A 281,654-nucleotide genomic window follows, 5' to 3' on the forward strand; every position below is an offset into this window, starting at 1 on the left:
AGAACCAGACATCACTCTGGTATATGTGCTGCCGGGGATTGAACTCAGGACCTCATGCCTGAGAGTCCAATGCCTTATCCACTGAGCCACCTCCCAGACCACTTTTTTAATTACTTATTTATTTATTTATTTATGAGAAAGAGAAGAGGAGAGAAAGAACCAGACATCACTCTGGTACACGTGCTGCTGGGGACTGAACTCAGCCTCATGCATGAGAGTCCATGCTTTATCCACTGCGCCACCTCCCGGACCACCACAGGATTTTTCTAAGTCAGCTGGACAAATGTTCATGATCTGAAGCAAGAGTGGACTCTCAGGCAATGTGTGCTAAGCCAGGGAGACAGCTCAGGGGCAGAGCACAGGCCTTCCCTGCATGAAGGCTTGGCACTTGTTCAAATGGAAATGATGACAAAAACAAGTAGAACATCTGAAATGGCAAAGGAGTACTCTCATCTCCTTTCTTCCTTTTTTTTTTGTTTTTTTTTTTTAAGATTTTATTTATTTATTAATGAGGAAGATAGGAGGAGAGAGAAAGAACCAGACATCACTCTGGCATATGTGCTGCCGGGGATTGAAGTCAAGATCTCATGCTTGAGTGTCCAAAGCTTTATCACTGCGCCACCTCCCAGACCACTCTCATCTCCATTCATAAAGCAAAAAACGGTGCAGAGAGAATTGCCCTGCTTTGAAAAAAAAAATGCCAAGTGTATTGTTAAATGGGAAACTGGGGAATGTTATGCATGAACAAACTATTGTATTTACTGTTGAATGTAAAACATTAATTCCCCAATAAAGAAATAAATTTTTTAAAAAATGCCAAGTGTTTTAGAGTGGTTATCTCAGGCTGAAGATGCAATATACTTCTTTCATTTTGTTTTGAACTTTTTAATAATTACTTATTTTAAGATTTTAGTTATTTATTTTAATGAGAGAGTGAGAAATACAAAGTAAGATAAACAGGGAGTCGGGCTGTAGCGCAGCGGGTTAAGCGCAGGTGGCGCAAAGCACAAGGACCGGCATAAGGATCCCGGTTCGAACCCCGGCTCCCCACCTGCAGGGGAGTTGCTTCACAGGCGGTGAAGCAGGTCTGCAGGTGTCTGTCTTTCTCTCCTCCTCTCTGTCTTCCCCTCCTCTCTCCATTTCTCTCTGTCCTATCCAACGACAACAACAATAATAACTACAACAATAAAACAACAAGGGCAACAAAAGGGAATAAATTAAATAAATATAAAAAAAAAAAAATTTAAAAAAAAAAAAAAAAAGTAAGATAAACAGAGACAGACCAGAGCCCTGCTCAGCTCTGGCTTATAGTGGTGCTGGGGATTGAACCTAGGACCTCAGAACCCCAGGCCTGAGAGTCTGTTTGCATAACCATTATGCTGTCTCTCCTGCCCTTTATTTATTCTTGAGAGAGAGAGAGAGAGACCCAGAGCATCACTCTGGTACATGTGCTTAGAAGATTGAACTAAGGACCGCAACTTCAAAGTCCATGACTTCATCCACTATAAGACCTCTTGTATGGCAAGTTTCTTTATTTTATTTCTTTTTAATTAATTAATTAATTGCCTCCAGGGTTATTGCTGGGGTTCAGTGCTTGCAACTGGAGGCCATTTTTTCCATTTTTTGTTGCCCTTGTTGTTATTGTTGGCATTGCTGTTGTTGGGTAGGACAGAGAGGAATGGAGAGAAGAGGGTAAGACAGAGGGGGAGAAAAAGCTAAACACTTGCAGACCTGCTTCACCACCTGTGAAGCGACCCCCCTGCAGGTGGGGAGCCGGGGGCTTGAACCAGGATCCTTAGGACAGTCCTTGCGTTTCACACCATGTGTGCTTAACCTGCTGTGCTACTGCCTGACCCCCCCCTTTTATTTCTTTTTTTTAATATTTATTTTATTTATTTATTCCCTTTTGTTGCCCTTGTTGTTTTATTGTTGTAGTTATTATTGTTGTTGTCGTTGTTGGATAGGACAGAGAGAAATGGAGAGAGGAGGGGAAGACAGAGAGGAGGAGAAAAAGATAGACACCTGCAGACCTGCTTCACCGCCTGTGAAGCGACTCCCCTGCAGATGGGGAGCCGGGGTTCGAACCGGGATCCTTATGCCGGTCCTTGTGCTTTGCGCCACCTGCGCTTAACCCGCTGTGCTACAGCCCGACTCCCCCTTTTATTTCTTTTTAAAATTTAATTTTATATTTATTTATTTTCCCTTTTGTTGCTCTTGTTTTTCATTGTTGTTGTAGTTATTATTGTTGTTGTTATTGATGTCATCGTTGTTGGATAGGACAGAAATGGAGAGAGGAGGGAGAGAAAGAGAGACACCTGCAGATCTGCTTCATCGCCTATGAAGTGACTCCCCTGCAGGTGGGGAGCCAGGGGCTCGAACCGGGATCCTTAATGCCTGTCTTTGAGCTTTGTGCCACATGCGCTTAACCTGCTGTGCTACTGTCCAACTCCTAAAATTTAATTTTTGAGTGTGTGTGTGTGTGTGTGTGAGAGAGAGAGAGAGAGAGAGAGAGAGAGAGAGAGAGGGCTAACATCTTTGACTTATGGTGGGGCTGAGGAATGAACTTGAGACCTCAGACCTCAGTCATGAAAGCCTTTTCCAGAACTACAACACTACTTCCTCAGCCCAGGTTTCTTTCTTTCTTTTTTAATATTTTATTTATTTATTAGTGAGAAAGGAGGAGAGAGGGAAAGAACCAGATATCACTCTGGTACATGTGCTGTCAGGAATTGAACTCAGAATCTCTATCATATATATGATATAGACAGGAATTGAGAAGGGAGGGGAAAATAGAGAGGGAGAGAGAGAGACACTTGCAGCATGGATCCACCACTTGTGAAGCTTTCTCCCTGCAGGACCAGGGGCTTGAACCCAGCTCCTTGCACACTGTAATGTGTGCACTTAACCTAGTGTGCCACCACCTTCCTCCCCTCCAGATTTAATTTTTTTAAAAGATTTATTGGGGGTGGTGGGGGAGGGGGGAGCAAGAGTGTCATTCGGCCACCTGTGATGCTGGGACTCAAACTCTGCACCTCATGCTTGGAGCTTTATCAGATGTACCACCTCCCAGGCCACCGTTTGTTAGTCTTAAAAGGAAAGACCGTCGTCGCACTGCTTTAAAAAAAAATCATATTTATTTATGAGAGAGAATGGAGGAGGGAGACCTAGAGCATCACACTGACGTGATGCTCCAGTTCAACTCAAAAGGACCCTTGTGCTTCAGCAGCAAACGCGCCCCACAGCGCCACCTGCTGGGCCGCCAGCACCTTGAAGAGCTTGCTGGGCGGACTTGAACTGTGAAGGGGTCAGCCAGAACTCTCTTCTTTTTCAACTCTCCTCCACCCCATACTATGTTTCTATTTGCTCTTTTCCCTAAGTGTCTTTCCTCCATACCATCTGAGCCTCATCCTGTGTTTTGAGTGACAAAACAGACCTTTATCAAGGCTATTTGGAGTCTTTATTTTCCCTTCATAGAATACAGTCGGGAATTGGGCGGTAGCGCAGCGGGTTAAGCACACGTGGCACAAAGCGCAAGGACCGGCTAAAGGATCCTGGTTTGAGCCCTGGCTCCCCACCTGCCGGGGAGTCGCTTCACAAGCGGTGAAGCAGGTCTGCAGGTGTCTATCTTTCTCTCCTCCCTGTCTTCCCGTCTTCTCTTGATTGCTCTCTGTCCTATCCAACAACGACGACATCAATAACTACAACAATAAAACAACAAGGACAACAAAAGGGAATAAATAAAAGGTATAATAAAAAAAAAAAAAAAGAATACAAACAGTCTGGTCCAGGGCAAGGTAGCACAGTAGTTATGCAACAGATATGCATGCCAAGCTATTATCTCCAAATCCAAGGTTTAGGACTTCAACATAGAAAGGTTTTGTTTACTTCTGGTGGAGGAGACACAAGTAGAAGCTATTCACTCACAGTTCATTCTTTGAGGATTTTTGTTTGTTTGTTTGTTTTCACTTGTTTCTGTTTTTATTGTAACCAGGGTTATCCCTGGGGCTCAGTGCCAGCACTATGAATTCACTGCTCCTGGTGGCCATGTTTTCCTTCTCCATATATATATATATATATATAATGAAAGAAAGGAAGGAAGGGAAAGAAAGGATAGGAAAAGGTAGGATGGAGGGAGGGAGACTGGGAAGGAGGGAGGGAAAGGAAGGAAGATGGGTATAAAAGTAGTCTGCAATTTAACTCATAAAGAGGGCTGGTAAAATAGCTCACTTGCATAGTGCACTGTTTTGCCATGTGTGTGACCCAGGGTTATTGCTGGGGTTTGGTGAATCCTTCACTAAGAATCCATTGCTCCTTCCTGGTGGCCATTTTTTTTCCCATTTTTATTGGGCAGGACATAAAGAAATTGAGAGAGGAGGGGAAGATAGAGAGGAAAAGAGAAAAACACCTGCAGACTTGCTTCACCGCAGGCAAGGAGCAGGAGTTTGAACTCAGGTTCCTGAGCATGGCAATTATGTGCGCTTAACTGGGTGTGCCACTGCCAGGCCCATGACTGAGTATTTTTTTTTAAGATTTATTTATTAACATAAGAGACACAAAGAGAATGTGCCAAAGCACCAAAGTAATACCTGGGGCCAAGCTTGATACTTTATTTATTGAGTTAGTTTTATTGTATTTCTAGATAGTAACAGGGAGGCAGACCTCTCATGGATCCCTCTCTGCACCATCACTGGTCACTTCAATCAGAAACATCATCACAAGCCCGCTTGCAAGCCTTCTCAGGACTTTGCCCTCACCATAAAGCAGCAATGGTAGGGACTTCCCCAGTCCACGGAGGGAGGCTGAGGTATCCTGCCCTGGCACTTGAGGAAGACTGGTCCTGAGATGAGTGCAGCCTGCAAGGCTCTCAGCTGTGACTATGAACTGTGAGCTCACACCAACAGGGACTCAAGGTTACACAGGCTCCTGTACTGAATATAAATTTACACATGCCCTGGGTCAGGTGGATGGGGAAAATAGTTTTATCCATAGATCTTATTCAAGATTAGAAGTTATCACTCTCTAGCCCTTTTCTCAACTCTGACACCATCTTCTCACACAGTATTTTTGTCCAACTTCATGTTAGCTATCAAACTCAAGCAAAAACTACAATAATCGTGGGCCCCTAGGAACATGCCTAAAATGGACTTCTAGCTTTCTTCCACCCTAAGATCCCTATTCTTATCTGCTCTGTTCCTACTTTTTGTTTCCTGTTTAGCCACCAAGTTGCAGATGCTACTATGATTCCATCCTGACTTTCTTGGGCAGACAACTTCACCAATGTGTCCTGGACCCTCACCCCTCCAGAGCCCTATTCCACTAGGGAAAGACAGAAACAGGCTGGGGTATGGATCCACCTGCTAATGTCCATGTCCTTCAGAGAAGTAATTACAGAAGCCAGCACTCCTACGTTTTGCACCCCCAAAAAGAATTTTGGTCCATAGTCCCAGTGGGAGAGAAATAACAGGAGATGACCACAGGGCTCTAAACTCCAACTCCATCAGGACCTGGGAGAGAGAAGAGGAAAAAGGGAGGGATGTTTGGATGTAGTAATAGGTGTTATGTGAAAAGGAAGAGAAGATGGACCATAGGGGGAAAAAAAAAGGCAAAAATAGACAGATATATAGACAGACAAATATAGAAAGATAGTTGTAGAAATAATAGTTAACTCATATCTGCAACCTTAAGAGGACTGTTGTAACTTCCAATAGAGGAACTGGAGATTCAGAACTCTGGGAGTGGGAACAGTGAGGAATTGTACCCCTGTTATCTTGTAATTTTGTAAATCAGTGTTAAATTACTAACATCATCAACAACAAACAGGCAGAGAGGGCAAGGGAGATAGCATGATGGTTATGCAAACAGACTCTCATGCCTGAGGCTCTGAGGCCCTAGGCTCAATCCAATATACCACCATAAACCAGATGAGAGCAGTGCTCTGGTGAAATAAGCAAACAAAAACAAACAAACAAAAAACAGAGAGACCAGCACAGAAGCTGCCCTTATTGTGGTGGAGGCCAGACCCAACCTGGGTCACACACATGACAAAACAGCACACTATGCAAGTGAGCTATTTCACCAGCCCTTTTTAAGAGTTAATAGAATTATGTGCTTGTCAAACTGCAGACTACTTTTATGCCTATCTTCCTTCTTTCCCTTCCCTCCTTCTCTCTCTCCCTCCCTCCATCCTACCTCTTTCCTTTTCTTTTGTTTTCTTTTATTACTTTTATATTTATTTTCCCTTTTGTTGCCCTTGTTTTTCATTGTTGTTGTGGTTATTGTTGTTGATGTCGTCGTTGTTAGATGGAACAGAGAGAAATGGAGAGAGGAGGGGAAGACAGAGAGGGGGAGAGAAAGTTAGACACCTGCAGACCTGCTTCACTGCCTGTGAAGCGACGCCCCTGTAGGGGAGTTGGGGGCTCAAACCGGGATCCTTACGCCGGTCCTTGAGCTTTGCGCCACGTGTGCGTAACCCACTGCACCACCGCCTGACTCCCACCTCTTTCCTTTTCTTTCTTTCCCTTCCTTTCATTATCTTTATTTATTTATTGGATGGAAGTAGACAGAAACCGAGAGGGAAGGGGGAGGAAGGGGGAGAAAGAGAGACACTGACAGCTCTGCTTTACCACTTACAAAGCTTTCACCCTTCAGGTGGCTTGAATTTGGGTCCTTTTTCATTGCAACATGTGCACTCAACCAGGTGCATCTCCACCCAGCCCTTCCCTCCCTTCTTTTCTTCCTTTTCCTCTGCCAGAGCACTGCTTGGCTCTAGTTTATGGAGTTACTAGGACTGAACCTGGGACTTCACAGCCTCAGGCACCAAAGTCTTTTGTAGAATCACTGTGTTCTCCCCGGTCCTTAAATTCTATTTTAAAAGATTATCTATTTGGGGGGGGGGGTCAGGCAATGGCACACCTGGCTGAGTGCAAGTTACAATGTGAAGGACCCAGATCCAAGCCCCCGGTATCCACCTGCAGGGAGAAAGTTTTGTGAGTGGTGAAGCAGTGCTGCAGGTATGTCTCTATCACCCCCTTCCCTCTCAATTAATTTCTGGCTGTCTCTACCCAATAAGTAAACAAAAATAATTTTTAAAAACCTTACTTCCTTTGGGGAACCAGGTGGTGGCACACCCAGTCAAGTGCACTTATCACCATGCACAAGGACTCAGATTCAAGCCCCCTCACCCCACCTGTAGGGGGTCCGCTTCATGAGCAGTGAAGCAGGTCTGCATGTGTCTCTCTCCATCTTTATCTCCTCTCTCCCTCTTAATTTCTCTCTGTCCTATCAAATTTTTAAAAATGGTAAAAATGACAGCTGAGGGCTGTGGATCAAGTATTGGCCTCTCAAGCCTGGGGTCCTGAGTTTGGTCCCTGCTGTCACATGTGCCAGAGTGATGCTCTGACCCGCTCCTTCTTTCACAAATAAATAAATCTTAGAAAGAGAGACAGAGGGAAAAGACACCACAGAACTGAAGCTTCCTTTAGTGTGGGGGAAGCTGGGTCTGAACATGGGTAGTGCTTGCAGCAAAGTAGACAGACTACTCAGGGGAGTTGTCAGCTGTCCTGCCTGCCCGATCATTTGATATTTGCCACTGTCCTGTCCTGAGAGCTAGAGGTGTCAAATGAAAGGTATTTCACCTGGAAAACCTCAGCTTGCTTCCTTTTTCTTTCTCTTTCTCTCTCTCTCTCTCCCCTTCCTTCCTTCATCCCTTCCTTTGGATTTACTTGATTTTTTTTTGCCTCCAGGGTTATTGCTGGGGTTCAGTGACTGCATCATGAATCCACCGCTCCTGGAGGCCATTTTTTTCTCCCTTTGCTGCCCTTGTTGTTGTAGCCCTGTTGCGGTTCTTATTGTTTTTGATGTCGTTCATTGTTGGATAGGACAGAGAGAAATGGAGAGAGGAGGGTAAGACAGAAAGGGGGAAAGAAAGATAGACACCTGCAGACCTGCCTCACCGCCTGTGAAGCGACTCCCCTGCAGGTGGGGATCCGGGGGCTTGAACCAGGGTTCTTATGGCGGTCCCCGCACCCTGCGCCATGTGCGCCCAACCCGCTGCGCTACCGCCCGACCCCCTATTTACTTAATTTTTTACTACCTTTATTTACTGGATAGAGACAGCCAGAAATTGAGGAGGGGGAAGATAGCGAGACAGAGAGACACCTGCAGCCCTGCTTCACCACTTGCAAAGTTTTCCCCCTGCAGGTTGGGACCGGGGGGTTGAGTGAGAGAACCATAGCCATCACTCTGGCATCTCTGCTGCTAGGAACTGAATTCAGGACTTTGTGCTTGAGGGTTCAACACTTTATCCACTGTGCCCCCTTCCAGGCCTCTAGTTCCTTTTCTTTCTTTCTTTTTTTACCAGAGCACTGTTCAGCTCTTGCTGATGCTGGTGCAGGGGATTGAACTTAGAACTTTGGAGTCTCAGCCATGAGAGTCTCTTTGCATAACCATTATGCTATCTACCCCTGCCCAAGATTATATGTTTTTATTTTTTATATTTATTTATTTTCCCTTTTGTTGCCATTTTTTATTGTTGTTGTTATTGATATCATCGTTGTTAGATAGGACAGAGAGAAAATGGAAAGAGGAAGGGAAGACAGATAAGGGGAGAGAAAGACAGACACCTGCAGACCTGCTTTACTGCCTGTGAAGCGACTCCCCTGCAGGTGGGGAACCAGGGGCTCGAACTGGGATCCTTACACTGGTCCTTGTGCTTCGCACCCCATGTGCTTAACCTGCTGTGCTACTGCCCGACTGCCTAAGATCCTTTTTTAAAAATCATTTATTTGTTATTGGATAGAGATAGAAATTGAGAGGGGAGGGGGAAACAGAGAGGGAGAGAGACACCTACATCATTGGTTCATCACTTGTGAAGCTTTCTCCTACAGGTGGGGACGAGGGGCTTGAACCTGGGTCCTTGAGCACTGTAATGTGTGTACTTAATTATGTGTACCACTACCTGGTTACCTTCTTTCTTTATATATATTAATATTTTAATTTATTATGGATTAATGGTTTACAGTTGACAGTAAAATACGACTATGTACATGCATAACATCTCAGTTTTCCACAATTCGACCCCTGCTATATATATACATATATATAAAGTTATTTATTGGATGGACAGAAATTGAGAAGGGAGGGGAAATAGGAAAAAAGACAGAGACACCTGCAGCCCTACTTCACCACTCGTGAAGCTTCCCCCTGCAGGTGGACTCTTTTTTGCATTATTCTGATTTTTAAAAAAATATTTTCCCTTTTGTTGCCCTTGTTTTTCATTGATGTTGTAGTTATTATTGCTGTTGGTACTGATGCCGTCGTTGTTAGATAGGACAGAGAGAAATGGAGAGAGGAGGGGAAGACGGGGAAAGACACCAGCAGACCTGCTTTATGGCCTGTGAAGCAACTCCCCTGCAGATGGGGAGCCGGGGGCTTGAACCAGAATCCTTACCCAGGTTCTTGCGCTTCGGGCCACCTGTGATTAACCCGCTGCGCTACCGCCAGACTCCCTTTTACATTATTCTTTTTTAAAAATTTTTTTGTATTTATTTATTTTCCCTTTTGTTGCCCTTGTTGTTTTTCATTGTTATTGTAGTTATTATTGTTATTGATGTTGCCCTGTTGGATAGGTCAGAGAGAAATCGAGAGAGATGGGGAAGACAGAGAGGGGGAGAGAAAGACAGACATCTGCAGACCTGCTTCACCACTTGTGAAGCTACTCCCCTGCAGGTGGGGAACCAGGGGCTCGAACCGGAATCCTTATGCTGGTCCTTGCGCTTTGTGCCACGTGTGCTTAACCCTCTGCGCTACCTTCCGACTCCCACATTATTCTGATATAGGACAGAGAAATTGAGAGGGAAGGGGGAGATAAGTGGGAAACACCAGCAGGGAGGGGAGATAGTATAATAGTTATGCAAATAGACTCTCATGCCTGAGGCTCTGAGATCCCAGGTTCAATCCCAGCACCACCATAGGCCAGAGCTGAGCAGTATTCTGGTAGTAAAAACAAACATTAAAAAAAAAAAAAACACTTGCAGGCCTGCTTCACTACTAGTGAATCTTCCCCTTGCAGATGGGAACCAAGGGCTTGAACCTAGGTCCTTGTGCATTGTGATGTGTGCACTTAACTAGATGCACCACCGCCTGGCCCCTGGCAATGTATTTATTTATTTTGTGGAAGGTGAGAGACAGGGATACGGAGAGACATCTGCAGCACTGTTCCATGGCTCATGAATCTTATTCCTTGTAGGCAGGGACCTGGGCCTTGAACCCAGGTCCTCACATATGGTAATAATTGTGTTCTGCCCCCTCTCAGGTGGTTTCCAAACTCCAGAAATATCACTGTTCTCAGACCTACAGAAGAGTTGTGTGTGGTGACTCAGGTGCTTAGTGAAGAAGCTTAGCTTGGCCCAGGTGCAGCAGCTCAGAGCCCTTCCTTGTGACCCCACCTCGTCTCCATGACAAAAGCTGTGTCAGCCACCTGCAAGTGGTGAAGCACGGCTGCAGGTGTCTCTGTCTCTTTCCATCTCTCTATTTTGCCTCTAGTTGCTGTGGCTTGGTGCCGACACTACGAATCCACCACTTCCGGTGACCACTTTTCCCTTTTTATTTATTTGTTTGTTTATATTAGGTAGGACAGAGAAACTGAGAGAGGTAGAGACAAGAGGGAGAGAAAGACAACCGTAGATCCTCTTCATCTGGGCCCATGTGTGTATCCTTTTTGTGTAGTACTATATGCACTTAACCAGGTGTGCCACCGTCCAACCCGTCTCTTTCCATCTCTATCTCCCCCTCTCAATTTGTCTCTATCCAATGAAAACAAACAAAGCAAGCAAACAAACAAAAACCAGAATCTGTGTCAGCTGGTCAGTTAGCCTTTGTAATATGCACCATTCGCCAGCAGGTGGTGCTGTGAAACCACCTTTGTTTACGGGCTGCTGAAAGGTCTAGTGGGGCACCCAATCATTGTAATACCTTCAAGGTTTGTGGATATGGGACTAGTTAGTTGATGAAAAAGGTTGTAAATGTTTAAAAGACCCATCCATGACATCATCTCCCCAGACAATAACTTAGGTCCACCTGCTTATCAGACAACAGGCTCTGGCAAAAACCAGTCAAATCATGGGCCCCTTGGAATATACCTAAAACAGACCTACTAGTTTTTCCAAAACAGAGACACCAAATCTTCATCTGCAATATTCCAGCCTTTAGGTTCATGGCTGGTCAACAATTCATTCTGCTTTATATCTTTTTTTTTTTTTTTAAAAAGATTTTATTTATTAATGAGAAAGATAGGAAAGGGCCAGGCATCACTCTGGTACATGTGCTGCCAGGGATTGAACTCAGGCCCTCATGCTTGAGAGTCTAGTTCCTTAACCACTGCGCCACCTCCCGGACCACATTCTGCTTTATATCTTTTATATATATATTTATTTTATTATTTATTCCCTTTTGTTATCCTTGTTTTATTGTAGTAGTTATGTCATAGTTGTTGGATAGGAAAGAGAGAAATGGAAAGAGGAGGGGAAGACAGGGAGAAAGATAGACACCTGTAGACCTGCTTCACCACCTGTGACTCCCCTGCAGGTGGGGAGCCAGGAACTCGAACCGGGATCATTGTACCAATCCTTAGGCTTTGCGCCCCCTGCGCTTAACCCGCTGTGCTACCACCCGACTCCCTCTGCTTTATATCTTAATTATTTTAACTCTTTTTTCAGCCATCAAGTTCCAGATGCTACCTACCATGAAGCCAGCCTGACTTCCTTGGGCAGACGACCTGGGCAGATGATCTGGAGCCCTGCCTCCCCAGAGCCCCGCCCCACTAGGGAGAGAGACAGGCTGGGAGTTATGGATCCACCGGCCAACGCCCATGTTCAGTGGGAAGCAATTACAGAAGCCAGACCTTCCACCTTCTGCACCCCATGATGACCCTGGGTCCATATTCCCAGAGGGTTAAAGAATAGGAAACTTAAAACAACAAGGGCAACAAAAGGGAATAAATAAATTTAAAAAGGTATAATTTAAAAAAAAAAAAAAGAATAGGAAAGCTGTGGTCCGGGAGGTGGCGCAGTGGATAAAGCATTGGACTCTCAAGCATGAGGTCCTGAGTTCAATCCCCCACAGCACATGTGCCAGAGTGATGTCTGGTTCTTTCTCTCTTTCCTCCTACCTTTCTCATTAATAAATAAAATCTTTAAAAAAAATAGGAAAGCTATCAAGGGAGGGGATGGGATATGGAGTTCTGGTGGTGGGAATTGTGTGGAGTTGCACCCCTCTTATCCTATGGTTTCTGTCAGTGTCTCCTTTTTATAAATAAAAAAATTTAAAAAACATGAATTTTTAATAAAAGAAATAGCGAGGCTGGGAAAACAGCACAATAGTTCTGCAAAAGACTTTCCTTCCTGAGGTTCCAAGGCCCCAGATTCAGTCCCTGGGACCAGCATCTGGCCAGAGCTGAGCAGTGCTCTATTGTCTATCTCATAAAATAAAATGAAATGAAAAAAAGTGAACTGATGCTTGTTCATTCTCTCCTGGCATATTAAATATTTTAAAACATTTATTCAAGGGGAGCACTCAGTCAAGCATACACGTTACTATACAAAAGGCCCAGGTTGAATATCCCAGCCCCCAACCACAGGAGGGAAGCTTCACAAGGGGTGAAGCAGTGCTACAGGTGTCTTTCTTCCTGCCTCCCCCTTTCATCTGTTTCTGTTTCTATTCAGTAAGTGAATAAAAAAATAAAAGGTCCATTCAAACTTAGCCCCCATCATAGTGGGGAAACTTTGGTGTTGTGGTGTCTTTCCCTTAACTCTCTCTTTTTTTTTTTTTTTTACCAGAGCACTAAACTCTGGTTTACCGTGGTGAGGGAGATTGAACCTGGGTGCTTGGAACCTCAGCATGAGAGTCTCTTTGCATAACCATTATGCTATCAACTCCTGCAAATCTCTTCTTAAATTTTTATTATTTTTTAAAGATCTTTTCCAAATATTTATTCCCTTTTGTTGCCCTTGTTTTTTGTTATTGTTGTAGTTATTGATGTTTTTTTATTTATTTATTGGATAGGGACAGAGAGAAATTGAGAGGAGGGGGAGATAGTGAGGGAGAGAGACAGAGAGATACCTGCAGTCCTGCTTTGCCACTTGTGAAGCTTTCCCCCTGCAGGTGGGGACCAGGGGCTTGAACCTGTGTTCTTGTGTACTGTAATGTGTGCGCTTAACCAGGTGCACCATCACCTGGTTCTTCTTCTTTTTTTTTTTTCTTCTTCTTATTTATCGATGAGAAAGATAGGAGAGAAAGAACCAGACATCACTCTGGTACATGTGCTGCCAGGGCTTGGACTCAGGACTTCACGCTTGAGAGTCAAGCACTTTATCCACTGCACCACCTCCTGGACCATTGATGTTGTTGTTGGATAGGACAGAGAAATGGAGAGAAGAGGGGAAGACAGAGAGAGGGAGAGAAAGATAGACACCTGCAGACCTGCTTCACCGCTTGTGAAGTGACTTCTCTACAGATGGGGGGCTGGCTGGGGGCTTGAACCGAGATCCTTATGCCAGTCCTTGTACTTTGCACCACCTGTGCTTAACCCAATGTGCTCAACCCGCTACCACCTGACTCCCTAATTTTTATTTTTTAATAATTTGATAGAACAGAGAGAAATTGAGAGGGAAGAGAAAAATACACCTGCAGCACTTCTTCACCACTCAAGAAACCCCCTCCCACACACACCCCACAAGTGGGAACCTGAGGCTGCCAGGTCCCAGGTTCAATCCTCCATAATACCACCATAAGCCAGAGATGAGCAGTGTTTTGGCAAAAAAAGAAATGAAAAAGCTTTGGGGTGGGGGTGCTGCATATAAAATCCAGAATCTCAGGGACTTTTATGTCCCTGAAAACTGACACTATTCCTGGTCAATGAGGTCACAGAAGCATCACAAACAAGGCTTGGCCTGTCGTGCACCTTAACCAAAATGAATCACGTGACAAAAAAGAATTCAAGCTGTAACTGTAAGAATTAAGACTCTGGGAGCTGGGAGCTGGCTCACATTGACAGAGCACACACGTCATCATGTGCAAGGACCAGAGTTCAAGCCGCTTGGTCACAACCTGGAGTACCTGCAGGGGGAAGCCTCATGAGTGGTGGAGCAGTGCTGTGTCTAAGAAAAAGAGAGAAAAGGGAAGCAATGGAACTGTGAAGATACAGAGCATCAACAATGACCCTCTGGTTGAGGGAGAGAGGGAAGAACAAGTCCATCTTTTCTGTTATTATTATTATTATTATTTTAACCAGAGTACTGCTCAGCTCTGGCTTATGGTGGTGCAGGGGATTGAACCTGGGATTGAGCCTCAGGTATAAGGGTCTGTTTGCATAACCATTATGCTATCTACCCCTGCCCGAAACAAGTAAGTCTTAAAAAAAAAAAAAAAAATAGGGCAGGGGAGATGGCAGATGGCATGATGGTTGTGCAAAAAGACTGAGGTTCCAGGCCCAATCCCTAGTTCCACAAGCCAGAGCTGAGCAGGCGCTGGTAAAAATAAGTAATAAATCAACCCTACAAACAATTAAGCAGCAACTCTTTCTGCTCCTTGACTCAGACATGGATGTAAGCAGTCATGTCTAGTAAAGGCTTGAGCGCACTTTCTTCAACTTGTAGCTTTAAATGTGGATACTCAGCAGCCTGGGATGGGGTGCAGTGGATAAAGTGTGGGACTCTAAAGCACAAGGTTCCAAGTTTGATCCCTGACAGCCCGTGTGCCAGAGTGGTGCTGTTTCTCTCTCATTAATAAGTCTTCTTTAAAAATCGTGTCAATGCTACTCATTTGGCTCCATCATCTATCTCTAGAAAGGCGTGGTGCATGTGTGTGGTGAGTCTAGACAGTGCCTGGATCACAGCTGTCTCAGCCCACAGACCCTGCTGGACCCTGTGGCAAAGTTCGTGGAGTACCTGGCAGCACTAAAGTAACAGTGTCATAAAGGGTGACACCATAAACTCTGAGAGGCAGGCCTTTGAAAAGCATGATGACACAGTTTTACATAAATCATCTTTTATTGCTATAGCATACAAAAGGTATAAATATGATTTCGGTAAAAACCAATCAAGTACCTGCACACTCAAGCAGAAAGTCCTGGAAGCCAGAGTCCGCTTCCTCCAGCCTGGGCAAGGTTGCCTGGACACCCCTGGAGCTGGAGGTGAGCTAATGGTTCTCTCTCCAGAGAGCATCAGGGGGTGGCACCAGGCCTGTAGAGCCTTGCGGCAGCTCTAGAAAAAGACACTTATGGGCAGGAGGCCTGAAGGGGAAGCTGCCTCAGCAAAGCAAGCCATCTTGCCATGGGGGCGCAGGGCACAGGGCCTTCTCCCAGATGGCTTTATTTCTTCCAGCTGTCTGTGGTGGAGTAATGGCAGGACACTGGGAGGAAAGGAGGGAGGTCCATAGAAGGAAAGATGGCCAAATTTTCTTGCTTCATTGTGGTGGCCAGTCAGGCACATGGGCCTGGGAGGGAAGCCACGAGGAGCTCAGAACTCACCTGCTCCCCCACATTTCAGCAGACACCCTGAGCTGTGAAGTGGCAGCAGGTCACACACCAACTGCTGGTTAGAACGAGGAGGACTGGGCAAATGTCCTTTAGTCTGTGAGGAAAAGGAGTACGACCCGTGGTCCCTGTAGTACCACCATGCCAGCTTTGGGGAGTTGGGAGCATTACAGTCCACCAGTCCTGCCCAATGAGGCCTGCAGAGTGTGAGTCAGCTGGCGGGTCCTCCAAGGAGCATCCTGCCGCCTCTCCTGGTTGTGACGATGCCAGGCGTTGGTACATACAGCTCTCTGATCACTGCACTTCTGCAGATGTGCATGCGTCTGTGCATGTGTACATGCATCCCTCTACACTAGTAAGCACGCAGTGCCACTGGGGGAGGCACTCCTGGCTGAGAATAAAGGCAACGGTCAAACTGCTCTCAGTCGTAACTGGACTGAGTCACCTCTAGAGTTCATGTTTCCAGCCTAAGCTGAAATTAAGACAATTAGATAAAATCCACATGATTGACTACAAATTTGGTTATAGCCACTTGGAGATTGGTGCCAGCCAGCCTCCTCTGCGGGGAGAGAGAGAAGGGGGGACTGTGACAGCAGGGAGAACAAGGGGCCTCAAACAGAGCACACAGCTCCAAGTGACTCCCTGAGAGCACAAGTTCTTCCCCAAGGCTGGGCAGAGGCTAGCACTACAGACAGGACAGATGATATGGGTGTGGGAGCTGCGGCGGCTGACTCTGGGTGCTCCCAGCTATTGGGAGATGTTGCCCCCAAAGCCATTACCACCAAAGCATGGGAACAGGCCCTGGGCAAGGCTCTGTTTCCCGCACTGTCCGCCGCTCCTGCTCCCCTGAGCTCATGTCCACTGGCCCCTCCTAAAAGGTGCTCATGCCCATAGGTTGCTGAGAATCACCTGAAGGGAAGCTGGTGAATCCAGGCTCATTGGCAACACTGCCTGCTGCCAGTCCCTGGAGACCCTCTCTGGCCACACTCACTCATCTGGACTGATGGTTGGCGGGTCACACAGCAGGGAGAAAGTGGAGCTATTGTGAGTGATGTCATCTCATCATTTCCAGAGTTTGTAGGCCTGGAGGCTAAAGGCCACTTAAGGGAATGGTTCCTCTCTGAAAGGGCTCCAAGAAAAGACCCCTGTATTTAATCACAGGAACCTGATTCCAGCTGCAAGTTTCCAGCACAGGAAGCACAGGAAATCTGAATCTTGAGACAATAGCTACTGAGCAGTAACTACAAGAATCACTGGTGTGCTTGGACAAGAGACTGTGCTTCCTGCACTGTGCCCTGCAGGAAGCTGTGACTCCTGACCAGAACTGCAGAGCCTGGAACAGCCTGTCTCTATGTGTGTGTACACACACCTCCACACCGGTGTGTGTGCGCACACATGTGCAGACACTGTCCAGGTTTTATTCCAAGACCAGCAGACTGTGGCTCAGCTTGTCCAGAAGAGAGCAGGGAGGTGTCTGGCCTCTCACTCACATGCTAGCTTGCTGTCAAAGCTGGAGAGGCCGATGGCAAAAGCCTGCAGTGCGCACAGTGGGTAGTTGTAGTCCAGTGTGAACACGTCATCAGCCACGCGTCCAAACTGCATGACTATGTAGTCAGCTGGCAACAGAGAAACCAGAACATTAGAAGGGTATGTGCCTAGGCTCATAGAGGACACTTGAGTGCTGTGGTATCTCCTCTCCCTGTCTTTCTCACTTTTTAATACTTATTTATTTATTCCCTTTTGTTGCCCTTTCCCTGGCTCTTTTTCTTTTCTTCTTCTTCTTCTTCTTCTTTTTTTTTTTTTAACTAGAGCACTGCTCAGCTCTGGCTTATGGTGGTATGAGGGATTGAATCTGGGACCTTGGAGCCTCAGGCATGAGAGCCTCTTTTTTTATCTACCCCCCCCCCCCACACACACACCCCATCTGTTTCTATGTGAAAAGGCTGGTCCAAAGATGGGGGAATAAAAAAAAGAGAAAAAAATCTATTCAAGACAGAGAAAGAAACATTTATTCCCCAATAAAGAAATTAAAAAAAAAAGAGAGAAACAACAAAATTCTAATAGGTCAGCTAATAACCAGATCTTTTAAAACTAGGGAACTTCTAGATGGGTGGAAAGACTGTCTGCTAACCACAAGCAGTTTCTTCTTCTTCTTCTTTTTTTTTTTTTTTTTTTTAAATATTTTCATTTACTTTATTTTAATGAGAAAGGGTAGATACAGAGGGAAAGATACTGAGAGAAAGAGACCAGAATACTACTCAGTTCTGGTTTATGGTGGTGCTGGGGATTGAACCTGAGATCTCTGAGCCTCAGGCTTTTAATGCATTTGCATAACCATTATACTATCTCCCCAGACCCACAAGCAGTTTCTATCCCTAATAATCTCAACAACAGAGAGTGGGAGATTCCTCTTAGCTACCATGAATAGGTGAGAGGAGAGATCAGTAGAGAGAAGTTTCTGGAAACAGAGCAAACATAACATAGTAGGCCAGCTGTTAAGGAGCCTTTTCTGGGTGAAGGTCACTGCATCAGCTTCCTCAACTGTCTCTTCTCTGAAACACCACAGGAAAACTCGGAGAACTTTTACTGCAAAACTGCCTTTTCAAAGCACTAATTTCTTTCTCAAAAACATTTCCTGGGAGTTGGGCGGTGGCGCAGCGGGTTAAGCGCACGTGCGCAAATCGCCAGGACCTGCGTAAGGATCCCAGTTCGAGCCCCTGGCTCCCCACCTGCAGGGGAGTCGCTTCACAAGCGGTGAAGCAGGTCTGCAGGTGTCTGTCTTTCTCTCCTCCTCTCTGTCTTCCCCTCTTCTCTCCATTTCTCTCTGTCCTATCCAACAACAACGACATTAATAACCACAACAATGTTAAACAACAAGGGCAACAAAAAGGAAAATAAATAAATTAATTAAAAAAAAACTTATTTCCTGGAGCTGGAGAGGTAGCCCACTGGTGGGTACCTGCACTGCCAAGCACAACATCCAAGTCTGAGCCCTGGTAGCCCTCTGGCAATGGAAGAATCTTTGGAGATGTGAGCCCCGTGCCCCAAACCCACTCTCTGCCTGAATAAAAAAAAAATGAAAGTGACCTGGAGTAGTCAACAGCTCATGTACAAAGCTCTGGTCCTTCCAGGCCTCCCCCCTGAGAGTAAGTCCTCTCAGAGACAGGACCTTCCAGCCTATCAACACCCCTCACCCCAGGCTTACGGTCATTGGTGTGGACTATCTGGAAGTTCTTCACAGAGGCCTGTGTGACCCGCCCATGGAAGTTGAGGACATAGGACTGTGTGTCATCATTCCAGACCGGGGCCTTGTTGTGCATTTCGATCAAGTTCTCCATGGTCTTGTTCTGCCACTTGGAAAGCAAGCTCTCATGCTCCTGTTAGGGGGAAGCCATTACTTTGTACCGAGACCGGAAATCATTTATTCTTAGTGCTATCAAATAGCACGTGGAGAAGACCTTCCCCATTGCAGAAAGGGTGAAGCAGGCACAAAGGCATGAATTAAGCCAGGCACTGTCCTGTGAATTTTTCTAGTGCATCTGGCTTTTCTCTTTGCAAATCCAGCACTCCAGTGGATGCCATGTGATTGGCCTTATCTTGAGGCTGAGTGACACCGGTCCTAAGGATGGGAGGGCTTATGGCCCAGCTTGGGCTCGTGAAGCTCATCTCTTTAGCACACCCCTACCCCTCAGGGTCCTCTACTGGCTACTCGGGGCTCACTCACATTTCTTGGCTGAAACGGGATCCGCTCGCTGTTCATGTTCATCCCTGGAATAATCACAGACATCTTCCTAGGACCTTTAAATCCAAGCACATTGGTTTCCTGGGCAATAGGAAAATAAAGGCAGAACTTGGAAACAGAAAAGGAGACCATATTCTCAACACAAGGCGTTCCTGGGGACGCTGTAGGGAGTACAAGAAAGTGATCTTGTTTTCTCGAGGCAGCAAAACAGAGAGAGATAGACAGATAGATAGATAGATAGATAGATATAGCCAAAAGCAGGAAAGCAGCTGTTCTCTCAGACCTACTTTGAGTATGTGAACTTAAAACAGATGCTACTGCCCTAAATTAGAGACAAACTAGAAGCAAAAAGCTAATTTTGTCACTATCAATAAATACGTATTTCCTAGCGACAGTATGGCACTATATGATATAAAGTGAGAATTACCATTTTAATTAAGTAGGGCCTCTGTACCAAGAGGTAAAAAACAAGAAACAAAAACAAAACAAATAAACAACAACAACAAAAACCCTTTAAGTGTCAAGGGCATCAGACAGTGGTGCACCCCATAAAGCATGGACATTACCATGTGCAAGGACCCAGGTTCAAACCCCCAAGCCCCACCTGCAGGGGGAAGCTTCATGAGCAGTGAAGCAGGTCTGCAGGTGTCTCTCTACCTCTATATCTGCCCCTTTCCTCTAAACTTGTCTCTTTACAGATAGATAAAGTGCCAAGGTCAGGACAGAGTTCACCTGGCAGTGCTCACCTTACTATGTGTGAGGCCTCAGGTTTGAGCCCTGACACCACACGGGAGCACCGTGGAACTGAGGGAAATCTCCACTGATGGTGGAGCAGTGCTGTGGTAACTCTCCCTTTCTCTCTCTGAAAAAAAAAAAAAAAAAGGAAAAAGGAAAAGAAAAAAAAGAAATGGTTGACCTGGAGGTTATGAAATCACACATGTACAAGGCCCTGGTATGAAAAAATTTAAAAAATAGTAATAAAGAGAAAGAAAAACAAAATCCTCAACTGCTTATCAAGTCAGGAAGATTATATATGGATAAAATAAGCACATGGAATAGATGACAGACATGTGTGCACATGCTGACACACAGGCATGGATTAAAAGTTGAATGCCAGCAACAGAAGTGGTGTGAAAGCAAGCTGGGAGGGAGAGTCACAGGTCAGGGCTGGAGACATCACAAGGGACAGCAGGTCAGGGTGGCCCAGGGTGCACTTACATAGCAGATGGCAGCCAGTTCCTGCCGGGTGTAAGCCTTCTCCACCAGCCCCTGTGCCTTGGTGGGGCTGACGCCGTGGTCATACACAGTGAATTTGGTCCCCATGAGGTTGGATCTGGAACCAGGAGAAAGTCACCATGGTGATCTACACTCCCTCTTACTAAACAGTCAAAGAGCAGTCCCAGGAGCCTATGTGCCTACGGTACAAATGTCTATATATTCTCAGCATCTTTTCAAAAATCTCCTCCTGGGCTAAGGAGAGAGTATAATGGTTTTGCAAAAAGACTTTCATCCCAGAGGCACCAAAGGTTTCTGATTCAATCACCAACACCACCATAAGCCAGAGATAAGTAATGGTTTGGTAAAACAAACAAATAAACAAGCCCCCGAAACCTGTTAAAATAAAGGAGGAACATAGCACTCCCCCCCCCCCCCCCGCAAGCTTCACTACAAGGGACTGGATTTTCTTTTTTCCACAAGAATACAGAGACAGAAAAACACTACACACCAACAAGGGCAACAAAAGGGAATAAATAAAATAAAATAAATATTTAAAAAAAAAACAAAAACACTACACACCAAACTTCCTTCAGGGTGGTGGTGGCTGGGCTCAAAGCTGGGCTGCACACATAGCAATGCAGCACACTATCCAGGTGAGCTATTCTGCAGGCCTGGGACACAGCTCTATTCAACTGTGGTGTGAGGCCAAGGAGGTGGCTCAGTGGGCAACACACATGCCTCACCTTGCCTTGGGCTCTGGGCTGGACCCTGGTAGGAGAGCACCAAGGACAGCACCAGGAGCCCCGGACAGTGAAGTGTGCCACCTTGAAGCCTCCCTCCCTTCTAAATATCTTATGTTATGAACTATGGAAGAGGCCAACACACCATTCTAGCACTAGGTGGTAGCTGGGGATCAACTCTGGGAGCCTCATGCAAGCAAGTCCTGTGCTATATCACTGAGCTAGCTCCCCATCCTCCTTGATCTGCTTTATTTATTGCTTAGAAGATTTATTTACTTCTTTATTAAGAGAATGAGAGGGAGAACAGAGCATGGCTGAATTCTGATATATGGTGATGCTGGGGATTGAACATGGGGCCTCTGGGGCCTTGTGTGTATAGTCTGCTGTGCTACCACTGTGCTGAGCTCCAGGTCTGGATTTCCTCTTGTTGGGATTACAACAGTAACGCATGCTCAGAGTCACAAGGATGAGATGTTCTGAAACTAGAGACACTGAGAGAAGGCTGCTCTCACCTGAGTTTGCCAATATAACTTTCTCCTTCCCGAGATAAATCTGTTGGATCCGTGGAGATAAGGTAGTTGGATGTTTTACTCTTTTTCCGCTTTCTACCAGCAAGGAGAAATATCTGGGGGAAAGGAAAACACATGTCAGCCACAAATAAGGTGCAGTGGCAAGACAGCTGGACTTGAGGCCTGAAGCCCAGGTTCCTGTTCCCAACACAGCTGTGTGACAGTGTCTCCAGCCTCACTCTCCTCTCCAGGACGGTATCTGCCTGCAGTGCACCTGCCCGAGGCTGAATCCTGGCCCCATAGCGCTGGGAGAGGCTTGTAGCTCTCCTTCTATATGAAGAAGCTGGCCTGGGGCAATGAAGCCCTCATCAATAATAAGCAAAGCCCAGAGAAGTGCTGTGGAGAGTTTAGTGAGTGCCTGCCACGTGCCAAACCACCCTGGGTCCTCTGCAGCTGTTCACTGGCTTCCTTCACTGAGATATAAGACCAATGCTCATACCTTCCGGTTCTCATCCTTTTCCAAGTGCATGTAGTATGTGGGGAAGAGACCTCGGTCCATTCCTCTTTTGTCCCTGGTTATCCGGCACTTTACTGTGACACCACGTGAGGCAGGACTGTAGACGAAGCCCTCCAAGTTCTCCATTTCCCCCAGTGGGTTGTCGGAGTGGTGAGCAGAGGTGTTGGATGCTCCTGTGTCCTGGGAGAAGAGCCAGGTGTGAGCAGGGGGAGGATGGGCCAGAAAACTCGAGACTTTCTTCAAGAGACATGCAATGAGCGAGAAAAGGTGGTTCACCTGCTGAAGTGCACATATCACCATGTGCAAGGACCCGGGTTCAAGCCCCAGCCAGGGGAGTGGAGCATTATGAAGGGTGGAGCAGTACAGCAGGTATTTCTCTCTTCCTCTTGTTATCTATCTCACCCCCTCAAAAAAAGGAAGGAAGGAAGGAAGGAAAGAAGGAAGGAAGGAAGGAAGGAAGGAAGGAAGGAAGGAAGGAAGAAAGAAAGAAAAAAAGAAAGAAAGAAAAGAAAAGAAAAGAAAAGAAAAGAAAGACAGCCAGGAGTAGTGGAGTGTGGTGGTGCAGGGACCTAGCCGCAAAAAAACCCTGGTGGTAAAGTTAAGAGCAATAGCAACAACCCTGACTCGTTTACCCCCTAACAAAATCAAAAGGAAACTGCTATGTTAAGTAAGAATGTGAGTACTGGCAGCAAAGAGAGGACTAAGGACAAATTGGGCAAAAGCTTCACAGTAGCTGGCTGGAGGCAAAAGGTACCAGGGAGGGTGTGAACTTTCAAAGTTTGAGCTCAAGTCTCCTGTAGCACATGCCCAGTGTGGTACTGGCTGCTGACATCACTGCCCTCCTGACCTAGAGGAGTACAAGGAGAGACTAGAGCTTTTATCTTGCCCACTGCCTCATGGCTCCAACATTACCAGTGGCCAGATTTTTGATAGAGGAGATAGAGACAGACAGAGAGGAGAGATACCTGCAGAATTATTCCTCCACCTCTCATGAGGTTTCCCCCTTGCAGGGGGAAGCTTGAATCCAGGTCCTCACACATGTGCACTCTACTGGGTACAGTGCTTTTTTTTTTTTTTTTTTACTGATATCTTGACTACAACCTGATGAATGACTGTACCAGTTACCCAAGTTTCTTTTGAGTTCCAGCAACAGAGTCACTGTAATATACTAATCCACTATTGCTTTAAGTCACCATGGATTAGAGAATTTGCTATGGAGAGACTATACAAAAGTATAGTTTTTGTTTGTTTGTTTTGTTTTAATTGCTACCAGGGTTATTGAGAGGGCTTACTGCCAGCACTATGAATCCACACCTCCCAGGATCAGTTTTCCTTTTGTTTTTCTTTCTATTTTTATTAGATAGGAGAGATAGAAACTGAGAGGGGAGGGGGAGATACAGAGGGAGAGAGAGACAACTGCAGACCTGCTTCACTGCTTGTGAATGTCCCCCCCACACACATGCGAGGAGTGAGGTATTGAACCCGATCCTTAAGCATGTAACATGCACTTAACTGGGTAAGCCACTACTTGACCAAAAGTATAGTTTTTGGTTTTGTAACTATGATCCACTGCAGACTAGCTTCTGCTAGGGAGTGAGTTGAGGTGCTAGATCATTGTTTCATTGTTTGTTTCCTTCCTCCCTCCCTCCCTTTCTTCCCTCCTTCCTCTCCCTCTCTCTCTTCCTCTCCCCCCCCCCCTTTCTTTCGCCAGAGCACTGCTCAGCTCTGGACTACTGGTGATGTGGGGAAATGAACCTGAGACCTGGGAGCCTCAGGCATGAGAGTCAGTTTGCATAACCAGTATGGTATCTCCCCCACTCCTAGTTCATTGTTTTCTACAGAATTATAAGCAGAATGACAATTATCTTTCCATTAATTGAACTGACACTCAAGTTACTGAAAAAACCTGAGTCTGTTTTTGAGATCCATCTGCTTAGCTTTAGCTTATAGTGGTGCAAGAGATTAAACCTAGGACTTTGGAGCCTCAGGCATGAGACAAATGTTTTTTTAAAAAGAAAATATGTATTTATTGGGGGGGGGGGTTAAGAGAAAGAGAAAGAATTAGAGTGTCACTCTGGGCCGTGCATCACTAGGGATCAAACTTGGGGCCTCATGCTTGAGAGTCCACTGCTGTATCCATTGGACCATCATCCAAGGCCACTAAATAGTTTTCACAAAGTCTAAGAAAAAAAAAAACCAGGAGGTAGCCCAATGACTAAGGTGCTAGACTCTCAAGCATGAGGTCCCAATTTTGATCCCTGGCATCGCATGTGCTAGATGATGCTCTGGTTCTTGTCCCCCTCTCCATCAGTGGATACGTATTACAAAGATAAAAGAACACACATTTTAGGTTTTTCTAGCCTGAAGTCCACTGCGACTCCTCTACACTGTAGATCTGGGGGAAAAACAGACACACACATTACAGGAACAGATGGGCACACCCACATTCCAATAAGACTGCATGGCCACGCCTAGAGGGGCACTGCAGAGGAAGTGCTGGACTCTGCGGCATGCAGTCCCAAGCTCAGTGCCCAGCACTGCACACTAGAATGGTGGTCAGGCTGTCTCTTCATGAGTAAAGAGATCTGAAGTAAAGAGGGCCAGCATGGACAGTAGCACACCCACTTGAGTGCACATGTTATCATGTGCAAGAACCCAGGTTTGAGCCCCCCTCTTCATCTGCAAGGGGGAAGCTTCATGAGTGGTGAAGCAGGTCTGCAGGTCTCTCACCCTCTCTATCTCTCCACTCCTCTCAATTTCTCTGTCCTATCAAAATAGAAATGAAAAAAAAAAACCTTTATGGTCACCAAGATTTGAATTTCTTATTATTCCCCCATGTAAAACAGCACTCTCTTTTTTTTCCTTTAAACTCCAGTACCATTTTATTGAGGAACTGTTGATTACAAAGGTACAGTTCCACATTTCCCTAACATATGTGTCAGCACATTTCACCCTTATCCTTGCTCAGCCATGTGAAAACCATTCTCAGGTCTCAAGCCCCACGAGAACAAGCGATGGGCCTGGATCCAATCCATAGGCTAAAGGCACAGATCTTTAGATTATTGACTTCAGAGCTTTCTTCTTTCCTAAACTAAGTATTTACTGTAATAAAATTCCCCAATACACTGAAACAAGAAAATACTTTGAGGGAACCTACATACAGTAATGGTATTTAGATGCTGGAGATACGTTTTATGAAACAATTAAATCAATCCTAATTCATTTATTTATTTTACTGTCACCAGGGTTATCACTAGGGCTAGGTGTCTACATGAAGATTTCACTATACCAGGCAGCCTTTATTCCCTTTGACATTCTTCAAGAGACAAAAATAGGGAAGAAGAGTGAGAAGGAGAGACACCTGCAGCACTGCTCCATCATTTGTGAAGCTTCCCCTCTAGGGGGGTAACATGTGCTCTGCTAGATGTGCTACTACCTGGCCCCAAAACTGGTCCTAACTTAACTACTACTTAACTGAAATTCTAACTAAAATAGAGAGGTTTTAGAAATACATACTGTGGTTGACTTCTGGCTGGATGTAGAATTAGGTCTCTCGGCCTCTGAATATGAAGAATGAGATCTTACTTTTCTTCCTTCTTCTTCCTCTCCATCTGTCCCCTCTTCATCAAAGTTCAAACTACCTGAGATACCTGCCAGAAGAGAAAGAACAGTTAGTAAACACTGATGGTAATTTTAAAAATAAATCTCTGGAGGCTGGGTGGTAGTGCACCTGGTTAAGCACATACAGTACCATGTACAAGGACCAGGTTTGAGCCCTGACCCCTCACCTGCAAAGGGAATGCTTCATAAGCAGCGAAGCAGGTCTGCAGTTGTCTCTCTCTTGCCCTATCTTCTCCTCCCTTCTCAATTTCTCTTTGTCCTATCTAATAAAATGGAAAGAAAAAAAAAAACACAAAAAGGAAAAATGGCCATAGGGAGCAGTAGATTTGCACTGCCAGCACCAAGCCCCAACAAAACCCTAGTGGTGAAAAAAAAAAAAAATCTCTGAACCAAAGATAATTATGACTTACTTTCTTTTTTTAACCAGAGCATTATTCAGCTCTGGTTTGTGATGGTGCTAGGGAATGAACCTGGGATCTTGGAGTCTCAGGCATAAGAGTCTTTCCATTGAATCACTATGCTATCCCCTCCCTACCCCCAGTTTTCTTATTTAAAATATCTCAAGCTATTCTACTTTAAAACATTTTTACCAAAATTTTACAATTTGTTCTTCATAGTCTCACTCAGACCTTGTTGCAACCCTAATTTGCCTATTTTAACATGTTAGGTCTATGGTAAAGACATTTATAAACCATCAATCTGATGAAGGATTAATAGCCAGAAAAACAGCCCTACCCAGTGGTGCTACAGTTAGAGCACTGGATTCCTAGGCATGAGGTCCTGAGTTTGATGCCCAGCCCGAGTGATGTTCTGTTTCTTTCTCCCCACCCTCGCTCTCATAAATAAATAAACCCAATCTGAAATGGGTAAAGGATGTGAACAGACATTTCTCCAAGGAAGACAGATTCACAGCCAAGGAACACATGAAAGATTCTCCCTGGGAATCGGGCAGTAGTGCAGCGGGTTAAGCACATGTGGCACAAAGCGCAAGGACAGGCATGAGGATCCCAGTTTGAGACCTCAGGTCCCCAACCGGCAGGGAAGTTGCTTCACAATCGGTGAAGCAGGGCTGCAGGTGTCTTATCTTTCTCTCCCCCTCTCTGTCTTCCCCTTCTCTCTTCATTTCTCTCTGTCCTATCCAACAACGAGGACAACAATAACTACAACAATAAAACAACAAGAGCAACAAAAGGGAATAAACAAATAAATGTTTTTAAAAAATTCTCCACATCACTGGGCACTGGGAAATGCAAGTTGAAAACCACAAGGACGGGAGTCTGACCATAGCACAGCAGGTTAAGCCTCTCTGTCTTCCCCTTCTCTCTCCATTTCTCTCTGTCCTATCTAACAACGATGACATCAATAATAATTAAAAAAGGGCAACAAAAGGGAAAATAAATTAAAAAAAAAAAGAAAACCACAAGGACATAACGGGGTGGCTATTAACAAAAAGAGAAAGCAACAGTTGTTGATAAAAATGTGGGGACACTGTCACTCTTGTACATTTCTGGTGGCAATGAAAAATGATGCTGTCCCTGTGGAGAGCAGCTCAACAGTTCTTCAAAAGCTTTAACATGGGCTTAGGTCTGAGTCTCAGTACCACATGGGAGGTGCTATGGAATCAGAAGAAGCTCTGTCAGAAACAAAGTATAAGAAACAAATGGCCTAGGGAGATCACTCAGTGGTAGTATAGGGGATATGTGAGGCCCTGGCCTTATCCCCAGGAAAAATATTTTAAAAAATAAAGCAAAACAACAGGGTCACTGGGATAGTATGTTTGCTTTGCTATGCACTAACACAGGTTTGAGCCCTGCCACCACACGAAGTATTATGAGATGAAAATAAGCTCTGTTGTCTCTCCCTTTGTTTCTCTTTCTCTCTTCCTAAATAAAATAATAATAATAATAATAATAATAATACAACCCAGGAGGTGACACAGTGGGTAGAGGTTGGATTCTCAAACATGAGCCTCCAAGTTCAAACCCCAGAACTGCAAGTGCCAGAGTGATGCTCTGGTTCTCTGTCATCAATAAATCAATTTATATATATGACTTTATCTATCTATCTATCTATCTATCTATCTATCTATCTATCTATCTTAGATGACTGACTATCTTTTAAAGCCATTTGTGGTCCATACCATGCTTTTGAAGAATGTCCTGCAGATCTGGCCTGGCAGCAGGGCTGGAAGTGGTCTCCCCACCCACACTGTCTTCAGTGTCCTCCTCTGACCCAGAAGGCCCCACTGAGAGAATGTGAAGCTTGGTCTCCATGTCCTGAGCTTCTGGCTTCAGGAAAGCGGCCGGACCATCAATGCCTAGAGGCCAACAGAGAGACAGGATAACTCCATTCCTTTGGATGGTTTTGCCTCTTATGATGAGAATGAAGATATAAGTCATTTCTCTTCTCCCTCCTCACCAACTACAAGGATGTGTTAATAGAGTAATTCAGGACTGTTGTCCTTTCCCTTTGTTAAATTTTATTAAATCAAACTCTGTGTGTGTGTGTGTGTGTGTGTGTGTGTGTGTGTAAAACCAGAGCACTGCTCCACCTTTCACAGTGTATTTTGCGGTGTACCTGATCTTTTCTGCTTCCTTTTGACTCAGTGCTGGAGACTGAAGCCAGGGCCTCCTGCAGGCAAGGTGACACATGCTCTGCCAAAGCTACCTCCCTAGCCCAAAAAGCACCACATACTTGATGTGGCACTGTAGGAACTTAAAAAACTTAAGGAGAATAAGAGCATGAAAACTAAGTACACTTCCATAGTTGAAATGCTGCCTATGCCCATGGAGTCCAAGAAGCCTGGGTGAGCAAGTGGCCCTCATTGTCCCCCTTTCCCCCTCATAACTCTGACGGTCCTGAGGACAGGTGCTCTCTACAGCACCATGGTTCACTATGCCATGGTTTCACCACCCAGACGGCAAGCCCCTTAGCCAGACAATTCTGTACTACCTCCTCCTGCATCTAAAACAAGAGCTTCAGGAGGGACATGCCCTTTGGGGTGTCTCTCACTGCTAAACCACTCACTGGCTGGGCCACTCAGAAGGTGATAATAAAGCCTTCTGAGTGTGCCTTCTGATAACATCATAGTCCCTTGGCCTAGACCCTGCCTACAGGAGAGACCCTGCCTGCCTTACCGTGTAAGGTGACATTGCTGTGCAGGGCATGGGGCTCCACCAGAGGTGCCTGCTCCTCACTGCCTCTCGGCCTGGACTTCCGTAGCCGGGCTTCTGGGTTTGGCTGGACCATGAGCGGCTCCAGGCGCTTTTTCCTCTGCTTCTTCTCCAGCAGTGCTCGCTAGGAAAACGTGACAGCACAAGGATAGGCATGATAAGACCTGACTGCTTCAAACAACTTTTCAGTGAGCACAAAATTCAGTTTTTCTCACTTGGTCCACTTGGATAATGACCAAGATTCAAGCCCAGCCTCCACCACATTGAAGAAAGCTTTGATGCTGTAGCTGCGTGCTTGTGTGTATGTGTCCATTTCTATCTTAAAAAGCACACTGAACAATAATCATAAGATCACACCATGGGGGGAGGGGTGTTCAGGAACTGGAACACAAATGGTAGAGGAAGACGTAGGCAGGGAGTGAGAATGTTTCTCATAAAATAAATTTTACACATGTACCAAGAATGTATTTATTATTTGCTATACACCATGAATCCCTGAAGTAAAGACTATACCTTCTCCAGAGTCTGGTGGCATGCCCTAATATCATCCCTTGTGCACAAAATAATGAGCAATGATGCAAAAATAAAGATTAGATGGGGGGCTTCTTCCATTAAAGAACTTGATTCAATATAAAAAGCTTGGCTGGGGCGAGGCGATGGCCCACTCAGTCAAGCGTACTTTTTTTTTTTTTTTTTTTTTTAACTCCAGGGTTATCACTGGGGCTTGGTGCCTGCACTATGAATCCACTGCTCCTGGAGGCTATTTTTTCCCTTTTGTTGCCCTTGTTGTTTATCATTGTTGTTGTTATTCTTATTGTTGTTATTGGTGTCATTGTTGTTGGATAGGACAGAGAGAGGAGGGGAAGACAGAGAGATGAAGAGAAAGATACCTGGAGACCTGCTTTACCGCTTATGAAGCGACCCCCCTGCAGGTGGAGAGCTGGGGGCTCAAACTGGGATCCTTGCGCAGGTCCTTGTGCTTCGTGCCATGTGTGCTTAACCCCGTTGCGCTACCGCCTGGCCTCCAAGCATACATGTTTTAATGAAGACTTGGTTGAGCCTCAGATTAATGGTAGCTTGACTTCACTGACTCTCCCTTTTCCAAGCACTCCCTGAGATGGGGGTCTGGCTATACTATAAATTCTTAGAATGGACAGGCTGACGACAAGCAACAGCCAACAAGCTGAGAATCATGGCAAAGGGAGGGGGGTGTCTACCAGTCTGGCTGCAAACAGCTAACATTCCTGACATAAAAAGTAATATCGTTGAAGACCCCACCAATGTGTCCTGGAGCTCAGCTTCCCCAGAGACACACCTTACTAGGGAAAGAGAGAGGCAGACTGGGAGTATGGACCGACCAGTCAACGCTCATGTTCAGCGGGGAAGCAATTACAGAAGCCAGACCTTCTACCTTCTGCAACCCTCAACGACCCTGGGTCCATGCTCCCAGAGGGCTAGAGAATGGGAAGGCTATCATGGGAGGGGGTGGGCTATGGGGATTGGGTGGTGGAAATTATGTGGAGTTGTACCCCTCCTACCTTATGTTTTTGTTCATTAATCCTTTCTTAAATAAAAAATTTAAAAAAAAAGGTAATATCGTGGGAGTTGGGCTGTAGCGCAGCGGGCTAAGCGCAGGTGGTGCAAAGCAAAAGGATCAGCATAAGGATCCTGGTTCGAGCTCCCCTCCTCCCCCCGGCTCCCCACCTACAGGGGAGTCGCTTCACAGGTGGTGAAGCAGGTCTGCAGGTGTCTTTCTTTCTCTCCCCCTCTCTGTCTTCCCCATCTCTCTCCGTTTCTCTGTCCTATCCAACAATGACGACATCAATAACAACAACATTAACTACAACAATAAAGCAAGGGCAACAAAAAGAAACAAATATTTTAAAAAGTAGTATCATAGGATATAAGACTAAATTGGAATTTTTAAAAATTCTTTTAAATTAATTAATGAGTTACTTAATTAATTAGCCTCTAGGGATATTGCTGGGGTTCAGTACCTGTACTACAAATCCACTGCTCCTGAGGCCTTTTTTTTTTCCCCCTAATTTTTTTGGATAGGACAGAGAGAAATGGAGAGAGGAGGGGTAGATAGGGGGAGAGAAAGAGATACCTGCTGACCTGCTTCATCACTTGTGAAGCGACCCCTATGCAGGTAGGGAGCCAGGGGCTTGAATTGGAATCCTTGCGCGGGTCCTTGCACTGTATACTATGTGTAGTTAACCCAGTGTGCTTAACCCACTGCCTGGTCCCCTCTAATTTCTTATAAGCTCAGCTCTGCTTACAGTGGTGCAAAGGATGAGTCTGTGACCTTAGAGCTCAGACATGGAAGTCTTTTTGCAGAATCTCTATGCTGTTTTCTCCCACCCGACCAGACTTCAGATAGCCTCTCTGATGAACAAACTGACTGAGGGGCCAGCCGTGCTTCACTCACTGTCCACCTGATGGTATGTTCTCCACCTATATGCATGCATGTCCAATAAGATCATGGGAGAAGCCGATGGTCTTTAGGCAGGATTTTAGATACAGCTGACAAATTCACACACCAGAAAAATGAGTGCTCTAGTGGAAGTAGAAAAATAAAAGCAGGACCAGGTGGTTGAGCACACATGTCAGAATGCACAAGGACCCAGGTTCAAGCCCGGGTTCCCACCTGCTGGGGGAGAGCTTCACAGGTGGTGAAGCAGGGCTGCAGATGTTTCTCTGTCTCTTTCCCTCTCTATATCCCCCTTCATCTCCATTTCTGGCTGTCTCTATCCAATAAATAAAGATAATAAAAAAAATTAAAAGGAAAAAGAAAAGCAATAGCAGCAGGAGAGGTGGTTCAGTGGTAGAATGCAGAATGTACATCTAAGAGGCTGCTAGTCCAGTCTAAGGCACCACATACGCCAGCATGAGGCTCTGGTTCTTTCCCTCTCATCAGATAAGTGCATCTTTAAACAAAAGACGCATTTATTTATTAAGGAGAAAGAGCTTCACACTAGGGATCAAATTCAAAACCCCATGTCTAAGAGCCCAATACTTAATGTACTGCACCACCTCATAGGCTGCTAAAAAATCTGCTAAAAAGGGAGTTGGGTGGTAGCACAGTGGGTTAAGCGCACATGGCGCAAAGTGCAAGGACCACCCTAAGTATCCTGGTTCGAGCCTCTGGCTTCCCACCTGCAGGGGAGTCACTTCACAGGAGGTGAAGCAGGTCTGCAGGTGTCTATCTTTCTCTCTCCCTCTCTGTCTTCCCCTCCTCTCTCCATTTCTCTGTCCTATCCAACAACAATGACATCATCAACAACACAATAATAACAATAAAACAACAAGGGCAACAAAAGGGAAAATAAATAAATTAAATAAATAAATGTATAAAAATCTGCTAAAATAAATAAATAAAATTGGGGGCCAGGTGGTAGCGTAGCAGGTTAAGCACACATGGCGCAAAGCACAAGGAACAGCATAAGGATCCTGGTTCGAACCCCCAGCTCCCCACCTACAGGGCGGTTGCTTCACAGGCAGTGGAGCAGGTCTGTAGGTGTCTTTCTCTTCCCTTTTCTGTCTTCCCCTCCTTTCTCCATTTCTCTCTGTCCTATACAACTGTAATACCAACAATAACAAGGGCAACAAAATGGGGAAAATGGCCTCTAGGAGCAGTGAATTCATAGTACAGGCACTGAGCCCCAGTGATAACCCTGGAGGCAAAAATAAATAAATAAATAAAATCAAAATAGACTCAATGAGAAAGGCTTTTTGAATAAATCAATCTTTTAAAAAAGGATTTATTGATTTATTTACATAATGAGAAAGATTTGATCCGGGAGGTGGTGCAGTGGATAAAGACTGGACACGCAAACAGGAGGTGCTGAGTTCAATCCCCAGCAGCACACATACCAGAATGATATCTGGTTCTTTCTCCTCCTTTCTCATAAATTAGTTAATTAGTTAATTTTGAAAAGAAAGAGACCCAGACAAGCACTCTGGCATGTACAATGCTAGGGGGTCAAACTCAAAAACTCACAGAGTCAAGACCTGTCTTCTAGCACTAAGCCACCTCTTCAGCTGCAGAACAGCTCTGTAGATATTGAAAGATTTATTTATTTAGAAATGCATGGGGTGGGGAGGAGAACCAAAGCGCCCTCTGGCACATGAGCTCATTCACAAAAGTGGTATCTGGACAACTGGAAGTGAGCAGTAACCATTGCTGCATGTCTCCCTGCCTCGCCAATTCTTTTTTTTATCAGAGCACTGCTTATGGTGGTGGTGTGGGGAATGAAACTGGGACCTCGGAGCCTCAGGCATCAGAGTCTCTTTGCATAGCTATTATGCTGTCTACTCCCACCCTCAATTTCTCTGTTTCTATCCAAAATAAATAAATAATAAATAAAATACCATTTTCACAAAATGGAATGTTATACATGGGGGAGATAGCATAGTGGTTATGTAAAAAGACACTCATGCCTGAGATTCCAAAGGTCCAAAATTCAATCTCCAATACTCACAAAAGCCAGAGCTGAGGAAGAGTGCTCTGGGAAGTGGGGGGAGACCCACAAATGTTATTTGACAATAAGGAATTAAGTACTGTACAAAAATCTATATAGACAAAAATTTCCTTAAGTAAAGTATACACAAATCTATTATTTTAGGGGGTAGATAGCATAATTGTTATAATACAAAGAGACTTTCATGCCTGAGGCTCTGAAGTCCCAGGTTCAATCCCCCTGCACTACTACCATCAGCCAGAGCTGAGCAGTGCTCTGGTTAAAAAAAAAAAAGTAAGGAAAAGAAAAATATAGTCTTTTAAAGTATTAAACTCTGAAATTATAGTACTAGGAAAACAGACTTTGGGATTTGGGAGCTTTTCTCTGCCCTCTGCCCTTATCCCGCTTTCTAGTCCTATCCTCAACTCTGACACTGATTTCTCAGAAAATATTCCTAGCTCACTTGTAAGTTAGCTATCAGGCTCAAACAAAAATTAGTCAAGTCATGGGCCCCTTGGAATATACCTAAAATAGACTTCCTAGCTTCTTCCAACATGAAGACCCCAAATTTCATCTGCTATACTCTTACCTTTAGGTTCCTGATTATTCTACAATTTGCTCTGCTTTATATCTTAATGCTTTTCAGCCACCAAGCTGCAATTACTACCATGACACCAACCTGACTTCCTGAGCAGATGACCTCACCAATGTGTCCTGGATCCCTACCTCCCCTGAGCCCTGCCTGACTAGGGAAAGATAGAAATAGGCTAGGGGTATGGATCAACCTGTCAACATACCATGTCCAGTGGAGAAGCAATTACAGAAGCCAGACCTCTCACCTTGTGCTCCCCATAAAGATCTTTGGTTCATATTCCCGGAAGGATAAAGAATAGGGAAACTTCCTATGGAGGGGAGGGGATATGGAACTTTGGTGGTGGGAATTGCATGTAATTATACTACTCTTACAGTGTGTACACACACACACACACACACACACACACACACACACACGAAGTGGTATTTATATTCAATGGAAAACTACTGCCCTTAAAAGAAAAAGAGGGGGTCAGGTGGTAGTGCAGCGGGTTAAGCGCACATGGCATGAAGCACAAGGATGGGCGTAAGGATCCTGGTTCGAGCCCCCAGCTCCTCACCTGCAGGGGGGTCACTGCACAGGCGGTGAAGCAGGTCTGTCTTCCCCTCTTTTCTCTATTTCTCTCTATCCTATCCAACAACAACAATAATAATAATAATAACCACAACAATGATAAAACAACAAGGGCAGCAAAAGGGAAAAAAAAATAGCCTCCAGGAGCAGTGGATTTGTGGTGCAGGCCCAGCAATAACCCTGGAGGCAAAAAAAAAAAAGGACAAAATCTTGTCTGTTGCAGTAAAATGGGCAGAACATGAGGTTAAAAAAAAAAGTATTGTTATGTGGAAAACTGAGAAATGTTATGCACAAACTATTGTATTTACTGTCAAATGTAAAACATTAATCGCCCAATAAAAGGGAAAAAAAGTGAAAAAAAGAAAACAGGATAGATCATAAAAGAAACTCATCTAATTAATAATGCTATAACTTGGAGGTCGGGAGGTGTCGCAGAGGGTTAAGCGCACATGGCACGAAGCACAAGGACCGGTACAAGGATCTCAGTTTGAGCCGCTGGCTCCCCACCTGCAGGGGGAGTCCCTTCACAAGCGGTGAAGCAGGTCTGCAGGTGTCTATCTTTCTCTCCCCCTCTGTCTTCCCCTCCTCTCTCAATTTCTCTCTGTCCTAACAATGACAACATCAATAACAATAATAATAACTACAACAATAAAACAAGAGCAACAAAAAGGAATAAGTAAATTGAGCTAAGTGAAAGGAAATGGTTCAACCTAAAAGAAGTAGATGAAGCCCCCACGAGCTTCCAGTGCATCCAGGCAAAGATGGTGCTGCACTGGGTACTGCATGCTCTGGCAGGTGGTGAATTAATCATACCTGTGTACATTAATGATAGCTACCATAATGATCATTTTACAAATGCCACTTGCTCTAATTTTAAACATACCGGGCTACTTTCTGATTTTAATAACAATAATAAAAAAAGCAAGCTTATGTAAGAATGCAAATGACAGGGACCAGGCAGTGGTACACCCAGTAAGAGTGCATATTTTACCATGTGTAAGGACCAAGGTTCAAGCCCCCAGACCCCACCTGCAGGGGGGGAAGCTTTACAATGGATGAATCAGGGCTGCAAGTCTTCCTCAGTCTCTGCTACCTCCTTCCCTCTCTATTTCTTCACCAGAAGCTCTTGAGACTTCTCTAGTGGGGATGTGATGACCCACTGACTCCAGTATAAATCCCACTAGAAGGCAGGGGTAGTTAATAATAATGGTTTTACAAAAAGACTCTCATGCTTGAGGCTACAAGGTCCCAGGTTCAATCCTCAGTATCATCATAAGCTAGAACTGAGCAGTATTCTGGTAAAAAAAAAAAAAAAAAAAAAAATCACACTAGAAAATTTTTTTCTTTCTTTCTTTTTAAAATAATTTATTCATTTATTCATGAGAGAGATAGGAGGAGAGAAAGAACCAGCCATCACTCTGGTACATGTGCTGCTGGGAATTGAACTCATGACCTCATGGTTGAGAATCCAATTCCTTATCCACTGCGCCACCTCCCGGACCACTTATCTTTTTTTTTTTTTTTTTTTTTAATTTTATTTATTTATTTTCTCTTTTGTTGTCCTTGTTGTTTTTTGCTGTTGTAGTTATTATTGTTATTGATGTTGTTGTTGTTAGATAGGACAGAGAGAAATGGAGGAGGGGAAGGCAGAAAGAGGGAGAGAAAGATAGACACCTGCAGACCTGCTTCACCGCTTGTGAAGCGACTCCCCTGCAGGTGGGGAGCCGGGGGCTCGAACCGGGATCCTTATGCCGACCTTGTGCTTTGCGCCACCTGCACTTAACCCGCTGCGCTACCGCCCGACTCCCCCGGACCACTTATCTTAAAAAAATTTTTTTTTATTGTTGTAGTCATTGTTGGATAGGACAGAGAGAATGGAGAGAGGAGAGAAAGATAAACACCTGCAGAACTGCTTCACTTGCCTGTGAAGTGACTCCCCTGCAGGTGGGGAGCCGGGGGTTTGAACCGGGATCCTTAAGCCAATCCTTAAGCTAGTCCTTGAGCTTTGCGTGCTTAACCCACTGCGCTACCGCCTGACTCCCCTTTTTCTTTATTTTTTAAAGTTTTTAAAAAATATTTATTTATTCCCTTTCGTTGCCCTTGTTTTATTGTTGTAGTTATTATTATTGTCATTATTGTTGGACAGGAAAGAGAGAAATGGAGAGAGGAGAAAGACACCTGCAGACCTGCTTCATTTTCTTTAATTTTTATTAAAGCACTACTCATCTCTGTGTAACTGGGTATCTGTTGGTGTGAACCAGTCCTCACCCCACAACATTCACAGACTGTGATTCCAGCCACAAGTCACAGGAACACAGTCACTACGAGATCTTACACACCTCACCTACCATGCACCAGGGCAGATGGGAGAAGGGAGTCTCCCCTGTCTCCTCACCTCCACAGGCAATCACTACGGACAAAGGCTCTGTCGCTGAGGGAGAGCACTGTGTTCCTCTGGTGACAGGCATGCCCTGGAGTGTGAAGCTCCTGCCACAACACAGCCAGCCCCTGGACTCAGCTGAGCAGCAGCCCAGTCTGCCTCAGTGGTCCTCCTGTTCGGCTTGTTCTAGCTCCCACACTCAATGATCTAATATCACCTAATATTCTTAATCTTTTAAAAACTATTTTATGTATTTTAAAAATATTTTATTTACTTATTTTAACTTTAGAAATAGAGAGATAGAGAGAGAGACAATAGAGCCCTGCTTAGCTCTGGCTTACAGTGGTGCTGGGGAACCTAGGACCCTGGAGCCTCAAACATCAAAGTCTTTTTGCATAGCCATCACGCTGTCTCCTAGCCCCTACCTAACATTCTGTTGCTTAACCAGTCTGATTCATTTACAGATGAGTTCATGGGGCCTGCAGAACTAGAGGAGCTCACCCAAAGCCACACTGATTGCTAACACTGGAGTGAACACTGACTCCCAGCCCAACGCCCCATTCGTGAAGTAGGGGTGCCTTTCCTGCCTACCCTGGGCCATCTGAATACCCTGTTTGACTCTGTGCAAAGCCTCTCACCCACTTCCAAGCAACTTCTTCCTCTAAGTGACACGGGCTGGTACCCAGGCCCCTTATTAATTCCACAGCCACATAAAGGAGAAGACAAAGGAAGGTGGAAGCTAGGTGGTCCCACACACGTAGAGGAATGGGCTCTAGAACGGTTTTGAATCAGAAAGCATTCACAGGGCTGGGAGTGGCACACCTGGTAGAACATACACATTATCATACTCGAGGACCTAGGTTCAAGTCCCCAGTCCCCACCTGTGTGTGTGGGGGGTGTTTCACAAATATTGAAGCAGGGCTATAGTTGTCTCTCTCTTTCCATCTCTCCCATTCTCTCCCTCTGTAAATCCTATAAAAAGCAAAATATGGAAGCAATATAGTTTAAGAGCAGGTCCCAAGCTGACTAATCATGACTGCTATGTACAATACACCATTACTTTATTTCTTCTTTCGTGCAAACATGAGTGAAGGACTATGTGCTCTATTCCAGGAGTGGGACAGAGTGGTCATTCATTACGGTCTCACTTGTTTCTGTTACCATGGGGCTTAGTGTAGTGAAAGAAGCAGTCAAATCACTGAGAAAGAAAAAAAAAAAAAGAAAAGAAATGTGTAACTGAAAACCGGGACCAGCACTATGAAGAAAGGTATTCACAGGGGCTTTTGAGCTGTAAAGCACATGCTCAGATTTGCACTTTAGGATTTTAAAAGAAACAACCTGGCAGTTAGATGAATTTACAGTGGGTTTTACAAACATCTATAAGCAGGGAACCCTGTCTATTTTTTAAAATTTTATTTATTTTATATTCCCTTTTGTTGTTTTTACTGTTGTTGTAATTATTATTGTTGTTGTTGTCAGGACAGAGAGAAATGAAGAGAGGAAGGGAAGACAGAGAGGGGGAGAGAAAGATAGACACCTGCAGACCTGCTTCACCACCTGTGAAGCGACTCCCCTGCAGGTGGGGAGCTGGGGGCTCGAACCAGGATCCTTACGCCAGACCTTGTGCTTTTCACCACGTGCGCTTAACCTGCTGCACTACTGCCCAACTCCCCAGGGAACCCTTTCTTAGCTTCCTTGGAATGTTCTGGAACAATTTCCAGAATATATTTGGAAATGCTGTTACAGAGTTGGTGAAAGTTAAGTGCACATAGTTGGGTTTGTTTTATCTCTACTGGGGTCCGGGTGGACCAGATATCCACTGAGGCCTCCAGTGGGGGCATACGTGTAAGGGCAAAGGGCAGAGCCTGCCTTTAACAACACAGGTCATGAGCATTTACAGCCCATCCAAAGGCACTGGGAATGAGACTGCTGATTCACAGGGCTCTTAGTGTTGTGAAGGAAAAGAGCAGCAGTCATGGGAGCCAATTCTGTGCCCAGCTGCATGCATGCACTTGCCTGGCCCCTAAGGACTCAGGTGACACGATGGCAAAGAAGGACTTGAGTGGGTGGTGGGAATGGTGCAGATACTTATCACAGGGAGATGACAGACTGTACTGGTGTGTCAACAACTTTCCTGTAAACCATCATTTCCCCAATTAAAAAACAAAGAACAGCTTGCTTGCTAACAGAAACATTCTTCTAATTCTTTTTTTTTTTCCTCCAGGGTTATTGTTGGGCTTGGTGCCTGCACCATGAATCCACCGCTCCTGTAGGCCATTTTTCCCCCTTTTGTTGCCCTTGTTGTTATAGCCTCGTTGTGGTTATTATTATTATTGCCACTGTTGATGCTGTGCGTTGTTGGATAGGACAGAGAGAAATGGAGAGAGAAGGGGAAGACAGAGGGGGAGAGAAAGACAGACACCTGCAGACCTGCTTTACCGCTTGGGAAGCGACTCCCCTGCAGGTGGGGAGCCGGGGGCTCGAACTGGGATCCTTACGCCGGTCCCTGCGCTTTGCGCCACATGTGCTTAACCCACTGAGCCACCGCCCGACCCCCACATTCTTCTAATTCTTACAACAGGTGCCAGGGAACTTCCATGATGACAAATTCCAGGCCAGATAATCACTGGTGGCCTCAAAGCACTTTGGTCTGGCCGGAGCCTCAGCTAAGCAAACAGTAACTCAGACTGAGCCTCCCCCCACTCCCACCCCCTACAGCCACTCTGCTGCCACTAAGCCCACACAACAGGCATCATCATCGGCAGCAGAGCTCTCGCCTGACTTCAGAGGCCACTCACCTGATTGTCCAGCTTCAGCTGCCTGAGCCTCATGGTCTCATCTTCAAAGGTGCTGTCAACAAAATGCAAAAGCATGTTAGCTAGAGAAGAAACCCTGTGAAGACCGTGGCAGTCTCACCTTTCCCAAGTATCTACTCTGAGCCAGTGGGTCCTGTATTCGGGGCCACTGCTCACACTGATAAACGGGGATGTGTCTCGCTCACACAGCCTCCTCAGAGGACTCGACACAAACACCAGCACAGTAAGGACAAGATAGAAACCACAGACCTCTGGCCCAGAGGGATGTCCTTTTAAATCAAGGGCTGAGCTCCTTCTGTCCTGGACACAGTGCTGAGTATTTTCATGCACTAGTCCTCAAAGCAAGTCTATCAACAAGCACTTATTTTCTTCTTTCCATCCTTCCGTCCTTCCTTCATTCCTCTCTCTCTCTTTTTTGCTGCCTCCAGCTTGTTTCAGGCTGACTATTCAGGGAGAGACACAGAGAGAGGAGAGACAGACACCACAAACTGAAGTCTCCCTAAGTGCTGCTGAACTCCCATGCTGGCGGTAGGACTGAGCCACAACCATGGAAGAGTGGGTGTCCCCCCAGGCAAGCTATCTTTCTGGCTACAGTATTATTATTTTTCACACTATGTAAGTTTTTAAAATGTATTTATTTATTAGACAGACTGCCATAAATCGAGAGGGAAGGTGGTGAGGGAAGATAGACACCTGCAACTCTGCTTCACCACTCAAAAAGCTTTCCCCCTGCACGTAGGGATCGGGGGCTTGAGCCCGGATCCTTGAGCATCATAGCACGTGCACTCAGCCAGGTGTGCCACCACCTGGCCCCATATTTTTCATTCTTTGATGATGAATAAAAAAATTTGGGAAGCTGTGCATAAAGTTAAATCACAAGAGTACAGGTCCTGAAAAAGGATGACAGAGGACTTGATGGGGGTTGTATTGTATTGTTATATGGAAAACTGAGAAATGTTATGCATGTGCAAACTATTGGATTCACTGTCAAATATAAAACATTAATCCCCCGGGAGCTGGGCAGTAGCACAGCAGGTTAAACGCAGGTGGCGCAAAGTGTAAGGACCGGTGTAAGGATCCCGGTTCGAGCCTCCAGTTCTCCACCTGCAGAGGAGTCACTTCACAAGCGGTGAAGCAGATCTGCAGTAGTCTTTCTCTCCCCCTCTGTCTTCCGCTCCTCTCTCCATTTCTCTCTGTCCTATCCAACAACGACGACATCAACAACAATAATAAAACAATAATAAAAAAATTAATTAAAAAAACATTAATCCCTCAAATAAAGAAAAATGTTAAAAAATAAATAAATAAAGTTAAATCACAAAAACAGAACCTCATTCTGGCCTCTAAATTCCACCTAAATATCAAACATACTTTAACATTTTTTGAAGCAAGTAGTAGGAGAATTAGACTGTGCCTAGTAGCATCATACACCAGCCCACAGACTACCTTAAAATCGAGGTCAGTGTAACAGATCCCTCTCTCTACCATCACTGGTCATCCACATCAGGAACAACATCATAAACCCTCTGTGGGCCTCTATAGGACCTTGCCCTGACAGTAGCTTCCAAAGGGAGGCTGGGTCAAACTACTCTGCCACTCGAGAATGATAGGTCCTGAAATGAGTGCAGCCTAGAATGTTGCCAGCTATGACCACAGAATATGAGCTCAGACTGATAGGGATGCAGACATCACACAGGCTCTTGTGCTGAATATGAATAGACATGAGCCCTAGGTCAATGGAGTTTACAGTTAACAATATTTATTTTATAGTATAAAAGTTTACAGTTAACTGTTCCTGTATTTGGGAATTAATCTCTGCCCTGATTTAGCTTTCTAGTCCTAGCCAACTCTGACAACATCTTCGCAAAAAATACTCCTGGCCCACCTGTAAGTTAGCTATCAGGCTCCAAAAATTAGTCAAGTCAAGGAATATACCTAAAATAGACTTCCTAGCTTCTTCCAACATGAAGACCCCAAATTTCATCTGCTATACTCTTACCTTTAGGTTCCTGATTATTAAACAAATTATTCTGCTTTATATCTTTTATTATTATTATTATTATTACTATTACCCCCAAGGTTATCACTGAGGCTTGATGCCTGCACTATGAATCCACTGCTCTTAGAGGCCATTTTTTCCCTTTTGATGCCTTTGTTGTTTATTGTTGTTGTTATCATTATTGTCATTATTACTGCCATTGTTGTTGGATAGGACAGAAAGAAATTGAGACAGGAGGCAAAGACAGAGAGGGAGAGAAAGATAAAGTCAGTCACCTGCAGACCCACTTCACCGCTTGTGAAGTGATCCTCCTGCAGTTGGGGAGCTGGGGGATTGAACCGGGATCCTTACACTGGTCCTTGCACTCGGGGCCATGTGCTCTTAACCTGAGCCATGCACTTTTTTGAAAATTTAATTTCTTTATTGGGGAATTAATGTTTTACATTCAACAGTAAATACAATAGTTTGTACACGCATAACATTTCACAGTTTTCCATATAACAATACAACCCCCACTAGGTCCTCTGTCATCCTTCTTGGATCTGTATTCTCCCCACCCACCCACCCCAGAGTCTTTTACTTTGGCACAATACGCCAATTCCAGTTCAGGTTCTACTTGTGTTTTCTTTTCTGATCTTGTTTTTCAACTTCTGCCTGAGAGTGAGACCATCCCATATTCATTCTTCTGTTTCTGACTTATTTCACTTAACATGATTTCTTCAAGATCCATCCAAGATCTGCTGAAAACGGTGAAATCACCATTTTTTATAGCTGAGTAGTATTCCATTGTGTATATATACCACAACTTGCTCAGCCACTCATCTGTTGTTGGACATGTGGGTTGCTTCTAGGTTTTGGCTATTACAAATTGTGCTGCCAAGAACATATGTGTACAAAGATCTTTTTGGATGGGTGTGTTGGGTTCCTTAGGATATATCCCCAGGAGAGGAATTGAGGATCATAAGGTAGGTCCATTTCTAGCCTTCTGAGAGTTCTCCAGACTGTTCTCCACAGAAGTTGGACCAATTGACATTCCCACCAGCAGTGTAGGAGGGTTCCTTTGACCCCACACCCTCTCCAGCATTTGCTGCTGTTACCTTTTCTGATGTATGACATTCTCACAGGAGTGAAGTGGTATCTCACTGTTGTCTTGATTTGCATTTCTCTGACAATCAGAGACTTGGAGCATTTTTTCATGTGTTTCTTGGCCTTTTGGATCTCTTCTGTGGTGAATATTCTATCCATGTCCTTCCCCCATTTTGGGATGGGGTTATTTGTTGTCTTGTTGTTGAGAATTGCAGGTTCTTTATATATGCTGGTTATTAGCCTCTTGTCTGATGTATGGCATGTAAAGATTTTCTCCCATTCTGTGAGGGGTCTCTTGGTTTGGGGTAGTAGTTTCTTTAGCTGTGCAGAAGCTTTTTAATTTTAAGTAGTCCCATAAGTTTATGCTTGTCTTAGTCTTCTTTGTAATTGGATTCGTTTCATTGAAGATGTCTTTAAAACTTATGTGGAAAAGAGTTTTGCCAATATTTTCCTCTAAGTATCTGATAGTTTGTGGTCTAACATCCAAGACCTTGATCCACTTGGAATTGCACCTTTTTTAAAAAAAATATCTTTTAATATTTATTTATTTCCTTTTTGTTGCCCCCCCTTTTTTTATTGCTGTTGTAGTTATTATTGTTGTTGATGTCGTCATTGTTGGATAGGACAGAGAAAGGAGGGGAAAACAGAGGGGGGAGAGAAAGATAGACACCTGCAGACCTGCTTCCCTGCCTGTGAAGCGACTCCCCTGCAGGTGGGGAGCTGGGGGCTCGAACCTGGATTCTCATGTGGATCCTCACGCTTTGCGCCACGTGCACTTAACCTGCTGTGCTACCGCTGGACTCCCCCCCCCCCCCTTTAAAGTTTTATTTATTTATTTTGCCTCCAGGGTTATCGCTGGGGCTCAGTGCCTGCACTATGAATCCACTGCTCCTGGAGGACATTTTTTCTTGCCCTTGTTGCCATTATTGTTATCGTTGTTGCAGCTGTTGTTGTTGTTGGACAGGATAGAGAGAAATTGAGAGGGGAAGGGAAGACAGAGAGGGGGAAAGAAAGATAGACACCTGCAAACCTGCTTCACCACTTGTGAAGCGACCACCTGCAGGTGGGGAGCCAGGGGCTTGAACCAAGATCCTTGAACTGGTCCTTGCACTTCTTACCATGTGTACTTAACCCGATGTGCTATCCACCTGGCCCCCTTATTAGTATTTCTTACCAGAGCACTGCTCAACTCTGGCTTATGGTGGTACGGGCGATTGAACCTGGGACTTTGGAGCCTCAGGCATAAAAGTCTGTTTGCATAACCATTATGCTATCTATCCCCAACCTCTGCTTTATATCTTAATGCTTTCCAGCCACCAAGTTGCAGATGCCATCATGATGCCAACCTGACTTCCCTGGGCAGATGACCTCACCAATGTGTCCTGGATCCCCACCTCCCCAGAGCCCTGCCCCACTAGGGAGAGATAGAAATAGGCTGGGAGTAATGGATCAACTTGCCAATGCCTATCCATGCCCAGCAGAGAAGCAATTACAAAAGCCAGACCTCCACCTTCTGCTCCCCATAAAGAATTTTGGTCCATATTCCCACAGAGATAAAGAATAGGGAAACTTCCAATGGAGGGGAGGGGATATGCAACTCTGGTGTTGGGAACTATATGGAATTATACCCCTCTTATCCCACAATCTTGTCAATCATTATTAAACCACTAATAAAAAAAACTGCATAGAAACATTAAAAATAAAATCTAGGTCAGGTATGGACTGGGAGCTGGCGCAATGGATAAAAGTGTTGGTCAAGCCAGGTGTTCCAAACATGTGCCAGAGTAAACGCATTTTCTCTCTCTCTCTCTCTCTCTCTCATTAATAAATTAATCTTTTGAAAATGATCTAGGCCATTAAGAGATCTTCCAGTTCAACATGGATGAAAGCTGAGGATCCATGTGAATGTCAACCACAGAGACTAAGTACAGATGAACTTAACGCCAGTAGGAGATAAACTTACTTGATGAAAGGACAAAACAGCACAAATGAAATCTTATTACTGCCTTAAACTGAGAAACCAAGCCCATCAAATTAGTTAAGCTTTTACTTTTGACAATTCCTAGTTCAAAGGTTTTTTTTTTTTGTGACGATTTTGGAAAGAGCAGAATGTGAAACAAGGCCAGAAATGGTTCTCAGCTCTACGTATTCTGGGTTTTTATTAGGGAAGTGTGTGTGTGTGGGGGGGATATAAATACAAGGCTCTACATAAGACAGATTTTGTGACTTCAAATGCAAGTGTGGTTTTTCCTGGCTCTAGCACAAATACCAGGGTTTGATGCTTTAGTCTAGAGGGTCCTGTAAATGTTGATAATCCACAATGCACTGGGGTTTACACACTATCTCCAACACCCTGACTATTTGCCCTCGATCAGACTCAAAAACCCAGCAGATACAGACAGGCATGGAGGTGTATGCTCGCTCACTCACTGGCTCCCCCAAGGACCTTTACAGGACATCACCAGACAGTCAAAATCAACCGATTCTCTTACTCCAATTCAAAACAGAGGAAAAAAACAAGTTTGTGTGTAGATACAGGGCTGGAGGAATATCTCACTGTGTAGGGCTCACAGGGCCTTGCCATGTGAGCAGCCCCCATGCCTTGATCTGTCCTGGTGCCACATGTAAAAGCTGCAGTACTGGGGGTAGCTCTAGGATGTGATCTCTTTCCCATTTGTCTCTCTGTACCCAACTCTCTGAATGAGAAAGGAGTCTAGAAGCAGTAAAATTACTGATGCTCATTAAAATAAAAGTCAGTTATGTGACCCAGGAGTTGGTGTAGTGATTACAAAGTTGGACCTTCAACTATGAGGTCCTCACAGTTCAATTCCCAGCAGCCCATGTGCTAGAGTGATGCTCTGATTCCTTCTCATTAATAAATAATTTGTTTTTTATCTTTATTTTTTAAATTTCTTTATTGGGGGATTAATGTTTTATAGTCAACAGTAAATACAATAGTTTGTACATGCATAACATTTCTCAGTTTTCCACATAACAGTACAACCCCCACTAGGTCCTCTGTCATCCTTTACTCTTGTCCAACCCACCCCAGAGTCTTTTACTTTGGTGCAATACACCAACTCCAGTTCAGGTTCTACTTGTGTTTTCTCTGCTGATCTTGTTTTTCAATTTCTGCCTGAGAGTGAGGTCTTCCCATATTCATCCTTCTGTTTCTGACTTATTTTACTTAACATGATTTCTTCAAGCTCCATCCAAAATGGGCTGAAAATGGTGAAGTCACCATTTTTAAAAAAATTTCTTTACTGGGGAATTAATGTTTTACATTCAACAGTAAATACAATAGTTTGTACATGCATAACATTTCACACAGTTTTCCATATAACAATACAACCCCCACTAGGTCCTCTGTCATCCTTCTTGGGTCTGTATTCTCCCCCACCCACCCACCACAGAGTCTTTTACTTTGGTGCAATACGCCAACCCAGTTCAGGTTCTACTTGTGTTTTCTCTTCTGATCTTGTTTTTCAACTTCTGCCTGAGAGTAAGATCATCCCATATTCATGCTTCTGTTTCTGGGTTATTTCACTTAACATGAATTTTTCAAGGTCCATCCAAGATCTGCTGAAAACGGTGAAATCACCATTTTTTTATAGCTGAGTATATATATATATATATATATCTCACAATTTGCTCAGCCACTCATCTGTTGTTGGACATTATCTTTATTTATTGAATAGAGACAGCCAGAAATTGAAAGAAGGGATGATAGAGAGGGAGACAGATTCCTGCCATACTGCTTCACCACTCACAAAGCTTTACCCCTGCAGATCTCAAATCCAGATCCTTGCACATTGTAACATGTGCATTCAACCAGGTGTGCCACCATCTGGCCCCCAGCCTTTACATCTTCTTCACATAATTTAAAATCTTAGCATTATTAATACACTTCTAGAATACTGTTAGCATTTTGCTATATTAGTATACATTTGCCAAAGTTCTAAAAGCTGCTAAGTGGTAGTGTGGTGACTACAGCACTGGACTTCCAATTACAAGATGCTAATAAGTTCAGTCACAGACATCACATGTCTCAGAGTAATGCTCTAATATTCTCTCCTCTATCACAAATAAATAGATACATCTTGAAAGAAAGAAAGAGAGACAGAGAAAGGGTCTAGGGTGGGTAGATAACATAATGGTGATGCAAACAGACTCATGTCTGAGGCTCCAAGGTCCCAGGTTCAATCCTCAGCACCACCATCAGCCAGAGCTGAGCAGTGCTCTTATTTAGAAAAAAAAAAAAAAAATCAAGGGGGCTGGGCAGTGGTACACAAGGTTAAGCACATCTAGTACGAAGTGCAAGGACCAGAGAGAGGATCCCAGTTTGAGCCTCCAGATCCCCAACTGCAGCAGAGTCACTTCACAAGCGGTGAAGCAGGTCAGCAGGTGTCTATCTTTCACCCCCCCCCATCTTCCTCTCCTTTCTCAATCTCTCTATTCTATTCAACAACAAAAATGGGGAAAAATGGTCTCCAGGAGCAGTGGATTCGTAGTGCAGGCACCAAGCCCCAGCGATAACCCTGGAGGCAAAAAAAAAAAAAATTCTACCTAAAAAACTGAAAAAAATACTCCTGGGGTCAGGAATATGCAAACTTTACCATACAGGACCTTTATTTGAGCCCCCAGAACCACAGGAAACCTCCACACAAGGGAGAAGCTTCAGGAGCAGTGAACTCTCCCCACAAAACACTCTGGCATTTATATTATGAACAGCTGTGGTGACTTTCCCCACAAAACACTCTGGCATTTATATTATGAACAGAAGTCACCCTACTCCTCCCCAATCCCCGCACCACTACCACCATGCTAAAACCTCCTGAATAATGCTAAGCTCTCGCCCACAAGTGAAGTCCTCAAGCATTTCTCCGAAGGGCTCTAGTAATGAGGAAAGCAGGTGTGTCTCCTGCCCTGTCTTGACACCAGTGAATGCCTTTAATCAAGCCTGGGCAAGCTGAAGCAATAATTAAATGCAGAGGGATAATCATAGCACTTACTCTGAACAGAAGAGGCACCAGAAGGATGCTCTGTAATTGCAATGTTTAGAGACCACCTGCATATCAAAATATAAACTTTCTCGTTTTAAATTGTAACTGAGCAGGAATAATGAAAATATCTTTTGTGCTTACACTAAACTGAACCAGGATGTCAAAATGAAACTAGAATATCATCTTCTAAATTCTAAACCTGCATTTTTCCCTAATCCTCTCTTTCCTTCATTTCAAATAAGGTGATTTTTTAATTTTACTTGTTTTGCCACAACAGTTATCACCGAGATTTGGTGCCTATACAAAAGATCCACTGCTTCTGGTGGCCATTTTTCCCTCCCTCCCTCCCTCCCTCCCTCCCTCCCTTCCTTCCTTCCTTCCTCTTGATAGGAGATAAAAAATGAGGGGGTGAGGGGGCTGGGCATACTGTGCACCAGATTAAGTGCACATGGCATGAAGCGCAAGGACCCACGTAAGGATCCCGGTTCGAGTCCCAGCTCCCCACCTGCAGGGGAGTCACTTCACAGGTGGTGAAGCAGGTCTGCAGGTGTCTATCTTTCTCTCCCCTTCTCTGTCTTCCCCTCCTCTCTCCATTTCTCTCTGTCTTATCCAACAATAACAGTAGCAACAATGACAACAACAGACCACCAGGAGTAGTGGGTTCGTAGTGCAGGCACCAAGCCCCAATGATAACCCTGGAGGATAAAAATAATTGAGAGGGGGAGGAGGAGACAAAGAAACACATGTGGGGAGTAGGGACTTGAACTGGGTGCCTGTGCATTGTAACGTGCACTCAGCTGGGAGCACTACTGCCTGGCCCTTCAAACTAAGATGCAGATTGGCATGCACAACAAAGACTGGTCAGCAAATAAATACAAAACAAAGAAGTCCTACAAAGAGGGGCTGGGTGGTGGTGCACTTGGCTGAACACACATGTTACAGTGTGCAAGGACCCAGGTTCAAGCTCCCAGTCCCTACCTGCAGGGAGAAAACTTCGCAAGTGGTAAAGCAGTGATGCAGGTGTCTGTCTCTCTTCCTCTCTATCACCTCCTTCCCTCTCAATTTCTGGCTGTCTCTATCCAATAAATAAATAAAGATTTAAAAAAAGAGAATTCATACAAAGAGAAGAACTGCCATTTTCCTTCCATTACTTCTGATGGAAAAGTGGCTGTATTAGCACAGACAGGGAGACCCTGAACAAAAATCTTGGATAAACACAGGTGTGGCAGCCAAGTATGGCTGGTGACAGAGCCCAAAGATGCCATCTCTCGGACTCCTCTCCTGTTTCTGACCAGCCAGACTTTATTTAACATTTTTTTTAAATATCTATTTATTTGACAGAACAGAAAGAAATTGAGAGGGGAATGGAACTGGAGAGAGAGAGAGAGAAGAGAGAGAGAGAGAGAGGGAGAGAGAGAGAGACAGACCTGTAGTCCTGCTTCATCACTCGTGAAGCTTCCCCTCTGTAAGTGCATGGCAATATGTGCACTCAACCAGGTGCACCATCATCTAACTCCCTCCTCTGGCCAGACTTTAAAAGGAAGAAACCTCCCCCGGCTCCCCACCTGCAGGGGAGTGGCTTCAAAAGCGGTGAACAGGTCTGCAGGTGTCTATCTCTCCTCCTCTCTGTCTTCTCCTCCTCTCTCCATTTCTCTCTGCCCTAAGCAACAATGACATCAACAACAACAATAACTACAACAATAAAACAAGGGCAACAAAAGGAAATAAATATTTTCAGAAATCTTTAAAAAAGATAGCACAGCGGGTTAAGTGCACGTGACGCAAAGCTCAAGGACCAGCATAAGGATCCCAGTTCGAGCCCCCAGCTCCCCACCTGCAGGGGAGTCACTTCACAAGCAGTGAAGCAGGGCTGCAGGTGTGTTTTTCTCTCCCCCTCTCTGTCTTCCCCTCCTCTCTCCATTTCTCTCTATCTTATCCAATGAGGACATCAGTAACAACAATGATAAGAACTACAACAGTAAAACAACAAGGGCAACAAAAGGGAATAAATATTTTTTTAAAAATTTTAATCTTTTTTTTACAAAAAGGAAGAAACCTGGGAGTCAGGCGGTGGCGCAGCAGGTTAAGCACAGGTGGTGCAAAGCGCAAGGACCTGTGTAAGAATCCTGGTTTGAAGGGGGAGTCGGGCTGTAGCGCAGCGGGTTAAGTGCAGGTGGCGCAAAGCACAAGGACCGGCATAAGGATCCCGGTTCGAACCCCGGCTCCCCACCTGCAGGGGAGTCGCTTCACAGGCGGTGAAGCAGGTCTGCAGGTGTCTGTCTTTCTCTCCTCCTCTCTGTCTTCCCCTCCTCTCTCCATTTCTCTCTGTCCTATCCAACAACGACAACAACAATAATAACTACAACAATAAAACAACAAGGGCAACAAAAGGGAATAAATAAATAAAATAAATATTAAAAAAAAAAGAATCCTGGTTCGAGCCCCCGACTCCCCACCTGCACGGGGTCACTTCACAAGCGGTGAGGCAGGTCTGTAGGTGTTTATCTTTCTCTCCCCCCTTTTATTTATTTATTTATTCCCTTTTGTTGCCCTTGTTGCTTTATTGTTGTAGTTAATATTGTTGTTGTTGGATATGACAGATAGAAATGGAGAGATGAGGAAAAGACAGAGAGGGGAAGAGAAATATAGACACCTGCAGACCTGCTTTACCGCCTGTGAAGCAACTCCCCTGCAGGTGGGGAGCTGGGGGCTCGAACTGGGATCCTTACACTAGTCCTTGCGCTTTGCGCCACCTGTGCTTAACTTGCTGCGCTACTGCCCAACTCTCCCCCCCCTTCTGTCTTCCCCTCCTCTCTCCATTTCTCTGTCCTACCCAACAATGACGACAACAATATCTACAACAATAAAACAACAAGGGCAGGGAGTCAGGCGGTAGCTCAGCGTTGGTTAAGCACAGGTACACAAACCAGCGTAAGGAAACTGGGTTAAGCCCCCGCTCCTCACCTGAAGGGGAGTCTCTTCACAGGCAGTGAAGCAGGTCTGCAGGTGTCTATATTTCTCTCCCCCTCTCTGTTTTCCTCTCCTCTCTCCATTTCTCTGTCCTATCCAACAACGATATCAACAGCAACAATAATAACTACAACAATAAAACAATAAGGGCAACAAAAGGGTATAAATAAATATTAAAAAATAAAGGAAGAAACCTACAAAGTCACCACTGCAGAGTGCACCAACACAGTTTGTGCCCTCTCTACCCATTTCTATTTATGGGCACTCAAATATTTTTTTACTCTCTTAATTTACCAAGTATTTTGGTAAAAATCTGATCAAAGGATGCCTTTACTCACCCACTCCTTACACACAGATTTTTCTCTTCTCTTTCTAAATATATTTTATTTTTCATTTTATTGAGAGACACAGAAAGAAAGATACATACACAGAGGGAGAGACAGAGAGACACAAAAGATCACTGCTCAGCTCTGGCGTATGGGTTCTGGGGATTGAACTTGGGACTTTGGAACATCAGGGATCAAAGTAATTTTTTTAAAAAAAATATTTATTCCCTTTTGTTGCCCTTGTTTTATTGTTGTAGTTATTATTGTTATTGATGTCACTGTTGTTGGATAGGACAGAGAGAAATGGAGAGAGGAGAGGAAGACAGGGGGAGAGAAAGATAGACACCTGCAGACCTGCTTCACTACCTGTGAAGCAACTCCCTGGCAGGTGGGGAGCTGCGGGCTTGAACCAGGATCTTTAGGTGATCCTTGCGCTTTGTGCCACTTGCGCTTAACCCACTGCACTACGGCCCAACTCCTTAAAGTACTTTAAAAAAAATTTTTTTTATATTTACTTATTTTCCCTTTTGTTACCCTTGTTGTGTTTTTAATTGTTGTTGTGGTTATTTTTGTTGTGGTTATTATTGTCGTCGTCATTGTTAGATAGGACAGAGAGAAATGGAGTGAGGAAGGGAAGACAGAGAGAGGGAGAGAAAGATAGACACCTACAGCCCTGCTTCACCACCTGTGAAGCGACTCCCCTGCAGGTGGGGAGCTGGAGCTCAAACCAGGATCCTTGGGTGGGTCCTTCGCACCCATGCACTTAACCCGCTGTACTACTACCCGACTCCCGAAAGTACTTACTACTTTTTTTTTTTTTTTTTTTTTTGCCTCCACAGTTATTGCTGGGACACAGTGCCTGCACTGGCAAACGCTAGAAGAAGAAGTGCCTGCACTGCAAATCCACTGTTCCTGGAGATCATTTTCTCCATTTTGTTGCCCTTGTTATTGTTATTGATGTTGTTGTTGTTGGACAGGACAGAGAGAAATTGAGAGGGGGAAACAGAGAGGGGGAGAGAAAGATACCTGTAGACCTGCTTCACCGCTTGTGAAGCAACCTCCCTGTAGGTGGGGAGTCAGGGGCTCGAACCGGGATCCTTACACCTGTCCTTGCACTGATGAAAATACTTTTGCTATCTTACCTACCTTACATATATTTTCAAAAAGATATAAATATGTATGTACGTAATGCAGCATGGGGGAAGAGAACCAGAGCATCACTCTGGCACACGTAGTGCTAGGGATTGAACTCAGGACCTCACACTTGAGGGTTTATTGTTTCATTCATTGTGCTACCTTCTGGGTTGTTATATACATATTTAAAAGCCTGAACTTTACTCCAGATGAGCTCTCATGTGATGCCAGATTCTGAACCCAGGCCCTTTCCTGCAGCAGGCTATGTGCTCTACCAGGTGAGCTGTCTCCCAGCCCAAAGCATGTGTTCTTTTTAAATGGGTGAATGCTATGGCTTATGAATTATATCTCAAGCTTCTGTAAGAATTCATGAGTCTATATTGATTCTACATAAGTAGTTATATAACTGAATAATGAATATAACCATTTTAAAACCATCAAGTTAATAACTGGCTCTTGTAAGAAACACAGATGCCACCTCAGGCATCCCCCCACAGACTGTCAGTCACAGAGGAAAAGGGGAGGACGGTGCAGAAGTCTGGTGGCATCAACAAAACAGCCAAATGCTGAGCCACAACCGGTACAGGTGACACTATGGTCCGAGGTCATCTCTGGGCGGAGCACAGAGTGCAGGGGCTATTCCTATCAGCAAGGGCTAAGCTAAGTGCATTCCCAAGGCAAGGAAACACACGGAGGGGGAGTCTGCAAGACACCTATCAGAAATCTTTTAAAATGTCCACAACAGGACTCCCACCACAAAAAAAAAAAAAAAAAAAAAAAAAAAGTGGGGAGCTGGAGAACTATTCTAGGTGAAAGCGGAGAATTCAGAAGTCTCCCACAATCAAACAATATGCATAACTGCACATAACACTCCTAGAGTTCTGCATCAAAACACACTGTGAAGGCTAATTTGGGATAAATGACCTGAACTTCATAGTAGTTGAGAGTTTTATTTTTTTTAGGGCTGGGGCAACAGAATGCAGGGACAATATTAGAGTTTACATTAGAATACTAATACATGCGTAAGGACCGCCGTAAGGATCCCGGTTCAAGCCCCAGCTCCCCACCTGTAGGGAAGTCGCTTCACAGGCGGTGAAGCAGGTCTACAGGTGTCTATCTTTCTCTGCTCCTCAGTCTTCCCCTCCTCTCTCCTTTTCTCTCTGTCCTATCCAACAACAACGACATCAATAACAGCGATAATAATAACTACAACAATGATAAAACAACTAGGGCTACAAAAGGGAAAAAATGGCCTCCAGAAGCACTGGATTCGTGGTGCAGGTACCGAGCCCCAGCAATAACCCTGGAGGCAAAAAAAAAAAAGAATATTAATACATTAGGGTTCAGTTTAGTTCCTGGCACCACCAGTAACCAGGACTGAAGGCTGCTCTGATTAAAAAAAAAAAAAAGAGGTGGGGGCAGGTGTTGATGCATCTGCTTAAGCACACATATTCCAGTGCATAAGGACCTGGGTTCAAGCCCCTGGTCCTCACCTGCAGAGGGAACGCTTCATGAGAGGTGAAGCAGTGTTGCAGGTGTCTCTCTGCCTCTCTTATTTCCCTCTCCCCTCTCAATTTCTCTGTCTCTATCCAATAATAAATAAAAATTTTAAAGCATCAGCTTTGTTTTTAATTATTTATCTTATTAACTTCATATGAGAGAGTGAAGAGTCTCACATGAAAGAAGGAGAAGGCAGAGCACCACTCCAGTACATGAGATGCCAGGGGTGGAACCAGGAGCATCAGGCAGCTACCTGCACTCTACCTGCTGAGTGCTTTCCTGGCCACACAGACAAGAGTATTATTATTTTTTTTTAATTTATTTTGCCCTTGTTGTCATTATTACTGTTGTCATTGCTATTGTTGTTGTTGGATAGGACAGAGAGAAATCAAGAGAGGAGGGGAAGACAGACGGGGGAGAAAAAGACAGACATGCAGTCCTGCTTTATCACCCATGAAGTAACCCCGCTGCAGGTGGGGAGCCAGGGGCTCTAACTGAAATCTTCAAGCTTTGTGCCATGTGTGTTTAACCCACTGTGCTACCACCTGACCCCGACAAGAGAACTATTAACATAGTGACCAAATGTGAACACAGTCATCAGTAGCATGCTCTTCTGAGAGGAAATGGAGTAGAAGGACCAGGGGACCAAAAACGGGTTAATTTGAATGGGACCTGAATAGTATGGCTAATAAATTACCAAAGAATGTGGGGTATGGAGGCAGTTCTTTCTTAAAGCAAATCCATATATTAAAGATAAAGGGAGTAACAGGAACTGAAAGACCAGCAGTAGGCAAACACCACAGTATTAATGATTACAGGCAGAACCAGACAGTGGTGCACCCAGTTAAGCACACATATTACCATGTGCAAGAACTAGGGTGTGAGCCCCCCCCACCACCTGCAGGAGGTCCGCTCCATGAGCGGTGAAGCAGGTGTCTATCTTTCCCTCTATCTCCCCGTCCTCTTATAATTTCTGTCTATCTAATAGAAATTAGAAAAAAGGAAATAAAATGGCTTCCAGGAGTAGTGGATTTGTAGTGCTAGCACCAAGCCCCAACAATAATCCTGGTGGCAAAAAAAAAAAAAAAAAAAGTGCAGTGAATTAAGCGCACATGGTGCAAAGCACAAGGACCAGCATAAGTATGCCAGTTCGAGCCCCAGGCTCCCCACCTGCAGGGGGGGGGGTGCTTCGCAAGCAGTGAAGCAGGTCTGCAGGTGTCTATCTTTCTCTCCCCCTCTCTGTTCCCCTCCTCTCTCGATTTCTCTCTGTCCTGTCCAACAATAACAATAATAACAACAACAAGGGCAACAAAAATGGGAAAAATAGCATCCAGAAGCAGTGGATTCACAGTACAGGCACCAAGCCCCAATGATAACCCTTGAGGCTATAAATACATACATAAGTAAATAAATAAATACCACAGGGAAGGATCATCAATGGAGGCTGAAAAGAGTGGGTGAGAGTATAGTAAGAAACAGGACATCTGGAGCAGTGGGTAGATAGCATAATGGCTATACAAAGAGACTGTCTTGTCTGAAGCTCCGAAGTCCCAGGTTCAATCCCCTGCACCACCATCATTAGCCAGAGCTGAGCAGTGCTCTTGAAAGGAAGAAAGAAAGGAAAGAAAGGAAGAAAGAAAAGAAGAGAAAGAGAGAAACAGGACATCTGCAGTCTCAAGCATCTATCTACCCACAACAGAACTGCTGGCTACAAAGGCATAAATGGCACCTTAATAATAGTGACACCTAGGGAGCCGGGCGGTAGCGCAGTGATTTAAGCGCAAGTGGCGCAAAGCGCGAGGACTGGCTTGAGGATCCTGGTTCGAGCCCCTGGCTCCCCACCTGCAGGGGAGTCGCTTCACAGGTGGTGAAGCAGGTCTGCAGGTGTCTATCTTTCTCTCCCTCTTTCTGCCTTCCCCTCCTCTCTCCATTTCTCTCTGTCCTATCCAACAACGACAACAACAATATCTACAACAACAATAAAAAAAAAAAGAAAGGGAAAATAAATATTAAAATAATAATAATAATAGTGACACCTAGGAGACAGCACTTGAACTCAGCAATTAAGATTACCATCACCAGTCACCTGATCTGCCAACACCAGAGGCACTGAGGTCACAGCAACCCTGCCCATCTCTCCAAATGGACACCAAACATCCCAGCTGAGGAACATTCCACAGTTACTGACTGACATTCTCCAAATATGAAGAAAGAAGTTTTTCTTTCTTTTAAGACTTTTATTTGTTTATGAATGAGAAAGGAGGAGAGAAAGATAGAAAGAACCAGACATCACTCTGGTACATGTGCTGCTGGGGACTGAACTCAGGACCTCAAGCTTGAGAGTCCAGTGCTTTATCAACTGCACCACCCTCCCAGACCACAAGAAGGAAGTTTTTTTTCTCTTTCTTTCTTTCTTGCCTCCAGGGTTATTGCTGAGGCTAGGTGCCAACACCATGAATCCACTATTCCTGGAGGCCACGCCCCCCCATTTTGTTGCACTTGTCATTTCAACTGTTGTTGTTATTGTTGGATAGGACAGAGAGAAATTGAGAGAAGAGGGGAAGACAGAAAGGATGAGAGATAGATACCTGCAGACCTAATTCACCGCTTGTGAAGCAACCCCTCTGCAGGTGGGGAGCCAGGAGCTTGAACTGGAATCCTTGCACCAGTCTTTGCACTTCACACCATGTGCACTTAACCCACTGTGCCACCACCCAACACCCAAGAAGGAAGTTTCTAAGAGAGCAGGTTTGAGGCACCAAAAAGACACAAAAACCAAACAAACTACTGAAGTCTGGACTTGAATACTAGATGGGAAAAATGGGTACTATGGGTAAACTGACAAAGTTCAAAGAAAATGTGTGTGTTGGTTATTGGTAATCAATCAATATTAATGTCCTGGCTTGGACAAATGCACATGGTTATATAAGATATTAATGCTAGGGGTGGTTTGGTGAAGGGTAAGTAGGCGCTCTCTTACATGTGTGCAGCTTTAAACCTGAGATACAAACTATTAACAAGCAATGGCTATAGATGGAGGCAATTTATCAATTTTGCTCTTCTGGCAACTTCTTCAGCACATTTCAGCAACCCGGCTTTGACCTAGCACGTTATGATTGGGCCCTCCTCAATCTCTATCGAACAGGCCATGGCCGGTGTGCCGCTATGTTCCACCGCTGGGGAGCCAGAGACGACCCGAACTGCCCCTGCGGCTACAGACAGACTATGACCCACATAGTCAACGACTGCCACCTCTCCAGATTCAAAGGAGGTCTCGAAACTTTACATCAGGCTCAACCTGACGCTGTTGACTGGCTACGGAAGAAGGGCAAACGGAAGAAGAAGGAGAAGGAGAAGAAGGAGAAGGAGAAGAAGGAGAAGGAGAAGGAGAAGAAGAAGAAGAAACAGGTGGGAGTTGGGCAGTGGGTTAAGCGCAGGTGGTGCAAAGCACAAGGATCGGCGAAAGGATCCTGGTTCAAGTCCCCAGCTCCCCACCTGCAGGGAAGTCGATTCACAGGCAGTGAAGCAGGTCTGCAGGTGTCTGTCTTTCTCTCTCCCTCTCTGTCTTCTCCTCCTCTCTCCATTTCTCTCTGTCCTATCCAGCAATGACAACATCAATAACTACAATGATAAAAACAAGGGCAACAAAAGGGAATAAATAAATATTTTAAAAAAAAAAAAAGAAGAAGAAACAAGGGGGCCATAACGCACTGGGTTAAACGCACATAGTGCAAACCACAGGGACTGGTGCAAGGATCCCGGTTCCAGCCCCCGGCTCCCCACCTGCAGGGGAGTCACTTCACGGGCAGTGAAGCAGGTCTTCAGGTGTCTATCTTTCTCTCCCTCTCTGTCTTCCTCTTCTCTCTCGATTTCTGTCTGTCCTATCCAACAATGGCAGCAGCAGCAACAACAGTAATAACAGGAACAACAACAATGGAAAAAAAGGCACCAGGAGCAGTGGATTCGGGGTGCAGGCACTGAGCCCCAGCAATAACCCTGAAAACAAAACAAAAAAAATATGTATAATTTTGTGCCCTTTAATCTCACACCTTAACACCCCCCCACACACACACCACATGGTCACAGAGATGGAATGGAACCATGCAAAACACACGCACACAGAAACCAGAGCTCACTCTGCACTGCTCCTGCAGGCTGGTTTAAAGACTCATCAGTGGCGAGTGAGATTGGATACCTATTAAATACCCTGAGGATGAACAAAAGAAGTATCTCTTGTTGTCAACACACAAAAGCTGCTCCACCCTAGCGGGTGCTGAGTACTATCTCCCACACCTGAAGGAGCCTGCGCACCCAGCTAGGCTCCCGACAAGGGCTGGAGGCTCCTGGGGGGAGGGAATACCAGCTCTCCAAAAAAGCAGCCAGTCAAGACTTGCAGAGGTGGCCAAGACTTGCAGAGGCGAGGGCAGCATCTGCACCACCTTCCTGATGGCAGTTTCCTTCCTTGACTAAAGTTCTGTTCCACAACATCACAGGGAGTCTTCAGTCTTACAAGTTAGAGCGAAGATGGGCTGGGGAGCTAGCACAATGGTTCTGCAAAAGCCTTCTGTGTCTGAGGATCTAGGTCCCAGGTTCAACTCCCAGAACCACCATTGGCTAGCACTTGAGCAGTGCTCTGGTCTCCCCCTACACTCTTCTCACTTTCTATATTGTATCTTTTATTTAACAGAAAATATTACAGTGAAAAGACAAAGGATGGGCTGGGACAGCTCACTGGGGAGTGTGTCTGCTTTGCTTTGTGTGAGCCCAGTATGTGCCTCGGCCCAGGGTACGGGACGAAACTTTGGTGCTGAGGTCTTTCTCCCTCTCTCAGTCTATCAGCCCAGGGGAGGAACCTGGTAATAATCACAATCAATGTCAATATGGACAAATAATGAGGACAAATAATGAGAAGTCAATTTTGTAATTTTTGACAAATTCTTAATTGTCAGTCTTTAGTGATCTAGTGTCAATCTTTAGTGACCTGCATGAAATTACAATAAAATTCCTGAGAATCTGATTTATCTCAACCTGTCAGGAGTATATGTGTTAGATGTGTGAAAAATCATGCCTAGGGGAGGTATGACAGACAGCTGAGGAAGAGGAGGTCTAGAGGGCCTGCTCTGCTTCATGCCTGACTCAGGTTTCAGCCTGGCCCCACTCCATTCCACGTGAAGCTCCAGAGCTGTGATGTCTCTCCCCTTTCCTCATCTGTCTCTCCTCCCTCTGCCTCCCTGTTTATATAGGAGAAGTGAGTCCAGAGAGCTGAAACCCTAGCAATTTTTTTTTTTTTTTTTTTTTTTTTACCAGAGCACTGCTCAGCTCTGGCTTATAATGGTGTGGGGGCTTGAACCTGGGACTTCGGAGCCTCAGTCTCTTTGCATAACCATTATGCTATCTACCCCCCACCCAACAACAATTTTTTAAAATGTGACTCCAGAAGATAGCTACCAATACAAGGCATTATTTCCTGGTGGATGCAGTCAGGTGGTTGGGAGTGGGGGGCAGCAGTGAGCACAGGCTACAGGGGGAGGCCCAGGTCCTGTCCTTGGCAATGATGCTCTGCCCCTGCCTCACAGGACATAAATAATCTAGTCAGTTATCCAGGCCTTTTTTTTTTTTTTAAAGAATGCTTAATATATTGGGAATAACATTTTTATACTGTAAACTATGAAAAAGCCACAAGCTACAAGACCCAGGATTATCAAGAAAATGACTTTGCTCTGACATGCTCCTTTTTAAAAAAAATATTTATTTCCTTTTTGTTGCCCTTTTTTTTTATTGTTGTTGTTATTGTTGTTGATGTCATCGTTGGATAGGAAAGAGAGAAATGGAGAGAGGAGGGGAAGACAGAGAGGGGGAGAGAAAGAAAGACACCTGCAGACCTGCTTCACCGCCTGTGAAGTGACTTCCTGCAGGTGGGGAGCCGGGGGCTCCAACTGGGATCCTTATTCTAGTCCTTGTGCTTTGCGCCATGTGCACTTAACCCACTGCGCTACCGCCTGACTCCCAACATGCTCCTTCTTTAATTCCCACGGAAGGCAGTTTCTGAGGTGCATGTGGTCATCTGAGGGGCTCCCAGCCTGAAGGCAGGTGTAAGCTGTGAGCAGCAGGAGGCTCCAGCCCCACACTTCGTGCCCACTGCTCTGAGTCTGAGCACAGAAACAGGCACTTTCTCTCTGTCCTGATGGCAGAGGTATGTCTTCTGTGATGCCAAGCAGCCAGCCTCTCTCTCCTGAATGTTCTCGCTCCCTACTGACAGGAATCCTGGCCTGTGCACTCATGAGATTAAACAGAGATGTGAGAATAACAGGCTAGTTTCATTAGTTACTCACAGACGACAAACATAAGTGTGACTGGGTGTGAAGTGGCAGACTGCTGGAAAGACACAGATGAATCATAGCCCAGAAATGGCAGTAGAAAGGAGGCAGGAAGATACCTAGCCCCTGCCTCCAGGGGCACCCCCGGAGCTGCCCAGCGAGGGCACTGTGAGACACACATAGACACACACCCGCTCAATGTTTCTGGAGGTTTCCTTATCTTTTCTCAATTATTCCAATTATTCCAATTAACAACATTCAGAATTTCACACATTCCTATAAGAAACCATATGACAAGGAATTGGGCGGTAGTACAGCAGGTTAAGCACAGGCGGCGCAAAGCATAAGGACCTGAGTAAGGATCCCGGTTCAAGCCCCTGGCTCCCCACCTGCAGGGGAATTGCTTCACAAGAGGTGAAGCAGGTCTGCAGGTGTCTTCCCCTCCTCTCTCCATTTCTCTCTGTCTTATCCAACAACGATGACATCAATAACAACAACAATAACTACAAAAATAAAACAAGGGCAACAAAAGGGAATATTTTAAAAATCTTTAAGAAGAAAAAAGAAAAGAAACCATATGACAAAATGGCAGAGAGAGAGAGGATGTTTCAAGACTGCAGTTTATTTCTAAGAACCCTAAGGTTTTGATGAAAATCCAGTCAGTCATCAGCTGAAGTAGAGCATCAAGCTCGTGATGGCAGGGAGCCTTTCTCTGGAGTTGATATAGAAACACAAACGCAAACAGCTCCTCTCCACAGAGGAGAGTGGGTAGTCACTCCTGCTTCCTGCTGCCCAAACTGTCACATCTTTAAACAACACTCTCTTCCTTATAACCTGGTATGTGAAGATCTGAAAAGTCACTAAAGTCACCAGTAAAATAATCAGAGCCAGCCCAGTGGAGTCCAGAAGGGGAGAAAACTGCTCTCTTCTCTGCTGGAAGCTGACTCACCAGTTCGGTTAGACTGACCACTATCCTTAGACCCCCCTCAGCTAGAGGACACTACACTCTCAGGCAGCAATTCAACTTTTCCACACTGTCCTCCCTAATAAAAGAGTAGTAAAAATGACCTTGTACATACTTCAGAGAAACAGAAGTCAGTCCACTTTACGGAGAGAGAACTAGAGAGAACTCTGTGCAGACTCAAAACCCACACCACTCATCTTCTGACTCTTATAGCATCTCATCTTGACTGACTACCCGGGACATTCCACATGAGAACAACAACACTGATCTCACACGACTATAGAAGATTGAAACAAGTGGGGGCCAGGGATGTATGTATGAGAACATGGGTTCAATCTCTGGCACCTCCCCCAAAAGCCCACACCAGAACAAAAGATGGAAATAATAAATACATGATGTGAGGCATAATGGTTATGCAAAAGACAAAGGCTCCAAAGCCCCAGGCTTAGTCTTCAGCACCACCTTAAGCCAGAGCTGTGTAATGCTCTGGTAAAAAAAAATATATATATATAAAGCTTAAACAGTGACAGATAAATAAAGCACTTGTTCTGTATTATTATTATATTTTAATTTTTTGCTTTATTTTTTCCTTTTATTTGAAAGGACAGAAACAGAGAGGAGGGAGAAATAAAGAGGGAGAGAAACAGAAAGACACCTGCAGCACTACTTCACCACTTGTGAAGTTTTCCCCCTTGCAGGTGGGGACCAGGGGCCTGAACCCAGGTCCTTGTGCCTGGTAACATGTGTGTGTCACTCACTGCCTGGCCTCCTCTATTATTTTCTAAATCCCTATTTGTCTACATGTTATTTAAGAGTTAAAGTTAAAGATAACATGCCCAAAACCATGAAGCTGTAGATGTCTCTCCCTCCCTTTCTCTTTCCCTCCCTCTCTCCATCCCCCTTTGTCTCCCTTCACTCTGTTGTTTTTTTTTTATTTAGTTATTTATTCTCTTTTGTTTCCCTTATTGATTTATTGTTGTTGTTATTGATGTTGTCATTGTTGGACAGGACAGAGAGAGATGGAGAGAGGAGGGAAAGACAGGGGGGAGAGAAAGCTAAACACCTGCAGACCTGCTTCACCACCATCCCCTGCAGGTGGGGAGCCGGGGGCTTGAACCGGGATCCTCGCGCCGGTCCTCGCACTTTGTGCCACACGTGCTTAACCCACTTCACTACCACCCGACTACCACCCGACTCCCCTACTCTCAGTTTCTGTCTCTATCCTATAAATAAATAGTTTGGGAAAAGAAAAAAGGTTCAGGATGTGAGGGCAATCTGCCTGCGACATTGATCGCCAGGTTGATTCAGTTGATCTCCCCTTCCTCCCTCACTGCTCCATGTACGTCCCTCCTGGTCTTCAGTCTAGGGGACACAAGTAGCTGAGCTCCCCTGATAGAACCTCCAAACAAGCTCTCAAGAAAAAGGTACAGAGCAGTTTTATCAAGAAACAATTCCAAAGCCACCTCAAAAACATTTAACCAAGTCAAAGAAGCCTATCAAATACAGCACACTCTGGACCCACTCTTATAAAATGTTCAGAAGAAACAAGTCTACATGGGCCATAAAGTGTGCCAATGGGGCCAGATGGTGGCTCACTGGACAGAGTACACACATTACCATGCTGAAGGACCCAGGATCAAGCCCTCACCCCCTCCTGCAGGGGAGGGCTTCATGAGCAGTGAAGCAGGGCTGCTTCCTCTCTCTCTCAATTTTTAAAATTATATTTATTTATTTATTTATTTACTTATGGGATAGACAGTCCAAAATTTGAGAGGGAAGGGGGAGACAGAAGACAGACACCTGCAGCACTTTTTCACAACTTGTGAAGCTTTACCCCTGCAGGTGAGGGCCGGGGGGGAGGGGGTTGAATGGAGATTGGGAAGGACCATCAAAGGGTGTCTTCCGTGGGGAACTCATGCTGGAAATGCCCTAATTTTAAGTGTTTGCTTAACAGTTACACAACTCTGCAAATACACTAAGAACTACTGAAGGACACTTTTTAAACAGGTGAATTCCCTGATTTAGAAACCATACCTTAGGGCAGTCGGGTGGTAGCGCAGCAGGTTAAGCGCAGGTAGTGCAGGTGGCGCAAAGCGCAAGGACCGACATAAGGATCCCGGTTGGAGCCTCTGACTCCCCACCTGCATAGAAGTTGCTTCACAAGTGGTGAAGCAGGTCTGCAGGTGTCTATCTTTCTATTCCCCTCTGTCTTCCCCTCCTCTCTCCATTTCTCTCTGTCCTGTCCAACAACGACGACCTTAATAGCAACAATAATAACTACACAATAAAACAAGAGCAACAAAAGGGAATAAATATTTTTTTAAAAAAAGAAAGAAACCACACCTCAACATAACAAAAGTAAGGTTTGTGGGAGCTGGGTGGTAGCACTGCGGGTTAAGCACACATGGCGCAAAGCACAAGGACCTGAGTAAGGATCTGGGTTTGAGCTCTCAGCTCCCCACCTGCAGGGGGTCGATTCGCAAGTGGTGAAGGGGGTCTGGAGGTGTCTATCTTTCTCTTCTCCTCTCTCGATTTCCCCCTGTAGGTCTGCAGGTGTCTTATCTCTTTCCCTCTCTCGATTTCCCCCTGTCCTATCCAACAACAACAGCTGTGACAACAATAACAACTACAACAACAAAGGCAACAAAATGAGAAAAAATGGCCTCCAGGAGCAGTGGCTTTGTAGTGCTGGCAACGAGCCCCAGCGATAACCATGGCAGCAAAAAAAAAAAATTAAGGTTTGGCTTATTTTGTATTAGCATCACACAGGTTAGCTCTATCACTCAGGATCACTACATATTGTAAACATATACTTTGTTTCTTTAAATAATTTATTTAATAATTTTTAAGAATTTTATTCATTTATTTTACTGGATAGAGATAGAGAAAAACTGAGAGGGGAGGGGGAGACTGAGAAGGAGAGAGACGGACACCTGCAGCTCGACTTCACTACTCATGAAGCGTTCTCCCTGCAGGTAGGGACCAGGGGCTTTGAATTCGAGTCCTTGCACACAGTAGTGTGTGCACTTAACCAGGTGTGCCACTGCCTGGCACTTATTTAATAATTTTTTTTTAAAACTACAATTTGTTATTTAAAATGTTAGAAGATTATAAGATTACAATGTATAGTTCCACACCACACCCACCACCATAGTTCTGTGTCCCCACCCTCCCAAAGATAACTACCATAGTTCTCACAAGTTTTTGAAGAGTTCAACTGCTTCTATTTTGTTTAATTTTTTTGGGGGGGTGGGGGCAAGTTCATGTAAATCAGATCTCTAGAGTCCACATATGAGTCAAACTATCTGGTAATTGTCTTTCATCTCTTTAACTTATTTCCTTCAATTCCATCCATTTTGTTTGTATAGACAGTCCTTAAACAAATAAAAATAAGGGTGGGTAGACAGAATAATGGTTACGCAAAAAAACTCTCATGCCTGAGGCTCCAAAGTCCCAGATTCAATATCCCACGCCACCATAAATAAGAGCTGAGCAGTGCTCTGGTAAAATTAAGTTAAAATAAAATGTAATGACCTTATCATCCAGCAATGCCAGTCTTACACATTTATCTAGTGAAAACACAAACACTAATTCAAAGGGACATATGCACCCCTACGTTCATAGCTGCATTATTCACAACAGCCAAAGAGTAGAAGCAGCCTAAATGCCCATCATTAGATGACTGGCTGAAGAAGTTATGGGAGTAGTCCAGAGGTGGCGCAGTGGATAAAGCGTTGGTCTCTCAAGCATGAGGTCCTGCTTTCAATCCCCAGCAGCACATATACCAGAGTGATGTCTGGTTCTTTCTCTCTCTGCTCCTATCCCTCTCATTAATAAATAAAATTAAATCAGTTGTGGGATATATATTCCATGGACTATTACTCTGTAATCAAAAAAATTATGACATTGTGTCTTTTGGGGCAAAATGGATGACACTGGAGGTGAGTATAAATATATACATTGGAGGTGAGAAAGCAGCCCCACCTGAGCCGCCTTAAACTGATTTAAGCAGAGACTACAGCTCTTTCACAAGTCATTTTATAGCCTGTATTCACTAATAAGAAGTGTGTTCTCCAGGTGACCTCAGAGTTGGCCAGAAGCAAAATAATTCTGCGGTAAGAACCAAGGGTCACTGGGCCTCCTGACAGGTGAAGGGCACTGGCCCAGAACCTGCAGCCTGGTTCCTGTCAGTGAAGACAGAGCAAGGCGATCTGTCAACAAGGCTCCAAAACCCCAGGTTCAATCCCAGCTCCACTATAAGTCAGAGCTGAGCAGTGCTCTGTGCTCTGGTTAAAACAAAACAAACAAACAAAAAACACCGCAAGTAAATAGAACAGTCTTTTTTTTTTTTTTTTTTTTTTGCCTCTAGGCTAAGGCTCGGTGCCTGCCCTACAAATCCACTGCTCCTGAAGCCATTTTTTCCCATTTTGTTGCCCATTGTTGTTGTCATTATTGTGATTATTGCCATTGATGTTGTTGGTGTTGGATAGGACAGAGAGAAACGGAGAGAAGAGGGGAGACAGAGAGGGAGAAAGAAAGACAGACACCTGCAGACCTGCTTCACCTCCTGTGAAGTGACCCCCCTGCAGGTGGAGAGCTGGGGGCTCGAACCGGGATCCTTATGCTGGTCCTTGCAGCTTTGCACCATGTGTGCTTAATCTGCTGTGCTACTGCCTGACCCTCCCATAGTCTTTTTTTTTTTTTAATATTTATTTATTTATTCCCTTTTGCCTTTGTTGTTTGTTTATTGTTGTAGTTATTATTGTTGTCATTGTTGTTGGATAGGACAGACAGAAATGGAGAGAGGAAGGGAAGACAGAGAGGGGGAGAGAAAGACAGACACCTTCAGACCTGCTTCACTGCCTGTGAAGCGACTCCCCTGCAGGTGGGGAGCCGGAGGCTCGAACCGGGATCCTTATGTCGTCAGTCCTTACGCTTTGCGCCATGTGCGCTTAACCCACTGAGCTACCGCCTGACTCCCCATAGTCTTTCTTTCAGAAAAGACTTATCTATTAATTCTGTCAGAGAGAGAGGGAGGCACTCTGGCACATCCTGGGAATTGAAAACAGGGACCCATAGCTGAAAGTCCTGCGCTCTACCTACTGTGCCACCTCCCTGGCCACTTCATCTTTGTAATGTTGAAAACATCTCCAGACATTCTAGGTTTCTCTCTGCCTTAAGTAAATCTTCAGCATGTTTTAATTTTAGCTCTATTAAAAGTGCTAATACATCATCATCTTCCCCTTGTGAGTACAGTTCCACGGAGTATTTGGTGGGAGGCAGAAACTACATCAAGCACTTACGCATAGCCTAGTTTAAAAGCTAGGCATTAAAAGCTGTGGCTTTCAGTGGTGCTGAAACTGAACCTGAGACCTCAGAGCCCCAGACATCAAAGTCTTTTTTGCATAACTACTATGCTACTTCCCCATGCCCAAATGACTAATTTTTTATTTGTGGGTTACAAGATTTTAAGATAGTTCCAATTATACCCACCACCAGAGTTCTATGCCCTCACTCTCTCACCTCCCAAAAATAACTATCATAGTTCTCACAAGTCTTAGAAACAAGTTTGTTTGTTGTTTTTTTTCAAGTTCATGTATATCAGATCCACATGAGTGAAATCATCCAGTTGTCTTTCATCTCTACTTATTTTGCCATTATTTTTTATAGCAAAGTAGTATTCTTTGGGGAAAAAAATATATATCTATATCCCATAACTTTGTTAGCCAGTCATCTGCTTCCACTCTTTGGCTACTGTGAATAATGCAGCTGTGAACAAAGGGGTGTATATGTATGTCCCTTTGAATTAGTGTTTGCATGTCTATTAGATAAATGCCTAAAACTAATTGGTATTACTGGGTAAGAAGGTAATTCCTTTTTTTTTTTTTTTTTTTTTTTTTTTTTTACCAGAGCACTATTCAGCTCTGGCTTATGGTGGTGTGGGGGGGGACTGAACCTGGGACTTCGAGCTTCAAGCATGACAGTCTGCATAACCATTATGTTAACGACACCACCCCCACCCCCCACCCAGTAATTCCATTTTTACCAAATGACTAAATCTTAAAAAACTAAGAAGGAAAACTACACCACTAACCTCTTATATTTAAGTGGTCAACAGAGCACAAAACTGAATTCCTATGGTATTTCACTAAGTCTGCCAAGAACCTCTGCAGTCAAAATGCCAGCTCATCTAGTATTTGTAGGTAGTAAATTTCCCAAGTCAGTGGGGGGATTTTGAAGAAGCCCTGGAGGAAATTGATTACTGTACTGGAAAAGAGTCATCAGATTTTATGGTGTCCATTGGGGGCAATAGCTATTAATAAAGTGATTTTCTCTAAGCCAACTGACAAATTGATTCACATTACTCAATCCTAAATGTCAATACCAGAATGAATACTTTATTTTTCTCCTGTACTGAGACACCAAAAGCATATCTGGCTAGAACAAAAACTGCTTCTGGGAAAAGATCAAATCAGGACAGCCAAAAATGGCACCACTGAAGTCCATCTTTCCTCATCTGAGGAGAAAGTTAGGATTGTGTCTTCTCACTGACTGGCCCCACAATCTGGAATGGATTAACTGCAGCCAGGGATAGGAAAGCTGTTTCCTAAAAGGCCCATTCCTAGTGACACAGCCAGAGAAGGGAAGCATGCCTGGGGAAAGAGGCACCCAAAAGAAAAGCTGATGACTGTCTGGATCATTCACTTGGCCCCAGAGAAAGCAGCCAGGAAAATTGCTTTAGACCTCTTTCACTGTGCACATCTCAAAAGCAAAAGAGCACCCTTTTAAGTGAACCTAACCAGTTATTTTATCTTAACTGATTTTTACTGAGTAAATGGTTCACAAGACAACTCTCTCAGGAATACAGTTCTCCATCTCCCCAAGATATGTACTGGCCAAGCTCACCACAGTTTCAATGCTGTATGTGTCCACTCTGTCTCAATCTAAAACAAACAAACAAACAAAAACTGCAAAGGAGCACATGCCTATTGCTTTCTAGCCCTACAACTTAAAATCACCAGAGTCCTAATAATACTTATTTTTATGAGACATACAGAGAGAGCTCAGCTCTGGTTTATGGTAGCAGAGAGGATTGAAACTGGAGCCTCTGGCGTGCAGGTCCTATGTGCTAATACATTGGGCTCTTTCTTCTGTCCAAAAGAAGAAATTTCAAGAATGGGAAAGGAATAGCAAGAAATTATTCAACACAAAGAATATCTATCTTCAGGGGAAGATAGCATAATGGTTCTGCAAATAGACTCTCAGGCCTGAGACTCTGAGGTCTCAGGTTCAGTCCTCCATGCCACCATAAGCCAGAGCTGAGCAGTGCTCTGGTAAAAAGAAATATTTATATCTTTAGTAAGTTCTCTAAGAAATACAGGACTTGGGAGTCGGGCGGTAGCGCAGCGGGTTAAGCGCATGTGGCTTACCGGCGTAAGGATCCTGGTTCAAGCCCCCTGGCTCCCCACCTGCAGAGGAGTCGCCTCACAGGCAGTGAAGTAGATCTGCAGGTGTTTATCTTTCTCTCTCTCTATCTATCTTCCCCTCCCCTCTCCATTTCTCTCTGTCCTATCCAGCAATGACGACATCAACAATAACTACAACAATAAAAAAACAACAAGGGCAACAAAAGGGAATAAATAAATAAATATTTTTAAAAATTAAAAAAAAAAAAAAGAAATACAGGACCACGTAAAGTAGCACAGAAGTTCATGCAACAGTCTCTCATGCCTGACACATCAGGGGCTCCGGGTTCAATCCCTGGCACCACCATAAATCAGGGCAGAGCAGTATTCTGGTGAAAAAGAACAATTAGGAGAAAAAATAAAATAAACTATGAAAAGAAAAAAGAAATCTGTCAATGTATAAATGAGGTGACATGGAGACAATGAGAAGACACAGTTTTCATGGAGTTCAGTTTGTACCTTTTGAAATTTGAGTCCTGTACAATTTGGGCTGGGTGTCCTAGGAGGTAGCACAGTGGACAGAGCACTGGACTCTCAAGCCTGGCCCCATTGCACTGAGGGAAGTGGTATCTATCTATCTATCTATCTATCTATCATCTATCTCAAAGTCATCCCAAAGCGGTGAAGTCCCAGTAACAATAAGCAAAACAGAAGGCTGGCAGAGAACAGGCCTTGCATGCCATCAGGGCAACAGTGTAAGAGTGGGGCTCTGGCTTCTCTCCTTGCCTTTCTCACGTGAAACTCTATCTCACATGAAATAAATGAGACAGACATTGAGTTATTAAAACACTCAATTTGGGAATCAGGCGGTAGCATAATGGGTTAAATGCAGGTGGCACAAAGCACAAGGATCTGTGTAAGGATCCTGGTTTGAGCACCCAGCTCCCCACCTGCAGGGGAGTCGCTTCACAAGCAGTGAAGCAGGTCTGCAGGTGTCTGTCTTTCTTCCCCCCCTTTGTCTTCCCCTCCTCTCTTGATTTTTCTGTCCTATCCAACAATTATGACGTCAATAACAATAATAACTACAACAATAAAACAAGGGCAACAAAAGGGAATATTTTACAAAAAAATAAATAAATAAATAATAAAACACTCAATTTGGGGTGGCCAGGCGGTAGCATAGCAAGTTAAGTGCACATGGTGCAAAGCGCAAGGACTGGCATAAGGATCCCGGTTCAAGTCCTCGGCTCCCCACCTGCAGGGGGCAGGATTGCTTCACAAGCGGTGAAGCAGGTCTGCAGGTGGGTGTTTGTCTTTCTTGATCCCTCTCTGTCTCCCCATCTCTTTCAATTTTTCTCTGTCCTATCCAACAACAACAACAGCAATGACAACAATAACAACAACAATAAACAACAAGGGCAACAAAGGGGAAAAAATTGACTCCAGGAGCAGTGGATTCGTAGTGTAGGCACTGAGCCCCAGCAATAACCCTGGAGGCAAAAGAAAAAAAAAACACTTTTTTTTTTTTTTTAACAAGAGCACTGCTCAGCTCTGGCTTATGGTGGTGCAAGGGAATGGTGATGCAAGGAACTGAACCTAGGACTTTGGAGTCTCAGGCATGAGAGTCTGTTTGCATAACCATTATGCTATCTACCCCCTCCCTGAGCTTTTAAAACAAACATAGAATCTCTGGCCTTCACAAAGGTCCCAAAAGTGTTCTTTCAAACTCAAGTTCCAGGTTTGACCATTGCAGATACAGGAAAAACACTTTCAGTTCACCTGTTTGTTAATAATTTTTCTAAATTGCTGAAAGCAAATCTTTCTCATGGTAAAACAAGCACATCATTCATAGAAGAACCAAAGGATCAATTACAGGAAACTTAAAATCCACATTAAAAGTCACTAACACACAACAACTCAATCTGAGGCTAAAGGAGCAAGGCCTTCCCACTGCTGTCAGGGACAAGGAGTTAAACTGTGACAGCAGCAGCACCAACACTCCCCAGGGCAGGAGGCACCGGTGATTCACACAGTCCCTCTGATGACAATCTGGAAATTAAAGAGCTGGGTTATGTGGGGGGGGGGGAAGGAAGAGAGGAAAACTTTAATACTTTTCTTTTGTACTCTGGGTCCTATAATTAAAAACTGGCCTCCTGCTCATTCAAAGCCAATTCCTTCGTCTTTTCCCCCCAAATAATAACAGTCAGGATTCATATTAAACATTTGGTGCCCATGAAACTTAATATGCTAAGGCCATTTGGCTAAGAGTTTGTAAATGTCTACAATGAAGCTAGTACTGTTTGAATTCAACTAAGTTCCTATATTTTATCTTTAATTCCCCTTAACACACTATTTTATTATTGTTGTTATTATTATTCATGAGAAAGATAGGAGAGACAGAAAGAACCAGCCATCACTACTCTGGTACATGTGCTGCTGGGGACTGAATTCAGGACCTCATGCTTGAGAGTCCAATGCTTTATCCACTGCACCACCCCTCGGACCACAACACTTCCACTATTTGTATCTTTAAATGGAGACTACTGGCTTAAAAGGAAAAAAAAAGAGCAGCAAACAAATTTCAGTTCAGAGCACAGGTCTCAACAAACTAAAACTTGATGAAAGAGGTGAGTTCTTCACCCCACTCTCTCTTTTGTGAGCATGTCTTTTTTAAAATGTGTTTTAATTTAATTTCACAGGTCAGAGAGGGGAGGGAGAGAGAGAGAGGTTGAGAGACCCCAGCAGAACTGTTTCACCACTGGTGAAGCTTTCTCCCTGCAGATGGGGTCCAGGGGCTTGAACCCTGGGAGCACGATGATGTGTGTGCCACCAGCTGTCAGTGACCATGGTCCTTTATTGATCCCAAGTGTCTGGGAAGGTAGCCTAGTGTGCAGAGCCCCTGCTTTGCAAAACCAAGCCTCAGGCTCCACCCTAAGTAGGGCTTAGGGCCAGAGTGTGGTGCTCCACACACACACTCTCCCCTTCCACTTTCTCTCTCACCAAACAAGTAAATCTAATTAATAAAAATAAGCCGTGGGGAAAACACGGCAGGCAGGCAGAGCGCAGGACTTGCATGCCTGGGGTTCCCGGTTCTGTCGCCTGGTCAGCAAGAACCAACGTGGTGTTCTGGCTTGTCGCCTTCTGTCTCAGAGGTAATAAATAAAACAAGTCTTTTAAAATAAAGACAAAGTGAGGCTGCGCAGTGGCACACTCCGCTGAGCACACACATCGCCATGCAAAGGACACGGGTTCGAGCCCCCAGTCCTCACCTGCAGGGAGAAGCTTCATCGGCGCGAAGCCAGGGCTGCAGGTGTATCTCTCCCCCGCCCCATGTCTGTCTATCAAAATAAATAAATAAATATGGTATAGAAGGAAATGAGGTCAAGTTACTTAGGTACTAAACTAAGTGTCAGCGCCCTCTCCCGGCTGACCACGGACGACCCTGCGGCCGCGGAGCCGACCTGCCAGCCCCCGGCCGAGGGGCACAGCCCCGCCCCCGTCCCCCAGCCACGCAGCGCTCACCCGGGCGCGGTCCGGCGGAGAGAACCGGGTCCCCGCTCACCCCCCGCGGCCTCCGCCACGCCCGAGGCCCCGACCAGCCCGGGAGGCCGGCGACCAGCAAGGCCGGAGTGGGGGCGCTCGGGAAGACCGCGGCGTCTGGCGAGGCCTGGCCCCAGCCCCGTAGCCCCGCCCGGCTCCCGCCGCCCTCTGACCTGTCCCCGCAGGACACCAGGCGGCAGCGCGTAGCCTCCATCCCGGCACAGGCAGCAAATCCAGACCCCCCAGCACCGCGGCGGGCGGCCTGGCCAGCGGCCCGCCCCCTGGCAACAGCACCCCGCACTGTCGCCGCCTCCGATTGGCCCTCTGGAGCACTGCCTTACTCCCATTGGCTGCGTGGCCACCAAGAGAAGCAGAGGGTCTCCAAGGGGCGGAGCAGAGGCCGCTGCTTCACCATTAGCTGTACCACGGCCGGGGAGGAGCACTGCGACTCTCCTATTGGCTATATCTCTATGCAGAGGATCATCGCTTCTCTCTTATTAGCTACTGCACTGCCAATGGGAGATGCGGAAGGTTATCTAAAGGGCGGAGGAATCTCAAGCAATCCCACCGCCCCGTTGCTTTCATCCGGCCCCGCGGGAAGAGCGGACTTCAGAGGCGCAGCCGCCAAGACTTCGTCTTGGCCGGAAGGATCCGCTTTGTTGTGAAACTCTTAATATGTAATAAAATAAATCTTAAAAAATAATAATCTATTTGGTCCACTCACCAGCACCACCATATGCCAAGGCTGAATGGTGCTCTGATACTCAATCCCCATTCTTTCCTTTTCATGAAAATTTATAAGACGACTTTCTAGGCTGGGGGATTGCTCAGCGCTAGAGCAAAGGGCTTGCACGCCTGAGAGCCCTGGTTCTGTCTCTGGCACTGTCATGTCAGGGCAGATCTGCGCTCTGGTCTTTAATCTTTAATTTTATTTTAATGAGATAGTGCAATAGATACAGTGTTTATAATAAAGTCCCAAATTTAATCCCCAGCATCATATAAGCCAGAGTGAAGCTCTGGTTCTAACATTAACAAATAATAAATAATAAAATCTTAAAAAAAAAAAAAAAAAGAAAGAAAGAAAAAGGAACTGTGCTGGCATCCCCACAAAACTGGATTCCAAGGGCCTTCCTCCTAGTGGGGCTGATGCCAGTCTCAATGACACACACTTTTCCTAGTTATAAGGTCTGGCAGTCTACCTGCACAGAAGTTATTTTAAGTCATTCCCAGACTGTCATAATGTTCTTTTCCATGTATCTCACTACTAACTGTGGGTCATCTTCAAACATTGGTCCCCTATGATGTGATCTCTTTCTAAACCTGTACTCTCACCCCTTAGGTCTTGCCAACCTTTTTTCTCACCACCAATTCACTGTACTAGAAACCCCTACATACAGAGCACTTTGAGGGGGAGGGCCTCAAGAAGTGCCCACCAGAGTCCGTGCCTTCCTCTGTAAAACAAGCCCTCTGCCACAGAATTTTGTTCCCATCCTCTCTACAAAACATCCTGACAAAGGTTATTATTGCACAGGGGCTTTAATTCATAGGATCCCAAAGTCAAAGTTGTTCCCACTTTACTCTGGAATCTCTAGAAGGTACAAAACTTGGCACAAGTTTCCAGGAAAGTAGATTATTGCACTTAACAGCCTGGGAGGTGGTGCGGTATATAAGTATTGGGCTTTCAACTATGAGGTCATGAGTTCCATCTTGCGCATTCAAATTCTAGGGTGATCCTCTGGTTCTCCCCAACTGATTAATTATATGTGTTTTTAAATAAAGTTTTTTTAAAAAATGTATTTATTCCCTTTTGTTGCCCTTGTTTTATTGTTGTAGTTATTGGATAGAACAAAGAGAAGTGGAGAGAGGAGGGGAAGACAGAGAGGGAGAGAAAGACACCTGCAGACTTGCTTCACCGCTTGTGAAGCGACTCCCCTGCAGGTGGGGAACCGGGTACTCGAACCAGGATCCTTACACTGGTCCTTGTGCTTAGTGCCACCTGCACTTAACCCGCTGCGCTACTGCCCGACTTCCCAATAAAGTTTTTTAAGAACATTGCATTTATAAGGTCAGTTTCCAGTCAATACACTCACTGGGCCTATTCTCTGTACTTCCAATTCCCAGTGTAAAGTCAGTAGAGCTAACCTTGTTGGCCTTGTCCTGACTGGGCTGGGCACAACAGGCTCTCAAATGCTGACTGAACTATCCGTATGGGTGAGAGGACAATGGAATAGGGGAGAGAGCATAATGGTTATGCAAAGACACTCATGCCTGAGACTACAGAGTCCCAGGTTCAGTTCCCAGTACCACCATAAGCCAAAACTGAGCAGTACTCTGGAAAAGAAAAAAATAAGACACCGGTCTCACTCTGTTGACTAGGCAATCCTACTCGAGGTATAGTAAGCACTACTCTACGAAAACCCTCAACATTTATTTGCATACATTCTAAATAGTTATTGCAAGATAGCATTTCTCCTTGCTATTTACCAATAATATTTAGTGCTTCGGTTGGAAGCAAAAACCATTTCAAAGCCCAGCAGACCTAGGTGACTGTTCTTTGCCCCAAGGCAGCTGAGTTCAGCTCAGCAGGGCTGGCGCCTTCACTCAATCTTGTCCTTTCAGCAGATGAGCCCAGGCTACAGAGGTGGCAGCTCAACCTCAGAAAGTCAGCGTTTGTTTTATTTCTGTCCATCCATCAGCTCGTGGAGTGACCTGACACGTAGCCAGAGCTAGACATCAGGCGATGAATGAGTATGAATTCACGGGAGGCAGTCAGAGGATTAACCCGAGGACAGAATCACTGCATCAATGACAGTCAGAAGCTGGAACTTCTAAAACCTTCCTACAACCATTTATTTCCATACTCGGTGAAGAGTTACTAAAAGTGACCAAAAAAACAATATATATATATATATATATATATATATAAAATAGTTTTATGAGCAAGAATGGTTTGCGATACTAAAAACTCTTCCAGCCAGACACAAGATATTATAAGAGGCCCATCTAGGCCGTGAACTTCCTCCCAGGGCCAAGGCCCAAGCTGAGTCCTTGTTCTTGCAGTTGACACTGGTGCTATTGCCATTTCCCTGGACCGGTGGAATGGAAGTGAGTCTGGGAGAGCCCCCAATCAACTGGGATCCCTTAGCCTGCGGCCAGTGGTGTGGGGGAGAGGGTCAGCTGTGCACCAGGAACTGGCTCTCGCTCAGCTTCCCGTGCTCCTGGAGGTAGGCGAGCAGGTGGCGTCGCCTGCGCCAGGTGACCTTCACCCCGTATTTATCTTCGGGGGTGTCTGTAACTAGCACAGGCCCAGGCTCGGGGCTCCTGGGGATGGCGATGCAATGGGAGCTATGTGGGCGGCGGGTCCTCCTCGGATCTGGGGGTGGCGGGGCAGGGTTCCCAGGAGAGGTCCCAGGGGTGTGGAGGCTGGGCAGGGGGAACACATGCGGCAGGCTGGGTGTGTGTTGAGACAGCGGCCCGCAGCTCTGTGGGCTGATCATGGGAACCAGGACCCTTCCAGAAGCATCCTTTTCTGCTGGAATGGAAAGCTCCCGGCTGCAGGGAATCCCAGATGCAGCTGCCGCAGGAGAGGTAGGCGGGCTCTGGAAGGTAAGACGCTGGAACCTAGAGGCCGAGGACTTGCGCCCTGAGGGCCTTGCCTGGTCTCTGCACTGCCGCTGTTTCCTGCAGATGGGGAGCCTGTTCTCTACCACCTCATCAAACTGCGGGGACACCTGAGGTGCCAACAAGAAAGAGAAATAAGTGAGGTAGGTCAAAGACATTTCACCTGGTAGTTACCTCTCTGTCTTCTGCCATATATACAGAGCAATTCTGAACCCTGATACCACCTGGGAAGTGCTAGGGCAGGGCACTGGGAGAAGCTCTGGCATTGTGCTGTCTCTCTATCTGAAGATCTCTCTGGAGTATGAAGTCCTAGAATACTTGGCTGCACCTGGGTACAAAGCAGGTGCTTCCTAGGTGAGCTGTTTTGCCAGTCCTTCCCATACTATTTATTTATTTATTTGAGAACCAGAGCATCACTCTGGCACCTGCAATGCTGGGGACTGAATTTGGGACCTCATGCTCTAAAGTTCAATACTCTAGTCACTGTGCCACCTCCCTGTAACTCTCATAGCTTTTAAACTGTCAGCATAATGGTCTACAGAAGACTTTCCTGTCAGAGGCTCTGAGGTCCCAGGTTCAAGTTCCAGCACCAGATGGTGATGCTAGGGGTTGAACCCGGGACCTTGGAGCCTCAGGCATGAGTCTTTTGCAGAACCTCTGTACTGTCTCCCCAGAGACACTCTTACACTGAATTATTTTAGAGGAATGCGGGGGTGGGGGGGAAGATTCCATTACAAACCATTGTCTCAGTTTGAAGTCCGAAAAGAAAATAGATCAGAGACAGGTGGTGGCACGCCTGGTAGAGCATACTTGTTCCCATGGTCAAGGACCCAGGCTCAAGCCCCCAGTCCCCACTTGCAGGGGGGAAACCTTCACCAGTGGTGCAGCAGGTATGCAGGTGTCTCTGTCTCTCTCTCCCTTTCTCCCCCTTCCTTCACAATTTTTCTGCTATCAAATAAATAAGATATTAAAAAAGAAGAACGTGGTCCAGTGGCTAGGGAACTAGACTCTCAAGCATGAGGTCCCGAGTTCAATCCCCGGCAGCACATGTATCAGACTTATGTCTGACTCTTTCTTTCTCTCCTATCTTTTTCATTAATAAATAGATAAAATCTTTTAAAAATAAAAACAAATAAATAAAGAAGAAGAACAAGGGAGTCGGGCGGTAGTGCAGCAGGTTAAGTGCACATGGTGCAAAGCGCAAGGACCGGCGTAAGGATCCTGGTTCAAGCCCCTGGCTCTCCACCTGCAGGGGAGTCACTTCACAAGCAGTGAAGCAGGTCTGCAGGTGTCTATCTTTCTCTCCCCATCTCTGTCTTCCCCTCCTCACTCGATTTCTATCTGTCCTATCTAACATTGATGACAATAATAATAACTACAACAATAAAACAACAAGGGCAACAAAAAGGAATAAATAAATATGCTGGAAAGAGACATAAATGTACTTTTCCTCCTTATTCCTGCCCTTTTGGACTGTCTTAAATATATATATTAACATGAGAGAGGAGAGAGAGGGAGAGATTGATTGAACCAGGGCATCATTTCAGCAACATGCGAAGCTGGGTTTCAAACTTAGGATTTCATGCTTGAGAGTCCAGTGCTCTAGCCACTGCACCACCTGCCTAACAGAGCAGAAGGCAAAGCAAGTACGCATGCTCACCCAGGAGGTAGCTGTGCTGTGGTCCACGGGCTTGCTGGACACCTTCCTAGTGTGGGTGACAGGCAGTGGTGGTTCTGCGTAGTGGTGCTTGGCGCCCTCAAGTGGCGGTTGCTGGAACTGCAGCTGGGCTTTCAGGGAATTCCTGCCGCGTTTTTTGGGGGGAGGCATCAACAGGTGACTGATGGAGGGTTAGTATCCACATGATGCAGGGTGTAGCGGGGATGGGAGGGAGGCACCAGTTCCAATCCATGCCTGCAGAGAAGAAGCAAGAGCTGGGGGAGGGCCAGCAAGATAGCTCACCTGGGAGGGTGCTGACTTCAGCCCCCTCCACTGCACTGGTGGAAGCTTCAGTGCTGTGATTCATTCTCATTCTCTCTCTCTCTCTCTCTCTCTCCCTCTCTCTCTATCTGAAAAGAAGGGATCCCAGAGCAGTGAAGCCCTGGCAATGATAAAAAATAAATTAATTAAATAAAACTTAATTTATTTTTTAACCAGAACACTGTTCAGCTTTGGCTTGTGGTAGTGTGGGGGATTGAACCCGAAACCTCAGAGCCCCAGTCTTTTTGCAGAACCATTATGCTGCCGCTCCCACCCCCTGGGGAGAAGTCAACTGTGCTGGTTTCCAGCTCTTGCTCACAAATCTGCCAGACAGCCCAGCATAAGCCGCCACCCCTCCTCCAGGTAGTAAAGCACAGAGCCCCCCACACCAGCAAGTAAAAGCCCAGAGTTCACACTCACAGATATTCACTCAGTGAACATTCCCCAAGTGCTCATGTGTTAAGTAGCATGTTGGGTGCTGGGAGCTTTATCACTAAGTAATGACTGGGTGAGCTCCATTCCAGTAACTGAGGCACCAGGGACCAACCAGGAACCTTAGGCCTGCAAATCCTGTACTCTACCAGCTGAGCTATCCCCCCTCCCATGGCTTAACAACATATAATAAAGTTTGAATTCACTGGATGCAAAGCCTTTGTAGGGACACAAAGGCTGAGTGTCTCTATCTGCAGAGTCAACACTATGACAACAGGAAGATGCCTCTGCCCACTCCCTCCAGAGGTCTTCCCAGAGACTGAGCCCTGACCTGGGGTGGGGAGGGGGGCACTGTGGGCTGGGGAGCAGCACACACATAGGCTGACTTGAAGGAGGACAGAGCAGGGGGTCCCCCACACCATGCAGCTGGGCTCAGGGATGGCAAGGAGAGGTGAGAGGCAAGAAGGGAGGTGGGGGCTCATTTAGGCTGGACAAGCCAGGAGAGCTTCTGGACATGAATTTGAGCCTGAGCAGTCACTGGCACAAGTCACCTGGGAGTTTAGAGCCTCTTTCAGTGACTGTGAACAGACAGATAGTAAGTGTTTTGGGACATGGCTTGCTGGCAGAGCCTGGACTTGTACGCATGAGGCTCCGGGGCCCATCCCTACTGCATATACTGGTGTGGTATTCTGGCGTGTGCACGTGTGTGTGTGTGTGTGTGTGTGTGTGTGTGTGTGTGTGTGTGTGATATAAATGAAATCAGTCTTTTAAAAAAACTGATTTAAAACACATATGCAATATACATTAATATGCTATCTACATCTAAGAAAAACCCTTAATGTCAAACAGGACTCTGGCATACCTACCCCCACAAGAGCCCTGCTCAGCTCTGGATGATGGTGGTGCTAAGGACTGAACCTGGAACCTTGGAGCTTCAGGTTTTTTTTTTTTTTTTTTTTAGGCATATGTCTTTTTGTAGTGCCACTGTGCTGTCTCCCCAGCCCAAGATTATATATGTTTTAAGTGAGTCATTGTACTTCTGTTTAGATTGTGTTGTCACAATAAATTAATCTCCCTAGCCCACAGACCACCAGTTTTTGCTCTCAAAGAAGAGGCTGTCTTTTTCCCAGAAATGAGAAATCTGCATCCATACCTCTCTGTCCCTCTGGGCTGTGAAAGGTGAAAGATCAACAGTGTCTGCAGTCAGTTCAGGCCCCAGCACTCTCCTGCACCCCTCTTAGGCTCACAGCTCAACCACCAGCAAGAAGTAGTGAACAACAAATACTCCAGTACTTAACAGATTCAGCTTACTCAGGTGCCCCGCCCCCACCCCACTGGACTACAACTCCATGTCCTAAATGCACCCCAAGTTCAACAGTTAAATCTGAACTCATGATCCTGTGCACACACACACACACACACACACACCCCAAATATCATTCTCTTGGAGCCCTTGCTCAGGGGAGGGGATCAGCAATCACCCACCCAGTTAGGTGGCAGGAAGCCCACCATGCTCCTTCCCCTCTTCCTCCCAGAACTGGCCACCGGCCACCGGTTTCCCTTAAACAGGTCATCCAGGGGGTCGGGCGGTGGTGCAACGGGTTAAGCGCACATGGCGCGAAGTGCAAGGACTGGTGTAAGAATCCCGGTTCGAGTCCCTGGCTCCCCACCCGCAGGGGGGTCACTTCACAAGCGGTGAAGCAGGTCTGCAGGTTTTTCGCTTTCTCTCCCCCTCTTCTCACCACCATTTCTCTCTGTCCTATCCAACAACGACATCTAGGACAACAATAATAATAACCACAACAACTATAAAACAAGGGCAGTGGGAGTCGGGCGGTAGAGCAGCGGGTTAAGCGCACGTGGCGCAAAGCGCAAGGACCAGTGTAAGGATCCCGGTTCAGGCCCCTGACTCCCCACCTGCAAGGGGGGTTGCTTCACAGGTAAAGTAGGTCCGCAGGTGTCTACCTTTCTCTCCCCCTCTGTCTTCCCTTCCTCTCTCCATTTCTCTCTGTTCTATCCAACAACAACATCAATAGCAACAACAATAATAACAACAATAAAACAACAAGGGCAACAAAAGGGAATAAATAAATAAATATTTAAAAAAAAGAGGGCAGCAAAAGGGGAAAAGGGGGGAAAATAGCCTCCAAGGAGCAGTGGGTTCGAGGCATCAAGTCCCAGCAATAACCCTGGGGGCAATAAATAAATAAATACATAAAAACAGGTCGGGGTCGGGCAGTAGAGCAATGGGTTAACCGCACGTGGCGCAAAGCGCAAGGACCAGCGGAAAGATCCCAGTTCAAGCCCCCAGCTCCCCACCTGCAGGGGAGTCCCTTCACAGGAGGTGAAGCAGGTCTACAGGTGTCTGTCTTACTCTCCCCCTCTTTGTCTTCCCCTCCTCTCTCCATTTCTTTCCGTCCTAGCCAACAACAATGACATCAATTACAACGATAATAATAACCACAACAATGGTAAAACAACCAGGTTAACAAAAGGGGAAAAATGGCCTCCAGGAGCAGTGAATTCGTGGTGCAGGCACCAAGCCCTGGCAATAACCCTGGAGGCAAAAGAAAAAAAAGAAAGAAAAAAAACCCAGGTAATCCACCAGTGAGAAAATAGCTCACCTGCTAAAGTATGGGACTAGCATATCTAAGGTTCCAGGTTCCATCCCCAGGTCCACCTGTGCCAGAGCGATGTTCTGACTGGACCCCTCCCTTTGTGTGAAGCTCCCTCTCTTCATGTGTAATCAATAACCTTTATATTTAGAAAAGACAGCACTGCTGATTATGCAGCAGACTGTCGTGTCAGAGGCTCTAAGGTCCCAGATTCAATTGCCAGCACCACCGTCAGCCAGAGCTGAGCAGCTTTGGAGATGTGTGTGTGTGTGTGTATATATATATATATCTCATACATATATACATATATATGATAGTGACAGACAATGAGGCAGAAAGTGAAAGCACAGAAAGAGAAAGGCAAAGAGAGTAAAAGGGACCACAGCACTGAAACAAAACATGTTTTGTTTGTTTGTTTTATCTAAAAAGAATTTTATAACCAGGGCTGGAAAAACAGCTTACTTGGTCAGTGCACTTGCTTTGCCATGTGCTCGACCCAGGTTCCAGCCCGGTCCCCACCACATTGAAAGAAGCTTTGATACTGTGGTGTCTTTATCTACCTTTTAAAAAAATGTAAAAAAAAAAAAAAGTAGATAGCATAATGGTTATGCAAAAAGGTTCTCATGCCTGAGGTTCCAAAGTCCCAGATTCAGTACCCTCTTACCAACATGAGCTCTGGTTAAAAATAAATAAAATAATAAATAATATACTAATAGCAGTGAAAGCAAGGGGAAAAAAAAAAGCATGTCATCCATGCAATAAAGCCTCTCTCCCTGTCCCGCCATCCAAATTCTGACAGTTCTGCCTGACAATTTAGCAAGTCTCACCCACAGCCTGGGGAGGATTCTGTCTACACCAGTCACCACCCTCCAGGCCTCAGGGTTAGGATGGAGACAGGTCTCAGGGCTGAGGCCAGGCGACCTCCAGATGCCAGGGACCACGGGATGTGCAAGCAAGGCTTAACTTGTAGACAGAGCAGCAAGGGCTTACTTCTTAGTGAAAGGAAAATGCAGCGGCGGCCATGTTCCCTTCCTCCAGCACACACAGGGCTTCCTCCTGCTGTCAGCCAAGTGGCCTTGTAGGTGTCCCAAGAATCTGCTCCTTCTGCCCAAGAGTCTGCTGATAACTCAGACAAGGCGTACTCTCGAAAAGTCACCTGTGAAGCTGGTTGCTGAGAGTGACTATGGAAGGCTGATAACTGTACAAAAGGGCAGCGCCACTGTGCCGGGGCCCAGCCCCCTGTCCGGCTGGGTCTGCCGCAGAATGAACACGGCTTCCTGCATTAGAGCCTCGGGTGTCCGTCTCTCTGCCCGGGAACCCCACGCAGGGACGGTCCAGCTGGGGCCAGAGGCCGCGGGTTCGAGCCCCGGCACCGCTACATCAAACAGATGTATGAAAATGCATCTAGGGCGGGGGGCTGGGAGGCATAGCATGTTTATGCAAAGAGGCTTTCCTGCCTGAGGCTCCAAAGTCCCAGGTTCAATCCCCCGCGCCACCATCAGCCAGAGCTGAGCAGTGCTCTGGAGAAAAAGAAAAGGAATGCATCAATAGATGTCTAACATGCATTCAAAGGGATTGGAGTCGTATAGAGACGGGGACCCCTAGACCGCCCACCTCGCCCGCCGGGGTCACGCCACCCTCGAGCTGCCTCACCCGCCGAGCCGCCGCCGAGCCGCCGCCGAGCCGCCGCCGAGCCGCCGCCGAGCCGCCGCCGAGCCGCCGCCGAGCCGCCGCCGAGCCGCCACGTTCTGGCCGCGAACGCGGAGACACGGACGGCGCCGATTGGCTGCGAGACCTCACGTGACGCAACGCTCCGCCGGCGCCAATTTCAAACAGCGGGACAAACTGAAAGCCGCGCCGCCGCCCCCGCCCCGCCCTCCGCGACCCCGGCCCCGCCCGCCTGCCCGCCGCCCGGAGTCCGCGGCGCTGCACCAGGTGAGCCGGCGCAGGGGAGCGGCCCGGGCGGGGGTCCCGGGCTCCGCACCCCGGGACCTTGACCTCTGCGCCCCACCCCGCCGGGAGTCCCCGGGCCGCTTGGACAGATTCCACCCCAGCCTGACGCCGGGCTCCCGGGTGCTCTCACCACCAGGCTACCCGGTCTCCGCTCCGCCCTGGCCCGGGGCTTCCTTGGCCCCAGGACCCTGCGAGGTCTCCCCGCCCGGCGTGGGGGTGGGGGCAGAAAAAAGAAGGAAAAGCTCGGCCTTGGACCTGGAAGGTATTTTGGAAGGTGGGTGGGGGATGGGGAGGCTCCTATGAAGGGGGAGAGAGACCCAAGAGACAGGAGGTGGAAGTGAAACTGAGATTTGGAAACAGGGGAAACCCGCACCCAAGAGGGGAGGGAGGGGCAGGGTGCCCAGTGCCTGCGGACTCCAAGCAGATGACAAGTGGTGACAGGAGTGTGACGGCACATCTGGGGAGAGAGCAGGCTCCCTAAGACAGAAAGCACCGCGTAGAGGAGATAGCTGCCACAATCCCAGAGCACATGACATTCCTGAGTATTACAGAGCCAGCATAGCAGTGACATCACCCTAGAGTCTGGCTTCAAAAAGAGAAATTCCCTCTGGGGAGCTTAGAAAGCCCCCACAGGCCGCCAGATTTTGCTAGGTAGAAAGAATTAGGCATACATTTATTTTACCAGTCTGGGGACAAAAGCCCAAGCAGTGAGTGTCATTCTTTACATGGCGCACAGCCTTACCAAGAGCCTCCGACACAAGATGTTGGTGGCCTTGTGGGCTGGGGGTTGTCTTCTGTTGGGGTGAGAGTAGTGCCAACTCCTTGCTCTGCTACAGGCTCTTGATCACATCCTTTATAAAGGCTATCAATAAACTGGATTATGAGATGAGCATTTGATTTCTTTTTCTCAGCACTCCTGGTCTCTCGTATTCCAGCATTTCTGTCTCGACAGTCACTGCAGGTCATCTGTGTTATTAGAAGCTAAATAGAATTTTTTTTCAATTTTTATTGATTAGGACAGAGAAATTGAGGGGTGGGGTAGATAGAGACATCTGCAGACCTGCTTTACTGCTCAGGAAGCTTTCTCCCTGTGGGGAACAGGGGCTTGAACTCAGGCCCTTGTGCATGGTAACGTGTGCACTTAGCCTAGTATGCCACTGCCCAGCCTCCCCAGACACCTTGCTCCATTTGTTTCTTTTTTTTTTCTCCAAGGTTATTGCTGGGAATCGGAATCCACTACTCCTGGAGGCTATTTTTTCCTTTTTGTTGCCCTTGTTGTTTATTGTTGTTGTCATTGCTGTCGTTGGACAGGACAGAGAGAAGTCAAGAGAGGATGGGAAGACAGAGGTGGGGAGAGAAAGAGACACCTGCAGACCTGCATCACCGCCTGGGCAGTGATCCCTCCCCTGCAGGTGGGGAGCCAGGAGCTTGAACTGGGATCCTTATGCCAGTCCTTGAGCTTCGCGCCATGTGCGCTTAGCCCACTGCGCTACCGCCTGACCCCCTCCTTTTCCTTTTTTTGTTGTTTTGTTTTGTTTTTGCCTCCAGGATTTATTGCTGGGGTTCAATGCTGGCATTGTGAATTCACTGCTCCTGGAGGTCACTTTTTCCATTTCTTTTTTTTTTTTTAATTGAATAGGACAGAGAAAAATTGAGAGAGGAGGGGAAGATAAGAGAGGGGGAGAGAAAGGTTGGGAGCCAGGGCTCGAACCAGGATCCTTGCACTTTGTATTTTAACCTGGTGCACTACTGCCTGCCTTCCCCCACACACACATACCATTTGTTTCTATAGCCCTTCTTAAGCCTCCACAAGACCTTTGTCTCTGTTGACCTTCATCCAAACCAATCCAAGTTTCCCCCTTAGGTTTCAGCTTTTTGTTGTTGTCATTTTCATTATGGTTTCACCGCTCTGGGCCAACTTTTTCAGATGGAGAGACAGAAAAACACCACAGCATCAAAGCCTCCTTCAGTATGGTGGGGGCTGGGCTTGAACCCCAGGTCTCACACGTGGCAAAGCAGTGCACTATCTAGGTGAGCTAACTTACCAACCCCCCCAAGCCCTCCCCAGGCTTCTCTTCTGTAGTGCTTGGGTTTATTTCAGGTGTCAGTCATCAGAGCATAACCTCTTGCCCTTGGCAGTGTGGGGAAGAAAGCCTCCCTTCCCGTAGTCCTTACCTGCCTACCCATTCATGGCCACTGTTCCCCTTGTCTTAGGGTCCCTGCTTGTGCTTCTCAATGGAGAGTGAGCACACAGATCCAGAATGAAAACTAGCCCCCGGCGGCCACTGATTCTCAAGAGACGGAGGCTGCCCCTTCCGGTCCAGAATGCCCCGCCGGAGACATCTGAGGAGGCGCCTAAGGGGTCCCCCGCCCAGCCAGAGGCTGGCCAAGCTCAGCCCGCCCAGGAGGGGGCAGAAGCTGGTCCCCATGAGTTCCCAGCTGGCATCAAGATCGTCAACCACCCCACCATGCCCCACACCCAGGTGGTGGCCGTCCCTAGCAACGCCGACATCCAGAGCATCATTTCGGCCTTGACTGCCAAGGGGAAGGAAAGCGGCAGCAGTGGACCCAACAAGTTCATCCTCATCAGTTGTAGAGAAGCCCCCACACACCCGCCGGGACCCCAGCCTTCAGCTCCAGCCAGCAGTGATCCCAAGGGGGCAGAAATCGTCACTGAGACACTGGGCCCAAAACCTGCACCTGGTGATGTCCATCTTCCCAGAGTGCCCAGCATCCTTCCTGGGCAGAGCAGGGACGGCTGTGGTATGTGGTCAGCTTCCTTCCCCTATAGCCAGGGCCCAGAATGTCAGACATGTCAGTAGTTACAGTTGACAGGCATCTTGTGGCTTGGGAGGGGCAGAGTGGATAAAGCACTGGACTCTCAGTCATGAGGCCTTGAGTTTAGTCCCTGGCATCTCATGTGCTGGAATGAGGCTCTGCTTCTCTTGTCATTTCTCTCTCATTAATAAAGAATTCTTAAAAAAAAAAAAAAGAGAAAGAAAAGAGAAGAAAAAGGTGGCCAGCAGGTGGTAGCGCAGAGGATTAAGCGCACATGGTGCAAGGACTGGCTTAAGGATCCTGATTTGAGCCCCAGGCTCCCCACCTGCAGGGGGTTGCTTCATGGGCAGGGGAGCAGGTCTGCAGGTGTCTTATCTTTCTCTCCTCTCTCTGTCTTCCCTTCCCCTTGATTTCTCTCTGTCCTGTCCAACAACAGCAATGGCAGCAGTAACAGCAACAACAACAAGGGCAACAAAATGGGGAAAATGACCTCCAGGAGCAGTGGATTTGTAGTGCAGGCACTGAGCCCCAGCAATAACCCTGGAGGCAAAAAAAGAAAAAGAAAGAAAGGGAGGGAGAAAGAGAGAAAGAAAAGAAAACTAGACTACACATCTAACCCAAACCAGAGCAAAGACTTGTCTGTCTTTAGTCTGCAACTGACCCAGATCCTTTCCACATTGCTGAAAGGGTTACAATTGAAATGTAGAGTTTCTGTCACCTTCTTTATATTGGAAAAGACTGTTTGTTGTTTCTAGTTATCCTTCCCATTGACTGTGTTAGGAAGCAGACCTTTTCTCCATCTTAAGGAGGAAGCATGCATGAATGTGGGAACTGGGGACTCAAACCCAGTTCTTCATGCTTGGTAATGTGTGCACTCAACCAGGTGCACCACCACCCAGCCTCTAAGAGGCAGCTTTTCAGCACAGTCTCATTGGTCCCAGTGGGCATAGGACTGGGTAGCAGCTGGGTGATATGCTGGGTTGCTTCCCCTCCAGCTGGCAGCGAGGCCAGGAGCTGCGCTCTGGACAACAGCCTGACTAACATCCAGTGGCTCCGCAAGATGAGTTCTGACAGGCTGGGCACCTGCAGCATCAAGGTGGAGGTAGAGACGGAGACAGAAGAGAAGGAGAACCGGCCTGTGGAGCAGAGCCAGGTCAAGGTGAGCTCTCCTGCTGCTGCCAGGGAGGGCGGGCCAGGCAGGCAAGTGCTTCATTTTTTTCCTTTTTCCTTTCCAGATTTGTTATGAGATGAGAGAGAGACAGAGACAGACAGACATCCAGCACATCACTCTTGTACTGGTACATGTGATTCTGGGGATCTACCTCGGAACCCCACACTCTTAGGAGGGAGGTTCATTGCTCTACCACTGCACCTCCTCCCAGGCCACAGGAAGGCACCTTTGAATTGAGGGGCCATATGGTGGCACACTTGGTTGAGCACACACATCACCATGCTCAAGGAACTGGGTTCAAGCCCCCAGACCCCACCTGCAGTGGAGGAAGCTTCACACGCAGTCAGGCAGGTCTGTGGTTGTCTCTGTCTCTCCCTCTTTATCTCCCCGCCTTAATTTTTCTCCTATCAAATATTGCTATAAGAGAAATAAAATAGGGTGTTGGGAAGTGGTGCACCATATTGAGTGCACATGGTACAAAGCATAGGGACCCGCTCAAAGATCCCAGTTTGAGCCCCCAGCTCCCCACCTGTAGAGGGGTTGCTTCATGAGAGGTAAAGCAGATCTGCAGGTGTCTCTCCCCCTCTCTTTATTCCCCTCCACTCTGCTTCTCTCTGTCCTAGCCAATAAAATGAAAAGAAAAAAAAAAAAAAAGAAAGAGAAAAGAAAAAATAAATAGTGGTCCATGAGGTGGCAGCACACTGTATAAAGCATTGAACTCTCAAGCATGAGGTCCTGAGTTCAGTCCCTGGTAGCACATCTACCAAAGTAATGTCTGGTTCTTTCTCCTATTAATCTTTCTCACTAATAAATAAATAAAATCTTTAAATAAAAGAAAAATTAGAAGGTGAAGTGAGGGGCCTGTCCTCAGACTCCAAGTACTGGTGTTTGCAGTTAGTGTGAGTCTGCATAGTTGTTGAACTACTCTTCTGCGGTTTTTTTAGGTTTTTTTGTTTGTTTGTTTTAAAGGGCAGTCAGGCGGTGGAGCAGCGGGTTAAGTGCGCATGGGCAAAGTGCAAGGACTAGCATAAAGATTTCGGTTCAAGCTCTCGTCTCCCCACCTACAAGGGGGTTACTTCACAAGCAGTGAAGCAGGTCTTCAAGTGTCTATCTTTCTCTCCCCCTCTCTGTCTTCCTGTCCTCTCTCAATTTCTCTTTGTCCTACCCAACAACAATGACAGCAGTAGCAACAATAATAATAATAACAACGATAAACAACAAGGGCAACAAAAGGGAAACAATGACCTGGAGCAGTGGATTCATAGTGCAGGCACTGAGCCCCAGCAATAACCCTGGAGGCAAATAATAATAATAGGGAGTTGGGCATTAGCGCAGCAGCTTAAGTGCACGTGGCGCGAAGCAGAAGGACCGGTGTAAGGATCCTGGTTCGAGCCCCCAGCTCCCCACCTGCAGGGGAGTCACTTCACAGGCAGTGAAGCAGGTCTGCAGGTGTCTCTCTTTCTCTCCCCCTCTCTGTCTTCCCCTCCTCTCTCCATTTCTCTCTGTCCTATCCAACAAAGACGACATCGGTAACAACAATAATAACTACAACAATAAAAAACAAAAAGGGCAACAAAAGGGGAAATAAATAAATATAAAAAAATAGATTTTTGAGAGAGAGATGGAGAGAGGACCAGAGGATCACTGGCACATGCATGAGAATCCAAGTCCTCTCCCTCTGCCGTCACCTCTTGGGCCCTTGAACTCATCTTCTTCTGGGGTCTTTTTTATTTATTTGTTTGTTTATTTATTTATTTTTCCATCAGTGAGTATTCCTTCAGGGCAGATTCCTCTGACTGAATACATTGGCACTGAGTTCTACTAGGGGCTTGTCGGTGTTTAGGAAATGAGTCTAGTTTGGAAAACCACTTGAACTTTAAAGAGGCATCCCAGCAGGAAATGTAGCATCACTAACAAAATGGTTTTCCCCGCTGTCAGGATAGCTCACTGGAAGAGAACACTGCTTTACCATGTGCACAACTCGGGTTTGAGCCCAACCTACACTATATCGGAGGAAGCTTTTGCACTGTGGTGTCTTTCCCCCATTCCTTTATCTGTATGCCTGTCTGTCTGTCATCTCTCTGCATATCTGAAAAAGTCAGCCCAGAGCATAAAAGCTTCAAAGGTGACAAATTATATATATTTTCTTCAACCTGTTATTAATATTATCTGTAAATAAAGTGAATTGTATGTGAATTTTTTTAAAAAGATTTTATTTATTTATTTATTTTTAGATTTTATTTATTTATGAGAAACATAGTAGGAGAGAAAAAGAGCTAGACATCATTCTGGTACATGTGCTGCCGGGAATTGAACTGAGGACCTCATGCTTGAGAGTCCGATGCTTTATCCACTACACCACCTCCAGGACCACAGAAGATTTTATTTATTAATGAGAAAGATGGGAGGAGAAAGAACCAGATATCACTCTGGCACATGTGCTGCTAGGGATCGAACCCAGGATCTCATGCTTGAGAGTCCAAAGTCTTATCACTGTGCCACCTCCCGGACCACGTATGTGAATTTTTAATACCTCTCCAGCAATCAGAATCAACTTGACCCAGTTGTGTGGCCTGTGGTGGTTTTTCACAGATGTCAAAACCCTAGATTCTGATATATTTAATCATTCAGCAGCCCTGACAGGGTGTGTATTTAGTAAAAATTAACTGGACTGTACACTTAAAACTGGTAGACTTTATCCAGTTATAGCTCAGTATTGTAAAATGTGAATGAGGGGTCAGTGGTGGCACACCTGGTTAAGTGTACACACTACAGTGCACAGGACCTGGATTCAAGTACCTTGTCCCCACCTGCAGGGGGACAGCTTCACAAGAGGTGAAGTAGAGCTGCAGGTGTCTCTTGTCTCTCTCTCCCTTTCTGTCTCCCCTTCCACTCTCAATTTCTCTATCCAATAATAAGTAAATAAAATAATATTTTAAAATATTTATTCCCTTTTGTTGCCTTTGTTGTAATTGTTGTTGTTATTGATGTTGTTGTTAGGACAGAGAGAAATGGAGAGAGGAGGGGAAGACAGAGAGGAGGAGAGAAAGATAGACACCTGCAGATCTGCTTCACCGCCTGTCAAGTGACTCTCCTGCAGGTGGGGAGCCGGGGGCTCGAACAGGAATCCTTACGCGGGTCCTTACGCTTTGCGCCATGTGCGCTTAACCCGCTGTGCTATTGCCTGACTTCCTATAAAGTAATTTTTTAAAGTAATAAAATAAAATGTTAATGAGGAGCCAGGAGATAGCTCACCTAGTAAAGAGTATACTTTGCCATGCCAGAGGACCAGGTTCGAACCCCAGACACCACATGAGAGCACTAGGCACAGCACCAAGGGTAAGCTCCAGGAACAGTGAAGTGACTCATGATCTCCCTCTTCTCCGTTCTCTCTCTCTCAATCTGTCTCTTTCAATCTAAAATTAGTGGAAGAAGTGGAATCATGTAGTTGAGGCCTCAACTGCTGAAAATAAATAAATAACAAAAATAAATAAAATATGCATGAATAGATTTTTGCCTAAGACTAAGGTGCCTTTTGGAGACATTTGTCTGTCCCATATACTCTTGGGAATGTTTGTTTCATACACACATCAGTATGAGGAATGGAAATGGACCTAAGACTTAAGTATAAAATCAGTGCTTTAGTGGTCCGGGAGGTGGTGCAGTGGATAAAGCATCGGACTGTCAAGCATGAGGTCCTGAGTTCAATCCCCGGCAGCACATGTACCAGAGTGATGTCTGGTTATTTCTCTCTCTCCTATCTTTCTCATTTATAAATAAATAAAATCTTTAAAAAAAAAATCAGTGCTTTAAGATCTCTTCATAGCCTGGAAGTGGCTAGAGTGTTGAACTTTCAAGCCTGAGGTTCCTGGGCTTACTCTTGGACATCGCATGTGCCAGAGGGATGCTCTGACTCTCTCTCTCCACTCTTATTTCTCTTAGGTAAATAATTAATCATATATTCAAGATTTTCTTGAGACATTTCAGCTAGCAAAGCCCAGACTTCTGCTTTCTGTTGGGCAGTTACTTCAACAGCATGAGCTATGTCAGAAAAGCATCAGCTGGGGTGGTGGTGGCAGCAGTGGCATACCTGGTTGAACGCACATAGTACCATATGCATAAGGACCCAGGTTTGAGCCCCACTCGCCACCTGAAGGGGGGAAGCTTTGAAGCAGGTCTTTCTTTCTTCCTTCCTTTCTTTCTTTCTTTCTTTCTTTCTTGTCTTGAGGTTTATTGCTGGGGTTTGGTGCCTACACTACGAATCCCTGTTCCTGGAGGCCATTTTTTACCATTTTTGTTGTTATTGTTAATGTTGTTGGATAGGACAGAGAGAAATCAAGAAAGGATGGGAATATGGGGCGGGGGGAGAAAGATAGATATCTGCAGACCTGCTTCACCGCCCGTGAAGCGATCCCCCCCTGCAGATGGGGAGCCAGGAACTGGAACCAGAATCCTTACACTGGTCCTTATGCTTTGCACCATGTGTGCTTAATTTTTTAAAGTGGGAAAATGGCCAGTGGGTGCAGTGGATTTGTGGTACTGGCACCAAGGCAATAACCCTGGAGGCGAAAAAAAAAAAAGTAGTTGAGATGGATAAGTAGCTTAGTACTGGAGCACATGCTTGCCTTGTAAGTTTAAATCTGTGGGTTTGATATCCAGCACCATGTAAGAGCAAACAAAACAAAACAGCAGTATCAGCAACACTGCACGAAGACTGGGTCTCCTTGGAGCTCCTCCTGGCCCCACCTTTGATGCTGAGGGAGAGTTAGCTCAGATGAGCTGTTTTCTAGCATGGTTTGTGGACTGGAAAGTAGCTGAGGGGCCCCAAGGGAGAGGGCCTGTGAACCCCATGCTGTTCACTCCCTTTTCTCTTTCACCCCAGGTGGAATCAGCCCCAGGGCCCCTGGGGTCCTGGCAGCACTCAGCTTCTGAACGACCCCCCTACTCCTACATGGCCATGATCCAGTTTGCCATCAATAGCACTGAGAGGAAGCGCATGACCCTGAAGGACATCTACACTTGGATTGAGGACCACTTCCCCTACTTCAAGCACATCGCCAAGCCTGGCTGGAAGGTACTGGCCCTGGTGTCCAAGGCCATGCTGGTCATGTCCGTGCACCAGGGAGGGGGGCTGCTTCATTGTGGGGTGCAGAGAGACTGGACTTGGAACAGAGGGGCCTCAGGGAAAGCCATCCATCAGAGCCCTGCTCATGTCTCCATTGTCATGACCTGTGCTTCTATAGCCTTGTGATACCAGAACTGAACTCAGGACCTCATGCTTCCACTGCACCTCCTCCAGGCTGTGGTGGTGTAGTTTTAGAACTAGAACATAGGGGTGTCCATTTGTTCATGTATTGTATGTGGCTGCTGTCATAATTCTTTTTTTTTTTTTAATATTTATTTATTTCCTTTTTGTTGCCCTTGTTTTTATTGTTGCTGTGGTTATTGTTGTTGTTGTTACTGATGTCATTGTTGTTGGATAGGACAGAAAGAAATGGAGAGGGGAGGGGAAGACAGAGAAGAGGAGAGAAAGACACCTGCAGACCTGCTTCACCGCCTGTGAAGTGACTCCTTTGCAAGTGGGGAGCCAGGAGCTCAAACTGGGATTCTCACACTGCTCCTTGCACTTCGCGCCACGTGCACTTAACCTGCTGCGCTACCACCCGACTCCCGTCATAATGCTTTCTAAGGGGGACCTAGTGCAGTCTCCTTAGGGTCCTGGCCTACTAGAAGCTCTCCCCACCCCACCCTGCAAGCAGGAATCCCCAGCCATGCAGCCATCTGTTCTGTCACTGTGAAGAAAGACCATTGTCCTGAGGCTGGAGAGGAAGGAAACCCCAAGAGCTGTCCAGGAGTAGAAATGAAGAGTGAGACAGAAACCAAAATCAATAGCAAGATAGGAGAGTCAAAAAATGCAGCAACTATATAAAGGTTATGCAGTGGTCCGGGAGGTGGCGCAGTGAATGAGGCCTTGGACTAAACATGAGGTTCCAAGTTCAATCCCCAGCAGCACATGTACCAGAGTGATTTTTGGTTCTTTCTCTCTCTCCTGTCATTTCTCATGAATAAATAAATAAACTCTTTTAAAAAAATAATAAAATGGGCTGGGGAGACAGCATAATGATTATACAAAAGACTTTCATGCCTGAGGCTTTGAGGTCCAAGGTTCAATCCCCAGCACCACCATAAGCCAGAGCTAAGTAGTGCTCTGGTCTTTCTATATCTCCCCCTCTCATAAAAATAAAGGTCATTTAAAAAATAAATAAATAAATAAAATAAGGGAGTCGGGTGGTAGCCCAGCGGGTTAAGCGTATGTGGCACAAAGCACAAGGAACAGCTAAGGATCCCGGTTCAAGCCCCTGCTCCCCACCAGCAGGGAAGTCGCTTCACAGGCAGTGAAGCAGGTCTGCAGGTGTCTATATTTCTCTCCCCTCTCTGTCTTCCCCTCCTCTCTCCATTTCTGTCTTATCCAACAACGACATCAATAACAACAACAATAATAACTATAACAACAATAAAAAACAACCAAGGGCAACAAAAGGGAAAATAAATAAATATTAAAAAATAAAAATATATAAAATAAATAAATAAAATAATGGTTATGCAAAAACTCTCATGCCTGAGGCTCTGAGATCCATCAAAGATGGGAGTGGGTCATGGTTCATCTTGTCAAACGCGCACACGTTTTTAATGTTCAAGCCCCCAGCCCCCACTTGCAGGAAGGAAGCTTCATGAGCAGTGAAGCAATGTTACAGGTGTCTCTGTCTGTTTCTTTCTCCCTCTATCTCCCCTTCCCTCTCAATTTCTGTTTCTATCCAATAAATAAAATACTAAATCAACAGTGAGGTTTCTGAAGCCAGAGTCTCAGCTTACCATCCATGTTTCTCTTTCAGAACTCCATTCGCCACAACCTTTCTCTCCACGACATGTTTGTCCGGGAAACTTCGGCCAATGGCAAGGTCTCTTTCTGGACCATTCACCCCAGTGCCAACCGCTACCTGACGCTAGACCAGGTGTTTAAGGTGACTGTCTGGGTTTGGTATGGGCAGAGCCTGGGTCAAAGTGTCAGTGTCCTTCCCAAAGTCCTTGGGATGCTGAGGTCTAATCAGGGCTGAAGTGGAAGCCAACCAGCCTAGTATCAACTTAGAGAAAACTCAAAACTCACTGATTTAGGTTCAGCTGACAAATAACAAATGGCATGTTTCTGTCATCTGCCAGGCCACAGAGAGGACTGCTCTGATGCCAGCAGTGGGTGTCACAGGGCAGGGCTTTCCTCATATCCCTGTGATGCAGAAATGCCTGTGATGCTTGCTCCCAGGCCCCTCTCCCTGAAGCTCCCAATTCAGTGGGGGGGGGAGGGAGGGACATGAAAACATGTTTAAGTTTAGTGTATTTATTTATTTTTGCCAACAGAGTTATCACTGGAGCTCAGTGCCCACACAAGTACGCTGCTCCTGGAAGACTTATTTTTTCTTTGGTCTTTCTCATTTAGAGGCTGAGACAGAAATAGGGAGGGAGAGACACATAAATAGAAAGAAAGAGACCCCTGCAGTTGGTGACCAAAGGCTTGAACTTACATCCACTTGCATGGTAATATATGCAATGTGAAAATGTTTTGGGCCAGGTAGTGGTGCACCTGGTTAAATGCACATATAACAGTACACAAGGACCTGGGTTCAAGCCCCTGTCCCCACTTGCAGGGAGAAAGCTTTACAAGTAGCTAAACTGGTCTACATGTGTCTCCTTCTCTTTCCCCCCTCCCTATCTTCCTCTTCCTTCTCAATTTCTCAATTTATTTTATCAAATAAATAAAATTTTTAAAAATACTTTTTTCCTTTATTGGATAGAGATAGCCAGAAATTGAGAGGGAAGGAGAGAGACAGAGAGATACCTGCAACACTGCTTCACCACTTGCAAAGCTTTCCCCCTTGCAGGTGGGGTCCAGGGGTTCAAACCCAGATCCTTGTGCATTGTAACATGTGCTCAACCAGGTGCACCATCACCTGGCCCTTGAAAATATGTTGTTGTTTTTTTAATACATTTATAATAAGCATTGCAAGAGGGGCTGGGAAGTGGCATACCTGGTTAAGCACAGACAGTACCATACACAGGGACCCCTGTTCAGCCCCTGGTCCTCACTTGCAGGGAGAAAGCTTCAGGAGTAGTGAAGCAGTACAGCACGTGTCTCTTTTTCTCTCTCCCTCTTTTTTTTTTTTTTTTTTACTTATTTTGTTTGATTTGGTTTTTTTTTTCCTCCATAGTTATTGGTGGGGCTTAGTACTGCACTCTCCCAGCAGCCTTTTTTTTTTTTTTTTTTTTAGGACAGAAATTTCTACCCAATAAAATTAAAAAGATGTATTTAAAAATTTTATAGGAAGAAAAAAGCATTGCAAGTGGTTCTTTTTTTTTTAATATCCCCTTTGTTGCCCTTGTTGTTTTATTGTTGTAGTTATTCTTGTTGTTGTTGTTGGATAGGACAGAGATAAATGGAGAGAGGAGGGGAAGACAGAGAAGGGGAGAGAAAGATAGACACCTGCAGACCTGCTTCACTGCCTGTGAAGCGACTCCCCTGCAGGTGGGGAGCCGGGGGCTTGAACCAGGATCCTTACGCCGGTCCTTGCACTTTGCATCAGGTACGCTTAACTCACTGCACTATGGCCCAACTCCGTGCAAGTGGTTCTTACACTTGGGAAACCAGTTTGGTAAAAATACAATAGATAAGTTAATTTTAAAAAAGCCCTTTATACTGAAGACCTCAGTTCAGAACTAAGTGCTGGAAGTTTGGGGGTTTAGAGCACTCCTGAGGCTGCAGAAGGAGCCCTGCTCCCAGGATGGGTGGGTGCAGGTGGGCTCAGCGCCATCAGGAATAGAGGGTTCCAGAGTACTCGGCCAGGCCACATGGGTGGTAATGTCCTCTTGTTTCTCTCCCCTGATGCCCGCCCGCCACCAGCCACTGGACACAGGCTCTCCACACTCGCCCGAGCGCTTGCACGCAGTAAGACCCCTTCCCTGGCTCGGGGCTTGGCCTGGCTTTCCTTCCCGCACAGCATGGCTCTAGCAGATGGACACTGGGTGTCCAACAGGGGGCTCTCTGTGTGCCCCTGCCTGGCCTCAAATCCCCAAGGTGGGAGACCTCACCTAGTGGTACTCTTCCCCACACCAGTTGCTTCTTTAGCTCCATGTGCTATGCTGGAGTAGCTGGTAGGGTTCTCCCACCTGCTCCCTAACCCCATCTCTCTCTCTCCCTGTCTGCCTCAAGCAGCAGCAGAAACGGGCCAATCCTGACCCCCGCAGGAATGTGACCATCAAAACTGAACTCCCATTGGGCGCACGTTAGTATGGAAAGGGGGTTGCATGGCCACAATTCCCGGGGCTGGGGGTACAGCTTTGAGGACCCGGGGACCCTTGTCCCAGTCTAAAGAGGTCTGGACCCCGGGCAGCCGGTGGGGCCTCATCCCCCAGCCTCTATTCCTGACCATGTAGTTTCTCCCCAGGGCGGAAGATGAAGCCTCTGCTCCCGCGGGTCAGCTCCTACCTGGTGCCCATCCAGTTCCCGGTGACCCAGCCTCTGGTGCTGCAGCCCCCGGTAAAGGTGCCTCTGCCCTTAGCCGCTTCGCTCATGAGCTCAGAGCTCGCCCGCCATAGCAAGCGAGTGCGAATTGCCCCCAAGGTGAGTGGCTTCTCTCCTTCCCCAAGGAGAGATGCCAGGCGTGGCTGGAACTGCACCTGCAGCTGTCAGGGCCCTTCTCCGGGCGCTTCCTGAGAAACTTGTGAGCTTATTGGGTAGATCAGGCCTCAGTACATAGGGAGCTGTGATGGCATTAGGAGACCATAAAAGGAAGTCCAACCACAGTGTGGCTGACATCAAAGGGCCCATGAGTACTTGTGAATTTATAAGAGTTCAGATAAATCTGCTTATGATAGATGGACTAGGGTGATAAAACAAGTCAGTTCTTTTTATTATTATTTATTTATTTAATTTTAATGAGACAGAGACAGATACAGAGAGAAAGACCAGAACACTGCACAGCTCCAGCTGATGGTGGTGCTGGGAATTTAACCTGGGACCTCAGAGCCTCAGCTCTGGCTTATGGTGTGTGTTGGGGGCGGGGGGGTTGAACCTGGGTTTTTTGGAGCCTCAGGCATGACAGTCTCCTTGCATAACTATTAAGTTATCTCCCTGGCCTAGGCATGAGAGTCTTGCAAAACCATTATGCTGTGTCCCCAGCATTATTATTTTTTAATATGGATTTATTAAGGAGAGAGAGAACACAAGCATCATTCTGGCACATGGCCACCAAATCACATTAAATTGAAAAGCTTCTGCACAGCCAAAGAAACTATCACAAAAACAAATGGGAGAAGGTCTTCACATCCCATTCATCAGACAAGAGACTAATAGCCAAAATATACAAAGAGCTCAGCAAACTTAGCAACAAAAAAGCAAATGACCCCATCCAAAAATGGGCAGAAGATATGATCAGAACATTCACTACAGAAGAGACCCAAAAGCCTAACAAACACATGAGAAATCGTTCCAGGTCGCTGGTTGTCAGAAAAATGCAAATAAAGACAACATTGAGATACCACCTCATCCCTGTGAGAATGGCATCTATCAAAAACGACAGCAGCAACAAATGCTGGAGAGGCTGTGGGGCATTCCCCATGCAGGCACTGAGTCCCAGAGATAACCTTAGTGGCAATAAAAAAATATATATTTTATTTTATTATTATTTTAAATATTTATTTATTTATTGGATAGAGACAGAGAAATAGAGAGGGGGCAGGGAAGACAAGAGGAAAAGAGACAGACACTTGCATCCCTGCTTGTAAAGCTTCCCTCCTATAGGTGGAGACTAGGGGCTTGAACCCTTAGGCATTATAGCATGTCTGCTCAGTCAGGTGTGCTACCAGCTGCCCCCACAAAAAAATGACTTTATAAAAGATCAAAATGAGAACCTGTACCAGCACGCCCTTTATTTTAGTCTCGAACCCAGGTTGGCTGGAGGCCCGTGAAGCCTTCTCTTACCTCACCCCTGCATCCCTTGCAGGTGCTGCTGGCCGATGATGGGGTCGCTCCCCTGCCCCCCATGGAGCCTGGGAAGGAGGAGAAGCTGCTGCTGGAAGAAGGCCTGTGCCCCCTGCTTCCACTTCAGTCCATCAAGGAGGAGGCTAGGCAGCCTGGGGAGGATGTGCAGGAGCCCTCCCTACTTGGGAGGCCCATCAAGGTGGAGAGTCCACCCCTGGAAGAGTGGCCCTCGCCCTGCCCATCTGCTACAGAGGGGCTGTCCCGCTCCTGGGACGAGTCACACTCCCCTACCCCCAGGGCCAAAAAGGCATCTGGGGGGCCCAGGTCCCCCTCCCGGCGCATCTCGGACATGCTGGTCATCCGGCGCCGCGAGCGGAGGCAGCAGAGTCGTTCCCGCAGGAAACAGCACCTACAACCCGGGCTGCTGTTCTCTGAGGGGGCCCCCGGAGTGCCCTGCCGAGCCCCAGAGCCCACCCTGCTGGCTGAGCCCCCCCAGCTTGGCTATACCCCAGATGAGGCAGGCACCTTCCAGACTCCTGTCAAGGACACGCTACCCACCTCCTCTACCCCCAGCAAACCCACCCTCCCCCTGAGCCCCAAGTCCTGGGGGCTCACACCCCCTGCCAAAGTGGGGGGACTAGAGTTCAGCCCTGTGCGAACACCCCTGCCTGACTCTCTAGGGCTGGCCGATCTCAGCACCACCCCCCTGCAAAGCATCCCCCTCTTTGACTCACCCCGAGAACTCCTCAATCCCGAGCCCTTTGACCCCGCCCCCGACCCCTTCAGTAGCTGTCCCCCCAATGACACAGGCGCCCCCAAGCCTGGCTCCCCCGAGCCCCACGTGGCCAACCTGTCAGCCAACCGTTCCCTGACAGAAGGCCTGGTCCTGGACACCATGAATGACAGCCTCAGCAAGATCCTGCTGGATATCAGCTTCCCTGGCCTAGAGGAAGACCCACTGGGCCCTGACACCATCAACTGGGCTCACTTCCTGCCTGAGCTGCGCTAGCAGCCCGGCCTGCTGCTGGTGACTAGGCCCTCAGAGGGGATAGCAGGCTCCTTGGGGCCCCCGGGAACTCCGCCGTCTGGCCTCACTGTGTCATGCCATAACTGCCACGGGGCCCTCTGCTCAGGCCTGGGAACCCGCCTCTGCCACTGCCTGCTCCCCAGACCAACTTCTCTCTCCCTTACGGGTGGGAAGAGCAGAAGCAAAGGTGAACTGAGATGGATGGCTGCCTGTGTCTGAGCCCAGAGGCCTCTTCCAGCCCCGCTGCTGGCAGGATGGCCCCTGTAAATAGTGTCATTCTCCAAACAACCCTTTAATTATAAACGTGAGCTTATTTGCATAGACTGGCGTCTGGGAGACAAGCAGGACCACTAGATGCTGCTTCTGTCTTTGTGGGTGGCTACCCAGTGTGGCTATTAGTTGTGCCAGAGACTGGCAAGTGTGAGGACTTGGCCAGAGGCTCGGGGAAACTGGGGGGGGGGGGCCTCACCCACCAGCTGAGCATGCAGAATGCCCCAGACCCACCCAGCCATGCTTACATGCCATCTCTAGAACACTACTGTACCACCTGGCAATAAAACTTGGGGGACTGCTGGTCTCTGTGTCTGGTCCCATGGGCAGGAGGAGGGGTGGGACTAAAGGGTGAAACTGGGTGCCGCCTATCCTGGAGCTGTCCAGGAAAAGTGCTTGATTTGCTAGGGATGTGACCCCAGTCAGCCCCCCACCATCACCACCACTCATTGCCTGCAGGGAGCAGCTGTTCATGCTGCTCTCTGGGTTCTCACACCTCCTGGTTAACAGGGCTCTAAGAGCCCCACTCTTAGGATAGACCTGTTTGAAGGCACCTCAGAGCCACCTGCTAAGCCCCAGGCCAGACTGCCCACTGTCCTCTCCCAGGGCTGGGGCCTCCTCCCAGCAGGAGAAACGCCTCCTCCCACCTCACTACCATGGAAGCGTCACCATAGCAACCCTGGCAGCAAACAATGCAGGCTGCAAGATCTGCCGCTAAGCCTGCAGCCTGGCCTTTGGACTGAGCATGAACAGCACTAGGCAGAGGTCACCCCCAAGGTGGAACCCGAGCACATGGGCCCTAGATGGAAGGCCTGCCCTGCAGGTAGGGAATGGGGCTGTCCCCACCTGGCTGGGCTAGTGGCTGTGGACAGCTCAGCTAAGAGGCCTCAGGCACCCATGGGGAGTGGAAATGCAAAGAGAACTGGGTGGGTGGGCAGTTTGGAAGAGCAGAGCTTTACGAGGATGGTCACTGGTTCAAGTCCCAGCTCTGCCTCTCACATAACATTTACACACCCGGTCACACTGACACGCTCCTCACTTTTCTCAACCATTGTCAGTAACACATTCACATATATTTACTTATATTCATGTTTGCTCAGTCACTTTAGTGGTTGTCATTGGGGCTGGAACTACAAATCCACTGCTCCCTGCAGTCATTTTTCCTTTTTTTTTTCCTCCACCTCGTGCATCACCGCCTTTTTCTATCTTACTTGATTGGACAGAGAAATTGAAGGGGGGAGGGGAGACAGACATCTTCAGCCCTGCTTCACCACTCATGAAACTTACTCCCTGCAGGTGGGGAGAGGCTTGAACCTGGGTTCTTGTGCTTGGTACTGTATGTGCTCAACTGCGTGCACCACACTCACTTTTTTTTTAATATTTATTTTATTTATTCCCTTTTGTCGCCCTTGTTGTCTTATTGTTGTAGTTATTATTGTTGTCATTGTTGGATAGGACAGAGAAATGGAGAGAGGAGGAGAGATAGACACCTGCAGACCTGCTTCACCGCCTGTGAAGCGACTCCCCTGCAGGTGGGGAGCCGGGGTTCGAACCGGGATCCTTATGCCAGTCCTTGTGCTTTGCGCTACCTGCGCTTAACCCACTGCGCTACAGCCCGACTCCCACCACACTCACTTTTTAAAAACATTTTTTTTAAAAATCAGTGTGATTCTATATGGGAGTTTCCCATGAGAGAGAAGGTAGAGCAGACTCGGTACATACAATGCTGAGGACTGAACCAGGCACTTCAGGCATGAGAACCCAACACTACCAGCTGAGTGATTTCTCCAGTTGAAACACTGATGCACTTTCACACATTCACATTTGACTCAAGTCACTGACACTCATTCTCACACACATACTCAGGCCCATCCCGTTTGGCATCTCTGAGCTGGGACAATAGCCAACCACCCTGGGACCATCAAATGCCATGTGAACAGGTCTTTCACACAGTATCAATGCACCCTGTTTATCTCAGGGGGGCTGGGGCACAGTAAAGTTAAGGGACCAGCATTCTTTTTTTTTTATACTTATTTTCCCTTTTTGTTGCCCTTGTTTTTCATTGTTGTTGTAGTTATTATTGTTATTGATGTCATTGTTAGGACAGAGAGAAATGGAGAGGAGAGGGGGAGGGAAAGACACCTGCAGACCTGCTTTACCACCTATGAAGCGACTCCCCTGCAGGTGGGGAGCCAGGGGCTCAAACCAGGATTCTTAGGCTGGTCCTCGCACTTTGCGCAGGGACCAGCATTCTAAAAGCGTCTATTCTTGCTATAGCAAGACTCAAGAGCAGGGCAGCACCAGCAGAGCAAGGAATGATTACCCAGAGGAGAGTGTCTAGAAAGGTGATGGTCCCTTCTCTAAGGTCTCTGGCTGAGGGTTCCTGGCCACTCCAGGCTTCAGACAGGAGTGTGGGGACTGCCGGGAAAGGATAAAAAGGAGAGCAGAGATGTGGGCAGACACAGGTGTCTACACCTTAGGGTAGCTCAGGGTTTCTACTGGGCCAGCCTGTCTGGGGACCAGAAAGCCACAGCCTGTTCCCCAGGCTCTTCTCTCTCCTAGATGGCCCGGGAGGCTTCCTGTGGGCCCCCAACGACGTGGGCGCAGCGTGAGTTCCTACCTCCTGGCAAGTCCTGGGAGCTGCCTGGCTTCTCCCAACAAGCCTTCCGCCAGTTGGCCCTGCGGCGGCCCCCCTACACTGACCTCAAGGCCCAGGTGCATCAGCGAGCCGTCCGCCCCTGGAAGGATGCTGCCCGCCACACCTGGGGCTTCCACACCTGGCTGGACGTGGGGCGCCTGCCCCCCACCTACCCCGCCAGGCCCAACCAGCCCTACGACAGCGCAGTCTGGCGCTGGCTGACCAACTCTAGCAGCCCCGGACAGCCCCCCGCTGACCCCCCGGTGCCCCCACCCTCCCAGATGGGCATAAACAGCTTCCTGACCTTCATCTGCAGCACCCCCCTCTTCCAAGATGAGGCCAGGAAGAGGCAGGTGGTCACCAGGACACTGCAGGAGCTGCAAGAAGGCCAGCGGCTCAAGCTGCGGAGTGAGGCCAGAGCTCCCCCGCTAGACGCCAGTGGCCACATCCTGCCTCGCAAGGGCTTCAGGAAGTAAGAGGGGCTCAGTCCCCAGAAGCTCCCCAAGCCCCTGCCCTGGGGGGGGGCTACCTCTCACCCCAACATCATTCCCACATCTCTAGGCAACCCCTCTGCTCACCTGAAAACCTGGCTTTTAAAAAATATTTATTTTAATGAGAGAAATACAAGGGAAAGGATATACATATGGAAAGGGAGAGAGTGTTGGGGGAGAGAGTCCAGGGCACTGCTTAGCTCTAGCTGGTGGTAATGATGGGGACCAAGTTTGAGACCTTGGAGCCTCAGGCAGGAGTCTTTTGCATCAGCATTATGCTTTCTCCTCCACTAAATATTTTACTTATTTTAATGAGAAAGAGAGATATTCAGAGAAAAGACTGAGAGACTAGAGCACTGGTCAGCTCTAGCTGGTGGTAATGCTGGGGGTTAGACCTGGGACCTTTGTTATGTCAGACATGAAAGTCTTTTTACATGACTGTTACACTATCTTCCCTAGCACTATTTTATTCTTTTTTTTTTTAAAGATTTTATTTATTTATGAGAAAGATAGGAGGAGAGAGAAAGAACCAGACATCACTCTGGCATATGTGCTTGCGGGGATTGAACTCATGACCTCATGCTTGAGAATCCAAAGCTTTACCACTGCGCCTCCTCCCAGACCACTATTTTATTCTTTTTAGTAAGAGAGATACAGAAAGAAAGACACAGAGATTAGGGCCATGCTCAGCTCTAGCTGATGGAGGTGCTGGAGATTGAACCTCAGGCAGGAAAGTGATTCATGTAACCATTACACTGTCTTCCCAACCTGCAAACCTGACCCTTCTGGATAAAGCTGGAGGGAAGGGTGGAGGCGAGGGCCAAGAGACAGCTCACTGGGTAGGGCACATATCTTGCTGTGTGTGTCATGTGGGTTTGAGCCCTGACTCCATGTGAGAGTGCTGTAACACTGGGTAAGCTCTGCTGTTGTGGTCTCCCCACCCCCCAACCCCCCTACTTTCCTCTGTCTCTGCATGAGTGAAAGAGCAGCCAGGGAACAGTGGGATCACATGTGTGCCTTGCTTTACAAAATAAAATTTTAATTGGGGGCTGGGGGGTGGGACTCAGTGGCTCACCTGCTAGGCTCTGGGAACATAGAGACATGCAGCTGATCCTCTGCCTCCAGGGAACCTAAGGAAGGTAGCAGATATGCAGCCTAGGAGATGACACAGTGGATGAAGTGTGGTTCTCAAGTACAAGGTCTTGAGTTTGAGCCCCAGAGTGAAGCTCTGGTTCATCCCTCTGCCCTCATTAATACATAAAAGAATGATCTTCACAGTAGAGTCAGGGACTGATCATATCAATATAACTAGGGGCTATCTGTTAACCAGCTTGATACTTAAAGCTATTAACAACTGATAGACCAGCAAAATAGCTCACCTGGACAGTGCACTACTTTGTCGTGCTCATGACCCAAGTTCAAGGCCAGTCCTCTCCATACTAGAGGAAACTTCAGCACTGTGGTCTCTTTTAGTACTTCTCTCTACTTTTATTTGTCTTTATGTAAAAATAAAGATTAATTAATTAAAAAATGAGACCTAAAAATAGCTCACTGGAGGGGCCGGGAGGCGGTGCACCCAGTTGAGCACATGTTACAGTGCACAAAGACCCAGGTTCAAGCCCCTGGTCCCCACCTGCGGGGGGAAGCTTCATGAGTATTGAAGCAGGGCTGCAGGTCTCTCTTCTCTTCCTATTTTTTTTAAATATTTTATTTTATTTATTTATTCCCTTTTGTTGCCCTTGTTGTTTTATTGTTGTAGTTATTATTGTTGTTGTCGTCGTTGTTGGATAGGACAGAGAGAAACGGAGAGAGGAGGGGAAGACAGAGAGGGGGAGAGAAAGATAGACACCTGCAGACCTGCTTCACCGCCTGTGAAGCGACTCCCCTGCAGGTGGGGAGCTGGGATTCGAACCGGGATCCTTATGCCGGTCCTTGTGCTTTGCGCCACCTGTGCTTAACCCGCTGCGCTACAGCCCGACTCCCCTTCTCTTCCTATTTCTATCTCCCCCTTCCCTTTCAATGTCTCTGTGTCTACCTAAGTAAATAAATATTTAAAAAATACTTTTTAAACAGTTGTAAAGAGGGCAAGGGTAATAGCATAATGTTTATGCAAGAGATTTTTATGCCTAAGGCTCCAGTCTCCCAACTTCAGCCCCCCACACCACCATAAACCAGAGCTGAACACTGCTTTGGTAGGGAAAAAAAAAAGGTTGGCCCCGGCTCCCCACCTGCAGGGGGGTCACTTCATAAGTGGTGAAGCAGGTCTGTAGGTGTCTGTCTTTCCCTCCCCCTCTCTGTCTTCCACTCCCCTCTTCGTTTCTTTGTCCTATTCAACAACAACAACAACAAATAGAAGAAATGACCTCTAGGAGCAGTGCTGATACTGAGCCCCAGCGATAACCCTGGAGGCAAAAAAAAAAAAAGTTATAAAGAAAAAAGAGCTCAGGGGCAGCCAGGCAATGACACATCTAGTTAAACACACACACCACAGTGCACAAGGACTGAGGTTCAAGCCCCCAGTCCCGACCTATAGGGGGAAAGCTTCACAAGTGATAAAGCAGGGCTACAGATGTCTCTCTGTCTCTTCCCCTCTCTACCTCCCCCACCCTTCTCAATTTCTCTCTGTCTATCCAATAATAAATAAATAAATAAATAAATAAATAAATAAATAAATAAATAGGGGCCAGGTGGTGGCACTCACATTAAAATGCACAAGGACCCAGGTTCAAGCCTTTGGTCCCCATCTACAAGGGAAAAGCTTCATGAGTGGTGAAGCAGGGCTACAGGTGTCTCTCTCTCTCTCTCTCCCTCCCTCTTTATCTCCCCTCCCCTCTCAATTTCTCTCACTCTCTACCCAGTAATAAATAAAAACATTTTAATTAATTTATTTTATTTATTTTTTGCCTCCAGGGTTATTTGCTGGGTCTCAGTGCCTGCACTATGAATCCACTGCTCCTGGAGGCCATTTTCCCCATTTTTGTTGCTCTTGTTGTTGTTGTTGTTGGATAGGACAGAGAGAAATTGAGAGAGGAAGGGAAGACAGAGAGGGGGAGAGAAAGACACCTGCAGACCTGCTTCAACACTTGTGAAGCGACACCCTGTAGGTAGGGAGTCGGGAACTCAAACCGGCATCCTTATACTGGTCCTTGCACTTAGCAGGGAGTTAAAATCTGGGAATTAGCTCAGATTTTAGAGCATGGCACTTGTACACCATGGTCCCACAGGCCATGGGTTCAATCCCTACCTCCACCTTGGTTTAAAACTGATCAGTGTTCTGGTCTTTCTCTTGTAACATACATACATACATACATACATACATACATACATACACACACACACACATACATACATACATACAATATTGGACTGGGGAAAGCCAGTGAAATAACTCGCTTGGATAGTGTGCTGTTTGCTGTATGTGTGACCCAGGTTTGAGCACAGCCCTCACTGCATTGAAGGAAGCTTCAGGGCTGTAGTCTCTGTCTGTCTGTCTGTGGTGTAGTGTGGTGTGGTGTGGCATGTGTGTGTGTCTGTCTGTGTCTGTGTCTACCTCTCTATATCTAAAAAAATATAAATATTTAAAGATAAATAAACAGATGGGTGGTGCGCCTGGTTGAGTGCACACGTTACCATGCACATGGACCTGGGTTTGAGCTCCTGCTCCCCACCTACGGGGGGAAGCTTCATAGGTGGTGAAGCAGGGCTGTAGGCATCTCTATCTACCTATCTTTCTATCTCATCTATCTATCTATCTATCTATCTATCTATCTATCTATCTATCTATCATCTCCACCTTCTCTGTAGATTTCTCTCTATCTCTGTCTCCCCCTTCCCTGTAGGTTTCTTTGTCTCTATCCAATAAAAAAGACAAAGAAGGAAAGGAAAGTTACTAAGCCAGACATACACACACACACACACACACACACACACACACACACACACACACACACACACCTGCCCATGTCTGCATATCCCCTGACTGCTGTCTCCACCCCTACCCATCAGGTACCAGCATGTGTCCGCTGGAGGAAGGTTCGAGCCCCATGGCCTGCAGCTCATGCCCAACCCGCTGCCCACTGAGCTGGCACGGAGCTGGCCCTGCCCCAACCCCCTGCCCCACTACCAGGAGAAAGGGCAGAAGCTAGCCCCACTGCCTGGTGTGCCACTCAGCCCGCAGCTGCTGCTCAACTACCAGGCACTGATCGAGAGCCAGCTGGCCCTGCCCTGCTACTACCTCTCCACCATGCAGCAAAGCCATCACTTGCTGAGCTTCAGGAAGCGGCTTGCTTGTCATGTGTAGCTGGGCACCAGGCCCAGTCTCTGGGTATCATCTGCTGCCCCTCGTCAGGCCTCCTGAGTGGCTGCAGGCCCCCAGCTTCTTCTGACCACAGCCTCTCCTCCACCACCCCAGGCTCTGGTCACTTCTGTATCCCGGGACCTTCAGGAGATGAAGCTGAAATGCTCTTTTGTGACCTGTCTTCCTTGGAGGACACTCTGGCTGCAGGTGGGAGGGCTGGGTATCCAGGGGGGTGCAGTTCCTAGGGGCAAAGTGAGGAGCAGAGGGGGTGCAGTTCCTAGGGGCAAAGTGAGGAGAGAGGATGGAAGGGTGTGTGTGTGTTGGCTACTGTAAGAAATGCAGTTGTAAGGTCCTAGAGATGGCTTAGCTGGTGGAGTGAATACTGCCAGACAGGAGGACTCAGGTTCAGTCCCCCAGTCCCTACCTACAGTGGGGTGGCTTCATGAGCAGTGAATCAGTGCTGCAAGTGTCTCACCATCTCTTTGTCTCTCTCTTCCTCTCTGTCTCTCTATAAAAAATATGCTTGCAGGGGCCAGGCAGTGGCGCGTCCAGTTGAGCACACACATTACCATAAGCAAGGGCCAGGGTTTGAGCCCTTGTTCTCCACCTGCAGTGAAGCGGATCTTCAGATAGTTCTCCTTCATCTTCCCCTCCCCTCTCAACTTCTCTCTGTTCTATCAAACAATATAGAAAGAAAGAGAGAAGGAGGGAGGGAGGGAAGGAGGAAGGAAGGAAGGAAGGAAGGAAGGAAGGAAGGAAGGAAGGAAGGAAGGAAAAAAGTGACACCGTAGATTCATTATGCCAGCACTAACCAGCAACAACCCTTAGCAGCAAATATATATGGACCAAGCAGTGGCACACCCTGGTTAGCGCACACATTACAGTGCACAAGGACCCTGGTTCAAGCCCCTGCTCCCCACCTGCAAGGAGAAAGCTTCATGAGTGGTGAAGCAGGGCTGCAGGTATTGCTCTGTCTCTCTCTCCCTTTCTCTCTCTCCCTCTCTCTTCTCAATTTTTCTCTACCTCTATCCAATAATAAATTTAAAATATATTTCTAGGAGAGGTGAAGTCATGCAGACTGAGCCCCAGCAGTGACCCTGGTGGCAAAAAAGAAAGAAGGAAGGAAGGAAAGAGGAGGAGAAGGTGGAGAAGAAGGGAAATGATGAGAGAAATGTGGCTGAAGGAACTGGGAGATAGGTCACCCATTAAAGCATGCATTTTGCCAGGTGGGAGGACCTAGTTTCAAGTCCCCCAGCACCACATGAGAGCACCATGTATGGCACCGAGGAAAGTTCCATGAATGGTGGAGCAGTGCTGTGGTGTGTCTTCTCTCTGTCTCTGTCTCTCTGTCTCTGTCTAAAAAGGAAAAGAACAAGTATGGTTAATAAGAAATTCCCTCATTCTCTTTTTCTCTGCCTCTATCTAAAAATAATAATAAATAAGTAACCCCTCCAGAACCTGGCAGACAGCTCACCAGGTAGGAGTGGGCCTTGCCACACATGTGACTCCATGTGGGCACTGTGGTATCTCTGCTCTCGGAGTGAAGAAGCAGACTGGATTTAGGTGAGACTGAGATGTGGGAGGCAAGGAGAGAGCAAGTGAGACAGGGACAGAGGGGGCCACCACTCCAATTCCATAGCCCATGCAGGAGAGCGTCAAGAAACTGCTCAGGCAGAAATAACCCCAATTCTGCCCCTCTGGACAAAGTGCAGAAGCAGCCCTGCTGGCCTCCAGGCCCCTACACAGGATCTGAGGGTGCAGAGGTCAGGTCGGGACCTAGAAGATGAGGAAGTCAAGTCTGATGGGGGCTGACCAGACCTCATAGAGGGACAGGAGTGGATAAAGGGGTGATCCACAGTGCAGGTCAGAGCAGTACCCCTGGCTTGGGCAGCTGTTGGCCCCCAATGCTCCAGTGTTGGAATACAGGAGGAGACGAGACCTGAAGGGGAAGGAGGACATCAGCTAGAAGTGTACTGACCCAGTTGGGTGGAGACTGGGGTGGGGGCTCTGCAAGAAGCCTGTGTGGGGCACAGAGAGGGAGCTCTGGGTTTAATTCCTGGCATCTCATTTTTAAAATAAAAAAGGGTGACTTGGGAGGGGTTCTGAGCAGTGGCACACTGGGTTAAGCGCACATAGTATGAAGTGCAAGGACCCATGCAAGGATCCCAGTTTGAACCCCCACCTTTAGGGTGGTTGCTTTACAAGTGGTGAAGCAGGTCTGCAGGAGTCTATCTATCTTCCCCACCCCTCTAAATTTCTCTAAGTACTATCCAATAAAAATAAAAATAATTTAAAAATAAAAAAGGTGACGTGGAAGCACATGCATCAATAAAATAAGTACAGGACTTGCAGGTGTGGGGTCTTGACTTCCACCCCAATGTCACAATGCTCCATTATCTTTTGGGGGGAAAAATCAATAAATCCTGTGGCCCAGGAGGGTGTGCAGTGGATAAAGCCTTGGACTCTGAAGCAGGAGGTCTTGAGTTCAAACCCTGGCATCACATGTGCCAGAGTGATTCTCTACTTCTCTTTCTCCTTCCCTCCCTCTCTCATTAGTAAATAAAACAAATATATAATTTTAAGTTCATAAGTCTTTTTTTTTTTTTTTTTAAGATTCCAGGGTTCTAACTGTTCCATCACTAAGCAGTTCTTTGACCATTGGAGACCTCATTGCTCTGCCTGTCAGTGTCCCTCACACCTTCTGGGACACAAGGGTATGAACATGCAGACTGAATGAGGTCACATGACTGAGCAGCACCAAGGCCTAACACACTGCGAGCCCTTCATTCCTGAAGCTGTTATCATGCTCCTATGGTGAAAGGAATACAGAAGTGGGGTATGGCCCAGGGAACCCACATTTTTTTTGCCTCCAGAGCTATTGCTGGGGCTCAGTGCCTGCACCATGAATCTACTGCTGCTGGAGGCCATTTCCCCCCCTTTTGTTGCCCTTGTTATTGTAACCTTGTTGTGGTTATTACAGTTATTGTTTATGTCAGTCATTGTTGGATAGGACAGAAAGAAATGGAGAGAGGAGGGGAAGACAGGGCAGAGAAAGACAGATACCCGCAGACCTGATTCACCACCTGCAGGTGGGGAGCCGGAGACTCGAACTGGGATCCTTAAGCTAGTCCTTGCGCTTTGTGCCACGTGCGCTTTACCTGCTGCGCTACCGTCCGACCTCCGGGAGCCCACATTTTACCACAACTCAGGGCCTGAGTTTGAGCCCTGGGGGATTATGTGAAAGCATGGTAGAGCATAGGGGAACTCTCCCATCCTTGAAATGACGGTCTGAAAAGACACCCCACCTGTCAGTCTCTCCCTTTCACGGATAGAGCTTAGAGAGAAACACTTTCCTAACTTAGTTCTTCTTTGTCAGACTCCCAGGCTTCACAGAGGCCTGAAACCTCTCACATTTAACTCATGCCCCTGCTGCAAACCAAATGGTTGCCTGCTTGAAAGTTCACTTAAAGCTCACTATTAAGTTTACCATCTTTTGATCATATACAAAGTATACTCCAAGACACTGCCTTGCCAGTAACTTAACAGCGAGACCCCCACACCTTATTTCCTCATTCTTTGATGACGATTTACATCAAACTCTGCCCTTCACTGCTTTATCTCACTCTGCTGGTTTAACCAGCATGTTTTTCTTAATATTTTTAGATAATTAACAACTCTTGCTTCATGGAAACTAACTGCTTTGACCTTTTGGTATCTCATCAATTCCCGTCATTCCTTAGCCCTCCCCACCATAGGGGTACTGACCTTTAAGAAACCTATGATTACTGACATACGTAAAAAATGTTTTTTGTTCTATCTTGCTATGTAAGCTTTCTCCCTTCTAAATAAAATAGGAAGTTCATATCTGAATTTCTCCTGGCTGGTTCCTTCTGTTTTGCGTAAGCTCTTGAATTGGCAACGGGGACACCAGTGGCTTACCTCTGTTGTGAGGCCACTTATGTGAGCACCAGCAGAACCCCAACTGCCCCATGGCAAAATCATGCATGATAGCTGCTAGGATGTCTCCCACTCCTTAAGAGAGAGAGAGAGACCGACTGTTGTGGGATTCTCAGGCAGGGAAGGACACAACGAGGCTTTATGCAGGAAGTGGTGTTTAATTCATGCCAGAATTATTGGTTCAGCAGGTTCACACCCAGAAAAACTCACTCCCAAGCACAGCAGGGCTTGTTCTTTTATACAATTATCAACTTTCCCAGAGTAACTCATAGCAACAAGTTTAACAAGTTTTTTTTTTTTCTGTTCTATATAAAGAGAATACAACTTGTTTGGGTTATCAGCAGATTCCTGGGCAGAAGAAGCAGATTCCAAGACCACCGACCAAGGCCACTTAGATGACAGCAACAGAAAGCCCTGTGTATGCAGGGAAGAGGGAGAAGATATACCCGTTGCTTTTTTCTTTGACTAAGAACTTAACCTTTATCTTCTCTGCTTCATGACCACAACACCTAAATTTCCTTCAATGCAGTGCAGATTGGGCTCAAACCTGGGTCACACACATAGCAAAATAGTGCACTACCCAAGTAAGCTATTTCTTTGTCTTATGTCTCTCTCCCCCCCCTTTCCATCCCTTTCATAAATTAAAAGGGGAGGAGGCAGGGAAGTTTCACAAACAGTGGAGCAGGGCTATAGGTGTGTGTGTCCCTCTCTATCTCCCCCTTCCTTTCAACTTTTATCTGTCTCTATCAAAAATAAATAAATATTAGGGGATAAAAATTAAGTAAGTGGGTGCCAGGCAGTAGCACAACAGGTCAAGTGCACATGGTACGAAGCACAAGAACTGGCTTTATCCCGGTTTGAGGTCACTTCACAAGTGGTGAAGCAGGTCTGCAGGTGTCTATCTTTCTCTTCCCCTGTCTTCCCTTCCTCTCTCCATTTCTGTCTGTCCTGTCGAACAACAATGACAGCAATAACAATAGTATTAACAACAATAATAACAGTAATAATAAACAGCAAGGGCAACAAAAAGGGAAAAATAGCTTCCAGGTGCAGTGGATTCGTAGTGCAGGCCCTGAGCCCCAGCAATAACCCTGGAGGCAAAAAAAAAAAAAAGTAAGTAAAATGGACTTGTAGAATCACTCAGGTGTAAAGCCCCAGCATACCAAAAGTGAAATTAAATCAGAGGAATATTATTGAGCTGCCAGAAGGGATTAAATGCGAATTACTGGGGGCCAGGTGGTGGCACACCTGGTTAAGTACAGACATCACAGTGCACAAGGACCCAGGGGGGAAAGCTTCACGGGTGGTGTTTCTCTGTCTCTCTTCCTCTCTAGCTGCACTCCACCATTGTTGGTGTGGAAGGCTCATCACCACAAGCACGTCACTTTGCTGGGTTTCAGGGATGCCACACAGAATCAGGAAGGAAGAAAATCATCCTGGAGCCAGGTGTCGCTGTCGGCCCGCAACAACGACACGGACACCAGAGTCTTCTTCCTCAATTTCCTTTATTTCCTTCTTATGGCCACCTTAAGTACCTTTCACTGTTACATAGTCAGCCAATGGGCATTAAGCAAGCATACAGCATTCATAGATCATGCAGCCTTCTACCAATCATAAAACAGTTCACGTGTACAGCACGCAGTCTGTGAAGTTGGATCATCCAACTTCCGCAAAGTTGTTTACCACTTTACTGGTTTAGCCACCACGTGGCCGGCACCATCTTAGGGGCGTGATGTGCAGTGTCATTATGGCTCCCGACAGCTCCCCCGTTTATATATAATAAAATGAGCAGGGGACCATGCCTGTCTTAGGTTGTCCCAGACTGTTTGTACCTTTACCCGTCTTCAGCGGCCAGGCAGCTTGGCACGCCACCTGTCTTAGGTTGGTATAGGAACCCCAGGGAACTTACCCGTCTTTGGCTACTGGTCCAGCATGCTTAGCCAGATTTGAGGGGTCTCTCCACCTTGGATAGCCAACATGTCCTGGACCATAATTTGTCGTTCGACTCGAGCCTGTGCTCTGAGACGACACAGACAGTAAAGGCCCAGGATGATGGCACCCACAAGCGCTGTCCCGAGGACATTCTTTTAGGTGGAGACTGCCGAGAGCACATAAGCGGCAAACTCTTTTGCCGTGGCAATCTGCACTTTGGTGGTATTAATGGAGAAAATTTGGCGTCTCATGGTCTTGGTCAGCGTGTCAAACTCAGCGGACCAGGTGCCATTGAGCATCAGGGATAATCGCCTGGAGTGATTAGCTGCCAGACTGTTTTTGATCCATGCCGTACTGGTGACACACACTCCAGGCATGCTCCGCACGCAATGAGCAGCCAGTATACCTTCTATTTGCTCAACTGACTCTTGGAGAAGGTCTACCCTTGGGTTCACAATTATGATACCTGCTCTGAGGTGTTGAACAACAGTTAGATTGGTTTGTAAGGCCTCGGCCATGGATGCGGTGAGATTATTTAGAGCTTCTGCAGTAGGTATGCTGGTAGCTAGGGAAATGCCTGCCGCCGCAGCGGCGGTGGCAGATACGGCAATGGCAGCAACAATTGCCGCTGTGATGCCAAAATCTTGCCTGGGGCGGAGCAAAATCTCTAACTTTCCTTCCTCTATCTTAGTGGGTACAGGGAGATAAGTGGGTACCCTGGCCACTACAGCTGTGCCCATACCGTTCCAACATTGTGTCAGGTTACATCTCCCTGACTTAGAAGGCAGCCGAGTGGTATTAACCGAAGCATGAACAATGAACATGAACGGGGGCTGTACACATGCAGGTGTAGGGGGGAAGTTCAATGTAGCATTGCATTCAGAAGGAGAAACATTAGTTTCAAACGTCTCTCTGGGAGTATAAGAATAGGTGCAGTTTTTCCACGTAGCCCCCCCCCGCACAAAGGAGAAAGGGGAAATGTCCGAGCAACCCCCACCTGAGGTGCAGAACAGCCACACTTGCCAAGGGTTGACTGGGGCACCCTGCGTGGGGTTGCCAAAGGAGTAGTTATATCCTCCAAAAGAGCTGTTGCTAAAGGTCGGGAACCTGCAAGGTGGAGTTGCACACCCGACGAGGGCAGACCCGCGGGACAGTGGCAGAAGTCATTGTGACTGCCCAGGGGCGCCCTGAGCTATTGGAGAAATGTCCCAGGATCTGATTCAAAAGTGTCACGCAGGGTCCGACAGAGTCTGCCGAGACCCCGGGGGCTTGAAAGCAGACAGTCCCTTGGAGTAGAAAGTCCGTGGTATTGAAGTATCCTGTGGCCGGGTCGAAAGGCACTGTAGGAAGTCCCGTGGAGGCATTTGTGGACAGGAAGGCTGGCAGGATTTTGGACTCATTGGTCACTGGCAGGGGGAATGGCCACGTGCGGGCCAGACTCCACAGGGTTCGCGTTTGTGCCCTGGCTGTCATCACCATTATCATGATCAGCAGGGCATGCAGGGGAGTCATCTTTATGCGTCACAGCACGGGTCAGCCTTTCCGGGATCCACACAGGCGTCTACTGATTCTGTGGAAAAACACAGACAGAGCCTCGCACCCATCTGAGAACTGGGTCTGGGCCGGCCCAGTGGCCGGTTAAAGGATCTTTCCACATGACCATTTCTTTAGGGCCAGAGTCGGCGGTGGAGTGCCGATCTGCTGCTGAGTTCCCGTGCTCATCCAGGGATAGAAAATTAAGAGTAAAGAGAGCAATATGCAGCTTCTCTTTGGGGGAGCGAAATGTCTCCCCTATACCCCCCTTTTGTTTATATAAGCAATTTTTTAAGGTGAGATGAGCATGTTCAATGACTCCTTGTCCTCGATCTTTCTGAAAACTTCTCCAAAGGTGCTCCCATTGCGGGACGGTAAGAAGTCCCTCTTCCAGGAACCATGGAGCGACCTCTTCTACCGTGGACATGAAAGTCCTAATGGTCCCCGTCTTAACGGGGGGTCCCATTACTCTTCAGTAATTTCTTAATAGTTCCCTCCATGCGCTGGCTTGACTGAAAGCCTCCCATGGTGACTCCCTGCTTCAAAGCAGCTTAACCTGTGATCACAATCCTGCACTTCTCTCAGCTCCCTAGTCTGTTTGACTAGCTTTCGGTTTACTCATGGACCGTTTTGAGATTTCCGGGTTTCAGCACTACTTGTTGCTGTTGGCCCACAACAACGACACGGACACCAGAGTCTTCTTCCTCAATTTCCTTTATTTCCTTCTTATGGCCACCTTAAGTACCTTTCACTGTTACATAGTCAGCCAATGGGCATTAAGCAAGCATACAGCATTCATAGATCATGCAGCCTTCTACCAATCATAAAACAGTTCACGTGTACAGCACGCAGTCTGTGAAGTTGGATCATCCAACTTCCGTAAAGTTGTTTACCACTTTACTGGTTTAGCCACCACGCGGCCGGCACCATCTTAGGGGCTTGATGTGCAGTGTCATTATGGCTCTCGATACCAGGTGTTGGCACACTTGGCTGAGTGCACATGTTACCATGTGAGTTCGAACCCCTGGTCCCCACCTGGGGGGGGGGGACTTCATGAGGGGTGGAGTAGAGCTACAGGTGTAGCTTTTTTTCAGATTAAAAAAATATTATTTATTTAATAGAGATAGCCCAAAATCAAGAGGGAGAGAGATAGAGAGAGACACTTGCAGCCCTGCTTCACCACTTGTGAAGCTTTCCCTCTGCAGGTGGGGACCAGGGGCTTGAACCTATGTCCTGTGCACTGTAATGTTTGCACTTAACCAGGTGCGCCACCACCTGGCCCCTCCTTTTTTTAAATAAGAGACATCTGTGCTTTTAAAATATTATTTACTTATTTTAAAAAACATTTATTTATTTATTCCCTTTTGTTGCCTTTGTTATTTTTTATTGTTGTAGTTATTATTGTTGTTATTATTGATGTCGTTGTTGTTGGATAGGACAGAGAAATGGAGCTAGGAGGGGAAGACAGAGAAGGGGAGAGAAAAATAGACATCTACAGACCTGCTTCACCACTTGTGAAGAGACTCCCCTGCAGGTGGGGAGGCAGGGGCTCGAACTGGGATCCTTATGCCAGTCCTTGAACTTTGTGCCACCTGCACTTAACCCGCTGCACTACCTCCCGACTCCCTATTTATTTATTTATTTATTATTGGATAGAGACAGAAATTGAGGGGGGATAGATAGATAGATAGATAGATAGATAGATAGATAGATAGACACACACAGAGAGAGACCTGCAGTTCTACTTCAGCACTCATGAAGCATCCTCATGCAGATGGGACCAAGGGCTTGAACCTGAGTTCTTGAGCACTGTAGTGTGTGCACTTAACTAGTTGCACCACTACCTGGCCCCTTAAAATTTATTTATTTATTTATTTATTTATTTATTTATTTATTGGATAGAGAGAAAGAAACTACAAGGGAGGGAGATAGAGAAAGAGCCAGAGAGACACCTGCAGCCCTGCTTCACCACTCATGAAGCTTTCCCCCTGCAGGTGGAAACCAGGGACTTGAACCTCAGTCCTTACGCACTGTAGTGTGTGTGTGTTTAATCAGGTGCTCCACCATCTGGCCTCAGTGTCTCTCCTGCTCTCTGTGTCTCCCACTCTGTCACTCATCTTCTACAGGAAGGAAGGAAGGAAGGAAGGAAGGAAGGAAGGAAGGAAGGAAGGAAAGGGGCCAAGCAATGGAGCAGCTGGTTAAGCACACAAGGACCCATGTCCAGGCCCCTGGTCCCCACCTGCAGGGGAAGCTTCATGAGTGATGTAGCAGGGCTGTAGCTGTCTCTCTGTCTTTTTCCCTCTCTATCTCCCCTCCCCTCTCAATTTTTCTCTGTCTCTATCCAATAATAAATAAATAAAATAAAATAGAGAAACTTAGGTCTGGAGATGGCACACCTGGCTAAGTGCACACATTACAGTGTGCAAGGACCTGGGTTCAAACCTGGGTCCCCACCTGTAGGGGGGAAAGCTTCATGAGTGGTGAATCAGGGCTGCAAATGTCTGTCTCTCTCCCTCTACCTCCCCCCTCAATTTCTCTGTCTCTATCTAATAATAAATAAATAAATAAATAAGTGATATTAAAAAAGAGAAACTTTTGAAAGAGAGAAATGAAGGAAGGAAGGAGAAAAGAAAGGAGGGAAGGGAGGAGGAAGAGGAGACTGGCAAAATAGTTCACTTGGATAATGCACTGCTTTGCCATGTGCAAGGCTCAGGTTCAAGCCTGGCCCCGCTGAAGGAAGCATTCCTTTCTCTCTCTCTCTCTCTCTCTCTCTCTCAGAAAGAGACAGGAAAGTTCTGGAAAACAGTTTTGTTCCTTCCTTGTACAGATCAGGCCGGGCCAGAGGAAAAAGCCTAAAATAGAACTGCTGCCGTGAACTCTCTAGGGGCTCAAGAGGGCTGCTGTCCAGCTCTGAATAACCCAGTCTATGGAGATATTCAGGAAATTTCCATATGTGGCAAGGTCTCTGGCTGAGTGACCTCACTGGGTTACGTGAGCTTTCCTCCCACCTTCTGCCTGCAGAGGTAAGACCTGGCCCTATTCTGCCTTGAAGAATGAATGTTAAGTGTGTGTGTGGGGAAAAAAAAAAAAGTGTGTGTGTGGGGGATTAATGATACTTAAAGGCATGAAAACTTCTCACAAGAAAGGTGGGAGTCAGCTCTCTCACTGTTTCCTGAGGCTCAAACAAGAGGGCAGATTCATTTTAGTTGTTGTTTGTTTGCTTGCTTTTTAATATTGTAATTTTTGGATAAAGACAGAGAAATTGAGAGGGAATGGAATATAGAGAGAAAGACACATGCAGCACTGCTCCACAGCTGGTAAAACTCCCACTCCCATAGGTGGGGACCAGGGGCTTGAACCTGAGTATTTGTGAATTGTACCAGGCATGCAACTACCCAGCCCCAGGTCAGAGATTCTGTATCAGGCTAGTGGAGGCCAACTGTGATTCTATTTACACCTACGTTGTCAAAGAGAAATACTATACTGAACTTCATAGTGACTATACTAACAATTTTTTAAAAATTTATTTTCTCTTTTGTTGCCCTTGTTTTTTGTTGTTGTAGTTATTATTGTTGTTGTTATTGATGTTGTCATTGTTAGGACAGAGAGAAATGGAGAGAGGAGGGGAAGACAGAGAGGGGGAGAGAAAGATAGACACCTGCAGACCTGCTTCACTGCAGGTCTCCCAGTGAAGCAACTCCCCTGCAGGTGGGGAGCCAGGGGCTCAAACCAGGATCCTTATGCCAGTCCTTGCGCTTCATGCCACATGCACTTAACCCACTGCGCTACCACTTGACTCCCAACAACTTATTATTTTTTTTTTCCCTCCAGGGTTATTGCTGGGCTCGGTGCCTGCACCATGAATCCACCGCTCCTGGAGGCCATTTTCCCCCCTTTTTGTTGCCCTAGTTGTTGCAGCCTCGTTGTGGTTATTATTGCCATTGTTGACGTTGCTTTGTTGTTGGATAGGACAGACAGAAATGGAGAGAGGAGGGGAAGACAGAGAGAGAGGGGAGAGAAAGATAGACACCTGCATACCTGCTTCACCGCCTGTGAAGCGACTCCCCTGCAGGTGGGGAGCCGGGGGCTCGAACCGGGATCCTTACGCCGGTCCTGCGCTTTGCGCCACATGCGCTTAACCCACTGCGCCACTGCCCAACCCCCAACAACTTATTTTTTAAAAAGCTCAAATTGGGAGTCGGGTGGTAGTGCAGTGGGTTAAGCGCATATGGTGAGAAGCACAAGGACCGGCATAAGGATTCTGGCCTGAGCCCCCGGCTCCCCACCTGCACGGGGGTTGCTTCACAGGCGGTGAAACAGGTCTGCAGGTGTCTATTTTTCTCTCCCTCCTCTGTCTTCCCCTCTTCTCTCCATTTCTCGCTGTCCTATCTAATGACAACATCAATAACAACAATAATAACTATAACAACAATAAAAAACAAGAACAACAAAAGGGAAAATAAATAAATATAAAAAATTTAAGCTCAAATTAATCTTATAAGAGATTTTATTTGATTGAACAGGTCTCAATATTCTCAGCACAAAATGTAAACTAATGTAGAGGCTGGAGAGATAGCATAGTGGCTATGCAAAAGAATTTTGTGCCAGGGCCAGGCAATAACACACTGTGTTAAGCGCACATAGTACAAAGCACAAGGACTGAGCAAGGATCCAAGTTTGAGCCCCCGGCTCCCCACTTGCAGGGGGGTTGCTTCATTAGTGATGAAGCAAGTCTGCTGATATCTATCTTTCTCTCCCCCCTCTCTACCCCCCTCTAAAATTTCTCTCTGCCCTACTCAGTAAAAAGGGAAAGAAATATCCATCACTCAGTCCCAGTGTTAACCCTGGAAGCAAAAAAAAAAAAAAAAAGTTTTTGTGCCTAAAGCTCAGAGGTCCCAGGTTCAATCCCCAGCACCACCATAAGTCAGAATTGAGCAGCGCTCTGGTAAAAAATAACAGTGGATCCTTTGTGGGCCCCCATAGGACCTTGCCGTCAACTTGGATCAACAATGGTGGAGAATGTTCCATCCTCTGATGGGAGGATGGACAACATACTCTATGCTACATCTGAGGAAGATGGGTCCTGATATTGGGGCAGCTTGGAACATTCCTACTCATGACCATAGAATGTGAGCTCGGATCTACAGGGATGCAGAGGTCAGATAGGCTCCTAAGCTAAATATGGGCCCCAGATCACATCAAATAGATGGGGTTTACAGTCAACAATATTTATACACCTTTCCCATATTTGGAAGCTACTCTCTTCCCTTATCCAACTTTCTGGTCCTTTTTCCAGCCATGACATCATCTCCCCCAGACAATAACTTGGATCCACCTGCATATCAGATTTCAGGTTCAGGGGGAAAAAAAAAAAGAAAAAAACTATTATAGCCACCGGCCCTTTGGAATATAACTAAAATATGCCTACTAGTTACCTACAAAACAGAGGACCTCCCCCCCCCAACTCTTCATCTGCACTACTCCAGCCTTTAGGCTCATGATTAGTCAACAACTTGTTTGGCTTTATATGTTAACTCTCTTTTCAGCCACCAGGTTCCAGATGCTAACATGATGTTAACCAGACTTCCCTGGACAGACAACACCACCAGTGTGTCCTAGAGCTCTGATTCCCCAGAACCCCGCCTCACTAGGGAAAGAGAGAGGCAGGCTGGGAATATGTTAATGCCCATGTTCATTGAGGAAGCAATTACAGAAGCCAGACCTTCTACCTTCTGCATCCCACAATGACCTTGGGTCCATACTCCCAGAAGGTTAAAGAATAGGAAAGCTGGGAGTCCGGCGGTAGTACAGTGGGTTAAGCGCAAGTGGTGCAAAGTGCAAGGACCAGCATAAGGATCCTGGTTTGAGCCCCCTGCTCCTCACCTGCAGGGGTGTTGCTTCACAGGCGGTGAAGCAGGTCTGCAGGTGTCTATCTTTCTCTACCACTCTCTATCCTCCCCTCCTCTCTCCATTTCTCTCTATCCTATCCAACAACGACAACAACAATAATAACTACAACAATAAAACAACAAGGGCAACAAAACAGTTTTCCATAGTGTAGTGGTTATCACGTTCGCCTCACACAACAAGGGCAACAAAAGGGAATAAATAAATAAATATTTTAAAAATAAAAAAATAGGAAAGCTATCGGGAGAGATGGGGTACAGAGTTCTGGTGGTGGGAACTGTGTGGAGTTGTACCCCTCTTATTCTATGGTTTTGTCAATGTTTCCTTTTTATAAATTAATTAAAATAAAAAGAAACAGGCAACAAAAAATTGTGATTCCAGAAAGAGAGGAAGGAAAAAAAAATAACAATGGTGGGAGTCGGGTGGTAGTGCAGTGGGTTAAGTGCATATGGTGCTAAGCTCAAGGACCAGCAAATGGATCCCAGTCCAAGCCCCCAGCCACCCCCCTGCAGGGGGGGTTGCTTCACAGGTAGTAAAGCAGGTCTGCAGGTATCTGTCTTTCTCTCTGCTTCTCTGTCTTCCCCTCCTCTCTCTTGATTTCTCTCTGTCCTATCCAACAATGACAGCAGCAGCAACAACAATAATAATAACAACTACAATAAACAACAAGTGCAACAAAGGAAAAACGGCTTCCAGGAGCAGTGGGTTCATAGTGCAGGCACTGAGCCCCAGCAATAACCCTGGAGGGAAAAAAAAATGACTCTCCTGCTTGAGGCTCTGAGTCCCAGGTTCACTTCCCAGCACCACCATCAGCCAGAGCAGGAAAGGGTGTTTGCTGCCTCCAGCCAAGGCATGAGTGAGAGGGAAGCCTGGCAACTGGGACAGCTTTCCTCCCCTTTACTTAGTCCCAGCTCCCCACTGTGTCATCTGTTCTCAGAGAGCCACCCCTCTCTCCTCACACCCCATTTTATTCTTCTTCAGCACTTACCACTATTTGGCATACTTAACTGATTTATGGATGAGAGAGAAACAAAGCATCAAGTGGGCACTTGCAATGCCAGGAATAGAACTCAGGACTGCATGCTCAAAAGCCTACCGCTTTAGCCACTGAGCCACCATTTTAGCTGTGACAGCTTGAACTAGTGTTACTGCTGGGGCTCAATGCCTACATGACAACTACATTAAAAAATTATCAGTGATTTAATAGTGATTCACAAAATTACAAGACAAAAGGGTATAATTTCACATCATTCTGTGTTCCCATCTTGCTCCACTGCTATAGTTTTCCTCAGGTCACAGATAAGTGCTGACTTTATGTATCTATCTGTCTATATCTGTATCTTTCTGTCTATTTTGTTTGCCCTTTTCTTCTTACTTCTTTTCCTTTTCTTTAATTTTTTTATTATCTTTATTTATTTATTGACTAGAGACAGTCAGAAATCTAGAGATAAGGGGGAGACAGAGAGGGAGAGAGACAGACACCTTCAACACTGCTTCATTACTTGCAAGCTTTCCTTCTGCAGGTGGGGACTAGGGCCTTGAACCCAGGTCCTTGTGCAGGGTGCACTGAACAAGGTGTGCCACCACCCAGCCCTTTACTTCTTTTCTGAGTCACACCTACACCCATTACTGCTTTTAAAAATTATCTTTCTTTATTTATTGAATAGAGACAGTCAGAAATTGAGAGGAAGAGGGAGACAGACAGACACCTGCAATACTGCTTCACAACTCACAAAGCTTTCCTCTTGCAGGTGGGGACCAGGGGGTTTCACTCTGGTCCTTGCACACTGTAACATGTATGCTCAACCAGGTGTGCCACCACCTGGCCCCTACCCATTACTACTTCCAGATGTTCTTCCTTTTCCCTCTTCTCTCTCAGATAAGAGAAACAGTGCCTGGCTTCCTCTGGTGTTCTCCAGATTTGCTTCCTTTTCAGCGATGGTATAAGAACAAAGATTCCTGGTGACAAACGTTTCATGTCCCAGTAGAATTGGGTTCCAGAGCCTTCTGGTCATCTTATCTTCCTTCAAGATTTCCCCCTCTGGGGGTATGGATCAAAAGAAAGGCATTCTGGGCTTTTGCAGTTACCTCTCTACTAAACATAGGCATTGGCAGGTTGATCCATACCCCCCAGCCTATTTCCATCTTCTCCTAGTAGAGTAGGGTTCTGGGGAGGTAAGGTTCCACAACCACATTTTTCCTTTATGTTTTTTGTCTGTTTGATTGGTTTTTTTTAGTTTCTTTATTGGGGAATTAATGTTTTACATTCAACAGAAAACACAATAGTTTGTACATGCATAACATTCCCCAGTTTCCCATATAACAATACAACCCCCACTAGGTCCTCTGTCATCCTTCTTGGACCTGTATTCTCCCCACCCATCCTCCCCAGAGCCTTTTACTTTGGTGCGATACGTGTTTGATTGTTTTTTAAATAGAAGTGAGACATAGAGATAAAGAGGGAAGGAGAGAGAAAAAAGAGAAAGGAGAGATGCCTGCAGCACAGCTTCACTGCTTATGAAGTTTGCCCCTGCAGGTGGGTGCTAGAGACTTGAACTGTGGTCCTTATGCAGGTGACATGTTCACTTGCACGGGTCTTCCACCACCTGGTTCCTGAAGCATTTATCTTTTCTCTCTTCCTTCCTTCCTCTCTCTCTCTCTCTTTTTTTCTCTCTCTCTCTCCTTATTTATTTAGGATAGAGACAGAGAAATTGGGAGGATAGGGGTGATAGAGTGGGGAGAGAAAGAATATCTATTGCACTGCTTCACCACTAGTGAAATTTCCCCCCCGGGTGAAGTTTCCCCCCTGCAGGTGGGGACCAGAGGCTTGAACTGGGGTCCTTTTGCATGGCAATGTGTTCACTCAACCAGTTCTGCCACCACCAGCCCCAACCTAAAACATTACCCTAAAGTCCCTCAAGCAGGTTCATAGACAGGAGAGGGAGCAGCTGCTGGCAGGGAGACTCTGAGCAGCCCTTCCCATCTGGGGAGCCTGGGGCCCAGAGTCTCTCAGCTGGACTGGTCTGCAGTGGCTGTGCTGATAGGTTCAGGCCCCAGACTGAGCTTTGCAGTGTTGTCCCAGAGCATGAGAGGAGGGATGACATCAGGTGCTGCCCATCATGGTCCAGAACCCACTCACTGATCCGCACCCCAATCTCTGGGCTGCAAAGGAGCCCAGGCAGAGGAAGGGGGGCAGGAGGCTGTGAGAGAGACTTGTGCACAGTACAAGCACACAAACACACACAACACACACATACACACAATCATGTACACACGTTCTGACATAGTCACACTACACACATGTTTACAGAGACACGTGTGCATACTACAAGCACACATATATTCATGCACACACGGATAGATTAAGTGCATACACGCATGCATACACATTTGTGTGCACCCACTCCCCTGAGGACCCTAAAACTGGCTGCCCTGAGGCTGCCAACTGCATGCCCTCACCCCCCTCCCGCTCCCGCCGGGTTTTTTCCAGCGGAGCCTCCCTCCCCCCACGCCAGCCCTGGACACCCCGCCTGCGCAATTCCAGGCGGGCAGGAGCCGCGTGGTCCCCGGCAGGGCTGGGGGTCGCAGGCCGGGCCATGAGCTCAGGCAGAGGGGCTGCGGGGAGGGCTGGCCGGGGCCGGCATCACCGCCCCGAGCACAGCCCGCTGTTCCTGCACCAGGACTCGGCTGACCTGCTACCCCTGGATGCCCTGCGGCGCCTCGGCTCCTCAAAGGACTTGGTGAGGCGCCCTGCCCTGGCTCCCCCATGCTAAGCGCGTCCAGTCCCCTGGCCCCTCACGGGCTCCCCATCGAGAGTGCCCCATTCTCATTATTCGCCTGCCCCCATCCCAAATAGTCTGAGGTTTGTCTTGGGGTGCTGGGGAGCTATGTTGCTTAGAGCAGGGGCCCAGAGGGACATGGGGCCGTAGGTACAGTTGGGAGGATACTAGGGAGGCTGGCCTCCTCCTCCACCTAGCCCCCAGGATTGCCTGAGAGCTAATCTGCACTCTCACTGGCCTCCCCCCCCCCCCCCAGAATTGAAGTCTCAGGGGTGAGGGATCTCAGCCCCAATCATGACACTTTTAATTTATTTATTTTATTTTAATGAGAGATAGAGATATAGAGATAGATATATATAGAGAAACTGACTAGAGCCCTGCTCAGCTCTGGTTTATGGTGGTGCTGGGGATTAAACCTGGGACTTTGGATCCTCAGGCTGAAGAGGTTTGCTGTCTCCCGAGCCTCAGAGCACCTGGGTGCTTTAGAGCTTGCCCAATCACTTGGTCTCCCTGAATGCCCCACTGTGCTTCCCTGGGTGGGTGGCCCCTTCCTCCCACCCCCTACAACAGTGTGGACCTTGGGTGGTGAGGGGTGAAGGTGTGGAGAGGAGCAGGGGGTGCCTGTTTGCACTCATGTCTCTCTGGAGGTAGTGACAGAGCTCAGAACCACAATGCTAACTTGGACTATCACATGTTAAATGAGGATACCACTGTTTTAAAGATTTATTGTGCTTATTATTATTATTATTTAATGAGAGAGATTGTTAGAAAGACAGAGAGATACCGGAGCACTGCTCAGCTGTGGCTGATGGTGCTGGGACCTCAGAACCACAGACATGAAAGTTTTTTGCAGAGCCACTGTGCTGTCTGTCTCCCCAGGTCTTATGTGTTTATTTAATATGAGAGAGAGATACCAGAGTGCTGATACTGGCGTTATCAGGGACTGAACGTTGGGTCTCCAAGCCTCAAGCAGGGAAATCCATTGTGTTCTCTCCCCAGCCTAAGATTATTTTTAAAATTTATTTATTCTCATGTGGAATAAGAGAGAGACTACAGCACTGCTCAACTCTGGCATGTTGTGGTGTTGGGGATTGAACCTGGGACCTCTGAGGCACAGTCCTGCATGTCCTGGGTGCTTTCACTGGCACTGTCTTCCCAACCCCCAGGATAAAATGAAATGAATTGGCCTCCTAGGCTTGTCGAGACAAATGTGTTTGAGCTGATATCAGTGAAGGACTGAGCACAACACCTCAACACCTGCACAGAACCTGGGTAATAGGAGGTGCTAGGTTGATACTGATTCTTGTCCTTCCTTCCTTGGGGAGTCTCTCTCTCTCTCTCTCTCTCTCTCTTTTTTTTGTGGGGGGAGGGAGAATAGTTTAGAGACCATGGTTTCACGGCTGGCCTCCTGGCCTCTGGCTGGGAGGTGCTGAGAGGGACCCCAGCATCTGAGAAGTCAGAGCCACTTGTGCAGGCCTCCACCGGGCAGCTCCCCCCACCCCCCAGGTTGTAGGGTTATAGGCAGAGTAGCCCACCCTGCTGTGCCCAGACCTGCACTAACTGCTGCTCCCTGCCCCTCCCCCACCCAAACCAGTGGGATTGGAGCCCAGGGGAAGAAGCTGGGGTCGGTTCAGACACCCTAACCCTTGTTTCTGTATGCAGAGGAGAAATGGAGTGGAACAGCAAAGCAGGTGTTTTGTCTGAGTAGATTTGCTTCCTTGATTTGTTCTGGTTTTGCCCCTGGGGTGATCTCTTGGGTTCTGTGCCTGCAGGACTCCACCACTCTTGGTGTCTATTTTTTTTTAAATCACTTTTTAAATCAGCTTTAGATTTTATTATTATTTTTTTCTTTTTTTAATTTTATCTAATAGGACAAAGAGAAATTGAGGAGAGAGGGAGATAGAAAGGGAGACAGACAGACACCTGCAGTTCTGCTTCACTGCTTGTGAAGATTCCCTTCCACAGGTGGGATTCAGGAGCTTGAATCCAGGTCCTTGCACATGGTAATGTGTGCTATACACCCTATTTATTTTACCAGATCACTGCTCAGCTCTAGCTTATGGTGGTGTGGGGGGAATTGAACCTGGAACTTCTGGTGACTAAGGCATGAAAGTCTTTTCAGAACCACTATGCTACCCCTCATTTTTATTTCTGATAGAGGGTGAAAGAGAGAGATGGAAGACAGACACAGAGAAAAGGAGAGACTGTTCCTCCACTTGTGAAGTCTCCCCCCTGCAGATGGGAACTCAGAGCTATAACTCAGGTTCATGGCAAAATGCGTATTCCACTGAGTCCACCACCACCTGGCCCCAGGAACAGGCTTTTCTGCTCCCAGTGGCTGGGACCCCATAGCCTCTGTCCTCAGGACCATCCTGCCTCCATGTGGTCCTGGGGAAGATCTGAGAGCCATCTGGCGACCTGGGTCATCCTCCACCCCCCCTCCCCCAGGGCCTAACAGACTGATGTATAGTAGGTGTGTAGCTTTGGACATGGAGGTTCAGGGCCCCGCAGCCAGCACAGTGCTGGGGGTCTAGAGCCCACCTTCCCCTTCCTTCCTCCCTCTCCCCATGAGAAAGGTGTAGGGTCTCTGGGAACAGGGTCTCCTGCCAGCCAGGGCTCCTGCTTCTCCCCTGGGCCAGGTGCCCTACTAGTGCCCTGGCCTCAAGGGCCTCTTTAAACCACAGGCAGAAAAACAACCCCAGGCTTCTGGGGGGGGGGGAGGGTTGTGCCCTGTGGGGGTGCAGCCATCCCTCAGGGAACCTTTACTGGCTGAGCCAAGCCAAGGGGGAAAGATGAATGAGACAGACCTGACCTCCAGGGACCTCCAGGCTGAGGGGACTTGAAATCCACAAATAACATGTGTGAGAAAGAAGCAGGGCAGGCTGCTCCCCCAGCCCAGTGTGTGGCAGGAAGGACATAGCAGAGAGGGTTTCCTAGAGGAAGTGTCCATCCCAAGATGCACAGGGAGTCCCAGACTCTCTCCCAAATAAAGAACAGTACTGAGACTTCTTGAACAAAATATTTAGCTGTGGGGTTCACTTGGGCCTTGAGGAGAGTGAGACAGGAGTTTTGGCAGTGGGTGAGCAGGGGTGAGGCATGGAGGAGGGGAGAAATGGGCAGGCAGGGCAGTGGGGGCAGGGTTGTGTGGAGTGGGGTGCGGTGTGTGTGTGTGGCTCCAGATCCAGGCAGTGGCCAGGGCAGCTGGGCTCAGAGTACCTTCAAAAGTTTGGGCTCTAGGGCTGATAAAATAGCTCACCTGGATAGTGTACTGCTTTGTCATGTGCAAAACCCCTGGCCCCACCTCACTGAAGGAAGCTTCAGTGCTGTGGTGGCTCACACACTCCCCTCTCTCTTCTCTGTCTCTATATAAAAAAAAAGAAAAAGAGGGAGTCGGGCAGTAGTGCAGTAAGTTAAGCGCATGTGGCGCAAAGCGCAAGGACCGGTGTGAGGATCCCAGTTCGAGCCCCCCGGCTCCCCACCTGCAGGGGAGTCGCTTCACAGGCAGTAAAGCAGGTCTGCAGGTGTCTATCTTTCTCTCCCCCTCTCTGTCTTCCTCTCCTCTCTCCATTTCTCTCTCCGTCCTATCCAATAATGACAACATCAACAACAATAATAATTACAACAACAAGAAAAACAAGGACAACAAAAAGGAAACAAATAAATATTAAAAAAAAAAAAAAGAAAATGAGGCTCCATGCTGGGGAAGATAGCACAGTAGTTGTGTAACAAACTACGAAGCCTGAGTCCTGGGTTCTGGGATTAAAATAAGGGGGTGGGCAGTGGCACACATGATTAAGTGCATATGCTACCCAGGTTTGAGCCCCACTCCAATCCCTCCACCCCAGTTCCCACTTGCAGGAGGGGAAACTTCATAAACAATGAAGCAAAACTGTAGGTGGAGTAGTGAGGACAGAACAGGGAGAGGAGGGGGCTGCAGGCTGGGCGAGCTGTGTCTGCTGGTGGTGGCTAGGATGCCTCCTGGGGGGTGAGGGGTGTGGGATGGGGAGGGAGGCAGGAGCTGAGTCCAACTGGCCGTGGGTGTGGCGGCCACATGGCGGGATACAGGTTCTGGGATGTGTGGCTGTTATGGCTTGCAAATCATGAAGCATATGAAACTTCAGGGAAAACACATTTTTTCAAATGTACCAAAAATCTACCTTTAGCAGTGGCTCTGGGCGAGAGAGAGAGAGAGAGAGAGAAAGGGAAGCAGTGTAAGACTAGTAAGAAGTTAGCCATCTGTCCACAGAAGAAACGGATAAAGAAGGCATGGTCATGGATGAATCATGCATGCATGTCACCCAGGCACAGGTATGTGAAACAGCTCACTTAGTGCTTTGCTTTGCCATGTACACGACCCAGGTTCAAACCTGGCCCCCACTGCATTGAATGGAGCTTGGTGCTATGAGCTCTTTCACTCTCTCTGCCTCTGAATAAATAAATATAATTATCATAATCATAAAACAAATTACCCAGATACGCTGGGGAAATAGCTAAGTGGTTATATACACAAAGACTTTGATGCTTAGGAGTTAGGAGACAGCATAGTGGTTCTGCAAAATTTACTTCTAAGCCTGAGTCTCTGAGCTCCCAGATTCAAACCCTAGCACCACCTTAAACCAGAGAGCTGAGCAGTGCTCTGGTAAAAATAATAAGTAATAGGTAAATAAATAAAATAAATAGTGGAGGGGTGGTGCAATGGATGAGGAGTGGAGCTCTCAAGCACAAAGTCCTGAGTTCTGTCCCCAGCATCTTTTCCTCTTCTCACAAATAAATAAAAATCGAAGATAAATAATACATAAACCAATACAAATTAAAAGGTGGAGCTTTGAGACATATCTCTCTTGAACATTTTGCTCCCTACCCTGAGCCATGGCTGAGAAAGTGGTTCAGGAGGGCAGAGTGCAGTCCTTGGAGTGTTCCAGAAGCATCCAGGTGACACTAACCCAGGGTGGCCAGTGCTCTTCCTTCCATGTCTTCACTGCTAGGTGGGAACAGGATGCTCTGATTCTGGGGGCTCCCTGCTGGGGCCATGGACAGCCCTGTGTCGGGGTGGGGGGACAGGCCTGTACCCCCCTACATACACCTGCACAGCTTCCTGTCTCCCTGCTTGCCTGGTGGAGCAGCAGCCACGCACTGTGGTTCAGCGGCGCCTGGTGGAGGAGGGCTGGAACCGCCATCAGAGCGAGTCTCCAAGGGATGGCAGGGGCCCCAGCAGGCCTGAGATGCCAGCGCTCCTGATCAACTGCAAGGTTAGTAGCATTCTGCATCAGTCACATCCTTCCTGGGGGTGGAGGTGTGTGTGTGTGTGTGTGTGTGTCAGCATGTCCTGTCTCCCTCGTGTCCAGCTCCAAACCTTCCCTTTCTGAAGTCCCATCAACCGCCACCACCACGCCTCTTTCTTCATAGCCTGGGAGGTGGTGCAGTGGATAAGGCATTGGACTCTAGAGTCGAGAGTTCCATCTCTGGTATCATATGGGCTACAGTGAGGCTCTAGCTTGTGTGTTGGTGTTCTCTCTCTCTCCAAGTCACTTTTTTTAAAAAAAAGATTTTATTTATTAATGAGAAAGATAGGAGGAGAGAGAGAGAGAACCAGACATCACTCTGGTACATGTGCTGCCGGGGATTGAACTCAACCTCGTTTTTGAGAGTCCGATGCTTTATCCACTGAGCCACCTCCCAGACCACCCCAAGTCACTTCTTAAAGAAAGCCTTTTTTTACTCTTAACACTTTTTTAACTCTTAACACTTAACACTTAAGCCACTTTGCTCCTAGTTGCTGACCTCATAACTGTTTTTTTTTTTTTTTGCATCGAGTTATCGCTGGGGCTCAGTGCTTGCACTACAGATCCACTTAAGCCACTTTGCTCCTAGTTGCTGACCTCATAACTGTTTTTTTTTTTTTTTTGCATCGAGTTATCGCTGGGGCTCAGTGCTTGCACTACAGATCCACTGCTCCTGGAAGCTATTTTTTCCCCTTTGTTGCCCTTATTGTTCATCGTCGTCATTATTATTATTGTTGGTGTCGTTGTTGGATAAGGCAGAGAGAAATGGAGAGAGGAGGAGAAGAGAGGGGGAGAGAAAGATAGACACCTGCAGCCCTGCTTCACCACTTGTGAAATGACTCCCCTGTGGATCCTTATGCCGGTCCTTGTGCTTTGTGCACTTAACCCATTGTGCTACCACCCGAACCCCTCATAACTATTTTTTTCTTTAAAAAAAATTTTTTTTTAAACCAGAGCACTTTGGTTCAGCTCTGGCTTATGGTGGTGCAGGGGATTAAACCTGGGACTCTGGAGCCTCAGGCATGAGAGTCTGTTTTGCATAACCATTATGCTATCTACCCTCCATCCTTTTTTCTTTTTGCCTCCAGGGTTATTACTGGGGCTGGGTGCCTGCACCATGAATCCACTGCTCCTGGAGGCTAGTTTTTCCTTTTTTTTTTTTGTCGTTGTTGTGGTTATTATTATTGTTGTTGTTGTTGTTGGATAGGACAGAGAGAAATGGAGAGAGGAGGGGGAGAGAAAGATAGACACCTGCAGACCTGCTTCACCGCCTGTGAAGCGACTCCCCTGCAGGTGGGGAGCCGGGGGCTCGAACTGGGATCCTTACTCCAGTCTTTGCGCTTTGTGCTAAGTGCTATTTTTTAAAAAGAGTTATTTGGGCCAGTGACAGTGTGCTGCTTTGCCATGTGTATGACTCAGCTTTGAGCCCAACCCCCACCACACTGAAGGATGTTTCCGTGCTGTGGTCTCTTTCTCTCTTTGCCTGTATTATTTATTTATTCATGAGAAAGATAGGAGGAGAGAAAGAACCAGACATCACTCTGGTACATGTGCTGCCAGGGATTGAACTCAGGACATCATGGTTGAGAACCCAAAGCTTTATCCACTGTGCTACCTCCTGGACCACTGCCCCTATCTTTTAAAAAAAAATTTATAATTTATTTATTTATTTTCCCTTTTGTTGCACTTGCTATTTTTTATTGTTGTTGTAGTTATTATTGCTGTTGTTGATGTCATCGTTGTTGGATAGGACAGAGAAAAATGGAGAGAGGAGGGAAAGACAGAAACGGGGAGATAAAGATAGACACCTGCAGACCTGCTTCACCTCTTGTGAAGCGACTCACCTGCAGGTGGGGAGCCAAGGGCACGAATGCCACATGCGCTTAACCCACTGTGCTACCGCCTGACTCCACACTGCCCCTGTCTTTAAAAACATATTTACAAAATCAGAGAACCAGAGCATCAATACCCGGGGATCAAACTCAGGACCCCATGCTTGAAAGTCCAGGGCTCTAGTCACAGTGCCACCTCCTGTGCACCTAAGTTACATTTGGCCTCCCCGGGGGGCTCCCATAGAACAGCGTCCCTGGGGGGCTTTTCAGCCCCCCATGTATGCCCAGCAGAGACCCAGGAAGTGCTGGGGAAGAGACAGCCAGACAGCCTTTGACAGCCACATGCAGCCCAGAGTCTGTCCGCACTCCAACAGAGAGCTCGTCAGCTCATGCAGTGAAACTCTTGCTCACCTTGTCCCAGCCCCAGTCTACATCTCTCTAGGTCTGGGCCCTTCACCCCCAGAAGGCCTTCTAGACAAACAACCCCACACCCCTACCTGCTGGTCAGCTGTCCCCCAGGGACTGGCTCTCCCTAGGCCTGACAGGGAGCCCCAGTGCAGATCATCAGAGGGCTGGGGACTCAGCCCCCTCCTTCCTGGGACTCATGTGCCCCAACTCCCCTCTCAGTGCCGGGACCAGGTGCTCAGAGTGGCCGTGGATACTGGAACCCAGCACAACCAGATCTCAGCTGCATGCCTGAGCCGCCTGGGGTAAGGTGGAGCCCAGGGCACAGTGCTGGGGCTGCTTTGGGGGGGGTTGACAAAGACTCACTAATATCCTGGGGTGGTGATGGCTGAGTCACTGCCAGGACACCTAAACCACTCAACTGGGGGCTGGCGGTGACAAACCCAGAAGAGCACAGGTGTTACCATGCATGAGGATGGGGGCTCAGGCCTTTCAATCCCCACCTTTGGGGGGGGGGGGTTCATGAGTGATGGAGCCACGTTGTAGATATCTCTCCTGTCTTTGCTATCAAAAAAAGAAGAAAAAAAATGCTAGGTGGTTAAGTGCATATAGTATCATGTGCAAAGACCTGGGTTTGAGTCCCTGCTCCCCACTTGTATGGGGGGGAGCTTCATGAGTGGTAAAGCAAGTTTGCAGGTATCTCTCTTTCCCTCTCTATCTTCCCCTCTGCTCTCACTTTCTCTTTTTCCTATCAAGTAAAATAAAGACAGAGACACAGAGAGAGACTGAGACAGAGAGACAGAGAGAGAAAGAAAAAAATGGCCACCAGAAGCAGTGGATTCACAGTGCTGGCATAAAGCCCCAGAGATAACCCTGGAGGCAAATAATAATAATAATAAAATATAAAAAGATTGCTGTGAGTCCAGGGGTGATATGGTGATAAACAAACTCACTGGACTAGAGGCTGTAAGAGGCAACTTCTGATACAGGGACTGTATCTCATATAAACAATGTTGATGGCAGAGAACAGGACTGGCAGCTGTAGGGGTGGGGAGGCAGGGACTGGGCTGGTGGCTGTAACCCGGGCTTCCCATCCACAGGTTAGAACAGAGGGGCCTACAAACCTCAGCTGGGGGCCTGGCATCTGGGGCCCACACCCGGGTGGAGGAAGTAGAGCTGCAGCTGGGCCAAGAAACAGTGGTGTGCTCGGCCCATGTGGTGGGTGAGTGCTGGTGGCAGCCCCACTCCCCTCCTTGCCTACCTCTTCTTCTTCAGCCATCTCACCGAGGGCCCATCCCTGTGTCCAGATCTGCTGGGGGCAGGTGGGCAGAGGAGGGCATGGTACCCCTGGGGTCCCCTCTAGGCTCAGTTGTTTTGGCCTGACACCTACAGATGCTGAGAGTCCTGAGTTTTGCCTGGGGCTGCAGACGCTGCTGGCTCTCAAGGTAAGGGGGCTGTGACTTGCACCCCACATGGGACCTCAGGGAAAAGGATGGAGGGGCAGGGAGGAGTGACATTTGCTGCTATCAAGGTCCCTTATTTGTTCATAGGTGAGTAGACAGATGGGTCCTGGTGGCAGGTACAGGGAAAGAGGGCCTGGAGGTGCTGCTCAGTAGGTTCCACAGCTTGGGTGAGGCCCTCAGTCTGATCCTTGTCAGCATGTACAATGGCATCTCTGTCACAAGAGAAAATAAGGGAATATAATGACTGATCTATCCAATTGTTTAAACAAATGCCTGGGAGGTTATACAGTAGATAAGGCACTGGACTTTGGTTGAGGTCCCAAGTTTGATGCCCAGCATCACACGTGCCAGAGTGATACTCTGGTTTCCTGTATACTCTTTCATTAAAACAGAATAAAGCAGGGGGTCGGGCGGTAGCGCAGTGGGTTAAGTGCACGTGGCACAAAGTGCAAGGACCGGCGTTAAGGATCCCAGTTCGAGCTCCCAGCTCCCCACCTGCAGGGGAGTCGCTTCACAGGCGTTGAAGCAGGTCTGCAGGTGTCTATCTTTCTCTCCCCCTCTGTCTTCCCTTCCTTTCTCCATTTCTCTCTGTCCTATCCAACATTAACGATATCAATAACAACGATAATAATAACCACCACAATGGTAAAACAACCAGGGTAACAAAAGGGAAAAAATGGCCTCCAGGAGCAGTGGATTTGTGGTGCAGGCACCAAGCTCCAGCAATAACCCCGTAGGCAAAAAAAAAAAAAGGATAAAGGAAACTTGATGCTAAGACTTGGAAGAGCATATGCCTTGTCATGCAGAACCAGGCTTTAGGCCCAACAGCACAGGGGATCTCCATGGATGGTGGAGCGGTGCTGTCATGTCTCTATTCTCTAATTGTATATTTTATTTTGGATAGAGACAGAAAATGGAGAGGGGAGGAGATAAGAAAAAAGAGAGATGGGGGTTGGGCGGTGGTGCAGTGGGTTAAGCGCATGTGGCGCTAAGCGCAAGGACCGGCATAAGAAAAAAGAGAGATGGGGGCTGGGCGGTAGCACAGATGGTTTGGCGCAAAGTGCAAGGACTGGCATAGGATCCCAGTTTGAGCTCCCGGCTCCCCACTTGCGGGGGGGGGGGTGTCACTTCATGAGTGGTGAAGCAGGTCTGCAGGTGTCTATCTTTCTCTCCCCCTCTCCTCTCTCAATTTCTCTCTGTCCTATCAAACAACAACAATCATAAACAAGGGCAACAAAAGGGGGAAAAATGCCTCCAGGAGCAGTGAATTCATAGTGCAGGTACCAAGCTCCAGCAATAACCCAGGAGATAAAAGAAAAAAAAAAAAAAGATCCTGTAGCCCTGCTTCACCACTTGTGAAGCTTTCCCCATGGGCTTTAATCTGGGTCCTTGGAGACTGTAATGTGTATGCTTAACCTGCCCCCCCTCCGCTAATAAAGAATGGAAACCATTGGCCTGGGCTTATCGGTGGGACTGCACATGCATGAAGCCCTAAATTTGTTCCCTGATGTCCCATATAAAGGCAAATAGGGTGCTGGGCAGTAGCACACCTGGTTAAGTGCACATAGTACTGAGCGCTAAGGACCAGGTTTAAGGCCCTGGCACCCCACCTGCAGGGGGACACTTCCCAAATGGTGATGCAGGTCTGCGAGTCTCTCTCCCTATTTCCGCCTCCTCCTTCAATTTCTCTCTGTCCTAATAAAATGGAAGAAATCACCACCAGGAGCAATGGATTCATAGTGCTGGCACTAAGCCCGTGATAACCCTAGAGACAAAAGGGCATAAACCAAGGGGCCAAGCAAGGGGGCCAGGAGGATGGTGGGGGCGGGTAGGTGGGGGTAGGCATGGAGTCTCCCCCTACATCTCCCTCCACACCTGTAGTGCTGCATTGACCTGGAACGTGGAGTGCTGCGCCCCAGGGCCCCATTTCCAGAGCTGCCCTTCCTGCCTCTGCAGCGGGAGCCAGGCCCCTGACTGCTGTCCATCAGCCTCTGGAGAAGGACCTCACTCAGAAGAGCCATGTACAGTTGGTCAGGCTTCTGGAGACTGTGTCTGTTCCCCTTGTCACTCCAACCTCCTGTCTTGTGTCCTCTAGTTACATTCCTCTCAGCTTCTCAGCCATTGTTGGGCCCCTAGGAAGAGGCCCTGACACCAGGGCTCCAGCTTCCCTCTGCCCAGCCAGAGGAAGAAATGGTGTGTATAGAGCAGGCCCTTGGCCTGGTGGGAGATGGTCTGTGTCCAAGAGTGGGGCTTCTGCTGTTGCCCTTCACCCCCAACTACCCCAGGCCCCTCCACTAACCACTCACCTCCACGGCTCCCTACCCCTCCTAGGTGGCCAGCCCTCCTTGTCCACTGGCACCTTTCCTACTCTGCACCTGTGTGCTGCCAGCTGAGTGGAATGGCACAAAACAAGGAAGGTGACTGGGGGGAAGGAGTGTGTGGCCAGGGCTCCCTCACAGGTGACCTTTTCTGAGAATGCAGGTGTCTGACCCATAGTTATTGGGTGACCCTGTTTACGCCCATATAGCTTGCTCTCCAGACACAACCTGCACCTGCTTCCCCCTAGCTACCCCTTCCTCCACTTGTGTGAAAGTGCACCCTCTGGTGGACACCCAACCAGTATTTGCTTCTTTTTGGAACCAACCACCTGCTTCCTGCCAGTCCCCAACTCCCGGCCCCTGAGCTCTAGAATGGTTATCTTTCTGTCCTCTCCCAGCTTCTGAGGAGCCTTTCCTGACTGCACTGTGAAGAGGTGTCCACACTTCACGTTTAAGACCTGAGGGCCGTTCAGCTTATGGATTGGGGGAGAGGAAGACATTTGTGTGACTAACCTGAGTGGGAGCCAAGGGCCTTGGGGCTAGAGACACTTCTGGGATGGAGCAGATCACACTAGCTAGGAGCCGCCAAGATTCCTGGCCCTGCAGAAGGGCTCTGTAGCACAAGCCCGCGGTTGGTCCCTCACCCTGGGGTCCTGCCTGTGCAGGCCCCCACTGCCTCTTATAGCCCGTGCTCAGTTGCTCACTGCAAGAATAAACCTGTTTCTGAGAGGTCCTGCTCTGGCCTTGTTCCCTGCCTGTCCCGGCTCAACAGGGACTTTGCCATTGCTTTTACTCAAAGGGGTGGGGTGTGAAGCCTTGCCCAGCTGCCCCCTGAAGGTAGTATCTTCCAACTCCTCTGGATTCACGGCAGGATTTAGGTGTAGACAGACAGTTTGTAGTCTTATGTCTTTAGACTTTTAAAAAATCATCTTTATTTATTGGATAGAGACAGCCAGAAATTAAGAGGGAAGGGGATGATAGGAAGAGAGACAGAGAGACACCTGCAACACTGCTTCATCACTTGCAAAGCTTTCCCCCATGCTGGTGGGGACTGGGGACTTGAACCCAGGTCCTTGCACATTGTAACATATGTGCTCAATCAGGTGCACCACCACCCAGCCTGTTTTTTAAACATGTCCTGCCACCAGAAATTTACTGGGTGTCATGCCTATACACAGTTCCAACACTCTGGGCAGACTGTTTTTAGTTTTCTTTTTCTTTTCTTTTTCTTAATGCAGAAGGTGAAAGGCAGAGAGGGAGAGAGAAAGAGAAACACCACAGTGCTGCCCTACTGCTCGTGAAGCTCCTACTTTATGTGGTACTCTCTCTTTTTTTTTTTCTTCCCTCCAGGGTTATTGCTAGGCTCGGTGCCTGCACCATGAATCCACCGCTCCTGGAGGCCATTTCCCCCCCCTTTTGTTGCCCTTGTTGTTGTAGCCTCATTGTGGTTATTATTATTACTGTTGTTGATGTTCATTCTTGGATAGGACAGAGAGAAATGGAGAGAGGAGGGGAAGACAGAGAGGGGGAGAGAAAGACAGACACCTGCAGACCTGCTTCACCGCCTGTAAAGTGACTCCCCTGCAGGTGGGGAGCCAGGGGCTCGAACCGGGATCCTTACGCCGGTCCTTGCGCTTTGTGCCAAGTGCGCTTAACCCACTGTGCCACCGCCCGACCCCCTATGTGGTACTCTTGTGGTGGCTGGGGCCTTGAACCCAGGTCCTCAAGCATGGTAAAGTGTACAGTCTAGCAGTGAGCCACCTCCCAGCCCCATCTACTGTTTCAAAAATGACAAGGTGTTGAGAAGGAGTGGACATGGCGATATCCATGAGCTGTATAAAACCTAAAAAGTGGGGATGGGGAGACAGCATAGTGGTTTGCAAAAAGACCTTTGCTCCTGTGCCTCCAAGATCCTAGTTCAGTTCCCAGTACCACCTGAATCAACCAGAGCCGAGTAGTGCTCTGGTGAAAAAAAAAAAAAAAAAACAACGAACGAAAGAAATGAAAACAGAAACCAGCATAGTGTGGGGCAAGTCTCTTGGTTAGTGGGGGAGTCACCTCAAGGCTGCTGCTGAAATGGCGAGTGGGGCTAGCCTCATAGGCCTGGAGGAGCCAGCTGCCAGCTAAGGGCACTCTGGCTGCCATGGTAGCCACTCCTGATCAGGGTGAGGCTGAGGTTCAGCAAGTAGTGCTCCTTCCTTGAGCCCCAGGTGTAGTCTCTCAAGGGTGCTGGGCCATACACAGAGTCTGGGGAAGAGAAAGAGCTGGATACTCAGCCCATGAAGTGATGGGCCTTGCCAGGAAGTAAGTAGAGGGTCTGCTCAGCTATCTTCACAGAAAGCTCCTCAGGTCTGCATTCTGGGCTGGTTGCCATCTTGCCCTGCTGCTCCATGAAGCTCCGTCTGTTGAGACGGTGGGGGTACTCAGGCCCTGCTTCAGTCTGGAGCCTCACCCAGTGAGGTGGGCTCTAGGATGTTGCCACTGGCTGGCTGGTAGAGGGTTTGGTGAAGCAGAGCACGGACAGCTGGGAGGTCATCAGGGTCTGAGGATGAGAGAAGGGCAGATAAGAGTGGGAGGGGGCCCCTGCCCCAGCCTCCAAGCCCTGAGCCAGGCTCTGGCTTACCCACACCCAGCGCCTGCAGCAGCTGCTGATACTCAGGCTCAGCCTCCAGCATTTGGAGCAGGTTGGTGGAGTCCATGCGCTCTAGCCGCACCTCCCAGTACACATAGATCTTCTGGTTGAAAGTGACATACACCAGGCAGGGGCTGTTGTGGCCCTCCTTGCAGGCATATAGGCCTGGGGGTGGGGGGGACAGAGGCGTCAGTCAGGAAAGCAGGCCCCCATAGACGTCAGAAGGAAGCAAAAGATCTGGTCCATTCCACAATAACAAAGAATAATAAAGAGGCAGGGAAGATAGCATAATGGTTCTGAAAAGAGACTCATGCCTGAGGCTCCAAAGTCCCAGGTTCAGTTCCCTGCACCACTATAAGCCAGAGCTGAGCAGTGCTATGGTAGATAAATTAATTAAAAAACAAAGATTAGTAAAGATGTCAGCTGGGCACTGGAGGACCTGGCTGAGTGCTTGTGTTACCATGTAGAAGGACCCAGGTTCGAGCTCCTGGTCTCATTTTCTGGGGGAAGTTGCAAAATCCTAGGTTCAAATTCAGCACCATCATAAGCCAGAGTAGTGCTCTGGTAAAAAAAAATGAAAACAAAACACACTAAGAAATCTGGGGCTGGGGTCATGCGGTGGCACACCTGGTTGAGCACATATACTGCAGTGCGTGAGGACCCAGGTCCAAGCTGCCAGTCCCCACCTGCAGGGGTGAAGCTTCACGAATGGTGAAGCAGGGCTGTAGGTGTCTGTTTCTCTCCTTTTCTATCTCACCTACTCCTCTCAATTTCACTTTGTCCAATGAATTAAAAATAAATAAATAAATAAATAAATAAATAAATCTGGGGCCAGGTTGAGTGCACACATTATAGTGCTCAAGGACCCAGGCTCAAGCTCCCACTCCCATGGGCAAGGAGGGAGTTTCACGAGTGGTGTCTGTCTCTCTCTCCCTATCTCCTCTCCTGTCTCCATTTCTCTCTCTTTCTATTCAATAAGTAGTCATTAAACAAATCTTACATTAAAAAATGCCATAAAGACCACAACTGTGGAACTGCCCATGATCCTCTAAGGAAACAGCTAGAGAAAGTCTGCTAATAACAGAGTTGAAGCTGGGACCCTGCTTCAGGGGAAGGGGGTGGGCAGAAAGGTCGGTGCCCCCACCTGCACAGAAGGCGCGGATATTCTCATCCACCTGGAAGCGGACCACAGTGCGATTGTGATCGATGATGTATGTCTGTCCATCCCAGGCACAGGCGACCACTTCCTCATGTCCATTGCCCTGAAAAAGGCCAGAGACAGGAAGCAGAGGTGACTAGGAGCTGGGTTGGAACACAATTCATGGGCTGGGGAGAGCTCACAACAGTTCATGTACCAGACCCAGAGGTCCCAGATTCAATCCTGGAGCTGCATCATGCCAGAGTTGAGTAGTGTGCCACCCTACCTGACACTCACAACAACCCTGCAAGTTTGCAGCCTTGTTCTCAACGGTCTGCTGAGCAAACTACAGCTTCCAGAACTAGGCACCTGGCCAGGACCACTCGGCTGGAAGCAGAACCAGGTCTCACGGCTCCTCTAGATCTGCCAAGTGTGCAGGACACAGCCCCCAGCGTGACCCCAGCTGCCAATGTTAGGGCCCACATTGGTGAGGGCTGGCTCAGGGACACAGAAGAGACAGTGTGACACACAGCTTGGAGCTGGGGTCAACTACTCACCTGTAGAACCTACAAGTCAGGACCCTGGAAGGGGTACAGTGGATAGAGCACTGGACTCTAACATATAAGGTCCTGAGTTTTATCCCTGGCATCACACTTGCCAGAGTGATACTCTGGTTCTCTTTTTCTCCTCCTCTCTCATTAGTAAAGATACTGAATATATATTTAATAATAAGTAAATAAATAACCTGGAGCTACCTGCTTTTTAAAACAATTTTTTAATTATCTTTATTTATTGGATAGAGACAGAAATCAAGAGGGAATGGATGGATAGAGAGGGTGAGAGACAGAGAGACACCTGCAGCACTGCTTCACCACTTATGAAGCTTCCCCCCTGCAGGTTGGGACTTGGGGCTCGAACCCAGGTCCTTGTGTACTATAACATGTGTGCTCAACCAGGTGAACCAACCCGGCCCTGAAGCCACCTGCTTCTACTGACAGGTACTGACGCCAAAAGTCTTTCCAGCTGGAGAGCAGAGAACAGTGCTCAGTAAGGGAAACAGACTTCAGCTGGTGCTACGTGTGTCTAAAAAGAGACTTCATGGGGCCAGGCGGTGGTGCACCTGGTTGAGCGCACATGTTACAATGTACAAGGACCCAGGTTTGAGACCCCGGTCCCCACCTGCAAGGGGAAAGCTTTGCAAGTGATAAAGCAGGGCTATAGGTGTCTCTCTGTCTCACTCCCTCTCTATCACTTCCTTCTCATTCAACTTCTGGCTGTCTATCCAATAAAAAGATGCTCTGAGGTCCCAGGATCAATCCCCAACACGATCATAGCCAGAGATGAGCAGTGCTCTGGGAAAAATAAAAGTAAAAATGAAAATGAAATAAAATAAAATAGAGACTTTAGGCAAAGGGAGAGCAGCCTGGTAGGTGGTGCAGTGCAGAGAGCTTTGGACTCTCAAGCTTGAAGTTCTGGGTTCAATCCCTGGCAGTCCATGTAACAGAGTGAGGCTCTGCTTCTTTTTCCGTTTCTCATTAAAGGAGAAGAGGAGGAAAAAGAAGAGGTAGAGAGCAGTGAGAAGGCTATACTCACTCTTCTCATAAGAATGCAGGTCTCCCTCCCCACCCCATCCCTGTTGCCATCCCCACATACTGTGACGTCCAGCTTCTCCAGCGCAAACAGCTGGTGATCCACCTGCACTGACCACAGGAGCCGGTCAGCATCCTCCATCAGCTTCAGTGTCCCTGCAGGAGAGGGGCTGTGGGTGAGGGCGGGACCCCGAAGATGGCAGGGGCACCCGGCCTGCAGCTAAGTGGCCAACTTACCATCCAGGGTGCAGAGGGCGAAGAGACTGGGGCCACTGCTCTCAGAGGCCTGGCCTGTGGGGATAGCAGGGCAGGAGGGCTGTAAGTGGTGGAGATGGGATGCCAGAGGGGGAAAGGCAGGTGGGGGCACCTCTCCCCTCCCAGAGCCACATGTGCCCACCTCGTTTGATGTTGCCAACTAGGTGGGTGGAGACGTTCTTGTTGTGGATGCGGCCTGAGGTCTGGTGCAGGACCACATCGCGCACAGTGGGGGTCTCCCTGCAGGCGAGGGGAGGTGGGTCAGTGAGCGCCAGGTCCTGAGCCACTACCTGAGCTGTGTGGAGACCTGTCGTTGCCCATCTGGCCCGCATGGCAGGTAGAAGAGAAAGGGACAGAAGGGCTGGGGGGACAGCATGATGGTCATGCGAAAAGCCTAGGTGGTCACTGGGTAGTGTGCATGCATTAACTCCATGTGGGGACTCAGGCTCAAGTCCCAGGTCACCATGTGGAGGCACCCAAAGGGCAGGAGCTTCAGAAGTGGTGGACTGGTGCTGGGATTTCTCTCTCCTTTTTAAATTTATTATTTTTATTTATTGGATAGAGACAGCCAGATAGCAAAAGATAAGGGAATGATAGGGAGGGAGGGAGAGAGAGAGAGAGAGAGAGAGACAGACAGACAGACAGACACACCTGTGGCCCTGCTTCACCAGTCATGAAGCTTTTCCCCTACAGATGGGAACTGGGGGCTCAAACCCAGGTCCTTGTGCATTGTAACATGTGCACTCAACCGGGTGTGCCACCACCCGGCCCCAGTGCTGAATTTCTGTGTTTCTCTAGCTCACCATCTAAAAATAAACCTTGGCACCCCTTCCAGGTGCCACAGGTCCAAGCCCAGGTCTCCCTGTGTCCCACAAGGGGTGAATGTGGTTGTGTCACATGGCTGTCACTGCACACACATGGCTGCCTGTACCTCTGGCTCGTGTCTCTTACCTGCTGCCCTCTGCAGTGCCCTTAGGGATGGGGGGGTGCCCAGCATCCTGGGTCCAGGTGCAGCGCAGGATGGCATAGGCGCAGCCTGGCTGGGAGACCATAAGCTCAGGTGTGCCCAGGGGCCCGGGGGCCACCGAGAGACTGTCCACCTGTGTTGGGGAGCAGGGCTTAGGCTGAGAGGGTGTGAAAAGGGGAGGCAGCAGAGGACAGAAGGGAGAGGGAGGCTGGGGCATCAAGGAATGCCTTCTAGGGCTTGGGTAATGCCCCCCTTCCAGAGACCACCAGGCAACATGCCTGTAACACACTTGCCTAATGGCCTCCAGGACACTGGGTCCCTTTGAGCGCTCACCTGACCTTCCAGCGTCCATTTCTTGAGGGATAGCAGCTGCCCTGTGGGGGGCTCTGTGCCCTCGCCCAGGTCAGCCCAGCGGAAGGCGCGCACCACGCGGTCAGTGTAGCCTACCAGGAGCTCGCAACGCCCATCCCCATCTGAGAGAAGAAGGCTGACAGCTGGGGGGCCATATCTAGCCCTGGCATGGAGCATGCAAGGCCCCCGGCTCCCCACTGTGCACGCACACCACACATGAGCAGCCGGGGACCAAGCTCAGGATCTCAAGCTTGGAGCGAGGCCACTGTGCCCTGCCTGGCTAGAGCAGGAGCTCCAAACCTGACACTTGGTACAGAATGCACAAATGGGCAGCCTGGGAAGCAGAAGCAGAGGACAGAGCACTGGAATCTCCTGCACGGGGTCCTGAGTTTGATTCCAACACTGAACATGCCAGAGTGGTGCTCTGATTCTCTCTCATTAATAAACAAGCATATAAATAAATGTAAACGGGCTGGGTGGTGGTGCACCTGGTTGAGTCTACATGCTACAGTACACAAGGATGTGGGTTCAATCCTTTGGCCCCCCACCTGCAGAAGGGAAGCTTTATAAGTAGTGAAGCAGTGCTGCAGATGTCTATCACCTCGTCCACTCTCGATTTTTATCTCTATTGAAATAAATAAATCTAAACACCTGGGGTCAGGGAGAGAGCTTAATGATTATGCAAGGAGACTCTCATGCCCAAGACTCTGAGATCCCAGATTCATTTCCCACACCATTATATGCCAGAGCTGAGCAGTGCTCTGGTCTTTCTCTGTGTATCTCTCTCATTAAAAGAAAATAAATTGAAATTTTTTTTAAATACTTAAAAGAAATCTAAATGCACACAACCACACAGCCAGTGCCCTACCCCCTACTCCCTGCAGCCACCATCCAGGCTACCCACCGATGTCGCTGATGAGCATGGCCTTGGTGTTGGCAGGGATATGCTGCCTGAAGATGGGCCGCTGCTCCTCCACTGGCGGTTCAAGGTGGCCAGATGCATCTGGGGCCTTGGCAGGCGTCAGGTCACACAGGTGAAACCAGCCTTCTGCGCTCACTGCCACCACCAGGTTCTGGGGGAGGGGTGTGGAGAGTGGGCTGGGGGGAGGAGTCTGACTGTTGGCACCCACGTCGGGGCAAAGCAAGGCTCTCGCACATGCAAGGCAGGGCTGGGCTGCTGCACCTCTGCTGGAGGTGGGAGACAGGGGTCTTTAACTCTCAACTGCCCTCTCCTGCCCACAGATGGGATGAGGTGAGATTCTAGAGCTCTGCAGCCCGGGATGCACTAAGTGGCTGGAATTCAGGACTTATAAGCATGAGGTTGTGGTCTGGGAAGTGACACAGTGGATAAGGCATTGGACTCTCAAGCCTGAGATCCTGAGTCCAATCCCCGGCAGCACATACCAGAGTGATGTCTGGTTCTTTCTCTCGCCTATCATTTCTCATGAATAAATAAAATCTTTAAATATAAGCATGAAGCTCTGGGTTTGATCCCCAGACTGTCTGTCTCTCTCATTAATAAAGAAAGAAATCTTGGGTGGGGGAGACAGCATAACGGTCATGCAGAAAAGACTTTCACACCTGAGGCTCTAAGGTCCCAGGTTCAATCCTCAGCACTACCATAAGCCAGATCTGAGAAGTCCTCTGGTAAATAAATAAATACAGATTAAGAAATAAATAAATCGGAGCTGGGTGGTGGCACACCTGGTTGAGCGCATGTGTTACAGTGTGCAAGGACCCGGGTTCAAGCCCCTGGTCCCCAATTGCAGGGGAAAAGCTTCACAAGTGGTGAAGCAGTGCTGCAGGTGTCTCTCTGCCTCTTTCTATCTCCCCTTCCTCTCAATTTCTGGCTGTCTCTATCAAATAAATAAAGATTTAAAAAAATAATGAAAAACAGAAATAAATTAATAAAGTTTTTTGGGGGCAGGGCAGTGGCTCATCTAGGTTCATACCCCTGGTCCCCTTCTGCAGGAAGGAAACTTCACAAATACTGGTACAGGGATGCAGGTGTCTCTCTGTCTCTCTCCCTCTCCCTTCTTGATTTCTGCCTCTGTCCAAAATGAATAAATAAAACCTATTTAAAAAGAAAAGAAATTGTCTAAGTAAAAAGGCCTTTGAGCTGTGCCATAGTCCCCAGGTCCTCAAGCATTCTTACCTTCCCTTTGTTGCATATATCTCCAACCCCAACGCAAGTCAGCTGAAAAAGAGGGGGGGGGGGGGGGGTCAGGGAGATACAGTAAGGGACACCAGTACTCCCTGATTTCTGTGACACAGAAGGAGTGGGCTTTCATTTAACTGTCATTCCCTACAGAGCCCCACGCTGGGATCTGCAGCAATGGAGCAGCTGTGCTGAATACTGTGTGGTATCAGCATCTGAACCAGCTGAGGCAAGCTAGGCTTAAAACTGAATAAATGAGGGGCTGGAGAAATATCTCTCTTGGACAGTGCACTGCCTTGCCATGTGAGCCACCCAAACTCCAGCCTGGTCCCCATGGCATTGAGGGAAACTTTGATGTGTGACCTCTTTTACCTGCTCTCTCTCTCAGCCTTACTGACTCTATCAAAACAAAACACACACAGAAAGAAAACCAAATCAAGCCAAACCAAAAACACCCTTCCTTAAGCAGTAAGGAAGAAAAAAATACATGAATAACATCAAACAAACAAACAAAACAGAACCTACACCTAATTCAGCCAGACCATAAGATATTGGGCTGTTGGAAAAGTCATGATGGGGGTCCAGGTAGTAGCACAGTGGGTTAAGTGCACACGGCGTGAAGTGCAAGGACCTGTATAAGGATCCTGGTTCGAGCTCCCGGCTCCCCACCTGCAGGGGGGGCTTGCTTCACGAGTGGTGAAGCAGGCCTGCAGGTGTCTATCGTCCTCTTCTATTTTTCTCTGTCCTATCCAACAACAATGACAACAACAATAATAACGATAGAAAAGTCATAGTACATTTTTGCATAGAAAAAACAAAGGGGCTGGGCTACTGGTAGCACAGCAGGTTAAGTGCACATGGCACAAAGTGCAAGGACTGGCGTAAGGATCCCAGTTCCAGCCCCCCGTTTCCCACCTGCAGGGGGGTCGCTTCACAGGTGGTGAAGCAGGTCTGCAGGTGTCTTTCTCTCACCTTCTGTCTTCCCCCTCGATTTCTCTCTGTCCTATCCAACAACAACATCAATAACAATAATAATAACCACCACAACAATGATAAACAACAAGGGCAACAAAAGGAAAAAAATAGCCTCCAGGAGCAGTGGATTCAAAGTGCGGGCACTGAGCCCAGCAATAACTCTGGAGGCAAAAAGAAAAAAACAAAACAGAAAACGGGGGAGGGAGGGGTGTTGGCGGTAGAAAGCACAATGGTTATGCACATAGACTCTCATGCCTGAGGCTCCAAACTCCCATCATAAGCCAGAGCTGAGCCGCGTTCTGGTGAAAGAAAGAAAGGAAAACAAACAAACAAACAACAGAGAAATACAATCCGACATTTCTGGGGTCAGATCGCTGACCCTCTTTCCACTGTACCTTGTGAATCAGATCACCCACTTGGTCTCCATCAAGCACTGAGGGAGTCACTGCACACGTGAAAAGGGAAACAGCCACACTGGGTGTGAGTGTGAGTGTAACAGACAAAAGAGCATCATGGGGCCTCCTTCCTGAACCATGAACTGGCAGGTGAGCTGGGACACTTCAGTCAGTCTTGACAGGCCCCTACCCTCAGGGCCCAGGAAGGTGCCTACTGACCATCCCCTGGCAGGAGCAGGTGACCCATGGCCGGCTGTCATCATTCTTGTACACGAAGAGCTTTCCACTAGTGTCGCCCACCACGAGCTCATTTAACTTAAAGGAGAGAGGAGAGAGTGTTAGTATGGGCTGAGCAAACACAAGCCTCAACCCTCTTCAGTTTTGTTAACAATCTTTTTTTTTTTTTTTTTTTTGGTGGGGGGGGAAGTGGTACACCAATTATGGTATGGTAATAAGCACACATATTACCATACACTAGAACCCAGGTTCAAATCCCCCAGTCTCCATCTGCAGGGGGTTGCTTCACAAGTGGTGAAGCAGGACTATAGATGTCTCTTTGTCTCTCTCCCCCTCTATCTTCCCCTCCCTTCTCAATTTCTCTCTGTCCTATCCAATAAAATAGAAAAAAGAAAAAGGAAAAATGGCTGCCAGGAGCAGTGGATTTGTAGTGCTGGTATCAAGCCCCAGTAATAACCCTGGTGACAATTTAAAAAAAAAGCCTTGGGGGTCAGGCAGAGGTACACCCAGTTAAGTGCACATAGTAATATGCACAAGGACCTGCACAAGAAATCTGCAGTGGGGAAGGTTCACGAGCAGTGAAGAAGGTCTGCAGGTGTCTCTCTCCTCCTCTCTTAATTTCTCTCTGTTCTATCCAACAAAAAAGAGGGAGGGGAAGGAAAAACAATGCCAGCAGGAGCAGTAGACTTGCAGTGCAGGCACTGAGCCCCAATGATAACCCTGAAGGCAAAAAATCACTTGGGTGCCAGGCAGTGGTGTACCTGGTGGGAGTGCACGTTACCAAGCACAAGGACCCTAATTCAAGCCCCCAGTTCCCACCTGCAGGGGGAAACTTTAGGAGTGGTGAAGCAGTGTTGCAGGTGTTTCTTTTTTTCTCTCCTCATTTCTGTCTCCCCCTTACTTTCAATCTCTCTGTTTCTATCCAATAAATTAATAAATACTTCAAAAAACCTTCTGAAAGCAGGAAATCAGAATAGTTCACTTGGATAGTACCTGCTCTGCCATGTATGTGCAACTCAGGTTTGAGCCTCATCTCCACCAAACTGAAAGAAGTTTTGGTTCTGTGGTCTTTTTCACTCTGCCTGTCTGTCTCTCTGAGTAAAATCTTTTGAAATCTTTGTTTTCCAGAGCAGCTTAGTTTCCATACAGTGTGTGTGTGTGTGTGTGTGTGTGTGTGTGTTGGGTGTTAGAGGGCTAGGGCATAAAGTCTACAATCTACCCCCTGAAGTCTGATGCTGAAGCAACTCACTGTCCTGCCTGGATGTTAGCTCTCCTGCTCATTTTTCCATCACCAATGGACATGTGCTGAGAATAATTGTATGTATTTAACTTTTGGATGATCACTTCAGACCTTGTGCTTAAATACAAGCCAATGAAAAGAAAATGTCTGCTCTGGGGTCTGCCCCCACCAGTGGCCTTCCTCATAGTGTGTATGGGGGCCAGTGGGGGCAGCACTCTTGCTTCAGCCTATGGCCCGCTCTGCTGGCCAGGCTCCCTTCTGCAGGCTGTCAGTCTCGGTTCCCATTTCTTAGTGGCTCCCCCAAGCTGGCTCTCTTTCCAAGCGACCATTGATGTCCTTGCTCATGATAACATGTATACTTAACCAGATGTGCCACTGCCCTCCCCAAACAGCTTTATGACTTTTGGGTGAGGATATCCAACACTCACTCTAATTCTTATTGATTGCCACCAGAGTAATCAATGGGGTTTGGTGCCTACACAATGAGTCCACTGTTTTTAGTGGGTGTTTCTTTCTTTTTAAAAAATATTTATTTTTTTGTTGCTTTTTAATTGTTGTAGTTATTATTATTAATGTCATTGTTGTTAGGACAGAGAGAAATGGAGAGAGATGGGGAAGCCAGAGAGGGGAATAGAAAGATAGACACCTGCAGACCTGCTTCACCGCTTGTGAAGCGACTCCCCTGCAGGTGGGGAGCCAGGGGGTTGAACTGGGATCCTTACGCTGGTCCTTGCGCTTTGTGTCACATGTAGCTGTGCTACCGCCCGGCTCCCTCTTTCTTTTTTCTTTTGTTATCAGACCTCTACTCAGCTCGGGCTTAAGGTGGTGCTTGGGACTGAACTTGGGACTTCAGAGCCTCAGGCATGAGGATCTCTTGCATAACCATTATGCTATCTCCCCTGCCCACACATTTTCCTTTTTCTATATTTTCTTTCTTTCTTTTTGCCTCCAGGGTTATTGCTGTAGCTTGGTGTCTGCACTATGAATCCACTGCTCCTGGAGGCCAATTTTTTCCATTTTGCTGCCCTTTCACTGTTACCGATGTTGTTGTTGGGTAAGACAGAGAGAAATGGAGAGAGGAAGGGAAGACAGAGAGGAGGAGAGAAAGATAAGACACCTGTAGACCTGCTTCACTACGTGTGAATTGACCCTCCTGCTGGTGGGGAGCCAGGGCCTAGAAACGGGATCCTTATGCTAGTCCTTACGCTTTGCACCATGTGTGCTTAACCTGCTGTGTTACTGCCCAGCCCCCCTATTTCTTTTCCTATATTTTTTTGACAGACAGAAATGAGGTTGGGGGAGAGAGAGAGACACCTGCAGCTCTGCTCCACTGCTTGTGAAGCTTCCCCACTGCAGGTAGAATCCAGGGGTTCAAACCTAGTCCTTGCACATGGTGATGTGTGCACTCAACCAGGTAATGTCTATGCTCACTACCCACCCCTTCTCCAACCCTTAAAAGAGTAAAATAAGAGTGTAGTCTGGGAGGTGGTGGAGTGCTAAAGCTTTGGACTCTCAAGCATAAGGTCCTGGGTTCGATCCCCGGCAGCACATGTACCAGAGTGATGTCTGGTTCTTTCTCCTCCTATCTTTCTCATTAATAAATAAGTCACTTTGTCAATTTACTATTTATAAATGCCTCCCTTGCTTTCCTCATAAGAATGTACTGCTAGAGACATGGAATACCTTGAATGCCTAGAATAGACAACACAAATGCAGGTAGATTTCTCCCACACAGAGGGAGAAAGGACAGCTAAGGAAAGTCTCATAAAATCCCCTCCTGACAGCTCAGGGGAGGGAGGGCAGAGCACAGGGCGGGGGTGGGGTGGGTAGAGGACAGAAGGGGTAACAAGCTGTCCTGGGCTCAAAATAGGAAAACCACTGCAGGGAGACAGTACCATGGTGATGCAAAACACAGGCTTCCCTGAGACCCTAGATTCTGAAGCCCCAGGTTCAGTCCCTGGCACAGCTTTAATTACACACAAGAGAACAGCATGATGGTTCTGCAAAAAGACTCCTGCCTGAGACTCCGAGGTTCCAGGTTTAATCCCCTGCACTACCATCAGCCAGAGTTGAGCAGTGAGCAGTGGTCTTTCTCTCAAAGTAAAAAAAAAAGGTGGGGGGGTTTGATTGTGCACCTGGTTGTTAGGATGCCCAAGGATTCAGGTCTAAATTCTCTGTTGCACCCCCAGAGGGAAAGCTTTGCAAGTGGTGAAGCAGTGTTGCAGGTGTCTCTCTGCTTCTCTCCCTATCACTCAATTCTCTCTCGATTTCTGGCTGTTTCTATCCAATAAATAAAGATAAAAACATTCAACAATAACAAAATTTAAGTGGTAGTCCGGGAGGTGGCACAGTGGATAAAGCACTGGAGTCTCAAGCATGAGGTAATGAGTTCAATCCCTGGCAGCACGTGCACCAGAGTGATGTCTGGTTCTTTCTCTCCTCCTTTTTTCATTAATAAATAAAATTAATAAATAAAAAAATAAATAAAATTTAAAAAGTGACATTAAATAAAGAATACACACACATAGGAAATGGAGATGATGAATGAAAAGATAAGTCTGGAGAAAAGGTACGCTTCGTACCAGCTCCTTGAGGACTGCACTCCAGAATCATTTAAATGCTTTATCTTTTTTTTGAAGAACCACTGTGCTCTCTAGCCCTACTGTCTCTTTAAAAAAAAAAAACTGTGCAACGTTCGACTTTAGCTACTGGTGGTGGCAGGGATCGAACCTGCGACCTTTGGTACTCTAGTCCAGGGCAGACCTGGACGCTGCGCCGCCCCCTTTAGAGCTCCCCTAGCGCGAAGCCCAAGGAACTGCAGTCTCTGCAGAAGCCGCGCTCCACGCGATCAGCAGAGTTGTCCTGCGCATGCGTCCCACTCACGCTGAGGGCCAGACTACGCATGTTTCTCGCTCCCGCCGTAGGCCGCCCACCCAGACTGCTCGCTTCTCATCCACACAGCCCACTCGAGTGTGCATGCGCCACGCTAGCCTCGCCCTGCACAGAGCGGGGCCGGTCTGGCGCACTGCGCATGCACTAACCTTATCGTTATCCACATCCCCGAGGCAGATGGCGTGCGGGAAGAGGCTGCCGCTGAAATCCAGGGCCACGCGCTGCACGTAGCTCACTGACCTCATTGCGTCCGCAGGGGCCGAGGCAGCCGAAATCCCGCACAAAGCTCTCCCAGTTCCTCCGGGCGACCGCCAAAGCGGAAGGCCGCCCGAAGAGGGACCGGACGTCGCCGCCGGGCCGCCAATCCCCAGCCTCTTTGCCTAGCGGAAGGGGCGGGCCTTCCGCCGTGAGTGACAGACCGCTGAGCCACTGCTGCTGGGGTGGCCGGCTCGCGCCCTGCGGAGCTCGGCTGTTGACACAGCAACGAGGCCGCGCGTGGCGGGACCTGCTCCGCTAAGCCGGCGGGGTGTGGGGCCCCCAGTGGGGGCGGAGACACCTGCCCCTGCAGTTGCGGTGCTCCTCGCGTGGTGCTTTTGTGAAACAATTGCTTCCATCATCCATATTTGTGTAACTATATACTGGCCTTTCTCATGTATCCATTTAAAATTATTTTTATTAGATAATATTGACTTACAAAATTGTAAGAAATTAATTTAAAAATATTTATTTTGGAAAGAGACAAATTAAGAGGGGAGGGAGAGATAGGTAGAGAAGAGAGAAAGACACTTGCACACCTGCTTCACAGCTTGCCAGGCTTCCCCCTGCAGGTGGGGAGCGGGCTCGACCCCAGGCCTTGAGCCTGGTAAAGTGTGTGCTCAACCAAGGGCGCCATCACCTGGCCTGACAGGTGGTGCAGCGGGTAAGATGTTAAGACTCTCAAGCATGAGGACTTGAGTTTGATCCCAAGCATCACATGTGCCAGAGTGATACTCTGGTTCTCTTTATGATAAATAAATCAGAACAAAGTCTTCAGGCTAGATTTCTGAGATTTGGGATCTGCTGTCCTGTGGACCTGCTCCCCCCACCCCCAGTGGACCTGTTCTGTGGTGAAAATTGAGTAAGTGCGTCACCTTTTGGAGAAACTTGTGCTGTTGAATTATTTTTTATTAATAACAATAATAAATCATAGAAGCAGGGAGAAAGAGAGTGAAAGAGACCAAAGAAACCACAGCACCGGACCACCTTCATTTTGGTGGGAACTGGGCCTGAACCTGCGTCATGCTTTATGGCAAAGCAACGCACTATCCAAGTGAACTATTTTACCAGCCCTCCTGTTGAATTCAATCTATACTTTCTTTGTGGTACCTCATCACTAAGAGGTTCAAAAATTACTGTCTGAGGGCTGGGCTACCAGCAGTGGGTTAAGCGCACATGAAGCTCAAGGACAGGCTTAAGAATCCTGGTTCCAGCCCTGGCTCCCCACCTGCAAGGGGGTGGGTCACTTCACAGTGGGTGAAACAGGTCTGCAGGTGTCTTTCTCTCCCCGTTTTCCCCATCTCTCGATCTCTCTCTGTCCTATCCAACAATAACAGTAATAACAAGGGCAACAAAATAAACAAAAATGGGGGGGGGGAGGCCTCTAGGAGCAGTGGATTCGTAGTGTAGGCACCAAGCCCCAGCAATAACCCTGGAGGCATAATATATATGTATATATAACTGTTCATGAAGCTCCTTTGTTTTTTAAAAAAGACATTTATTTCATATGAGAGGAAGAAAAAGTCAGAGAACTTCTTCAACATGTGGGGACCCCTGGACCTCAAAGCTGGAGCCTCAGTCAGGTACAGGAGTCCTGTGCTTTTTCTTCCAGCTGAGCAGTTTCCCCCAGCAGTTTATTTGTACAAGTCCAAAGACACCCAGTACATTTCTAGGTTCAGGTCTGTATGCCCTGGCTGGTTTTCACACTGGCTTTTACATAGTCAGTGTTGTGTATGTACCAACATAGTGACTGTATAAAAAAACTTCTCATGCCTGACACTCTGAGGTCCCAGATTCAATCCCTAGCACTGCCAACAGTCAAAGCTGAGGAGTGCTCTGGTCTGCCAGTCTCATTAAAAAAAAAAAAAAAAAAATTAAGCGCACGTGGCGCAAAGCGCAGGGACCGGTGTAAGGATCCCGGTTTGAGCCCCCGGCTCCCCACCTGCAGGGGAGTCGCTTCACGGGTGGTGAAGCAGGTCTGCAGGTGTCTATCTTTCTCTCCCCTCTCTCTCTGTCTTCCCCTCCTCTCTCCATTTCTCTCTGTCCTATCCAACAACAAAGCAACGTCAACAATGGCAATAATAACTGCAACGAAGCTACAACAACTAGGGCAACAAAAAGGGGGAAAAATGGCCTCCAGGAGCGGTGGATTCATGGTGCAGGCACTGAGCCCAGCAATAACCCTGGAGGAAAAAAAAAAAAAAAATATATATATATATTAAAGATCTTTGATAAAGAAAGGGGAGAAACCAGGCAGTGACAAGGACTTTCAGGTTCAAGCCTGCAGAGGGGAAGCTTCACTGGCAGGGATCTAGTGCTACAGGTGTTTCTTCCCCTTCTTTCTTGATTTCTGTCTCTAATACATAAATAAAAATAGAAGACATTGGAAAAAAAAATAGAGACAATGTTGTGAAAATAAGCCTGTTGCCCTTGGAGATGGTGGATGGGGCTGGTCTGTAGTTTGAGTTTGAGCAGAGTGAGAGGGTGACCTGAGGGCAGGAGCATCTTGCCTGGGCAGGGAAGCAGGGCAGCACATTCTCTCCTGGAGGTCCCAGAGGTTCTACCCGCTCAGGATGAGGTGACAAACAGGAAAGCAGGTCAGGATAACAAGCAAGAGGGATCCTGGACAAGCACTGAAAATACAAACACTAGAAGAGCCACTAGAACTTCTGCAGGCATTCCATGTGCTTGGGCAGGTCTGCCAAAAGCTGTGGGATTAAACCTGTACTTGGAGTGAGGGGACCATCTTCTTCACTCTGCTCTGCTATGTCTCTATTCTCACTCTAGCTTAGAACCTAAACTTCATATTAATTTTCTTACGTGAGACACACCAGAGGACTACTGTCATTTTTTTTTAAATGTTTATTTTGGGGTCCCGACAAGTTGCATACCTGGTTAATCGCATGTTACCATGTGCAAGGACCTGGATTTGAGCCCCTACTCCCCTCCTGTGAGGGAGATGGTGCTTCACAAGCAATGAAGCAGGTCATAGATGTCTCCCCTCAATTTCTCTGCCCTATCAGATAAAAATAGAAAGAAAAGGCCACTAGGAGCAGTGGCTTTATAGTGCCAGCACCAAGTCCCAGGGTTTACCTAGGTGGCAATAAAAATAAATATCGTGAGAGGAAAAGAGACCAGAGGGTGGGGGTAGATAGCATAATGGTTATACAAAGACACTCTCATATCTGAGGCTCCAAAGTCCCAGGTTCAACCCCCCACACCACCATAAACCAGAGCTGAGCAGTAAAAAACAAAACAAAACAACAACAACAACAACAAAAAACCAGAGCACGGTTTATCTCTAGCATTTAGTGGTGCAGGGGATTGAACTTGGGAGCTCTGTATATGGTTCAATTTCACTGTAATATCCCCCAGTCTGCTTCATTTAAACATTTTTTTTCTTTAAATAAGTTTTCTTTAATGCATGAGATACAGACACAGAGAAAGGGGAAGCCAGAGCATGACTTAATACATACTGAGCTGAGAATTGAAATGAAAACTTCAGGCATCTAAGTTCAATGGCCTATTAATTGAACTCAGTAGATTAAAAAAAAAAAAGTGGTCCCAGGAATTAAACCCAGGATACCATGTTAGCAAGAGACATACGGTATTTATTTTTATTACAGCACTGCTCAGCTCTAGTTAATGGTGGTGTAAGGGACTGAACCTGGGATTCTGGAGCCTCTTTACATAACCACTATGCTATCTATCCCTACACCAATACATGCTATACCAACCCACTTCTCACAGAAGCAAAGAGAAATTGAGAGAGAAGGGGAGATAGTGAGGGAGACAGACACTTGCAGCCCTGCTTCACTGCTTGTGAAGTTTCCCTTTGCCAGTGAGGACTGGGGCGTTTCGCTTGGTAATGTGCATGCTCTAACAGGTGGCCCATCACCAAACCTTTTTTTTCTTTTTTAAAATTTTATTAGTGATTTAATATTGATTTATAAAATTACATGTCAGCAGGGGTATAATACCACACTGTTAGACCACCAGAATTCTGAACCCCCCAGTCCAACCTTTTTAATTTTTACTTTTACCAGAGCACTACTCAGCTTTGACTTATGGTGGTACAGGGGACTGAACTTGGGACTTTGAAGCTTCAAGCATGAAAGTCTTTTTGTATAACCATTATGCTATCTCTCTAGCACTGTCTTTTAAAAAATAAGTTTTATTTATAGATAAAAGCAGAGAAAAAGTGAGAGGGGTAGACTGTTGGTATGCTTCTAAATTCTGCTTCTAAGACCCGTTCTGTTTCATTGGTTTAATCCCCCCTGCTTAACACTGTATTCTATTTACATAACCACTGTTAACTAAGCACTGCCCTGCCTCAGGGCACTGGTTTAATCCTCAGTTTTGCACTGCTTTTTCCTTCTCCCCACCCCCTATCCTACGTACATCCTCTTTGGACCTTACTCTTCCAACTCAGGATATATGAGGACAGGATTGTGATTAGAGATAGCTTAGATTGCGCTGTGTTCCACATGAATAAAGACTGAACTGCGTACCACTCAGCCATGAGTCCCTGGTCGTCTCTCTCTCCCGCCCAGGAAGCTAGCCCAACCCGGCAAATGGCACCTGAACAGGGACTGGCAGTAGACAGCTCTGCTTCACTACATATGAAGTCCCCCTACCACCACCACAGGTAGGATCAGGGGGCTTGAACCTGGGTCCTTGTACATGGTAATGTGTGCATTCTATGGGGTGTGCCACTGTCCCATCCCCCCACCTCACTATTTAAGGCTAAGAAGTACATCCACAGTTCCCTCTACCTGTGTTTGTCTCCCCTTGTGTGAGCTCCTTGAACCGCAGGGAGTCCATGCTAGTGGGAGCAGAGTTCCCTGAGGAGCAGCTCTGTCCATGGCTCTTTCTGTAGGAAGGTTGTTGGGTCTTCCCAGAACTACCTAGAAGCTGTGTTCAAGCTAAGCTCTGAGTGTGGACTGCAGTGTGTGAGGCCGTCTTCCTGGTGAGATGGCAAGGATACAGTGGTATAGTTGGTATATTCTTTACAAACAGCCAAACAACAGCTTCAGTAGAACTTGCTACAGTTGTAACTTAGAGGGGTGCTCCCTATGAAGAAGCATATCTCGATAAGTCTTTGTTCATTTCTGTTTCTAAGAGTAAATAAGACAGAGTGGTCCTATTCAAGTTGTCTGTCTAGGATGGCCCAGTAAGAAAAAGGACCTTGGGAGTCGGGCGGTAGCGCATAGGGTTAAGCGAAGCGCAGTGTGGTGCAAAGCACAAGGACCAGCATAAGGATCCCGGTTTGAGTCTCCGGCTCCCCACCTGAAGGGGAGTCCTTTCACAGGTGAAGTAGGGCTGCAGGTGTCTATCTTTCTCTCCCCCTCCTCTCTCCATTTCTCTGTCCTATCCAACATCAGTAACTACAACAATAAAACAATGGCAACAAAAGGGAAAAAAAAAACCAACCCAAAACAGGACCTTTCTGGTTTGGCAGAATAGCTCACTTGGGTGGTGCACCTGCTTTGCTAAGTGTACAACCCAGGTTTGAGCTCAGCCCCCACCACATTGGAGAAAGCATTGGTGCTGTGGTATATCTTTTCTTCACTGTCTCTTTTCCATCTGAAAGTCAGCCAAGAGTAGTGACACACTGGTAACAACAAAATGCAACAAGTCTCTTCTCCCCAGAACCACTTATTCTCCAGAGGGCAAAGCCTGGGCTTCCTAATGGACTCAGTTGAAGACACTTCCTCATGTTCCTCCCCTCTGACACACACAGCTCCTAAAAGGCTCTGAGAAGTCATGAAGTGCAGAAACCTGCTCTTCACAGCTGACCTAGAAATGAGCTGCCCTGCTGAATGAACAGATTTCCTAGTTCCATGACCTTCCTCACAAGCTTGGCTCTAAGAGAAAGGACTATTGACTTGAAAAATTGATTCTAAGAATTTGACCATTAACTGAAGGTCAAACATGAGGATATGTGTTTAGAACCAGGATATTAAAGAATTAAAAAATCAAGGGATGGGACAGTAGTGCAGCGGGTTAAGCATACATGGTGTAAAGAGCAAGGACTAGTTCAAGCCCCTGGCTCCCCACTTGCAGGAGGAGTTGCTTCATAGGCAGTGAAGCAGGTCTGCAGGTGTCTATCTTCCTCCCCTCTCAATCTATCTCTGTTCTATCCAACAATGACAACAATAACAAAGGCAACAAAATGGGGGAAATGGCCCCTAGGAGCTATGGATTCCTAGTGTAGGCACCAGGATGCATTGGATCGACCTTCTCGTGGTGCATCCCATGAGTACCCATTCATTGGGGAAACTGACGATCCTTCCTAGCCGACTGAATCCACATGGATCCCAGTCACTTTCAAAGCCAGCAACAAGCAGCTCCTGACAGCTTTCAACCTGACGCTGTTGACTGGCTATGGAAGAAGGGCAAACGCTAGAAGAAGAAAGTGTAGGCACCCAGCCCCAGTAATAACCCTGGAGGCAAAACAAAAACAAAAACAAACAAAAGACCCAGGAAAGTGAGTTCTTTTACCACAAAAACAAACAAAAGACCCAGGAAAGTGAGTTCTTTTACCTAGAATGTCTTCTTTGACCTAATTGAGCATTGTCCTAGCTTCACTTCAGCCTCAGGGCTACACACCCTCTGAGGTGCTGAGCCTTAGGACAAAGGAACATTGGCCATTCAATCAGAAAAGGAATAAACATTGGTCCTTCAATCAGAAAAGGAATAAAGGACCAAAGGCTCAGTTTCTTTGAATTCTGCATTCCATAGTTTTCTGGAAAGTCTTTTGCTTTTTCACTTGTGTTTCTCCAGCTGAGACAATACACTCCCCAGACAGCCCTAAGTTGTGCTGATAGCTGAGGTAGGCTGGGTCAGGCCTCACAGGGTTTTGTGGGTTGAGTTGTAACCTTGAGCCTTGATGGGATGAGAAGTTACTGGAAGGGTTGAAGGAGTTGGCAGGGCAGATCTGGATGCTATACAGGTAAGGTACAGGCTTAAAGGAGGCATTTTTGCAGGATAGAGCAGGCTAGTGGTGCATGTTGGAAGCGAACAACAAAATGCATTCTCCAGAGGGCAATGCCTGGGCTTTGAATGGTAATACCTAGAACAAAGTTTTGAACCAACACTATAACAAGATAGAACTACTTATTTACAAATCCACTGCACCTAGTGGCCTTTTTCTGGTATTTTATAGGACAGAGAGAAATCCAGATGGGAGAGGGAGGAAAAAAAAACACCTGAACCTGCTTCACTGCTCCAGAAGCATTATCTCCTGCACAGGTGAGGAGTTGGGGGTTCCTGAACCTGGGCCCTTACATATGGTACCATGTACACTCAATTGAGTGTACCACTATTTAAATCTTTCCTAAGGGGGCAGGGAGATAGGATAATGGATCTGCAAAACACTCAAGCCTGGCTCTGAGGCCCCAAGTTCAGCCCCCAGAACCACCATAAACCAGACCAGAGCTCTGGTTTAAACAACAACAACAAAAAACTTCCAAGGCCCCCTTAGAAATCTGCAGTTAAAGCTGACAGAACTGGTTGCATCTTACCCTTATGGAAGACGTCAGAGACTTTCAGAGTGGGTGAGAGAAGTGCAAGTAACTGGGGCACAAACTTGAGGCCTGACCAAGTAGTAAAGGGGAAGATTTATCTTTCAAAGTTCTAACTGGGGAAGTTGGGGTAGCGCTGTGGGTTAAGTGCAGGTGGTGTAAAGTGCAAGGACTGATGTAAGGATCCGGTGAGAGCCCCTGGCTCCCCACCTGCAGGGGAGTCGCTTCACAGGTTGTGAAGCAGGTTTGCAGGTATCTATCTTTCTCTCCCACCCCCCCGTCTCCCCCTCCTTTCTCCATTTCTGTTCTATCCAACGATGATGACATCAGTAACAATAACTATGACAATAAAAAACAAAGGCAACAAAAGGGAAATATAAAAAAAAATTTTTTTTTAAAGTTCTAACTGGGAGTTGGGCAGTAGCGCAGCAGGATAGGTGCACGTGGAATGAAGTGCCAAGGACTGGCGTAAGGGTCCAGGTTCCAGCCCCTGGCTCCCCACCTGCAAGGGAGTCACTTCACAGGTGGTGAAGCAAGTCTGCAGGTGTCTTTCTCTCCCTCTCTCTCCATTTCTCTGTCCTATCTAACAATGACATCAATAACAACAATAACTACAATAAAAAACAAGGGCAACAAAAGAGAAAATAAATAAAAAAATTTTAAAAAGTTCTAACCACTTCAATAATAAAAAAAAGAAAATCCTTCCAAGACAGCCTTCATTGTTACACACAGCAGAGCTTGTCTGTTCCAGGGCTCTGCAGAAATAGTTACAAGTTCCTGGAGGCCTCTAGAAGCCTCCAGTTGGAAGAACACTGGAAGCACCCTCTCTCTGCCCATTTTCCTATTTGTACACAGAAGGCTCCATTTGCCCAAGGTCACAAGAACTCTCATAGCAGTCTGGAGTCCGCATATCAGGCTAATACCCTTTTCCACTTAACTTCTGAATCTTCGCCTCTTTTATTTCCTTTTTGTTGTCCTTGTTGTTTCCATTGTTGTAGTTGTCATTGTTGTTGGATAGGACAGAGAGAAATGGAGAGGAGGGGAAGACAGAGAGGGGGAGAGAAAGACAGACACCTGCAGACCTGCTTCACCATCTGTGAAGCGACTCCCCTACAAGTGGGAGCCAGGGGCTCAAACCAGGATCCTTACTCTGGTCCTTGTGCTTTGCGCCACGTGCGCTTAACCCGCTGCGCCACCGCCCGATTCCCTTAGTCTCTTCTAAGTGGGAAATGCTTCCACCTTCTTTGAAGTTCCTGGTTTAGTGCTAGGCTTATAAAAAAAAAAAAACACTATTGTTGGTTGTGAGGGCACATCTCAATCTTGAACTATGAAAAGACCCAGATAACCCCCAGTTAAGTCAGCTCACACAGGAGGAAGATTGAGCTTCTCTAATACCAGGTGAGCTAGGGCTGGGGAGATAGCTCAGTGGCTATGCCAAACTTTCATGCCTGAGGCTCTAAGGTCCCACGCTCAGTCCCCAGCACCACCATCAGCCAAAATTGGGCAGGGCTTTGGCAAAATAGTACTAATAAAAAATAAACCAAGAAAGCTTGTAGGTGCTACCACTGGACCAGTTGTGCAGAGGACAAATGTAACGTTGCAAGATTTTGCATGTTTATTTTCCTTTTCCTGAGACAGTCTGTTACTGACATGTTAGCTGCCAGGTTACTGGTGAGAGTGAGGAAGCCCTGAGCCCAGGTTTTGCCCTCTGCCCACAGCCCCCCTCCAGCCCCAGCAGAAAGGGTTGTGACACCTGAGATTTGATTGTTTCCACTTTATTGCTCAAGCATGGAACTTGAGGTGAGCCTGGACCTTCAGCAACGTGCAGAAGAGGCTGAGGGGGTGAGGGTGGAGACGGGAGTATGGGACAGCTGAGAAAGGGAACCAAGAGTGGGGACACAGGTGGGGGGGCAGGGGGTGGCCACTGTGACACCAGAGATGCCACTGGTCACATCCTCTGGGGTGAGGCAGGAACAGAAACAAGAGGGCACAGTAGTGGCCTTTCCCATGTTGCATACAGAGGCCATGTGTTTGGAAGTGGGCTGGGGCGATGGGAGCAAGGGATGAGAAAGATGGCTGCCCAGGAGTTTCCCTCTCCACCTGGTTTCATGTCAGAACCTGTGTCCCTAATATCTGCCCCCTTGGACCATCATTTGGAAAATGGATAAAGCAAACAGAGCAATCAAAATAAATTAACATTCTGATGGGTGTGTGGATGGACATCCGTTCAACATGTGAGGGGGAAGGGGAGGGGCTGACACCACCTACAATGACCCCCCCTTTGTTCCCCCAGCCTACTTTCTTTTCCCTTTACATCAAAGCCACTGTCCAACCAGATAGAAAAATAAAGGTCTAATTCACTCAAAAATCTTCAGTTTTTACAAAACTAACAAGGTGGAGGAGGGTAGGGCAGGGTGGGCAGGCAGCCATGGGATCAGGGCTGGGGGCTAGGCTTCTGTCTCCACCTGGGACCGGCTCCCGGCCACTCCGTCCTTCTGCTCATCCTTCATCTCTGTGTCACTGGGCTGGTCTCCTGCAGCCACCGCTGCCTTGGTCTGAGGGAAGAGGGAGAGTGTGAGGGAGTGAGTGCCCTTCTACACAGGCCCAGCCCCTTTATGAGGAAGGTGACATTTACTGTGTCCCCATTTCTGAGTGCCTGTCCCCAGCTCATCTGATGACACAGTTACAGGCACTTAAAACACCAATGCCCTGTATGACCTTAAGTCACACACAGCTGATTCCTAGCAGTGACTAGACACAGTCCCCCTCCCACTCTGTCCCAGTGACATACTATATGGCCTCCCTTTTCCTTTTTATCCCCCTCCAGGGTTATTGCTGGGCTCGGTGCCTGCACCATGAATCCACCGCTCCTGGAGGCCATTTTTTCCCCTTTTGTTGCCCTTGTTGTAGCCTCATTGTGGTTATTATTATTGCCATTGTTGATGTTGTTCATTGTTGGATAGGACAGAGAGAAATGGAGAGAGGAGGGGAAGACAGAGAGGGGGAGAAAGATAAGACACCTGCAGACCTGCTTCACCGCCTGTGAAGCGACTCCCCTGCAGGTGGGGACCTGGGGGCTCGAACTGGGATCCTTACACCGGTCCCTGCGCTTTGCACCATATGTGCTTAACCCACTGCGCCACCGCCCGACCCCCCAATGGGCTCCCTTTTCCTAAGAGGAAGAAAACATGAATGTGTCTCCTTGTGTATGGACTAGCAGTGTTGGCTGCTTTAAAATGGCAAGAAACATTTGTTTACCCATTCTTTTGTGTAGTCTGGATATAGATACGTGTTTTTTTCTTTTTCTTTTTACCATTGCTTGGACTTCACCACTCTGGGCTGGCTTTTTCAGATAAAAAAGAGCAAGGTGGAGAGACAGGGAAAGGCATCACAGCATTGGAGATTTCTTCAGTGTGGTAGGGGCTGGCCTTGAATCTGAACTCGACTTTGTGGGTACAGTTTTGCTGGGGCCCAGGAGGAAACCTAAGGTCCTGGGTTCAATTCTGCTATTGCATGTGTCAGAATGATGCTCTGGCTCCTAGAACTGGCCTCACAGTCATGTCCAACCCACCCCTTACCTTGGTATCTTCCTCAGCCAGCCTTTCAAACATGTTGGCATATAGCTTCTTCTCCCGGGCAAGCTGCTTACGGATGCGCTGCTGGCACAGGACCAGCTGTGCCCGGGCGGCCTTGTTGCTGGGGTAGAGCTGCAGGACCTTCTGGAAATCTGCCCGCGCCAAGTCAAAGTCATTCATTGCCAGGTGGGCCTCGCCGCGGCGGAACAGCCCTTTCTCATTGTTGCTGTCCAGTTCCAGGGCCTGTGTGCAGGGGGGAAGAGGGGGGGAACCACAGTGAAACCAAGGGTCCTGCAGTCCATTGTCTGGCTAGGGCTGGGATCCTCAGGGTGCCCCCTGCAGGCCCAGGGAGGGTGGGGACAGCAGGCTCCATCTCAGAGGGAGATAGGATGGTGTCAGTCTCTTCAGAATGAGGTGAGGTGAGGAGCAGAAGTGAGACAGCTTAGAACTGATTTTTCCTCAACTCCCAACTAACTGGAGGGTATGTTAGCCCTGCTGGGGAGCTGCCTCTGAAGGAATCTCACCTTGTTGCAGTTCTCGATGGCAGCAGAGTAGGCCTGGAGCTTCAGGTGACACATGGCCAGGTTGAGGTAGGAGGCCAGCCGCAGGGACTGTGCCCTTTGTGAATCCTCACCGGAGAAGCTTGATTCGTATTCTAGCCAGGACACAATCTTCTTGTACTGCAGTGAGGCCTGCTTATACCTGCCTTCCTGGAAGGGGAGCGGGTCCAGCAGTCAGTACCAGGCCACTAGGCATGACCAGCTGACAGGGCCACATCAGGCATGCCCACACCCACCCACTCCCTGGAGAGCAGAGCAGCCCTTCCAGGGTATTCTGACCCACCTTGAAGTAGGCAGTGCCCCGCTCTTTCACCATGCTGCTCTGCTCCAGCTTCTCTTCTGAACTCATCTCCCAAGACTCCTTGGCCTGTCACACACCAGGGAGGAACCAAACTGTCAGCTGCCCCAGAGGGCTTCCCTTGGGCTGGGGAAAGAGCTTGCCTGGGTAATATGCTGCTTCACCACACATATGACCCAGGTTCTAGCCCACCTCCCACTGCATGGAAGGAAGCTTTGGGGGTATGGTCTCTCTCTTTCTGCACCTCAAAAGAAATAAATATACCAGATATCAAAGATGGGAGCTGGCTTTAGGACAGGGAAGACCTCATACTAACTCACCTTCTCGAAGCTCTTGAGGTATACCTCATACTTGAGCTCAGCACCTGCTGGAATCTGGAACTTTTCTTTACCAGCACTGCCGAAAGCATAGCTGAGGATGGGGGTGAACAAAAACACTCCAGATTGCCTCAGGAGCATTTGCTCCACATGGAACCCCTAATCTCTGCTCTTTCTTGGGGAGGAGGGAGTCCCCCTTCAATTCAGGTTCACCTCTTCCTCAGTCACATTTCCTGGTAAGCACCTCCCTAGCACTGGAAACGGGCACCAATTATCCCCTGCTTATGGGGACGAGGGGCTTGAACCCAGGTCCTTGTGCATGGCAATTTGTGTGCTCAACCAGGTGTGCACCGCTGGGCCCTGAGCCTGGCTTCAAATGCTTCCTGTCCAGCAAACTCTCCCCTGGATTTTTCACCTTAAACTTCCTTCTAACCACCCAGAGCATACAGTGGCTTGGTGATGAATGTAAATGGCACCTCACTGGAAAGGAGTGACTGGCTATCACGGAGTTCCTGGGAAGCTCCAGCACTGAGCTGTCTCCTCACCTGGGCTTGAGGTACACGATGGCCTTCTCCCCCTTCTCCATGCGCTGGATGGCCTTCTCCAGCCCACAAGGCAGGTCCAGACTCTCACCCTCGCCGACCTCAAAGCGGAGCTCCCGCTGGTCAAAGACCTGGTCTTTGAAGTACCCTTCCAGAGCGACTGGCAACAGAGAGGCCGTGCACCAGGGCTGTGAGCTGGTAACAAGGAAGGTGCCCTGGGCCTCCCTCCATCTCCCTGCCACTTCCTGTGCCCATGGTGCCCCTCTGTTCTCAGACACAGGGGAGATGTTAAGAGGACATGGTCCATGGCAGTCTGGGGACAAAGAACTTTTGGTGGCAGGTAGAACTATATACCCAGCAACCTATCATCTTGTAACCCACTATTAAATCACTCATTAGAGTCTTTAGGGTCTGTGCGCAGACCTGGGTTCAAGCCCAGGTGTGGAGAAACAGTACTGCAGGTGTCTCTCACCTTCTCTATCGCCTCTTCCCTCTCTATCCAACAAACAAATGAACAACAACAACAAATTCTTTTTAGGGTTCAGAAGATAATATAGTTAGTGGGGTGCTAAATTTGGAAGCATGAGGTAATGAATTTGACCCCCTGCATCCCATGTGCCAGAATGCTCTGGTTCTCTCTCTGCATCTCTCTTGTTAATAAATAAAAGTGGTCTGGAAAGTGGCACAGTGGATAAAGTGTGGGACTCTTAAGCATGAGGCCCCAAGCATCTACCAAAATGATGCTCTTACTCAACAATAAGTTAGTAAAAATGTAAATCATCTTTAATTTTTTTTGAAAGATATGATCTAATCTCCTTTATTTTTTTAATCTTTAATGAGAGAAATACAGGAAGATATAGAGAATCCAGAGCCCTGTTCAGCTCTGGTTGATGGTGGTGCTGGGAATTGAACCTGAGATGTCAGAGCCTCAGGCAGGAAAATCATTGGCTTAACCACTAGGCTGTCTCCCCAGCCCAATCTCTCCCTTTTATAGACAAGAAAACAGTCTGAGAAAGGACCTGACTTTTCCACAGACACCCATGCCCTAAGTCTCAGAATCCAGACTGAACCCCCAGACTCACTCTCCACAATAGCACCCTCATTGGGCTTGGCATAGCCTTCACCCCGAGACCGTATTCTGCGGATGATTCCTCCGTCTTCTTCTTCTGTCAGGTCCTCTCCCTTGAACTCAAACAGCTCCACCTGGGGACAAGACCAAGTCCTCCCTGTATTGGCTCATCAAGAGTGACCAGAGATTATGCTTCCTCAATCCAAGGAGATGTGGACAACTGGGACCACACCCCTCAGCACAACTGAGAGCCCGGTGGGGCAGGTTTCTACTCTTCTCATGCAGCAGACCCCATCACCTATGACGGCATACTAGGAGTGGACAAAGTGACACTTCTGCCAAGTAAGCTGGCCCCAACACTGTTGAGTGGACAGGACCCATGAAACTCCATTAACTTTCAGAGATGAACCTAGTTCCTCCCTACTTCTCCAATAAGGACAAACGCTGTTATTTGAAAAAGCTCCATCTGGGGGCTGAGAAGATAGCATAATGGTTATGCAAAAAGCCTTTCATGCCTGAGGTACCAAAGGTCCCAGGTTCAATCCCCCAGCACCACCATCACCCAGAGCTAAGCAGTGCTCTGGTAAAAAAAACACCAAACAAACAAAACCCCCCTCTATCTGGTAGGCCTTAGAAATGACTTTATATCAACACGCTCCCAGGAGGACCCAGCCATCTCCAGATCAGAGGCTCTCCGCACCTCCTTGATTCTTGTGAGAGGCACCTCTCTCGCTATTCCCACCGTGGCAGTATGTCACAGTGCTGTCTCAACTGCCTGTATACAGATCCTACCCCCAACTCCTTTCAGTCAGAATCATAACCTGTGGGGCCAGGCTGTGGTACACCCGGGTTCAAACTCCCACTCCCCACCTGTAGGGGGAAAGTTTCATGACTGGTGAAGCAATGCTACAGGTGTGTCTTTCCCTTTCCCTTCCCCAGCCTCTCAGTTTCTCTCTGTCCTATCAAATATAAGAAAATAAATAAAACTACAAGAAAAGCAAAAACTGTCTCCTCCAAAGAAGCACTCCACAAACGCTGCCCCAGTTTTGATGTCAAGGGCCATTTGCACCCAAGCCCCAAGGCCAGGCCCTCAATTACATCCTCTCTATGTCCAAGTGGCAGGAAGGGGTGGAGGGCAGCCAGACCCCACTCAAGGACATGTGGGGATGAGGCCTGGCTCCCTGTAGTAGGCGTCAACTCACCTCAAACACCAGTGTGGCATTGGGGGGAATGTTAGGAGGGCTGCCTGAGGAGCCGTAGGCGTATTCAGGCTTGCAGGTGATGTGGCACACTTCTCCCACCTTCATGGTCGACACGGCAATGTCCCAAGCCTTGATGACTACACCTGGAAGCACAGAAAGCAAATGGTAGCTGACTTTGCTTCTTGATCTTGGATAAGTCATTTAAATTCCCTAGGTTTAGAAAAGTAAGAGGTGACAGTACCTCAGAGCTGAAGAATTTAACTGGTGAGGTCCCAGGTTCACCCCCCAGCAGTTCCCCCCTCCCCCCAAGCTCAACCAGTGTTGGAGCCAAGGAGACCTAGCAAGGAGAGCACATCCACTCAGCTCAGGGAGGCAGAAGATAAAGGAACCATAGAGAAAAGACCAACAGCCTTCAGCACACTACTATGCCTTCTGCATCCACCCTTCTCAGAGCCCCTAACCCCCCCACCAACTGTACCAACCTTTCCCCAAGTCAAAGGAGAACTTGTCCTTGCGGTCCAGGCTGGAGTCAAACTTGGTGCCATCTAATAGCCAGCCCGTGTAGTGGACAAAGACACGGTCACCGATCATGGGCATCTCAGAGCCTGTGCCCTCTCGTTTGATGACCTGGGAGAAGGAGAAGGTGAGTATCTAGGGAGAGGGGTGTGAGAGGGCACCAAAACGACTTGCATGACTAACTGGCATACATAATACAAGGGATCTTCCTGTCTCCTTGAGCAGCTCTCAAAGGACTCTGGAAGAGCCTGGCTAGAAGCCATAACATAACTTAGCATAACTAAGTTTGCAAAAGACCCTTGCTTAAACCTTTGCGTCTCAATCTTGGATATGTCTTGGATAAGAGGTTATAGTACCTTAGAGCTGGAGGATTCAACTGGTCTAAGATTAAACTTTTATTGTTTTCCCTTTTAGGCCAGGGAAATAAATAACACAATGAAAAACTCTCTCATGCCTGAGACTCCAACGTCCTAGGTTCAACCGCCAATATCAGCATATGCCAGAACTGAGCAGTGTCTGCTTTAGGGGGCTAGTGGGGGTGGGGTGGGGAAGAAAAAAGACAAACAGCTGGCAAAATAGCACACTTGGCCAGTGCACTACTTTGCCATGTGCAGGACTGAGGTCTCAGCCCACCCCCCACTGCATGTGCTGTGGTTTCTTTCACTTACTTTATAAACCATTTTTAAATTTGTGATTAATAGTGACTTAAACAGTATAAGATTTCAGAGTAAATTTATTTTTCTTTTTTGTCTCCAGGATTATGGCTGGGACCCAGTGTATGCATTATGAATCCACTGCCACAGTGGCCATTTTTTCAATTTTTTTAGATAGGATAGAGAGAAACTGAGAGGGGAAGGGAAGATAGGAATAAAGATAAAACTCCTGCAGATGTGCGCTTCACCGTTTGTGAATCACCCCCCCTGCAGATGGGGAACCGGGGGCTTGAACATCCCTGCACTTTGTACTATGTACTATGCTTAACCCAGAGCGCTACAGCCCAGCCCCCTCACTTTTTTTTTTTTTTAGCCACCAGGTTTACTGCTAGGGCTCCATGCCCTCATGATAAATCTACCGCTCCTGGCAACCACTTATCCTTTTTTTCCCTTTCTTTTAATTTGCTAGAACAGATTAAGAGCAGGGGTCAGCCTTAGTGCAGTGAGTTAAATGCACATGGTGTGAATTGCAAGGAGTGGCTCAAGGATCCCAGTTTGAGCCTGGCATCCATTTGCAGGGGGGTTGCTTTGCAAGCATGAAGCAGGTCAGCAGGTGTCCCTTTCTCCCTGCTCTCTCCACTTCTCTCTGCCCGATCCAACGACAGCAATAACAATAATAAACAAAGGCAACAAAAGGGGAAAAAATAGCCTCCAGGAGCAGTGGATTCACCAGCAATAGCCCTAGAGGCAAAAAAAAGAAAAGATAAGAGGGGGAAAGGGAGACAAGACCTGCAGCCCTGCTTTAGTGCTCATGAAGTTTTCTCTTTGCAAATGGGGAGTGGGGCTTGAATTAGGATCTTGGAGTATGGTGACCTGTGCATTCAACTGGGTGTACCACCACCTGACCACTTCTTTCACTCTCTTGTTTCTAACTGGGAAAAAAAAAAATCACCCAGGGGTGGTGAATTCTTGGTTATGATAGGAAGAGAGTGTGAGAGAGAGAGAGCATGAGAGACCAAGAGAGTAAAAGAGAGACAGAAACAGAACAAAAGATCATTATCACCAAAGGGAAACGTTCTTCTGTGGTATTTCCTCATTCTTCCTAAACATCATGGTTACCAGGTTAGGGTGTAGGCTGGGAGATGTGGTTACAGAGGGACACAGGAGCCTCTGACCCAGGACAAGCAATTCTGCCTGGAAGGCAGGATATGCTCTTGGTGTAGGGATAGTGCGCCTGTCAGGATCTGCTGCTCTGCTCCAACATTTCTTAACTGTACTCTAGGCCAGCTGGTTGGTGGTTGTGTGTGAGTGCACTCAAGGTTGGGCTTGAGAGCAAAAGGGAGTGCTGGGGAGACGGAACAGAAGTTCTGCAAAAGACTATCGCTTGGGTTCCGAGGTCCCAAGTTCAATCCTCAGCGCCACCATTAGTAAGACCTGAGCAGGGCTCTGGTCAAAAACTATTTACTTGGGGGAGCCAGGCGTCATAATGGTTATGCAAACAGACTTCCACATCTGAGGCTCCAAGGTCCCAGGTTCAATCCCCAACATAAGCCAGAGTTGAGCAGAGCTCTGGTTAAATAAAAAATAAAGTAAAAATTAGACAGGACACCGGGATGAGAAAGGAGAGCCACGTGCGCAGCCCAAGTCTGGGGCTCAGCCAGCCGCAACTCGGAGCCGGGGAGCTGGGAACCCCGGCGGGGGGGGGGTGGTGGTGCGGGAGCGGAGACCAGGCTGCACGCGGTCGGCACCCCAAGGGGGGGCGACTACAGGTCCCGGCATGCACTGCAGCCGGCTGGAGGAGGGGCCGCCGCGGCCGGGCCGGTGACCTCGCGGCCGGGGGTGGCCAAGCTGGGGTGGGGGGGGGCCCGCGCCTAGCGCATGCAGCCTCCGGTCAGGAAGCCGCCGCGGCGGCCATTGCCCCGGCGGGCTGGGGGGCCGGGGCGCCCGGGCAGAGCACCCCGGGATCCGGCTGCCGCGGGCGCCCCGCCCCTTTCGGGCCGCGCACGCCGGAGGGGCGCCCCCGGGCCGGGTGCAGGGTTGGGACCCCGCGAGCTCTGGGGGTGCGGCGGGGGTGCCCCGGCCAGGCAGGCGACGCCCCCGGCTGCGCGACTCGCCCGGCGGCTGTAGTCCCCCGGCCCCCCCAGCACCGCCGTAACCCCTCGACCCCCCGGGCCCCTCACCTTCAGCACGCCCCGGTCCTGCTTGGGGCTGATGTCCACCCCGTCGAGGGGCAGCGGCGCCGGCTGCGCCCCGCTCTCGGCCTTCATCTCCTCGGCGGTCATCGCAGCGGCCACGCCGTTTGCCAGGGGCCGCCGGCGAGTGCGCGGGTGGTGCGGGCGGGCTCGCTCGCTCGCTCGGGGCCGCAGCTCGAGCTCCAGCCGCGGGCGGGGCGGGGCGAGGCGAGTGGGCGGGGCTGGCGGGCTCGCTCTCCGGGCCGCTGCCGGAGTTCCCGCCGGGGGCGGGGGGGGCGGGGCGGGGCTGGGGGCGGGCGCAGAACCTTCTAGAGAAGGCGGGCTCCTGCGCCCAGGTTCTGGTGCTTCGGTCGCCGCTGGGGTGCCCCTACCCGGTGAGGCGGGGGTGTCACGTTCTTGGCCTCCACTAGCCTTGGGTCTTCAATTCTCCACAAACTCTCGGGACCCTCGGACTCTGGGGGCCTCCCCCGCCCCAAGTCCGGCTCTGGCCCTGGGCCCTCCCCCGTCCTTTCCCGGTCTGACCGGATCCTTGCAGATCTTGCTCTGTCTCCAGGAGGGTGGGGCGAGCGCGGGGTCCCCGCAGGGTGTGCAGCCATGGGGGGGGTGGGGCTCGGGGTCACGGGGTCACAAGGACACCGGCTCAGGGAGACTTTGCCCAGGGGATGGAAGGGCTGCTACATCTGGTGCCCGAGTGAGCCCAGAGGGCAGAGCTCTCCCCAACCTCCCAGCTAACAGCCTCGTAGCAAAAATATCCTTGTAGAAAGGGCCCAGACTGTGCAGGCACTTAATCCCTGTTTAGCATTATGTACCTGGTGGATGGCATCCTTTCCTAGTTATATGCATAAATTTGTATGACAATAAGAGGAAAGCGGGAGTCCGACGGTAGCGCTGTGGGTTTAAGCGCACGTGGCACAAAGCACAAGGACCGGCCTAAGGATCCGGGTTTGAACCCCCGGCTCCCCACCTCCAGGGGAGTTACTTCACAGGTGGTGAAGCAGGTCTGCAGGTGTCTCTCTTTCTCTCCCCCTCTCTGTCTTCCCCTCCACTCTCCATTTCTCTCTGTCCTATCCGACAACGATGACATCAATAACAACAGTAATAACTACAATAAAAACCAAAAAGGGCAACAAAAAGAGGAATAAATAAATGAATATTTAAACATTTTTTTAAAAAAAAGAAGACGAAAGCCTGCTTGGAACCTTTGCTGTGTGTCTTGCTTATAGATGAAATACTACACCAGGCAGGGGAGAGAGCATAATAGTAAAGCAAAAAAGACATGCCTGAGGCTCCAAAGTTCCCAGTTCAATTCCCAGCACCACTATAAGCCAGAGCTGAGCAGTGGTCTGGTGTCGCTCGCTCTCTATTCCTTTCATAAAAATGAAGAATACATATACTTTAATATTATAAATAATAACCATTTCATAAAACTAAATAGATAACATGTAAAAATAAAGATTAAACCAAGCCATAACATTATTTGATAACTCATCAGCATCCTTACTGATGGTGCTCTAAAAAGGGATACAGAAAAAAAAGACCTTTTTCTCCAATAAATTGTACAACTACATTTTTCCATGACTAGGACATGAGGACCCTGGGAAGGCATGAGGAGTTGGCTCAGTTTGACTTAAATCTAATTTGCTAGGCTTTTCTGTACACTGTGCAGAGTACCTCAAAGCTCAGGCAGGTGCTGGGCTGTGATGTGAGGTTGTTGGTTACTGAGTGTGACTAGTGGTGAGCTGGCTCTGTTAGAAGATCAGGCTTTTGTGTGTATCTGGCAGCAAGTTGGGAGAGTACAGAATCTCACCTTTAGGACCATGCTTTTCTGCATCTTTTTTTGCCCGGTGGAAGCAAACAGCACAGATCTAGCTTTAATTTCTGTTGGGATATTAAGAGAACCTAAGATATGCCTGTCATTGCATATGTTTATAGTACTTAGCAGCCGAGGAGGTGGCACAGTGGACAAGGTGGCACAGTGGACTCTCAAGCATGGGGTCCTGAGTTTGATCCCTGGCATTGCATGTGCCAGGGTGATGCTATGGTTCTCTCATTGGTGAATAAATCTTTAAAAGTTAAAAAAAAAAAGAAAGAAAGAGAGAAAGAAAGAAAGAAAGAGGTGCTGGAGATGGCAACAGTGAGTGGAGAGTTGTATTCTCATGCTTGAGGTCAAGAGTTTGATTTTTGGCATTACACATGCCAGAATGATGCTCTTGTCCTCCTTTCTCATTGGTTAATAAGTAAATTAAACAATTGAAAACATTTAAAAATAAATAAGTATTTTTGTGAACATACTCAACAATGTAATTTTTGACTAGTCATTACTCATCCCATCATTCTAAATCCTTCTGAAAATGTCCCCATTTGTTAGAGGAAGAATACATTTAAAATGTATTTATCTATTGTAAACTTTAGTAAATTTATCTTTTCTTTTGTTTATTTTTATTTTATTGGATAGACAGAAATTGAGAGGGAAAGAAGAGGTAGAGAGGGGAGAAAGAGAAAAAGAAACTGGCAGCCCTGCTTGACTCCTGTTGAAGCTTCTCTCGCTGCTGGCTTGAGCGCAGTCCTTGCACATGTTGACGTGTGCTCCACCAGGGCCACCAGTGCCTGGCACCAGACCATTTTGCTTTATTATAATTATTCTTCCATTTTGGGGGTGATTGCTTTAAAATTTTTATTTTATTTTTGTAGTTTACTGTTGGTTCACAATACTATAGAACTTTGAGAGTACAGCCTCACCTCTCTCTGCGCGAACCTCACTTCTCAGTGTCATCCCACTTTCCCCCATTCCTAGCCTTCTTATTTATATGTTTACTTATTCATTTACTTTCTTTTAACCAAAGCCCTCCTCAGCTCTGGCTCATGGTGGTGTGGGGATTTTGGAGCTTCAGGCATGAAAGTCTTTTTGTATAACTATTATGCTATCACCTCAACATTTGTTATTATTTGTCACTAGGGCTTCACTGCTCCAAGTCAACACACACATTCTCTCTCTCTCTCTCTCTCCTTCTGAGAGAGGGGGGAGGAGAAAGAAGAGAGGAGAGGTGGGGAGGAGAAGCAAGAAAGATACCACAGCACCATTGCTTCCTCCCTCATTGCAGATGAAACTTGAGTCATGCGGTGTCTTCTTTAACTCTCTCCCTGCCTTCTCTCGGATTCTATTCAAAACAAAACAAAAACAGCTTTGCTGTCTGTAAGGTCTGCTCATAGCAGAGCACAGCATAATGATAAATCAAGTTCGAGGACCCTGGTTGGGATTTGCCTGGGTCCACATTGCAGCCGGGGCTCTGGGTGCTTGGACAAGCTCCTTGCATCTCTGCAATAGGAGTTGTGGTTGTCCTGGGTCTATAGGTCTGTCCTTCCTTTCTATTATTATTATTACTGTTATTATTATAATTTGCCTTCAGTTGCTGGGGTTTGGTGCCTGCACTATGAATCCACTGCTCCTGGCAGCCATTTTTCCTTTTTCCTTTTTCCATTTTATTTGATAGGACAAAGAGAAATTGAGAGGGAAGGGGGAGATAGAGTGGGAGAAAGAAAGACACTGGCAGACCTGCTTCACCACCCCCTCCACCCTCCCACCCCCGCAGATGGGGAGCGAGGGGCTCGAATCCTGGTTCTTATGTGGGTCCTTGCATTCAGTATTATGTACGCTTAACCAGGTACATCACCACCTGGCCTCCTGCTTTATTATTATTATTTAAATTTTTTATTATATTTATTTTCCCTTTTGTTGCCCTTGTATTTTTTTATTGTTGCTGTAATTATTGTTGTTGTTATTGATGTCGTCGTTGTTAGATAGGACAGAGAGAAATGGAGAGAGGAGAGGAAGACAAGGGGAGAGAAAGATAGACACCTGCAGACCTGCTTCACCGCCTGTGAAGCGACTCCCCTGCAGGTGGGGAGCCCAGGGCTCGAACCAGGATCCTTAACGCTGGTCCTTGCGCTTCAAGCCACATGTGCTTAACCCGCTTCACTACTGCCCAACTCCATTGTTATTATTTTATTTTTTTTTTAGATTTTATTTATTTATTAATGAGAAAGGAGGAGAGAGAGAGAGAAGTAACCAGACTTCACTCTGGTACACTCTGGTGCTGCTGGGGATTGAACTCAGGACCTCATGTTTGAGACTCCAATGCTTTTATCCACTGCACCATCTCCCGGACCACCCTTATTATTATTATTTTTTAAGACAGAAAATGGCTTAGCTCTGGCATGTGGTGGTGCTGAAGATTGAACCTGGGACCTCAGAGCCTCAGGTGTGACAGTCTTTTTGCAGAACTGTTATGCTACTCCCCCCTGTTAATATTTTATCTTATAGAGACAGAGAGCGAGCGAGAGCAAGTGAGAGAGAGAGAGAGCAGAACATGGCTCACCTCTGGCTTATGGTGGTGTTGGGGATTGAACCACAGAGTCTCAGGCATGCAGGTCTTACAGAACCACTATTCTCTCTCACCTGCCCCACAGGGGGTTTCTTTCTGGGTGAAGTATGTGAAATAGTTGAAGCAATGCATGATGTAGCAGTAAGCAGGTAACTGAGAGTCTGTCTATGTGTCACATCTGAGTTACCAGCCTGCTGACTCCTGTAGGGGGATCAGCTGGCCCACAGGACCCTAGAGTGCAGAGATGATAACCACTGGACTCAACCAGGGCTGGCACCATTATTTCCAGTGGAGTGCCTCTCTGATGTGAAATCATGCTACAGTTTTGGCACTTTGAACACTTGGTGATGGGGATTGGGCAGTTATGTACTTGGTCCACTGCTCATTAGCAAGTGCAAGAACTGGGGTTCAGTTCAAGCACCCACTCCCCACCTGAAGGGGGAAGCTTCACAAACAGTGAGGCAGGTCTGTGGTAGTCTCTCTCCCTCTTATCTTCCCCTCCTCTCTTAGTTTCTCTCTGTCCTGTCCAATAAATAGGAAAAAAAAATAGGGGAGGCAATGGCAACTGGGAGTGGTGGATTCATAGTGCTGGCACTGAGCCTCAGCAATAACCCTGGTGGCAATGAAAGAAAAACCAAAACTCAAAACAACAAAAAACCACTTGGTGATAGACAGACCATAGTGTCTTTGTGTGCTCAGATTTTGTCATCTGATAAGACTGGAGGCCCTGTGTAGGTGTCAGGAAAGACTTGTCTAAATACATCAGCTCATCTCCTCAAGGCTAGGAATAGAGGATATTTGATGTGGTTCTGCCAGAGGAAGATTTTCCCTCCTTTTAAAAAATGAAATGTGGGGTGGGGACAAAGCTTTATGGTTTTGCAAAAGACTCTCATGCCTGAGGGTTTGAGGTCCCAGGTTCAATCCCTTGCACCACCATAAGCCAGAGTTAAGCAGTGCTCTGGTTAAAAATAATAAAAAATTAACTTAAAAATAAAAAATGAAATCTGTAACCCAAGAGGTGGTGCAATGGTTAGACCTTTGGACTCTCAAACACGAGGTCTGAAGTTCAATCCCCCTGATATTGCATGTACCAGAATAATGCTCTGGCTCTCTTTTTTGTCTCTTTCTTGCTTTCATGTTAGTAAATAAATCTTTAAAAGGTTTTTATTGACTTCATATTGATTTACAAAATTATAAGATAACAGCAATATAATTCTACACCATTCCCACCTTCAGAGTTCTGTGACCCTGTTCTCACCATTGGAAATTGCAGTGGCTCTCCCAAGGTCACAGATATTGCTTGACTATCGTTTGTATATGTGTATTTAATTTTCATTAATTCTACTTTTTTCTATGGCTCTGCCTTCTCTTTCTAAGTCACACCTACACCTATTATTACTTCCAAGTGTCCTTCCTTCTTTCCTCTTCTCCCTCTGGGTCCTGATGAAATTGAGTTTCAGAGCACTCTAGTCATCTTCCCCCAACATAACTCTTTTTTATAATATAATATTAATAATAAAATAATAAATTTAACTTCCTGTTTTAGATAAATATTTTTGTTTTGTTTATACTGGATGCTCATTCTTTGATGTCTGTGGAAATCCTGAAATTTCTCTTTAGCCTCATTCATCAGAGGGTCACAAAAACAAACGACTGTTCCAATATTATTTCTCCCTCTTTCAAGAGACAGAGATAACTAGAGGAAGCACTCAAGATCCTGTGTTTGTCTAGGCCATCATCTTATCTAACCAGTGTAGTTAGAATAAGGATTATCATTTTGGAAAAATAAAATCTTGTCTCCTATCATCCTCAGTGGAAAGTGAGTGTATTTAGTGTAACCAGCACTACTCAGCAGCCAGAGTGACCGAGAGACTATGAAAAGATTACTTCTTCAGTATAATGTCAGGTTCTGTAATTGGTCCATCAACACTTTAAAACATTTAAATCGGAGTAATGATAAAAAAAATTATTTGAGGGCCCTGGGAGGTGGTGTAGTGGATACGATCACAACACGGATAAGGGGAAGTGTCCTCTAACTAACAACCAAGGTCTTTTCTTTTTCTTTCTTTCTTTTTTCTTTTTCTTTTCTTTTTTTGCCTCCAGGATTATTGCTGAGACTCGGTGCCTGCACCATGAATCCACTGCTCCTGGAGACAATTTTTTCCCCTTTTGTTGCGCTTGTTTTATCATTGTTATGGCTATTATTATTACTGTTGTTGTTTCTCATTGTTGTGGTTATTATTATTACTGTTGTTGTTGCTGTCCTTGTTGGATAGGACAGAGAGAAATCAAGAGAGGAGGGGAGACAGAGAGGGGAAGAGAAAGATTGACACCTGCAGACCTGCTTCACTGCCTGTGAATCGATTCCCCTGCAGGTGGGGAGCCGGGGGCTCGAACTGGGATCCTTACTCTGGTCTTTGTGCTTCGCACCATGTGTGCTTAACCCGCTGCGCTAATGCCTGACTTCCACCAAGGTCTTTTCTAAGTAGTATTCTCAGAGGGGTCTCAGAAGATTATGGCTGCAATGGCCAGCAAATAATGCACACTGTCATTCACATCAGGTACCATTTGGTGGTGGCCAGGTGCTTTGGTGCCTCGGGCTTTGGCTCCATTGATTGACACCTATCTGTATTTGAGGAGTTATAGGTCCTCACTGGCCTCCATAGCTGCCAGTTCTTAGCAACATTGCCCCGCCAGATATTCGTCGGGATGCGGCATCATCTGAGTTCATTTCCCACGTCTACGCTCGACCGGACCTGCCAATGTACGCGGATATCTTCGCCCACCCTGTCCAACGCTTGACGTCTCGTCACCCAATCTGGTCCCCTACGCCTACACTGAACTTCTCTGTTCCAGACTCTTGGAAACAGAGTTGGCAGTCAGCTGAGGTAAAGAACAAACACCTCATCACAGACCCCTGCAAGCGTCAACCCGGCTTTGACCTAGCACGTTATGATTGGGCCCTCCTCAATCGCTATCGCACAGGCCATGGCTGGTGCGCCGCTATGTTCCATCGCTGGGGAGCCAGAGACGACCCGAACTGCCCCTGTGGCTCCAGACAGACTATGACCCACATAGTCAACGACTGCCACCTCTCCAGATTCAAAGGAGGTCTCGAAACTTTACATCAGGCTCAACCTGACGCTGTTGACTGGCTACGGAAGAAGGGCAAACGCTAGAAGAAGAACTGGCCATGCAGAATAATTAGGTCATGGCTTATACAAGCCTATGGTCAGTTCAAAACCTGGCATGCTGAGATACCTATTCCAGACGTTCTCCCACAGTGTCATCCATGGTGCTCTCATGTGGTGCCAGGGCTTGAACCCAGGGCTGGGTGCATGTTAGGGTGTAGGATCTGCTGGGTTAATGAGCTTCCATTCTGGCAAAGGACTCAGTTTAGTCATTGCTGACCATTTTTTCAGGTCAGCACATGCATCCATCTTGGGTAACCTTGCCTTCCCATCTGTTTTGATGGCGTTTATCCAGACTCCCCCATCCTCCCCACAGCCCCCAAAAGTGGTTCATCTCAGGGGAGCAAGCCGGGAGAAATTCTGGGACAGACGCATCTGGCCTGAGATGAGGTGGGAAGAGACTTCATGACTGAATGCGGGGGTGAAGGGCCAGGGTCCCAAGTGGCCTGGCCTTCACCCACCCACTCCCATGCCTGCTTTTGGTTTTGCCATAAAAAAAAAAAAAAGCAAAATGAAATTTCCTGGTAGCAAGCAATCATTGCACCACTTTCTGCTTTTTAGCAGAGGACAGCTTCTTCTTGAGCAGCACCATCTGTCTGTCTATGCTGCTCTTGCCCAGGGCTGCTCTGGTGGGGTTGGGGTTGGGTAACTCAATGTACAGGTGCACCTCAGAGCCTGAGCACTAGGAAGTCAGGGCGGTGGCACCTGGCACCAGGACAAGGCCCAGGCCACATATCCTTGGATAGTGTACTGCTTTGCCATGTGCACAACCCAGGTTTGAGCTGGCATTCCTAAACATTGGAGGAAACTTCTGGGCTGTGGTCTCTTTCAGTCTCTCTCTATGTCTTTTTCTCTGTCTCTAACTTAAATAATAAAATTAATGGGGCAGCAATAACAGTGACAATAGCAAAAACATGTTCAGAGAGTTTGTGGTTTACTAGGGAAGACCTACCCTCCTTGGGAAGCACAGCCTGGCTTTTGGACCCTAGCTGGCTGAGATGGGGAAACAGTGAGGGACAGAGAGATAGCCCAGCAGCAGTCACTTTAGATGGCTCATCAGTTGTCTTTCTCCCTCCCTCCATTTCTTTATTGTGGGGTCGGGGAGGAGTCTGAGCTGGGGTGATGCCTCGAGTGACCAGGAGAGGGCAACATCAGATTCTTCCCCAGTCACTGTAGTGTGGCTCAATGTAGGATTGCTGGGTTTTGTTTCCATTGGTTGTTGGGCTTCACCTCTTAGGGCAGAATTTCTTTTTAAAGTATATTTTATTTGTTTTATTTTAATGAGAAAGAAAGATACAAAAGAAAGATAGATATAGAGATAGACCAGAACACTGCTCATATCTCTTTTATGGTGGTGCTGGGGATTGAACCTGGGGCCTCAGAGCCTCAGGCTTGAAAGTCTTTTAACATCACCACTGTGCTGTCTCTCCAGTCCTGAGATAACTTTTTCAGATAGAGATGGAGACAGAGAGACAGGAAGAGACAGCACAAATACAAAGCTTCCCTCAGTGCATGGGAACTGGGCTCAAACCCAAGTCTCATGTTTGGCAAGCAGGTGCCCTCTCAGGGGAGCTGTCGCCTCATCCTGCAGTCATTTATCTTTTTCTTTTTTTTTTTTCCAGGAATTTGAAACTTTATTCAGGAAAACTGAGAACCCCCATGTGTTTGGAGTACGCATGGGCAGTGAGAGAGGGAAAGAGAGATAGAGAGATTGAGTGCCTTTTACTTACATGTTGGCAGGCCCACCTCAGCAGAGGAGGGGGGCTTATAGTCATTTTGATTTATTTTTTTAAATTTTATTAGTGATTTATTATTGATTTACAAAATTTTGAGATAACATGGGTATCTAAAATTTTGTGTCACCATTCCCTCCACTGGAAACGACAGCAGTTCTCCCAAGGTTACAGATATAAGTTGACTATTATTATTTTTATATTTATCTATTTATTTTCCCTTTTGTTGCCCTTGTTATTTTTTATCATTGTTGTTGTTATTGATGTTGTTGTTGTTGGATAGGACAGAGAGAAATGGAGAGAGGAGGGGAATACAGAGAGGGGGAGAGAAAGATAGACACCTGCAGACCTGCTTCACTGCTTGTAAAGTGACTCCCCTGCAGGTGGGGAGCCGGGCACTCGAACCGGGATCTGTAAGCCGGCCCTTGTGCTTCGTGCCACGTGCGCTTAACCCACTGTGCTACCGCCCAACTCCTGACTATTATTTCTATAGCTATCTATTTCTTGTTACATACATTTGGCAATTTTTTCTATGGTTGTGCTTCTTTTCTTTAAAAAAAATTTTTTATATAAAATAAAAAATAGAAAATATTGACAGAACCATATAATGAGAGGAGTGAAATTCCACACATTTCCCACCACCAGAGTTCCATATCCCATCCCTTCCATTGGAAGCTTTCCTGTTATTTATCTTTCTGGGAGCTTGGACCTAGAGTCATTATGGGGTGCAGATGGTGGGAGGTCTGGTTTCTGTAATTACTTCTCCAATGGATATGGACATTGACAGGTTGACCCATAGTCCAAGCCTGTCCCTATCTTTCCCTAGGGGGGCAGGGCTGTGGAGAGTTGGGGGTCCAGGGGAGTCAGGTGGACATCATGGCAGCATCTGCAACTTGGTGTTTGGAACGTGTATTCCTTTGCTTCCTCCTTTCTTGTGGGACTCGATTCAGTAGTTCTTGTAAGGTGGGGTTGATTGTGGCAGATTCCTTTAGTTCTTGAATATTTGAGAAAATTTTTATTTCTCCCTCATATTTAAAGGATAATTTTGAAGGATACAATATTCATGGCTGACATTCCCTCTCCTTTAGAACTTTGAATATGTCATTCCACTCTCTCCTTGCCTCTAGAGTTTGTGAAGAGAAATCTGATGAAAGTCTTATACCTCTGCCTTTGTATGCAACTTCTTTCCCTAGCAGCCAGCAAATTTTTCTCCTTGTCATCGACTTTTGACAGTTTTACAATAATGTGCCTTGGTGTTGGTCTTTTTGTATTTATAAATCTGGGTGACTATTCTGCCTCTTGAATGAGAATGTTCTGGTGGTTTCCTAAGTGAGGGAAGTTCTCAGCTAAAATTGCTCTGAAAATGGACTCTGGGTCTTTGGCCTAGTCCTCCTCTTCAGATATACCTAGCACTTATTTATTTATTTTCCCTTTTGTTGCCCTTGTTTTATTTATTTTCCCTTTTGTTGTTGCCTTGTTTTTTATTGTTGTTGTAGTTATTGTTGTTATTGATGTCATCGTTGTTAGAGAGGACAGAGAGAAATGGAGAGAGGAGGGGAAGACAGAGAGGGGGAGAAAAAGATAGACAACTGCAAACCTGCTTCAGCGCCTGTGAAGCGACTCCCTTGTAGGTATGGAGCCGGGGGCTCAAGCAGGGATCCTTACTCCGGACCTTGCGCTTCACGCCACCTGCGCTTAACCTGCTATGCTACTGTCGAACTATATCTATCACTCTTATGTTTGATCTTTTGATGGAGTCTGCAATTTCACAGAAAGTTGCTTCATTCTAAACCATTCCTCTCCCTCATCTTTGAATTGAAAGAGCGTGCTGGCCATATCTTTTAGATTAGAGATTATTCCTTCTGAATGTGTGGATCTATTTCCTAAGCCTTCTACCTGGGCACGGATTGCAGTTACAGTTTCTGTTATTCCCTGGATTTCTGACTGAAGTTCTTTCAAGATTTGAAGATTCTTAGTTAACTCTGTTATAAGTTCCTCTCTTGTGTGTTTTAATTCCATAGTAACATACTCTTTTAATTCTTGCTTAAATTCTTAGAGAGTCCTCTTAATGAGCTCTGTGTAGTCTGTCTCTGAAAGTCTCTCTAAATCTGCAATTCTATGGATTTCCTCTGTTTCATTTCAGTCTGGCTGATATGGCATAGTTGACTGTTCTGTTTCTCTGCTTGCACCTTTTCTTGGTGTAGGTTATTGATGGCCAGCAGGTGGTGCTGTTGTGATCTCTAGGTTTCTCTTGTTTGTATGATCTGTGGCGGGTGGAATTGGGTGGTTGGGTGGTTTCTCTGGGCTGTCTTGTGGTCACAAATGCCCTGTTTTATGTTGTGTCCTTGCCTTAAATTCAGAAGTCTAACCCCCCCTCCCCCCAGTCAGATACTGAGAGAGGTTTTAAGCCCCTGACTCTTTCATTCCAGCACTAGGAATAATGTTACTTGCTTGCTGCGCTTAAAGTGAAATCGCCACAATGGCGCAGCTCAACGCCCAAGGCTCCCAGAGCTCTGATTTGACTTTGTTGTTCTTCAACCTGTGTCCCTTTTCGCTCCAACCTCACGCGAGCTCCCACCTGAGGCTGCAGAACTTTCAGTTGTAGTTTATGACTTCAGTTGGGTCTCTTGATGTATTTATTTGTTGTTTTGGGAGGAGAGGTGATTGGTCCCAGTTACTCCATGGCCCCGCCTCCCAGAAATCGCTTGCACTCATTTTTCCAGTGATTGTTGAGTGACTGCTGTGTGAGATGCCATTCTGGGTCTGGAGAGGGACGACACTCCCCCTCACCCCCAGGAGCCTATGGTCTGAAAGTGCTTTGGCCACAGAGATGCAGCATTACATGGTGCCATGCTAAAGTTGGAAGCTGTTCAGGTGAATGTGCCCCCAAGGAGGGATTAAACACACTTCCTAGGGGCTGGGGAGGTAGCTCAGTGGGTAGAGCAACACACCTTGTATAAGTGAGGGCCTGAGCATAGCTCCAGTAGGGGGCAGGAGGCCAGGCCTGAAGGCTGATGGTCAGTTTAGACCTGCTTGAAAGGGGTAGACACTGGTGCCAGCATTAAGCAGGAGGGTCACGGGGTGGGGGTGGGGGTTGACAAGGATGCACTTGGACAGGTGACAGGCTTTGGCCCCTGGTGTAGGCAGAGGTTAGGAGCTGAGTCCTGTGGTGGACCAGGATGAGGGTTTGGTGGCACCTATCTTGGGGAGATGTAGAAATGATGACAACAATCTTGTAAATTAGTGTTTCTTCAATAAAGTGAAACTTAAGTTGGGGGGGAAAATGGAGTGATTAGAGGGCAAAGGTGTCCCAGAGCTGGGGTGAGTGTTGGGGACAGCTGAGTGCATGGAGCTGGAGGCGAGGAGGACAGGCCTCCTGAATCGGGCTCCACCCCCTCCCAGCCACATCCTTCCACCCAGTTCCTGCTGCTTTTTGCTGCTTCCTGCTTGGTCTGTAGCATCTAACCTTGCTTCCTGCTGGTCTTTGCACTGAATGTGTGTTCATACACAGTCCACTGTACACAGGCAATAATGCTTCTGCCAGGAGCTTGAGAAACATTATCCCTAAGGTTGAGATAGCATAGTGTTTCTACAAAAGACTTTCATGTCTGAGCCTCTAAAGTCCCAGGTTCCAACCCCTGCATCACCATAAGCTAGAGCTGAGCAGTACTCTGGTTAAAACTAAGGAAGAAAGAAAGAGTCTAAACATAAAAAAATGGAGATAGATGAAAAATTCCTCAGTCTGGTTGATAAACCTCCTGCCAACATTATATTCAATGGTGAGAAACTGAAAACTTCCCCCTCTTAAACCAGATACACATCAGGGCCGCCCAGTTTCACTGTTACTATTCAGCATAGTCTTTAAAGTCCTAGCAATTAGACAAGAGAAATAACTAAAAGGATACTGACAGGAAGAGAAGAAACAAAATGGGACTGATGAAATGGCTCACTTGGATAAGGCATTGCTTTGCCATGTGCATGATTCAGGTCTGAGCCTGGCCCCCACTGCACTGAAGGAAAATTTGGTGTGGTGGTCTGTTTCTCTCTGCCTTTCTGTTTCTCTGTCTCTATCTGAAAAAGTTACCCCAGAGTGGTGAAGTCCCAGTGATAAAGACAAAATAAACAAAACAATAGGACCTTCTAGTCCACCATCATCTTGGCTGGAAGCTGTAATTTGTCTTTTTAAAGTTTAGTGTAGTGTGCATATTTCTTAATACCATTGGATATTATTTGCAGATTTCTCCACTGTTCCCTCACTTGTATGAATTAGAACTTAAGTATTTGTGTATTTCTGAATGTTAAGGATAGCTTGAAATTTTGCTTATAGATAACTAGTACCATATTTAACATTTTAAATTCACTCATTGAACATACTTATTGAATTTACTACTGTAAGGTAGGTGTTTTTTTTTTTTAATTTTTTATTGGGAAATTAATGTTTTACATTTGACAGTAAATACAATAGTTTGTACATGCATAACATTTCCCACTTTTCCACATAACAATACAACCCCCACTAGGTCCTCTGTCATCCTTTTTGGACCTGTACTCTCCCCCCAACCCACCCCAGAGTCTTTTACTTTGCTGCAATACGCCAATTCCAGTTCAGGTTCTACTTATGTTTTCTCTTCTGATCTTGTTTTTCAACTTCTGCCTGAGAGTGAGATCATCCCATATTCATCCTTCTGTTTCTGACTTATTTCACTTAACATGAATTTTTCAAGGTCCATCCAAGATTGACTGAAAACAGTGGGTTGCTTCCAGGTTTTGGCTATTACAAATTGTACTGCCAAGAACATACGTGTACACAGATCTTTTTGGATGGGTGTGTTGGGTTCCTTAGGATATATCCCCAGGAGAGGAATTGCAGGATCATAGGGTAGGTCCATTTCTAGCCTTCTGAGAGTTCTCCAGACTGTCCTCCACAGAGGTTGGACCAACTGACATTCCCACCAGCAGTGCAGGAGGGTTCCTTTGACCCCACAACCTCTCCAACATTTGTTGCTGTTACCTTTTCTGATGTATGACATACTCACAGGAGTGAAGTGGTATCTCATTGTTGTCTTGATCTGCATTTCTCTGACAATCAAAGACTTGGATCATTTTTTCATGTGTTTCTTGGTCTTTTGGATCTCTTCTATGGTGAATATTCTGTCCATGTCCTCTCCCTGTTTTTGGATGGGGTTATTTGTTTTCTTGCAGTTGAGTTTGCAAGCTCTTTATATATTCTGGTTATTAGTCTTTTGTCTGATGTATGGCATGTAAAGATCTTCTCCCATTCTGTGAGGGGTCTCTTGGTTTGGGTAGTTGTTTCTTTAGCTGTGCAGAAGCTTTTTAATTTGATGTAGTCCCATAGGTTTATACTTGCCTTAGTCTTCTTTGTAATTGGATTCATTTCATTGAAGATGTCTTTAAAATTTATGCAGAAAAGCGTTCTCCCAATATTTTCCTCTAAGTATCTGATAGTTTGTGGTCTAACATCCAAGTCCTTGATCCACTTGGAATTTACTTTTGTATTTGGTGAAATATAGTTGTTCAGTTTCATTCTTCTGCATGTTTCAACCCATTGTTTCCAACACCATTTGTTGAAGAGACTTTGCTTTCCCCATTTATTAGTCTGGCACCTTTGTCAAAGATTAGATATCCATAGGTGTGGGGGCTTACTTCTGGGCTCTCAATTCTATTCCACTGGTCAGTGTTTCTATTCATGTTCCAATACCAAGCAGTTTTGATGACAATAGCCCTATAGTACAATTTGAGATCTGGGAGTGTGATGCCTCCAGTTCTGTTCTTGCTTCTCCAGATTGTTTTGGCAATTCTAGGTCTTTTCTGATTCCAGATAAACATTTGTAACATTTGTTCTATTCTCCTAAAAAATGTGGTTGGGATCTTGACAGGTAGTATATTCATTTTGATGATGTTAACTCTTCCAACCCATGAACGTGGAATATCTTTCCACTTCATTGTGTCTTTTCCAATTTCCTTGAGTAGTACTCATAATTTTCAGTATACAAGTCTTTCACTTCTTTGGTTAGGTTTACTCCTAGATATTTTATTGTTTTTGTTGCTATAGTAGAAGGAATTGATTTCTGGATTTCAACTTCTTCTAACTTAGTGTTTGCATAAAGGAATGCCACTGACTTTTTTTATTTAAATTTTTTTTACTTATTCCCTTTTGTTGCCCTTGTTTTATTGTTGTAGTTATTATTGTTGTCATCATTGTTGGATAGGACAGAGAGAAATGGAGAGAGGAGGGGAAGACAGAGACGGGGAGAGAAAGACATGTGCAGACCTGCTTCACCGCTTGTGGGTAGCCAGGGGCTCGAACCGGGATCCTTACACTGGTTCTTGCACTTTGCGCCACCTGCACTTAACCTGCTGCGCTACTGCCCAACTCCCGCCACTGACTTTTGAATGTTAATTTTATAGCTTGACACCTTACTGTATTGCCTGATGATTTCCAAAAGCTCCTTGCTGGATTCCTTAGGTTTTTTTCTATGTATACTATCATGCCAGCTGCAAATAGGGAGAGTTTGACTTCTTCTGTTCCAATCTGTATGCCTTTAATTCCTTGCTCCTGCCTGATTGCTATGGCAAGAACTTCCAACACTATGTTGAATAGTAATGGTGATAGTGGGCAGCCCTGTCTAGTACCTGATCTGAGGGGAAATGCTTCCAGTTTTCACCATTAAGTATGATGTTGGCTGTAGTTTTGCTATATATAGACTCCTCTCTATCTTCAGGAATTTTCCATCCATTCCCATTTTTTGTAGTGTTTTGATTATAAAGGGATGTTGTATTTTCTCTGCATCTATTGATATGACCATGTGGTTTTTGGTCTTGCTTTTATTCATGTGGTGGATCACGTTGATTGATTTACGTATATTAAACCAAACTTGCATGCCTGGGATAAACCCCACTTGGTCATGATGAACAATCTTTTTAATATACTGCTGTATCCGGTTGGCTAGAATTTTGTTCAATATTTTAGCATCTATGTTCATCAGAGATATTGGTCTGAAGTTTTCTTTTCTGGTTGTGTCCCTGTCTGCTTTTGGTATTAAAGTGATGTTGGTATTCCAGTGTTTTCAATCTTCTGGAAGACTTTTAAAAGTAGAGATATTAGTTCTTTGAAGGTTTTGTAGAATTCATTTGTAAAACCATCTGGTTCAGGACTTTTATTCTTGGGAAGGTTTTTGATAACTCTTTCAATTTCATTAGCTGTGATGGGCCTGTTCATGTTATCTGTTTCCTCTTTACTTAATTTTGGAAGTTTGTAGGTATCTAGGAAATCGTCCATTTCTTCTAGGTTCTCTAGCTTGGTGGCATATAGTTGTTCATAGAAGTCTTGCATGATATGTTGAATTTCTGCAGTGCTTGTTGTGATATCTCCTCTTTCATTTACAATCCGATTTATTTGTGTCTTCTCCCTTTTTTGTTTTTTGAGTCTGGCTAAAGGTTTGTCAATTTTGTTCACTCTTTTGAAGAAACAACATTTACTTTTGTTGATGTTTTGTATGGTTTTATTATTTTCCATGTTATTTATTTCTGCCCTCACTTTAGTGATTTCTGTCCTTCTGGTTGCTTTAGGGTTCCTTTGTTCTTCTTCTTCTAGGTCTTTAAGATGTGCAATCAGGCTGTTTATTTGTGCTCTTTCTTGTTTCCTAATGTGTGCTTATTTGGCTATGAACTTCCCTCTCAGTACTGCCTTAGCTATGTCCCAAATATTTTGATAGCTTGTGTCTTCATTTTCGTTGAACTCTAGAAACATTTTGATTTCTTCTTTTTTTTTTTTAACTTCTTGGGGAGTTAATGTTTTATACTCGATAGTGAATACAATAGTTTATACATGCATAACATTTCTGTTTTCCATATAACAATACAATCCCTACTATGTCCTCTGTCATCCTTCTTGGACCTATATTCTCCACCCCCCCAACCCCAGAGTCCTTTACTTTGGTGCAATATGCCAATTTAATTCAGGTTCTACTTGTGTTTTCTCTTCTGATCTTGTTTTTCAATTTCTGTGTAAGGCAGGTATTTTAAGGAGGGGTTTGTTATAATGCTTTTTTTTTTTTTTAAAGATTTTATTAATTACATTTGAGAGAGAGAGAGAGTGAGAGAGTGTTTCATATGAGACACACACACAGAGAAAAGCCAGAGCATCATTCTGGTACATGCAGTGCTGGGGGTTGAGCCAGGAGCCTCAATCATGTAATTCCAGCACTCTCCTGGTTGAGCTATCTCTGCAGCAACTATATAATGCTGTTTCTTTCCAGAAGATATCATTGGGAGAGAGGATGCTCCCTTACACCATTGATTATTTTTTAAAATTGTGTTTATTTATTGGATTGAGATAGAGAGAAATTGAGAGGCAAGGGGAAGGAAGATAGAGAAGGGGAGCACTGCAGCACTGCTTCACTGCTCATGAAACTTCCCTTGCAGGTGGGGACCAGAGGCTTGAACCTGGGTCATTGCACATTATAATATGTGTACTGTTATAATATATGTCAACTGTTGTGACCCCAACAGGAATTTGGGACAATTAGCATATGAATGACATCAGCCTGAGACAGAGCAGCTCATAAGGGTGCAGGCACTATATAAGCTCTCTCTTTTGAATGGATTACCTTCATCATAGCACTTTCTTGTTGGTGTGGCTCCAGATTGATCGTGATCTCTTCACATGGTGATCTTGGGTAGCTTAGTTATGGATTTTGGACTTTTGCCTATTTTCTTAACTAGACTTCTCCCCTCATGTTTACAGTGATTTTATGAACAAATCTCTCTTTCACTTAACCTTAAATGGAGCCATGTAGTATTTACAAGACTCAACTGGGTGTGTCACCACTCAGCACCCTACCATTGGTTCTTTCTTTAAAAAATTTTAAATTATCTTTTTTTATTTATTGGGTAGAGACAGCCAATAAATTGAGGGGGAAGGAGGTGATAGAGAGGGAGAGAGACACCTGTAGCACTGCTTCACCACTCATGAAGCTTCCCTACTGCAGGTGGGGACCAGGGACTTTCACCTGGGTCCTTACACACTGTAATGTGCGCTTAACTAGGTGTGCCACCACCTGCCCCCTCTCCCCATTGGTTCTTTAGAACAGGAGCCTAGCAGGTGAGTTCCAAATGGAGTATTCTGGGTATGGTTGCTAAGATGTGATTCTTTCTCCATAATCAGGTAGGATTCCAGGGGCCCCATCTGTATTAGCTGAGCTCTTCTCCGGAGTGCTATTACCTATCTTGTGTAGATAAGGAGGACAGAAGCAGGGACTGGACTGAGCCCTGAAGAGAAGGTGAGTGTGGAGTGGAGGGCAGACTCAATCCCTGTCCTATATGCACTCAGTCAGAGACTGTGCTGGCAGAAAGGGACACTTCCTGGCTAATGTCCCCTGTCCTGGGAGGGCTGTGCTGGAGGGGAAAAGTCACCCAAGGTGACTGAGCTAGGGATGAAACTCAGCTGACGAGAAGGTAGTACATTCATTGTGGGATGTGTTGAGTGTGAGGTCCTGTAAGAAATGAAAAAGTCCAGGGCTGGGGAGACAGCATAATGATTCTGCAAACATACTCTCATGCGTGAGGCTCTGCAGTCCCAGATTCAATCCCCAACACCATCATAAGCCAGAGCTGAGCAGTGCTGTAGTCTCTCTGTATCTCTCACTAAAAATAATAAATAAATACAGTATTAAAAAAGAAAATGAAAAAGTTTGAAGTTTAGAAATCAGGATTTTCAACTGGAGATTAGATTTCATAACCCTATTAAAATTATTATTTTTTTAAAACTTTATTTGTTATTGGATAGAGACAGAGAGAAATTGAGAGAGAAGGGGGAGATAGAGAGGAAGAGAGACAGAGAGACACCTGCAGACCTGCTTCACCGCCTGTGAAGCGACTCCCCTGCAGGGTGGGGAGTAGGGGGTTTAAACTGGGATCCTGATGGGTCCTTGTTCTTTGCGCCATGTGCGCTTAACCCGCTGCGCTACCGCCCGACTCCCAAAATTATTCTTTTTTAAAATATTTATTTTCCCTTTTGTTGCCCTTGTTGTTTTATTGTTGTAGTTATTATTGTTGTAATGGATGTCGTCATTGTTGGATAGAACAGAGAGAAATGGAGAGAGGAGGGGAAGACAGAGTGGGAGAGAAAGACACCTGGAGACCTGCTTCACTGCTTGTGAAGTGACTTCCCTGCGAGTGGGGAGCCGGGGGCTTGATCCAGGATCCTTACCCCAATCCTGGTGCTTTGTGCCACGTGTGCTTAACCCACTGCACAACAGCCTTACTCCCTAAAAATTATTCTTAATGATAGTCTAAAACTCACCAATTCTATGTAATCCTCAATAAGATAAGGAGCTTAAACTCTTTAAGGCACCCCACCCCCTGCTGCTATAACCTGATTCTTCGGTGTTGTGTAATGTTTTAATTTCATCATTGTTTTATCCCCCTCAAATTAGTGGTGGTTCTTATTTTCCTTCTTTTTGATTCCTTCCAGAATATCTAAAATTAAAAGACACATCAAGATTCTCATCTCTTGGATTGAATTCTTTTCTGTTTTTCTTTAAATTTACTTGTTTATCATTAGATAAAGATAGAGAAGAATTAAGAGGGCAGGGGAGACAGAGAGGGATAGAAACAGACACCTACACCCCAGCTTCAACACTTGTGAAGCTTTCGCCCTACAGGTGGGAACCAGGGGCTTAAATCCAGGTCCTTGCACACTGTAAAATGTGTGTACTTAACCAAGTGCAATACCTGATCCTTATTCTCTTTTCTTTCTTTCTTTCTTTCTTTCTTTCTTTCTTTCTTTCTTTCTTTCTTTCTTTTTCTTTCTTCCTATTATTTATTTATTAATGAGAAAGATAAGAGGAGAGAGAGAAAGAACCAGACATTACTCTGGTACATATGCTGCTGGGGATTGAACTCAGGACCTCATGCTTGAGAGTCCAATGCTTTATCCACTGTACCACCTCCTGGACCACCTTTTTTTTTCTATGTACTTTACTTATTTATTGGATAGAAACAGAGAGAAATCCAGAGGGAAGGGGGAGATAGAAAGAGAGACAGAGACCTGCAGCACCACTTCACTAATTGTGAAGCAGCCCCCTTCAAATGGGGACCAGGGACTTGAACCCAGTCCTTGTACCTTTTAGCATGTACACTCTAACAGGACACCACCACATGAACCTTGAACTCTTGGATTGTTTTCTCCATAAGGATTCCTTACTCCTGCACAAGGTGGGTTTGTCAATGAGCTCAGCACCGCTTCTACCTAGGTCTGAGGTCAGTGCAGCCATTATTACTGTCACTGCCCTCAGAGGAGACAACTCACAGAGAGGAGCCATCAGACCCTAGAGGAGGGGACAAACCAGTCCCTAAGCAACTGCTTAATTCCTGTGTTTACAGCCATTTACAAACAGACCAAACCACTTAAACCCTTGAGATTCAGTTGATGAATGAAATGATTGTCACAAGTTTTAGTAGCACTTTATTAAAGCAATGTTGACTTTACTGGGTGGCTGTTGCTACAGGAGTACATTTGCACATTTTCTCAAGACCCTCATCTTGTTTCACCCTAGGGATCAGTGCTCCCAACCTCACTTTAATGCTCCTCCCTTCCCTCTTCTGAGTCTCTCAATCATTTATTTATTTTTACTAAAACATTGCTCAGCTCTGATCGATGGTGGTTTAGGGGACTAAACCTGGCATCTTGGAACCATTATTGTGTTCTGTCTTGATGTTATCCCATTTGTGGAGATTTGAATGGTTAATGCTTCTTCTTCTTCTAGCGTTTGCCCTCTTCCGTAGCCAGTTAATGGCTTTGAAAGTGACTGGGATCCATGTGGATTCAGTCGGCTAGGAAGGATCGTCAGTTTCCCCAATGAATGGGTACTCACAGGATGGTTAATGCTTATACTTTGTATTTCTAAGTTTTTTAGTCGAGTGTATGTCACATATATTAGCTCTTATTTTTTGGTGCTAGGAATCAAACTAATGGCCTCATATATGCAAAGCATGTGCTCTGCTGTGGAGCTACACCCCTTGCAATAAGTTCTTTTATTCTGTCCGTTTTTATTTTTTAAATCTCTTGTTTTGAAATGCAAATTAGTTCTTCATTGTTTTCTTGAAACTGAGTTCTTGCACACTGTAGTGTGTGTGCTTAACCCGGTGCGCCACTGCCTGGCCCCTTACTTATTTTATTTATTTGTTTATTTATTTTTAAAAATTTATTTATTTGTTTTCCCTGTTGTTGCCCTTGTTGTCTTTTTATTGTTGTTGTAGTTATTATTGTTGGTGTTATTGATGTCATTGTTGTTAGGTAGGTTCTTTTCTTTGTCCAATAGGACAGAGAGAAATAGCGAAGAGGGGAAATAGAGAAGAGAGACAGAGATACCTGCAGTATTTGCTTTACTGCTCATGAAGCGTCCCCCCTGTAGGTATGGAATGGAGGCTCGAACCTGGTCTTTGCACATGGTAACATGTGTGCTTAACCTGGTGCACTACTGTCCCGCCCCCTCATTGATTTATTTCAGTCTTTCAGGAACCGTTTTATGAAATTTATCTCCCTGAAGTAATTTCATGTTCTAGGTGCTTATTTCAGTGGCCAGATGTCATAGCATTAGATATCTGCATATCTTGGAAAACTGGATTTGTCTGTTTCAAGTGGTGTATCTTTATGTCTCTCTCCTTCTCTTCCCTCCATATACTTCCTTTCCAGTTGCAATTTGGGCTGCCCCACCTTATCCAAATCTTAAATGGTTCAAAACTCAAGAAAGGGTGCCCTCCCTATAGAGATTTTAGGATGCTTTGAATCAGAGTGCCAACAGTTAAAATTTGATAATTGTAGTAATAATAAAGGGAACAGTTTTTGAGTCCTTCCTACATGCAAGGCACTATATATACTGTGCCTTTTTTTTTTTTTTTTTTTTGCTTCCAGGGTTATTGCTGGGGCTCTGTGCCTGCTGCACTACAGATTCGCTGCTCCTGGAGGCCATTTCCCCCATTTTGCTGCCCTTGTTGCCCTATCTGTTGTTGCTGTTGTTATAGTTGCTATTGCATATTTAAAAATTTAAAAAATAAAGTAACACAGAGATCAGAAGAGATGAGGTCTATTCTCTTAGGTGCCAACATTCAGGGCTCAGCAGCCCTCTGAGACACACACCTTTTCCCTGGAGATCAGAGAGTGAAGGGCACAGAGTTGGGGTGGGGATACTTTCTCAAGGACAAGGAGTCGCCTCACAGGCGGTGAAGCAGGTCTGCAGGTGTCTGTCTTTCTCTCCCCCTCTCTGTCTTCTCCTTCTCACTCCATTTCTCTCTGTCCTATCCAACAATGATGACATCAATAACAACAATAATATCTACAGCAATAAAACAATAAATAAATAAATTAATTAATTAAAAACCTTTTAGCATAGGGCTGGGTGGTGGTGCACCTGGTTGAGCACACATGTGACAGGGCGTAAGGACCCAGGTTCAAGCCTCCGGTTCCCATCTGCAAGGGGAAAGTGTCACAAGCGGTGAAGCAGAACTGCTGGTGTCTATCTCTCTCCCTCTCTATTTCCCCCTTCCCTCTCGATTTCTGTCTCTGTCCAATAATTAAATAAAGATAATAAAAAAATTAAAAAAAATCTTTTAGCATAACCAATATGCTATCTTCCCAGTCCTCTTATGTTATTTTTTTATTCTTCTTATTTTGCATATGTAGAACCAGTCTTCAGGAGTTAAAGTGGCTCACCTAAGGGACATATTGCTGGGGAAGAGCAGAGTCGAGTCAGGAGTTAAAGTTGTATCCTCTGAATTTTTGAAAAAAAAAATCACTTTAGTACTACTTGAGGACCACTTTAGGGTGGGGGAGAGAACATAATGGTTATGCAAAGACACTCTCAAGTCTGAGGTTCCAAGGTTCTAGGTTCAATGCTGCACAATGTACTCTGATAAAATCATCATCATCATCATCATCATCATCATCATCATCATCATCATCGTCGTCGTCATGTTTAGAGTCAGGAGACAGCATACCAGGGATGCAAAAAGCCTTTTCTGCCTGAGGCTCTGAAGTCCCAAGTTTAATCCCCAGCACTGCCATCAGATAGAGCTGAGCAGGGCTCTGTTCTCTCTGTGTATCTTCCCTTTCTCTCTTCTCTCTCATTAAAATAAAATATATATTAAAAAAAAGAAAAAGAAAAAGAAAAGAAATCACTGTGCTGGGGGAAGTGAGAATCTCTAAGAGTGTTGCTGTCCTGAGTGAGCAGCATCTCCTGAGCCCTGACTCCTCATCCCTGTCTCTCTCTCCACACTTCAACCGCCCCAGCACCCTGCCCCCAGCACGTGCCGGCTCCAGCAGGAGAGAACCAGTCTCTACACTCTTTCCTCTTTGCAGATGGCTACCTCCTTGAAGCAGAAGGACTTGGAATGGGAGATTTCAGAGAAGACCAAGAAGTTTATGATGGAACTCCAAGTAACTGGTCAGGTGAGGCCAGCCCAGGGTCCTCCACCTGGAAGGGGCTGACTCAGTGTCGTTGTTGAGTCCAGGCCTCCACAGGGCAACTCTGGCCTCACGTTTCTAGTCCGGCTCAGACCTCCTCCTGGCTCAGCTCAGTCCTCTCCCCAGAGGCGCTCTGTCTCCTCACGAGACGGTTGCTCTCTTCATCTCTCACTCTTTCTCTCTCTGGGCTTGGTGCTTGCATATAGAATCCCCACCACCACCACCACCACCTTTTTTCTCTTCTTCCTTATTTGATAGGACAGAGAGAAATTAAGAGGGAGTTAAGAGGGAAAGGAGAGATAGGGAGAGGGAGACAGAGAGACATCTTCAGTATTTGCTTCACTGTTTGTGAAATGTGCCCCCAACCCCACAGGTGGGGAGCAAGGGCTTGAACCTGGGTCCTTGTGCATGGTAGTGTGTGCACTTAACCCTGTACACCACAGCCTGGCCCCCATCTCTCTCTCTCTCTCTTTTTCACCTATGTATATGTATTCCTCTTTTAACTCTTTTTAAAAATATTTGATAGAGACAGGAATCTAGAGGGAATGGGGGGAGAGAGACTTGTAGTACTTATTCATCACTTGTGAATCGTCCTTCCTGCAGATAGGGACTGGGGGCTCGAACCCAGATCCTTGCATATTGTAACACATGCTCTCAAACAGTTGCATCACCACCTGGTCCCCTTGTATCTCTTCTTACTTTTACCTTTCCTTTCTTCTTGAGTTCCCTCTCTTCTCTAGGTGTCAGCAGATAATATCTTCCAAACCCTCAAGCTGCTGGAAATCAGAATCCTGAATAACAAACTAGCACTTCCCTTCTGCCAGAAGGTGCTAGACATCGTCGTGGACTACTTGAGGACCACAGTGAGGAGCCAGGGTGCTGGGTTGGGGGCTGCGGGCAGAGGGGGCTCCAGGCCCGTGTCCAGAAGTTCCTTTCAGGCTGGGACATGTGGGACCTGGAATATGGGGAGCTCAAGTTTCCAGATACTTAGCTGGAGGGGGCTGGGTGGTGGAGTACCCACCAAAGTGCACATATTTCCAGGCATGAGGACCCAGGTTCAAGCCTTCGGTTCCCACCTGCAGGGGGGAAACTTCATGAGCTGTGGAGCAGGGCTGCATGTGTCTCCCACTGCATTCTCCTTCTCCTTTTAATATTCTGTTTATTTATTTTAGGTAGAGACAGAGAAACTGAGAGGGAAGGGGAGATAGGGAAAGAAAAGGAGGGAAACCTATAGCACTAATCAGTACTTGTGAAGTGGGGGTTTGAACCTGGGTCCTTGCACATTGTAATATGTGTGCTCAACCAGGTGGGGCACTGTCTCGACCCTCTCTCTGCTTCTTTTTCCCCCTTTCTGTCTCTTACTCTCTATCAAAGAAAAAGGGGAGAAATGACCACCAAGAGTGATGGGGTCATCATGTAGGCACTAAGGCATAATGATAACCCTGGTGGCAAATCAATTAGATTAGATTCAATTGAAACCATATATTTTTAGATAGAGACAGAGGGGGGAGAGAGGGACACCATAGCACCAAAGCTTCCTTCAATGCAGTGGAGGATGGGTTCGAACTTGGGTCTTACAGTGGACTTGGGGTCTGGTTAGACCAATATCTTGCTTTCTCAGCTACCATCTGCCTGTGATGAGGTGGTCTCTTCTATGCTCACCTGCCTTCTACATCCACTGGTATGACAGTTTTACATGCTACAGGCAGACCACCAGTCTTGGAGGTCACCCCATATCCTTTGCCTTTCCACCTTCTTGCTTGGTCCAGGGAGCCTTCCCAAGTGCTAGGAAGGTTACAACAGCTAAGCTGCCTGCCCTCCAGGAAGGGGAGCAGTCCTGGAGGGGGGCAAGTGGATAAGCATTGGATTCTCAAGCACATGGTCCTGAGTTCAATCCCTGGCATCACATGTTCCAGAGTTATGTCTGCCCCCTTCCCCCTACCTCCCTCACTCCTCCTCCTCTTCTCTCATTAATAAATAAATAAAAATCTTAAAAAAAGAAAAAGAGAAATAGAGACAGGGCATTGGTGAACCTGGTTGAGAACACATGTTACCATGTGAAAGGACCCGGGTTCAAGCTGCTGGTCCCCATCTGTAGGGGGAAACTTCATTAGCAGTGAAGCAGAGCTGCAGATTTCTCTCTCTCTTAATTTCTCTCAGTTACTACTATCAAATAAAATAAATAATAAATATTCAAAATAGGTAGAAGGGGATCACTTTTTTCTTTTACTTCTGTCTTGATGATAATCAATTGCTTCCTAGTGATACTGAGCCAGTCATAATTAAAATATATATTTATTTATTTTATTAGCACACTGCTTAACTCTTGCATATGGTGCTGTAGGAGGATTGAACTTGGGACCACAAGGCCTCAGTCATGAAAATCTTTTTGCAGAACCATTATGCCATCCCCCAGACCCATTTATTTATTTATTTATTCATTTATTTCCAGAGCACTGCTAAACTTTGGATTTTGGTGGTGATGGGGTTTGAACTTGGAACCTTTAGTGCCTTAGGCTTAGAAGGTCTTTCTGTAGGAGTTGGGCGGTAGCGCAGCAAGTTAAGTACAGGTGGCATGAAGTGCAAGGACTGACGTAAGGATCCTAGTTCGAGCCCCTAGCTCCCCACCTGCAGGGGAGTCGCTTCACAGGTGGTGAAGCAGGTCTGCAGGTGTCTGTCTTTCTCTCCCCCTCTCTGTCTTCCCCTCCTCTCTCCATTTCTCTCTGTCCTATCCAACAACGATGACATCAATAACTAAAACAATAATAAGCACAACAACTATATATATATATATATATATATATATATATATATATATATGAAAAACAACAAGGACAACAAAAGGGAAAATAAAAAAATAAAAAAGAACGTCTTTCTGCATAATCACTATGCTATCTCCTCAGTCTCCTAATTCATTACCATTAACACAAGGTACAAGGTACAGAGGGAGAGAGAGAACCAGAGCATCACTCTGACACATGTGAAGCTGGGGATTGAACTCAGAACTTCGTGCTTGAGAGTCCAAGGCTTTTCCCATTGTTTTATCTAATTCCCAGACCCCAAGGGGATCATTTTTTTAAAGTTCTGTTTTTAATTTTTTTTATTTATAAAAAGGGAACATTGACAAAACCATAGGATAAGAGGGGTACAGCTCTACACAATTCCCACCTTCATAACTCCGTATCCCATCCCATCTCCTGATAGCTTTCCTATTTTATCCCTCCAGGAGTTGGACCCAGGGTCATTATGAGGTGCAGAAGGTGGAAAGTCTGGCTTCTATAATTGCTTCCCTGCATGGGTGTTGACAGGTTGATCCATACTCCCAGCCTATCTGTCTTTCCTTAGTGGGGAAGAGCTCTGGGAAGCAGAGCTCCAGGACACATTGGTGGGGTTGTCTGTCCAGGGAAGTCTGGTTGGCATCATGTTAGCATCTGGAACCTGGTGGCTGAAAAGAGAGTTAACATGTAAAGCCAAAGAAGTTGTTGACTAATCATAAACCTAAAGGCTGGAATAGTGCAGATGAAGAGTTGGGGGGGGGTGTCTCTGTTTTGTAGATAGCTAGTAGGCCTATTTTAGTTATATTCCATTGGATCCATTGGATCGACCTTCCCGTGGTGCATCCCGTGAGTACCCATTCATTGGGGAAACTGATGATCCTTCCCAGCTGACTGAATCCACATGGATCCCAGTCACTTTCAAAGCCAGCAACAAGCAGCTCCTGACAGCTTTCAAGCTGTTGGTCCTGCTCTTTGAGTCCTCCAACTTAATGTTGAGGGGCTGTCCTTTGCCAAATGTGTTCTTATTGGTCAATTGGCGATACAGCATCAGGCAGATGTCATTTGCCTACAAGAAACACATATAGCAGTCGATGAAGCTGCTCGATTCACCATCAGTGGATTCGATTTAATATGCTATAATCTCCATCCTAAACACGGCCGAGCCATCTACGCTAAATCGTATCTTGCGGACGTTTACCATACGGCCTCTTCGACCTTCTACGACTCCATTACTATTGGAACTATTCAGCTCTTCAACGTATATAAGCCTCCCAGTGCCTCATGGGATAATGAGGTCCTGTCTAACCCAAATCACCCAGCCGTTTACGTTGGAGACTTTAATAGTCATCACCAAGACTGGGGATATTCCTCCACTCGTGCTGACGGCTCTATCTTAGCCGACTGGGCTTCAGCGAATGACCTCTCCCTATTATACGTTCCCAAACAGCCAGGCTCTTTTCACAGTGCTAGATGGAATAAAGATTCGTCACCCGACCTGTGCTGGATTAGCACAGTCAACGGCCAAGCCTTTCCCACTACGAGACAAGTTCTCAAGGACTTCCTGCACAGTCATCACCGCCCAGCTATCATCCACATTGGTCTCCAGCTCCCACTGATTCTGTGCTCGGAGAAACTAAGATGGAACTTTCGGAAAGCAAACTGGCGTCTGTTCAGTGATCTTACCAACAAATCTATTCCTGCAATTCCAATTAACTCTAACCCCTCTGAAGATTCCTACAGGCGCTTCTGCCAAACCATGTTCAAAGCAGCTTCCCAAGCTATTCCTCGTGGGAGACGTGCTAACTATACGCCTTGTCTTGATGCTGAATGCGAGCATCTACTAAAGCAGTATGATGAGTCGGGCGACCCAGATGTGGCCGACCATCTCATTGCCTCCCTGGATGCAGCACGCCAAGCCCGCTGGAAACAACTCACGGAAAGTCTGAACTTCACCCACTCAAGTAGGAAGGCCTGGAAGCTTCTTTATAGTCTGGGTGCCGGTAGCCAACCCTCTCCCGTCTCCCAGTGGCCAGTCACCTAACTCAAGTTGGACGTGCTAAGATCGACCCAGTCTGGAAAAGAGAAATTTCCCATGAGTGGTCATCCCACTTCCATCTATCTTGTCCATCTCCAAAACTCTCTCCCTTTACACTGTCTGAACTGGAAGACGCTTTGAAGAGGGTTAAACCGGGAACAGCTGCTGGCTATGATAACATCACCGCAGAACTCATTCTTAACTTGGGCCCTGCGGCAAAGAAGTGGCTCACTTCATTCCTGTCCCACATCTTGGAATCCAAATCTATGCCCAAAATTTGGTGTCGTGCGAAGATAATAGCAGTTTTGAAACCAAAGAAAGACCCAACACTGGCTGCCAGCTATAGACCAATTTCTCTCCTCTCCATGTGTTACAAACTCCTTGAGAGGCTGATTCTGTCACGAATTTCTCCTCTTACAGAGAAATTCCTATCACCCTCCCAAGCTGGTTTCCACCCAGGAAAATCTATCTCCGAACAAGTCCTGGCCCTCTCAACTTACATTGAAAATGGATTCCAGAAGAATTTAAAGACGGGTGCTGTCTTTGTTGATTTCACAGCAGCCTATGACACGGTCTGACACCGTGGTCTCCTAGTCAAGATCTCAAGATGCCTGCCTCCATGGGTGGCCAACACTATATCGTTTCTTCTCCAAAACAGAAGATTCCAGGTGCATCTGGGTGACAAGTCTAGCAGATGGAGACTTGTCTCAAGTGGCCTCCCCCAGGGCTCTGTTCTGGCTCCTACGCTATTTAATATTTACATCAATGACCTCCCAGAAACTTCTTCAAGGAAGTTCATCTTCGCTGATGACATCTGCTGTGCAACTCAGGCATCCAAGTTCGACATCCTTGAGGAAACACTCACGAAAGACATGTCTCTGATATCTGATTACTGTAAAAAATGGTGACTAATCCCTAGCACTGCAAAAACGGTATCATCTGTTTTCCATCTACACCATGCTTCGGCCTCACGTGAGCTTAATGTGCAGCTTGACGATACGAGAATCTGGCATGAAGCCCAGCCAGTCTATCTTGGCGTTACTCTCGATCGCACCCTGTCATTTCACGAACATCTCATAAAAACTGCAGCAAAGGTGGGCGCGAGGAATAACATCATTGCAAGACTGGCCAGCTCCTCATGGGGTGCGAGCGCTTCCACACTACGATCATCATCTCTGGCATTATGCTATTCCACTGCAGAATACTGTGCCCCAGTATGGTTCCGTAGCCCCCATGTCCACTTGGTTGATTCCAAATTATATTCCTCCATGAGGATAATTTCTGGAACCATCCGTTCCACCCCGGTTCCATGGCTGCCAGTTCTTAGCAACATCGCCCCGCCAGATATTCGTCGGGATGCGGCATCATCTAAGTTCATTTCCCACGTCTACACTCTACCGGACCTGCCAATATACGCGGATATCTTCGCCCACCTGGTTCAACGCTTGACGTCTCGTCATCCAATCTGGTCTCCTACGCCTACACTGAACTTCTCTGTTCCAGACTCTTGGAAACAGAGTTGGCAGTCAGCTGAGGTAAAGAACAAACACCTCATTACAGACCCCTGCAAGCGTCAACCCGGCTTTGACCTAGCACATTATGATTGGGCCCTCCTCAATCGCTATCGAACAGGCCATGGCCGGTGCGCCGCTATGTTCCATCGCTGGGGAGCCAGAGACAACCCGAACTGCCCCTGCGGCTACAGACAGACTATGACCCACATAGTCAATGACTGCCACCTTTCCAGATTCAAAGGAGGTCTCGAAACTTTACATCAGGTTCAACCTGACGCTGTTGACTGGCTACGGAAGAAGGGCAAACGCTAGAAGAAGAAGTTATATTCCAAAGGGCCTGTAACTATACTAGTGTTTTTTTTCTCCCTGAGTCTGAAATTTTATATGCTGGTGGATCCAAGTCATTGTCTGGGGAGATGATATCATGGCTGGAAAAAGGACCAGAAAGCTGGATCAGGGAAGAGAGAAGCTCCCAAATATGGGAAAGGTGTATAAATATTGTTGACTGTAAACTCCATTGATTTGATGTGATCTGGGGCCCATAATCAGCTTAGGAGCCCATGTGACCTCTGCATCCCTGTAGATCTGAGCTCACATTCTGTGGTCATGAGTAGGAACGTTCCAAACTGTCCCAATATTAGGACCCATCTTCCTCAGGTGGCACATAGATTATGTTGTCCATCCTCCCTTCAGGGGATGGAACATTCTCTACCGTTGTTGATCCACATTGAGGGCAAGTCCTATGGGGGCCCACAAAGGGGTCTATTGTGTTGTTCCTGATAGAGATGACTGGTAATATTGGGGAGGGGGATTTTTTTTTTAGAATTTGTTTGCTTATTTATTTATTTACTATTGAATAGAGACAGAGGGAAATTGAGAAGGGAGGGGGAGATAGAGAGGGAGAAAGACAGAGAGACATTTGCAACACTGTTTCACCACTCAAGAAGCTTTCCCCATGCATGTGGGTACCAGGGGCTTGAACCTGCATCCTTGTGCACTGTAATGTGTGCACGTAACCAGTTGCGCCACTGCCTGGACCCTGGGGAGAGGGATTTATTTGAGGTCTAGGCCCATTATGTCTGTTTGGGAATCTCAGGACTCCCCAACTAGGGCTCCAGCTGATGGGTTGAAAAGTTCTTTTTTTTTTTTTTTTTAAAGATTTTATTTATTAATAGAAAATATAGGAAGAGAGAGAGAAAGAATCAGACATGACTCTGGTACCTGTGCTGCTGGGGACTGAATTCGGGACCTCATGCTTGAGAGGTTAATGACATCCACTGCGCCACCTCCCGGACCACTTAAAAAGTTCTTTTTATTAGTGATTTAATATTGGTATACAAAACTATAAGACAAGGGGCCAGGTGGTGACGCACCTGATTAAATGCACATACTACAGTGTGCAAGGACCTGGGTTCTAGCCCCTGGTCCCCAAATGCAGGAGGAAAACTTCATGAGTGGAAGTAGAGCTGCAGGTGTCTCTCTGTCTCGCTCTTTCTCTATCTCCCCTCCCCTCGCAATTTCTCTCTCTCTGTATCCAATAATAAATAAATAAAATAAAATTTTTAAAACTCAAATTATGAGATAATAGGGGTATAATTCCACACCTTTCCCACCACCAGAGTTCTGTGTCCCTATTCCCCCTGGAAATTTCATTAATTCTCCCAAGATCACAGATATGGTTTGACTATTATCTCTATAACTATTTATATTTATACATATTTGCCACTTTTATTATCTGTATTTATTTATTGGATAGAGACAGTCAGAAATTGAGAGGAAGGGGGAGATAGAGCGGGAGAGAGAGACAGAATGACACTTGCAGCACTGCTTCACCACTTGCAAAACTTTCCCCCTGTAGGTGGGGACCCGGGACTCAAATCCAGGTCTTTGTGCATTTTAAAAAGTACGTTCAACTAGGTGCACCACCACCCAGCCTCTTTTCCCTTTTTTTCTATGATCCTGCCTTCTTTTCCTTCTTAAGTCATAACTTCTACTTCTAAGGGTCCTTCCTTTTTTTTTTTTTTTTTTTCTTTGGGTCCTGATGGAGTTGGAACTCAGAGCCCTTTGGTCATCTTCCCCTAACATTTCCCCTCTGGGAGTATGGGCCATAATTCTCTTTGGGGTGAAGAAGGTTCTGGCTTCTGTAACTGCTTCTCCACTGGACATGGGCACTGGCAGGTGGATCCATACCTCTAGCCTGTTTCTATCTTTCCTTAGTAGGTTAGGGCTCGGGAGAGGTGAGGCTGTGGGACACATTGGTGAGGTCATCTGCCCAGGGAAGTCTGGATAGAATCATAGTAGCATTTGAAATTTGGTGGCTAAAAGGTAGTAAGATATAAAACAGGAGAAAATAGTAAAATAAAGTAGGGATAGAGCAGATGAGAAGGAATCTTAGGGTAGAAGAAAGCTAGGAAGTCTATTTCAGGTATGTTCCAAGGGGCCTAGAACTTTGGTAATTTTTGTTGGAGATTGATAGCTAACATGAAAGTGATCTAAAAATATTATTTGGAAAGATGCTGTCAGATTGAGAATAGGACTAGAAAGTTCGATTAAGGCAGAGAGTAGCTCCCAAACTTGAAGAAAATATATAAATACAGTTAATTACTTACCACATCCTAGTGTATTTACCATGACCTAGGACAGGGATCTTTTTTTTTTTTTTTAAAGGAAAACTTTATTTTAATGAGAGAAAGATACAGAGAGAGAAGTATGAGAGCTCAGCTCTGGCTAGTGGTGGTGCTGGGGATTGAACCTGGGACCTCAGAGCCTCAGGCAGGAGTCTTTTGCAGAACCACTATGCTGTCACCCCAGCCTCGGGAGCACATCTTTACCAAAGCCGAGTTTCAGGAGCTGGGGCTGGTGTGGAAAGCTGGTCTGGACTCAGGGGCCTTGTCTCTACAGAGGCCACAGGAGGAACTGGAGGAGCTATGCACTACTGTCCTGATTGCCGCGGGGAAGCACTCGCCCAGCATGGTCATCGAGAAGCTCTGGGACAGGTGGTTCCTGCGCACACTGCCACCCAAGAGCCTCCTGGTTGCGGTGGGGCAACTCATCATGTGTCAGGGTAGGGTTCCCCAGTGGGAAGAGTGAGCCAGCAGAGAGAGCAGGGGTGGGGAAGGGGCACTATGTGGCTGGACTAGTAGCCGTGTCTTCCCTGCTCCTCATACAGTACAGTCATGGTGGGAGGGTAGCCAGGGTCCCTCTAGGGCTGATGGGACTGAAGAGGAGTATCTGGAGATGAGACCTGGCACAGGAGGTGACACTCAGACAGGAGGAGCTGGACTGCAGAGCTCTAGGCCCCAGGTTCAATCCCCAGCACCACCATGAGCTAGAATTGAGGAGTGCTCTGGTCTCTTTCTCTCTCTTTCTTGTGAATAAATTATATATATATATATATACACACACACACACATATAAAACTTAGGGACACAACAACAAGAAGGGAAGGCAAAGGAGAGGCTGTTGTTGGACGGGGTGGGGGTTGCAGAGAGGGAGGCTGAGGTGAGCTCTGCTCTGGGGACCTGCCCTTGCACATACTGGGTGAGTGCTTTGTGGGGAGGTGAGTGATGCAAAGGGAGGCAGATGATCCTTCTTGGCAGGCTCCTCCCCTCCCTCAACCCCAGTTTTGGGGGAAATGCAGTCACTGGATAGAGGACAGTGTCCCCTTCCCTCTCTCTTTTTTCCCACCCCTCTGCTCCTTTCCCCTCCCTTTTTTTCTTTTTCTTTTCTTTTTTAAAGACAGAGACAAGGAGAGAGAGAGAGAGGGAGAGAGAGAGAGACGGGGAGACCACACCATGGAAACTTCCTTCAGTGCTGTGGGGGCCAGGCTAGAACCTGGGTCACGCACATGGCAGAGCAGTGCACTGTCCAGGTGAGCTATTTTGCCAGCCTCTGCCATTTCTTTTTTGATTTGAAACAGGGGTCACAGAGAGATAGGAGGAAATCAGCTTGCTTTCAGGATATTAGTTCAAAATGGTACACTGGATGCCAAGAGATGGCTCATCCAGGAGGGCATGGGCCTTGCCAGGCGGGAGAGCCAGGGTCAAGCCCTCATACCACAGGGGAGTGCCATGGCACCTGAGGAAGCTCAGTGCTGTGGTGTCTCCCTACTTTCTCTGTGTGCATGAAAAAGTTGACCAGGATAGTGACACTCTTCCCTCCAAAAGACTGTGTGTGTGTATGTGTGCACTAGGCTGCATTTCAATCTCAGAGCAGACAGTGACAGAAGCCAGAAGTACATTTCTTGACCTAATCACAGTGGGTGTTCTGACTCTGCTTTAGAAAACACAGAACTTGGGCTCATGACATAGCTCACCTGCATCGTGCATGACTTTGCCATGTGCATGACCCAGCTTCAAGCCTGACCTCTATCACTTTGAAGGAAGCTTCTGTGGTCTTTTTTGCTTCTCTCTTTCCCTTTCTTTTTTTTCCTCCAGGGTTATTGCCGGGGCTCGGTGCCTGTACCACAAATCCACAGCTCCTGCAGACTTTTTTTTTTTTCCCCCTCCAGAGTTATTGCTGGGCTTGATGCCTGCACCATGAATCCACCGCTCCTGGAGGCCATTTTTCCCCCTTTTTGTTGCCCTAGTTGTTGCAGCCTCGTTGCGGTTATTATTGCCATTGTTGACGTTGCTTTGTTGTTGGATAGGACAGAGAGAAATGGAGAGGAGGGGAAGACAGAGAGAGAGGGGAGAGAAAGATAGACACCTGCAGACCTGCTTCACCGCCCGTGAAGCGACTCCCCTGCAGGTGGGGAGCCGGGGGCTCGAACCGGGATCCTTACACCGGTCCCTGCGCTTTGCGCCACGTGCGCTTAACCCACTGCGCCACCACCCGACTCCACCTGCAGACTATTTTTACCCTTTTGTTGCCCTTGTTTTTTTTTTTTCATTGTTGTGGTTATTATTATTGTTGTTGTTGCTGTTGTTGGATAGGACAGAGAGAAATTGAGAGAGGAGGGGGGATAGAGAGGGGGGAGAGAAAGATAGACACCTGCAGACCTGCTTCACTGCCTGTGAAGCAACTTCCCCTGCAGGTGGGGAGCCGGGGGCTCGAACCGGGACCCTTATTCCGGTCCTTGCGCTTCACGCCACGTGTGCTTAACCCGCTGTGCTACCGCCTGATTCCCCACTTCTCTCTTTTCTATCTTAAAGAAAGAAAAGAAAGCATAGCATTCCTTCCCTACAAGCTTGTGGGATGGCCTGTGATGTGCAGGCTGGCATTTGGGGACCTTTTGGTCCCTTGCAGATATATGCTGCTCTAGCATATATCTGTAAGCCTTTGGGCAGCCTGCTGTGACATGATCACTCCAGGAAGGGTGATCCTGGGAAATCATCACAGATATGGCAGCTCAGACAGTTAACTCTCTCTGTGGAGGGGGAAAGGGGTCCCAAACCCCAGCCACCCATGAGGCCAGTGGGCCCCATTACCAGTGAGGGCTGACCCCAGTGCTTCTCCTCCCAGGCACAGCACACTACATTGGCACCACGTGGGAACACATCCTGCGACTGGTGAGGATGGCCCAGGATGAGGAGGACATGCTGGCCATCTGTCACGGTGAGTGCCTGAGGGAAATGCTGGGGGTTGTGTGCGTGGTGGTGGGGGGGGGGCAGGAAGGGACTGGCTTCCTCTGACCATGAACCCTGGAGATGGAGGAGAGAAGAACAAGCCAAGTGTGAGCAAGTGCCCATATTCACCTGAATTTATTTTTTTATATTTATTTTATCTTTTGTTGCCCTTGTTTTTCATTGTTGTTATTGATGTTGTCATTGTTAAATAGGACAGAGAAATGGAGAGAGGAGGGTAAGACAGAGAGGGGGAGAGACAGATAAACACTTGCAGACCTGCTTCACTGCCTGTGAAGTGACCCCCTGCAGGTGGGGAGCCTGGGGCTCGAACCGGGATCCTTCCACCGGTCCTTGAGCTTTGTGCCACTTGCGCTTAACCCACTGCACTACTGCCCAGCTCCCTCACCTGAATTTATTTTTAAATTCCAATGTCACTTTTTTTTGTGTTTGTTGAGGCAATGTTGATTTACAGGATTTCTGTGTATCATAAAGGTACATTTCTCCAGTATAGGTGTCAGTCCATCTCACCCTCCACCAGACCCTCATCCTGATCCACACAGATGTTTTTGAATAGGTGTTTTGTGTTATTTGGATACTATCTGAATTTTGTAAAATTTTTTATGTATTAGAGAGAGAGAGAACCAGAGCATCACCCTGGTACATGCAATGCTGGGGATGGAACTCAGGACCTCATGCTTGAGAGCCCACCACCTTCTCCACTGTGCCCCCTCCCAGGCCATGCAGCTGATGTTTCTCAGCTAGGTTTGGGGCAAGAATCAAGAGATGTGGTGGGTACTAGCATTCCTGCTGGATGGGCCAGGTGTGTTGGGGATGAATCCCAGAGGCAGAGGTGTTGGACTTTTCCAAGTAGAGCCCAGGGGCCCACTGAGGCTTGAGCAGGAGAGGAGTGGTGTCTCTGCTCCTGTCAGGAGAGAGGTAATATGCCACTTCTCACAGCACTCAGTGGCCTGGCCATCAGCACTCGTAAACACCTGGATCTGGGGGCGAAGGATGACGAGGTGATGGATATCACACAGGAGGCCCTGTCCATCAAGGCCTATCACACCCTCCGGCTGCTCTTTAACCGCTGGTCCCTGCAGAGCAGCAGCAAGGTGGGTGCCAGGGGGAAAAGGCAAGGGTGCAGGAGGGAGGCTGAGCCAGAGAAAGGATGACTGCTCAGGGTGCTCCAGGGAAGAGTGGGCTCCTGTCTCCATCATCAAGTAAGCTCATGGCCATCCAGACATTTACCAAGTATGCGGTCACACACACAGCTGCTGGCCAGCCTGACTCACCAAGCGCTGTGTGAGGCCCTCAGAAGGCAAAGACCAAAGGGGTGGGGACCCTAAGGGGCTGCCAGCTTCGACCCTACCCCCAGCTGAGGCTGATGCACCTGTCCCCCTGGCACAGGTGACTGAGCCAGCTCTGGTGGTCATCGGGCACCTCTTCTTTATCATGCCTCCATCCAAGCTCAAGAACCACGTGAACCGTCTGACACGGTGGTTGATGACCCTGATATCCACAAAGGTGGCCCCATACTACATCTCCCAGGTAACTGGGGCAAGAGGAGAGTCCATTGCTTAAATAGATCTATTCACTGGGTGGACAGAGTTAACACTGTGTTTCCCTCAAGGAGTCAGCTGGCAGGAACCTAGAGTAGTTCCAAGTGTGTAGGGATCTCTGAACAACAGGTTCAAAATACAGGAAGCAAAACCACTTAGAGAACAGTCAGGGAAGTAAACAAATTCGAATATCCTACCAGAATTGACACTCTTCTTTCTCTAAGGGATAGATCATCCATGAGTATGTGGATGATGTGAACACTCCAACAACTTGCCTTCATTGGCACGTGGTTGGAAAGATGAGAGCTTGTGGGGGCTGGGCAGTGGTGCACCAGGTTAAGCGCACATAGTACAAAGCTCAAGGACTCACTCAAGGATCCTGGTTCCAGCCCCAGGCTCCCCACCTGCAGGGGGGTGGCTTCACAAGTGGTAAATCAGGTCTTCAGGTGTCTTTCTCATTTTCTGTCTATCTTCCCCTCCTCTCTCAATTTCTCTCTGTCCTAGTAGTTTCTTTAGCTGTGCAGAAGCTTTTTGATTTGATGTAGTCCCATAGGTTTATGTTTGCCTTAGTCTTCTTTGTAATTGGATTCATTTCATTGAAGATGTCTTTAAAATTTATGCAGAAAAGAGTTCTCCCAAAATTTTCCTCTAAGTATCTGATAGTTTGTGGTCTAACATCCAAGTCTTTGATCCACTTGGAATTTACTTTTGTATTTGGTTCAGTTTCATTCTTCTGCATGTTTCAACCCATTGTTCCCAACACCATTTGTTGAAGAGACTCTGCTTTCCCCATTTATTAGTCTGGCACCTTTGTCAAAGATTAGATGTCCATAGGTGTGGGGGCTTACTTCTGGGCTCTCAATTCTATTCCACTGGTCAGTGTTTCTATTCATGTTCCAGTACCAAGCAGTTTTGATGACGATAGCCCTATAGTACAATTTGAGATCTGGGAGTGTGATGCCTCCAGTTCTGTTCTTGCTTCTCCAGATTGTTTTGGCAATTCTAGGTCTTTTCTGGTTCCAGATAAACATTTGTAGCATTTGTTCTATTCTCCTAAAAAATGTGGTTGGGATCTTGACAGGGATAGCATTAAATCTGTAGATGGCTCTGGGTAGTATATTCATTTTGATGATGTTAACTCTTCCAACCCATGAACGTGGAATATCTTTCCACTTCTTTGTGTCTTTTCCAATTTCCTTGAGTAGTACTCATAATTTTCAGTATACAAGTCTTTCACTTCTTTGGTTAGGTTTACTCCTAGATATTTTATTGTTTTGTAGCTATAGTAAAATGAATTGATTTCTGTATTTCAACTTCTTCTAACTTTAGTGTTTGCACAGAAGAATGCCACTGATTTTTGGATGCTAATTTTGTAGCCTGACCAGATTTTTTTTTTTTTATAAGAAGTGACAAGCTGATTGTAAATTTCATATGGACATCAAACTAGCCATGGTAGTCAGAACACCCTAGGAAAATCAACAACTTGTAAAGCCACAGCTGTGTTCTTACACTGTATGTTGGCACCAGTGTGGGTTAATGGGGCTGAGCAGAGAACCCAGGACCTGACACTCACACCTGCTGTGAGCTGGCTTTGGCAATGTGAAGGTCAGTTCTGTGGAGGGAGGAGGGTCTCTTCACAAACAGTGCTGGGGCATCTAGATATCCGCATACAAGAGGTGGAGTCCCAAGCTACCCCTCACACCATGTATAAACATTGACTCCAAATAACTTAAATGGAAGCCCATCAGCTCTCAGAGTTCTCAGTGAAAACATTGAAGAAATCTGTGTAAGTTTGGACAAGGAAAGGTCTTGTTTGCTATAGCACAATACACATGGCCCAGAGGCAAAAACAAACAAGTTGAACTTCCTCAATGTGAACAACTTTTGTTCTCTGAGAGACACTGTTAAAAGCATGAAAAGACCAGCTTCAGATGAGAGAGAATTATAAATCACACACATATATCTCTCACAATGTACAAAGAACAATTGAAACAACACACACATACACACACATACTCCTCATTTAACATGCAAAGGATTTGAGTTAACACTTCACCAAAGAAAATATAGAGATGGGGAGTCGGGCGGTAGCGCAGCGGGTTAAGCGCAGGTGGTGCCAAATGCAAGGACCAGTGAAAGGATCCCGGTTTGAGCCCCCGGCTCCCCACCTGCAGGGGAGTCGCTTCACAGGCGGTGAAGCAGGTCTGCAGGTGTCTATCTTTCTCTCCCCCTCTCTGTCTTCCCCTCCTCTCTCCATTTCTCTCTGTCCTATGCAACAACAATGACATCGATAATAACTACAACAATAAAACAACAAGGGCAACAAAAGGGAATAAATAAATAAATATAAAAATTAAAAAAAAGAAAATATAGAGATGGAAAGTAGCACAGGAAAAATCACTAAATATTAATAAATTAACAAGTGAGTTGATGAAAGACAGTATTCAGAGTGAGATACCACTATGTACTTGTAAGAATATAAATTGGCACAACCACTTTGGAGAAAAAATTTGGCAGGTGAGCAGCCTTCTTCCTTCCTTCCTCCCTCCCTCCCTCCCTCTTCCTTCCTTCCTTCCTTCCTTCCTTCCTTCCTTCCTTCCTTCCTTCCTTCCCAGAGCATTGCCTTGCTCTGACTTATGGTGGTGCTGGGAAGTGAACCTGGGACTACTTCAGACCCTCAGGCATGAAAGTCCTCTTAGCTGGCTCTTTCTCCCTTTCAATCACAGAGGGAGGGAGAGAGAGAGAGAGAGAGAGAGAGAGGAGATACCACAGTATCGCCCCACTGTTTGTGAAACTTCCCCTGTCTGTGGTGCTCGAACCCCCATCCCTGAGCAAGGTGAAGTGTGCACTCACTGGTTGAACTCATTCCTGAAAGAATGAAATGATCTGAAAATCATTGTAGCTTGCTGGGTCCATAACTGCGTTTGTGGACTCTGTGCATCTGTGAGAGGTTGGGGGGTTGGTGGGCAGTGTAGTATGTGCTGACTTGGGGCAGCCCTGATGGGGATGAGCAAACCCCTTGCTGACACTGCTGTGCTCTGGGCAGTGCATCTGCCAGCTGGTGGACGCGCTGGCGCTCAGTGGCTATGGCGGCATCAACTTGGAGTCACAGCTGGAGAACTTCATGTGTATGCTGTTCCGGCAGGTGAGCAGTGGGGGAGGCAAGTGGATCTTCCCCGTGGGGGTGATGGCGTCCCCAGCTCTGGCCACAGAGGCCACATAGCACAGGTATTCTGGGTGGGGGGGGGTACTCAAAACACATATCCCAGGCCTCCAGGAACAAGCCAGGTAGATCAGATGTCTTCTGGTTGGGTTGACCTTCACTACCCCCCCCCCCCCACACACACACACACATACACCATGGCAGATGTCTGGAGAGGAAGTGGGCCCTGGATGTTCTGCTAATGGCATCTCTTGCCCAGAGCTCACCCTCTGGCCATTGTCTTCTTCCCCTTGGGGACTAAGGAGGTGTGTTTTCCAAGGTCCACTTTCCTCTTTTCCTGTGGCCAAGCACCACAATACCTGTAGATGCCTGCCTCAGTTTCCCCAGCTGTACCAGGGTCCCTGGATTCACTCCTTCCTCCTCTGATGGCCTGGGTATCCCCACAGATGAATGAGAAGGTCATAAGCTCGGACCACCTTTCTGTGCAAAACCACAACCTGGCTCAGCGTGCTCTCTACACCCTCAGTGAGTACACATGGCCCTCCTGGGGCCTCGTGGGGCTGGGCACCAGGAGGGCCTTCTGGAACCTGTGTCAGCTCTGCCTGGAGTTCAGTGCAGATGAGTAAGTGGTGGGCAGAGACCTCACAGTCCCCTTTGGGGTTTGGCTGCATCCCTCCACCCAGACTCCGCCTCCTTTGTGATTCCCAGCTCAGACTATTATGGGATTCTCAGGCAGAGACAGGACACCCCAAAGAAATTGTGTTTATTCTGCTGGCAGACCCAGCTGGACTCACATCCACAGGAGAGGCTGGGTCCAGCACAGTGGTGCCGCCCTTTTATAGAGTTCTCAGTCTTCCCATAGTGACTCACAGCAACAGGCTTCATTAGTGACTTTTCCTTTTGTGTGTACAGAATGTACAACTTGTCTTGAGTTATCAGCAGATTCTTGGGCAGAAGAAACAGATTCTAAAGCCACTGACCAAGGGCACTTGGTTGACAGCAGGAGGATGCCCTGTGTATACTGGGAGGAGGGGGAAGATGGCTTCTTTCACTAAGAAGTGAACCCTTGCTTCTTTCTTTAAATGTTAATCCTTGCTTGCTTCAAGACCAGTGGTGATGTGGTTAGGAGTGGTCTGCTGGCTGGTGGGGGGTGGGGGTGTACCTTGGTGGGACAGGGAGACAATTCTAAGGACAGGAAACCTTGTGCTTGGTACATGGAAAATGCTGAACAAATGTCTCTCTCTCTGTCTCTCTCTTTCTCTCCCCCCCCAGTTTATGTACTTTTATTTTTTTCACCCCACCTCTGGTTTACTTTTTATAGAGGCAGATATTGAGAGAGAAGGAGTAAATAGGGATAAAGGGAGAGAGACACCTTCAGGCCTGCTTCACCAGTTGTGAAGCTTCCCTTTTACAGGTGGGGATCAGGGACTCGAACCTGGGTCCTTCTGTATATTAATGTGTGCGCTCAGCTGAGAGTGCTGCCACCCAGCAACCAAACACTGCTTGCTCATCCACCCTCATTCCCCTCACCTCAGGGTCTTATCTCCCTTTTCGGGTCTGTACTGGGCTGTGAGTGCGGCTGCCACCTCTGTCTGCCACCTAATGTGCCCTCCCTTCCCTGTGCCCGCACCCTCCTGCCAGCCAAGCTCTACAATGATCAGGTGGTGCTCCTTATACGCAAGACCATGGAGTCCAAGGATCCGAACATGGTCATCTCAGCCCTGCAACTCTTCATGGATGTCTTCCAGGATGGTGAGTGGGGCCTGCACCTCCCCCTCCTCTCAGCATCCCAGCCATGTCTGGAAAGCATAGACTTAGTTCTTTTTTTTTTTAAATTTATTATTATTGTTGTTTTTTTATTGGGGAATTAATGTTTTACATTCAACAATAAGTACAATAGTTTGTACATGCATAACATTCCCCGGATTCCCATATAACAATACAACCCCCACTAGGTCCTCTAAATCCTTTTTGGACCTGTATTCTCCCCACCCACCAAGCCAGAGTCTTTTACTTTGGTGCGATACGCCAATTCCATCTCAGGTTCTACTTCTGTTTTCTTTTCTGATCTTGTTTTTCAACTTCTGCCTGAGAGTGAGATCATCCCATATTCATCCTTCTGTTTCTGACTTATTTCACTCAACATGAATTTTTTCAAGGTCCATCCAAGATCGGCTGAAAATGGTGAAGTCACCATTTTTTTACAGCTTATTAGTATTCCATTGTGTATATAGACCACAACTTGCTCAGCCACTCATCTGTTGTTGGACACCTGGGTTGCTTCCAGGTTTTGGCTATTACAAATTGTGCTGCCAAGAACATATGTGTACACGGATCTTTTTGGATGGATATGTTGGGTTCCTTAGGATATATCCCCAGGAGAGGAATTGCAGGATCATAGGGTAGGTCCATTTCTAGCCTTCTGAGAGTTCTCCAGACTGTTCTCCACAGAGGTTGGACCACTGACATTCCCACCAGCAGTGTAGGAGGGTTCCTTTGACCTCACACCCTCTCCAGCATTTGTTGCTGTTACCTTTTCTGATGTATGACATTCTCACAGGAGTGAAGTGATATCTCATTGTTGTCTTCATTTGCATTTCTCTGACAATCAGAGACTTGGAGCATTTTTTCATGTGTTTCTCGGCCTTTTGCATCTCTTCTGTGGTGAATATTCTGTCCATGTCCTCCCCCAATTTTTGGATGGGGTTATTTGTTGTCTTGTTGTTGAGTTTGGCAAGCTCTTTATATATGTTGGTTATTAAACTTGTCTGATGTATGGCATGTAAAGATCTTCTCCCATTCTGTGAGGGGTCTCTTGATTTGGGTAGTGGTTTCTTTTGCTGTGAAGAAGCTTTTTAATTTGATGTAGTCCCATAGGTTTATGTTTGCCTTAGTCTTCTTTGTAATTGGATTCATTTCATTGAAGATGTCTTTGAAATTTATGCGGAAAAGAGTTCTACCAATATTTTCTTCTAAGTATCTGATAGCTTGTGGTCTAACATCCAAGTCTTTGATCCACTTGGAATTTATTTTTGTATTTGGTGAAATACAGTGGTTCAGTTTCATTCTTCTGCATGTTTCAACCCATTGTTTCCAACACCATTTGTTGAAGAGACTGGTTTCCCCATTAATAGTCTGAGCCCCTTTGTCAAAAATTAGATGTCCTTAGGTGTGGGGGCTCACATTATTATTGTTTTTAGGAAAGAGAGAAATTGAGAGGGGGAGAGAGAGACACCTGCAGCTCTGCTTCACTGCTCATGAAGCTTCTCCCCTGCATATGTGAATTGGGGGCTTAAACCTGGGTCCTTGTACATGGTAATGTGTGAGCTCAACTAGGTGTCTACCACCTGCCAGGTTAGTGTTGTATGTATTGAAGGAGGGGGGAGGGAGCAGGGGAGGAGGAGAGGGAGAGAGGGAGAGAGGGAAGGAGGGAGATAGAGAGACACAGAGAGAGAGAGAGACAGAGACAGACATACTATAGCACTGAAGCTTCCTTCAATGTGGTGGAGTCAGACTCGAACCTGGGTAAAAGCATTGCACTGAAGCAGAGCAGTGTTTTCTGCCCTAAAGGACATCACCCTCACCTGGTCCCCTAGGAGGGGGGAGGCTGACCTGTGGCTCCCTGTCTCTCTCTTAGTGCCCCAGACAGAGAAACTGAGGTCTGAGGTGATGCAGTCCACCCTTGCCCTGATCCAGGAGGACCTCAAACCTGTGAGCAGAAAGGCTGAGTTCTGGGGTTGGGGTGGGGGTGGCTTTCTTGAGACCCTGTTTAGGTCCAGAGTGGAGGGGGAAGGTTGATGGGGGCTGAGGAGGAGAGCTGGGGTCTCCTTACCAGGCTACTCTGGCCTTAGTTGCCCCTGGGGGTAGACTCAGGCTCCTTCTGGTCTGAGAAGGTTCTGGAAACAGGCAGGTAGTCCCTAGCTATTCATGGCACCTCTGGCAGGCAGCACTGTGGCAGGCCCATGGGGATTAAGACACCCACTCTGGCCCCTCCCCCCCACTCCCCTCCCCCCCAAAGAGGGTTGGGGAGAGAGACCTCAGGACTTAGCTATTTAACAGATTTTGCTGGAGGTCTGTTGGTGGTACAACTCCTAGCTCTGGGTGATGCTGGGCAGGGCAGTTGGGAGCTGGGAGCTGGGGCGGGGGGGGGGGGGGGCTCTGGGGAGAAATGAGGATCACTTCTTAACAATAAGACGTCCTGAATCTTCAGGAGGTTAGTGGAGAAGTCAGGTTCTTGAGGGGTGGACCTGTAGGACTTCTGAGATTCATTCCTGATTTTTCTCCAAGAAGGACAGAATGAGGGTCTTTCCTGGACTTAGATTTGACCCCACCAGCCCTCTTGTCAATTTCTTTCCTTTCCCTTTCCTCTTCCCCTTCCTCCTCCCCTCCCTCCCTCCCTCCCTTCCTTCCTTCCTTCCTTCCTTCCTTCCTTCCTTCCTTCCTTCCTTCCTCTTTCTCCTTCTTGATTATTATTATTATTTACCAGAGAACTGTCTATCTCTGGCTTATTGTGATGCTTGGGATTGAATCTGGGACCTCAGAGCCTCAGACATGAAAGTCTTTTTGCTGTCTCCTCTTTCTTTCTTTCTTTCTTTTTCTCAATATTATTTTATTATTCTCTCCAGGGTTATCACTGGGGTCTTTGGTGCTGGCACTTTGAATCCATTGTTCCCAGTGGCCATTTTTCACAAAAACAAAAACAAAACAACTATATTTGATAGGACAGAGGGAAATTGAGAGGGGAGGGGGAGATAGAAGGAAAGAGACAGAAAAACACCTGCAGACCTGCTTCATCACTCATGAGGCTGCTCCCTGAAGGTGGGGAGCAGGGGCTCGAACCTGGGTCTTTGTGCATAGAAATATGTGTGCCCAACTAGGTATGATGCCACCTACTTTCCTTCCTTCCTTCTTTCCTCCCTCCCTCCCTCCCTTTCTCCCTCCCTCCCTCCCTTCCTTCTTTCCTTCCTTCCTTCCTTCCTTCCTTCCTTCCTTCCTTCCTTCTTTCCTCCTTCCCTCCCTCCCTTCCTCACTTCCTTCTTTCCTTCCTTCCTTTCCCCCCTTTCTTCTCCTCCTTAATTGATTTATTTATGAGACACCGAGAAAGAGAGAAACAGAGCATCACTCTGGCACATGAGATGCCCAGGATGGAATCAGCACCTCATGCCTGAGAGTCCAGCCCTTTATCCACTGCACCCCTTCCCGGGCTGCCTCTGGTCAGTGGTCACAGTATGGGGGTGTCAGAGCTCTCCAGAAGGCTGGAGGGGCATGAGTGGAGGTGCGAGCCCAGGACATAATACAGAGTGGCCAGTGGTCAGCTGGGACTACTGAAGAGCTATTCTGGCTGTGCAGACAGGCCTGAGCCTCCTAAAGATACCCTCTCCCACCCTGACCCTCATGTCCTCTTGGTAATGGGGGTGGGGGTGGCGCTGCCCCATCTCATAGCATGCTGGCTTGTGAGCCCACAGGTGCGGAAAGCCCTCCTGCTCTTCATTGAGGTGCTGGGTTATCATGGCTACTTGGCCATGCCGCAGGAGAGTGACATCATCAGCTACCTCATCAAGCTCAGCCAGACACACCACTCGGTGAACAGGGGCAGGGGGGCGGGTCACAGGGGAGGTGGTGTGAGGGAAAAGGCCTCTGCCATCCTTGGGAGGCTTTGAACCCTGAGACTCTTTCTTTCTTCCTTTCTTTCTTTCTTTCTTTCCTTCCTTCCTTCCTTCCTTCCTTCCTTCCTTCCTTCCTTCCTAATAACCTCATTTAAATTTTTTCTTTTCTTTTTTTGTTTACCAGAGCACTGCTCAGCTCTGGTTTATGGTGGGGGTTGAACCTGGGAACTCGGAGCCTCAGACATAAATCTTTTTGCATAATCATTATGCTATCTCCCCAGCCCCAGGCATGAAAGCAGTCTTTTCTTTTGCATTACCACTATCTCCTCAGTCTTATTTTTATTTTAAAATTTTTTATCTATTCATTTTTTTGGATAGAGACAGAGAACATGAAAAGGAAGGCTCTATAGAGAGACTTGCAAGACCTGCTTCACTGCTCATGAAGCCCCCCCCCCCCCCACCCTCCATGAGTGGGGACCAGGAGCTTGAACTTGGGCCCTTGTTCATGATAGCATGTGTGCTCTACCAGGTGTGCTACCACCTGGCCTCTATTTTTTATATTTATTTATTTTTACTAGAGCATTGCTCAGCTCAGTCTTCTACTGGTCTCTTTGCATACTTATTTATTATAGAGACAGAAAAGTTGAGGAGGTAGGGTAGAAAAGGAGAGAGAAAAAGAGAGGCCTGCAGCTTTCCTTTACTGCCCCTAAAGCATCCCCCACCCTCTGCAGGTGGGGATCGGGGCCTTGAACTTGGGTCCTGAGTCATGATAATGTGTGCTCAACCAGCCCCTATCCAGCACTAGTTTCAGACAGGCCTCTCTCTGTCCCATTCCAGAATGAAGAGGACATCCAGCTACTGTGCTCCAAGCTCCTGCACATGGTATAAATGGCTGAGCCCATGAGACCCACCTGTATCTCACTTCTGACTCCCCACTAGACTACTGGACACCTGCACCTTGGGAGCCCCCTATAACTTCTGTCTATCCCCTCCCTCCTGAGGCAGCTCAGAGGCATAGGGTGGTCAGCACATGGGGCCCCTGAGAGCCTGAGGCTGAATCCCCCAGCGCCCCTTCACAGCTGTCCCTGGTATCTGCCTCTTCTGTGAAGGTAGAAGCTCTGGTATAGCCTTTGGGCTCCCAGAAAACTTGGGGCTTCCTGGAGGCTCTGGGAGTACATGTGTAAGTCAGAATTGAAGAAGGAGTGAAGGAGGGTATAATCAATAACCTTTTAATTAAAATAATGAGAGGGCATTGTAGGAGGTAGCTCACAGAACACATGCTTTACCATGAGTGAGAGCCTGAGTTTGAGCCCCAGCACCACCCGGGTGCCATTGGGGAGCTCCAGAGATGGTGGAGCAGTGCTGTCGTGTCTCACTTCTCTATCTGCCTCTATTTTTATTTCAAAAAAAAAAAGGTAAGAAAATGGGGGATAAAACAAACAAAGGGAGAGAGAGATAGAGAGAAAGAAAAGAAAGGAAGGACGACCGAAAGAAAGAAAGAAAGAAAGAAAGAAAGAAAGAAAGAAAGAAAGGAAGGAAGGAAGGAAGGAAGAAAGAAAGGGAAAGAAAAAGGAGCAACCTGGAAGATGGCACAGTGGATAAAGTGTTAGACTTTCAGTCATGAGGTTCTAAGTCTGATCTCCTGCATGTGTCAGAGTGATGCTCTGGTTCTCTTTCTCTCTATCTCTCTCTCCTATAAATAAAAATCAATAAATGTGAGTCGGGCAGTAGCGCAGTGGGTTAAGCACAGGTGGCGCAAAGCTCAAGGACTGGTGTAAGGTTCCTAGTTGGAGCCCCTGGCTCCCCACCTACACGGCAGTCGCTTTACAGGTGGTGAAGCAGGTCTGCTGGTGTCTATCTTCCTCTCCCCTTCTCTGTATTCTCTTCCTCTCTTCATTTTTCTCTGTTCTAGCCAAACAACAACACCAATAACAACAACAACAATAATAACTACAACAATAAAACAACAAGGGCAACAAAAAGAGAATAAATAAATATTTTTTAAAAATCATAAAAAAAATCAATAAATAAAGGGAATGAAGTAGAAGGGCAGCTGCACTCACCCTCCCTTCAAGAGTCAGGGATGCTCACTGTCAAGGCCAGCTCTATCCTGACCTTTCACATCATTGTCTTCTGACCCTGGCATGTTCCCCCCTCCACAACCCCCCATGAATTAGGGCTGGACAGCTAAGGAGGGCTCTGACAACCCCCATCTCCTGCCCCTGCCAGGTGTCCCTGCCCAAGCTCATCACCCTGGCGTGTGAGGCCAGCAACATGTCGGCCCTCGTGCCCCTGAGCAGGACCATAGAGGAGATCACTCTGAAGGCCCAGATCCAGGGCCAGGCTCCCTACCTCAGTGGCTTCCACCTCAGCCGTGAGCACAGGGGTGGCCTCTGGCCAGGGCTTCCAGGGGTGTGGGGGTGTTGGGGGGGATGCTATGGGCCCCGACCAGGCTGGGAGGAATAAGGCAAGGGCTGGAGCAGCAGCAGCTAGAGAAACAAGGGGCAACTCAGCCTGGTTCCTTCTGGCCTCTAGTCACTTAATTTTTTCCCCCAGGGTTATCACAGAAGCTCAGTGCCTTCATGAGGAAAAGTGCACACATTACAGTATGCAAGGACCCAGGTTCAAGCCCCTGGTCCCCATCTGCAGGGGGAGGACTTCACGAGTAGTGAAGCAGGGCTGCAGGTGTCTCTGTCTCTTTGCCTCTCTCTATCTCCCCCTCCCCTGTCAATTTATCTGTCTCTGTCCAATAATAAATAAATAAATAAAAATGTTTTAAAAAAGAGATGAGGGGGGAGATAGAGATAGAGAGAGACACTTGCAGCCCTGCTTCACCACTCCTGAAGCTTATTCCCTGCAGGTGTGGAGTGGGGACTTGAACCTAGGTCCTTACACATGGTAATGTGTGTACTCAACTGGGTGCACCACTTCCAGTCCTTTATTATTATTATCTTTAATATTTATTTATTCCCTTTTGTTGCCCTTGTTGTTTTATTGTTGTTGTTATTGATGTCGTCATTGTTGGATAGGACAGAGAGAAATGGAGAGAGGAGGGGAAGACAGAGAGGGGGAGAGAAATATAGACATCTGTAGACCTGCTTCATCACCTGTGAAGAGACTCCTCTGCAGGTGGGGAGCCGGGGGCTCGAACTGGGATCTTTACTAGTCCTTGCACTTTGTGCCATCTGCGCTTAACCTGCAGAACTACCCTCCATTCCCCCTTTATTATTATTTTTAAAAAGATTTATTTATTAACATGAGAAAGGAAAAAAGAGAGACATAAACAGAGCATCACTCTGGCACATGCAGTGCTGGGGATCCAACTCAGGACCTCATGACTAGAGTTTAAAACATTATCCACTGCACCACCTCCTGGGTCACAAGTCCTCCTTTCAAAGCCCTAGAGTCATTGTGTAAAGACAGTCTGTGAAATACTAAGTCACATCCATATTTCTGACCCTGGGTTCTTCCTTTGCTCAAGCTTGGGGCCTCACATTGTCCTGACCTCCAACCACCTGGCCACTGGTTACCATGAATTCAGGCTTGGGGTGAGGCTGTTCTCTCATCTCATCACAGGGGGACAGTGTTAGAGCTGAAGACACAATCATTTGTTTTTTTGCATGGGAACTGGTGCTGTCTCCAGTTTACTTTTTCTCTTTGTCTGCAGTACAAGTGGGGCTGCCAGAGGGAGCTGGGGGCTGGGTGTACTTGTGCTGACAGCAGCCTTTTCCTTATCCTCTCTGTGACTTAGCCACCCAGTTCATCTCCCCACAGAAACTCCTGATCCATCTTGTGGTAAGTGATCCTGGGATGAATGCTACATCTTCATCAGTCACTGCCCCACTCATCCACCCATCTTTCTATCCATCCATCCATCTATCCATCCATCCACCCATCTGTGTATGCATCTGTCCATCTATCTATCCTCCTCCATCCTCATCCATCCATCCATCCACTCATCCTCCCATCCACTACCCCTCCATCCTCCTATCCATACATTCATCCTTCTACCTTCCCTCCCTCTTTTCCTCCTACTCTCCCCCTTCCCCACCACCCACCCTCCCATCCATCCAATCCTTCCACAAGTAGTTGAGCATTACTCTGTTGCAGGCACTGTGCTGTATATGAAGTTAGGAACTAGGGCATAGAGCTAGGTACGGTAGAGAGGGCTATCACAGGTGAGAGGGGATGGAGTAGGAAGTAGGAGCCTTGTACAGGCCAAAGCTTGGGGCAGGGGTGGGGCGTGGGGAGAGCCTGGCCTGTCTCTTGGTGGTCGTGTTGGCTCTGTTGACCTATGCTTTTCGGGATTGATTTTCTCTGCAAACAAGTTTATATTTCTCCATCTGTGCAGATGGTATGTGGTCGATATTGGACATTGGAGAGGCAGGGGGTAGCGCTGTCACTGAGGTGTTCATAGTGTTTATGGGGAGTTACCACCCACAATCCAGTGGGGTGAACTTGCCAGCAGAGGAATAACAGGGCAAATGGCTCTGGAAAAGCTGAGGCTGACTTGGTCTCTAGTCATCATGGAGGGGAGGGGGGAAACTTTCCAAGAACATTTCAGGAACTCGTGGGGGTCCCCTCAGGTGGAGAACAGCGGGCATGAGTGGATCAGCTTCTGAACTGATTTTGGAACTGTTATTTCCTTCCTTCTGTCCCTTTAAGTCCTGTCTCTGCCTCTTGTTTGTTTTTCTTTTTCTTTTTCTCAGGTGGTATCCTTGAAGCCCTACAGAGAAAAAGACTTTGGTGTGAGCTCCCTGAAGCTCCTGTGGGCGCTGCACCCTCTCACTTCCCTGCACCCTGTAATCAACTCCAGTGTGGGCCAACTGTGGTTGAGGGAGGTCCCTCTGCTGCTGCAGATCCTGGATGGTGAGAGGGCTGCTGGCCATGCTGAGGGACAGTCAGGCAGGTCCCGGGGGAGATGGACTCCCAGGTGTAGGAATTACCTTCCTGGGGAAGAGAACTAGGTCAGTTCTGAAATGCCAATGGCTGGGCCTGTTTATCTGGGCCCCGTTCTGCACAAAGATCAGGGCAATGTTGGGTCTGCTTCACTGGCCAGGCCTTCTAGCTTGGTGGGTCCACATGCTCTTCTCCTTTCTGCCTGCCTGCCTGCCTGCCTTCCTTCCTTCCTTCCTTCCTTCCTTCCTTCCTTCCTTCCTTCCTTCCTTCCTTCTCTTCCTGTATCTTTAAATTTTTTTTAAAAAAATTATCTTAATGAAAGATACAGAGAGAAAGAGAGATACCAGAGCCCTGCTCAGCTTTGGCTGATGGTGGTGCTGGGGATTGAACCTGGGCCTCAGAGGCAGGAGAGTATTTTGCAGAACCATTATACTGTCTCCCTAAGCCTCTTTCTTCTCCCTTATTTTTTCTTCCCCCTCCTTCTTTTTAAGTTTTATTTATTTATTAGAGAGATAGGAGGAGAGAGAGAAAGATGACCATACTTCACTCTGGTAAATATGCATGGCTGGGGATCAGACTCAAGACCTCATGATTGAAAGTCCAACATTTTATCTATAGCACTACCTCCCAGGCCATCTCCTCTTTCTCTTTCTTGCCGTCTTTCTTTCTTATTCTTTCCTTCTTTCATCATCACTGGAACTTCAGCACTCCTGGAGAACTTTTAGAGCTAGAGACAGAGATAAAAAGGCAGAGAATAAAAGAAACCACAGCACTGAAGCTACTTTCAATGCAGTGGGAGTACAGGTTAAACCTGGGCTGTGCACATAGCACAGCAACACACAACCCAAATAGGCTATTTTGCCTGCCCTTCCTTCCTCCCCACTTGTTTGTTTATTTATTATAAGAATAATGGGGGCTGGGTGGGTTAAGCACAGTGGGTTAAGCGCACATGGTGCAAAGCTCAAGAACTGGTGCAAGGATCCCAGTTCGATCCCTTGGCTCCCCACCTGCAGAGGGCTCACTTCACAAGCAGTAGGTCTGCAGGTGTCTATCTTTCTCTCCCCTCCCTTTCCCTGTCTTCTCCTCCTCTCTCGATTTCTCTCTGTCCTATCCAACAACAACAACAACGATAAACAACAAGGGCAATGAAAGGGGAAAATGGCCTCCAGGAGTAGTGGATTTGTAGTGCAGGCACCGAGTCCCAGCAATAATTCTGGAAGCAAAATAAATAAATAAATAAATAAAAGAGAGAGCAAGAGAGAGAATCAGAGTATCACTCTGGCACATTCAAGGCCACACACTGCAGAGTCCCCTGCTGTATCCACTGTGCCTCCTCCCAGGCCCCCTCTCCCTTTTCTAGAACACAATGAGAGGAACCTGGATCTGAAGGCTTGGGAGGACAGGTTGCTGAAGGTGAGTACTCCCTGGGAGTCCTTACTCCATCATTGTCCTCTACCTCTCTTCAGTCCTGTGACAGGAGAGGCCCCAGGCCCCCAGAAACAGAGGCCATTACCCAGCCTCCTCCACTTGCTCAGTAAGAGCACACTTTTTGGACTCCGACCTCTGGGCCCTGCACCAGAGGCTTGGGCTACTGAGCCTTGGCTCTGCTCCTCTGTGGAGCCCCACAGTCCTCTGCAGACCGTGGTATCTGCACCTGCCACATGGAGGCAGGGTCTTGGGGATGGGCCTGTGGGCAGACAGGGCTTCTTTATACTGCACTGGTGTCCACCACTCCCCAGCTCTCACTGACCCACCTCCATGCATTCCTTTTATTTATTTTTCCATTATTTGGGGGTTAATAGTTTACAGTCAACAGCAACATTCCTTTTTTAAAATTGATTTTAGATAGAGACAGAGAGAAATGGAGTGGGAAAGGGGATAGAGAGAGTGAGAGACGCCTGTATCACTGTTTCACCATTCATAAAGTTTCCTCCCCTACAGGTGGGGAATAGGGCTCAACCCAGGTCCTTTAGCACTGTAATATGTCCACTTAACCAGGTATATGCCATCACCCAGCTATCTGCTTTTTTTTGGTTGTCTCTGAGGCTTGGTGTGGACATTATACCGCCATTTGGCCATTTTTTTAAAAAAATCATTTATTTAAAAATTTTTTAAAAAATATTTATTTATTTATTGGATGGAGACAGCCAGAAGTTGAGAGGAGGAGGGGAGATAGAGAGGAGAGAGACAGACACCTGCAAACCTGCTTCACCACTCGTAAAGCCTTCCCCCTGCAGGTGGGGACCGGGGGCTCAAACCCAGGCCCTTGTGCACTGTAATATGTGCGCTCGACCAGGTGTGCCATCACCTGGCCCCAATTTCATTTATTTTTATCACACACACACATACACACACCCCACCCTGCTCAGCTCTGGCTGATGATGGTGCTGGGGACTGAACCTGGGATCTCAGAGCCTCAGGCATGAAAGTCTTTCACAGATATTTATGCTGTCTCTCCATCCACCCTCTTTAAATCTATTTTATTTGATAAAACATAGAGAAATTGAGAGGGGAGAGTGAGATAGAGAGGGAGAGACAGAGTGACACCTACAGATCTGCTTCACCATTTGTGCAGCTTTCTCCCTGCAGTGGGGATCTGGGTATGAACTTGGGTCCTTGCTCATGGTAATGTGTGAGCTCAGCCAGGTATGCCACACCTTCCTTTTTTTTTAAAAAAAATTATTCAGGGAGCTGGGCGGTGGCGCAGTAGGTTAAGTGCACATGGCAGAAAGTGCACAGACTGGCATTAGGATTCTGGTTCGAGCCCCGGCTCCTTACCTGCAGGGGGTTCGCTTCACAGGTGGTGAAGCAGGTCTGCAGGTGCCTATCTTTCTCTCCCCCTCTCTGTCTTCCCCTCCTCTCTTGATTTCTCTCTGTCCTATCCAACAACAATGACAGCAATAACAACAATGATGATAAACAACATGGGCAACAAAAGGGAAAAATGAATAAAGTTTATTTATTAAAAAAATTTATTAGCGCAGCGGGTTAAGCGCAGGTGGCGCAAAGCACAAGGACCGGCATAAGGATCCCAGTTCGAACCCCGGCTCCCCACCTGCAGGGGAGTCGCTTCACAGGCAGTGAAGCAGGTCTGCAGGTGTCTTTCTTTCTCTCCCCCTCTCTGTCTTCCCCATCTCTCTCCATTTCTCTCTGTCCTATCCAACAACGACAACAACAATAATAACTACAACAATAAAACAATAAGGGCAACAAAAAGGAATAAATAAATATTAAAAAAAAATTTATTCATTAATGAGAGTGAGAGGGAACCTGAGCCTCACACTGGTATAGGCACTACTGGGGATCAGACTTAGGACTTCATGCTTGTGAGTCCACGGCTTTATCTACTGCACCAACTCCCAGGACATTGGTCTCTAAATTTTAAAAAATATTTATTTATTTATTTATTCCCTTTTGTTGCCCTTGCTGTTTTATTGTTGTAGTTATTATTGTTGTCGTTGTTGGATAGGACAGAGAAATGGAGAGAGGAGGGGAAGACAGAGAAAAAGACAGATACCTGCAGACATTCTTCACCGCTTGTGAAGCGACTCCCTGCAGGTGGGAGCTTAACCTGCTGCATTACTGCATTTAGAGTCCTGGTCTCTAAATTTTAACTGTTGTTTACTTCTTGAGCTCTTTTCCTATCTTTGCCAGCCACACCCATCTACCTCTTGCTTCTTTCTGCCCCAATTCCCTGTCTTCCTGGTCCTCTCCCTCCCCTGACCCAGTTCTCCAGCCAGTCACTGATGGCCATCAGTGACAATGACTGGCTGGAGCAGCTCCTCAGCGTTGTGCTGGAGAAGATCAGTCACTTCAATGAGGAGACACATCACCCCAGCGATGAGAAGGTGTGTGGGTGAGGTGGCTGTGAGCAGAAGCTATGTGTGTGTGGGGGTGGGGTAGGGGCTGGTGAGAATGATTCCAGACCCTTGTCCTGAGGAGCCCAATGCTGGGGGAAGATGTCTCCAGGAGCTATGGGTCTCTGAATCCTTCCCACCAGAGTACAGCTCAGCTCTGGCTCATGGTGGTGCTAGGGACTGAACCTGGGACTTTGGGCTTTCAGGAATAAATGCCTTTTTCACAGAATTGTTATGCTGTCTCTCTCACCCCAAGGACATAATTCTATAATAAAAATATCAGCCCAATATTTTAACAAAGATTTATTTACTGGGGAGAGATAGTGGTGCTTTCATGACTGAAGCATCAGAGGTCTCAGGCTTAATCCCCAACACCACTGTAAGCCAGAGCTGAGAGACTTAGAGGTGGTCAGGCAAAATATAAAATGAAAATAATAAAATAAATTAGACAAAAATAAAAAGACTGACTTATTAATTAAAAGAGAGAGAGAGAGAGAAAGAGAGACCAGAGCATCACCCTGACACAGACCAGGCTGGGTATCAAGCTCATGATCTTGTCCTTATAAGTGTGGTACTTAGGAAACTGTGCCACCTCTTGCCCATTTAAAAATATTTATTATCTTCTAAATGTGATAGGATAGAGAGAAACTGAGAGAAGAAGGTGAGACTTGCTGCACTGCTTCACCACACATGAAGTTTCCCCTCCTAACCCCCCTGCCACCAAGGAGGACGGGGCTTGAACCTGAGTCCTTGAGTATTGTAACATTTGTGATCTACCAAGTATGCCACTGCCCAGCTCCATGCGTTCATTTGAAAAACAAATAAGCAAACAAACAAAAACCTTTTTTTTTTAAATGAACGAGTGAGAGATATCAAGAAAGAGCTCAGCTTCACCCACTACCCAGAGTCCTGCTGCCTTTGTCCCTGTTGCTCTCGCAGTACAAACATGATGTGAAAGTTATTTCTTTCTTTCTTTGTTTCTTTCTTTTTTTTTTTTGCCTGGGGCTCAGTGCCTGCACTACACATCCATTGCTTCTGGAGGCTATTTTTTTTCCTTTTATTGCCCTTGTTGTTTATTATTATTTTTTTTTATTATTTTCCCTTTTGTTGCCATTGCTGTTATTATTGTTATTGTTGTCATTGTTGTTGGATAGGACAGAGAGAAATAGAGAGAGATGGGGAGGTAGAGAGGAGAAGAGAACGATAGACACCTGCAGACCTATTCCTGCAAGTGGGGAGCCGGGGACTCGAACCGGGATCCTTAGGTTGATCTGTGCACTTTGCAACATGTGCACTTAACCGGCCCGGCCCGTGAAAGTCCTTTTTCAGTCACACAATCTTGACCTGAAAATTGTGCAAAGTTGAAAATGCCTTTTATTTCCTTGGTAATAGCTAGAAGTATTTGGGTCAGGACAAATTCTGATGCCCCAGGCTGGGGGAGGTGGCCTGGGAAGTGGTCCTTCCCTGGCTACCTTCATATTCAGCCGTAAGACACCCCCCCCCAGGCTTTCTTATACAGATTCTTTGGTTTCACACTGAGGACCTCACGGAACATGAAGCTGGTGGAGACCATGCTCTCTGCCATCCTCCACACCGCCCATGAGGAGCAGCCAGAGATGGAGGTGAGCCACGCCTAGAGCAGGTAGAACTATTTTGGCTGGAGAAGCAGGACACAGACCCTGAACCTGAGCAGGCATGGGCAGAAGGCTGTGTGCCCTGGGGCAAGTTGCTGAACCTCTCTGTGCTATGATTTTCTCCTCTGTGAATTAAGGCTATGGTCCTTGATCCCTTTGTTCCTTCGGTGGTGGCCAGTTGTCCTTGTTGCATAAGTTCTCCAATAAGGTTTGGGGCTGACACTTAAGTCAGAGGGACTTGCTTGTCAGGTGTGGGGAGTTAAAGACTGTTTCTACCAGGAACCACAGAAGCCCCAAGCTTCTTGTCTCTGGGTTACCATTAAGCTGTCAAACCCCAGATACTTTAAAAAAAAAAAGCACTTACTTATTTTAATGAGACAATGAGAAAGAGAGAGAGAGCGAAGCGGGAGACCAGAGCATTGCTCAGCCCTAAGGGTGATAGTGGTGCTGCGGATTGAACCCTGGCCTCAGAGCCTCAGGCAGGAAAGTTTTTTTGTAGAACCACTATGCTGTCTCCCTAGACCTCAAATACACACTTATTTTTTTTAAATCAGTGAAAAAGATAGCGAGAAAGCGAGAGAACCAGACATCACTCTGGTACATGTGCTGCCAGGGATTGAACTCAGGACCTCATGCTTGAGGGTCCAGTGCTTTATCCACTGCACACCCTGTGGGCCACCAGAGCCACATTTTTAACCCCAAATTTCGGAACTGCCTATCACTGCCATTGTCTCAACTCCTTCCTACCCTCCCACAACATCATACACATAAGTTTAGCAGCTCACTGCTCCCTTCTGCCCAATAAGAGACAGGCCCCCTTTTCTCTCTGCCTATTCTGGCCAGATTTATTGCTGTTTGCTGTTCTTCCAGGCCTTGTCTGTAAGCCTCCCCAGCATTCTTCTCCTCTGGCTCCCCTCCTCCTCTGGCTCTCCAAGGAGCCCTCCTCTCTGGTCCCTAATGCAAACTGGTGTTTGATAACCCCGAGGCTGGTTTGTCCATCACCCAGGCTCATTTGCTGCTTGAATTCTTCCAAGGACACATGCTTCTCTGCCTGGACTTCCAGAAGTTCAAATCTGGGAAGCCAGGGGTCCCCTCTATTTCTTTTCTTTGTCTGAGCCTCAGTTCTGGGGCGCAGGCTCTGGCCAGCTCGCTCTGGAGCCTGGCATGGAGTCGAGGCTGTCCTGCCATCCTGTCTCAGGGCATTGCCGCGGCGCTCAGCATCGTGTCCATGAGGCACCTGCACACGGTGCTGGACCAGCTGAGGGTCTACAGCACTCTGCTCACGGACAAGGACTCTTCGTCCATCCTCAGGATGCCCAAGGTGACACTCTCCATCCCCCCACACCCCCCACTTCTCTAAGGCCTGGTGATTCACACAGGAAGGTGCTGTCCCACCCCTGCCTCTAGTTAGTGCTCCAGGCCCTGGTTTACCAGCTGGCTCCTCCTGACCCCTGAGAAGTCCTGTTCAAGGCTGACCAGCCATTGGCTCCAGCTTCCTGGGAGTTCTTTGGGGCAACCCTGTCTCCCTGAATTCGAGGTCCCTGCCAGACAAGGAGGGAGTGGTGGGGAGGAGGAAAGCCCCTTGTCCTCTCCCAGGAGCAGCAGCAGAGGGAGTGGGGGCTGGTCTGCCACACCGTCTACTTAAGCTACGGCAAGATCATCTTGGAGAGTCAGGGCGCTATCTACAAGCATCTCGATGCCATCCTGACCTTGGTGCTGCACCACTACTACAGCTGCATTGTGGAGAAGGTACCCACTGTGTCCTGGGGAGGCAATTCACCTGGATAGTGTGCTGCTTTGAACTGTGCATGACCCAGGTTCAAGCCTGGCCCTCACCACACTGAAAGAAGTTTCAGTACTGTGGTCTTTCTCTCTCTCTCTCTCTCTCTCTCTGTACCTCTATGTCAGTACCTAAAAAAAGAAAAGGTGCTTCCTGCTCACTCGAATCCCCCTTGTCCCCCCGCTTCTTTTTCTCTGTCCCTCCCTGGGAAAAGGTGGCCACCTAGGAAGTGACTCAGGGTGTGGGGCTGGGGCAGGCAGCGTTACCATGCTACTGTCCTGGTACTTAATGCAGCCACTTGCTTCAGAGTCTGACTGGCTCGAGTTGGAAACCATTTCATTTATTTGTTTATTTTTAAAGATTTATTTACTGTGGCTGGGTGGTGTTGCACCTTATTGAATGCATATGTTATAATGCATAAGGACCAGGGTCCAAGCCCCCTTCTCTCCACCTGCAGGGGAGGAAGCTTCATGAGTGGTGAAGCAGTGCTGCAGTTGTCTGTCTCCCTCTCTGTCTTCCCCTCCCTTCTCAGTTTCTCTCTGTCTATATCCACCAAGTAAATACATACATAACGAAAAAATTAAAAAAAGAAAGGAGAAGAGAAAGAAAGTGAGAGGATGGCTAGAATGGGGAGAGGATATGGAACCAGAGTATTACTTTGGCATAGGCAATGTTGGGGATCAAACTTGGGGCCTCATGCTGGAGGGTCCAATGCTTTATCTAGTTTATCTACTGTGCCACCTCCATTTTAGATCTCGCTCTTTTAAAAAAGAATATGTAATTAATTTATTTATGGATAAACAAGGACAAAGTGAGAGGGAAGGAGGAAGCAGGGAGAGAGGCACCTGTAGCACTGCTTCACCACTCATGAAGTGCCCCCCCTGCAGTGGGGGGTGGAACTAGGGGCTTGAACCTCAGTGTATAGTAATGTGTGTACTTTGCCAGGTGCACCACTACCTGGCCTCCTATTTTTGATTTCTTGAAATGTGTCTTCATCCTGCTGACTGACTGTGTACTGTGCCTTTGGGCTCTTGCATGGTGGGATGTGTGATTCCTAAATTCCCCCAAACACCTCACAGAAGCATCCTGGGGTGTTATAGGGAGGCCCAGACAGCTCCCTGGCATTGCTATTAGTGTGCATCCCTAGGGCAAACAGAAGCTCTCCCTCCTTCCCATCACCTGCCACATGCTCGGAGTCCTCAGGGACCCTAGAAACAAGGGAACCAGACCTCTGTGGCTTAAGAGTTACTTAGGAGTATGGGGTCCTCATGGGGTGTGGTGAGTGAGGGGTGGTCCTCTCCCTCTGGGGATGCCCCAGGCTTCCCTAGGCTGACTGCCTTCAGCCTGGCGAAGGCCCTGGAGGGTTGCCCTGCCCCCTAATTTCAGGCAGGCAGTCTCCCTGGTCTGCCTTCCTTCCTGCTCAGAGGGGTCTGAGACTTGCACTCACTGCAGGACAAGAGCCTGAAGCTGGAGTACCTGAGTGCCCTGACCAAGCTCACCAACATCCTGAGCAACCAGCCCATGGCCTTTCAGTTTGAGTTCCCCCACAAACTGGACATTGTGGTCTTCATGGTGGTGAGTGCTGGAGCGGGGGTGGGAGGGGTATGCCGGGGAGAGAAGCTCCTGGTGGGGCCAGGGGAGGAGAGGCCCACAGCCTCCATGACCTGACCCTCCCTCTACCTAAGGGAACCCATCCTCAAGGTTGGCGTGAGTACTGTGAAGAAGGGGTGGCTGGGAGCACAGGTCTTTGAGAGACCCAGAAGGTTCTAGTTCCTATGTGTGGTGCATGTGTCCGTCTGTCCGTCTGTTTGTCTGTCTGTCTTTCTCAGGGTCTAATTCGGGAGGAGCCCCTGAACGCCATTTCCAGCCCGATTCGGCAGAAGGCCATGCACATCCTCACAGACTTCAGGCACAGGCGTGACCCCTTCCTCCCTTCCTGGCTCTGCCTGTTTTGGGCCTTGATGCCCTGGCCCACCCCTCCCCTCTGCCTGGCAGCAGGGGCCAAGCCAGCTACAGGCCTGCATCTGTCATTCCTCATTTCCTAACTGCAGATCCTCTTGAACCTGCTATTTCCTCCTCTGCCTCCCTGTTCCTCTGGAACCTTTCCCTCTCTGGCTCTTGCCCATCCTCTCAAGTTCTCTTTCTCTCTCTCCTCCCACCTCCTCAGCATTGCCTGGTCACCACTCTGTGCTCACTCGCTTGCTTCTCCTTGGACCTTAGGAAGCTCAGGCCGCTCTTAGAGATGGAAGAAAAGACAGAGCTGCTTCGCACCTGCATCAAGAGTGTGCTCAGCCTCCCGCCCACCGACAGCATGCTGAAGGAGGGTGCCAGCGCCAAGGAGAACCAGGCTAATGTGGTGAGTTGCTCCATCTTTCTGGGCCTCTTCGTTTTATGTTCTTATTTCTGAATTAGGAGGGTAGTCTTGGTTGTGTGTGTGTGTCTTTTCTTTTCTTCTCACCAGAGCACTGTTCAGCTCTGGCTAAAGGTGGTGCTGGGGATTGAACCTGGGACCTCAGAGCCTTGGGTCAAGAGTCTTTTTGAAGAACCACTATGCTATCTTTAAAAAAAAATTATTTATTTCCTTTTTGTTGCCCTTGTTGTTTTTATTGTTGTTGTAGTTATTATTGTTGTTGTTAATGTCGTTGTTATTGGATACGACAGAGAGAAATGGAGAGAGGAGGGGAAGACAGAGAGGGGGAGAGAAAGATAGACACTTGCAGAACTGCTTCACCACCTGTGAAGTGACTCCCTTGCAGGTGGGGAACCGGGGGCTCGAACCGAAATTCTTGGGCCCATCCTTGCGCTTTGCGCCACGTGCGCTTAACCCGCTGCGCTACTGCCCGACTCCCACTATTATGCTATCTTATCCAGCTTGGCGATTTTGTGTAAATATCGTTTACATTTATTTATTATTGGATAGAGACAGAGAGAGATTGAGAGGAGAGGGGGAGATAGAGAGGGAGGAAGACAGAGAGACACCTGCATCCCTGCTTTATCACTCGTGAAACTTTCCCCTTGCAAGTGGGGACTGTGGACTTGAACCTGAGCCTTCGCATATTGTAACATGTGAGCTCAACCTGGCCCCTACATTACTTTTTAAAAATGATTTATTCATTTATTTATTGTTGTTGTTAGTTAGGACAGAGAGAAATGGAGAGAGGAGGGGAAGACAGAGGGGGAAAGAAAGACACCTGCAGACCTGCTTCACTGCCTGTGAAGCGACTCCCCTGCAGGTAGGGAGCCGGGGCTTGAACCAGGATCCTTATGCCGGTTCTTGCACTTTGCGCCATGTGTGCTTAACCCACTGCACTACAGACCGACTCCCTCATTTATTTATTTGAGAGAGAGATAGAGAGAGAAGAAGAAGGAGGAGGAGAGCAGAGCATTACTTAGGTATGCATGATGCCAGGGATCGAACTCAGGACTTTCTTGCTTGACGGTCCAGCATTTTATGCACTACACCACCTCCTCCACTGTTTAGCTCCTACATTCCTTCATTTTAAAATGAAATCCTGGGAAGACTTCCGGCATAACTGTGCTAACAGCCGTAGGGTCCCAGGGGCATGAGCTCTGACTTCATTCCACAGGAGGACGGAGGGGTCGGCTTTCTAATTTTCTGTCATGTGCTGTAGTCTTAGGAACTTTATCATCTTTCTTGATTGTATCTTTATATTTTTCCCCTTTATGCTGATAGAAATTGAGAGAGGAGGGAGAGACACACATACACAGAGAGAGAGACACTTGAAGACCTACTTTACCACTTGTGAAGCATCCCCCTGCAGATGGGACTGGGGACTTGAACCCCAACTTGTACATGGTGATGTGTGTGTTCAGCCAGGTGTATTGCTGCTTGGCCCCTTGTCTTTATATTTTTATTTTTTATATTTATTTATTTTTCCTATTGTTGCCTTTGTTGTTTTTTATTGCTGTTGTAGTTATTATTGTTGTTATTGATGTCATTGTTAGATAGGACAGAGAGAAATGGAGAGAGAAGGGGAAGACAGAGAGGGGGAGAGAAAGATAGACACCTGCAGACCTGCTTCACCACCTGTGAAGCGACTCCCCTGCAGGTGGGGAGTCAGGGGCTCGGGCCAGGATCCTTATGCCCATCCTTGTGCTTTGCGCCACGTGCGCCTTGTCTTTATCTTAACTGGCCGCTTCTGTTTTATTAGTGCCATGGACTCATGAAGTTCTTTGAGAGATTAGTATGCATTAAAATAATTTTTCCCATTGCTTTACTGGATTGGTGTGGTTTTCCTTAGGGTCAGTTAGTCTGATGTTTATTTGGGGCTCTCCTGTCTTGTGAGTTCACAGTCAGGAAGAAGGGATAGGAGCCTGAAGGAGGGCTGAGGGGAGTCCTCAGAGGCTTTCCCACACTGAGTCCTATAAAGCGGGGATGGAATTTCCTTATGTATGGAGCAGGCTAGGAATTCCAGTTGTCCCAGAAAGAATGTTTTTGTTCTGGAGAAAGATTTGACTGCTTTATTCCAGGGAAAGCTAATGCCTTTCTTTATCTCTGCCCCCTTTCTCCCTCTCTCTCTCTTTCTCTCCCTTCCCCCCTCCTTCCCTTCCCTCCTCTTTCTTTCTTTCTTTTAAAAATATTTTATTTGTTTTTGATAAAGACAGAAAACTTGGGAGGGAAGAGGAAAGGAGAGAGGGAGAAAGATAGACACAGATTTAACTGCTTCCATCTGCCCCCTTTCTTCCTTCCTCCCTCCCTCCTGCCCTTTTTCTTTCTTTCTTTCTTTCTTTCTTTCTTTCACAACAAGAGTTATTTTTAGGACTTAGTGACTGCACAGTTACACCATTCTTGGCTGCCATTTTTTCCTTTTTCCTTTTTTATACATTAGAGGTGAGAGATTGAGAGAGATAGAAAGGGGGAGACAGAGAGACACCTCCAGCACTGCGTCACCACTTGTGATGTTTCCCTCCAGCAGGTGGGGACCTGGGTCTTGAACCTGGTCATTTTGCATACTAATGTGTATGCTCTATTTTCAAAGTTAATTTAACTTAATTAATTTTATGCCACCAGTGATTACTGGGTTTCAGTGCCTACATGACAATGTCACTCTCCCAGTGGCCATTTCTTTCTTTTTTCTTATAAGGACAGAGAGAGAAATGAAAAAAAAAAAAAAAGAAAGAGAAAGAAAAACACCCATTGCATTTTTATACCATTTAGGAAGCTTACCCCAGCAGGTAAGGCCCAGGGGCTTGAACACAAGTCCTCACTGCATTGTAATATGTGTGCTTAACGGGTACACCACAGCCCGGCTCCCACTCTTTTTTTCTTTAAGATTTATGTCTTATATTTGTGTGTGTGTGTGTGTGTGTGTGTGTGTGTGTGTGAGAGAGAGAGAGAGAGAGAGAGCTCAGAGCACCACTCTGGTATATGAGGTGGCTTGCAAACCAGTTTGCTGCTGCATTAGCTCTGAGCTACCATTCTTTCCCTGAACGCCTCTAGTATGGGGGACCCAGAACTCTGCTTCTCTCACCAGACAGGTGCTTGCCTAGAAACCTCCTAGGGAGATTCCTGTGTTCTTCTTTTCTTCTTCTTTCTCCTTCCCCTCCTCATCTTTCCTCTCCTTCTCCACCTTCTCCCTCTCATGACCAGGGCTTCACTGTTTATTATTATTATTATTATTATCTTTATTTTTTATTGGATAGAGATAGCCAGAAATTGAGAGGAAGGGAAGATAGGAAGAGAGACAGCTGTAGTACTGCTTCACCACTTGTGAAACTTTCCTTCTGCAGGTGGGGACTGGGGGCTTGAACCCGGGTCCTTGAGTATTATAACATGTGTAGTCAACCAGGCACACCACCACCGAGCCCTGGGCTTCACTGTTTAGGTTGACTTTTTCAAAAAGACAGTCAGACAGACACAGAACACTGAATCTTCCTTCAGTACTGTGGAGGTTGGGCTTGAACCCAGGTCTTGTACTTGCCAAAGACAGTGCAAAATTCAGGTGAGCTATCTTGTCACCCAGTCCCTACATTCTCAGTAAGGTTTCTGAGACTCTGGGTTTCTGGGAACAGTGCCAGGAGTATGAGTGCAAAGGACAGAGAGCTCCATCCATGGCCTTGGCAGGGGAGCAGTCCAGCCTTTGGGGGAGACCCTGCGTGCTGGGTGCTGGGCAGTGACGGCAGGAGGCGTGGGCCCCCAGCTGGGCTTCTCTTAGACCCTTTTTCCCTCAGGACCTGTTTCGGGAGACCCTGCAGACCCTGCGGAGGCTGATCGAGGCATTGGTCGCTGAGATGCCATCTCGGATCCAGCACTACCTGGAGGTCAGCAGAGTGGCTGCTCAGTGCCATCATAGGGTACCCAGCCAGGTGGCCAGCATTCAGATCAGATGCAGCCTCTCAGCCCTGCAGGCCACAGGCAGGGTGGCTTCTCCTGGAGGCCCTCAGCGAGGACCTGCCCCTGTGTCACTCCTGGCCTCTGGCCTTTGTCGGCTGCCTGTCACTCCTGTGGACAAGCCACACCCAGCTCTGCCTCCATTTCACAGCTTTTCTCTCTCTCTCTTTCTTCCTGCCTGCCTGCCTTCCTTTCTTTTTTTATTTTATTTATTTATTTATTGGATAGAGACAGAGAAATCAAGAGAGATGAGAAAGATAGCAAGGAAGAGAGACAGAAGGACATCTGCATCACTGCTTCACCACTTGCAAAGCTTTCCCCCTGCAGGTGGGGAGTGAGGGCTCCAACCTGGTTCCTTGTCCTATAACAACTAACTCCCTCCCTTTCATCCATCCTTCCTTCCTTCCTTCCTTCCTTCCTTCCTTCCTTCCTTCCTTTCTTTCCTCTTTTTTTTCTCTTCCTCCTTCTCTCTCTCTCTTTCCCCCTCTCTCTCTGCTTTATAATAAAGACACTTTTCGCTGGGCTAGGATCCACCCTACTCAGAGTGAGCCCACCTTAATTTGAATTCATCTGCAAAGATCCTATTTTGCCACTGAGTCACGTTTTGAGGTTCTGTATAGATGTGGATTAGGTGGGGTACGTTATGATCCCATTAAACTTGGGAACAGAGAAGCTGGGGAGCAGTGCAACTGGTTGAGTGCACACAGTACCATAAAAAAAAATCCCAGTTTCAAGCCCCCTGTCCCCACCTGCAGGGGGAAAGCCTCACAAAAGGTGAAGCAGTGCTGCAGGTGTCTCTCTTTCACTTCCCTTCTCTGCTTCTCTCCCTCTTCTCCCCTCTCAATTTCTCTGTCTTATGTCAAATAGAAGAAAAGTGAAATAAAATAAGGTTGGGAACAGAATAGCAGAACCATTGATGAGTGTACAGATCCATTCAGTATGCTGATTAAAAGCAACTCCCTTCTAGGTTGGAGAGTTAGCTCACCAGGTAGGGTGTATATCTTGCCATATATGCACCCCTGGTTCAAACCCTGGTACCACATGGGAGGTACATGGCACCTGAGGAAGCCCCCCAACCTTTATAATTTGTGATTAATAGTGGTTTACAAGATTGTAAGATGACAAGGTCTAGCTCCACACCATACCTACCATTACAGCTCTGTGGCCCCACCCTCCCAACAACCACCAGAATTCTCATAAAGGTTCAAAGATAGCTTGTTAAACCTGTTTTTTTCCCTTATATGATACTAAACAAAGACTGCACTCAGGATCTCACACATAGATTCTACTGATGAACCACTTCCTGAGTCCAATATTTTAATGAGAGGAATGGGGGGTGGTGGAGAGGACAAGCGTAAAGTACTGCTCCACCATCCATGGAGTTCCACTTGTTGCTCTCTTGTGTCAGGGATTAAACCCTGAGCATGTGGTCTACCACTGAGCCACCTCCTTGGTCTTATGTGTTTATTCTTATTAATGCTTAAATGGCCCCACCTTGGGGTAAGGTAGTGGTGCAGACATTATTATGGTCATGGACCTGGGTTCAAGACCCTGCTTCCCACCTGCAGGGGAGAATTCTTCATGAGTGGTGAAGCAGGGTTGCAGGTGTCCCTCTTTCTGCTTCCTGCTCTATCCCCCCCTCCTCTCTCCATTTCTCTCTGTCTCTATCCAAAAAAGAAGAAAAATCATCAGGAGTGGATTCACTGGTACAGGCCTTGAGCTCTGGCAATAACCTTGGTGGCAAATAATAATAATAATTAAAAAAAAGTGGGAAGAGATGAGGAGGGATGTGTCAACCCATTGAAGTGAATAACAGTGAATATAATCTGAAAGTCACATCTCTTTTTTTAAAAAAAATTCCATTTGATTTTATTAGACAGAAACAGAGAAATTTAGAGGAAAAGGGGAGATAGAGAGGGAGGGAGACACCTGCATACCTGCTTCACTGCTCTTGAAGCTTCTTCCCTTGCAGGTGGGCCCAGGGGCTTGAACCAGGGTCCTTGTTCATGGTAATGTGTGCACCCAACCAGGTGTGCTCAGCTGGCTCCCATGACAGCCACTGCACCAGCCTAAAAGCAGAAAGTGCTGATGGAGTGTTCTAGCACCCATGCAGGGGTGAAGCAGGGGCTGGGGGAGCCGAGGTCTTGGTGCCAGGCCCACCTAGGATCAACCTCTGGGCATGAGAATCCCCATTCCTAGCACCCTGCTGTCCTCTGGAGTGCAGCTGGACAAACCTCCCCTCTCCTCTCCCTGCCCTGCAGCTCCTGGACCCCTGGCTGAACTCTCAGAAGGACAATGAGCGGGAGCGGGCCATGTGGTGCACAGCTCGCATCCTCGGCTTTACTGCAAAAATGAACACCTTCGGAGTGAGTGGATGCTTCCTGGCCCCTTGCCACCCAAACTTGCTCTTGATCTCAGACCTTGCTGTGCCACTTTTTTTTTAAAAAAAGATTTTACTTATTTATTAATGGGAAAGATAGGAGAGAGAGAAAGAACCAGACATGTGCATGTGCTGCTGGGGATCGAACTCATGATCTCATGCTTGAGAGTCCAGTGCTTTAGTCACTGTGCAACCTCCCAGACCACAGTTTGTCCTGTCTCCTCTCCTCTTCCTCTTCCCTCTCCTCCTCCCTCTGGTTCCCTTTGATCTCACTCCTCCCAGCAAGCACTGCTGAACACTCCTCTTGCTCACACACTTGGTGTCCTGGTGGGTAGGTTGTAGGTGACCAGGACAGCTTTGTGCCTTCAGGGACCTCACAGTCTATGGGGCAGATAGGTCAGACTGGAGGCAGCTTCATTATAAGGGACAGCAGGTGTGCAAACACAGTGGGCATAGGAGATGAAAAACTAACAGCAAATAGTTGCAAGTGAAGGGATCAAGGAAAGCTAACTGGAGGAGGAGGCATTTGAGCTAGACTTGAAGGATGAACAGGTTGTCAAGGAGCGAGGAAGTGAAAAATGACTCTCATTCCTGAGGCACCAAAGGTCCCAGGTTCGGTCCCTGGCACCACCAGAAGTCAGTGCTCTGGTTAAAAAAACAAACAAACACCCCAAATCAACCAAACAACTAAGCAATAGCAACAGCAAGTAGGGAGAGTGTAAATTCATTCCCAGCCCAAGAGGGGGCACAGTGGATAAATCACTGGATCCTCAAGTATGAGGTCTTGAGACTCAGTCCCGACATCACTTGTGCCAGAGTGATGCTCTGCCTTTCTCCCTCTCCTTCTATCTCTCCTTAATAAGTAAATGAAAACAGTAAAACATAATAATAATAATAATAATAAAGTTCAAAATTCTTTGGACTGGGGAGGCAGAATGATGGCTCTGTAAAAGACTCTCTTGCCTGAAGCTCTGAGGTCTCAGGTTCAATCCTCAGCACCACCAAGCCAGAGCTGAGCAGGGATCTAATCTATCTTTCTCTCTGTTTTTCTCTTTCATTAAAAATAAACAAGTAAATAAAATATTTTAAAAAATAACTGAAGGGGCCAGGCAGTGTCTCACCTGGTTGAGCACACATGTTATAATGAGCAAGAAGCCAGTTTCAAGCCCACAGTCCCCACATGCAGGGGGGAAGTTTCAAATCGGTGAAGCAGATCTGCATGTCTCTCTCTCTCTCTCTCTCCCTCTCCTTCTCTATCTTCCCTACCCTCTTGGTTTCTCTCTGTCACTATAAAGTAAATAAATAAAATATTAAAAAATAAAATAAAACATCTTGAAAGAAGTCTATTCCACAACTAGGCTCCCCTGTGCCCACAACAGCCACAGCTAATGTCTCTCTGGGCTCCCTCCAACTTCATCATGTCCTCCTTTCTGTCTCTGGCATTGCATTCCTTGCTCTGACTTGTTTTCTAGGGGTAACCTAGCCTGAGGGAGTGGCTGGCACAGCTGTGACAACTCTCCCTGTAACTCCTCCATCCCACCCCTCAGACAGAGATCGAGTTCACCCGGCTGGGACGGTTGGTGAGGCTGCTGGCCATTCGCTGCCAGGACCCCGTGGACAACATCTGTTTCTTGTCCTCCCAGGCCGTGTACAACCTCTACTGCATTCTGCTCCTGCAAAAGCGTATGTGGGGGCCTCCCCTCCCCTTCCCCAAAGTCCTGCCTCCCAGTATGTCTCTCAACACCCTTTCCGACAGCCTACTTGCCCAGGGGAGAGTCTCCATCCATCCATTCATTCATTCATTCATTTTTTATATTTATTTATTTATTTTCCCATTTGTTGCCCTTTTTGTTTTTTTATTGTATTTATTGTTGTTGTTATTGATGTTGTTGTTGCATAGGACAGAGAGAAATGGAGAGAGGAGGAGAAGATGGGGAGAGAAATATAGACACCTGCAAACCTGCTTCACTGCCTGTGAAGTGACTCCTCTGAAGGTGGGGAGCCAGAGGCTCCTACTGGGATCCTTACTCTGGTCCTTGTGCTGCAACATGCGCTTAACCCATTGGGCTACTGCCTGACCCCCATTCATACTTTTTTTAAGTGAGAGAGAGAGAGAGAGAGACAAGAGCCCCGCTCACCTCTGGCTGATGGTGGTGTTGGGGGTTAAACCTGGGACCTCAAAGCCTCAAGTGTGAGAGTCTTTTTCAGAGCTCTCATGCTCTCTCCCCCACATGGGAACAGTTCTCTTGAAGAGCCCCATTTCCACCTGTTCTGCCCCTGCTATAAATCTGACATGTGCAGGCTCACCGGCCAGGAAAACTCACCTCTCTTTATCTCAGCATCCACTCTCTCACCTCCAGCCTCTGGCCAACCGCCTCCTTAGCCTGGCCCAAGGCGACAGGTGCCCTAGTTGGCGTGGGACTCCCTGGCTAAGGCGACAGGTGCCTTAGTTGGCGTGGGACTCACTGGCTGTGGGAGAGGAGAGCTGGAGGAGCCTTCAGAGAGCTGGAGGGCTGGGGCCGTTGGCTTCCTTTCAGAGCTGGGAAGGAAGAAGCAGGGCCAGTGGGAAGAAGAGGGCCAGGGTCAGGTCTACAGCGCCCACGTGTTCTACAACAACACTTTCAAGATCGCCAAGGTGAGGGGCCAGCGGCAGGGCGGGGCCAGTGACTGCGGAGTAGATGGTGGCTAGAATTTTTTTTTTATATTTCTTTCCTTCCTTCCTTCCTTCCTTCCTTTCTTCCTTCCTTCCTTCCTTCCTTCCTTCCTTCCTCCCTCCCTCCCTCCCTCCCTCCCTCCCTTTTCTTCCTTTCATCCTTTCTTCCTCTTTTCCTTTTTTACCAGAGCACTACTCAGCTCTGGTTTATGGTGGTCCAGAGAATTGAACCTGGGACTTCAGAGACTCAGGCATGAGAGTCTTTTGCAGAACGATTATCCTGTCTCCCCCAAAATATATATAACCAGAGCCCTGGTCAGCTTTGCTTACAGTGGTGCTGGGAATTGAGGCTGGGACCTCAGAACCTCAGATATGAAATCCATTTGCTTATAGCCACTGTGTCCCCAGCCTAGGGCTAGTATTTTATTTGTTTATTTAGGATAGAGACAGAGAAATTGAGAGGGAGAGAGAGAGACTGCAGACCTGCTTCACTGCTCTTGGAGTTTCCCCTGCAGGTGGGGACTGGGGGCTTGAATCCCTGGTCTTTGCACACTGTAACAGGCACACTCCAGTGGGTCTGACCTGCCTGGCCCCTTGCACTCTTCTCCCACCTCCCTGTCCATTAGTATAGCTTTAAACAGATGTTTCTGGCGGAACTTCTCCTGCCGCATACTCTTCCTGGAGCATCCCCAGTCCTCACCTCTCCACCTGCCTCCCCAGAAGTGAGTGAGTGCTCCATGCTAATGCTGCTCGGTGAGCTCAGGGGAGACTCAGCCTCTCAAGAGAGACGGCACTAAGTGATGCCCTGAGTCCCAGCCCCTCCCTGCAGAGTTTGTCTCCTAACCCCTGAACCCCACATTACACTCCCCCCAAATCCACTGTTCCCAGTGCAAGGGTTCTCTGGGCAATCAGCAGCCTGCAGAGGCTCAGGACACTTGGCTGTAACTCGCCTGGGGAGGTGCTCCTCAGCCTGGGCCCCACGCGTGTCTCCTTCCTGCCCATTGCAGGCATTTGCAGAGTACTTTACTCAGTACCAGCTCACCAACCTGGTGCTGACAGCCATCGAGGGCCTGACCGACACCAGGGCCAAGGTGTCCCTGGCTGCAGCCCAGCTCATGAGTGCCGTCATGAAGGAGCGGGGCCGGGACATGCTGAAGGTACCCTGGGAGGCCCTTGCTGACCCAGCCCAGCTGCAGGCCCACCTCTGCAGACCAAGAAAATGTCTGGTTGGGGGTTGGGTTGTGGCTCACCTGGTTGAGCACACATGTTACAATGTGCAAGGACCTGGGTTCAAGCCCCTAGTCCCCACCTGCAGGGGAAAGCTTCGTGAATGGTGAAGCAGGGCTGCAGGTGTCTTTTTGTCTCTATCCCTTCTTATCTCCACTTCACTCTTGATTTCTGGCTATCTCTATCCAATAAATAAATAAAGATAATAAAAAATTAAAAGAAAAAAAAGAAAGGAAATGTTGGGTTGGGTGGGCCTGGAGCAGGCAAAGTGGGTAAGATGTTGGACTCTCCAGCATGAGATCCTGAGTTCAGTCCCTGGCATTGCATGTGTCAGAGTGATACTCCATTCTCTTTCTTTCTCTACCCCCGTCCTCATCAATAATTAAATGAATTCTTTAAAATAAAGTAAAATGGGGAGTCGGGCTGTAGCGCAGCGGGTTAAACGCAGGTGGCGCAAAGCACAAGGACCGGCATAAGGATCCGGGTTCAAACCCCGGCTCCCCACCTGCAGGGGAGTCGCTTCACAGGCGGTGAAGCAGGTCTGCAGGTGTCTATCTTTCTCTCCCCCTCTCTGTCTTCCCCTCCTCTCTCCATTTCTCTCTGTCCTATCCAACAATGACAACAACAATAATAACTACAACAATAAAACATCAAGGGCAACAAAAGGGAATAAATAAATAAAATAAATATTTTAAAAAATAAATAAAGTAAAATGTAGCATGAGGTTAGTTTTCTCTGCAGTTCCATTGAGTTATGATATTTGCAATATTTTTTAAGAATTATTTTGAGCTGGAAACCTTTGTAGTTATTTATTTGTGAGAGAGAAGCAGAGGGAAAGAGAGCCAGAGCATCGCTCTGGTATATGCAGTGTTGGACATCCAACTCAGGACTTCCTGCCTGCCAGTCCAGTGCTTATTTATTTATTTATTTATTATTGCCACCAGGGTTATTGCTGGGGCCTGGTGCCTGCTCAACAAATCCACCACTCCCAGAACAGAGCAGTCTTTTTTTTTTTTTTTTTTTTTTAACAGGACAGAGAGAAATTGAAAGAAGGGAGATAGGGAAAGAGAAAGACACCTGCACCCCTGCTCCACTGGAGGGTTTGAACCTAGGTTTTTGCACATGGTAAGGTGTGTGTTCTATCCTATAAGTCCAGTGCTTTGTCCACACAGCTACCTCCCAGGCTGCAGACATCTGCTATCATGAACTCTACCTGCAGTGCCTCCCGTGAGGCACTCCATGGTTCTGGGGTGTAGCTGACTAGAGTGAGCCCTGGTCAGCACAACATTTGTTGGGGATTCAATTTGCTTCCGTTGGGGTGGAGGGGTAGTAAAGGCTATGCTGTGGATCTTAATGTCAAGCTCACAAAAAGACTCTTGCTTTTATAAGAGTTTTCTTTTTATACTCAAGTGTAGAATTGGGAAGATTTTGTTTAAATATCTAATTTCCCAACTTCCCCAGGTAGGGGTGGGGGGACCTTTAAGGCGGTGTCCCATTGGTCAGGCCCCTGAATGGTTGATAGCCCTTCTGCATGTGGCATGGGTCTCCAGAGCTCCCTGACTGCAGAAGTCTTTGATTTATGGGATTTGTCTGGCCTCCACACCAGGAAGGGGAGGTCTCTCTGCTTTTGTCCTTGAGGTGTCCTGGCGGGTGGGGGAGGAGGACTGTTTGAGGGCTAGAAAAGAGCTCGGTGGATCCTCACATCCAGTGCCAGCTGGTTAACAGCTGCCTTGGTTTCAGGGGTTCTGTCTAGTTCCTGGGAGGGCTCTGTGTCTCCTACACCCCCCCCCCCCCCCCCCCGCCACACACACACAAGCTCCTCCCTGGGTCTCAGGCCTCGATCTCATACCTCCCTCCTCGCCCCCTGTCATGGCTCCCAGCACCCCAGAGCTCTACCTTAAGATCAGAGTCCCTTTGAATTTGGAGTGCTGGTGTGGGGGGCAGAAGAGGAAGTACTGAATCTCCTCCTTGCACTCCCAGATTGAGGAAGTTGTGGAGGGTATCCTTGAGCGCCTCAACGCACAGCTGGAGCCCAGCACGAAGGAGGAGGTCCTGCGGGCACTCTGTGCACTGGCGGGCAATAATGCCCATGTTGTGGTGCCCATGCTACTCAACAAGCCGCTGCCCTGGAACAGGTGCCTGCCCTCTGTCCTCCTCCCACTATCCCACTCCCGGCCAGCCCCTGGATCAGCCCCCCCCCAGCACTCTCAACCAGTCCCAGTCCAAGCTGCCCAATCCCATTCATGCCCCAGGCTCTCAGCAACCCCTTCCCATACCTAGCCCCAAATCCCCCTAGCCCCACCTCAGCCCCCCAGATCTAGCTCCCACTTAGCCCCCCTGCCAGCCCCAGCCCCAGGAGCCCCCCACAACCCCAGATTAGCACAAAGACTCTTCACCAGGGTTGCCACTCCTCTAGACTCACCACATGTCACCTCCACAACCCTGGCCAAGCCCTGGACCTCTTCTCATGGAGCTGACCATGGGGTTCAGGACACAGCTATCCCTGGGGAGGTGGCCACAGGGGTCAGGACACAGCTGTCCCTGGTGCAGGACCAGCCTTACTGCGTGGAGGATGTTTGGCACACATACCAAGACTACCCTCAACATCTTGCAGCTGCTCATCGGAATCCTGGAAAAGCTGCCTCCCAAGGAGGACACCAGGGAGATGGCCTTCCAGCCCGTGGCGGTCAGCATGGGGAGTGGGGGCAGGGCAGGCCCATCTTCAGTGTGAGGAGATTGCCTTGGGCGGATTCCTCACTCTAGGAGCTGCATTGGGGGTCTGTGGCACGAAAGTGGAAAGGAGAGGACTGTGGGTGCCTAGAAATGGCTTGGACAGAGTGTGCCCCAAACAAAACAAAGAAGTGTTTTCTGTGAAGCTTTAGCACTCACCTCTCCTTATTTATTTATTTATTTATTTAATGAGAGAGACACCAGAGTCCTGCTCAGCTCTGGCTGATGGTGCTAGGGAATGATGGTGCTAGGCATGAGAGTATTTTTCAGAACCATTATACTGTCTACCCACACCCCTTCCTTTGGTTTCTAATGTCTAGGGAGGATAGAGAAAGCTGATGGCATTCTTGTTCCTTCCCCTGCCCCAGGGATGGGCTGTGGGCACCCTCACCAACCCAGGTCTGAATGAGCATGACCCCTGGGTATCACAGGAAGGACAGGACTTGCTTGTGGGAGACTGACAATTCAGTTCCCCATCTCCACATGCTCCCCTCCCCAGGTGACCTGTGCCCTGTGTGAGATGTTGTCGGGGTGCCCGTGCCAGGGTGCTGTGCAGGAGCTCTACCCCCGCCTATTGCTGGCCGCACTCTGCCACCTCTACTGGGTGATCGAACAGAGTGCCCCCCAGAAGATGGTGGTGTACAGCAAGGAGGGGGAACAGGGCAGTAAGAACAAGCCCTTTGACCCCACAAGGTGAGCCTGTGCAGGGGGCTCAAACTGTGTATCCCAGATGCTGCCCCTGGGGTGCTAGTGATAGAGCAGAGCTCTGTGAGGCCTAGTAGGTTCTCAGATGGCTTCCTGGCTTCTCAGTCCATCTCATGTCCATTTTCCTCCCAGTTAACTCATGGTCACGTCCATGTTCATAATTCACTTGACTGAGAGAGGTGACATGACCAGGTCACTGCCCTGCGGCTTCTCTGTGCACTTGTGCAAAAGCTGGCCATCCTCTGGCTCAGCTTTGCCGTCAGCTATCTCCTCACATAAGTCACCACTAGTAACCAGGGCTTGGGCTCCTAAGTAAGTGTTATGGGTTTCCCAGGCAGAGAGGCAGGACACCCGAGGCTCTAATGCAGGAGGTTGTGTTTATTCTGCGTCAGGCCCAGCCGGACTTGTGTCCACAGGAGGATGGGCCCAGCACAGTGGTGCTGCCCTTTTACATAGTTCTCAGCCTTCCCATAGTCACTCACAGAAACAAGCTTCACAGGTGACTTTTCCTTTTGTGTGTACAGAGAGCACAACTTGTTTGGGTTATTATCAGACTCTTGGGCAGAAGAAACAGATTCTAAGGCCACTGACCACGGGCACTAGGCTGACAGCTGACTCCTTCTTGTGTGTGCTGGAGGAGGGCAAGATGGCTGCCAACTGCATTTTCCTTTCACTAAAAAGTGAACCCTTGCTTCTCTCTCTAGAAGTTAAGCCTTGCTTGCCTCATAAGTGGTTATTACACCACCCTCCACCCCCTCCCCCTGCCCCGCCCCACACCCCACCAAACCTCAGGACATGTTATTCAAATGAAATCTGAATGTGAAAATAAAGAAAACTGTAGCCTGGGAGGTGGTACAGTGGAGAAAGCCTTGGTCTCTCAAGTGTGGGGTCCTGAGTTCAATCCCTGGCATTGTATGTGCCAGAGAGATGCTCTGCTTCTTTCTCTCATTAATTAATTAAATTTTTAAAAGGGGGTGGATGTTGGTGTTGGAGCATGAGCCTGTGCCCTGGCTGGGGTTGAGCCAGCCTGGCTTGCCTCTCTCTCCCCTTCCTTCCACAAACTCATGACCGGTGGGGTCTTCAGCTGTGCCCTGGAGGTGGTGAAATTGGTGATCTTGGCAGCCAACTATGAGGGCGTGGTGACTTATGCCAACCAGCACCACTGCTGGGAGCTCCTGTCCTCCCCTCAGTGCTACTACATGGGGATCATGAACTTGGCCAGGTGGGTCTTGTCCCAGGCCTCCCCAAGACCCAGCCCAGCACCCTCCCTCCCAGTCTCCCATACCCCATCCTTCTCCGCTACTCCAGTGACCCTGGGCTCACTCACCATGTCACCTCCACCCCCCACCAGTGGCATTGTGAAGAACTGCAAGCCTTCCATTCTGCACCGCATCCTGAACCTGGTCAGGAACCTCCTCAACAGCCCAGATGAGCGGCAGAAGACCCTAGCCAGGACCTTCTATGCACAGGTGAGGGCCTGGGAGGGTCACGGAGCCAGGGTTGTGGGGCAGGGGTCAGCGACCCCACAGCTCTCCATATGGAGAGAGAGGACAGCAGGAGACTCAGTCTTCTCAAACAGAGCTCCCTTCCCAGGTGCTTCAGGGGCTAAAACAAACAAACAAACAAACAAACAAAAAAGCCATGGTGGTACACCTGGTAGTGTCCACGTTACTATGCACAAGGACATGGGTTTGATCCCATGCACCCCACCAGAAGGGGGAAGAAAAGCTTCATAAGTGGCGAAGCAGTGCTGCAAGTGTCTCTCTTTCTCTCTTCCTCTCTATCTCTATCCTCTCAATTTCTGTCTTATCAAATAAAGAAAAAATTACGTGGTGGGGGAAATGTCTATTGGGAGTGGTGGATTTATTGTACAGGCACCAAGCCCCAGCAATAACCCTGGTGGCAGTAAAAAATAATAAAAAAAAATAAAAAGGCTTGTAGGTATTTTATGTGTTTTATGTTCCCGGTAACATTTATGCAATGAACAGTGCCATTTGGCTGGACTTCCTAATCACCTAAAACACCTAGTCACCAAAACATAAAATAAGGTGTTGGCTTTTCAAGTTTGAAGTCCAGAGTGGGGCTCTGGTTCTCCCTCTCCTACCCTCCATTAATTAATAAACAAATCCTGATGACTGGGCACAAAGGATAAGTTGTTAGATTTTCTCTTTTTTTATATATTTATTTATTTTCCCTTTTGTTACCCTTGTTGTTTTTCATTGTTGTTGTAGTTATTATTATTGTTGTTGTTATTGATGTCATTGTTGTTGGATAGAACAGAGAGAAATGGAGAGAGGAGGGGAAGACAGAGAGGGGAAGAGAAAGACAGACACCTGAAGACCTGCTTCACCACTTGTGAAGTGATTCCCCTGCAGGCGGGGAGTCAGGGGCTCGAACCAGGATCCTTACACCGATCCTCGCACTTTGCACCATGTGTGCTTAACCCACTGTGCTACCACCGGACTCCCAGATTTTCTTTTTTAATTTAATTTTTTATCTTGATAGGACAAAGAGAACTTGAGAGGAGAAGGGAGATAGAAAAGGAGAGAGACAGAAAAACCTCAGCAACACTTCTTCACTGCTAATGAAACTTCCTCTCTGCAGGTGGGGACTGGGGGGTTGAACCTGGGTCCTGTGGTAATGTGTGTGTTCAACCTGGTGCACCACCACCTGACCCCTAGGAGCTGGACTTTTAAGCATGAGGCCCCAAGTTCAACCCTAGCCATTGCATGTGCTATAGTGATGCTGTGATTCTTTTTTTTTTTTTCCTCTTTAGTTAATAAATAAATAAACACAAAAAATAAGCATGAAAAGTCTGGGATGCGGTCAAGGAATCTGGTTCACCTAGAGTGACCTGTGGCCTTTTTTGGTGTTTGTCCCTCAAGTTTTAGTGGTCAGTCTCTGACCCATCTCTACTGGTCAGTCTGAGTGGGGGCAGGAAGTGGGTGTCCGGGGTGCTCATCCCTCCCTCCCCCAGCTGTTATCTCTTCGTTTCACAGCTCCTCTGGCACCGCTCGGTAGCTGAGACCCTGGGGCAGGACTTTTTGGGCAATCTGGTCAAGTGGATCAAGGAACCCAATTTCATCATGAAGGAATTGGGACTCCGGGGAATCAGCAACCTGGCCCTGCACCCAGGACAGGTGAGAGTGGGTGTAGCCTGGGGTGGCAGGGGCAGGGGATAAAGCACTGAACTCACAGGCATGAGGGCCTGAGTTCAATCCCCAGCATCATATGTGCCAGAGTGATGCTCTGTTTCATTAATTAAAAATTAATTTAAAAAATTAAAAATTTTATTTAAAAAAATGGTGTGGAGGGCCAAGCATGGATTTGACCCCTTGACCCCTGAGGCCATCAGACCTTTCAACCCTCTCTCCCCCACCCCTCAGTCAGCCTTCTGCTTTTTCAATCTCCATGGCTGCTTATTTATTTATTTATTTTCTATTATTTCTTCATTGGATAGAGACAGAGAGAAATGGAGACGAAGGGGAATAGATACATACATACATAACATACATACATACATACATACATACATACACTTGCATGGCTTCACCACTTGTGAAACATCCCCCTGTGGGGGGGGACCAGGGCCTTGAACCCAGATCCTTGTGAATGGTAACGTGCTCTCAACTGGGTGCACCACCACCACCTGGCTTCTGCTTCTATTTATTCATTTGCCACCAAAGTTATTGTGGGGTTATTATTGGGGACTCTGTGGCTGCACAGCCTATTGCACCAGTGGCTATTTATCCTTTTTTATCTGAGAAAGAGACACTGAGAGGGGAGCGAGCGTGATACAGAGAGATAGACACCTGCAGCACTGCTTCACTATTCTTGAAGCTTCCCCCCTGCAGGTGGTGACCAGGGGCTTAAACCCCTGCGCACCATAAGCTGTGCACTCTTCCCGGCTTGTCCTGGTCCCCCAGCCCGGCTGTGCTCATGGGGTGTCCCCTCCCACAGCCCGAGGTTCTGAAGAGCCAGGTGCCACTGCTGCGGGACTGCTTGAAGGCCGAGGCGCGCGTGACACTGCAGGCAGTGAAGGGCCTGCGCAACATCATCTGCCACAGCAAGGGCGAGGACACCAAGGGGGTCTTCAGCAGCGTGGCCCGCCATCTGCGCCCACTTATCAATGACGTAGGTGGCCAGGTGGGCGGGGGGGGGGAGCACAGGTCATCATGTCCATTCCCTAACTCACAGATGCAGCACTCTCCAGCTCTCCATTTCTCTCTCTTCCCTCTTTTTAAAATTTTTAACATGTTTATTTAGTAATGAGAGGGATAGGAAGAGAGAAAGAGAGAACCAGACATTACTCTGGTACATGTATTGCCAGGGATCAAAGTTGGGACCTCATGCTTGAGAATCCAAAGCTTTATCCACTATGCCACCTCCTCCCTCTTTCTCTCTTTCTCTCCCCCTCCCCTACTTCTGTTTATTCCTGTCTTTCTCTTTCTTTTTTCATTGAAGGTGAGAAACAGAGGAGAGACAGAAAAAAGAGACACTTGCAGAACTGCTTCACCATCTGTGAATATCTATTTTCTACATCATGTAACCTCAAAGGAATCACTAACACACCTAGTTGAATTGCTCTGTGTAGCTAGAATGCCCTGGGTACAGTGGGACATGGGACGTGAGCTGTGGGGAGACTGGAGTGGGTTGGCAGAGCAAGAGGGACAGCTCCCCCCATCCATGCCTGCCCCCAGGAGCGGGATCAGGTGAGGATCACCACCACTTGTGCTCTGGGACACATGCTGCGGCAAGTGGACAGATTCAAGCCTGGCACCGTGATCCGCAAGGAGATCTATACCTTCCTGGTCCCATTGCTGCTCAGTATCCAGGACAACAACAAGGAGGTGGTCAAGGTACTACCCCTCCCCACCACCACCACCACCTCGGCCTGTGCCCACTACCCACACACCCTCAGGGCTGGCCCTGAGCATGGTCCCCTACTTTGGTGCTTTCTGTCTTGTCCTGGTCTGGCATCACTCCTGGAAGCTTCTCTATGCCTCTTGATATGAACAAATCCCATGGTCCACCTGCTCCTGACTACTAAGGGATGGGGAGATAACATAGCAATTCTGCAAAAGACTCTATTGACTGGGTCTCTGATGTCCCAGGTTCAGAACCCCATCTCCAACATTACCCAGAGCTGAGCTGGTAAAAATAAAATAGAAACAAAGCAGATCCTAGCTATGAGCCCCCCAGGGTGGAGGGGTTTGGGGGGCAGCTCTGCCTTCTGCTTCACCTCTGCATGGACTCTGCAGTTACTGAATGAAGCTTTGGGGTTCCCCCCCTCTGCACCTACAGGCCTGTGGGGGGGCGCTGACAGAGTGGACTAACGTGATTGGTTGGTCGTCACTCACAGAGACCTTCCGCCACACTACACTGAGCGACCACATCCAGGTGCTGGAGGAGACCTGCAAGTACTTGGTGAGTGGGCTTGGGGACCCTGACAGGTACAGAGGCCCTGACACCCTGAGTCCATACCCTTGTCACCAGGAATCCCTGAGAGCCACGACAGGAGTCCAGCTCCGGTTTTCTCTTGGGAGTGATTTCCCTGGAGGCTGCAGAGTTCAGGGAGGCTATGGCCCTGGGGCTTTAGGAGGCAGCAAGTATAGCCAAGAGGCCTTGGGCTCTAGGTTGGGAGCCATGGTGCTAAGCATCTGTGCAGCTCAGGAGGTGGCACAGTGGGTACAGTGTTGGACTTTCCCTCGTGAGGTTCTGAGTTTGAGCTCTGGTATTGCATGTGCCAGTGATATCTTGGTGTTCACTCTCCCTCTCCTTCTTTTCCTCTCTTGCTGTCCCCTCCTCCCTTCCTCTCCCCCCTCTTTCACACACACACACACACACACACACACACACACACACACACACACACACACACACAAATATTTTTTTTAAAAAGCTGTGGGGCCTGGGATGTGGTGCAGTGAATCAAACCTTGGGTTCCCTCTCTTTTGTTTTATTATTATTATTTATTTTTGTAGAGAGAAAGAGAGAGAGAGAGAGAATGAGAGAGACGTAAAAAGAGAAAGAAACCAGGGGTCGGGCAGTAGCCCAGTGGGTTAAGTGCACATGGTGCGAAGCACAAGGACCAGCTTAGGGGTCCTGGTTTGAGCCCCTGGCTCCACACCTGCAGGGGGGTTGCTTCACAGGCAGTGAGGTGGGTCTGTAGTTGTCTTTCTCTCTCCTCTGTCTTCCCCTCCTCTCTCGATTTCTCTCTGTCCTATCTGACAACAATGACAGCAATAAAAATGACAACAACAAGGGCGACAGCAAGGGCAACAAAATGGGAAAAAAAGTGGCCTCCAGGATCAGTGGATTTGTAGTGCAGGCACTGAGCCCTAGCAATAACCCTAGAGGTAAGAGAGAGAGAGAGAGAGAGAGAGAGAGAGGGAGACCATAGTACTGAAGCTTCCTTCTATGCACTAGGGGCCAGGTTCAAACATGGCTCACACACTAGGTGAGCTATTTCACGGGCCCAGTCTTGGACTCTCAAGCATGAGGTCCTGAGTTTGATCCTTGGCATTACATATGCCAGAGTGATGTTCTTGTGCTTATCCCCTGCCTTTCTGTCTTTCATCCTCAGACCTGTTCTCCTCTCTCTCATTCATAAATAATTTAAATAAATAAATAAATAAATAAATAAAAACTCTGTGGAGTCCAGGGGGTGGTGCACCTCTGACTGATGGCAGTTGGGGGATTAAAGTTGAGACTTTAGAGCCTGAGGCACAATATTCTCTTTGTATAACCAGTATGCTACCCCCACCCAATAAATACATCTTTAAAAGAATCTGTGACTCCCACAAAGTCCAGCACAGGGAAAAGGTCAGGGATCCTTATTGAGAAAGTAAGAATTTGTGGGCTAAGAAGTAGATGAGGGGATGACGAGAAAGACGTTCCTTCTTTGCCACATCTACTGCGAGAATGAAGACCATTCTCAGCAGCCAGAGATGTCGACATCTCTTTGAAGAGCCTCATGGTCATTCGTCACCGTGAAGGGCCCTAGAGGCACCCTGTGGAGGGACTTCAAACACATCAATGTAGAGCTCAGTCTCCTTGGAAAGAAAAAGAAGCTGCTCTGAGTTGACAAATGGTGGGGAAATAGAAAGGAACTGGCTACTGTTGGCACTGTCTGCAGCCATGTCCAGAACATGATTGAGGGTGTTACACTGGGTTTCCGATACAAAACGAGGTCTGTGTGTGCTCACCTCCTCATCAGTGTTGTTATCAGGAGAATGGGTCTCTTGTTGAAATCAAACATTTCTTGGGTGAAAAATACATACGCAGGGTTCAAATGAGGTCAGGTATTGCTTGCTCGGTATCTCAAGCCTAGAAAGATGAATTAATTGAAGGAAATGACATCGAACTTGTATCAAATTCAGCTGCATTGATTCAGCTACAACTGTTAAAACAAAGATATCTGGAAATTTTTTGGATGGTATCTATGTTTCTGAAAAAGGAACAGTTCAGCAGGATGATGAATAATCTCTAAGTTGTCCAGCCACATGAGCAGCAAAATAATGAGATGACTGACTCATCCCTACTTGTGATCTCTTAAAAGATGCAGTAGGGAGTCGGGCGGTAGCACAGTAGGCTAAGTGCAGGTGGCGCAAAGCGCAAGAACCGGCATTAAAGATCCCCTTCGAGCTCCTGGCTCCCCACCTGCAGGGGAGTCACTTCACAAGTGGTGAAGCAGGTCTGGGGGTGTCTATCTTTCTCTCCCCCTCTCTGTGTTCCCCTCCCCTCTCCATTTCTCTCTGTCCTGTCTAACAATGACAACAAAAATAACAGCAACAATAAAACAACAAAGGGAATAAATAAATATTTTAAAAAGATGCAATAAAAGTCATTACTGATTTGGAACTTTTCAACAACAAAAAAAAAAGAAGTAGATGAGGAACTCACACTGGATTCTGGTGCTTGTTGCCTTACATGGGTGACTCACTTTACAATTTGCAAAACTTTTAAAAATATTTTCTTGTTTACTTATTATTTTTATTACTAGAGCTCTACTGTGCTCTGGCTTGTGGGGTTGCTAGGGATTTAACTTAGCACCACTAGTGCCTCAGGTATGAGAGTCTTTTTGCATCATCATTGGGCTGTCTCCCCTGCCTCCTCAACTTTTTTAGAAGAGTGATTTATTTATCAACGAGAGAGAGAGAGAGAGAGAGAGAGAGAGAGAATTCACCTCCACACAGGTGACACTGGGGAGCAAACTCCAGACTTCATGGGCTGCTGTTTTCTGGCTCAGTGCCTCTGGCTCCTGCTGCCAAGGGGCAGCAGGAATGCCTTTCCAGCCTTATCTCACCACAGCCTCACATTCTGTGAGGGAGGCAGAGCCAAGCTAGAGAAGTGTCAGGACCAGCACTCCAGCCTGGCTCCTGCCCTGGAGCTGGGGGCCTCTCTTTTGCCCTGCTGGCATCAGGAGCCACACTCTTCTTGGGTGTGGCTTTCGAGTCTCAGGCCCACTTGTGGGCAGGTGGGAGGCCAGTCTCTGCATGGCCCCTGGGGCTCCTGTTCAGGTCACCCCCTTTGGTCTTACAGGTGGGCACAGGAAAGATGCAGCTGGTGGGGGAGATGCTGACCCAGAGCTTTGGTTTCTTGAAGAACCCCCAGTCTTTCCTCAGGGCTGCTGCCATCAACTTCATCGGTAAGGGGCCCCCACAGCTACCTCTTGTCCACTCCCCAGAGAGGAGTCCCCTGCACCTGCTGAAGGGCTTACCGCTCCCCCCTGGGGTGGGGTTGCTGGAGGCAGGTACCTCCCTCCCCAGCTGTCCCCTGACCTGAGAGCTTGTGCCTAATCAGTCCACAGAATCTGTTCTAGAAAGACCTGGAAGGAAGAAGATAGAATGTGCCTTCATCCCAGCTTTCTGTGGGGAAAAGACACACATATATTTGATTCTACACTTATTTTTCTTTTTAAAGATTTTATTTATTAGTGAGAGAGATAGGAGGAGGAGAGAGAAAATCAGAGCATTGTTCTAGTACTTGTGCTGCAGGGGATTGAACTTGGGACAATATGCTTGACAGTTCAGTGCCTTGTCCATTGTGCCACCTCCTGGAATACTCTACACTTATTATTTTTTTAATTTATATTTATTTATTTAATAATGATCAACAAGACCATAGGATAAGGGGGGTACAATTCTACACAATTCACACCACCCATATCCTATCCCCTCCACTGGAAGTTTTCCTGTTCTTTATCCCTCTGGGAGCATGGACCCAGGGTCATTATGGGATGCAGAAGGTGGAAGGTCTGGCTTCTGTAATTGCTTCTCCACTGAATAATGGGTGTTGGCAGGTCAATCCATATTCCCAACCTGTTTCTATCCTTCCCTATTGGGTCAGGGGTCTGGAGAGGTGGGGCTACAGGGTACATTGGTGAGATCATCTGTCCAGTGAAGTCAGGTTGGTGCCATGGTAGCTTCTGCAACTTGGTGGAACTCTGTGCCTCCTTTGTCCTTTTCAGGCTCCTTTTGCCAGCCTTAGCATGGGTTATATGGCTCTGCCTTGGTTCTACTTTGACTTCTTTTGCATACTTCCTCCCCGACTGGCCTGGAAATCCTGCCCTCACCTGAAATTCCCAGGTTTAAAGCAGCCTTCTTGCAGAGTGTATGCCAGGTGTTGTCTTTAGTCACCATTATTATTATTTTTTTAATGAAAGAGAGGGGGGCTTATGGTGGTGCTTGGTATTGAACCTGGGACCTCAGAGCCTTAGACATGAGAGTTTTTTGCAGAACCATTATGCTGTCTTATCATTAAAAAAAAAATTCTTTACTGGGGGATTAATGGTTTACAGTCAACAGTAAAATACAGTAGTCTATACATGCATAACATTTCCACATAGTAATATAACCCCCACTAGGTCCTCCTCTGCCATCATGTTCCAGGACCTGAACACTCCCCTCCACCCCAGTCTTTTACTTTGGTGCAATACACCAACTCCAGTCCAAGTTTTGCTTAGAGGTTTCCCTTCTGTTCTTGTTTTTCAACTTCTGTCAATGAGAGATCATCCCATATTCATCCTTTTATTTCTGACTTATTTCACTTAACATGATATCTTTGAGCTCCATCCAAGATGGGGTAAAGAAGGTAAATTCACCATGAACCTGAGACTTTGGAGACTCAGGAATAAGAGTCTCTTTGCATAACCATTATGCCATCTGCTCCTGTTCACATTTCTCAGTTTTCCACATAATAATTCAACTCCCTTCTAGGTCCTCCTCTGCCATCAGTTCCAGGACCTGAAACCTCCCCCACCTGCCTCAGAGTCCTTTGGTGTAATACACCAGACACAGTTCAAGTTCTGCTTTGTGTTTATTGTTCAACTTTTTTTTTTTTTTTGTAATTGGATTCGTTTCATTGAAGATGCCTTTAAGATTTTAGATGGAAAAGAGTGCTGCCAATATTTTCCTCTAAGTATTTTGCATTTTATGGTCTAACATCCAAGGGGTGTTGAAATCCCCTACTATTACTGTGTTGCTGTTAATATATTGCTGTAGCCCTTTCAATATATGTTTGATATATTTAGATGGCCTTTCATTGGGTGCATAGATGTTAATAATCATTAAGACCTCTTGATTGACAGATCCTCTGAGAATTAAATAATGTCCATCCCTATCTTTTTAGATTTTATTTATTTTAAGGTCTATCATATCAGATTGAGAATAGCTATTCCTGCCCTTTTTTATGGTCCATTGGCTTGTATGGTAGTTTTCCATCCTTTCACTTTGAGTCTGTGTTTGTCTTGTTGAGTTAGGTGGGATTCCTGCAGACAACATATGGTTGTGTTGTGTTTTCTGACCCATCTTCTTAATCTGGACCTTTTAATGGGTGAATTCAGGCCATCGACATTTATTGATATTATAGAATGAAGATATTTTAGTGTCATTCTAAAATTTTAGAGAGTTCTGATATATTGCATGTTTATGAAGATGTGATTGTTTATAAGGATCTTTCAGAACTTCTTTCAGGGCAGGCTTGGTGATAGTTGATTTCTTCAACTGTTGCTTGTCAGAAAAGGATTTATGCCTCTATCTAGTTTGAATGACAGTCTAGCAGGATACAGTAGTCTTGGTTGAAAGCCTTTCTCATTGAGCTCTCAATAGATATCTTGCGATTCTCTTCTGGCCTATAGTGTTTGTGTGGAGAAATCTGCTGCTAATATTATGGGTTTTCCTCTGTAGGTGACTCTTTTTTTTCTTGCAGCACTCAAGATCCTTTCTTTATCCTTATTCCTTTTCATACTAAGCATGATATGTCTTGGTGTCTTTAAGTCTGGGTTAATTCTGTTTGGGACCCTCTGAGCTTCTTGAACCTTTATGTCTTTTTTTTTTTTTTTTTAATAAACTGTAGAGAAGTTCTCAGCTATTATGTCCTGTAGAATGCTTTCTCCCCCCACCTTTCTTCCTCTGGCAAGCCAATAATGCATATATTACTTTTTTTGAAGTCATCCCATTTGTCTGTCTTTGTTTTCATATCTCTTAATCTCTTTGAGATCTCTTCTTAGTTTTCTCTAATCGTCCTCAATCTTGCTAATTCTATTCTCTGCCTCACATTCTGTTCTCTTCTCTCTATTGTTTCCTGTAACTCAGCTATTTTGTTACCATTTCTGATAATGTATTAGCGTGTTCAGCTGGTTGTGCTCTTGCTCAGCTATTTCAGCTTTCAGCTCTCTAATTACCTCAAGATAGTGTTTTCTTTTGGAGTCTCATTTGCTATTTCCCCTTCTCTGATGATATTACTTTCAAATTCTTTCCTCACTCCTGTGACTAATACCACAATTAGTGTTTGGATGTTGTCATCATTCTTATGTGCTTCTACCTTTGGAGGTATTTTCTCTGGGCTTTTGTCCTGGTTCATTTCTCCAAAGTTTCTTTTTGGTTTAACCATTATATATGGTGTGTTATGAGGTCCCTTTCTCAGTACTATTCAATCCACTAATCACACTTGTCTGGATTGACTTGTATTTACATAAAGTACTTAGAGAGTTTGCAATTATGGAAATTAACAGTTGTTTCAATGTTGTCTCAATCCTTGAGGTGCCTGTTAAACCCTCTTTTGTTCTTTATCTTCCCTGTAGGCTATGGGAGCCTACGAGTTTTTTTTTTTAACTATAAGTAGATTTTTTAGTTTACTCAGTCCTAACCTAGAGATAAAACAGGGTGGGGGAGAGATATCACAGTAGTTATGCAAAAACAGCCCCATGCCCCAATGGTCCAAAGCCCCAAGCCCAATTGGCTTCTCTGACAACAGCAAGAGCCAAGGTGGGCAGCACTCCGTGTCCCTGTGAGTTTAAAAAAAAAAAATCCTGTTTGTACTCTGTGGGTTTTGAGGCAATTATTCAACATGTCTCCGAATTCATGGAGAGAACAATGTGGAAAGGCTTCCACTATACAGCCCCGCTTTCAGACCACTGGGAGTGTATGTCTTCTCTTGAGTTGCCTGATCAGGTCTCTGCCCCCGATTTCAGCACAGGGCCTCCCTGCTGCTGCTCCAGCCTCCAAGGGACAGTAGCAATGGAGACTCAGTTGCATTTGGTGAGCCTTAGGGGATCCTTTCCTCTTGTCAGCAGTTTATTTGTTGATAAAACTCAGGCCAGAGTTGGTGCCTCAACTGGTAAACTGCTGGACTGTTACCAGCTGTTTGGGAGTAGATATGGGCTTTCAGCTCAGAATCTCTCCTTAGGCCCCCCCTCTGTCCACGAACCACACATGTTTGCACTCACCTGTGACTTGGTGGGTTCCTAAAGTATTCTGAGTCTTGTCTTGTTGTGTTCTTAGGTGATCTTCTTCCATTTTTTTTTTAATAGAAATACCAACACACTGTTTCCCTACCTTTGGAGTCCCTCAGGTGCCATCCTACATGGTGCTGGGGATCAATCCCAGGACTCATATCTGCTGAGGCACTTTACCCACTGGGCCTTTTCTTGACCTCCTATAAATACTTAAAAAAATTTTTTTTTAATTTATTTATTTTCCCTTTTGTTGCCCTTGTTTTTATTGTTGTTATAGTTATTATTGTTGTTGTTATTGATGTCATTGTTGGATAAGACAGAGAGAAATGGAGAGAGGAGGGGAAGACAGAGAGGGAGAGAGAAAGACAGACACCTGCAGACCTGCTTCACCGCCTGTGAAGCGACTCCCCTGCAGGTGGGGAGCCGGGGGTTCGAACCAGGATCCTTGAGCTGGTCCTTGCGCTTTGCGAAACGTGTGCTTAACCCACTGTGCTAGCGCCCAACTCCCTCCTATAAATACTTTTATTGCCATCAGGGTTATCAAAGGGACTCAGTGCCTGCATGGTAAATCCACAGCTCCCAGAAGCCATTTATTCTTATTCCTCACCTCTTCTTTTTTATTTGACAGGACATAAATTGAGAGGGAAGAGGAGATAGAGAGGGAGAGAGAAAAACACCTGCAGCACTGCTGCTTCAGCACTCATGAAGATTCCCCCTTGCAGGTGGGGAGTCCATGAGCTCAGCCATATGCTCCATCATCAGGCTGGCCACTTGTAAACATTTTAAAGGGATTGCTTCCACTGGAATGCATGGATTTTCCCAGATACGACTTGTTTTCAGATATAAATATTGGGTTGTTGGAATGGTCATGACTCATTTTTGTATAGAAAAACAGAAAATACATTATGACTTTTCTGAGAACCCAATAGTAATATATGTTCACACTGAAAAATAAAAAGCTGGGGCCAAGTGGTGGCTCACTTGGTAGAGCAAACATGTTGCCATGCACAAGGACCCAGGTTCAAGCCCCTGGTCTCAACCTAAGGGGGGACGCTGTCTCTCCTCTCTATCTCTGTCTCTCTTTCACCCTCTTAAGAAATGGTTGTTAGGAGTGGTGGAACCATGAAGGCACCAAGTCCCAGAGAGAACTCTGGTGGGGGGAAAGAAGTCTCAATCCAATAAATAATAAATCCAGTAAATAATCAGAATGAGAGTGAGGGTAAGAGAGAGACAGAGAGAATGAGAGTGGGAGAGAGGAAGAGACACCACAGCATTGTTCCACCATTCAGAGTGGTCCCATGTAATTCTGGGGTTTGAACCCAAGGCTTCCAGCATCTTGACTGAGGCTGCACTCTATTGAGTGAGCTGCCTCTGGACCCCAACCCATCATCTATGTGTTTGCTGGTCTAGAAACCCTGAGATGTGTGGCATCCTGGGCTTATACTTTGTTAGTTGGGGACCATATTCCAGCTCACAGCTGCTGGGAGTGGTGTGAGGGGGTGGGGTGCTCTTTAATTGGGACATCCAGGTGTTAAGGCATCTCAGATAGGCTCGCTGCTGCAACTGGATTATACACTGCCCCTTTCACTACTGAGACTGGGACGGGAACAAAGGTCCCAGGATGCCGGAAGGACTTCATTTCTGCCCTGCTCTCCAGGGTTCACAGCTAAGACGGTGAGCTTGCATCAGATCCATGAGGCTGACTTGCAAGTGATACAAAATGGTGAGTCACAGCCTTACACTGGTCTTCTGGGCTACAGGGGTGTGTGTGTGTGTGTGTGTGTGTGTGTGTGTGTAGCATGGGGGAGATGAAAGGAGTGGGGGGGTCCTTAAGAGCAGGTTTCATTATTTCACTAAAACCTCAAACTTATAAACAGAGAAAAGCAAAGGGCTCATTATCTTCCTGGTTATAAAGACAGAAACAGGTTGGAGGAGATAGCATAATGGTTATACAAATAGGGGAAAAAAAAAGAAAAACCAGAAACTTCCTACTCATGTGACATTGAGCAGGTGAACCAACCATAGCACTGACACTTCCTTCAATGTGGTAGATGCCAGGTTCAAACCTGGGTCACACACATTGAAATCAGCACACTATCCCAGTGAGTTGTTTCAGGCTGACCTCATGGCATAATGGTAGTGTGTCTGATTTCAAGTCAGTTATTTCACTAGAATTTATTTATTTATTTAGTTTATTTACTTTAATTTTTTTTTTTTACCAGAGCACTGCTCAGCTCTGGTTTATAGTGGTGCTAGGGATTGAACCTGGAACCCTGGAGTCTCAGCCATGAAAATCTTTGGCTTAAAATAAAATATAAGTATATAAACAGTAAGTAAAATAAGATAACTTCTCCATGTAGAGAAAATACATGAATATAATCTCCTTGAAAAAAGAAAGAAAGAAAGAAAGAGGAAGGAAGAAACAAAGAAAAAGAAACATAAGTGATGAGGGGAAAGTCCTCTTAAGTTCCACATCTGGCATCCTCTCCCCTGGCTGCTTACTGTTATTCTGAGCACACAGAGAAAACATATGCAACACATGAGTGTATATAGTCATATTATTTAGAAATTCCTCAAACTTACTTTTTTCTTCAATGTATACATTTTGATATGTACATATCTATTTATTTCTTTCACTCTTGTTCAATTAATATTTAAGCTGTTTCTAAGTTTCTTTTAGAAGAATAGTATAGGGGGTTGGGCAGTAGCACATGGGGTTAAGCGCACACATGAAGTGCAAGAACCAGCGTAAGGAACCCAGTTCGAGCCCCTGGCTCACCACCTGCAGGGGGGTCGCTTCACAACTGGTGAAGCAGGTCTGCAGGTGTCTCTCTTTCTCTCCTCCTCTCTGTCTTCCTCTCCTCTCTCCATTTCTCTCTGTCCTATCTAACAACAACGACAACAACAACAACAATAATAATCACAACAATGGTAACAAAAGGGAAAAAAAGAATTGTATAATAAATATTCTTTTCTGGGTAGGATGGTCATTTTGACAATGTTAATCCCTCCAATCCATGAGCTTGGAATGTCTTTTTGATTTCTTTGTATCTCTATTTTCTTGAAGTGTGATTCATAGTTTTCAGTGTGTTAAGTCTTTCACTTCCTTTGTTATCTTTATTCCCCAAGTATTTGTTTGTTTTTGCTGCTATGGTGAAAGGGATTGATTTATGTATATTTTCTTCTTCTGATTTGGTATTTGCATAGAGGAATGCTGTTGATTTTTGTATAATGATTTTGTATATATATCACACATGCACAGTGTCACTGGACCAGGGACCAGTTTTTCATTCAGGTGTGAGAGAGAGACAGAGAGGGAGAGACATCACAATGTGAAGGCTTCCCCCAGTGTTGTGGCACTGCCATGCGGTGCAGGGGCTCAAACCTGGTCCCCATGCATGAAAGGTGTGTGTCCTATGCCCCTACTGTGGTCATTCTTAAAAATTATTTTTTAAAAATATTTCTATTTATGTATTTTATCATTGGATAGAGACAGAGAGAAATTGAGAGAGGAGGGGAAGATAGAGGAAAAGAGACAGAGGGATACCTGAAGCCCTGCTTCACCAATTGTGAAGCTTTCCCCCTGCAGATGGGGACCAGGGGCTGAACCGGGTCCTGGTACACTGTAGTGTGTACACTTAACCAGGTGTGCCACTGTCTGCCCCTCCCTCCCTGTGGATATTCTTATATGTGCTCCTTTATATACAGGTGAAAGCTTTCTTCAGAGTAGACAGCAAAATAGAGACTTCTTTATCTCATGTACAAGACAGCTAACCAGAGCACCAGTCTGATACACTTGGTGTCAGGGATTGAACCTTGGACTTCATGTGTGCAATTCAGGTGCTCTGCTTGCTAAATTGCCTTCCAGTTGCCCCAGAAGCAGACTTCTCTGATGCATATTAAAATCAAGGGAATTTAAAAATAAAGCAAGACTTTTATATTCTCTCCTGTCTTGATATTTATTCTAGTTACCTGCCTTCTCACCCAATATACAGACTTTTCTAGGCGATGTTTTCTCTGTTGCTTCTTTTTTAAAAATCTTTTTATTATCTTTATTTATTGGATAGAGACAACCAGAAATCAAGAGGGTAGAGGAGACAGAAAGACATTTGCAGCCCTGCTTCACCACTTGTGAAGCTCCCCCCCACAGGTGGGGACGGGGGCTTGAACCTGCATCCTTACGCACTGTGATATGAGTGCTTAACCAGGTGTGCCACTGCCTGGCCCTATTTACTTTTTATTAATTCCTTTTTGTTGACCTTGTTGTTTATTGTTGTCGTTATTATTATTGATGTCATTGTTGTTGGATAGGACAGAGAGAAATGGAGAGAGGAGGGAAGACAGAGAGGGGAAGAGAAAGACAGATACCTGCAGACCTGCTTCACTGCCTGTGAAGCGACTCCTCTGCAGGTGGGGAGCCAAGGGCTTGAACCAGGATCCTTAGGCCGGTCCTTTCACTTTGCGCCACATGCACTTAACCCGCTGCGCTACTGCCCGATTCCCTCTCTGTTGCTTTTTAAAGATATGTATTTATCTATTTGTTTATGGGGGTGAAGTACCAGAGTTCCACTGGCACACTCAGTGCCAAGCATTGAACTTGGGACCTGACACTAGAGAGTCCAATGCCTTACCCACTGCCCCACCTTCTGGGCTGCTGTTTTTGTTTCTAAGACTTTAGGTGTTCTGACTGCTGTTATCTCATGAAATAAATATTTAGATTTGTATACATACAGTGTTATATGCTCACTTCTGTCTTTTGGGTCTCTGATTTTCCTCTGGAGATAATTTTTCTTTCTTTTTAAAAATATTTTATTAATTATTTTAATGAAAGAACCCAGGTGTGAGCCCGGCTACCACTGCATTGAAAGAAACTTCAATGCAGTGGCCTCTTTGTTTTTTTTTTTCCTCTCTCTGCCTCCCTCTCAAAATAATAATAATAGGCCTGGGGAGACAGCATAGTGGTTCTGCAAAAAGACTTTTCTGCCTGAGGCTCCAAAGTCCCAGGTTCAATCTTCAGCACTACCATCAGCCAGAGCTGAGCAGGGCTCAGGTCTTTCTCTGTACCTCTCTCTCCCTCTCTCTGTAAAATAAAATATAAAAAATATATATAAATAAAATGAAAAGTCAATACCAAGACCTAGGTACAGACATACTAGCAGAGCTGGCCCTGGGGAGATGTAACTGTACTTTGCTGTGAAGAATTTTGGTTTGAATTGCAGCCTCCTGCAGTGTGGCAGGAGTTTGCTTTGGCAGTGGTGGAGTCCGGGCTGGGGGTGCTGGGGTTGCTGGCATGTTGGCGGCCTGGGTTATAGGGCGCCTGGGGGTCTGGGGGCCAGGGCCGCCGGCCCTAGTTGCGCACTGCCCTGTGTTTGCAGCTCTGGAGAGTGTGGAGAGAGACCCTGTGGATGGCATCCAGTCGCTGGTGAGCGTGGTGCTGAAGCAGATGGACGAGAGCGTGAGCCCAGTGGCGGCCCCAGCGCGCAGCAGCATCCTGAACTATGGCTTCAAGCTGTCCGCGCCCAAGAGGCGCAAGCGGCTGTTCAAGGGGGGGCAGCTGGAGCGGGAGGCAGGGGCAGTGGCCACGGCGCAGAAGCTCTGGGGGCGTCTCCGGATGCTGCAGACTATGTGCTGCCGCACAAGAGCCCGGGTGGACGGTGCCCCGATGCTTCTGCCTCCCCTGCAAGACGCCGCGCCTGAGATGCGTCTCGGGGCGCCCCAGCCAGTCTGAACCCAGTGGGAGCAGTGCCTTCAGGGGACTTCGGCCCTGCACTGGTGGCGGGCTGGGGGTAGGGTGGGGGTGGGTGGGTGGTCTTGCCCGCTGGGGGACCCAACTTGCTGGGAGAAATCCCGCTCATGTTCTTTCCCTGCTGGGGCCTTGGTTCTCAGCATACATCCCGGCCAATAAAACATATTTTCCTTTCCTTTTCCTTCCTTCCTTCCTTTTCTTTCTCTTATATAATTATTGATTGCAGGAAAAAATCGAGAGAGAAAGAGAGGAAAGACAACCGGCACAGCATTGCTTCACCAATAGAGAAGCTTCCCCTTGCAGGTGGGGACCCAGGGGTGAACCCAGGTTCTTGTGCATGGTGATGTGGAACTCTGGAAGCACCTTCTTTCAATTTGGAAGTGAAGTTCCAGGTGACGAATGGAGCGAGTGAGTGGGGGCTTAAACCGGGATCCTTACGCTGCTGGTCCTTGTGCTTTGAGCCACCTGCGCTTAACCTGCTGCTACTGTCCGAATCCCAGGAAGGGAGTTTAGGGAGACAAACACCTGCAACTCTACTTCACCACTCGTGAAACTTCCCCCTGCAGGTGGGGGCCAGGGGCTCAAGCCTGGGTCCTTGTGCATGGTAACGTGTGCACTCAACCAGGAGCACCACCGCCTGGCCCCTCTTTTTTATATTTTTTATATAGAGAAGTAGAGAGTCTGGGAGACGGCACGGTGGATAAAGCATTAGACTCTCAGGCATTTGGCCCTGAGTTTGATCCCTGGCAGCACATGCTCCAAAGTGATGTCTGGTTCTTTCTCTCTCTCCTTCTACCCCTTTCATTAATAAATAAACAAAATATTAAAAAGAGAGAGAGAAGTAGAGAGCGAAAGAGACCACAGCACTGAAGTTTCCTTCAATATGGCTTGAACCTGGGTGGTGCACATGGCAAATCAGCACACTATCCAACTGAGCTATTTCATCAGCTGTTAACATGTCCCATTTTTCACACCCACATTCTACTGTGTAGGTAAGGGCTGGTGTCCTGCGCCAGCCAGGACTGCTCTGCAGTGTCCTGCTGCCAGGACCTCGTGCGAGTGCTCTGCTGAAGCTGATAAGGGAGTTGGGGGGGGGGTGTCCTGCACAAGTGTCAACAGCTGATGCAATGCCCAGACTCTGCTGTACAGAGACACCCCCCCCCCGTCCTTAATTCTGTCCCTAACACTTTAATGGCAGGGGGCACAAGTGCTTGGCAAACACTGGCCAATCGGATGGAATAAAGCAACTATAAGAGTTGGGTGCGAGGGAGTTGGGCGGTAGCAACCGGTTAAGTGCAGGTGGCCTACAGCGCAAGGACCTGCGTAAGGATCTCGGTTCGAGCCCCCGGATCCCCACCTGTAGGGGTCGCTTCAAAGGCGGTGAAGCAGGTCTGCAGGTGTCTTTCTCTCTCCCTGTCTACCCCTCCTCTCCATTTCTCTCTGTCCTATCCAACAATGACGACATCAGTAACAACAATGGTAACAAAAGGAATTAAAAAAAAAAAAAGAGTTCGGTTCTTGTGGGGATAAAGGGATTGGACAGCCCAGCCGGTGGGCCCAGGGGACTGGGGAGGCACAGCGCGCAGCACGTCGGCGATAAGTCCCGCCCCTGTGGAAAGAGCGAGAATTCGCCACGGAAGCGCATGCGCAACGATGTGGGCGTGGCCTTCATACCCCTCCCCGCCCACGTGTGACTGCGGTAAGTTGAGCGACTTCAGCCTGATACTCTCACCAGCCTGCTTCAGCATCCGCGTCCTGCCGGCGAACAAAGTGAGTGAGGCGCTGCTGGTGGCAGAGCGGAGGAGCGGGAGATGCCAGAGGGAGGGCTGACTCGCTGGAAACGCGAGGAAGCGGGTGGTGTGCTAAGGGGCGGGATGAGGCGGGAGCGGGAAAGAGGCGGGGCGGGGCCTGCGTGCGATTGACAGGTTTGCAGCCAATGACTGGGGAGCGGAGGCTCGCGTGGCGGGGCAGACACACGATTGACAGGTTGGTAGCCAATGGCAGGAGGTCATGGGGGCGGAGCCGGTGACTGACTGGTGCGATGTTGAGGAGCAGCTGTGGCGCGCCAACCAGTCTAGTCGTCCTAGTCCGTGCTCTGCTATCTTAATTTTTTTTTTTTTTAAAGTTCTGAAATGGGGCGGGTGGTGGCGCACCCGCTTGAGTGCACACATCATCATGTACAGTGACTCGGGTTCAAGCCCTTGGACCCCACCTGCAGGGGACGAGCTTGTTAGCTGTAGGTGTCTCTCCTGTTTCTGTTTAGATCATTAAAAAAATGATGAGAGTGAGGGTCGGAGACCATCACTTGCAGCACCTGGGGTGCAATTCTGATCCCCACTGTGTGGAAGTGAGGTTTAGTGTTGGAGAAACTAACCCCGTGGCAGCTCTGTAAGCCATCATTTCCTCAGTAAAGGGCAAAAAAAAAAAAAGGGGGGGGGCAGGGTTGGGGAGGGAAGTGCTAACTATCAGTGGATGTGAGGGTTCGGAGGTTGGAAGGATTGGGACCCCCTAGGGTGACCCAAGTTCAAGCCCCCAGGCCCCACTTGCAGGGGTGGTGTCACTTAACTGTAATTACCTCCAATGTGCCCTGTCCATATCAGCCTCACCGGGGGATTAGGATTTGCATGTGTGGATTTGGACTCTCTTTAGCAGTTGTTTGTAGTTTGTAGCTTCTCTTCAGAAGGAGAGCTGAGTCTGAAGGACACACTTTCAGAACACACATTTTTAAAGATTCTGTTTATTAATGAGAACGGTAGGAGAGAACGTGAACATGCAACTCTGGTAATATGCACTACCTGGGACTGATTTTGGACCTTGTGCTTGGGAGTCCGAAGCTTTACCCACTGCACCAACTCCCAGGCCACCTTTTTTTTTTTTTTTTTTAAATAAAGCTTTTTGTTTATTTATTTAACAACACAAGATAGAGAGGGGGAGAGAGAACCAGAGCATTATGCTGCCACTTGTAATGCTAGGGACCCAACTCTGGAACTCGTGCTTGAGGGTCTAAGACTTTTTCCACTGTGACATTTCCCGGGCTACTTTCATATATATATATAAATCTTAAACTCATTCAGTGAGGGAAAGGTTTGCTGTTTTGGTATGTGCCTTTGCTCTGGTTTTAGGGTGGTTCTGTGGGGGGTGGTGCATGCAGTCAGCCTGCAGCACTAATAGTACCAGCACTTAGTGAATATTTTATGCATGGCTTTGTCCAAACCTGCTTTTAACTCAGGACTTAGCTGCTGCTGCTTCTGAATAATGAGAGCTATAATTATCACCCACAGTGAAGTGAAGTCAGAATTACCTTTTCTCTGTATTGTCCCTTGTCATCTTAAAGTTTGGTAACTGAGTCTTATCTTTTCACCTCCTCACCTGGGTTGGAGGAAGCAGAAGAAATACAAAGCTTTGGGGCCTGGAGTTCTGGCAGGTGTGGGTTCAAATCTTGGATCCAGGATTTGCTGGTTGGGGTCAGTCTTTTGACCTTTCTCCATCTCCTTTGCTTATCTATACAAGTGCTAATTGCACAACTCAGGTTCCAGCTTGTACTCACTGAGTTGAAGAAAGCTTCAGTATTGGGGTGTCTTTCCATCTGTCTCACTTTTTCCATCTGAAAATCAGTGGTGAAGCCCTGGTGGTGGCAAAAATAAACAAAACACTAATAAAAATATTGGCCACAAGGCTGGTGAAATAGCTCGCTTGGATAGTGCACTGCTTTGCCATGTGCATAACCTAGGTTCGAGTCCTGCCTGGGACATATTGAAGAAAGCTGTGGTCTGCCATCTCTGTATCTTAAAAAAGAAAAGTGTATATGTATCTGTATATATGTCATATATATAGCTGTGATATATATATATATATGCTATATAGCTTTATGTACATATTAATATATTGGGTTGTCAGAAAAGTCGTGATGCATTTTTTGCATAGAGGAGCATAGAAAAATACGTCATGACTTTTCTAACAACCCAACATATTAATATATACACATTAATGTATATGTATATCATATATATATATCTCACAGTGTCTCATGAGGTTATAAGTAAAGACTGAAATTATTAGGGAATTCCCCTTGGACTATATATTGGTACTCTTTCAGTTCATGCCTCTTGGTTCCCACATGGGGAGGCATTCATTCATTCATTCCACCAGTTTGACTGAATACCTGCTAGGTGTGGGAAGCACCTATGTTTAGTACTGGGGCCAGAGGAGAATAAGACAGACACGGCCCCTGTTCTGCAGCTTCTGTTCCAGTGGGGAGAGCAATTGTAGCCCAGTGCAGAGTGCTGAAAGCCGAGTCCAAGATGAAGGCACTGTTGGCTGGTGTGGAGGCTGGGTGGTGCTGGATCACCATATACAGCCAGGGGGAGAGGCTCCTCATTGTTGAGGACTCTACATTCTTAGGGAGCAGCCCCTCCAAGGTGCAGGCTGATAGGTCAGGCTGGCAGTGAGCTATCTCAGGGACTAGGCTGGGCAGAGCTTCTAGAATCATAGAACAGGAAACAGGCCAGAAGGTTCAGTTGGCAGTGGAGACTGAGGCTGAAAGGATGGGGGGAGTGGGCTAGAGGGGCCCTGTGAGCCTACATCTTTGGGTCAGCAGACACTGGACCTAAGCAGAGGACATCAGCTAGAGCCTACTCCATGTGTCACATGACTGAGCTGGAGAATGACTTCTGGGGGCAGTCACTCATATTGCCATGTTCCTGGTATCTGAGCTGCTTTGGAGTTGTAGCCTACTCCATTGATAGTTCTCTCCTTATTTTTTAAAAATATTTATTTGTTTTCCCCTTTGGTACCCTTGCTTTTTATTGTTGTTGTAGTTATTATTGTTGTTGTTGTTGGATAGGACAGAGAGAGATTGTGAGAGGAGGGGAAGAGAAAGATAGACACCTGCAGACCTGCTTCACCGCCTGTGAAGCAACTCTCCTGCAGGAGGGGAGCCGGGGGCTCAAACCGGGATCTTTAAGCCGGCCCTTGCGCTTTGCACCACCTGCACTTAACCCGCTGCGCTACTGCCAGACTCCTAAAATTTATTTTAACTAGAGCTCTGGCTCAGCTCTGGCTTATGTAGGTACCAGGAATTGAACCTGGTACCTTGGAGCCTCAAGCATGAACATTTTTTTTCATACCCACAATGCTATCACCCTAACCCCTGTTAATGTGTTCTAGTCTTGTTTTTTCCAGAGTTTCAATTCTATTTATGTATTTATTTATTATTGGATAGAAACAAAAAGAAATTAACAGGCAGGGAGACAGAGACATCTGCAGCCCTGCTTCACTACTCGTGAAGCTTTCCCCCTGCAGGTGGAGACCAGGGGCTTCCTCATTCTTTTTTTTTTTTTTTTTTTTTAACATTTTGAATTTTTTTTATTAGTGAGTCAGTGTTGATTTACAAGATCACATGTAAACAGGAGGATTTTTAAAATTTTTATGCAAGAGACGAGTGAGTGAACAAGCTCTGGCTTATGGTGGTACCGAGACTTGAACTTTTGATCATTAGACCCTCAGGAGTGAAAGTCCTGTGCTCTGGCATGGTGGGCTCCCTCCCTGGCCTCCTCTATGTTTTAATAGTTTCTCAGTGACACCCTCCCTCTCTACATTGAATTGTTCTGGTGTTATATGACCTGCCATACCGTTGCACACCCACCTCCGTGTCTGTTGTAAGTACCCCTAAACCATGGCTGGAGGAATGTCATTGGGGACCCCCTTTCTCCTTGTCACCAAATTAACACTGTTATTGGTCTTACTGGTCACTTAGCATGAACTGAAAACCCAGAAAGCAAAGGTTTCAGCTGAATGTATGGGAGAACTGGGGCCTGGGGCTGGGACTCTCTTGATTGCCTGAGTGACATATGTGGGGAGGCTCTGAGAATTCTGCAAAGCAGAGAGAGTCAGGCAGTGTGGCCTATTCTGATGTTATCTGTATGTTGAGGCAAACAAAGTAATTCTTTTTTTGTTTTCTTCCCCATGAAATGACTCTTCCGGGAACTGGGGGGTGGGGGTGGGGAGATTCTAGGGCTTGGTCAGGAGCATTGTGACCTGGTATTTTTGTGCCTCCTTGTTGGTTAATGGTCAACTTGACCTTGAGACTATTTATTTATTTATGTCTTTATTTTAATTTTTGCCACCAGGGTTATTGCTGAGGCCTTGGTGCCTGCGCTAGGAACCCACTGCTCCTGGAGGCTATATTTTTCCCTTTTGTTGCCCTTGTTGTTTTTATTGTTGTGGTGGTTATTCTTATTGTTGTTATTGATGTCATTGTTGTTAGATAGGACAGAGAGAAATGGAGAGAGGAGGGGAAGACAGAGAGGAGGAGAGAAAGACAAGACACCTGCAGACCTGCTTCACCGCCTGTGAAGCGACTCCCCTGCAGGTGCGGAGCCAAGGGCTCGAACCGGGATCCTTACACCTGTCCTTGAGCTTTGCGTCACATGCGATTAACCCGCTGTGCTACCACCCAATCCCCTCGAGACATTTTCGTTTTCTCTGTCTCCCCACAGAAAGTTTAGAATGTCTGGATGTAGCCTCTTTTTTTTTTCATTTTTCTTCTGTATTTTCATTTTTATTTTTTGTCATCACTGGTGCTTCACTGATCCAAATGGCAGGGAATTTTCTTTTTGGGGGTTTTGCTTTCCTCCTGGGATGAATTTTTTATGTATATATGCATTTATTTATTTTCCCCAGGGCACTGCTCAGTTCTGGTTTGTGGTGGTGCTGAGGATTGAACCTGGAACATTTAGTGCCTCAGGCATGGAAATCTTTTTGCAGAACCATTATGCTATCTCCTCAGCCTGCTCTGACTTTTTCAGAGAGAGGAAGGCAGTGCAAGAGAGGTAAGACAGCTCTGAGGCCCCCTGCAGTGTGGTGGTGGCCAGGCTCAAACTCTTCTGTATGAATTCTGTATGTATCCTGTGTAAGTGAGATGGATGGAGCGAGAGTACACACACAGCCCCACTCCGCTCTCTGTGGGACTCCTTTAGTCCTATCTGTGGTGCTCCAGTGTGGTGGTGGGGATCCAGCCCAGTGCCCTGCACATGGCCAGCCCTGAACCCCTGAACATGGCCAGTGCCCCGTCTGGGTGTGGCCTCGTCACCAACCAGCTGTGTCCTATTTGCCCAGTCCCACAAGTGGCCAGGAAGATGGTGGCTTCCTGCTGCCTCCCTAACCATCTCCAGTCTCTTTGACAGCTGCAAAGGTGTAAACAGGTTTAGGATTCCTTAGGATTTGTGTGTAGAAGAGTTAGGAGGAAGGTCAGCACTCCGAATGGTGACTATTGGAAGAGAGGGTGTCCAAACACCACCACAGAGAGCTTGAATCTGTAAGAGGAGGGAAGAAAGATAAAGTAACTGTGGAGCACAGGTGTTTTTCTTAGGCCTCATGCAGGCAGCAAAGGAGAGGGATTGTGGGTAGATTTTCACAGCCTTGCCATAGTCAGAAGCCCCTTTCTTTTTTCTTTTTTTCTTTTTTATATTTATTTATTTTCCCTTTTGTTGCCCTTGTTTTACTGTTGTAGTTATTGTTGTCATCGTTGTTGGATAGGACAGAGAGAAATGGAGAGAGGAGGGGAAGACAGAGGGAGAGAGAAGGATAGACACCTGCAGACCTGGTTCACCATCTGTGGAGTGACTCCCCTGCAGGTGGGGAGCCGGGGGCTTGAACCAGGATCCTTACGATCCTTGCGCTTTGCGCCACCTGTGCTTAACCCGCTGCGCTACCGCCTAGCTCCCCAGAAGCCCCTTTCTATGTTCTGGACTCCAATGTGGTGATTGAATCTTGGAGTTTGGAGCCTCAGACAATAGTCTTTCTGCATAATTATTATGCAAAATTTTAAAATTATATTTATTTATTTATTGGATAGAGATAGCCAGAAATTGAGAGGGAAGGGGGTGCTAGAGAGAGAGAGAGACAGACAGACAGACAGACACCTGCAGTACTGCTTCATCACTTTCAAAGCTTTCCCCCTGCATGTGGGGTCTGGGGGCTTGAACCTGGGCCCTTGCACATTATAACATGCACTCAACCATGCTTCCAATTATGCTATCTCTTCTTTCTTTTTAGATAGAGACGGGGGGGTGGGGTGGGGGGAGACACCAAAGCTTCCTTCAGTGTGGTGGGGGCCAGGCTTGAGTGTGGGTCATGCACATGGCCAGGTAAGCTATTTCTCTGTCCCACAGGGTTTGCTTTCATGACCGCAGCAGAAATCAGTTCACCACATCAGTACTGCCTGTGTGTAAGGTACCATTTTCATAAAGTAACATAGTCTGAGTCCAAGTTACCTTGATTTGAAATTGATGGTCAAAACAAGAAAATGTCAAGTTATAGAACAAGTTTTCACCTTCTGATATGAAATCAGTATTTAAATAACTTTTTTCTCCATTGCTGTTCTTAAATATTGTGTCTGTAATATACCAGCTTTGACATATTCTTGCAAGTGTTTCAGCCCAAGAAAGCTGCGTATTATTTTTTTTAATAGTAAGAATCGTTGTGATGATGCAGTAGCAAAAAGAGAAGTGGACAGAAGGGTTTTCCTATGTGCGAAAGACTTGTCTATAATATGTCATCTATGTACCTAGGAACAAAAGGTAAATCAATTTCTTCAGTTGAAAAAAATAATAAAGAACTAGAGAGAGGTACTGTGGTTGGGGTTGGGGAGCTCTCCACACTGGGCTGCCCAGCCTGGAACCAGACTGAAAGCTCTTGATTCTAGAGACCAGAAAAATTCTACGAAGAGGAGGTGGTTTGACTAGAAGTGAAGGGTAGCCTGAATGAAGAAGTAGAAGTTTCTAGAATAGAGAGGTGGATGTTGACCCGATAAAGCTGTAACAGGCTAAGGAGGTAGCTGAGTGGGTAAAGGACATATCTTACATGTCCGAGGCCCCTGGTTTGACCCTTAATGTTGCATGCTGCTCTGATCACTTATCTCCCTCTTTCTTTTTCCATCTCTCTCTTTTTCTCTCTCTTCCCTTTCTCCCTCCTTCTGTCTGACTCATGTGAAGCTTTCTCACATGTAATAAATAGAATAAATGTGAAAAGCCGGGTCTGGTGGCAGTGCATCAGACCACATACCTGAGGCCCCAGGTTCAGTCCGCGGCACCGCCATATGCTAGAGCTGAGAAACACTCTCTGATCCTCTCTCTCATAAATAAGTAAATATATATAGCAAATCTACTTTTGACATGTGTTGCACCACTGGGCATGGCAGAACTGTGTGAGAAAACACCTGCAGTCACCTCACTAGGTTTTTAGGAGGCCATTCCCAGCCCTGTGTGGGGGCTTTGGGAAGGGCTCTAAGGTCAGAAGCCCCCAAGAATCGCAAGGAGCTTCTCTTTCCCCCTGGGCTGCACTCTACTCTGGCTATTTCTGACCAGTATCAGTAGCGTGAGTGAACGGTGGGGACTACTCAGCTTTGTGAGCACATGGAAATGATGGTGAGAACATGGTCTTTGCTTGGAGAAAACTGTACAACCTGTGACCTAGGAGGTGGTATAGTGGTTAGAGCATTGCACTCTCAAGCATGAGGCCCTGAGTTTGATCCTTGGCATCACATATGCCAGAGTGACATTCTAATTATCTTTGCTATCATGTTAAGAAATCAATAATTCTGGGAGTCGGGCTGTAGCGCAGCGGGTTAAGCGCAGGTGGCGCTAAGCACAAGGACCGGCATAAGGATCCCGGTTCGAACCCCGGCTCCCCACCTGCAGGGGAGTCGCTTCACAGGCGGTGAAGCAGGTCTGCAGGTGTCTATCTTTCTCTCCTCCTCTCTGTCTTCCCCTCCTCTCTCCATTTCTCTCTGTCCTATCTAACAACGACAACAACAATAACTACAACAATAAAAAACAAGGGCAACAAAAGGGAATAAATAAATAAAATAAATATAAAAAAAAGTATTTTAAAAAAAGAAAAAAAGAAATCAATAATTCTAAAAACAAAACAAAACAAACCTGTAGCAGTCCATTCCAACTAGACGTGATGATTTCAGACTTGATGTGTACTTGACACCTAGCCCTGCCCCTCTCCCGATATAATTGTAGAGAATCAGTCACTTGCCGAGGCAGTGGTGATTTAGATTCTTAGTTTGGATTTGGGATGTTTGGAGATTTTATGTTTGCTTCCTATCTCCTAATGCTGTTTACTCACGATCCACTGTTGGTCTTGCTTCCTTCTGAATTAACTCCTTTGTTACCTGAAATTCTTGATATATTGTAAAACTTTTCTATGAAAAGGTTCTGGCACTCCATTGTTCATGCCCTTCCCTTGGGGGTTCACGTCCAGTGGAGATCGCTCCAGTCCTCTTAGGTCACATTCCTGATGTCTCTCTGAGTCAGTCATTGGGTTCCTGCCCCATCTGCCATGACAGTCTGAGGAGAAATGCCACAGCTGGTATCAAGACAGCTCCCAGGAGCTGTGCCCAGCCTTGCTGGCCTGTCAGAGAGTAAGCAGACTTCTTTCTTTCATCCCTAGGACCATGGCCAATGCCACTGAGGAGACCGACGGCATCCATTTCCCTTTTCCCTTCACGCCCTACTCCATCCAGAAAGACTTCATGGCAGAGCTGTACCGGGTGTTGGAGAACGGCAAGATTGGCATATTTGAGAGTCCTACTGGCACTGTGAGTGGGAACAGAGGCTGGGGACCCAGCATAGTGGTTCTGCAAAAGGACCCTCATTCCTGAGGCTCTGAGTTCCTAGGTTCAATCCCCAGCACCACCATCACCAGAGCTGTTCTGCACTCTCTTTCTCTCTCTCTCTCTCTCTCTCTCTCTCTTTCTCAAAGTGTTTTTAAAATGATGGCAAGGGGCTGGGGAGACACATCATGGTTCTGCAAAAGACTTTCATGCCTGAGGCTCTGAGAACCCAAGTTCAATTCCCTGCACCACCACCAGCCAGAGCTGAGCAGGACTCTGGCTAAACAAAAATGGGAGTAGCCGGCCATCAGGATCTCAGAAGACCCCCATTGTGAAGGTGACGGGTGTCCTGGTGTGCCTGCCTGCCTCTGCAGAGGTTCTCTGCTCCTGGTTTAAAGGTGGGGCCAGAAGTTCTGTGTGACTACATCTTCATGAGTGAGTTGCTTTCTCTGCCCGTGGTTGGTGAAAATCATGCTAGCAGCCGAGAGAGAAGAGGCTGGTGGCAGGAAGGATGTGAACGGCATGGGAAGCAGCCCACCACTTGATGTCCTGCTTCTCTGCTGGGCACACACTGCTTCTGTTGAGAGACATGACCATAATCTTGGCTTTCACAAACTAAATGTGCTGCTTTGAGCTCCAGGAAACAGGTCACTGAGTACTGGGACTTGGCAGATATGGCCAGAGGGTGTTCTGATTTTGTGTATATTTAATGAATGAATAAAAGAAAGTGACTCATTCCCCCTCCTTTTTTATAACTTTCTGATAGAAATTGTCATTCTTGCAGTGACATGGTCATTGTGGACTGCGCTATTCTTATTGTTCCGTTTTGTTTGTACAGTGAGTGGGAGAGAATGAAACCGTTTAGTTAATAAACAGTTCATGAGGACAGTGTGCAGAGCGCTGTTTTTTTTTTTTTTTTTCTTTATTGGGGGAGGATTAATGGTTTACAGTTGATAGTACAATACAGTAGTTAGTACATGTGTAACATTTCTCTGTTTTCTGCATAACACTCTAACCCCCTCCAGGTCCTCTGCCATCATGTTTTAGGACCTGAACACTCCCCCTGCCTCCCACCCCCAGAGTCCTTTACTTTGGTGCAGTACTCCAAACCCAGTCCAAATTCTGCTTTGTGTTTTCCCTTCTGTTCTTATTTTTCAACTTCTGTCTGTGAGTGGAATCATCCCATATGCATCCTCTTTCTGGCTTATTTTGCTTAACATGAGTCCTTCAAGCTCCATCCAAGATGAGGTGAAGAACACGAATTCACCATTTTAAAAGAATTTTATTATTATTTTTTTATTATCTTTATTTTTATTGTATAGAGACAGCCAGAAATTGAGAGAGGATGGGATGATTGAGAGGGAGAGAGAGAGAGAGAGAGACACCTGCAGCCCTGCTTCACCACTTGTGAAGCTTTCCCTCTGGAGGTAGGGACCAGGGGCTCAAACCTGGGTCCTTGCGCACTGTAACATGTGCGCTCAACCAGGGGTACCACCACCCGGCCCCGAATTCACCATTTTTAATAGCTGAGTAATGGTGCTGTGTTTTTTAAACACGATTCTTAACTTCTGTATATAATACATCATGATTTCTTCCCCTACATGCCCACTGAAAGATGTCTTAGCATCACTAGTGGTTTCCCAGATGACATATACATATATTTGTGTGTGTGGAACCTGGGGCCTTGTGCATGTGTGATTCACTACTCTGGGCCCCTTTTTTATTCAGAGAGAGAGGGAGAGGGGGAAGCTTGGGAGGGAGATAGACTATAGCACTGGAACTTCCTCTGGTTCCATAGCATCTCCCATGTGGTGCTGGGACTTAACTCTGCACCTCACAAGACAAGTCACATGCCCTATCTGGTGAGTGATCTCTCTGGTCCTGGGTCTTTCTTTTCTTTTCTTTTTTTTCCCTTTTCTTTAAATGCAGTGCTGGGGGTGGTGGGGTAAACCTGGGACTTTGTGTGTGTGGTGCTGCTGAGCCACCTGCCTTGACTGGGTGGTCTGAGTAGCATGTTTGGGATCCTGAGGTGAAGGCCAAACAGGGTGTGGCTTCAGTGCGGCTCTCCTGGTCTGGGGAGGGGCTTTGGGGTCACCTCCCTGTATAAAGTACAGCTCTGTCAGGCCGGAGCTCCCCCTGTGCTCTCATGTGACTTTAATCTCCCCCTTAAAGATGCTCTTTCCAGCAGCTGAGTAAGTGTGTGTGTGTGTGTGTGTGTGTGTGTGTGTGTGTGTGTGTGTGTGTTGGTGGTAGTGGTGGTTAAGGCTTCAATGTATGATGAGGGTGTCATGGCAGTTCTCAATTCCATTTACCCTGGAGAAGTTTCTTAAAGACCTCCTTTGCTCTAATTAGAATCAGTGGCTCTACCAACTTCACCATCACTAAGATTTCCCTTTCTCCTCTTAAAAACAAAACTAAAGGGGTCGGGCGGTGGTGCAGTGGGTTAAGCGCATGTGGCGCAAAGCGCAGGAACCGGCGTAAGGATCCCGGTTCGAGCCCCCGGCTCCCCACCTGCAGCGGAGTCGCTTCACAGGCGGTGAAGCAGGTCTGCAGGTGTCTATCTTTCTCTCCCCTTCTCTGTCTTCCCCTCCTCTCTCCATTACTCTCTGTCCTATCCAACAACGAATTGCGTCAACAAGGGCAATAATAATAACCACAGTGAAGCTACAACAAGGGCAACAAAAGGGGGGGAAATGGCCTCCAGGAGCGGTGGATTCATGGTGCAGGCACCGAGCCCAGCAATAACCCTGGAGGAGGAAAAAAAAAACAAAAAACTAAAAACAAAACAAACAAAAACAAAACCTTATAAGGTCTAGAAAATGACTGGCCTGGTAGAACATAGGACCTCCATGCCTGAGGCTGCTGGTGAGATCCTGGTCACCAAATGTGCAATAGTGGTGATTTCTTTCTCTCTTACTCTCTCTCATATAATTTATTTGCTCATTTATTTAATTTATTTTTTAGAGAGGACAGGTAGAAATTGAGAAAGAATGGGGAGATAGAGAGGCAGAAGACACCTGCAGACTTGCTTCACTGCTTGTGAACTGCCCACCCTGCAGATGGGGAGTGGGGACTTGAACCAGGGTCCTCAAGCATGGTAATGTTGTGCTTAACTGGGTACACCTCTGCCTGGCCCTACTCATTTATTTTTAAAGATTTATCTGTTTCATTTTTTTGCTTTTATCTAATTAATTTATTTTTATTTATTTTTTATATTATTGTTTATTTCCCTTTTTTGCCCTTGTTGTCTTTTTGTTGTTGTTACTGATGTCGTCATTGTTGGATAGGACAGAGAGGAGGGGAAGACAGAGAAGGAGAGAGGAAGACAGACACCTACAGACCTGCTTCACAGCCTGTGAAGCAACTCCCCTGCAGGTGCGGAGCCGGGGGCTTAAACCGGGATCCTTACACAAGCCCGTGAGCTTCGCTCCACGTGCGCTTAACCCGCTGTGCTACCGCCCGACTCCCTAATTAATTTATTTTTTAACCAGAGCATTGATCATCTCTGGCTTATGGTAGTGGGGTGGGGGTGGGGACTTTGGAGCCTCAGGTATGAAAGTCTGTTTGCATAATCATTATGCTATCTATCCCCACCAAGATTTATCTATTTAAGTAGAGAGACAGAAGAATCAGATCGTCATTTTGGCATATGAGATGCTGGGGCTTGAACTCTGCACCCCATACTTGTAAGTTCAGAATTCCACCACGCCACCAGCTCCTAGGTGGCCCTCATATGCTCTCAGTAACAAGATAAGTCAAACTAAGTTTCAAGGTGAACAGTCCTTCTTTTGAGTCAGTCTGCACGTTCCCTGAGTTTCCTCAGAGGAAACATCTAGACCACCTCCCTCCCGGGCCCACCCCCCAGCCTGGCATCCTCTCTCCTGGGTGCCTCGCATATAGATGAGGCTCTTGGGTGTCTCCCTTGCCCTCCACATTCTCATGTCCAGCTTCTCCCCAGCAGAGCCATTTCTGTCTGTTGGTGCCCTTGGCCTACAAGGGGTGCCATACCATTATGGGATTTTGCGAGAGACTTTTGGTCCTGCCAGTCCTATGTGGGGGGTGCCCCCGACTGCCCTGAGGTTCCTGCTTTCTCCTTCATGGCTCCCCTCCTCAGCTCCGCTGAACTTACTGTGTGGAGCTCCATGCCCACATGCTCTTCTGGGGCTTCTGCTTGGACCAGTGCTCTGCTGGGACCCCAGGCCCCATTCAGCCCCTGTGTGCTGTGTCTGGGGCATGTTCTAAGGGGCTCTGACAGCCTGCCCCAGCCCAATGCTTGCTACAGTGTGGGAGCTTAGGATGAATGAGCTAATTTTTTTTTGTCTTGGCATAAGGTCTATGACTGTTGTTTATTATTTTTTTATTTTTTAGATAGAAACAGAGAGGCAGAGAGAAAGAGAGAGACACCACGGCACCAAAGCTTCCTTCAGTGTGGCAGGAGCTAGGCTTGAACCTTAGTCACACACATGGCATAGCAGCGCACTGTCCATGTGACCTATTTTGCCAGTCTATACCTCTTTTTGGCTAGTACACCAGGAAATAGTATTGCTCAAAGCTAAGTATACTGTGGATTCTTTATTAAATTTTTAAAAAAATACGTATTAATTAGTGAAAGATACAGGAGGAGAGGGAGGGAGGGAGAGAAAACCAGAGTGTTCTCTGATACATGTGATGCCTGGGATCAAATTCAGGACCTCCTGCTTGAGAGGCAATGCTTTATCCATTGTACCACCTCCTCGGCTGATGGTTTATAAGCTTCTAATTGATGAACTTCACCCCCCAAGTCCCTCTGATTTCTTTTAGACCTAAGGAGAGTGTTTGGTTGTACATCCTTTGACTGTACTTGAATCCAGTGTGTCTGTGGGCTTTTACTATAGGCTGTGAGCTGTATGTAGGTCTTGGGGTCCTTTTCTGCAATGCAGACACCCACAGTTGGCCTTTGAGCACACCCTTGGGAGCTTCCTCAACCCCTCCCCCCCAGAGCACTGCTCAGCTCTGGCTGATGGTGGTGCTCGGGGCTGAACCTGGGACCTCAGAGCATCAGTCATTTTTTTTGCAGAACCACCATGCTGTCTCCCTCACCCTCTCAGCTCACTTGCATCCCTCTCTAGGACATTGTGGTGAAGGGATGTCTCCCCTGTCTCTTGTTTGGTGACAGCTAAAACTGATGGCTCCCCACTTCCCTGGCAGCTTGGCATGACTGCTCCCCAGACTCTGCTGGGAAATTCTGTCCATTGCTCAGATGCAGAGACACAGTCGTTCAAGAACTTGATGACATTTAGTTCATACTTGCTCTAGGATGATGATGCTATTTAGTAATAGCAGAAATGGAGCTAACTCCAGTTGTTTGCTTATGCATCATGTGTTGTACTGATCCTGGCACAGGAATTAACCATTGTGCATATTTGGTGTGTGGCAGTAGCTCTGTGTAAGGGTCCTTCTGGCTATTCTGCAGACTCCTCTTTCTTCCCTGCCTGGTCTTAGGGTACTTACTCTGTAATGTTTAAAGCCACATCTCTTTTGAAGGTTTTATTAAGACAGTTTCCCACTACATAGTTTGTGAAGTGTTTTATTATTTTTTTCCCCTTCTCCCATATCTAAAAGTATCATCCTCCCACAGGGAAAGTCCTTAAGTCTCATCTGCGGGGCGCTCTCCTGGCTGCGAGACTTTGAGCAAAAGCAGCGTGAGGAGGAGAAGCGTCTCCTTGAAGCAGATACAACGGCCTTAGGGGATGGAAAGGACCAGCCCCCACCCCTCTCCTCATCCTGCCAAGGCCCAGGCCCCCCTCGGCCAGTGGGAGAGCCTGACTGGGTCACTCAGTTTGTGCAGAAGAAAGAAGAGAGGGACTTGGTAGAACGGCTAAAGGTAAGATGGGTGGGGAGCCCCAGGGTGGGAGGGGTCCAGGAAGTGGGGTGAAGGTAGCTGTGGTAGGCTGGTTTCATGCAGTACCTCTTGGGAAATTGTCACTGCCTCGGAATCAGGGGTGCTGTGTGCTCCTCTGCTGCTTTAAAAAACACCACAATGAGGGGCTGGGCAGTAGCGCAGTGGGTTAAGTGCACATGGTGCAAAAGCGCAAGGACTGGTGCAAGGATCCCGGCTTGAACCCCCAGCTCCCCACCTGCGTGGGGTTTCGCTTCGCAAGTGGTGAAACAGGTCTGCAGGTGTCTTTCTCTCTCCCTTTCTGTCTTCCCCATCTCTCTTGATTTCTCTCTTTCCTATCTAGCAACAACAGCTATAACCACAATAACAACCACAACAAGGGTAACAACAAGGGCAACAAAAATGGGAAAAATATCTTCCAGGAGCAGTGGTTTCATAGTGCTGGCACCGAGCCCCAGTGATAACCCTGGAGGCAAAAAAAAAAAAACACACACACAACAACAGCATAATGATAGGGGCTGGACAGTGGCACACCCAGTTAAGTGCACATAGTACTATGCACAAGGACCCGGGTTTGAGCCCCCCACTCACCACCTTCAGGAGGGGAAGTTTCACAAGCAGTGAAGCAGGTCTGCGGGTATCTCTCTGTCTTTCTTCCTCTTTGTCTCCTCCTCCCCTCTCAGTTTCCCTACTATCGAATAAAATAGAAAAATAAAAATAAAGAAGGGAAAAAATGGCCACCAGGAACAGTGGATTCATCGTGCTGGCACCAAACCCCTGTGAGAACTGTAGTGGCAAAAAAAAAAAAATTATTGATGATAGAGATAGTGGACCAGAGCATCATTCTGGCCTCTGACACAGGCAATGCTAGGGATCAAACTCAGGACTTCATGTTTTTTTTGCCTCCAGGGTTATTGCTGGGGTTTGGTGCCTGCACTATGAATCCACTGCTTCTGGAGGCCATTTTTCCCCTTTTTGTTGCCCTTGTTGTTTTATCGTTGTTGTTATTGCTGTCATTGTTGTTGGATAGGACAGACAGAAATTGAGAGAGGAGGGGAAGACAGAGAAGAGGAGAGAAAGATAAACACCTGCAGACCTGCTTCACCACTTGTGAAGTGACCCCCTGCAAGTGGGGGCCTCTAACCGGGATCCTTACATCAGTTCTTGCACTTGTGCGCTTAACCTGCTGCGCTACTGCCTGGCCCCCAGGACCTCATGTTTTAAGTCCAGTGGCTCTAGCCTCCTAAGCCACTGTTGTCTTTTTTTTTAATTTATTTTATTTATTTATTCCCTTTTGTTGCCCTTGTTGTTTTATTGTTGTAGTTATTATTGTTGTTGTCGTTGTTGGATAGGACAGAGAGAAATGGAGAGAGAAGGGGAAGACAGGAGGAGAGAAAGATAGACACCTGCAGACCTGCTTCACCGCCTTTGAAGCTACTCCCCTGCAGGTGGGGAGCCGGGGTTCGAACCGGGATCCTTATGCCGGTCCTTGTGCTTTGCGCCACCTGCGTTTAAGCCGCTGCGCTACAGCCTGACTCCCAACTGTTGTCTTTTTTAAGGACCAGCAAAACAACACTTGGACAGTGCATTGCTTTGCCATGTGCAGGACTCAGGTTCAAGCCTGACCCTCACTACATTGAAGCAAGCTTTGGTGCTATGGCCTTTCTTTTTAAAGTTTTATTTAATTATTAGAGACAGAGAGAAGCTGAGGGGAGAGGGGGAGGTAGAGAGGGAGAGAGACAGACACCTGCAGTCCTGCTTTAGCACTCGCAAAGCTTTCCCCCTGCAAGTGGGGACCATGGGCTTGAACTCGGGTCCTTGTGCACTATAATGTGTGCCCACCACCTGGCCCCAATGCTGTGGTCTTCCCCTCTCATGTCTCACTCTTTCTGTTTGAAAAGAACTTACAGTAGTGAAGCCCTAGAAGTGCTCAAATAAATCTTGTTTTAAAGATTTCTTTCTCAATGAGAGAGAGAGAAAGGGAGGGAAAGGGAGAGAGAGAAAAAAAGGACAAGCCAGAGCATCACTCTGGCATACACACCGCCAGGAAGTGGACCAGAGACCCCATGCGTACAAGTCCAAGACTCTGTCACCCCCCAGCTCTGGCATAAGCTGGGGCCAGGAATAGAATCTGGGCCCACAGGCTCAGAGGTCCTGTGCTCTTAACACACTGAGATATCTCCCCTGTCAGATGACATCAGCAGGCCTTCTCTGGTGGGGGACGTGGGGGAGGGGGCCCTTGGCGGCAGACTGAGGTTGGCCTGTGGCCCCCCCAGGAGGAGCAGCTCCGGAGGAAGCGGCGGGAAGAGCGCCTGCAGCAGCTCCGTCACAGTGTCCAACTCAAGCATGCGGCCAAACGAGCGGTGAGTGCCTGCTGGGGAAGCCAGTGGCGTCCTGGGGTCCAGCCTGCTGCCTCTCCCTGCCCCCATGCCCCTGGTCGAACTCTGTTCCCCAGCAGAGGGGCATTGGCTGAGGCCTGCCAGGTTGGGCAGTATGATGCCATGTGCCCCCCACCAGGGCACCAGGCTGAGGTTCTGCCCCCTCCACCTCCACCCCAGAGGCAGGAGGAGGAAGAGACAGAGCGGCTCTTGCAGCTCAGCAGCGAGATGCTGGCCGGGGCTTCTGGGCAGCTGGAGCCACTGGCATCAGATGAGGAGGAGCTGGTCCTTGCCGAGTACGAGAGTGATGAAGACAGAGGAGAGAAAGGAGCCACCAGTGGGTGAGCCCCTACCTGCCCCCCATCTCCCCTTCTGGGCAGTTCCTCAGGCATCTGGCCTGGCAGGGACACAAGCCCACCCCCAACTCCAGGCAGCCAGCAGCCCTTGACCACAGGGCATGAACTTTGAGCTGCCCTGGGTGATGTGGTGACAGTCCGTCAGGCATTCTCAGCATGAGCTTGTCTGCTAGTCTTGAACAGAGAGGTGAGAGAAAGAAGTAGAGAAGCAGAGCATCTCTTTGGCATTTGCGCTGCTGGGGCTCAAACATAGGAACCCATGCCTGAGAGTCTAAGACCTTCACTGTTGCACCCCTTCCCGGGCCTCTGGCTCCTGGGCTTCTGGTTGATGATCTTCTTACCAGCTGGGCGAGCTGGAAACCCTGAAGACAGTGGCCAGGGTGTCAGGGTGGACTTTCATCCAGTGCCCTATCCCCATCTGTCCTAGGCGTGGGGCCCTTCCTGCAGAGGCTGATGAGCTGATCAGGCAGGACACCCCCCCACACTACCCTTCCCACCCCCCCAATACACACCCCTGGCATAGGGGCAGAGGGCAGGCTCTCAGCTCTGGGTGGGGGAGGGAAAGCTGCTCGAGAGGGGACACTGGAGAGAGAATGGCTGAGAGTCTTTGGAGAAGAGCATCCCTGCCAGACACCTTGGAGGTAGGGAGGTGAAGAGGAGAGTGTTCCAGGCAGAGAGCACTGTGTGTGTGTGGGGGGAGTCTCAGGTGGGGTGGTAGTCCCAGGTCGGGGAGGACAGACAGTCTCAGGTGGGGGGAGGGGTAGTCCCAGGCTCTGAGGAGACGGGAGCCACAGCATCTGGAGGCACTTGAGAGAAGTCGTTCCTGGAGGGTGGACACGGGGCCTTGAGGTCCAGGCAGTCAGACATTGGCCCTGGGCTTAGCTCCTCCTTCTCCTCTCTCCCTTGATGAGCCATGGGGGGCCCTAGGGTGAATGCTTGCTGCTGAGAGGTGTCTGTCCTTTGGCCCTATGCGGTCTCTGAGGAGAAACTTGAGTCTCATTCCTTCATGCCCAGGGCTGCTCACTGGCACTCAGCACATCATCTGCTAGGCTGTCGGGAAAGTCGGCATGTTTTTCTGTGTAAAAATGCATTGTGACTTTTCCAGCAACCCCATATCTTGTATTAGACAGACATTCAGGGCCAGCCAAAGAGCTCACCAGGTTAGTGTGCTGCTCTGCCTCCAGGGTTATTGCAGGGGCTCGGTGCCTGCACTATGAATCCACAGCTCTTGTAGACATTTTTTTTTTCATTTTGGATAGGACAAAGGAGGGGAAGATAGAGATAGAGAGGGGGAGAGAAAGACACCTGCAGACTTGCTTCACCACCTGTGAAGCAACCTCCCTG

General features: G+C 47.3%; 9 protein-coding genes across 39 annotated transcripts in view; 5 read left to right on the forward strand and 4 right to left on the reverse strand.

The window, feature by feature from the left end:
- Positions 1-15,031: 15,031 nt before the first annotated feature.
- On the reverse strand, positions 15,032-72,414 carry TULP3 (TUB like protein 3). 3 transcript variants are annotated; one of them, XM_060190283.1, is made up of 12 exons: positions 72,295-72,379; positions 49,530-49,624; positions 39,859-39,910; positions 29,014-29,173; positions 28,017-28,193; positions 25,772-25,905; positions 22,238-22,435; positions 21,742-21,854; positions 20,490-20,604; positions 19,254-19,352; positions 18,735-18,906; positions 15,032-17,145 (listed from the first exon to the last, which is right to left on the reverse strand). In XM_060190283.1, the coding sequence occupies exons 3-12, from the start codon at positions 39,889-39,891 to the stop codon at positions 17,012-17,014; spliced, it is 1,335 nt and encodes a 444-aa protein (XP_060046266.1). In that variant the 5' UTR covers positions 39,892-39,910; positions 49,530-49,624; positions 72,295-72,379; the 3' UTR covers positions 15,032-17,011. The 3 variants fall into 3 exon arrangements, with proteins under 3 accessions (XP_060046266.1, XP_016045121.1, XP_060046267.1); XM_016189635.2 differs by lacking the exon at positions 49,530-49,624 and having other exon boundaries at positions 72,295-72,414; XM_060190284.1 differs by lacking the exon at positions 19,254-19,352 and having other exon boundaries at positions 72,295-72,380.
- Positions 72,415-74,528: 2,114 nt separating this feature from the next.
- RHNO1 (RAD9-HUS1-RAD1 interacting nuclear orphan 1) lies at positions 74,529-82,538 on the reverse strand. Of its 5 annotated transcripts, none has more exons than XM_060190288.1 (4): positions 82,421-82,538; positions 81,924-82,287; positions 77,403-77,654; positions 74,529-75,852 (listed from the first exon to the last, which is right to left on the reverse strand). In XM_060190288.1, the coding sequence occupies exons 3-4, from the start codon at positions 77,568-77,570 to the stop codon at positions 75,295-75,297; spliced, it is 726 nt and encodes a 241-aa protein (XP_060046271.1). In that variant the 5' UTR covers positions 77,571-77,654; positions 81,924-82,287; positions 82,421-82,538; the 3' UTR covers positions 74,529-75,294. The 5 variants fall into 5 exon arrangements, with proteins under 5 accessions (XP_060046271.1, XP_060046268.1, XP_007526332.1 ...); XM_060190285.1 differs by having other exon boundaries at positions 81,758-82,287; XM_007526270.3 differs by having other exon boundaries at positions 81,758-82,184; positions 82,421-82,510.
- Positions 82,539-82,670: 132 nt separating this feature from the next.
- Positions 82,671-99,298, forward strand: FOXM1 (forkhead box M1). Of its 7 annotated transcripts, XM_060190278.1 has the most exons (10): positions 82,672-82,982; positions 84,648-84,751; positions 84,935-85,483; positions 86,494-86,657; positions 91,552-91,743; positions 93,563-93,691; positions 95,620-95,664; positions 95,929-96,001; positions 96,164-96,339; positions 97,721-99,298. In XM_060190278.1, exons 3-10 carry the CDS (start codon positions 84,982-84,984, stop codon positions 98,705-98,707), a joined length of 2,268 nt encoding a protein of 755 aa, XP_060046261.1. In that variant the 5' UTR covers positions 82,672-82,982; positions 84,648-84,751; positions 84,935-84,981; the 3' UTR covers positions 98,708-99,298. The 7 variants fall into 7 exon arrangements, with proteins under 7 accessions (XP_060046262.1, XP_060046261.1, XP_060046260.1 ...); XM_060190277.1 differs by lacking the exon at positions 84,648-84,751; XM_060190280.1 differs by lacking the exon at positions 84,648-84,751 and having other exon boundaries at positions 96,164-96,261.
- A 451-nt stretch (positions 99,299-99,749) lies between these two features.
- TEX52 (testis expressed 52) lies at positions 99,750-106,591 on the forward strand. Its single transcript, XM_060190917.1, has 4 exons — positions 99,750-99,818; positions 101,558-101,710; positions 101,950-102,105; positions 106,130-106,591. Exons 1-4 carry the CDS (start codon positions 99,799-99,801, stop codon positions 106,422-106,424), a joined length of 624 nt encoding a protein of 207 aa, XP_060046900.1. The 5' UTR covers positions 99,750-99,798; the 3' UTR covers positions 106,425-106,591.
- A 16,124-nt stretch (positions 106,592-122,715) lies between these two features.
- Positions 122,716-135,558, forward strand: NRIP2 (nuclear receptor interacting protein 2). Of its 3 annotated transcripts, none has more exons than XM_060190298.1 (6): positions 122,717-123,490; positions 128,653-128,778; positions 131,271-131,353; positions 132,149-132,270; positions 132,441-132,493; positions 134,468-135,558. In XM_060190298.1, exons 1-6 carry the CDS (start codon positions 123,200-123,202, stop codon positions 134,483-134,485), a joined length of 693 nt encoding a protein of 230 aa, XP_060046281.1. In that variant the 5' UTR covers positions 122,717-123,199; the 3' UTR covers positions 134,486-135,558. The 3 variants fall into 3 exon arrangements, with proteins under 3 accessions (XP_016045125.2, XP_060046281.1, XP_007526330.2); XM_007526268.3 differs by having other exon boundaries at positions 122,718-123,490; positions 134,393-135,558; XM_016189639.2 differs by lacking the exon at positions 134,468-135,558 and having other exon boundaries at positions 122,716-123,490; positions 132,149-134,343.
- Positions 135,559-136,849: 1,291 nt separating this feature from the next.
- ITFG2 (integrin alpha FG-GAP repeat containing 2) lies at positions 136,850-150,041 on the reverse strand. 5 transcript variants are annotated; one of them, XM_060190293.1, is made up of 13 exons: positions 149,808-150,041; positions 145,509-145,604; positions 143,917-143,958; positions 143,343-143,405; positions 142,666-142,834; positions 141,744-141,883; positions 141,395-141,543; positions 140,586-140,683; positions 140,426-140,479; positions 140,253-140,344; positions 138,606-138,723; positions 137,453-137,626; positions 136,850-137,371 (listed from the first exon to the last, which is right to left on the reverse strand). In XM_060190293.1, the coding sequence occupies exons 1-13, from the start codon at positions 149,901-149,903 to the stop codon at positions 137,265-137,267; spliced, it is 1,398 nt and encodes a 465-aa protein (XP_060046276.1). In that variant the 5' UTR covers positions 149,904-150,041; the 3' UTR covers positions 136,850-137,264. The 5 variants fall into 5 exon arrangements, with proteins under 5 accessions (XP_060046276.1, XP_060046277.1, XP_016045122.1 ...); XM_060190294.1 differs by lacking the exon at positions 143,343-143,405 and adding an exon at positions 143,714-143,835 and having other exon boundaries at positions 149,808-149,972; XM_016189636.2 differs by lacking the exon at positions 143,343-143,405 and having other exon boundaries at positions 149,808-150,039.
- A 9,157-nt stretch (positions 150,042-159,198) lies between these two features.
- FKBP4 (FKBP prolyl isomerase 4) lies at positions 159,199-168,538 on the reverse strand. Its single transcript, XM_060190299.1, has 10 exons — positions 168,352-168,538; positions 165,485-165,629; positions 165,003-165,145; positions 163,814-163,934; positions 162,735-162,891; positions 162,193-162,283; positions 161,858-161,941; positions 161,539-161,724; positions 161,018-161,257; positions 159,199-159,994 (listed from the first exon to the last, which is right to left on the reverse strand). Exons 1-10 carry the CDS (start codon positions 168,451-168,453, stop codon positions 159,887-159,889), a joined length of 1,377 nt encoding a protein of 458 aa, XP_060046282.1. The 5' UTR covers positions 168,454-168,538; the 3' UTR covers positions 159,199-159,886.
- Positions 168,539-186,881: 18,343 nt separating this feature from the next.
- Positions 186,882-261,262, forward strand: LOC132538132 (maestro heat-like repeat-containing protein family member 1). Of its 7 annotated transcripts, XM_060190300.1 has the most exons (41): positions 186,882-186,971; positions 192,050-192,139; positions 192,895-193,017; positions 201,382-201,544; positions 203,944-204,036; positions 205,005-205,159; positions 205,455-205,595; positions 208,653-208,751; positions 209,216-209,294; positions 210,411-210,521; positions 212,407-212,480; positions 214,235-214,351; positions 215,213-215,257; positions 216,605-216,749; positions 218,127-218,170; positions 219,085-219,244; positions 220,635-220,687; positions 223,003-223,122; positions 224,637-224,753; positions 225,964-226,086; positions 226,362-226,514; positions 227,998-228,120; positions 228,375-228,454; positions 228,766-228,901; positions 232,738-232,827; positions 235,159-235,263; positions 236,825-236,960; positions 237,815-237,912; positions 238,938-239,087; positions 241,138-241,292; positions 241,708-241,843; positions 242,387-242,580; positions 243,677-243,814; positions 243,944-244,061; positions 245,592-245,732; positions 246,553-246,726; positions 247,293-247,451; positions 247,897-248,019; positions 251,137-251,242; positions 256,989-257,054; positions 260,707-261,262. In XM_060190300.1, exons 2-41 carry the CDS (start codon positions 192,050-192,052, stop codon positions 261,057-261,059), a joined length of 4,986 nt encoding a protein of 1,661 aa, XP_060046283.1. In that variant the 5' UTR covers positions 186,882-186,971; the 3' UTR covers positions 261,060-261,262. The 7 variants fall into 7 exon arrangements, with proteins under 7 accessions (XP_060046283.1, XP_060046284.1, XP_060046286.1 ...); XM_060190301.1 differs by lacking the exon at positions 256,989-257,054; XM_060190303.1 differs by lacking the exon at positions 238,938-239,087.
- A 1,453-nt stretch (positions 261,263-262,715) lies between these two features.
- DDX11 (DEAD/H-box helicase 11) overlaps positions 262,716-281,654 on the forward strand; it is a 32,638-nt gene continuing 13,699 nt past the window's right edge. For 4 of the 7 annotated variants that reach the window (XR_009549561.1, XM_007526264.3, XM_060190307.1 and 1 more), the window contains exons 1-6: positions 262,758-262,847; positions 269,249-269,309; positions 271,536-271,683; positions 277,316-277,561; positions 279,853-279,939; positions 280,135-280,295. Coding sequence is in view for 6 of the 7 variants with exons in the window: in XM_007526264.3 (XP_007526326.2) it covers positions 269,260-269,309; positions 271,536-271,683; positions 277,316-277,561; positions 279,853-279,939; positions 280,135-280,295 (692 nt within the window). In the remaining variant the exon portion in view is untranslated. Of the gene's footprint in view, positions 262,848-269,248; positions 269,310-271,535; positions 271,684-277,315; positions 277,562-279,852; positions 279,940-280,134; positions 280,296-281,654 lie in introns of those variants that run through there. The other 3 variants (XM_060190309.1, XM_060190310.1, XM_060190311.1) reach the window with 3 other exon arrangements.

Source organism: Erinaceus europaeus, chromosome 4 (assembly GCF_950295315.1).
Source record: "Erinaceus europaeus chromosome 4, mEriEur2.1, whole genome shotgun sequence".
Taxonomy (NCBI): domain Eukaryota; kingdom Metazoa; phylum Chordata; class Mammalia; order Eulipotyphla; family Erinaceidae; genus Erinaceus; species Erinaceus europaeus.

Bases quoted from the DNA above. Each gene is read 5' to 3' on its own strand.
- TULP3 (XM_016189635.2), bottom strand. From the start codon at position 72,335: ATGGAGGCTACGCGCTGCCGCCTGGTGTCCTGCGGGGACAG. The intron at 39,911-72,294 runs GTCAGAGGGCGG...TTTTGTTGACAG, and splicing joins CTGGTGTCCTGCGGGGACAG to CACCTTTGAAGATGAGACCA. The intron at 22,436-25,771 runs GTATGTATTTCT...CTCTTCTCCCAG, and splicing joins CCAGCCAGAAGTCAACCACA to GACACAGGAGCATCCAACAC.
- FOXM1 (XM_060190278.1), top strand. From the start codon at position 84,982: ATGAAAACTAGCCCCCGGCGGCCACTGATTCTCAAGAGACGGAGGCTG. The intron at 95,665-95,928 runs GTAAGACCCCTT...GTCTGCCTCAAG, and splicing joins CGCCCGAGCGCTTGCACGCA to CAGCAGCAGAAACGGGCCAA. The intron at 96,002-96,163 runs GTTAGTATGGAA...GTTTCTCCCCAG, and splicing joins TGAACTCCCATTGGGCGCAC to GGCGGAAGATGAAGCCTCTG.
- TEX52 (XM_060190917.1), top strand. From the start codon at position 99,799: ATGGAAGGCCTGCCCTGCAG. The intron at 99,819-101,557 runs GTAGGGAATGGG...TCTCTCTCCTAG, and splicing joins ATGGAAGGCCTGCCCTGCAG to ATGGCCCGGGAGGCTTCCTG. The intron at 102,106-106,129 runs GTAAGAGGGGCT...CCTACCCATCAG, and splicing joins CCTCGCAAGGGCTTCAGGAA to GTACCAGCATGTGTCCGCTG.
- ITFG2 (XM_060190293.1), bottom strand. From the start codon at position 149,903: ATGAGGTCAGTGAGCTACGTGCAGCGCGTGGCCCTGGATTTCAGCGGC. The intron at 145,605-149,807 runs GTTAGTGCATGC...CTCTCCTTTAAG, and splicing joins GGGATGTGGATAACGATAAG to TTAAATGAGCTCGTGGTGGG. The intron at 140,345-140,425 runs GTAAGTTGGCCA...CCTCTCCTGCAG, and splicing joins CGCCCTCTGCACCCTGGATG to GGACACTGAAGCTGATGGAG.
- NRIP2 (XM_016189639.2), top strand. From the start codon at position 123,200: ATGCCCTCACCCCCCTCCCGCTCCCGCCGGGTTTTTTCCAGCGGAGCC. The intron at 123,491-128,652 runs GTGAGGCGCCCT...CTGGTGGAGCAG, and splicing joins TCGGCTCCTCAAAGGACTTG to CAGCCACGCACTGTGGTTCA. The intron at 131,354-132,148 runs GTAAGGTGGAGC...TCCCATCCACAG, and splicing joins GCATGCCTGAGCCGCCTGGG to GTTAGAACAGAGGGGCCTAC.
- FKBP4 (XM_060190299.1), bottom strand. From the start codon at position 168,453: ATGACCGCCGAGGAGATGAAGGCCGAGAGCGGGGCGCAGCCGGCGCCG. The intron at 165,630-168,351 runs GTGAGGGGCCCG...TCCTTCTCCCAG, and splicing joins AGGACCGGGGCGTGCTGAAG to GTCATCAAACGAGAGGGCAC. The intron at 161,725-161,857 runs GTGGGTCAGAAT...CTCCCCTTCCAG, and splicing joins GGGGCACTGCCTACTTCAAG to GAAGGCAGGTATAAGCAGGC.
- RHNO1 (XM_060190288.1), bottom strand. From the start codon at position 77,570: ATGCCTCCCCCCAAAAAACGCGGCAGGAATTCCCTGAAAGCCCAGCTG. The intron at 75,853-77,402 runs GTGAGCATGCGT...TTGGCACCTCAG, and splicing joins ACAGCACAGCTACCTCCTGG to GTGTCCCCGCAGTTTGATGA.
- LOC132538132 (XM_060190300.1), top strand. From the start codon at position 192,050: ATGGCTACCTCCTTGAAGCAGAAGGACTTGGAATGGGAGATTTCAGAG. The intron at 218,171-219,084 runs GTAAGTGATCCT...TCTTTTTCTCAG, and splicing joins AACTCCTGATCCATCTTGTG to GTGGTATCCTTGAAGCCCTA. The intron at 241,293-241,707 runs GTGCCTGCCCTC...TCCCTGGTGCAG, and splicing joins AAGCCGCTGCCCTGGAACAG to GACCAGCCTTACTGCGTGGA.